Source organism: Scyliorhinus canicula, chromosome 7 (genome assembly GCF_902713615.1).
Source record: "Scyliorhinus canicula chromosome 7, sScyCan1.1, whole genome shotgun sequence".
Taxonomy (NCBI): Eukaryota; Metazoa; Chordata; class Chondrichthyes; order Carcharhiniformes; family Scyliorhinidae; genus Scyliorhinus; species Scyliorhinus canicula.
The window spans coordinates 102,683,643-102,972,000 of record NC_052152.1 but is presented as its reverse complement, the minus strand read 5'-3'; the positions used below and the strand labels follow the sequence as shown (position 1 = coordinate 102,972,000).

Here is a 288,358-nt window from a genome sequence, read left to right as displayed (position 1 = left end):
GGCCCCTAGGTGCTTGCCCTCTGAGCAGGTTGGCACCCTGATACTGGTACCTGATTGCCAACCTAGCAATGCCAACTGGCAGGGGCGCTGCCAGGAGCCCCAGGCTAGGTTACAATAAGCGATTATTATTATTTTCTGTGTGCCGGTGATCGGGCCTGGGAGTGCCCTGTGCAGGTGGGGTGCGGGTGGGGGCGAGAGGGCGAGGACTCCTTTATAGGTGAGTTGGGGCTTTGTGTGGGTTCAAGGGTTGTGTTCAGGTGTCGAGAGATCGGGACTGCATTGAAAGACGGCGTCCCGATCTCTCCCTGCGGAGAGGAGCTTCTCAGTACAGGAAATGAGACTAAGTGCAGCATCGGCCATCTGCACCCTGCTGGGACCCCATATCTAACTGGAGTTGCATTAGATAGCGTTGTGTTTCTCGGTATGGAACATAGACCCCATTTGGTTTGCTCATGCCCATAGACTGGGAGAGTGGCTCTGCAAACAGGAACAGCTAGCAATTATGGGTCTCGGTTAGATAGCAAAGAGTCAAGAAGAGGCAGGAACACAAAATGGGTGTGTTCGAAAATTATTTTTGCGTCAACAAAGACAATGGGAGCGAGTTAACCCAATGTGAACAAAGTCCCATAGCAAGTGGGTGCTTCGATTTCCTCCCACAGTCTAAAGACGTGCAGGTTAGGTGGATTGGCCATGCTAAATTGCCCTTAGTGTCCAAAAAGATTAGGAGGGGTTATTGGGTTACGGGGATAGGGTGGAAGTGAGGGCTTAAGTGGGTCAGTGCAGACTCAATCGGCCGAATGGCCTCCTTCTGCACTGTATGTTCTATGCAGTACCCTGGTACCCTGGCACTACCACCAGGGCATGTTGGCATTGCCAGGGTGCTAGGTTGACAGTGTCAAGGTTGCCAGGTGGCACCAGCAGTGCCAGGATGCCACGCTGCCCAAAGAGCATGCACCTGGGGCCTCCGACCCCCATGGCAGCCACCCACGAGTGCCGTTCCGCTTGTTCCCCGTTTCTGGTGACTAATTTTTGTTTCAAAAAATATACTTTATTAATAAAATCTATAATCAACATTACAGAACATTTCAAATTGTCTTCCCTGTACATTTCCATCAGAGTTACACATTCCCTTCAGTTTCTTCCATTCAATTGTAATGACATTACACACATATCCCTCTTTACGTTTCAATTCTTTCTTAAATATTTACATTTTCATGATTCTTTTATACATTGGAGTGCTAATGGCCCATACCGAGGGGTTTTACACTGTTACCCACCCCTCGGTGTACATTTGCTGGTAAGACCTTACACTGTGGTCTTTCCCCATTGCGCCTTGGCGGCAGCTGCCCCAAGCTTGAGTGCATCCCTCAGCACGTAGTCCTGGACCTTGGAATGTGCCAGTCTGCAACATTCAGTCGAGGACAATTCTTTGCACTGGAAGATCAGCAAGTTTCGGGCAGACCAAAGAGCGTCTTTCACCGAGTTGATGACCTTCCAGCAGCAGTTGATGTTTGTCTCAGTGTGTGTCCCTGGAAACAGTCCATAGAGCACAGAGTCCTGTGTTACTGAGCTGCTCAGGATGAACCTTGACAGACACCACTGCATCTCTCTCCAGACCTTCTTTGCAAAGGCACATTCCACAAGGAGGTGGGTGACCGTCTCATTTCCCCCACAGCCACTCCGAGGGCAGCGTGCAACGGTGCTGAGCCTTCGGGTGTACATGAAGAATCTGACATGGAGGGCCCTTCTCACCATCAGCCAATCTAGGTCTTGGTGCTTGTTTGAAAGTTCTGGTGATGAGGCATTCTGCCAGATGACTCTGACAGTCTGCTCAGGAAACCATCCAACGTCCTCCACAGTCTCCTTTTCCCTGAGGGCCTCGAGGACATTACGTGCTGACCACTGCTTCATTGCCTTGTGGTCAAAGGTGTTTTTCTTCAAACATTTTTCCACGAGGGACAGGTGGTATGGTACGGATGCACGCAGTAGATGAGACACTGCCCTTTCAAGGGCTTCAGATGTCGTCCTTGCCGCCACTCTAAACCAGGCAGGCAGACCCGTGGCATTCTTTTCTCACACCCCCCATGCCTCTAAAATTCGGCACTCATCCGCTGAAAAAGAGGCCCAAGCTATCGCTGAAGCTGTGCGGCATTGGAGGCCTTACCTGGCCAGCAGGAGATTCACTGTCCTCACTGACCAACGGTCGGTAGCCTTCATGTTCAACAACACGCAGCGGGGCAAGATCAAAAACGATAAAATCTTGCAGTGGTGAATCGAGCTCTCCACCTATAATTATGAGATTTTGTATCGCCCCGGAAAACTGAACGAGCCCCCAGACGCCCTTTCCCGAGGTACATGTGCCAGCGCACAAGTAGACCAACTCCGGACCCCACACAACAGCCTTTGTCACCTGGGGGTCACACGACTGTACCACCTTGTCAAGGCTCGCAACCTGCGCTACTCCGTCGAGGAAGTACGGACAGTCACCAGAGACTGCCAGGTCTGTGCGGAGTGCAAGCCGCACTTCTACCGGCCGGATCGTGCGCACCTGGTGAAGGCCTCCCGCCCCTTTGAGCACCTCAGCGTGGATTTCAAAGGACCCCTCCCCTCCACCAACCGAAACACGTGTATTCTCAGTGTGGTCGATGAGTACTCCAGATTCCCCTTCGCCATCCCATGCCCTGATATGACGTCTGCCACTGTCATCAAAGCCCTAAGCACAATCTTCGCTCTGTTTGGTTTCCCCGCTTACAGCCACAGTGACGGGGATCCTCATTCATGAGTGATGAGCTACGTCAGTTCCTGCTCAGCAGGGGTATCGCCTCCAGCAGGACGACCAGCTATAATCCCCGGGGAAACGGGCAGGTAGAGAGGGAGAACGGGACGGTATGGAGGGCCGTCCAGCTGGCCCTACAGTCCAGAAACCTCCCAGCCTCCCGCTGGAAGGAGGTCCTCCCTGATGCACTACACTCCATCCAGTCACTACTGTGCACCGCTACGAATAACACACCCCATGAACGTGTTTTTACCTTCCCCAGGAAGTCTACACACGGGGTGTCGCTCCCGACTTAGCTCGCAGCTCCAGGAACGGTCCTGCTCCATAGGCACGTCCGACTCCACAAGGCGGACCCCTTGGTGGACAGGGTACACTTCCTCCACGCCAACTCCCAGTATGCCTACGTGGAGTTCCCCGACGGCCGCCAAGATACTGTCTCCCTCAGGGACCTGGCACCGTCAGGTTCCAACCAAACACACTTCCCCACCCAGGCGCCATCCTCCCCTCCCCCGGCGCTCCCAACATTAACCCCACCAGGCCCATCCCTCCTTCCCCTGCCCACGCAAGAGGACGAAGAAGATTTTGGCACGCTCCCGGAGTCATCTGACAGCAGGCCAGCACCAGCACCGCCAGCACCGACATCGGTGACACCAGCACCGCCAGCACCGACATCGGTGACACCAGTGCCACCAGCACCGACATCGCCGCCACCGTTACGTCGCTCCCAGCGAATCGTCAAAGAACCGGATTGACTGAACCTCTAACGGGCACCGGACCGTCAAAATTGACATTTTTCCTCCCCCACTTCTTTTCTATGACACTGTACATAATTCTCAACACTGTATATAGTTCCACACCACCCCCACCGGACTCATTTTTAACAGGGGGTGAATGTGGTGAACCACTGTACACCTGTATTAGGGGATGTAAGGTAGGACCTGTACTACAGGTTCGACGGTAACCCCTGTCGGCTAGCTCCGCCCAGTAGGAGCTGCATAATATGCGTGTCCTCCATTGATCTGCCATTTCGCCAGCTGCAGCAGGCGGCCACGCATCTGACTGCAATAAAGCCACAATTGTACCCAACCTTAGTCTTTGTGCAATTGATCGTGCATCATACAGGGAGGGCTTGACTTGCATGCCTCTGCTGCCTGGGATCGTCACTCCTTATATACCCGGATCCTTCCTGATGGACTCGGCAAAAGGTTCTATGCAGCACACACACAGAGCCCTGCCTGACTCCAGATTTGATCTGGAACTTTTCTGATTCCCACCCTGGAGACTAATACTGAACGGAGCTTGCCTGAGGTCTCCAAAACGAGGAAGACTATGATCCCACGCCTCAGGTAATTCTGGAGCCTGCACATTAAAGTGAGACTAGTTATCTCGCTTTAATATCCAGATTTGCTAAAAAGTGATCCCACCCACAATGGGTGGGAGTCATATCGCACAGTCATGCAAGATCCCGTTAGACCTTGCGAGACTTTGTGAGCCGGGTAGATCCTGGGAGCAGGGTCACTCGGCTGTTATCAGCCATGCTGTGCGCGGCAAGCTGCTTTTTGAGCGGCCATGAAATCGCACCCAACCAAATGAAGTGTGTTTGTTATTTTTATTTGATGCAAAAACACATTTTTTTGATGGAAATAAGTGGAACTGATTAAAACTGTTCACTTGACTATGGGACAATAATTCCCACCACTGTCAGGGAGATTGTACAAAAGACGTGAGTACCCTGATCTGGAGGGTTATATTCCAGTGCTATCAATAGATATAGAAATCCCTAAAAGTATGGCATTTAAGGACATAATTGGCACCACTGAATTCAAGGCAGTATGTACCGGAGACCCGAATTCACACCACGCTGATCAAATTTTTAAAACCAATTCACAAGCTTTACTGAATTGCATAATTACTATAAATGAGATTAATGTGTTCATGAGAATGGAAAATTACACATTATTACTTGGGTATTATTATACAAGATTCATCACTCAAATACACTTAACACTCCCAGCCTTAGTTATACATGGATCCATTGTTTGGAAACAATTATATTCTTGGCAGCTCCATTAACAAGTCCTTTCATTTGGAATTTGAAGGGATGAATGGGGTAACCTATTTCCTTTTAGATATTCAAATTTACTTTTGAGATATGACAGCAAAATATAGCCAAAAGATAATGAATAATCCAATTAAAGCTTTTTATACTCATTATTAACAAAAATAGATTTTCATAAACCATACTTCTTTCCTCAGCCTTGTTAAATCCACAGCCGGTTTCTGCTACAAAAGCTGAATCTTTCCCACAACCTAAGATCTCAGCTTTGCTGCTTAACAATGTGTATTTTGCACCTTGGGTATCTTTTTTAAAAAAAAACATTTCATTAAGGCATTTATAATTTTATAACAATAAACGGTACAAATGCAAATATAAACATAGTGCAAAAAACATCTCTCCATCTCTCACTAGCCCCGCCTAGCCTAAACACAAAGTAGCCTATCTCTCCCTCCCCTTTATTGCCTCTGCTGACAGTTTAGCTTTCCCCGAAGATGTCGATAAACGGCTGCCACCTCTGGACGAACCCTAATGTTGACCCTCTCAGGGTGAACTTAATTTTCTCAAGTCTGAGAAACCCAGCCATGTCGCTGACCCAAACCTCTGATTTTGGGGGCTTCGAGTCCCTCCACGCTAACAATATCCGTCTCCGGGCTACCAAGGAGGCAAAGACCAAAACGTCAGCCTCTCTCACCCCCTCTGGACTCCCGGATCTTCCGACACTCCAAAAATCGCCACCTCTAGACTCAACGGCACCCTTGTTTTAAGTACCGTGGACATGATATCCACAAATCCCTGCCGGAATCCCCTAAGCTTCGGGCATGCTCAAAACATATGGACATGGTTTGCTGGTCCTCCTGCACACCTCACACATCTGTCCTTTATCTCGCAAAACTTGCTCATCCGAGCCACCATCATGTGTGCCCGGTGAACCACCTTGAATTGTATCAGGCTGAGCCTGGAACATGATGACGACGTGTCGACTCTGCTCAAAGCATCCGCCCAGAGACCCGGTTCTACTTCCCCCACCCCAGCTCATCTTCCCATTTACCCGTTAGCTCACCTATCTGGGTTTCCTCCCACTCCATGAGTTCTTTATAGATATCCAAAACCTTCCCCTATCCCACCCCCGCTCTAGAAACTATCTTGTCCTGTATCCCCTGTGACGGTAGGAGCGGAAAGGTCGAAACCTGCCTTTGCATAAAACCCCTTATCTGCAGATATCAAAACCCATTTCCTCCCGGCAATTCAAACTTTTCCTCCAAATCCTCCAAACAGGGAAAGCTCCCATCAATCAACGGATCTCCCAGTCTCTCAATCCCTGCTTTCTGCCATCCCCGAAATCCCCCATCCAGCCTCCCCACAACAAACCAGTGATTATCACAAATTGAAGCCCACACCGACGCTCCCTCTACTCTCACATGCTTCCTCCACTGCCCCCAGACTCTCTGGGCTGCCACTGCCCCCAGACTCTCAGGGCTGCCACTGCCCCAGACTCTCAGGGCCGCCACTGCCCCCCGACTCTCAGGGCCTCCACTGCCCCCAGACTCTCAGGGCTGCCACAGCCCCCAGACTCTCAGGGCTGCCACTGCCCCCAGACTCTCAGGGCTGCCACTGCCCCCCGACTCTCAGGGCCGCCACTGCCCCCCGACTCTCAGGGCCGCCACTGCCCCCAGACTCTCAGGGCTGCCACAGCCCCCAGACTCTCAGGGCCGCCACTGCCCCCAGACTCTCAAGGCCGCCACTGCCCCCCGACTCTCAGGGCTGCCACAGCCCCCAGACTCTCAGGGCCTCCACTGCCCCCAGACTCTCAGGGCTGCCACAACCACCGGGCGTGTGGAGTACCGGCCGCCACTGCCCCCAGACTCTCAGGGCTGCCACTGCCCCCCGACTCTCCGGGCTGCCGCTGCCCCCAGACTCTCAGGGCTGCCACTGCCCCCCGACTCTCAGGGCCTCCACTGCCCCCAGACTCTCAGGGCCACCGCTGCCCCCAGACTCTCAGGGCTGCCACTGCCCCCAGACTCTCAGGGCTGCCACTGCCCCCAGACTCTCAGGGCCACCACTGCCCCCAGACTCACAGGGCCTCCACTGCCCCCAGACTCTCAGGGCCTCCACTGCCCCCAGACTCTCAGGGCCTCCACTGCCCCCAGACTCTCAGGGCTGCCACTGCCCCAGACTCTCAGGGCTGCCACTGCCCCCAGACTCTCAGGGCCGCCACTGCCCCCAGACTCTCAGGGCCTCCACTGCCCCCAGACTCTCAGGGCCTCCACTGCCCCCCGACTCTCAGGGCTGCCACTGCCCCCAGACTCTCAGGGCCTCCACTGCCCCCAGACTCTCAGGGCCTCCACTGCCCCCAGACTCTCAGGGCCTCCACTGCCCCCCGACTCTCAGGGCTGCCACTGCCCCCAGACTCTCAGGGCCTCCACTGCCCCCAGACTCTCAGGGCCTCCACTGCCCCCAGACTCTCAGGGCTGCCACTGCCCCCAGACTCTCAGGGCTGCCACTGCCCCCAGGCTCACAGGGCTGCCACTGCCCCCAGACTCAGGGCTGCCACTGCCCCCAGACTCTCAGGGCCGCCACTGCCCCCAGACTCTCAGGGCTGCCACTGCCCCCAGGCTCACAAGGCCACCACTGCCCCCAGACTCTCAGGGCTGCCACTGCCCCCAGACTCTCAGGGCTGCCACTGCCCCCAGACTCTCAGGGCTGCCACTGCCCCCAGACTCTCAGGGCTGCCACTGCCCCCAGGCTCACAGGGCCACCACTGCCCCCAGACTCTCTGGGCTGCCACTGCCCCCAGACTCTCTGGGCTGCCACAACCACCGGGCGTGTGGAGTACCGGCCTCCACTGCCCCCAGACTCTCAGGGCCGCCACTGCCCCCAGACTCTCAGGGCTGCCACTGCCCCCAGGCTCACAGGGCTGCCACTGCCCCCAGACTCAGGGCTGCCACTGCCCCCAGACTCAGGGCTGCCACTGCCCCCAGACTCTCAGGGCCGCCACTGCCCCCAGACTCTCAGGGCCGCCACTGCCCCCAGACTCTCTGGGCTGCCACTGCCCCCAGACTCTCAGGGCTGCCACTGCCCCAGACTCTCAGGGCCGCCACTGCCCCCAGACTCTCAGGGCTGCCACTGCCCCCAGGCTCACAGGGCCACCACTGCCCCCCGACTCTCAGGGCTGCCACTGCCCCCAGACTCTCTGGGCTGCCACAGCCCCCAGACTCTCAGGGCTGCCACTACCCCCAGACTCTCTGGGCCGCCACTGCCCCCAGACTCTCAGGGCTGCCACTGCCCCCAGACTCTCAGGGCCGCCACTGCCCCCAGACTCTCAGGGCTGCCACTGCCCCCAGACTCTCAGGGCTGCCACAACCACCGGGCGTGTGGAGTACCGGCCTCCACTGCCCCCAGACTCTCAGGGCCGCCACTGCCCCAGACTCTCAGGGCTGCCACTGCCCCAGGCTCACAGGGCTGCCACTGCCCCCAGACTCAGGGCTGCCACTGCCCCCAGACTCAGGGCTGCCACTGCCCCCAGACTCTCAGGGCCGCCACTGCCCCCAGACTCTCAGGGCTGCCACTGCCCCCAGGCTCACAGGGCCACCACTGCCCCCAGACTCTCAGGGCTGCCACTGCCCCCAGACTCTCTGGGCCGCCACTGCCCCCAGACTCTCAGGGCTGCCACTGCCCCCAGACTCTCAGGGCCGCCACTGCCCCCAGACTCTCAGGGCTGCCACTGCCCCCAGACTCTCAGGGCCGCCACTGCCCCCAGACTCTCAGGGCTGCCACTGCCCCCAGACTCTCAGGGCCACCACTGCCCCCAGACTCTCAGGGCCTCCACTGCCCCCAGACTCTCAGGGCCGCCACTGCCCCCAGACTCTCAGGGCTGCCACTGCCCCCAGACTCTCAGGGCCTCCACTGCCCCCAGGCTCACAGGGCTGCCACTGCCCCCAGACTCAGGGCTGCCACTGCCCCCAGACTCTCAGGGCCGCCACTGCCCCCAGACTCTCAGGGCTGCCACTGCCCCCAGACTCACAGGGCTGCCACAGCCCCCAGACTCTCAGGGCTGCCACTGCCCCCAGACTCTCTGGGCTGCCACTGCCACCAGGCTTGTGGAGTACCAGGCCGGCGAGAACGGCAGAGGAGCTGTTACCAATGCCCCCAATCTTGTGCCCTTACACAATGTTGCCTCTACTCACTCCCACACTGACGTCCCCCCTCCGCCCCCCAACTTCCCACTTCCCACTACCCTCTTCCTGATCATGGCTATATTTGTCGCCCAGTAGTACTTACTAAACTTTGGCAATGTCAGCCCACCTACCCCTCGACTCCGCTCCAGCAGCACTTTCTTTACTCACGGGGTTTTACCCGCCCACACAAACCCAGAGGTCACCCTATTCACCTGTTTAAAAAAGGCCTTTGGTATAAAAATAGGGAGGCACAGGAAAACAAACAGAAATCTTGGGAGGACCGTCATTTTTATGGTCTGTACCTTCCCCACCAGTGACAGCGGGAGTATTTCCCACCTCCGAAAATCCTCCTTCATTTGTTCGACTAACCGGGTCAAATATAATTTATGTAACTGCTCCCATCCCCGTGCCACCTGAATTCCCAAATAGCAGAAACTCCCTCCCACCACTCTGAACGGCCGCTCCCCCAATCTCCTATCCTCTCCCCTCATCTGGATCGCAAACACCTCACTTTTACCCATATTCAATTTGTACCCCGAAAATCGGCCAAATTGGCCTAAGATCCGGATAATCTCCCCCATCCCTCCTAACGGGTCGAAGATATATAGGAGCAGGTCATCTGCGTATAACAAGACCCTATGTTCCACCCAACACCCCACCGGACTAGTCCCTTCAAGTCCTTTGATGCTCTCAGCGCCGTCGCCAGTGGCTCTATGGCCAAAGCAAACAATACTGGGGGAGGGGACATTCTTGCCTTGTCCCCTGGTGCAGTTTAAAGTAGTCCAACATCAGCTGATTCGTCCGTATGCTCGCCAATGGTGCCTGGTATAGCAACTGAACCCAGTCAATAAAGACCTGCCCAAACCCGAACCGTCCCAGGACCTCCCACAAATCCAGCAGAGGGCAGCAGAGCAGAGCTTCTGATTGGCTGTTCCGGGGAGATTTGCATACGTGCAGTGCGGTCAGCGTAAGTTGAAGGTGTACCTGCGCAAGTGACCCGAGGAGTTCAAGTGAAGGCAAGCATCCAGCAGAGGGCAGCAGAGCCGAGCTTCTGATTGGCTGTTCCGGGGAGATTTGCATACGTGCAGTGCGGTCAACGTAAGTTAAAGGTGGTTTGTGAAGGGGCTGTTCTCGAGTGACAGCTTTACCCGAAACACTACTTACGTAGTGTCTCCCACCCATCCTCCTCCTCTAACCAAAAAATAAGTTCTGTCCGTCGAATTGCTAAACTAACAAATTTTTTTTTTGTTGTTTTTTTTTAGTTTTTAGTTTTCAGTAGTTAGGAAGTTAGTTCAGTGGGAATGGAGGCTAGGGCAGTTGAATGTTCCTCCTGCAGAATTTGGGAGGAAAGGGTCACCTCGAGTGTCCCTGCTGACTACATCTGCGGGAAGTGCACCCAACTCCAGCTCCTCGAGAACCGCGTTAGGGACCTGGAGCTGGAGCTGGATGAACTTCGGATCATTCGGGAGGCGGAGGGGGTTATTGAGAGGAGTTATAGGGAGGTAGTCACACCTCAGGTAAAAGAAGAAGGTAGATAGGTTACCGTCAGGGGAGGGAGAGGGAACCGGCAGGCAGTGGAGGGATCCCCTGTGGTCGTTCCCCTCTATAACAAGTATACCATTTTGGATACTGTTGCGGGGGATGACTTACCAGGGGTAAGCAATGGGGCACAGGTCTCTGGCACAGAGTCTGTCCCTGTTGCTCAGAAGGGAAGGGAGAAGAGGAACAGAGCACTTGTCATTGAGGACTCCATAGTTAGAGGAACAGACAGGAGGTTCTGTGGGAACGAAAGAGACTCACGGTTGGTGTGTTGCCTCCCAGGTGCCAGGGTTCGTGATGTCTCTGATCGTGTTTTTAGGATCCTTAAGGGGGAGGGGGAGCAGCCCCAAGTCGTGGTCCACATAGGTACCAACGACATAGGTAGCAAGAGAGATGGGGATTTGAGACAGAAATTCAGGGAGCTAGGGTGGAAGCTGAGAGCTAGAACAAACAGAGTTGTTATCTCTGGGTTGTTACCCGTGCCACGTGTTAGCGAAGTCAGAAATAAGGAGAGAGAGGAGTTGAACACGTGGCTACAGGGATGGTGCCGGAGGGAGGGTTTTGGTTTCCTGGATAATTGGGGCTCATTCTTGGGTAGGTGGGACCTCTACAAACAGGATGGTCTTCTCCTGAACCAGAGGGCTACCAATATCCTGGGGGGGGGGGGGGGGGGGGGGGGGAGATTTGCTAGTGCTCTTCGGGGGGGTTTAAACTAATTCAGCAGGGGGATGGGAACCTAAATTGTAGTCCCAGTGTACAGGATGTTGAGAGTAGTGAGGTCAGGAATAGGGTTAAAAGTTCGAAATAGGGCACCGGCAAGCAAGACACTGGTTTGAAGTGTGTCTACTTCAACGCCAGGAGCATCCGGAATAAGGTGGGTGAGCTTGCAGCATGGGTTGGTACCTGGGATCTCGATGTTGTGGCGATTTCGGAGACATGGGTAGAGCAGGGAAAGGAATGGTTGTTGCAGGTTCCAGGATTTAGATGTTTCTGTAAGAACAGGGAAGATGGTAAAAGAGGGGGGGGGGTGTGGCATTGTTAATCAAGGAAAGTATTATGATGGTAGAAAGGACGTTTGAGGACTCGTCTACTGAGGTAGTATGGGCCGAGGTTAGGAACAGGAGAGGAGAGGTCACCCTGTTGGGAGTTGTCTATAGACCTCCGAATAGTTCCAGAGATGTAGAGGAAAGGATTGCAAAGATGATTCTCGACAGGAGCGAGAGTAACAGGGTAGTTGTTATGGGGGACTTTAACTTTCCAAATATTGACTGGAAATACTATAGTTCGAGTACTATAGATGGGTCAGTTTATGTGCAGTGTGCGCAGGAGGGTTTTCTGACACAGTATGTAGACAGGCCAACAAGGGGCGAGGCCACATTGGATTTGGTACTGGGTAATGAACCCGGCCAGGTGTTAGATTTAGATGTGGGTGAGCCGGGGTCCGAACCCCGCGCACTCTTTGTTCCTCCGCCGCCCCGCTGGGGGCGGCTGAGGGGCATAACGGCCCGCGCATGCGCGGGCTTCATGCATATGCGTGATGATGTCATCCGCGCATGCGTGGGTTGGAGCCGTCCAATCCGCGCATGCGCGGCTGACGTCATCGTGCGTGTCAGCCGCCGTTACCCTTGGCGCGCGGGCTTAGCGAAGTTCGCCGTGTCGCGTCTTTTCGTCCGACGTCAATTCGTCCAACGACACTTCGTCCACGTCTTTTGGTCCAACGTCTTTTTGTCCAATTATCCAATTACAAATAAACTCTGTATAAAACCATTTAATTGATAAAATGCAAGTACAATACAGCAAGTGAATTTAATTGCTAAAATGCAAGTAATTGATAAAATGCAAGTTGAAAAATGCAGTTAAAAAATCTAAAAATGCAGTTAAAAAATCTAAAAGTTTGCTAATTACTTAAAATTCCCGAAAGATATCACATCACTTAGAGAATACAGTTGGAAAATGTAAATTCTTCAAGTTACTTAAAATTGATGTAAATTGTAAGCAACATTCCTCAAGAAATCAATTTTTGTTGTAGAATCATATTCAACGACCAATCTTTTGAGACGTTCAGTTATTTTCTTATAATTAGTAAACTTTTAGATTTTTTAACTGCATTTTTAGATTTTTTAACTGCATTTTTCAGCTTGCATTTTACTTGCATTTTATCAATTACTTGCATTTTAGCAATTAAATTCACTTGCTGTATTGTACTTGCATTTTATCAATTAAATGGTTTTATACGGAGTTTATTTGTAATTGGATAATTGGACAAAAAGACGTTGGACCAAAAGACGTGGACGAAGTGCCGTTGGACGAAGTGACGTCGGACGAAAAGACATAGCACTGAGATTCACTAAGCCTGCGATGCCGAGGTTCACAGGGCCCCGCTGCTAGCCCCGACCGGGGAGCAGAATCAGGTCCCGGGAGGGGGCGCGGAGGCTGCCGAGAAACACGGCCAGTTTCACGACTCTCCGCATTTGCGGAGAATAGCGCCGGAAGGCTCAGTTAGGGCACTTGAGAGTAACAAGTTAGCCAGGAAGGACCTAAAGGAAGAGTTAAGAAGAGCGAGGAGAGGACACGAAAAGTCGTTGGCGGATAGGATCAAGGAAAACCCTAAGGCTTTCTACAGGTATATCAGGAACAAAAGAATGACTAGAGTAAGATTAGGGCCAATCAAGGATAGTAGTGGAAAGTTGTGTGTGGAATCAGAGGAGATAGGGGAAGCGTTAAATGGATATTTTTCGTCAGTGTTTACACTGGAGAAAGACAATGTTGTCGAGGAGAATACTCAGGTTCAGTCGACCAGGCTAGATGGAACTGAGGTTCACAAGGAGGAGGTGTTAGCAATTTTGGAAAGTGTAAAAATAGATAAGTCCCCTGGCCAGATGGGATTTATCCTAGGATTCTCTGGGAAGCCAGGGAGGAGATTGCAGAGCCTTTGTCCTTGATCTTTATGTCGTCTTTGTCGACAGGAATAGTGCCGGAAGACTGGAGGATAGCAAATGTTGTCCCCTTGTTCAAGAAGGGGAGTAGAGACAACCCTGGTAATTATAGACCTGTGAGCCTTACTTCGGTTGTGGGTAAAATGTTGGAAAAGGTTATAAGAGATAGGGTTTATAATCATCTCGAAAAGAACAAGTTGATTAGCGATAGTCAACACGGTTTTGTGAAGGGTAGGTCATGCCTCACAAACCTTATTGAGTTTTTTGAGAAGGTGACCAAACAGGTGGATCAGGGTAAAGCTGTTGATGTGGTGTATATGGATTTCAGTAAGGCGTTTGATAGGCTATTGCAGAAAATAAGGAAGTATGGGATTGAAGGTGATTTAGCGGTTTGGATCAGTAATTGGCTAGCTGAAAGAAGACAGAGGGTGGTGGTTGATGGCAAATGTTCATCCTGGAGTTCAGTTACTAGTGGTGTACCGCAAGGATCTGTTTTGGGGCCACTGCTGTTTGTCATTTTTATAAATGACCTGGAAGAGGGTGTAGAAGGATGGGTTAGTAAATTTGCAGATGACACGAAGGTTGGTGGAATTGTGGATAGTGCTGAAGGATGTTATAGGATACAGAGGTACATAGATAAGCCGCAGAGCTGGGCTGAGAGGTGGCAGATGGAGTTTAATGCGGAAAAGTGTGAAGTGGTTCACTTTGGAAGGAGTAACAGGAATGCAGAGTACTGGGCTAATGGCAAGATTCTTGGTAGTGTAGATGAACAGAGAGATCTCGGCATCCAGGTACATAAATCCCTGAAAGTTGCCACCCAGGTTAATAGGGCTGTTAAGAAGGCATATGGTGTGCTAGCCTTTATCAGTAGGGGGATTGAGTTTCGGAGCCACAAGGTCATGCTTAAGCTGTACATAACTCTGGTGCGGCCGCTCCTGGAGTACTGCGTGCAGTTCTGGTCACCACATTATAGGAAGGATGTGGAAGCTTTGGAAAGGGTTCAGAGGAGATTTACTAGGATGTTGCCTGGTATGGAGGGAAGGTCTTACGAGGAAAGGCTCAGGGACTTGAGGTTGTTTTCGTTAGAGAGGAGAAGGCTGAGAGGTGACTTAATAGAGACATATAAGATAGTCAGAGGGTTAGATAGGGTGGACAGTGAGAGTCTCTTTCTTCGGATGGTGATGACCAACACGAGGGGACATAGCTTTAAATTGAGGGGTGGTAGATATAGGACAGATGTCAGAGGCAGTTTCTTTACTCAGAGAGTAGTAGGGGTGTGGAACGCCCTGCCTGCAACAGTAGTGGACGCGCCAACACTAAAAGCATTCAAATGGTCATTGGATAGGCATATGGACGATAAGGGAATAGTGTAGAGGGACTTTAGAGGGGTTTCACAGGTCGGCGCAACATCGAGGGCTGAAGGGCCTGTACTGCGCTGTAATGTTCTATGTTCTATGTTCTATGAGTCCAGGTTTGGAATCTTCCCTTACACCCGCCTCATAAACTCCGCGTCATCCCAATTTGGTGCATAAATATTTACTAATACCCCGGCATCCCCTCCAACTTCCAGCTCACCGTGATATACCTACCCCCAACGAGTCCGCGAATATATTCCCTGTCTCAAATGACACCCGCTTATTGATCAGGATCGCGACCCCCCTAGTCTTAGAGTCTAACCCCGAATAAAATACTTGCCCGACCCACCCCTTCCTCAGTCTAGTCTGATCTGCAACCCTCAGATGTGTCTCTTTGTAGCATTGCCACGTCCGCCTTCAACCTCCTCAAATGCGCGAACACACAAGCCGTCTTGACCGGCCCATTTAGCCCTCTAACGTTCCATGTGATCAGCCTGGTCGGATCCTCAGATTCTGACTATGGGACCTGTTCTCCAGATCCTCCACCTTCTCCAACAGCCTGTTTTGATGGTCCCTCTCCTCGTGCTCAGCCACCTTCTCTCCACCTTCTGGATCGCCAGTCCCTGGGCTTCTAGCGATGGCATCCCCCAGTGAGGGCGCTGCCATCCATCGGTGGCGCCACCATGAGGGACGGGCAACAGGAGTCGGGGCACAGAGTGTGCAGCCAGGGGTGGGTGTGCATGCGTGTGTGTGACGCAAGCGTGGAACAACTGGCCAAGTTTAAATTGAGGGGTGGTAGATATAGGACAGATGTCAGAGGCAGTTTCTTTACTCAGAGAGTAGTAGGGGTGTGGAACGCCCTGCCTGCAACAGTAGTAGACTCGCCAACTTTAAGGGCATTTAAGTGGTCACTGGATAGACATATGGATGAAAATGGAATAGTGTAGGTCAGATAGGCTTCAGATGGTTTCACAGGTCGGCACAACATCGAGGGCCGAAGTGCCCGTACTGCGCTGTAATGTTCTATGTTCTAAATAATTCCACTCCACCCGGTGAAGGCCTTTTCTGCACCCATAGCGACCACTACCTCCACCTCCCTCCCCTCGGAGGGCATCATGGCTACATTTAAGAGCCTTCTAATGTTAGCTGTTAGCTGTCTGCATTTAACAAACCCTGTCTGGTCTTCCCCATCACCTCCGGGACACAATCTTCTATCCTTGAGGCCAAGATTTTAGCCAACAGTTTGGCATCAAGATTCAGTAGGGAGATTGGCCTGTATGACCCGCAAAGCTCTGGGTCCTTCTCCCGCTTCACGATCAATGCTATCGAAGCCTGCGACATTGTTGAGGGAAGGACACCTTGTTCCCTGGCCTCGTTAAATGCCCTCACCAGCAGTGGGCCCAGCATCCCTGAGAACTTCTTGCAGAATTCCACAGAGTATCCGTTCGGACCCGGGGCCTTGCCAGACTGCCGAACAGGCGCCAGAATGTGGCGACTAGGGGCTTTTCACAGTAACTTCATTGAAGCCTACTCGTGACAATAAGCGGTTATTATTATATTATAATACTCGGTTTCCACCACCCCCGCCAGTAAAGCCCTGTTCAGAATGAAAAAATCAATCCGGGAGTGCACTTTGTGCACGTGGGAAAAGAAAAAAAACTCCTTCGCTCTTGGCTGTCCGAACCTCCACGGGTGCATGAGGCAAAATACAGAGGCATGGGATTCAGGGTGATTTAGCTGATAGAAGACAAAGGGTGTGGTTGATGGGAAATGTTCTGACTGGTGTCCAGTTACTAGTGGTGTACCACAAGGATCTGTTTTGGGGCCGCTGCTGTTTGTCATTTTTATAAATGACCTGGAGGAGGGCGTAGAAGGATGGGTGAGTAAATTTGCAGATGACACTAAAGTCGGTGGAGTTGTGGACAGTGCAGAGGATGTGACAAGTTACAGAGGGACATAGATTAGCTGCAGAGCTGGGTTGACAGGTGGCAAATGGAGTTTAATGCAGAAAAGGTGATTCATTTTGGAAGGAATAACAGGAAGACAGAGTACTGGGCTAATGGTAAGATTCTTGGTAGTGTGGACGAGCAGAGAGTTCTCGGTGTCCATGTCCATAGATCCCTGAAAGTTGCCACCCAGGTTGAGAGGGTTGTTAAGAAGGCGTACAGTGTGTTAGCTTTTATTGGTAGAGGAATTGAGTTTCGGAGCCATGAGGTCATGTTGCAGTTATTCAAACTCTGGTGCGGCCGCATTTGGAGTATTGCGTTCAGTTCTGGTCACCGCATTTTAGGAAGATTGTGGAAGCATTGTAAAGGATACAGAGGAGATTTACAAGGACGTTGCCTGGTATGGAGGGAAGATCTTATGAGGAAAGGCTGAAGGACTTGAGGCTGTTTTCATTAGAGAGAAGAAGGTTAAGAGATGACTTAATTGAGGCATACAAGATGATCAGAGGATTAGATAGGGTGGACATTGAGAGCCTTTTTCATCGAATGGTGATGTCCAGCATGAGGGGACATAGCTTTAAATTGAGGGGAGATAGATATAGGACAGATGTCAGAGGTAGGTTCTTTACTCAGAGAGTAGTAAGGGTGTGGAATGCCCTGCCTGCAACAGTAGTGGACGCGCCAACACTAAAAGCATTCAAATGGTCATTGGATAGGCATATGGACGATAAGGGAATAGTGTAGAGGGACTTTAGAGGGGTTTCACAGGTCGGCGCAATATCGAGGGCTGAAGGGCCTGTACTGCGCTGTAATGTTCTATGTTCTATGTTCTATGTTCTATGAGTCCAGGTTTGGAATCTTCCCTTACACCCGCCTCATAAACTCCGCGTCATCCCAATTTGGTGCATAAATATTTACTAATACCCCGGCATCCCCTCCAACTTCCAGCTCACCGTGATATACCTACCCCCAACGAGTCCGCGAATATATTCCCTGTCTCAAATGACACCCGCTTATTGATCAGGATCGCGACCCCCCTAGTCTTAGAGTCTAACCCCGAATAAAATACTTGCCCGACCCACCCCTTCCTCAGTCTAGTCTGATCTGCAACCCTCAGATGTGTCTCTTTGTAGCATTGCCACGTCCGCCTTCAACCTCCTCAAATGCGCGAACACACAAGCCGTCTTGACCGGCCCATTTAGCCCTCTAACGTTCCATGTGATCAGCCTGGTCGGATCCTCAGATTCTGACTATGGGACCTGTTCTCCAGATCCTCCACCTTCTCCAACAGCCTGTTTTGATGGTCCCTCTCCTCGTGCTCAGCCACCTTCTCTCCACCTTCTGGATCGCCAGTCCCTGGGCTTCTAGCGATGGCATCCCCCAGTGAGGGCGCTGCCATCCATCGGTGGCGCCACCATGAGGGACGGGCAACAGGAGTCGGGGCACAGAGTGTGCAGCCAGGGGTGGGTGTGCATGCGTGTGTGTGACGCAAGCGTGGAACAACTGGCCAAGTTTAAATTGAGGGGTGGTAGATATAGGACAGATGTCAGAGGCAGTTTCTTTACTCAGAGAGTAGTAGGGGTGTGGAACGCCCTGCCTGCAACAGTAGTAGACTCGCCAACTTTAAGGGCATTTAAGTGGTCACTGGATAGACATATGGATGAAAATGGAATAGTGTAGGTCAGATAGGCTTCAGATGGTTTCACAGGTCGGCACAACATCGAGGGCCGAAGTGCCCGTACTGCGCTGTAATGTTCTATGTTCTAAATAATTCCACTCCACCCGGTGAAGGCCTTTTCTGCACCCATAGCGACCACTACCTCCACCTCCCTCCCCTCGGAGGGCATCATGGCTACATTTAAGAGCCTTCTAATGTTAGCTGTTAGCTGTCTGCATTTAACAAACCCTGTCTGGTCTTCCCCATCACCTCCGGGACACAATCTTCTATCCTTGAGGCCAAGATTTTAGCCAACAGTTTGGCATCAAGATTCAGTAGGGAGATTGGCCTGTATGACCCGCAAAGCTCTGGGTCCTTCTCCCGCTTCACGATCAATGCTATCGAAGCCTGCGACATTGTTGAGGGAAGGACACCTTGTTCCCTGGCCTCGTTAAATGCCCTCACCAGCAGTGGGCCCAGCATCCCTGAGAACTTCTTGCAGAATTCCACAGAGTATCCGTTCGGACCCGGGGCCTTGCCAGACTGCCGAACAGGCGCCAGAATGTGGCGACTAGGGGCTTTTCACAGTAACTTCATTGAAGCCTACTCGTGACAATAAGCGGTTATTATTATATTATAATACTCGGTTTCCACCACCCCCGCCAGTAAAGCCCTGTTCAGAATGAAAAAATCAATCCGGGAGTGCACTTTGTGCACGTGGGAAAAGAAAAAAAACTCCTTCGCTCTTGGCTGTCCGAACCTCCACGGGTGCATGAGGCAAAATACAGAGGCATGGGATTCAGGGTGATTTAGCTGATAGAAGACAAAGGGTGTGGTTGATGGGAAATGTTCTGACTGGTGTCCAGTTACTAGTGGTGTACCACAAGGATCTGTTTTGGGGCCGCTGCTGTTTGTCATTTTTATAAATGACCTGGAGGAGGGCGTAGAAGGATGGGTGAGTAAATTTGCAGATGACACTAAAGTCGGTGGAGTTGTGGACAGTGCAGAGGATGTGACAAGTTACAGAGGGACATAGATTAGCTGCAGAGCTGGGTTGACAGGTGGCAAATGGAGTTTAATGCAGAAAAGGTGATTCATTTTGGAAGGAATAACAGGAAGACAGAGTACTGGGCTAATGGTAAGATTCTTGGTAGTGTGGACGAGCAGAGAGTTCTCGGTGTCCATGTCCATAGATCCCTGAAAGTTGCCACCCAGGTTGAGAGGGTTGTTAAGAAGGCGTACAGTGTGTTAGCTTTTATTGGTAGAGGAATTGAGTTTCGGAGCCATGAGGTCATGTTGCAGTTATTCAAAACTCTGGTGCGGCCGCATTTGGAGTATTGCGTTCAGTTCTGGTCACCGCATTTTAGGAAGATTGTGGAAGCATTGTAAAGGATACAGAGGAGATTTACAAGGACGTTGCCTGGTATGGAGGGAAGATCTTATGAGGAAAGGCTGAAGGACTTGAGGCTGTTTTCATTAGAGAGAAGAAGGTTAAGAGATGACTTAATTGAGGCATACAAGATGATCAGAGGATTAGATAGGGTGGACATTGAGAGCCTTTTTCATCGAATGGTGATGTCCAGCATGAGGGGACATAGCTTTAAATTGAGGGGAGATAGATATAGGACAGATGTCAGAGGTAGGTTCTTTACTCAGAGAGTAGTAAGGGTGTGGAATGCCCTGCCTGCAACAGTAGTGGACGCGCCAACACTAAAAGCATTCAAATGGTCATTGGATAGGCATATGGACGATAAGGGAATAGTGTAGAGGGACTTTAGAGGGGTTTCACAGGTCGGCGCAATATCGAGGGCTGAAGGGCCTGTACTGCGCTGTAATGTTCTATGTTCTATGTTCTATGTTCTATGAGTCCAGGTTTGGAATCTTCCCTTACACCCGCCTCATAAACTCCGCGTCATCCCAATTTGGTGCATAAATATTTACTAATACCCCGGCATCCCCTCCAACTTCCAGCTCACCGTGATATACCTACCCCCAACGAGTCCGCGAATATATTCCCTGTCTCAAATGACACCCGCTTATTGATCAGGATCGCGACCCCCCTAGTCTTAGAGTCTAACCCCGAATAAAATACTTGCCCGACCCACCCCTTCCTCAGTCTAGTCTGATCTGCAACCCTCAGATGTGTCTCTTTGTAGCATTGCCACGTCCGCCTTCAACCTCCTCAAATGCGCGAACACACAAGCCGTCTTGACCGGCCCATTTAGCCCTCTAACGTTCCATGTGATCAGCCTGGTCGGATCCTCAGATTCTGACTATGGGACCTGTTCTCCAGATCCTCCACCTTCTCCAACAGCCTGTTTTGGTGGTCCCTCTCCTCGTGCTCAGCCACCTTCTCTCCACCTTCTGGCTCGCCAGTCCCTGGGCTTCTAGTGATGGCATCCCCCAGTGAGGGCGCTGCCATCCATCGGTGGCGCCACCATGAGGGACGGGCAACAGGAGTCGGGGCACATAAGGTGCAGCCAGGGGTGGGTGTGCATGCGTGTGTGTGACGCAAGCGTGGAACAACTGGCCAACCAGGGCGGCCATGAAGCCCATGGCATATGGTTGTGGAGAAGGCCATGCGGCATGGTTAAACTTGTTGTCTACACCCCCACCCCCTGCAGATCATAATGTTTGGGCACCAGCCAGCACTGTTGGCGGCCGTGCGGGGGTCGCTGCCCTGCGTGTAGCCCCGTGGCAGCATTGGTGCAGGTGGCTCAGAGAGGCGGTGGCAGTGACAGCTGCAGCAGAGGGACGGGCTGCAGAGGGCCAAGTGGCACCCACTCAGGCTGCAGGGCCGCCCGCCCGACAGGCGCAGGAGGAGGAGGAGAACTACGACGGGTGCAAGGCACAGGATGAGGATTCCGACGTGGATGGGGGGGAGGAGGAGGAAGTGGAAGGAGGATGAGGTGGTGGAGGAGGTGCCACGGCACCGGAGGCACCTGATGAGGCCTCGTGTCTACCGGCGGCGCATATCCTTCGAGGACCTGCCGGACAGGGCATGCAAGAGGAGACTCTGGATGAGCCGGTAGACCATCGCCCATATCTGCCACCTGATGGCACACCTGGCACCGCGTGGAACTGGGGGAGGACATGCTCTCCCAGTGCCCATCAAGGTTACAGTGATCCTGAACTTCTATGCCACGGGCCGTTCCAATCGCCGACTGGGGACCTGTCCGGCATCTCCCAGGCATCGGTGCAGCGGTGCATCCGTGCAGTGACTGACTCCCTGTATGAAATCGCGGCCCGCTACATCCAGTTCCCTGTAGATCGGGCCCACCAGAATGCCCGGGCAGCGGGATTCGCAGCCGTGACCAGGATACCCATGGTCCAGGGGGCAATCGATGGGGTGCACGAGGCCATGCGGCCACCAGCGGAGAACAGGGACGTGTTCATGAACAGGAAGGGGACCTACTCCATGAACATTCAGGCGCTCTCTGACTGTCATAATATACACCAGTATATCATGGCGCAGACACACAAACTGATTGACACACAGCAAGACCAATCAACACACACAACACTGCAGCCAATCACCAGTTAGAGCACACTCACTATAAAGACAGAGGGCATCAGTTATCCCGCTCATTCGGGATGCAGCCTCTCAGAAGGACAGAGCTCACAGTTTACAGCACAGATCATCACCATGTGCTGATTGCATAGACTGGTTAGGATAGGCATAGGTCTTTAGTTTAATCTAACATCGTGTTAACCCACAGTGAAAGTATGTTCAACAGTTTCTAGCTTAATAAAATTGTGTTGTACTATTTTAAGTGTTGGTAGCCTGTATGTGTTACTGTTGAGGGAAACGCAGTCTCCACGGATCCAGAGTACCCAACACATCCTGGTACCAGTAGTTGAGGGATGTTAGAATTTCTTAGACCTACCTGCCAGTGATCTGCCTTCCACCAGCAGACAGCCATCCTGCAAAATGGACAGCGTCTGCCCGTCGCCACCGCTCCGCATCACCGGTAACCTAGGGGCCAACTGGAAGACCTTAAAACAACGCTTCCAGCTCTACCTTGAAGCCACAGACCTGGAAGCAGCTTCAGACGCCAGGAAGATTGCTCTCTTCCTCTCCACAGCCGGGGACCATGCCATCCACATCTTCAATTCTTTCACCTTTGCCGGTGGTGAAGATAAATCGAAATTCGAGACGGTCCTTCTCAAGTTTGACAGTCACTGCGACATCGAGGTGAATGAAAGTTTTGAGCGCTATGTCTTCCAACAGCGTTTGCAGGGTAAGGATGAACCTTTCCAGTCCTTTCTCACCCACCTCCGCATCCTTGCGCAGTCCTGTAACTACAGGTCCACCTCTGACTCCATGATACGCGACCAGATCGTTTTCGGTGTTCAGTTAGAACATAGAACATAGAACATAGAACAGTACAGCAAAGAACAGGCCCTTCGGCCCTCGATGTTGTGCCGAGCAATGATCACCCTACTTAAACCCACGTAACCTGTATACCCGTAACCCAACAATCCCCCCATTAACCTTACACTACGGGCAATTTAGCATGGCCAATCCACCTAACCCGCACATCTTTGGACTGTGGGAGGAAACCGGAGCACCCGGAGGAAACCCACGCACACAGGGGGAGGACGTGCAGACTCCACACAGACAGTGACCCAGCCGGGAATCGAACCTGGGACCCTGGAGCTGTGAAGCATTGATGCTAACCACCATGCTACCGTGAGGACCCCCTACGCCAGCAGCTCCTCAAGGTAAAGCAGCTCACCCTAGCGATTGCCATCGAGACCTGCGTTCTGCATGAACACGCCACTAGTCGGTATTCACACATCCAAGGGGCTGAAACGGCGCGGCAAGGTCCCCACGAGGCAGAATGGGTCCAAGCAATCAAGCAACCTCAGGGCCTCAGCCTGGATGAGGGCGGCCATTTCGCCCGCTTTTCGCGGACTCCCGTGCTTGTGCGCACCGAACGAGGGGACGGCGACGGCGACCAACGTACTGCGCAGACGCGCACCACGTACGATCGCACTGCTCATGTGCGGTGGCGCAGCGAGCGTTCTGATGCTACAACGTGCGGCAACTGTGGCTCCGCTCATTTAAAGCGGCAATGTCCTGCCAAATCCCGACGCTGCCTACAATGTGGCAAACTTGGCCGCTATGCTGCTTTATGCAGGTTAGCTCAGCCTGCCAACTCTCGTCGCTCCAGCCAGCCTCGCAGGGATGTCCGGGCCATTCAATCCACGGTCACCGAGCCCGATTCGGACCTGCTACCCAATATTGACACCGAGGACCCGAAGGCGCCTTTTCGAGTCGGTATCATTACGAAAAACAGGGTGTCCCCGAAGCAAAGAATCCAGCCTCTACCGGTATACAGCATCGATCCAGACGATGAGTGGTGTGCCACCCTTACGGTCAACCGGTCCCAAATCCGATTCCGCCTGGACACTGGTGCCTCCGCCAATCTCATTGACCTCCAAAGCCTTTGTGTCAAACCAGCCATCCTGCCATCAGCCTTCCAGCTATTAGATTATAATGGCAATGCCATTGCTGCCAGTGGCTCATGCTAACTTGAAGTGACGCACCGGTCACGCAAAGCCATCCTTCCTTTTGAAATCGTGGGCTCCTCGAAAGCCTCCTTGCTTGGCACGCAGGCATGCAAGCTGTTGAACCTAGTCCAGAGAGTTCACACTCTCTCTCCTGCTGACGCATCTGCCTTTCAGGACACTGATTTTAGGGCGCAGCTCGACGCCATTATTCACCAATACCACAATGTCTTCGAGGGCATGGGCACGCTCCCATACACCTATAAGATTTTATTAAAACCGAATGCCACGCCTGTGGTGCACGCACCTCGCAGGGTCCCAGCTCCCCTTAAGGACCGCCTCAAGCAGCAGCTGCAGGACCTCCAGGACCAAGGAGTGATTTCCAGAGTCACGGAACCGACCGACTGGGTCAGCTCCATGGTTGGCGTGAAAAAGCCTTCCGGTAAATTGAGAATTTGCATTGATCCCAACGATCTCAATCGCAATATTATGAGAGAGCACTATCCAATTCCAAAGCGCGAAGAGCTCACATGTGAGATGGCTCGCGCCAAGCTCTTTAGCAAACTCGACGCCTCAAAGGGATTCTGGCAAATCCAGCTTGATGAATCCAGCAGGAAACTCTGCACGTTCAATACCCGCTTTGGAAGATTTTGCTACAACAAGATGCCGTTTGGGATCACCCTGCATCAGAAGTGTTCCATAGGATTATGGAACAAATGATGGAAGGGATTGAAGGTGTTCCCATCTATGTCGATGACATAATCATCTGGTCCACCACTCCGAAGGAGCATGTTAATCGCCTCCAGCACGTATTCAGACGTATACATGAGCATGGCCTCCGCCTCAACAGGGCCAAATGCTCTTTTGGACAGACAGAAATTAAGTTCCTCGGGGACCACATCTCCCAATTGGGTGTATGGCCAGATGCGCACAAGGTAGCTGCCATCACAGCTATGAGAACACCAGAAGACAAGAAGGCGGTCCTCCGTTTTCTGGGTATGGTCAATTTTTTAGGGAAATTCATCCCTAACCTCGCCTCTCATACCACGGCTCTCAGGAACCTGGTCAGGAAGACGACAGAGTTCCAATGGCTCCCAGCCCATGAGCGTGAATGGAGGGAACTCAAGGCAAAACTGACCACGCCCCGGTCTTAGCTTTCTTTGATCCAGCCAAGGAGACCACAATTTCGACCGATGCCAGTCAATCCGTCATTGGAGCGGTGCTCCTTCAACGTGATGAGGCCTCATCATGGGCCCCTGTTGCACGTGTGTCGCGGGCAATGACCCCCACGGAGCAGCGCTACGCGCAGATAGAAAAGGAGTGCCTGGGCCTTCTGACCAGTGTTGTTAAATTTCACGATTATGTCTACGGACTTCCTCAATTCACCGTCGAGACCGACCATCGCCCGCTGGTCAATATAATACAGAAAGACTTGAACGACATGACGCCTCGCCTCCAGCGTATTCTTCTCAAGCTCCGGCGATACGACTTCCAGCTGGTATATACCCCAGGCAAGGACCTCATCGTTGCTGACGCTCTCTCCAGGTCATCCAACACTCCATGTGACCCAGCGGGATTTGTCTGCCAGGTTGACGCCCATGTGGCATTCGCGGCCTCCAATCTACCTGCCTCGTTTGAACGCCTCGTCCAAATTCTCCGCGAAACGGCGGCTGACCCCCTGCTACAGCGTTTCATGTGCCACCTAACGGACGGCTGGCTCAAGGGCTAATGCCCTCAATTCTATAATGTCAGAGATGATCTGGCGGTGGTAGACCGGGTTCTTCTAAAACTGGACCGCATTGTCATCCCGCACAGCATGCGCCAGCTTGTCCTGGAACAACTACACGAAGGCCGCCTGGGAGTGGAGAAGTGCCGCCGATGGGCCCGAGAGGCAGTGTATTGGCCCAGCATTAATGATGACATCGCCAACACCATGCTCAACTGTCCCACTTGTCAACACTTCCAGCCGGCCCAACCACGTGAGACACTGCAGCCCCATGTGTTGGTCACGTCACCATGGACCAAGGTGGGCATCAACTTGTTCCACGCGCTGGGTAGAGACTATATCCTGATCGTGGACTACTTTTGAATTACCCGGAGGTGATACGGTTGCACGACCTCACCTCGTCTGCAGTCATTCGTGAATGTAAAGAAACCTTTGCTCGACACGGCATCCCGCTCATGGTTATGTCGGACAATGGCTCCTGCTTCACCAGCCAAGAATGGTCCAACTTTGCCAGGCGGTACAATTTTGCCCATGTAACGCCCAGTCCCCTGTACCCCCAATCCAACGGCAAAGCAGAGAAGGGAGTACATATCGTCAAGAGACTCCTATGCAAGGCTGCCGATGCTGGGTCTGATTTCTACCTTGCCTTGCTGGCCTACCGCTCCCCCCCCCCCTGTCCACTGGCCTGTCGCCAGCCCAACTACTCATGAATCGCACCCTGAGGATGACGGTGCCATCCATCCATGTACCAGATCTCGACCATGTTCCGGTTCTTCGCAGAATGCAGATGTCTCGTGCGCAGCACAAGGCGGCTCATGACTCCGGTGCAGCTGATATCCCTGCTCTGGCTCCAGATGACAACGTCCACGTCCATCTCCCGGATGGTGGCTGGTCTCCAACCGCTGTTGTCCTTCGGCAGGTGCCCCCCCCCCCCCCCCCCCGGCTCATTCGTGGTTCGTCTACCGGATGGCTGTATTCTGCGCTGCAATCGACGCACCCTTCGCCTCGTTCCACGCTCGCCACAAAATCCTACGGTGTTGCCTCGCCCTCCTGCTGACCCTGCCACGGACTATGCAGAGCTCCCTGTCACTCAGCCTCCTCCTGACTGTGAGGCAGTCCAGCCCGCTCCTGAACTGGCGGCTCTCGACCCACCCTTGAGGCGGTCAACCAGAATTCGTCGCCCACCTCAGAGACTACATTTATGAACTTTTCGAATTTATGGACTCTCTGAATTGTTTCATTGCTTTGTTTGATCGTTTTCCTGGTTTGTATATAATGTTGATCTCGTTACTCTTGTTGCATACTGCTTCTCTGCACCAGGCACCTTCCCATGTAAATAGCTTAGTTCTTATGTACATAGTCCTGTAAATATGTCTTCGCACCCCACACGTAGTTAGGAACATTCTCACCACACATTATGTATTGCACAAACATACATTTTGTTATAAAAGGGGGCATGTCATAATATACACCAGTATATCATGGTGCAAACACACACACTGATTGACACACAGCAAGACCAATCAACACACACAACACCGCAGCCAATCACCAGTTAGAGCACACTCACTATAAAGACAGAGGGCATCAAGCCAGGATGGGGACTTGCGATCTTCGGGGTTGGGGTGGAACCGGGGGTACAGGAGGCGAGGGAGGCTGGAATATTAGCCTTTGCGTCCTTGGTGGCTCGGAGGAGGATCCTGATTCAGTGGAGGGACGAAAGGCCTCCGAGTGTTAACACCTGGTTAAACGACATGGCAAACTTCATCCAATTGGAAAGGATCAAATTCGCCCTGAGAGGGTCGGTGCAGGGGTTTTTCAGGCGATGGCAACCCTTCCTAGACCTCTTGGATCAGAGATAGAAACTGAGGCCGTGACAGCAGCAACCCGGGAGGGGAGGGGAGGGCGGGAGGGAGGGGGGGGGGAGGGGGAGGGGGGACAAAGACGAAGGAAATACGGTAGCGGTGGTGGCACGGGCAAGGCCTGCCCGAGGACGCTGCTAGAAATGATAAGTTGGTCTGACTGTCGGTTTGCCGGCGGGGGGGGGGCGCGAGTAGGGGGGGGGGGGGGGACTCTTTTCTTTTGTTGTTAAGTAGGGGGGTTTGACTTTGTTTGTTATAATTTAAATGTAAATGTAGGGGGTTTAAAATGTTTGTATTTTGAAAAATTTCTTCAATAAAAATTATTTAAAAAAAAAAATAAAGACAGAGGGCATCAGTTTTCCCGCTCATTCGGGATGCAGCCTCTCAGAAGGACAGAGCTCACAGCTTACAGCACAGATCTTCACCATGTGCTGAGTGCATAGACTGGTTAGGATAGGCATAGGTCTTTAGTTTAATCTAACATAGAGTCGACCCACAGTGAAAGTATGTTCAACAGTTTCTAGCTTAATAAAATAGTGTTGTGCTATTTTAAGTGTTGGCAGCCTCTATGTGTTCCATAGATCCAGAGCACCCAACACATCAGTGAACACCAGACGAAAATCTTGCACGTCTGCGCCCGGTACCCGGGCACTGTACATGATGCATTTATCCTGGCACAATCACTCCTCCCCGCCATGTTGGGGGGGACCCCCCCCCCCCCCCCCCCCCCCCCGGGCTGAGGGGCTGGTTGCTGGGCGACAAGGGTTACTTGTTGCGGTCATGTCTGATGACGCCTGTACGGAGGCCACAGACTGATGCTGAAAACCATTACAATGAGGCCCATGCAGCGACCAGGGGTGTGGTCGAGAGATGCTTTGGGCTGCTGAAGATGCGCTTCAGGTGCCTGGACCTCTATGGAGGGGCCCTCCAGTACCCATTGGAGATGGTTGGCCACATCGCTGTGGTCTGCTGCGTCCTGCACAATATAGCCCAGCAGAGGGGCGATGTGCTGGAGGAGGAGGAGGCAGAGGCAGAGGGGAAGGGCACGGCTCTCCAGATGAGGATGGGGAAGGGGCAATCGACGGGACATGGGGACTGGATATAAACGGGAGGCTACACGGCGCCACCGGCAGGACCAGTGAGCACGGGAGGCGTTGATCGCCGCACGTTTCACCAACTAGGTGGTAGGGGCTCACTGACTCCACTGTATGGCACCACCTCACCACCCCGCACCCCCCACCTCTCACAATACCCATGAGGCACACTTCCCCCACCACCCACCACCCTTACCTCCCACATGACCACATGCACCACACCCCTCCATTACACATTCACCTGCGGCACAAAGGGCTGGGCTCACACAGTTGCTTGTGGAAGCGGGTGTGCTTGATGCCATGGAGGATGATGCCAACCCGCTCTGAGATGAGCTGTGAGCTCAAAGTCATGAGACAATGTCTGACTCAAGGCCACAGTTACGCCCTCCACCTGGGTCGGGGTGACGTGGACATCCGGTGTGGTGGGGGGGGGGGGGGACACACATTACACCCACCGGGGCGGCTCAAGTTCGTTCACCCCTCGACCACCGCGGCACTCAGTCCCCTTCCCGGCCCCGCAGGCATTGGACATAGCACAGAGGCAGCTTGCATTGGTGTGACAGTGAGTTTAATTAGAGAGGTTATATATACGTGCCCTAGCCCCTATAACTAAACTGTGCCCTGCACCCATGCCAATTTACTAAGTGTGTAACTTCCTGGCCTTGCGGCCCCTACCACTATGTCTTTGTGCTGCCCCAGAAGGTACAGCTGGAGACTGCTGAGACTCCTGCCCTACGACTTGGTTCCCCATCAGCACTCGTTTCCTGGGGCAGCCCAGCTTGGATGGGCCAGGCTCCTCCTTGGGCATCCTAGCTGGCATGGTGCCACCCTGTTCTGCCCGCTGCCTACCTGATGCACCAGGGATGGAACGGGGGGGAATCCGAGGATCTGCTGTGTTCCGGGACCTCCCCTGCAGGAGTCACCAGCACAGGCCCCACCCCTTCCTCCTCCCTCGGGGTGCCCGGTGGCCCCTGGGCCTCTCTATGGGATGGGCGGTGCGAGCAGAGACAAGATCCGAGGCACCACCGACACCTGGCGCTGCCAGTCCTGAAGGCCTGCTGTGGTATCGACCAGGGTCCTTCCATCAGCAGCGATGGAGCTCAGGGAGTGTGCCATCCCTGTCTGGGACTGCGTCACCTCCCTCTGGGCAACTGCAACGCCACCCAGCATCTGGGCAATGCCGCCGATGCTCTCAGCGATGGCCTGCTGAGACTCGGCCACACTGTGGAGCATGGCTGAGATGTCCAGCTGGCTCTGGCACATGGCTGCCTGTGAGAGGGCAGCCCTGTCCTGCGGCAAGGATAACGCATGCACATGAAGCCCCACGCCTTGCATAACCTGACCCATGGCCGACACCATTGCCCCCAATGCCTTCACCACGGACGCCACCCGTGCGGTGTCGATCTGGGTGGCAGCCATGACTGGCACCACTCCCTCCTCCTGGACGTGGATGGATTCCTCCACCTGCGTCTGCAGCTGCTGGAAGCCGGCCGTCATCCTGTTGTCTAGTCCCTGGGTGTCTGACTGCATTGGGTGTACGGGTGGGTCTGGTAAGTCCAGGAACCCGGGAACCGTCTGGGGGGCAGCTGGTTGCTGGGGCTGGGCTGCCCTCTGACCGTCTGGCCCCTCGGCTGCTCCTACCTCCACCTTCTGTACCGGACCGGCTGTGTCAATGTCCCAGAAGCCTCATCACTAAAGTGCCCAACCGAGGTGAGAGTCTCTGCGATGGTGGAGGGTGTGGGAGACAGCAGTGCTGAGAAGTCAAGGTTGTCGTCGGAGTCAAAGTCTGGGCTCTCCTGTATCGACCCCTGACCCAATGGGCCCTGATTCGCCTCTGTCTGCGTTTCACTGTCCGGTCTGTCAGTCCTCTGGGTTGGCGTCCTCTGTGTGTCAGTCCTCTGAATTGGCATCCTCTGTGTGTCAGTCCTCTAGGTTGACGTGCTCTGTGTGTCAGTCCTCTGAGTTGGCGTCCTCTGTGTGTCAATCCTCTGGGTTGCCGTCCTCTGTGTGTCAGTCCTCTGGATTGGCGTGCTCTGTGTGTCAGTCCTCTGGGTTGGCGTCCTCTGTGTGTCAGTCCTCTGGGTTGGCGTCCTCTGTGTGTCAGTCCTCTGGGTTGGCGTCCTCTGTGTGTCAGTCCTCTGGGTAGGCGTCCTCTGTGTGTCAGTCCTCTGGGTTGACGTGCTCTGTGTGTCAGTCCTCTGAGTTGGCGTCTTCTGTGTCAGTCCTCTGGGTTGGCGTCCTCTGTGTGTCCATTTCCTGGATTTCCGTCCTCTATGTCTCAGTGTCCTGGGTCTCTGTGTCAGTGGAAGGGCTTCCATGGCGTCTGGCCTCCCCGTCGTGGCCTGCATCCCTGGGGGCTACTGGGCCTGGCACTGGTCGTGGGCCTGCAACGCCAGACGGGCCGGGACCACAGGTGGCTGGTCCCCTAAGACACAAGACAGCACGTATCATTAGACAGGTGGATGGTCGTATGGGGGGTACAGTGGGGCATGGGGTGAGGGGGGTGCAGTGGGGCATGGGGTGTGGGGGGCACACAGGGGCGTGGGGGGTACACTGGGGCATAGGGGGGTGCAGTGGGGCATGGGGTGTGGGGGGTACACTGGGGCATGGGGTGTGGGGGGTACACTGGGGCATGGGGTGTGGGGGGTACACTGGGGCATGGGGGGTGCAGTGGAGCATGGGGTGTGGGGGGTGCAGTGGGCCATGGGGTGTGGGGGTACACTGGGGCATGGGGGTGCAGTGGGGCATGGGGTGTGGGGGGTGCAGTGGGGCATGGGGTGTGGGGGGTGCAGTGGGCCATGGGGTGTGGTGGGTGCAGTGGGGCATGGGGTGTAGGGGGTGCAGTGGGGCATGGGGTGTGGGGGGTGCAGTGGGCTATGGGGTGTGGGGGTGCAGTGGGGCATGGGGTGTGGGGGGTGCAGTGGGCCATGGGGTGTGGGGGGTACACTGGGGCATGGGGGGTGCAGTGGAGCATGGGGTGTGGGGGTGCAGTGGGCCATGGGGTGTGGGGGTACACTGGGGCATGGGGGGTGCAGTGGGGCATGGGGTGTGGGGGGTGCAGTGGGGCATGGGGTGTGGGGGGTGCAGTGGGGCATGGGGTGTGGGGGGTGCAGTGGGCCATGGGGTGTGGGGGGTGCAGTGGGCCATGGGGTGTGGGGGGTGCAGTGGGGCATGGGGTGTGGGGGGTGCAGTGGGCCATGGGATGTGGGGGGTGCAGTGGGGCATGGGGTGTGGGGGGTGCAGTGGGGCATGGGGCATGGGGGGTGCAGTGGGGCATGGGGTGTGGGGGGTGCAGTGGGCCATGGGGTGTGGGGGGTACACTGGGGCATGGGGTGTGGGGGGTACACTGGGGCATGGGGGGGTGCAGTGGGCCATGGGGTGTGGGGGGTGCAGTGGGCCATGGGGGGGGGGGATGGGGGGGATGGGGGGGAGTCAGGCGGGGGAGTCTCACTTGCTGGTTCGCCTCCGTCCTGACAGCCGGCAACCTGCCAGTTGTCGGCTCGGCCTGCGAGGTCCAATGCCCTTCACTCATGGACGGTGAGCGGGTGCAGTGCGGGTGGACCCCCTCCGGTTCTCTCCCGCTCCCAGTCTTATGTTGGGTGGGGGGTAACAAACATCAGTGTTAGGCGGTCCGACGCAGGCAGAGCAGATGTTGGGTATATGATAGCATGGCAGCACAGGGCACCCGGCCAAAGCGCCCGGCATGGGTGGGTGCAGCCCGTGTGGGTCAGGTAGGAGGTTACGCCATCCCCCTGGAGGGTGGGGAGGGGCATCTTTCACATGAGTGGGTGGTATACGGGGGGTGGTGCCAGGGGCAAGTCACTGTGTACTCACCCTCCCTGTCCTCATAAGGTCATGCAGTTTCTTCCGGCACTGGTCGCCAGTACATGGGGTGTGCCCCAAGGTGGTGACGGCATTGCCCACCTCCCTCCACATACGCTGGACGGTGCTGCGTGGGTGGTGGTGTCCATGTCTGGGGCACAGGACCACCCTCCTCTCCTACACCGCATCCAGCAGCGTGTCCAGGTCGTGGCCCCTGAACCATCTTGCAGGGGACTGAGCGCCGCTCTCGCACCTTAAGCGATGCGGGCCGGCATCGTTGACGCGTCGCACCTATCCGACGCTGGTCTGGGGTCCCTCCCACCCTGCTTCTTGCGACGCCTGTCCTAGCCCCTTTTGCGGGCCAGTATCGCTACTGACAGCAGTCCGTTCATGCCGTCGTAATACTCTCCGGGTTTTAGGACGGCGTCAACACGGCCGCTGGATTAGAGGATCCCGCCCATAGTCTTCTCCACTTGCATGGAACAAGTCAATACGTCCTTTCACCCATGGTGACGTAGCAATGCCATGTTGTTGTCGCATTTCTTTGCATTGAGCTGGTTGATGTCTTCAACATGTTGAACACAACATAATCATTTCTGCAATGTCTTTGTTTATACCCGGCATTATATTCAGTTGAATACTTTCCTTAGCCTTGCAATGTGCTTTTCCTCAGTGGTAGACCATATAATGATGTTGTCCAATTGGACTCGAACACCATCTATATTTTCGGTCATTTGCTCCATAATTCAGTGAAAAACCTCTGAGGCGGAGATGATCCTGAAAGGTATTCTATGAAAGCAGTACCTTCCAAAAGGCATGTTGAATGTACAGAGGAGCTTGTTGTAGTCGTTCAAGCTGCAGCTGCCAAAAACCTTGTGATGCATCCAACTTTGTGAAAATTTGTGTGTTCGACATTTCAGAAGTAATTTCTTTTCTTTTGGGAAGAGGATAATGTTCCCTATGTATGATTTTATTTAGACCTTTGGGATCCATATAAATTCTGATATCCCCTGACGGTTTTTTTTACACAAACCAAGTCAGTTGCGTGACCTGGGATATGATGCTTTGAGATTGTAATCTCAGTAATTCAGCCTTTAATCTCTCTCTGAGAGGTACTGAAACTCTTCTGGGCGGATGGATGACAGGTTTCGCATCCAGTTTTAGCAAAATCGTCTGCTGATATGGCAATGTGCCCATACCGTGAAATACTTCAGGGCATTCACTGAGTAACTGTTGAATGTTATCTTCCATTCTTGTTTTGTGTGCATGAAGATTCTTCGAATTAACTGGAACTCCTTGCATGCCTGAGCACCTAATAAAGATTTGTGATCATCCTCGATCTCAAAACAAAGTGTATTCTGCACTTGTCTGTTGGCAACCCATGTGATACAATCTGATTACCATTATAATCTTCAAATTTCAATGCCGCTGGTACAATCTCGTAATCTCCTTGGATAGACAATAGATTCTGGCAGTTGAGCAAATTGGTGGAAGCACCAGTGTCAAGCTTGAATAATATTGGGCTGTTATTCACATGTACTATTGTTGTCCATTCATTGTTGTTATTAATGATATTTATTCGATTAGGAGCCTTTGTTGTTGATTGAAGATCCTTCGTTGTATCAATGATCCCAACAAAAAATGTGTTTTCCAAAGAAAAAGTTTCATCTTCTTCCAATAAATTATTTTGTGAATTTTTATTTTCTGTTTTCTCGATGGATTTAACATTGAAATGTTTTTCTGTGTAGTAGTGAGGCAAATTGCTGTTGATTTACATTGGGAAGCGAAGTGGTTTAATTTTGAGCACTTTAAGCAACGTTTTCCCTGAGCAGGACAATTCCCCTCTAAGTGGGTGTTGCCACATCTGCAGCACGTCATGACATCGTCTCTCTGACTCATGAGTGACGTTCGCGCATGCGCAGACTTCTTCTGTTGAGCCTCGCATTTCTGAACGAACTGCGCATGTCCCGAGTTAGAATGTGCACGTGCAAGATAGCTGCCGTCCCGAACGTGCTTCTTTGATGACTGCGACACCATTTTAACATTCTCAACCTCATGGAGGACTTTCGCGCCATTTTCTCATTGATAAAGTTCCAAGTATTGGTTTTATTCTGCTCATGTGAAATGCATTTTTCGTTCGCAATTTTTAGAGTTAAATCATTCTGTCGCAATAGGGCTTCTCTAAGCTTTTTGACAGTTATTCCATAAACGATTTGATCTCTGATTAAAGAGTCATGTAAATCAGCAAAATTACAAGAGTGGGCTAGAAGTTTAAGATCAGTGACAAAGCGAGTGATTGATTTACCATTTTTCTGTGAATGCTTGTGAAATCTCAATCGCTCCAGAACTTCATTAGTTTGCAATGATCATCAAATTTTGCAACAATCACTCCGAATTGACTTTTATCTTCGCCTTCAGCATATATGAACAAATTATAAATTTCGATAGCTTGCTGACCTACCACTGACAGAAGCAAAGCTACGCGTCTAGCTTCAGAGACTGTATTTAAGTCATGAACTTCCAAATAGAGCTGGAATTGCTGTTTAAATAACTTCCAATTAAGATTTAAGTTACCAGTAGTCTTCAGCTGTCTTGGAGCCTGCAACGTGGTCCATCAAATCGATTTGCTGTCGAGGACCCGTTTGCTGCGAGGACTTCCACAGTCGAACAGTCAGTATCTGAACTTTTTCTTTCCTTTCGTAATCTTATTACTAGTTGTTCTTAAAGCGTGTTTTTACATGGTACTATGCTATACTACAGAACTGTAATATAAATATTACTCATTTGTCTTGCTGAGTTGTATTGAATTTGATGATAAACAGTCAAAGTCTTCCAGTTGATAACAAATTATTTATTGAGTAACGAAATAATATACTTGGGAGTTTTTTTCACTTTAATACTTTGACTAGTAAAACAATTAACTATGATTAGATCAAACTAACAATTATGATAATATACTACACTATGATCTGGTGACATCTTCACTCTAGCTGCAATACACACACACTAACCTTAGAAAGAGCGAGAAACTCCTTATATAGTTCCTGTTCGTGTTGCCGTCTAGTGATCATCTGTCTGTATTGGCTTCATGTTAACTAAACATTAACACATACAGAGATCACGACAGGAGAAGGTTAAGTTCAATCTGCGTGGGTTGGTAAAGAGGTTCACCCGGAGGTGGAAACCGTTCATTGGTTTCTTCAAGTAAGATTGATGAGTCAGAAAGGGTGGGGTGGGGGGGGGAAGGGACCTTGGGGTCGGTAAAGGGGTTAAAATGGGGAAGGTGGGCTGTGGATGGGGGTCGGTGTCAGGGTGGGCTGGAGGGTTGGGGCTGTTTGTTGTGTTGGTATGGTGTTCGTCTGATGCTCTTGGGTTGTTTTTTTGACATTTTGCATTTTTATATCTTTGTTGGAAAACCGTGAATAAAATTATTTTTTTTAAAAGGTGTCCCTCGAGCGTCGCAGCTGGCTTACCACCTTGCCCATTGACAACAATGCAAATTCCGCCTGTAATTGCTTTGTGCTAGCCAATATCTCTGGAGTCGGGGCAATAGAGTACTGCGGTCCATGGAGAGACCAACGATACCTCTACCATGTACCCCTCCACTGAGGCTCAAGGAACTCCTGAGTTAGTTTGACAATAATCCCTTGCCCGATTTGCCCCCCCCCCCCCCCCTCCTCCCCAAACCGCCCGGAAACCAAGCAAAAAGGACAAAAGTCAAAGTGCCCTGTTGGGAGCCAATGCATGTGTGGCTACTCACCACATAGCTGCCACTGGAAGTACCCCTCCCCCATCCTCTGCAAGGATTAATTATATTAATTAACGTAATATAAGATTGCAACGGGATCTTGACCAATTGGGCCAGTGGGCCAATGAATGGCAGATGGAGTTTAATTTGGATAAATGTGAGGTGTTACATTTTGGTAGATTAAATCAGGGCAGGACCTACTCAGTTAATGGTAGGGAGTTGGGGACAGTTACAGAACAAAAATAGCTAGGAATACAGGTTCATAGCTCCTTGAAAGTAGAGTCACAGGTGGACAGGGTGATGAAGAAGGCGTTCAGCATGCTAGGTTTTATTGGTCAGAATATTCAATACAGGAGTTGGGACATCTTGTTGAAGTTGTACAAGACATTGGTAAGACCACACATGGAATACTGTGTTCAGTTCTGGTCACCCTATTATAGGGAGGATATTGTTAAACTAGAAAAAGTGCAGAAGAGATTTACGAGGATGCTACCAGGACTTGATGGTCTGAGTTATAAGGAGAGACTGGGTAGGCTGGGACTTTTTCCCCTGCAGTGTAGGAGGCTTAGGGGTGATCTTATAGAGGTCTATAAAATAATGAGGAGCATCGATAAAGTAGATCATCAACATCTTTTCCCAAAGGTAGAGAAGTCTAGAACTAGAGGGCATAGGTTTAAGGTGAGAGGAGAGAGGTACAAAAGAGACCAGAGGGGAAATTTCTTCACACAGAGGGTGGTGAGCATCTGGAACAGGCTGCCAGGGGCAGTGGTAGAGGTGGGTACAATTTTGTCCTTTAAAAAGCAGTTGACAGTTACATGGGCAGTGTGGGTATAGAGTGATATGGGCCAAATGCAGGCAAGTGGGACTAGCTTAGTGATAGAAACTGGGTGGCATGGACAAGCTGGGCCGAAGGGCCTGTTTCCATGCTGCAAAACTCTATGACACTATTATGCAGACAGCTCACACAGACGTCAGTTATATTCAATTGAATTGAGACAGTTAAGGAGTGATTTGATCACGTTTTAAGGCGATGAGAATAAGGTAGTTAGAAATAAACTATTTTCACTCTCTGGGGGGTGGGGGAGGGGTGTGGGGGGGTGGGGCGGGGAGACGAGGACTCGGAGGTAGCGTCGAAACATTAGAACCAGGCCTTCCAGGAACGAAATTGGAAAGCACTCCTACACAGGAGCTGGTAAATGTTTGGCTGCAGCCTCGCTTGGGAGGCCGGTGAATCGAGGGAGGCCATGAATCCAGGATAGGTAGGCCTTAAGTAGGTTTAGGACCTACTTCAGTGAGCGCTGTTTGGTCCCGCCCCTTTTGAGCGGCGTTCTGATTATGACGCCTCACGGGATTTGGGTGAATCCCGAGAGGCGTGGAGGTTGCCAGGAGGCCCGCGGGAGGCTTCACCCGGGATTCACCGGCCATGATGTGCTCTCGCTTGAGTGCAACGCGCCCAGAGAGTTTCACCCCTTGGGACCCGCTTTCTCCCCGCCCCTTGCCAATGACATAACGGGAACTTAATTTAAATGGAATTTAATTAATTTTAATATTATCAACAGGCCTCCCAGCAAAAGATACTTGTCACAGAACTGGCTCGGTCACAGAAGGCAAAGGGTAGCACTAGAAGGGGGTTTGTTTGAACGGAAGGTTGCGACTAATGGTGTTCCACAGGGATCGGTGCTGGGGCCTCTGTTATTTGTAGTGTACATAAACGATTTGGAGGAAAATGCAGCTGGTCTGATTAATAAGCTCGCAGATGACACCAAGACTGGTGGAGTGGCAAAAAGTGTTGAGGATTGTCAGAGGATATAGCAGGACATAGTTAGGTTGGAGACTTGGGCAGAGAAATGGCAAATGTGAGGTAATGCATTTTCATAGGTCTAATATCGAAGGGAAATATACAGTAGATCGCAAAACTCTCAGGAATATAGAAAGTCAAAGAGATCTGGGCGTGCAGACCCACAGACAAGTGGACAAGTAAGTCAAGAAAGCATATGGAACGTTTGCCTTCATTGGACGGTGCATCATATATAAAAACTGGCAAGTCATGCTGCAGTTGTGTAGAACGTTGGTGAGGCTGCACTTGGAATATTGCGCACAATTCTGGTCGTCACACTACCGGCAGGATGTGGAAACTTTGGAGAAGGTGCAGAGGAGGTTTACCGGGATGTTGCCTGGTCTGGAGGGTGTTAGCTATGTGGAGAGGCTGAATAAACCCGGACTGTTTTTATTAGAACGACGGAAGTTGAGGGGTGACCGGATAGAGGTCTGCAAGGTTATGAGGAGCATGGATAGAATGGATGGGCAGGCACTCTTTCCCAGGGTAGAGGGGTCAATCACCAGGGGCATAGATTTAAGGTCTGTGAGATAAAGTTGAGAGGAGATGTGTGAGGCAGGTTTGTCACACAGAGGGTGGTGAGTGCCTGGAACGCGTTGCCTGGGGAGGTTGTGGAAGCAGATACATTAACAGTGTTCAAAAAGCACCTCGTAAAATACATGGATAGGATAGTTTTAGAGGGATATGGTACTGGGAAGTGCTGAGGGCATTGGCCAAGGATAGTATCATGACCAGTACAGATTTGGAGGGCTGAAGGGCTTGTTCCTGTGCTATACTGTTCATTGTTCTTTATTCTAACCAAACCTTGCTGGTGTGACGGAACATCAGTGAGCTTTAAAACAGCTTTAGAACAATGGAATTCAGTCCAGGGGCTGACCAGGGGCTCCAGGATAAGTATAACTGTGGGGGGAAGGGGGGGGGGGGGGGGTCATGCAGGGCACTGCCCCCTGGCATTGCCCCAGCACAGATTATCACTATCTCCTGACATTGGTTCACATTGCCAGGTTGGCACTTCCAGATTATAAAAGTCGACCCGGCAGTGCCAACCTGGCAGTCCTACCCTGTGCTGGGGCAGTACTGGGGTGGGCCGACTGAGGAGCCCCATTTGGAGGGTGGGGGTGCTCCCATTATGTGTGGGGGGGGGAGGGGGAGGTGTGGTGCCTTTGAAATAGGGGGACATGTCAGTGAAGGGCAGTTGGAACTTGCCAAAGGAAGGGGAATGGGAATGGGAAGGGGATACCTTGTGGTGGTGGTTGAGGAGGGGCACCTCCTTCAGTTGGGGTAGAGCCCTGATACCTTCATGATGGGGTGGTGGGGGATGGGTCACCCCAATGCTTGTTGGCGGTGGTTTCTCCCTGTCCGTGGCAGGGGTGGGTGGTGGGCGTTCAATTTCAGTGCTGATTGGGGCACCCTTTAAAGAAGAACATCCCTCCCATAATCCAGGGGAGTATTGAGGGAATGCTGCACTGTTGGAGGTGCTGTCTTTCAGTTGAGATGTTAAGTTAGGGTCCGTTCAGCCCACTCAGTTGGAAATGAAAACGTTCCTGTATGGCACTAGCTGATGAAGGGCAGGCAGAATTCTGTCTCGAATTCTCCCTGGAGTTCTGAGCAATACTTATCCCTCAATCAGCATCTATGAAAAAGTTGATTAGTTATTGGTGGGAACATACTGTGTGCAAATTGGCTGCCATTCAATAATGCTTCATTGCCTTGTGATGTCCTGAAATTGTGAAGGATGCTACATAAATACAAGTTCTCTTTCTTTGAATTGTGCTACAGGGACCTGCTGCAGTGCACTCTGACTGGTTAACAGCAAGAATGATGCTGAGGTATGTACAGTAACATTTGAGTGCATTCCTCTGATTGTACCAGGCTGTGCCTTGCTTCCTGCTGTCATAGCGATGACCTTTTCCTTCATACAGCAGGAAATTGTCAAATTGACCTTCAGACTATCGCTGTTAAATAGTTCAACAGGTTTGTGAGGAATTCAAGCAAAATAAACAGTGTGAGCTTGGTAGGTTGCCAGGCAACGGCAAAACCTGGGAAGAATCCAAAGTAATAAAATGGTCAATGGTCCGTCACGATAACAGTCTGCTCAAGACCTTAATTGTTTGACATTTCCTCCTGGAGTTCAGTAAATTCCAAGCTATCACGAGTAGACTGGAGTGAGCATGCACGTAATCCTTTCTTCACTCATAGTTGGACTTGAGTCCAATCCAGATTGTTAGGGAGAGACCCTCTTTTCATAAAGAAGCTTTGGGATGTTGTGTAAGGTTACCTGTTTGAGTCAGGAAATGGGCCACGGTGAGTCAGACACCGATTTCAAACCCGCTACCATCAGTCCGTGTTTACACCCGGTTTGACTTTGCACCCAGTTTGATTTTATACCCGGCTTCAGAAAGGGACTTCTGATGGGGGGGGTTCCAGTTACAAATGGAATACAGAGCAATATTGTAGCGTAAACTAACATACAAGTACTCAGGAAGTTAAGAAGAGTTTTTTTTTACTTCAACAGTATATGTACAGATCCAGATAACTTTGGATTTTCTTCCAGTTGGTACAGCTTTGTATTCGGGTAAGTCAGAAATTCTGATGAGTAGAGAATTCTGGTTGGTGCAAGGTCAGATACCACTAAGTTTACTGTTTATAAAAACGTTACTGTTCAAGTGTGAGTATTTGAAATGGGGTGAGAATGGCAAGTACTAGTAACAGACACATACTAGTAACAGAATGCTGCAGGTTAACACGTGGTTAAGTCATGATGGTGTAAGTGTAGCACAAGGCAGCAGAGAGGGTGGCCTCCCTCCAAGTTACTGTAAAAGTCCAACAGTTTAAAGTAATTAGAGTGAGTCCTTGACTCACAACATGAAAAGTATTTATTTTAAACCTAACACCGTCAGTGTTCACATAATTAGATTTCACTTGTGCTTAGAGCTTTGACTGGTATCCGCTTAATTCCTTATGAGTGCCTGGTTTGCGCCTATGTGGCATCCCAGACATGCTACAGGCATCTAGAAATGCTATTTGATTGATTATCATTGCGAGAGCACCTGAAGCAGATGGAAGTAATATGCGTTTTAAGGAGTGGAAATGTTGGGAATTAAAGGCTAGTGTTGTCCATCGTTTCTCCATTGTGTGGGAAAGAAGAGGTTAGATTGGGCATCCAGAGTTTGACAGATGAGCAGGGGAAACTAAAGGCAATATTTCCTGAGGAAAGAAGCAGCCTGATCTCTGATGAAGGTGATGATGTTTACAGGACAACATTCCTGCAGTCCTGACATTTAAATCATGCAGATGCTGTGTCTCCACGGTAGAATGAGTGCCAGATCCTTGCATGGACTTTGCTGAAGAACAAATGTTGTTCCAGATCTATTGCATAATTCTGCCAGGTGTCACATACCAACTTTCCCGCTGACAGATATGAAGGATTATTCCAACAGCATTGGTCAGGCCTTCTGCGGGGCACATTTCAACACTTCAAAAGCAGATATCATTCACTGTCACAAGGCTTTGGGACATTGTGTGATTGTGTAACGTACACTGTATGAGGCATTGGACATTGGATAAGGTACCCAGTATGGGGCTTTGGACATTGGGTAAGGTTCTCTGTATGAGACATTGGACATTGTGTCAGGTTACCTGTATGAAGCTTTGGACATTGTGTCAGGTTACCTGTATGAAGCTTTGGGACATTGTGTAGTTACCTGTATGAAGTTTTGGACATTGTGTAAGGTTACCTGTATGAAGCTTTGGGACATTGTGTAAGGTTACCTGTATGACGCTTTGGGACATTGTGTAAGGTTACCTGTATGAGGTTTTGGACATTGTGTAAGGTTACCTGTATGAAGCTTTGGACATTGTGTAAGGTTACCTGTATGAAGTTTTGGGACATTGAGTAAGGTTACCTGAATGAGACTTTGGGACATTGTGTAAGGTTACCTGTATGAAGTTTTGGACATTGTGTAAGGTTACCTGTATGAAGCTTTGGGACATTGTGTAAGGTTACCTGTATGAAGCTTTGGGACATTGTGTAAGGTTACCTGTATGAAGTTTTGGGACATTGTGTAAGGTTACCTGTATGAAGTTTTGGCCATTGTGTAAGGTTACCTGTATGAAGCTTTGGGACATTGTGTAAGGTTACCTGTATGAAGCTTTGGGACATTGTGTAAGGTTACCTGTATGAAGTTTTGGCCATTGTGTAAGGTTACCTGTATGAACCTTTGGGACATTGTGTCAGGTTACTTGTATGAAGTTTTGGGACATTGTGTAAGATTACCTGTATGAAGCTTTGGACATTGTGTAAGGTTACCTGTATGAAGTTTTGGACATTGTGTAAGGTTACCTGTATGAAGCTTTGGACATTGTGTAAGGTTACCTGTATGAAGCTTTGGGACATTGTGTCAGGTTACTTGTATGAAGTTTTGGGACATTGTGTAAGATTACCTGAATGAAGCTTTGGACATTGTGTAAGGTTACCTGTATGAGGCTCTGGGACATTGTGTCAGGTTACCTGTATGAAGTTTTGGGACATCGTGTCAGGTTACCTGTATGAAGCTTTGGACATTGTGTAAGGTTACCTGTATGAAGCTTTGGACATTGTGTAAGGTTACCTGTATGAAGTTTTGGGACATTGTGTAAGGTTACCTGTATGAAGCTTTGGACATTGTGTAAGATTACCTGTATGAAGCTTTGGACATTGTGTAAGGTTACCTGTATGAAGCTTTGGACATTGTGTAAGGTTACCTGTATGAAGCTTTGGGACATTGTGTAAGGTTACCTGTATGAGACTCTGGGACATTGAGTAAGGTTACCTGAATGAGACTTTGGGACATTGTGTAAGGTTACCTGTATGAAGCTTTGGACATTGTGTCAGGTTACCTGTATGAAGTTTTGGGACATTGTGTCAGGTTACCTGTATGAAGCTTTGGACATTGTGTAAGGTTACCTGTATGAAGCTTTGGGACATTGTGTAAGGTTACCTGTATGAAACTTTGGACATTGTGTAAGGTTACCTGTCTGAAGCTTTGGACATTGTGTAAGGTTACCTGTATGAAGCTTTGGACATTGTGTAAGGTTACCTGTATGAAGCTTTGGGACATTGTGTAAGATTACCTGTATGAAGCTTTGGACATTGTGTAAGGTTACCTGTATGAAGCTTTGGACATTGTGTAAGGTTACCTGTATGAAGCTTTGGACATTGTGTAAGGTTACCTGTATGAAGCTTTGAACATTGTGTAAGGTTACCTGTATGAAGCTTTGGACATTGTGTAAGGTTACCTGTATGAAGCTTTGGACATTGTGTAAGGTTACCTGTATGAAGCTTTGGACATTGTGTAAGGTTACCTGTATGAAGCTTTGGACATTGTGTAAGGTTACCTGTATGAAGCTTTGGACATTGTGTAAGGTTACCTGTATGAAGTTTTGGGACATTGTAAGGTACTCTGAATGAGGGTTTGAGACATTTTGCGCTTGTGAAAGGCAGTAGTTTTCAACCAGTCTGCTGCTGCGCCATTGGAACTGTCTAAGTGTGCAGTGCAGTGCAGTCCTAGTTCCCAGAATAGTCCTGAACCAAACCTTCAAGACGCACAGTACAGAGTGAAAGGAGCCCAGCTATTGGTTTGATGGTTCCTTCTTTACTTTCCAATTCAGCTGAACTAAATGCTTAATTAGTTTTTTTTATAAAGCAAGGCACGGACAGGCAGAATCATCTGTCACCGTCAGATGGATCATTTGGCCTGTGGCAATTACTTTTAAAAAAAATGGCATTATGTTCTGCTGCACGTTCTTTTATTTAAAGTGGGGGTTGGTTGGTTGACATAATTGTCTTTATTCTTTCACACATTCGATTAACATGGGAAATTTATTCTGGTTTCTCACTGACAGCTCACAATTGTTTAAGAATTGTGGATCAAATAGCTCCGATATGCGGCGTTCCCATTCAAATCTCGGAGCAAATGGTGGAATTGGTCCAGATAGAGACAATAACCCAACTCGGAACTTTTCACCCCAGAACCCATCAAAAGCAATCAGCAAGACTGAGATAGATTTCCCCAGAGCACCAAGAAAATGGCCTAAGTAGGTGTGTGTTAAATAAAAACTTTCCAACAGGAAGTTGATGAATAACTAGCCCAGACCAAGACTATAGAATGGATGATAATTTGAATGCGTTTCTCTGTACTGATCAACTCGAACTGAAGGTGCCAACCTGGAAGAACTGTAAATAGAGTCTAGCCTGTTTCAGACTGTCGGTTGTTCACCCCTTGTTGGAATTGGAAAGCTGCGTACTTTTGAAATCAAATCGGAGAAGGTGGAAGAGAATCTGAACTCAGCTACTCGGCTTTATGTTAAATGGCTTCAATGAAAATTAATTCAATATGCTCCAGGATATTTGGCACTTTAAAAAAAAGTAATTTGGAGCTGCCTTTTGTTTCGTGTATATTCTAGAAAGGTTGTAAATGTTCTCAATCTCAATTTTCCCTTTGAACATTTCAGTGGATCCTTCAAAAGCCGAACCGAACCGTGACAGTCTTCAAAATCCAGCCCTACTGCCAGAAACAGCTTTTTAACTAAATATTCACTAAGTACATACATTCCGCCAAACATCACAGTATCAATTTATCAAACCTCTGAACCTCGAGTTGAGTTTAAAATGGGCGGGCTTGGGAAAGGTGGGACAGGACGGGACACCGGGTGGCCCCGCTCCTTGTATTATTCTAAATCTTTTCCAATTAAGGGGCAATTTAGCGTGGCCATTCCACCTACCCGGCACATCTTTTGGGTTGAGACGCACGCAGACACGGCGAGAATGTGCAAACTCCACAAGGACAGTGACTCAGGATCAAACCCGGGTCCTCAGCGTCGTGAGGCAGCAGTGCTAACCACTGCACCACCCGGCTCCTCAGCACCGTGAGGCAGCAGTGCTAACCACTGCACCGCCGTGCCGCCTCCGCCCCTTGTATGTGATTGGCTTCTGTCAGTTGGCTACATTTATCAGCAATCCATTCAGCTGGGGAAAAAGTGGATGTGCTCTGGAATTGTTTGTCTCTTTGAAGCAGGCCATGTCACTGAAAAGGTTGGGACCTACTGGGGTCAGGTGCTCTGTACGCTATTTCTTTCCATTGTTTATACTGAAAAAGAGAAACAGGCAAGGTATAAAACAATTGGCTGATTTGACAGAAAGCATACGACATGCCAATACCAATGTCTACATTCTGGCGCTTGTTCGGGTAAGCTGGTAAAGCTGCGCTGCTGGCTTTGTTCTGCATCACAAACCAGCTGTCTCGCCCACTGAGCTAAACCAGCCTTAACCAAGGGGGTTTTCAAGAGGAAGATCACTCACTTCAGCAGAGTAAATTGAAAAGCAATGTTAAATGATGCGCTCCTTTAACAAAAGGGAGCCCAGTAAAAGTGTAGGAATTCAAAGTGCGCGGTGATCTTTCTTGAGTCTTAACAGAGGAATTTCCAGGAAATACACGGAGACTCCCTTGGAATACATTGGGGGGGGGGGGGGGGGGGGGGGGGGCAGAAAATCAATGAAGTACTCTTGAAGTTTCGCTGTTGCACATGGCAGCCAATTTTCACACAGCAAATCCACTCCACAAAATGTCATAATAAACTTGTTTTAGTGATATTGGTTGAAGAATATCCAGGGTCAGGACATCAAACATTCTCTACTCTTCTTCAAAATAGCGCCATGAAATAATTTTTTCCCATCTGAGGCCATCGTTTCTTGTTTCATGTCAAAGAGGGCACCTCCAACCGTGCAGCACCCCATCAGTACCTGGATTGCTTGCTCAAGCACCTGAAGTAGGATTTCAGCCCACAAGTGGTGCGAGTGCCCCCAATGCTGACACCAATTGAAGAAAAACATGAAACACTCCCCCCCCCCTCTCCCCATCCCAGTTAATACTAAGCCCATCACTTTGACACTCTGCGCCACAGGTTTAATGTCGATAAACAAAAATACAGCACAAAATATTTGGCTTGACGTGAACAGTCCTTTATTCTGGAATCAGGCATTGAATTCAGTACTGCAAAATATAAAAACAAAACACAGGCTGCTTCATTAAAATTATAAAGAACAAAATAAAAAATCGATAGCCGGGGGAGGGGGGGTGCAGCATGTCTGTCGACATATGGAAATGTCCCTGCAGTCACTGCACACTGTCCATGCTGAGGAAACAAAGTGATTGAGAGCAGCCTTGACAGTTGAGCATAATGTAATTGTCCAGTTGCCGACTCAATTGCTGGGCACATTAATAATTAGCAGTCCACAGAAGGGATGTGTTGGCATTTCATAGACCAATTCTTGCACAAAGTGACCACTGCAGTCTGTCCATCAGAGGCTGGGTTCGTGGTAGCAGGGGATAATATGCCTTTAAACGCAGGGACTGACATAATTAAACAGCAGTCATTGTGACGCAGTCTGTGAACGGATTGTGTTACCGTTTTCCATGGCTGGTATTGGCATCCTAGCATGCCACAGTGCACCTTGCTTTCAGTCCCAGGTGTTCAGTTACATGTGGGATTTGTAACTGGATACTTTGTAAGTCCATTTGCCTCATTTGTTTAATACCAGTTTGCAAAGTAATGGACTTCTTGGACTCCTGACAGCCTCTTTATCTTTTGCTCCTGAGTCACTTTGTCGTCCTCCTCAGACCAAGAATCCATTAATAAGGAACCAGTTCCTTTGAAAACTTGCAACAACAGTGGCAACATTCAATGGTTGCGCGCAGCTTCTTAAAGAAAACTGCTCGCTGTGCAACACTGACATATTTATTTCCCTAATAACTCCTCATGTGCTGAATAAGTTTGTCATTCCCAGACCATTCCACAGATTTACTTCAAATCTAGTACCTTTGTGCTTGGACCAGCAGTCTTGGCACATATCAGACAGTTTCAGTTTTACAGGAATAGTCGTCAGGGTTCCTCAAACAGAGACCGTAAGGCACAGAACTGTGCTCACTTCTGCAACAAGAGTATTTTCATGCTGCATTCATATTCCATTTCTGAACTGACTCAATTTTTAAAAATCCCTAAATGAAATAAAGAACAAACTACACACAAAATTCACAGGTGACAATTGGACTGATTTAAGGTTGATAGGAACTTTGAAGAGACAATATCCCCTTTTAATCTCGACTAAGTTTGCACACTGTACCCTTTTATAATGTTCAATGAGCTGCTGTAATAATAAATTACATTCGAACAGGAACCCTTCAGCCCCTCTCATCTGCTTTGCCATTCATGGCTGATCTGTATCTCAACTCCATTTACATACCTTTAATTCATATCCCCCAGTGCTTTGATCCAACAAAAGTCTAACAAGCAAAGTCTTGCAAATTTCAATTAACCCCAGTATTCAAGGCCTTTTGAGTGAGAGAGATTTAGACTTCCACTTTCCCTTTGCGTGAAACCCCTCCCCCCATTCCTCCTCCCTCCAAATAACCGATGTCGAATTTCCAGATTATGCCTTCCTGTACTGGATTCCCCACTACAGCAAATGGTTTCTCGGTAGCCACCATATCAGCACGGTAGCATAGTGGGCAGCATTGATGCTTCACAGTGCCAGGGTCCCAGGTTCAATTCCTGGCTTGGGTCACTGTCTGTGTGGAGTCTGCATATTCTCCCCTTGCTGCGTGGGTTTCCTCTGGGTGCTCTGGTTTCCTCCCACAAGTCCCGAAAGACGTGCTGTTGGGTAATTTGGACATTCTGAATTCTCCCTCTGTGTACCCGAACAGGTGCCGGAATGTGGCGACTCGGGGCTTTTCACAGTAACTTCATTGCAGTGTTAATGTAAGCCTACTTGTGATAATAAAGATTATTAAATTCCTTTACCACCTCAATTCAGATCATTTTCCATTTTCAAAGCTCTCGCGGAGTACAAATCAGGGTTGGGATTTTCCATTCCCATTTTGGAAGGAACCGCTGCCGGCCAGCCAAAGGTTCACTGACATCGACTGGAACGGAAGATCCTGACAGCGGGCAGGGCTGCAGAATCCCACCCAAGTTTACACAAACGATCCGCCTAATTTACTCTGATATAGTTCCAGGAAAGCTACGGTGTATCCTCACCAAGTCCTGTGGTATGATGCCCAGAACCTGACTGTAGTAATATAAATGTTCCCATTGCAATTTTTTGGACCAACTTGTAAGTTTCATGAAAGAATGCTTTCTTTTAATTTTTATTATATTCTTGCTAACTGTTCAAGCAGCAATTGTTCTAACATCAGCCAGCGGACTGTTCCTTCCCCATCCCTTCAGCTGTTCAGCTCCAAGCTAAGGTCCATTGAATTCAATACTGATGCTGGACCTCAAAAATCAGCTATATGTTCATTTGGACCCAAATAACTATGTGGGGTTAAAATCTTACCTCATTGTGTAAATTTTAGTCACTCCCCCAGCATTCCCCCCCCCCCCCCCCCCCCCCCGCCCACCCCCCATCCCTTTCTTCTCTTAGTATCAATGATTGCTTGATTACAGTTCTGAACATTTGAGCACCAGTGCTGTAAGGGCCATGCACTAACATGGATGGAGCAATCTGGAGGAGCAAGGGACCATTTGTGACATCCATTTATGGATGTCACAAATGAGGAGATTCAGACGAATGCAATAAAATGGTGGCTTGGATTTGGTTTGGTGATACAGTTAAGTTCCAATAAAGAGCAGAGATTTCCAAGATAAATATTTAGAGTGGATCAAAATGCTAGGTCTGGGATATGAAAGGATCATTAAGGTTCTTGCCCCTGCACCCTGCACACACCGAAGACCATCACTGTATGTGTTAGTTGTAAGTAAATGGGATGTTATCTCCTGAAGACCAGTTCAACTTGGTTTGATTCCTGTTGTACATTGCTATTTCCAGAGGATAATTTACAAATTAAATGAACCTTACCATTCACTGCACACTGTGTTCTGAACAACAGCTTCTAAATCAATATAAACTCCTCAACAGCCCTGTTGGGGAATCCATAATTTCTCTCTCAATTTTCTTTTTATATATTTCAACTTCCCAACAAATCACCTATGCATAAATACAATAGTAAACATTGAATGTGCAAAAGCAAAAGGGTTCTACAATTTTAGTCCAAAACAAATCATTTCATATAAATAATTTATAAATTCCCCTATATGAGTAAGTACAAAGTAAAGAAGTATTAGAGACACATGTTGGACACTAGCAGGTATGTTTTCCTCCCGGTTTAAAACATAATGTAAAAGTAAACAAATGCACAGGTGGGCAACTGGAGCCTGCAAGAAAGTCCATCCCTGGCATTATTGCAGGCTAGATTTCCCTCTATAATGCTCAGGGTGCAGATCAATGTGCACTGGATTCACACATCAGGAATATGGACTAGCAATCTCCGCTCCCCATTCATTTTCCATTCTGAAGCTCCACGCAAGGAGTGGCAAGATTGATTGTTATCCCTACGGTGTGGTTAAAGAATTGGAAGTTCCTCGGCAAGAAAGAAAAAACTTTGCTCATTAGTATGAAGACCATGTTAGCAATTTTGTATCATAGTAAGGTTGTGAAGCCTTGGCCAGAAAGCAATGGGGATAAAACGCAAGTTCTGAAGTACCAGTTGCTGTGAGGAATTAATCATATGTATCAAAGCCGCTGCAGATCTGGACAGTACATCTGATACTTCTCAAAAATAATAGCTGGCAGATTCAGCACAAGTTCATCCGCTTGACTATTTTACTGCCACGGCCTACCTCACCTGACTTGACAAGCACTGACCCAAACCAGATCTCAATTCCATACTCGAATGAACTTACAGCTGTCATGCCCTGGGCACGGAGATGGTGGAAGATATTGTGATGATAACAGTTCAGAGTCTTGCTTCTTTGTTGAAGGGAATGAATGAAATAAATAAAACAAACAACGCTAAAACAAATGAGTCCCGCTGTCCAAGCTGGAGGTCTGTGCTGGCCTGCGAACTGCCAATGGGAGTGTGATGGCTGAAGGAGCAGACATACAAAGTAGGTTAATTCATCATTGTCATCACTACAGCAGGGCTGCCGGAGTTAATTTGGGTCAGGGCTAGGAGTTCCATCAGGAAACAACATTTATGGAACCACTGAAGGAGGCATCCAACTATTTAACCCAACATCCCGATTTTCAAAGCAGTCTTCACACAAAGCTCATGGAGCTGCCCCCATTTCAATTTTGTGCGTTCCGCAACTCGGTTGAAGTAATTCCCATCTATGAAGAATGCAGTGCAATCCGGCAGATTAGAGGAATATCCTGATCAAGGAGTTTTCCATTCTCATTCTCTGACTCGAATCGGCCATCTATTAATTGCTGACTGGTAAATATGAGCACAATTAAAAATAATAGCAAATAGTAAAAATAGAAATTTGAGGGAAAGAGGGAAATATACCCAGAAACTGGGCTAATAGGGTTGGGGAGGGGAGAGAGTGGGGAGGTAAGCACAAAGTATGTTTTAGTTCCAGCTGGGCCTGGACAGTGAGATGAAGTCTGATTGGATAAGGCAGTTCCAGTCAACTATGTGACGTACTCCCATCGAAAAAGTAAGAGCCGCTTTGCTTCTTTCCCCACACACGGACTAAGGTACCTGTTCTGTGCAATCCAGGTGATCCGGTATAGGAAGGCCAGTTAAGACTGTGAGAGATTTATTCCACACAGTGAACGTGGGGCACACAGGCTGAACAAATGCAATGTCAAAGGTGTACAGGTGCTGAGCATTGACAGCATCGTAGAAGGACAAAGATCCATTATCGTAGTCCAGCAAAAGACCCAACCGTCGGAGGTGAGGTGAGGGCTCCACAGGGATCTCCTTGCTGTTGTGCCTTGCGATCCAGCTATTATTACACCGGCAGAAGACCCAGGAGAAGGCGTTCTTCCCAATCCACTCGTGCTTCGGTGCTGACTTGTAGGCAATTCCAATTGCATACCTGGAACAAAATGGGAATGGTTTTACTGTCTGCACATTAATCACAGGATGGTAAGAACAAGAGTAAGCCATTCAGCAAATCGAGCCACCTCTGGCATTCAATATAATCACGGCTGATCATTCACTTCAATGCCTTTTTACCCACACTACCCCATATTCCTTTAAGACACTGGTATTTAGAAACCTAGCAATTTCTAACTTATACATATTCAATGACTGAGCTTCCACAGCCCTCTGGGATAAAGAATTCCAAAGATTCACAACCCTCTGTGTAAAAATATTCTCCTCATCTGGGTCCTACAGTGGCTTCCCCCTTATTTTGAAATAGTCTCCTGGTTCTAGACTCCCCAACCAAGTGAAACATCTTCCCAGCACCTACCCTGTCTATCCCTTTAAGTATTTTGTAGGTTTCAATGAGATCACGGATCAATAAACATCAAGCACTTTATATCAAATGTACAACTAAGCCACTCAGCAAACAGGGCTGTGTCCATATTTATGTTCCAAGCAAGTCTTCTCTTCACCCTCAACTTTCAGCATATCCTTCTAGAATTTTCTTCACCCGTATCCAGCTTCCCTTAAAATGCATTCATAGGTCTGGTTATCAAGGTAAACGGAACCAAAGTGAGCAAATTGAGTTCAAAACAGATCAGTTGGTTATGGGAATGATGCTTTGCCACAGCAATATGTCGCCATGGTTAGATCACATGTGTACAGTTCCAGGCCCCACATCATCAAAAGGATATGTCAGCCTTGGCAGGAGTACAGCATATGATCACCAAAATGTTTCCAGGGTTAGATTGAGCAGAGATGACATATTCCCTGGATATAGAAAGTCAAGTGGTGATTCGAGTGAGGCTCTTTGGATTTTGAAATGAAATTGATAGTGGGAAACCTTTTGCCCAGGTGGGTGAATTTATGATGAGGGACAAACATAATCTTAAATTTAGAACTGGACCATTGAGCAGAGAGGTCAGGGAACATTGGTTCGCAAAATGGGTGATAGAATGTGGGATTCTAACACAGCAACCAGTGGACATTAACTCAATCAATCATTTTAAATCTGAGATCAATAGATTTTTGCTTTCCAAGCATGCTAAGTGAAGATAGGTAGATGGAGTTAATATACAGATCAGTCGTGCCTCACGGCGCTGAGGATCCGGGTTTTATCCCGGGCCCGGGTCACTGTCCGTGTGGAGTTTGTGTATTCTCCCCGTGTTTGCGTGGGGCTCACCCCCACATTCCAAAGATATGCAGGGTAGGTGAATTGGCCACGATAAATTGCCTCTTAATTGCAAATCAGTCATGATCTTAATTGAACGCGAGAACAGATTCAAGGGGCTGAATGGTCTCCTGTTCCTGTTTGAACTGTAGAACCTTGGGAGGGCAAAGATTACAAAACTGTGCCCCCAGTGCGATGCCACAGGGTGTTCAGTTCAGCAGTGCCAGCTGGTTTTCCTGCTGTGAATTAAGAAGAATGGATAGGAAACTACGGACGTTCTGGATAACAGCTCCCAGTGGGTTTGGAAAATGTTCCCTTCTCTCGCAGTCTTCCACGAAAGTAAAGGAGCCGTTTGTTGGGAAGCATGCAAATCATTCTCTGGTAAAAGAATGGGCGGGATTTACCCGCTGCTCACGCAGGCGGGTCCTTGGTGAGGCAGCAGTGCTAACCACTGCATCACCGTGCTGCCCTGGCCAGTGTTATTAGGCTCGTAAATAATCCAAAGGCATTTTGCAGCACTGCCATCAGAGAAACATTGATGACAAGCCAGTGACATGGGCATTAGGGCACAATGACTAAAACCTTGGTCAGAGAGGTAGGTTTTAAGGAATGTCTGAAAGGAGGTATGAAACTGGATTCTATACCCAAGTCTCTGGAGTGAGGCCTAATACCTCCAATTTACATGACTGAAAGGTGAGAGTCTTGCTGCAAAGCCACAGCTGGATGCACAGCGAATGTTGTTGAACATAAGTAACTGCTGAACCTTGGCACTAAAACGATGACAGATCGAAGTCTTTGCCATTTGTTTGAAACTGTTTACCTCAAGTATGACAGCGAATGACTTCATGGAGCAGTAAAGGTTCATGGGAGTCCATGCAGCGTCTTTATCCTGGAGTACAGAAGATTCCCAGAGAGAGAGATAGAGAGATGCAGAGACTGAGAGAGATGGAGAGGGGGAAACCACCCCATCCACTAATAGAAGACAGCTGAAACCGATGGAGGGAGAAAAGAAAGGGGGGGGTAAGGGGGGGAAACAAGGAGAAGGTGGCACAGCCCAGATCGGCCAGGAAAGGCATCACGGGGGGTCTGCGGGGGAGAGAGGGGAGGGGTTAGGGAGGGAGCGGGGGGGGGGGGGGGGGGGGGGGGGGGGGGGGGGGGGGGGCGGCGGGTCAGACCCGCCTATCGAGACAGCAACAGTTTGTAAATAAAGAAACGTAAGACAAAGCCTTTTCACACTGTATAATAAACGTTAACAAATGACAATGCACATAATTTTGAAAATGGCAATAAAAAGATTTTTTATAACTTAAAAAAAAAGTTCATGGGAGTGGGGACAGCACTAGGATCAGGATGAGAGCTAAAAATATTCAACTTTAGGGCTACCCTGTTAGTGCTTATTGCTGACACTGGGCGTTGAAAATGGAAAATATTCCATTCCTTAACAGCAATATCTGGAAGAAAGTACAAAATAGAGGACTGAACAATCCGGCACTGTTTTCAAAATCAGCAATGAGGCTGAGGCGATATCACTTGAGGCCTAACTGAATGTGCCTCAGGGGCTTCCAGTGGAACTGTAATGTTCCACTTGAAATTCTTCCAGCTACGCTGTATCAATATACAACAATACCCCACTGCAAAGGGGAAACTCCTTTGGGAAGTCTGGTGCCTGGGCAGTTTGGCTGCAAGGTCAGGGATTGCAGTACTGGCCGAGGCTGAGCTTACACAGCTGCTTTCTCCAGATGTGGCCACAATGGCGTTGATTTTTTTCCCCGCATTGGATCGGCTTGGGTTGTGAGGCCACTTTTTGAATCTGCTCAGAAAGACACAACTCCTGTTTCATACACACCTGTCCCCTTAAGGGGACCGGTTAAAACTATGTAACCTCTTGTGAATACTGCACAAAAGAAAGAACAAAAGCATATAGAAGGCACTTGCCTTGTTGTAAAAATGATTGTACTGATGCATCTGTTTCCAGTTATTTCAAAGCCATTTTCTGCTTTTGAGTTTTGGAAACATAACCTGCTGCTAACTTTCGCAAACTCCTTTTTGTGTATCAACATGTTGTATTTCTTGTTGGAGTAAAAGAAGGCTGGAAGATCAGGAGCTACCTGCTTCAAAAGCCAGTGATTGAGTCAGCTGGGTTTGATTGTTTAGCACAGGGCTAAAGAGCTGGCTTTTAAAGCAAATCAAGGCAGGCCAGCAGCACGGTTCAATTCCTGTACCAGCCTCCCCGAACAGGCGCCGGAATGTGGCGACTACGGGCTTTTCACAGTAACTTCATTGAAGCCTACTTGTGACAATAAGCGATTTTCATTCATTACAGGAAGGACTGGAAAATTTAATTTCCCCATCCCGCTTGTGACAACAGCTGCCAATGTCGGGGCCGGAAAATCACACCCATAGGACAGGCATCTTTTGCAGCTGTGGAGGCAGCTCGCCATTGGCCAGCGGCAGGGATGTTCCAGTCCCACCGCTGCCAACATGTTTTCTGGTTGTCTGCATCCTCCACCGCCGGCGGAACCACGACCAGAGGTTGCCACTGGTGGAACCAGATGATCCCGCTGGTGGGAATGGCCAGAAAATTTTGGTAATTGAGTTTGCTAATATAATCTGGGGCATTGAAGTTGAATTCAATCTGCCTAGGTCAGTCCTAATCGACAGTCAATAATTCCCATTCCAACTTGTGGGCATAAAATGCAGATTTAAAGTTGTATAGGGTAAGACCACATCTGGAATACTGGCTGACAGCATGTGTGGAGAAAGAAGGGAGCTAACTTTTCGAGTCCGGATGACGCTGGCAAAGCTAGAGAGAGCTGGAAATGGCGTCAGATTTATCCTGTTGTGGGGGGCGTGGAGCAGTGAGGCTGGACAGAGGGCCAGCGATAGGTGGGGATTGACAAAGATGTTGTAGACAGAAAGACAAAGGGAATGTAAATGGGTGACCAAAAGAGTCATCCAGGCTCGAAACATTAGCTCCCTTCTCTCTGCATAGATGCTGTCAGACCTGTTGAGATTGTCCAGTATTTTATGTTTTTGTTTCAGATTCCAGCATCTGCAGTAATTTGTTTTTATCTGGAGTACTGTGTAGCGTTTTGGTCTCCTTATTTAAGAAGAAAATAATTGCATTAGGAAATGTTCGGAGAAGGCTCATTTGACTGATTCTTAGGGTGAAGGGATTATCCTACGAGGATTGGCTGAATAGATTGATCTTATAGCCACTGAAGTTTAGAACAATGAGAGGTTATCTTGTAAAATCCTGAGGGAGCTTGACAGGATGGATGCCGAAATGACGTTTCCCTTTGTCGGGAGAACTAGAACTAGGGGAAGCTATTTGAAATTAAGGGATCTCCCAATTAAGACAGAGATGAGGAGAAATGTTTTCTGAGTGTTCTCAGAGTGCTTCTCTGAGTCTTGAGGCAACGTGCCTCAATGACAACCGTTCAGTGGCATTGATATCTATCATTATGAAGCGCTTCGTCATGGTTGGTCATGAGGCACATCAACTCCATACTCCCAGAATGCTTTGATCCATTCTAATTCGTATACCGCCACAACGTGTCCACAGCAGACACTATCTCTCTGATCCTACACTCGACAACAAGGACTGCTACTCCCCATGTCTGCGTGGGTTTCACCCCCACAACCCAAAGATGTGCAGGTTAGGTGGATTGGCCACGCTAAATTTACCCTTGAGAAAAAATAATTGTGTACTCTAAATTTAAAACAAAACAAGGACTGCTACTTCACACTCCTATTCATTGACTACAGCTCTGCCTTCAACACCATAATCCCAGCCAAGTTCATATCAAAGCTCCGAAACCTCGGACTTGGCTTCTCCCTTTGCAACTGGATCCTCGAATTCCTGACCCATCGACCACAATCAGTAAAGATAAGCAACAACGCCTCCCCCACAACAGTCCTCAATACCAGAGCCCCACTAGGCTGCATACTTAGCCTCCGACTATACTCCCTGTACACACATGACTGTGTGGCAAAAGCTGGCTCCAATTCTATCTCCAAGTTTGTTGATGACATGACCGTAATCGGTCACATCTCGAGCAACGAGTCAGAGTACAGGAGGGAGATAGAGAACCTAATGGCATGGTGCAATGACAACAATCTCTCCCTCAATGTCAGCAAAATTAAGGACCTGGTCATTGACGTCAGGAAGCAAAATATTGTACACACCGCTGTCTGCATCAATGGTGCCGAGGTGGAGATGGTTGACAGCTTCAACTTCCTAGATGCACTCATCACCAACAATCTGTCCTGTCCTGACCAAGAGACTTCAAGGATTTTAACCCAGTGACTGTGAGACTTCCATTAGTCATTTTGAAAGTGAGGACAAACCGGTATTTGCTTTTTGCAGGGCACGTAACGCAAGGCACACTGACACTCCCACTTATTCTACAGAGGAAACATACAATGGATCCTGTGCTCTCACCATGTGCTTCCTCCAATGAGGATCTCCCAATAATGTCGGCCACTGTCGATGTAGACGTTGCCAGTTATACCATAGCTCCCTTGGCTGGTGAAGCGTTCTGGAGTGTGGCTCTTCTTTGAGGCAGTCTCGTCCCGTTCCACGCTGAGGTTGTCATGAGACACTTTCAGCTTTTTGTGCGCAGATTTGGGATCCAGCTTGAAAGGCTGGCCTAGAGTTGAATGTACAAAAGAAGAAAGTTGTTACCAATGGAAGTCAATGGGAAGGAGAATAAGGCAGTGTGTACAACAAGTGACCTATTCTGACTTCCATCTTGAAATATTTGCATTTATAGAGCACTCTGCATGGCCTCAGGATGCCCTGTTGCATTTTACAGTCAGTTAGGCATTTTTGAAATGTAGTCACTATTCTAATGTAGGAAACCCACCAACCAATTAGTGCACAGCAAGCTCCCACAAACCACAACGTGATAACAGAATCACAGAATAATCGTGTTACTCACAGAAGAGACTCTTTGACCCATCGAGTCTGCATCGATGCATGAAACACATCTGACCTGCCTATCTAATCCCATTTGCCAACACTTGGCCCATAGTCTTGAATATTAACATGCCAAGTGTTCATCCAGATACTTTTTAAGGGATGTGAGACAACCCTCCCAGGCAGTGCATTCCAGACTGTCACCATCCTCTGGGTAAAAAGGCTTTTCCTCAAATCCCCCCTAAACCTTCTGCCCCTCACCTTGAACGTGTCCCCTCATAACTGACCCTTCAACTGAGGGGAACAGCTGCTCCCTATCCACCCTGCCCATGCTCCTCATAATCTTGTATACCTCGATCAGGTCACCCATCAGTCTTCTCTGCTCCAGCGAAAACAACATCCTGGTGATTCACCTCTGCACCCCATCCAGTGCAATCACATCCTTCCTATAATGTCGCAACCAGAACTGCACACAGTACTCCAGCTGTAGACTCAACAAAGTTCTCTACAACTCCAAGATGACGTCACTGCTTTTGTAATCTATGTCTCAACTGATAACGGCAAGTGTCCCATATGCCTTTTTTACCACTGTTAACCTGCCCTTCTGCCTTCAGAGATATATGGACAAGCACGCCAAGGTCCCTTTGTTCCTCGGAACCTCCCAGTGTCAGGCCATTCATTGAAAACTTCCTTGTCAGAGTTAAATTTCATTTGGCACCTTTCTGCCCATTTGACTATCCATCTATACCTTCTTTCAACCCAAGACTCTCAGCCTCACTGTTAACCACCCGGCCTATCTTTGTGTCATCTACAAACTTACTGATCCTATCTGCCACATAGTCATCTAAGTCATTTAGTCCAGCTGGAATTACTAATTGCAGTAAGCTTTCCAAGCTGTCAGGAGTGGCTCAGTGGGTTGCACTATTGCTCTGAGACTATTGCTTATGTTCCTCTCCAGAAACCTCAGCATATAATTCGAGGTAAAGCCTCCAGTGTAGTATTGGGGAAGCGCTGCGCTGTCTGACGTGCTGGCTTTTGCAAACCAAGGGCCTGTCTCAGGTGCAACCAAAAAACTTGATGGTACTACTTGAAGAAGAACAGCAGAATTCTCCCTGGTAGCCCTCTCCCCATATCACGGGCGTGGGATTCTCCAGCCTCCCAGCTGCGTGTTTCTCGGCAGTAGGAGGCGGCATGCCATTCTCTGTCCTGCTTCTGTTAATGGGAATTTCCATTGACGTCACCCCACGCCACTGGAAAACCCTCAGACTGGGGTGAACTGCCCAGAATCCCGCTGCCAGTGGCCGGCCAGAGAATCCATGCTGACTCATGCTTGGGCCTACCTAACAAGAAACAGATTTGGGTTTTGACAAAGGGTCATCTGGACTCGAAACGTTAGCTCTTTTCTCTCCCTACAGATGCTGCCAGACCTGCTGAGATTTTCCAGCATTTTCTTTCTGGTTTTAGAGTCCAGCATCCGCAGTAATTTGCTTTTATTAAGAAACTGATTTGATTGTCCATTAACACATTGCTGTTTGCGGGACCTCACTGTGCATAAATTAGTTGTCGCATTTCCTACATTACAATAGTGGCTACACTTTCTAAAGTTCCTCGTTGGTTGGAATACTCTGCCATCCCAAAACGAGCCATATAAATGAAGCCTTGCTTCATATATTCCGCATTGTACATAAATGACAAAGGTGGAGCAAGAAAGTGGTGTTGGCCACATGAATGAGCACTTGGAATTCCACAGCAGCTATGGACCAAGTGCTGGAAAACGGGATTAGAACAGACAGGTGCTTGATGGCCAGCACAAACACGATGGGCTAAAGGCTTCTCTGTGTTGCAAAACTCTCTATGACTCTAATGTTTATAAGCTAAATGGATGGATACTACACGATTAATGACTTCTGTCAGTTTATGTGACAATGCCCAAACAGCATCCTGTCTCCTCAGACCAGCATTAACATTCTCACTTTTAGTCGCTAGCGAGAACTCTTTCACCAAAAAGGCTGTGGATGCTGGGACAATTGAAACTTTCAGTGCTGTGATTGATTTGATTTTTTTCTTAAATGAATGTATCAAGAGATATGGAACCAAGTAGATGAGTAGACGGTAGAGCTTGGCCAAAGGCCTGTTGGAATGGAGAGACATGGAGCCTGAACTAAATTTGACCTTGACAGAATAAATCAGGTGAGCTGCTGGCATCAATCATGCCTTTGGGCCCTCATTAACTTTACCCTGTTCTGAGGCCCACATTATGTTTGTGAGAGATTCAAGGGAAGATGAGGAAAGAGCAACAGTGTAGAGTTTTTTGGGTGTTTTCTAAGTGATCTCCAGTGGGGTCCTTTAAAAAAAAATTAATTTAGAGTACTCAATTCATTTTTTCCAATTAAGGGCAATTTAGCATGGCCAATACACCTAGCCTGCCTGCATCACCCAGTTGATAACGGCGGGCAGTTTTCCGGGTCAAGCAGAGGACTCAAGGCTGTGTACAGCCAGCTGCCCACCAGGAGACATGGGCACTGCGATGGCAGGTAAAGGGCTGTGAAGACACCTCAAAAACGAGGCACTCTGGGAAGGGAGAATACAAAATGCTGAAAACAAAGAGCCTGAAAGCCATTGGAGTGGAGAGGAAACCTCTCTGAAGGATTGATTTGGGCCATGGTGTGGTACTTTTAACCCTGCAGCCCTGTCTTTGGGAATACAGTCTCTGGCTCTGATGGTCACCCAGCCCGCTGCCAGGAGGCTGCCTCCATGCAACAGCTAGCTCAACACTTAATGTGGATCCACTCTGACGTCAAGAAGATCCTGGTAGATTCCTCACTGTCCCTCCATTGGACGTTTAACAGGACTAATCTGCTACCCACTGCTGCCTACATTAACCCCTCTCCCATCCCTACTCCCTTGCAAGTCGCCTGAAGTTGGGAACACATGGAGGGCATTGACTAATGGTCCCATGTTTGATTTTGCTCCTGGTCCTGCCTTCAATCCTGCCTCCGTGGGCAGAGGTAGATTTACGGTGGAACACACAGTGCCTAGGCACAGGCACCGACCAATTTTTTTGGGGGATAGGGGTGCCAACCGGTGTACTAGGCATCCAATCAGAGCCTGATTGGATGAGGTGAGGTCAGCTGTAGAACGGGTTGGGGGAGGGGAGCAGGTTTCTGACTCGGCCAGAGCAGGTCAGCAACAGCGAGGCGTGAGGTGGAAGAGTTTTCAACTCATTTGAAAGACTGGCATAATTTATTGTTCATGGTCTCAGGAAGGTGAATGAGACATCGGAGGAATTTTCTGGGTGGGCAGGGAGAACCTAGCGAGAGCCAAAAGGTCGGAAACCAGCCGGCGTGAAATCATGTGGCAATTCTCCCAATGGCGGGTTAATGGTGGGTCAGTCATCCCATTGGCAGGTGGTGTGAATATACAGGGTCTCCTTCCCCCTGGTGCCACACAGCAATGTCTACCTGGACAGCGCTGTGCTGTGGGACTCATGGTGCCACCGCAGCAAAGCTCCGAAGTTTGACTGGGGCAGAGTGTGAGGTGAGGAGGGGTGGGGTGGGGTGGTGGCCTGACAAAGGCAAGTGGGGCAATGTGGAAGGATGGCACTGCAAGGGGGCGGGGGAGGGTAACGGCGATGGTTCAGATGTATCAGGCAGAAGGAGAAGGAGGTGGTGAAGAAGAACGACAAAGACAGCCAGAAAGAAGGCTGAGGGGAGGTGGACCCTGCCAGGACTGCATGAAAAGCTCACAAACAAGGGGGTCAAAGTGACACCATGTCGTTGACTGGATCGGGTTGGATGAGGACTCCAGGTGCAGTTGGTAAAGGTCCAAATGGGGCATGGGCACCTCGCAGGTGATGGGTCTCAAGGAGAAGTCTGTTCCTTGAATTCAACCACCCTCCACCCCAGCACATCACCTGCGAGGTGCCCATGCCCCACTTAGGCCTTTACCCACTGCACCTGGAGTCTTCATCAATCCCTTTCCACTAAACCATGCGGTGTCCTTTGCAGATCTGTGCCGACTGGGGGCACCTGGATAAATGTCCCGAAGCTGCAAATCCAGATGAAGAGAACATTCTCCAGGGACATTTCCCCCAACAAACATCCACACTCAGGGCGCTAAAGAAAACCAGCACTAATGTAACACAACTATCACAAAATATGTGGAAATTCCTTGAGGGCTTTGCACTTTATATATATATATATATATATATATATATGGCCCGGCAATATTTAGGATCTGCCCTTCAGTCTAATGGGTTAATGTGGACAAGAGTGCCCTCAACTATTTAGGAGATGTGAATCACACTAACAATCAAATAGCAGCTGATTAAGTTCAGGGTAAGAGATGTGATGGGGACACACAATGTCCTAATATAAACAGGAATGACTTGGTCCCATAAATTGGTCGGTGGTGACTTTTGCAGGAGAAGTGATGTTCCAATCGCCCATTGGGTGTTAAATCCTGAGGAATAGCATACAAATCTCTGTCTGCTGTTTCTGAGCAGGCCTCAGTTGATGTTGCAGTCACAGACCCCTCTCCATGGGTGTGCTACACCAGTGCTGCTCTGCTTCGTGCACTCTGTACGAAGGCTGTCAGAAATCCAGCAAACCGGTATGACGCTGGTGTTCTGTGATGTTGTAAATATTTGATACCATGGAACATTGAAACATAGAAAATAGGAGCAAGAGGAAGCCATCCGGCCCATCAAGCCAGCTCCATCATTCAACATGATCAAGGCTGATCCTCTATCTCAACACCATACCCCACTCTCTCTCTGTACCCCTGGACATCTTTGGTGTCTAGAAAATCCACCTACTTATTTCTTAAACACATTCAGTGACTTGGCCTCCATAGCCTTCTATAGTAGAGACTTCCACGATGACACTGTGGTTAGCACTGCTGCCTCGCAGCTCAATTCACTTTCTCCCTGTGTCAGCATGGGTTTCCACCGGGTGTTCCGGTTTCCTCCCACAGTCCATAGATAGAATTTATGGTGCAGAAGGAGGCTATTCGGCCCATCGAGTCTGCACCGGCCGTTGGAAAGGACACCCTACCTAAGCCCACACCTCCACCCTACGCCCATAACCCAGTAACCCCACCTAACCTATTTTGGACACTAAGGGCAACTTAGCATGACCAATCCACCTAACATGCACATCTTTGGACTGTGGGAGGAAACCGGAGCACCCGGAGGAAATCCACGCAGACACGGGGAGAATGTGCAGACTTCGCATAGACAATGACCCAAGCGGGAACCGAACCTGGGACCCTGGCACTGTGAAGCAACTGTGCTAACCACTGTGCTGTCATGCTGCCCACATAGATTGAGGAGCACTGCCGCTCAGCTCTCTGCAGGTTATCAACACCCCCTTCCCTCGACAGTGACCAGCTGGAGTGATGTGACACAGACCCAGGATGTTCGGATGTTGGCTGCTGGTGTGGTGTTGCCTCCCGCAGTGTTCAGTCATCACTGTGGCAATCATGCTAGGCAATGACTCCGACATGCCACATGGCCCACCCACCTACCCACGGGAATCCACTTGGGATGTGAGCAGTGCTCAGTGAACCACGATTACCAATTCCCTATTAGCAATAGCCTTCAGCCACATGGCCAGAGGCATCAACAGTCAGTCGGGGTTTTGGGTGATCAGTGGGGCAGATGAGCAGGGACAAGGGTTGTCCCCGGAATGGGTACACACAAACCAGGAGTTGGCATGGTGGTGCTGTGTGAGATTGCCCCCCGGTGCCCCCCCCCCCCCCCCCCCCCCCCATGGCGGCCCACCCCTCCCAGCAATGGGTCCCTCCCCCATCCGCCCCCTGCCAAGCACTGGGGTGGCAACCCAGCACCTCCTTGGCTCCCCGCAGAAGCCCTTCCGCCAGATTTACATATTTCAAAAGTAGTACTAATTGGCGCCATTGTGACCACTTGCTGGGGAGGCCGATAAATCATGGGAGGCTGTTGGGTGTTGGGTATGGGGTATGGGGTATGGGGTCCCCCCCCCCCCCGTTAATTGTATGGAAATAGGGCTTAAGTGTGATAATTGGTTTTTCGCCAAGCTCTAATACTTACAGCAATGATTTAAAATTCCTCTATTATTTTTATGTAGAGTCCATGCTAAAGTGCTTTATAGCCAATTCCTGTTGCAATGCGAGAAACAATAGCCGCACAGCAAACTCTCACAAATAACAATGAGATAATGGCTGTTTTGTCAGGTGGTTGTGGCATCGATATCGGCAAAGCTATCGGGGGAGATTTCCCCTGCTTTTCCTGTAAATTAGTGCGATGGGATCTTTTACACCCACCTGATAGGAGAGACGGGGGCTGCAGTTCAATGATTCATCCAAAAGACCTCAGCACTACACTGGACTGTCAGCGTGAATGACTGCTTACGGTTTTCCAGCGAAAGAACCCACAATCCTCATGAGCCATGACTGCCAAGATGCAGACCCATTTATTTTAAAGATCGTGATTTCACTATGTCTGTTGTAGCTTCAGCATGGAAATAAAAGCGGTTGTAAAAATTAAGTAAGAACACTTCATTGTAAAAGCCAAGCTAGTCTGGAGTGGAGCCAGTTGGCTGGTGTTGCCAATTGGCACTCTTGTAATGTTACATGAGGCTAAGATTTGTGAAAGCAGAAGTGTAAAATTCTCAAGTGCAGCTTCAACTAGAGTAAGAGGTGAACAAGTAACGGATGATTGGAGTGGACATCAATCCAAATAGTTATCTACAGTGATGTTTCTAGGGGTGCAATCTGGGTGTTATCCTTCAAATACAGTTAGGTTTTTAAATAGTTTTCCTTTATATCAGCAGTTAGAAATGTCAAACAATCCACACTCACCACCTTCATCTGAAGCCGTTGTCTTTGGCATTTTAGTATGGCAATTAACCCAGTTAAAATTGTAATGCTACAGCATGAATCTCCAACCAACATAGTGTTCTTAGCGTTACAGGAAATGTAATGACCAGGCAGGGTCGGAGGAGCCAGACACACTATCCAAGAAAGCACACTTACAAATACCTTCCCTCTCACCTTCAAGTGCTTACGATTAATGTTCAAGAGATGTTCCCAGTCAACCCCTCCATCTGTTTTTTTCACACTTTGTCATGAATGATCCCAACAGATTGCCCAAATGGTGTGCCATCAACCCCCCCCCCCCCCCCCCCCCCCCCCCCCCCCCCCCCCCCACTCCCAATCCCTCTTACAAGCTGTTGCTCCCTGCGTTTAACTGTATCTTATGGCAGCCAGAGGGAATTTGCACTGGCTACATTCTTTTCAAAGAATACCACATTACATGTGGGAAAGGTCCGTTGCGGGTAATGGCTGTCCTATCCTCAAAACTCAATGACAAAGAACAAAGACTCCTCCGCAGAAATGGCTCTGGCGATACTATCTTTAAATTTAAATAGTTTAATTGGGCAGAAGGCAAGCTGAGCATCCAGTTTGAGGCAAGAAATCCCTCCAGGAGGTGGGAACTGCCTGCTTGGTGTCAGCAGCAAAGGCAGTTGGCAGCCATGTTGAGGGCAGTCACTGCCTTGTCAAAGAGAGCAGGCAGCTCCTCAGTAGATCAGCAGCACTGACTGGGCTGGACGGGGCCAGGAAAGAGAAATGAAGGCTGAGTGCTTATACTGGTGAAAGTAGGTCTGGAAAAAACAGGTAAAAAGACAAAGGTCAGATAAACTTTAATTGACCCTGTGGCAAATCCGATAGCTAGTTAGTGGGCAGCAAGGTAGCATGGTGGTTAGCATAAATGCTTCACAGCTCAAGGGTCCCAGGTTCGATTCCCGGCTGGGTCACTGTCTGTGCGGAGTCTGCACGTCCTCCCCGTGTGTGTGTGGGTTTCCTCCGGGTGCTCCGGTTTCCTCCCACAGTCCAACGATGTGCGGGTTAGGTGGATTGGCCATGCTAAATTGCCCGTAGTGTCCTAAAAAGTAAGGTTAAGGGGGGTTGTTGGGTTACGGGTATAGGGTGGATACGTGGGTTTGAGTAGGGTGATCATTGCTCGGCACAACATCGAAGGCCGAAGGGCCTGTTCTGTGCTGTACTGTTCTATGTTCTAGCTGTGCACTAACATGTACCCAACTGTTTAGGTTTACTGAAATATAGCAAAAAAAATTAAATTCTGCATGGGAACTGGTTCCTTAACAAACTCTTTCAGGAACTTAAAGGGCTGTTAACTGGCGGTGAATGGCTTTCTTGCTCCCTCTACACTTCCAGCCTTTTCAAAATGGCAAACAGACTTAGAGGGGTCAGGATCGAGGGAGGACCCCTGCGACCGCCTCTTTCAAATCCCACATACACCAGGACCCTGTCGTCCTTTGTAAATCTGGCTCATTACATCTGCACCAGAGAGACAGGCCATTCAGCCAAGCTAGGTTGTCCTGGTGCTTATAGTCCACAGTTACCTCCTCCCATTCTAATTATCTATTCCTATTGCTGCTTGTGAGATCCTGTTCACAAAATGGTCACATTTTTCCCACATTACAACAACTATATTTAAGCACTTCATTACTGTTTGGGATATCCCAAGGTGGTATAAGATACAATGTAAGTAAACATTCTTTCTTTTGCTAATATACTCCGCAAATAAATTATTTTAAAATCCTTTATTTTATCTGTTAGTGGCCATCATATTTATGCTCCCTGATTTTGGACTCACCTCTAAGTGGAAACAGTTTCTCCATTTCCTCCCTATTGACCCCCTTTATATCTCTGAAGGAATCGATCGGGTCTCCTTTTAGTCTTCTCTTTACCAGAGAAAACAGCCCGAGTCTATTCAGTTCAATTCTGGTAACAGCTGTGTAAATATTTTCTGCACTAGAACTGCATTCAATACTCTAAGTGTGGTCCAACCAAATCTTGATGTGAATTGAATATTACCTCCCGACATTTGCTTTTGATTCTTCCATCCTTTATGGTCTTATCAACTTTCGTGCCTACATTTAATCTCTTTTCTCTTCCATTTAGTTCCTATCTCTCGAGGAGTAGATGGTCCCCTTATTCCTCCTCCTAAAATGAACCAGCTCACACTTGTTTGTATTGAATTTTATTAGCTGTTATGCCCCTATTCTTCAAGGCTCTTTGTCTTCCTGTATTTTGTATAGTTCTCATTTTTTGTCATACCTCCACTTTGTTGTCCTCTGCAAATTTCAACACCTTCCTAAATTCAAATCACTTTTGCAGATTGGTGATCAACAGTAGTCCCAGTGTGGCTCCCTGTTGGACACTGCTTCCCACTTTTCTGATAGTCTGAGAAACTTTCTTTAATTTTCAGCCTCCATTTTCAGCTCTGTATCCAGCTTTCAAAGTGCGGCACGGTGGCTCAGTAGTTAGCACTGCTGCCTCACAGCACCAGCAATCTGGGCTCAATTCCGACCTCGGTGACTGTGTGGAGTTTGCACTTTCTCCCCTTGTCTGCGTGGGTTTCCTCCGGGTGCTCCGGTTTCCTCCCACAGTCCAAAGATGTGCAGGTTCGGTGGATTGGCCATGATAAATTGCCCCTTAGTGCTTGCGGATGTGCAGGTTAATTAGGGTTATAGGGATGGGGCGGGGGAGTGGGTCTAGGTCAGGGGTGGGCAAACTACGGCCCGCGGGCCACATGCGGCCCGCCAAAGGTCTTTATGCAGCCCACCAAGATCAAGTCATAAAAAACTTTTTTATTTAAAAAATTTTTTTTTTTTTTTTTAATTTTTTATATTTCTTTTATAAGGTTAATGGGATGGGGGGCTGTTGGGTTACTGGTATAGGGTGGATACATTGACTTGAGTAGGGTGATCATTGCTCTGCACAACATCGAGGGCCGAAGGGCCTGTTCTGTGCTGCACTGTTCTATGTTCTATGTTCTATGTTCTATATGAGGCGCCCAGAATCATAACCGGGTGAAGCGCCATTTTTGAAAAGTAGAGAAAAAGAGGGCTAAAGGCAGGATGCCGCCGGGGGAAGCGCTGAGGTATATGCCGCACGCTAATTGGTTACAACCGGGACTATTAATTAATATACTATGCGGCCCTTTAAAATTGTGAATTTCTGAATGTGGCCCTTGCACGGAAAAGTTTGCCCACCCCTGGTCTAGGTAGAATGCTGCTTCAGAGTGTCGGTGCAAATTCAATGGGCCAAATTATCTCCTTCTGCATTGTAGGAATTCTATGGTTCTAATCCATCCTCCTACCTGACCCTTGATTCCACACATTCTGATCTTTATGATTCTCTGATATCGATCTTATTCAAGGTCTTCTTCACATCCTCTATATTGTCCTAGTCTACGCTCTCTTTTACCTCTTCAAATAATAGTCAAAGTTGAAAAGAAATTACAATAATTTTTCTTTTAGAAATCCATGATGATGCCAAATGGTCTCCTACTGCACTGTTGGGATTCTATGATTCTATTACTTTCATTATTTTCTCATCACATTGAAATATTGTTTTCTCACTATTTAATAAACATCCAAGTACTTTTCCTTCTCCTGCCATTAACCTGCTCACTAATGCATTGTTCCCTGGGTTCGTTCGATCTCTCTTTTTTTGGAGATTACATTTGCTGACCACCATTCTCCTGGCACTGCTCACTATTCAATTGAATATTTCTATATGGATAGGAACTCCTCCCGGTACGTTCACTCATGGATGCAATCCATCTTGGCCTTGTCCTCTTTTAGTTTGGCAAGTTTGCTGGTATGTCCTTTCTATCTTAGCTGATATGAAAGTCCTTATGGGTGAAAATTAAGGAAAAGGGCTAAATTTTTACTTCTCTCAAGTGGCTAGATTTTGAGCTCATATCTCAACCAAAGTATCTATTCAGCTTCCCTTTCATTCTAGTTTGTGAAGTTATCTTAGTGACTCTGCCCCTCTCGTAATTCTCCTTTTGTTACTTATGTGCCTAGAATGCTTCACTATTTCTTTGAACTTTCTCTGATATTTCCATTTCATATTTCCGCTCTGTCGTTCTAATGATCTATTTAACTTTCTTCTTACATTTTTCACATTTCTTTGTGCCTTTTATTGTCATCTATTTTTATGCATGCCTTTTCTTTAGATTCAATTCTATTCTCATCTCTTTATTTATCCACATCATTTCATTCTCAGCTCGTCTGGTTTTAGTGGAACATATTTCTCCTGAACTCTATTGATCTCTGCTTTAAATATTGCCCACTGTTGTTCAGCCTCTTTGTCTGTCAGCACTTTACTCCATTTTAACTCCCTTAGCTCCGTCCTCGTTCTCACATAACTGGCATTCCTCCAATCGAATGAGACAAAGAGGTCAAAGGGCAGATGTCATCTACAAGTTCATCGTGACATCTGTTTGGCTTCCTTCTCATGCCCATAAGACCCACATGCCAGTCAGGAAGCTACGGCATGAAACCCTTATGTTCCCCCCATATGCTGCACATCACATGTGAACTCTGCTTCTCAGCTACTTCCTCTGATGTGGGACACCAGAACGAGGGAGCAGAATCTTCAAATTAGAGCCAGGTCATTTTGGAAATGAAATAATGAAGTATCCCCCCCCCACACACACACACACACACACACACACACAAAGGGTGATGGAAGTTTGGAATCTTCATGGATTGTGACAGGCAATTGAAATTTTCAAGTCAGATGTTGGTAGGTTTTGAGCTAAGGCGAGTAAGTGAAGTTAAGGTAAATCAGCCATGATAGAATAGAATGGCAGGGAAAGCTTGAGAGGCTGAATGGCCTATTTTTGCTCCTTTTTATTTCAATTTTATGCAAGGTCAGCTTTACTTAGCCAATATTTGGGTTGTCTACTTGAGCTCAGCAGAGGAACAGAGGGCAGAGGAATCGGGCAAACCCAAAAGGATCCTTCTAGATTGGACCCTGACGATAACATGAAGCCTGAGTTGGGAGGCAATGGTGGCTTCCCACCTGTAAAGAGCTGGATCTAGATCCAGAAGAGGGATCTTTTTTCATCTTACTTCCCAAAAACACATTCCTATCCATGGGCTTGGTGTTGAATCCTGTCGAGTTTGGGCTGGAATCTGACTGTGCAGTATAATGAGATGTGGGAGCGATAAAGTTCTCGGGCTGTCATGCATCACTGACAAGTGAGCTTGTTGCTCCCCCACATCCCGTTAACATCAACTCCAAATTGTTCTAAACCTAACTCTGGATCAAATCCTTCTTCCAGCACAACTCAGATGATCAATTCTCTGTGAATGGCCTTTAATAAACAGTAGTCTTACAGTGTTACCAGCCTTGAATGGAAGGATAAATATCACAGAGCAAAAGCCAAGCGTGGCTACAATTTTGGGAACTACCCCCAGCTCTGTAATCCCCTCTATCATTACTACACTGTTGAGATAACATCTGTCTTTTGATTCTGGTCTCTGGGGCATCCCTATTTTTAATCCCTCCACTAATGGTGTCTGTGCATTCAGTTGCCAAGGTCTGAAATTCTGGAATTCCCTCCCTGAAACTGTCTGTCCTCCTATATCTCTTCCTCTGGACACGATTTAATAGAAGTTTCTAAGTGTGGTAGCGAACTGATTCGCCGGGACCGCACCCGCCAGCTACCTGCCAACAAGGGGGAGCAGCACTCCCGCAGAGCAAACCCAACACAGCATGCAGCTATGACACCGAGAAGACCAGCCACATGATTCGGGGATGCCGGCCTGGCCAGATTGTTGGACACGGTTGAGTCCAGACAGGATGTCCTGTTCTCCCAAAGGGTTTGGCCGGTCAGCCACAGGGCATCCAGTGTCACCTGGGGGAAAGTAGCAGTGACCATCAGCTTGGGATGCGTCACCAGGACAACCGGCACACAATGCTGTAAGAAGATCAACAACCTCCACCAGGCTGCATGGGTGGGTTAGGGCCAATGGCCCCTGCCACCAACCCACCCATGTCCAGCAGTGCTGCCTACACCTGCCCCCTGACCCCATTTACGATGAACAAAACGTGGGGTTGACAATGACATTCTCTATGTCCCCACAAGAGAAGTTGACCCACAACAGATGGGAGAGGGGCCCAGACAAGCGGCAAGGGGGCCGGACATCAGAGTCCTCACCCCCTACTAGGAGCATGCCCTGGACGTCGTGGGGGTGGCTGAGGCCAGATGGGTCACCAACGTAGAGGTTGGTGTACAGCGCAGAGGTGAGGATCCACTAGCCGCCACCCAGATGACGTGTCACACGTGAGCTGTTAATGCCATACAGAATGACCCATTTCTCCAACTGACCTCATGGCCATTATCCCACAGGATTCTATCTGACGGTGCCGGTCCAACCAGGGTCGTCGCCCCGCACCCCCCCCCCCCACCCCCTTCCCCACCCACCTCCCAAGGGAACACCGCAGAGGGGAGCTCCGAGGAAACCACGCTATTCGCAGCACAGATGTCATCCTCACCCTCCACCAGCGTAGAGACACACAACTCGTGGGCAACAGTAGTGGTCAGGCTTCTGGGGCACATTCTGGTGAGCACCACACAATTGATGATGCACATCAGATTGGACTGGAATTGTTTATTGTCACATGTACCGAGGTATAGTGAAAAGTATTGTTCCACGTGCAGCTCAGACAGGTCATTCCATACATGAAAAGAAAATACATAATGAGGCAAACATAAAATACACAATATAAATACATAGACACAGGCATCGGGTGAAGCACACATGAGTGTAGTACTACTCAGTAGAGAAGATGTGTGAAGAGATCAGATCAGTCCATAAGAGGGTCGTTTACGAGTCTGGTAACAGCCGGGAAGAAGCTGTTTTTGAATCTGTTCGTGCGTGTTCTCAGACTCTTGTATCTCCTGCCCGATGGAAGAAGTTGGAAGAGTGGGTAAGCCGGGTGGAAGGGTATGTTCAAGGGGTCCCAGGGCAGGAAGGATAGGGAAGGCCTCGGGGGGTAGAGGGTCAGGGGAGGAAGGAAGTCTGGAGCCCACAGTGGGAGGGTTGTCCAATGTTGGAAGGTGGCTTCTGATGGAGATGCCCCGCCCCTTTCTCGCTGGGGATCTAACTCTGTTGATAGCCTTTCCCCACCGAGATTCAATCCTCAGGCCAGCCTAAAAATTGACCATTCAGTAGCCACTTAAGGGCCTCAATTGGACAAGTGTGTACTTCCTGCCCAAGGCCTCGCCCACACCCACATAAACTCACTGTGTGGTTGAGGTGGGTGGGAACCCGAAGAGAATCCCATCCCTTCAATTTTACTCCCCCTCACCTAAATTTCCACTGGTGGAGGAGAGTAAAATTCAGGCCTATATTTTGTGATGTCATGTTTTGTTCCTGTGAAGCGCTTTGGGGTGTTTTACCTTGCTAAAGATGCTATATACATTCAAGTGGTTGTTGTTAAGTTAAAGGGAATTAAAGGGAAAAGATACAAAAATAACATCAGAGATGAAAGTCTGCTTTTGTGGGTGTTGAGAACAGACTACCTGATCTCTCCAGAGGTGAGGCATGCAACAACTCACTGTTTGTCTTTAGCCTGGAGGGTTCACTGTTGTGGCTGCCGGCCAGGTTTATGGCCTTGACAACGAAGATGTACTTGGTCCCGCTCTGCAGCCCGTGCACAGTGTAGTGGTTCTGTTTAATGTTCGGAACAATCATCCAGCTGTCAGCTGAGCTACACAAACCTGCAACAGAACCACAAATGTGGTGTCACCCAAGGAGCTCTGGAATCCACAGGAAGAGCAATCGTAGAACTCTCTGTTGTGCAGCAATTCAATTTGCTCAGCTAAGGAGATAGTAAATAGGAAAATTGCAATTGCTAAACGATCAAGGACCAATACCCATTTCAGTCCATCTGGATGTGGATCCTAAAAATCTTTGAATGATACATCAGTGAAAAATACATCAAAAGATCAGTTACATGCTTTCCAAATGTTGTTGAGGGCCCACTGTGATCTAACACTGCATAAACATTGACCTTGGCTCAGTGGTTGCATTCTCAGACAGTAATGGGTTCAAGCCCCTCTCCAAAGACCTGAGAACATAATCTCGTGCTGTAATGTGGAGATGCTGCCTTTCAGATGGAACATTAAACAAAGGCCCCTCCTGCCCCCTCAGAGGGAAGATCCCATGGCACTATTCAAGGAAGGGCATGGGAGTTTGTCTGGTGTCCTGGGCAATATTTATTCCTCAACCAACATCAATGAAACGGCTGATCAGGCTCATATCACATTGCTGTTTTCTTATTCAGGGAGATTCACCTTTACCACCGTGCTATGAGGGCATTTATTCTTAGCCCAACCCAGCTCGTTGGGCACAAGTTTCCTTTATGTGAGGGCACTTATTCCTAGCCAAACCTGACTCGTTGGGAAGAAGTGACCTTGCAGTGCTTGTCCGATTTGCCATTATCTCTGTGCAAACCTCGACCGTGATTGTCAGCAAGCAGCTATGCAGCTACGTGAGGCATTGCAGCTTCAACCTGAAGCAATATTACTGCACCCCTCGGTACCGCCCATTTCTGGCACGAACCACACAGCGCCTCTGTAACCCTTTCTGGCATGGGATTTCAGAGGGACTACAATGGATTTTTAATGGCTGCGTTAAACTCACTTCAAAAAGAAAAACTCTTCCTCAGATCCTTTTGCCAGTCTCACTGGAGTTTAAGTGAGGTAATTAGGTAGGCAGTCAGTCGAAGGCATGGTTAATCTAGGCTCGACAGATAAGGCAGCTGGAAGAGGATTGAGGGTAAAACAAAGCACTACAGAAATAAAAACCAAAGACGTGAACTACATAAACAATTATGGGAAAACTCTGAGTTGCTTTACCTTTCTTGTGGGAGCGCCTCTTAAAACTCTGAACAACTGATCATAAGATCAGGAGTTTAATTCAATGTTAGTGCGTAGATTCTGAGTCTCAGGATATATCTGGTGCAAATTTTAATGCTAGACTATTGGAGTAGTTTTCAGTTTCATCAGAAATCGTGTGGGGTTTGCAACGTGCAAGTAAAAAGCACAATTTCCTTCATGCTCCAACAATGTTTCTGCCAGCAGTGTCTGAGTAGATAAATCTTTAATTCCAGAAGGTTCTGGGACAATCCTGGAGGGTGCCATACCTACCACGGGACCCACAGAAACCGCTAACTCTCCTTCGCTGGATATTTCCACATCTCCTGATCTCTGAAATGTTAAACAACAGCAATAATAGCTACTGCGTAACTCACTAACTACGTTGGCCAGTCCGGTGAAGATGGTGTACTGAAGTTCATATGACACCACACTGAATTCATCATCGGAAGTCCAGTGCACTGTGATTGTATCGTGGGAGGCGGTGCACAGCTCCTCTCGGATAGCTGGTGGATTTGGCGCTGGAAAGGCAAACACGCAAATTGAAACAAGCATTTGACAGTTCTCCTAACATCTGTTCCCACCCCCACATTCTCCTCTTTAAGCTTATTAAACCGAGTTGTAATTAAAATTAAGGACAATAGATTTCAGGACAAATTTAGTTTCCAACATTATCCAAAAAGCAGATGATGCATCAAATGCTCTATCTTTAAAATTTAGGGCAGGATCTACCGGTCGCGTTGTGCCTGGAATGCAGCATGGCGCGGTAGGTGCTGAAAGATCCCACATCTTGGATCTACCCGGCTTGGCATGCCTTGCGAGATCGAACGTGATGTCGCGAGATATCACGATGTGAATCCCACCCACTCACTTTCTGGCAAATCTGCATATTAGAGCAGGACGGCTAGTCCCACTCTAATATGCGTTCCTGAGATCAACCCAAGGTGTGGGATTTAACTCCCTTACCTTGGGTGATGCCATTCAGTTCTGGTCTCCACAAATGGGGATCAGATGGAATGGCACTCATGGAGTCTCCACAGAGATTTGAGGCACCCAGGTGCATACTCTCTGGGCAGGCTGGTACCCTTGCACTGCTGGTGCCACCTGGGCACCCTGACATTGCCCGCCTGGCATTGTCAAGGTGTGCTGCTAGTGCTGGTAGGGGTACCATCAGGGTGCCATGTGGGCATAGCAAAAGTGCCCAGCTGCCATTTTTTTGTGTGGTGGTGATTGGGCTGGGGTGCCCTGCACTGATGGGGGGAATACAAAGGGGGGGGGGGCTGGGGACCCCCTTATAGTGAAGATGTTTGGGAGCTCAAGAGATTGGGATGCCATTTTTAAATGGCTCTCTCGCTTCACTGAGGAGTTCTGATGAGTGGAGCTCCTCAGTGCAGAAAACGGGGCAGAGTTTCTGCTGAGCTCCCCTACCTGGATGGGCGTTAGACAGTGTGATGTTTCTCGGTGCTCTGAGTGCCAGGAAACAACTGGCTAATCCTGCGCACAACAGGACTCTGTCCCCATTTGAGTAGATCATACCCTTGTGCTTCAGTGTATCTATTAAAACATTACCCATGATATAGCTGTACAAATCAACATTAATCCCTTCTACTACCAGTCTACGAAGGCCGCACTGTCGAGGAGGATAATGGTGGGCAATGCATGGGAGCCCCATTGACCTTCAAACACCCTTCTAACCACACACCATCCCAATTTGGGCATAAAACTGCTTTTGCTTCATTGATGCTGTTTAAAATCCTGGAACTCCCCACCAAACAGCAATGTAGGTGTACCTCCCTCAAATGGACTGCAGTCGTTCAAGAAGATGCGACTAGGTGAATTGGACATTCTGAATTCTCCCTCCGTGTACCCGAACAGGTGCCGGAATGTGGCGACTCGGGGATTTTCAAAGTAACTTCATTGCAGTCTTAATGTAAGCCTACTTGTGACACGAATAAAGATTATTATTATTATTATTATAGGTGGTCCCATCGCCACCCTCCTAAAGGCAACTGGGGATCGGCAATGCATTTCAACTTTGCCAGCAGTACCCATCTCCCAGGAATAGATTTTCTTTTAAAGTCCTGTCTATAAACTCTGTGTTAGGTCACCTTTTTATGTTAATATGTTCCCATTATAAATCCCTACGTCAACATTTAGAATTGAAACTGCTTCTGCAAAGCAGCCATGCAGTAATTATACCCCCCACCTAGAGCTGATGTGGCTGTGCCTCTGTTTTGCACAGGAACTGCTATGGTGCAACCAACTTGAATGCTCTACTTTCCAAATTGCTGCAGATTTTGCTATTGAACTGTAATTAATATCAGAGTATCAGTAATGAAAGGAGATTGAATGTCCCGATTGTATGACCCACACCCTCTAATCTTGTTTCAACCAAAAGCAGATTGGGTCTCAACTCCCCCATGTGAAAATCTGTAGATGCTGGAGAACAAGACGGCGATCAATGGATTTTTATTAGGTAAGGGGGTGAAAGGATATCGATCAAAGCAGATAAACGGAGGAGCGGTACAAATTAGTTGTGAACTAATTGACATTTCGAACAGCCTCAAGGATCTGAATGGCATCCTCCAGGTCCTTAATATTCCTTTGGGGGATCAATCAGCAGTTATAAAGCAGCAACAACTGGGAATGACTGTTAGATCAATATTAACTGTGTGGAGTGTGTAAGGTAGCCGACAGATAATTTTGGATAGATGAATTGAAAAAGCCTGAAGGGTTTCAGTGAAAGTTGAAAATCAACAGTCTCTTTTATCCATTTCGCACTCTGGCTTGATATCCTCCACCTTGGATATGTTGGAAACTCGAGAAAGGCACAGCTCCCAGTTTTTTTCCACTGTTTAATGGTTGAAAATTGATAAGACGGTGTATTCCTAACTTCACATCTGGAGGCTGAGGCTCTCTACCGGGGGTTGCAAATGTGTCTCTGCATCTCCTACCTGTGAGGTAATCCAGGCTTTCCAGCATTTTCTTTTCCCGCGAGAAGTCCAACGCAAACGTGTCAAATGTATCATTTAGGTTGATTTCTGGGATGAGCACTTGAGAAGATGCAGTTGCCATGGAGACTCTACAGCGAAAAAGATGGCAAAAGTTATTTAAACTAGCTGAGCTCCCAGGACTAACTTAAAACACAGTTAATTGGCTTCAATGTGCTTTGGGAGATCCTGGGAGGGATTCTCTGATCCTGAGGCTAAGTGTTGATGCCGTCGTAAACGCCGTCGCGTTTTACGACGGAGTCAACAGGCCCCCAGGAGCAGCGATTCTGAGCCCTACAGGAGGCCAGCACAGCACTGGAGTGACCCACACCGTTCCAACTGCCGATACTGGAGTCAAACGCGCACTGGGACCGGCACGATTGCGCGCATGCGCGGTGGCTTCCTCCTCCGCGCCGGCCCTGACGCAACATGGCGTATGGCTATACGGGCCAGCGCGGAGCAAAAGAGGCCCCCAGCCCGAGAGGCCAGCCTGCCGATTGGTCGGCCCCGATCGTGGGCCAGGCCACAGCAGAGACCCTCCCGCACCCGGGGTCGGACCCGCCCCCCCCCCCCCCCCCCCCCCCCCCCCCCCCCCCCAACCAGGCCACCCCCGAAAGGATAAACGCCGAGGTCCCGCCGGGTCAGACCACACGTGGACGGCGCTGGCGGGACTTGGATTCTTTTTGCGGCCACTCGGCCCATCCCAGGTGGAGGATCGCCGGGGGACGACGATGCGTAAAGCGGCCCCCGGCCGGCGCTGCGCCGACGCCAATGGCTCCGATTCTCCGCTCACCGGAGAATCGGCAGACCAGCGTCGGGGCGGCGTGGGCTGAGAGAATCCCGTCCCCTTTGTTGTTACTGGAAGTCGACAGCGTATTGTCTTGAGCCACGACACGGAGGTTGTGTAAAGTGCCCCCAAACGCAAGTCCTTTCTTTACTGAGAGATTTGGGAATCTCACACTGATATTCCAGCATGAACTTGCTGGGTTGAATGGCCTCCTTCTATATCGTTATGACCGTATAACTAATGCAATGGGGACTGTTCTTCTGAGATGTGAATTACGGCATGCTAAAGAAATATAAGGCATTTACATAGCACCTTTCAGAGCCTTAGAATGCTCCAAAGTATTTTGCAACCACTGAAGTATTTCTAATATTTCATCACTGCTGGTGGTACCAGTAAACATTGTTAGCAAGCTTTGGCAGAAGTTTTATTCAACTTCGAATCCACTCTAATTCCCCATTTACAGGGTTGTGGCTGAAATGTTTTATTTTCCAACACAAATACCCTTCATTTTGACAAGAACAATAGTTCAAAAGATTGTTCAGTTAATAAAATTAGGCTCCTTACGTTCATATATTCAAACCAAAGGAAACATTTGCAGGGCCAAGCAGAGGAGTGGACTGGGATTTCTTGGACAGCTCATTTAAAGAGCCAGCAGAGGCTCGTTGGGCTGAATGGTCTCTTTCTGTGCTGGAAATTACTTTCCAGAGAGCAGAATTACATTTCTTTTTAAAGTTTCATGCCATGTAGAAACAATATTCACATGAAAATACCCCTTCAGGATTATTTTGCATGAATTACACTTTGAAGCAGTCCTCCTTCGTTGTTGCCGTCGGACTGGCTCAACGTAAGACTGTCAATGATCAAGAATTAGATATTGATGAGCTGGTTTAGGAGACCCCGCGCACAAGCAACCTGCAGTAAATTATACTTAACGTGCAGTTTATCTTGTCAGCCTATTGTGGACCTCAGACCCGGACACGCATGTCGTGTTTTGTAACTTGTGGGAAAAGAAAGAAGCCAATCTCTCAGCCTGGGCCGGGCTAGAGTGCTAATCCTCCAAGGCACGTGACCACCCCAAACACCTGCTCACTGCACACATTGTCTTCTTTCTGAACATCAAATATATTGAGGCAGGTTCAAAAGGGACCCTTCCAGCCCATCATTAAAATCAGCTTAGTAATGGCTTCCTTCTACTGACTGAACAGGGTAGGTTTTCCAGTGTGTTCAGTGTGGATGTACGCTGGCCTTAGCCGATGGATGGAGACCATTTAACTTTAGTTCATTGCCCCTTTAACGTCCCACTGAATTTCACAGTCAGCCTCTCAAGTGGCTGTCAGTTCCCCAGTTGCAGTATTTTAAATTAGATGTTTTAGATGAAGTCGTGGTGGCATAACTGAAACATCAATATAATTCTCTGCAGTGTGTGCAGAATTGCATGATTCACACACCTGCCCATGCAATGGGAGCACAGGGGGGTTGCTAGGGCCTGCCGTAACCATGGAAGTGCATATAAAGTGGACTTTTTTTATCATTTAAGCCCTGGGCCAGAATTTAACTGCTCATGGAGCCTTGTGCCGAGTGTTTTGCTGCCTTATTTATCATAATGTCCACCCAACTGGCACAATGGAACGCTTCCTCCCTGCCACCCTTTCTCCTTCATTCTCTTCTTAACGTCTTTTTTCTTTATCCTCCTGATCTCCCTCTCTCCTCCCTCCCACTCTCCAATATTGTTCCAGCTAAATCACGCCCCCCCCCCCCCCCCCCCCCCCCCCCACCCCTGCCCCTTTCCCCCATCCTCTAATCCTGCTAGACCACAGTATGGTACTCGGTATGTGGCTCTGCAAGTGATCATGCCACAAAATGCCCAATGATGCCAACACTGATAAGCCAACTTAACTGTCATTTTAACAATGACCCTTCCAGAACTGCTTCAGCAGGATTCCCCTGCCCCTCTCTGGTGAGCTCTCAACAGGGAGAAGTGGCAACTCAGACATTACCTGAGTCAGGTTAATCCTGTACAGCCTGAAGGACACAGGAGGAGGAATGGGTTCTTCAGCCCCTTGAGACTGCGCTGCCATTCAATTAGAATGCTGCCGATCTGAACTCACCCACCTTCCATACACATCTCTTCATACCCTTCTCCAACAGAAATCTATTGAGCTCAGATTTGAATATTTAAGCTGCCGCCCAGCATCCACAGACTTTTGAGGTAGAATTTTCCATATTTACAACCCCTCCGTTCTAAAAACCGCTTCCTCACTTCACTCCTAAACGGCCTTGCTCTAATTTTAAGATTGTTGCCTCTTGCTGTGGATTCCCCCTCTAGAGAAGCTACTGGCTGGAATTTCACATTCGTGGCGTGTAAAATCCCGTGATAGTCCAAAAAGGAGAATCTCGTCGGCGGGATCTTGCAACGTGATCCTCCCTGCCCCCCAACATTGCTGTACTGAGATCCCTGCCCAGGAAGGTTAAGAGCGTCATTTAAATACATTTACATCCTATTAGTGGGCTTCTCTGTCACGTCAGCGAGATTTTCAACAGGTCTGGGGCAATGTGAACCAGGTGAAGAGACCAGTTAGGGAGTGCACAGGTAAGCATAGTCGCCAGGGAGAATAGGGACAAGCCTGGGCAGTATCTTGGCACTGCCCCTGGCACGGACAGGTCCCCGTGACTCTGGGAGGGGCAGGGGTTCCCATCATCTGTGTGGGAGTGGGGAGGGTGTTCCCTCTGTCCACGGGGGAGGGGAGGGGTTCCCTGTGTCCTCACGTCTGTAATAGGGGAGCTTTCACCATGTTCATTGGGGGGAGGCATGGGGGACGTTCCGTGTGTCCGGGGGGGGGCAAGTGTTCATTGGAGGGGAGGGGGCCGGAGAGGGGGTGTTGCCGGGTCTGTGGGGGTGTTTCCATTTTTCGTGCTGGAGATCAGCACGCCCTTTTCACTGACGTTGCCGGCTGGGTGGCATTGCCAGCGTGACGGTGTGGGCCACGCCTCCAGCATTTTATTTTGAACGTGCTGGGAAAGATGGTGAAAAAACATCATTTGTGCAGCTGGCGTGCTGCACACCGCTTTTCTCACTTCAGCCAGCACTTATGAAAATAAAATGGAAACTTCCGCCCAAATTCTCTGCTCTACCCTGTAGAATATTTCTATTGCATCACAATTGTAATCTTCTAAATTCAAGTGAATACAATCCAAATTTATGCAACTTATCCGCATCATTCAACTCTTTAAACCCTGGTGTCATACTGGTCAGTCTGTGCTGTATCCCTTTCAAGGATATTGTATAATCTTTCCAGTATATTGCCCAAAATTGAATGCAGTGTTTTTTAAAATTTGTCCTTGGGATGTGGGCGTCGCAGGCTGGTGCAGCATTTGTTGCCTATCCCTAATTGCCCTTGGACTGAGCAGCTAGCCCATTTCAGAGAGGGAAGTTAAGAGTCAACTGCATCGCTGTGTGGGTCTGGGGTCACATGTAGGTCAGACACAGTAAGGATGGCAGATTTCCTTCCAGGAAGGACATTAGTGAACCAGATGGGTTTTTATGACAATCGACAATGGTTTCACGGTCATGATTAGATTTTTAATAGCAGATTTTATGGAATTCACATTTGACTATCTGCCATGGTACGATTCAAACCCGGGATCCCAGAGCATTACCCTGGGTCTTTGGATTACACGTTCAGTGACAATGCCACTACGCCACTGCCTCTCCACATGTGCCCTGCTCTTCTTTCGGTGAGGAGTGCCACCCGATACTGGACTGGAGCGCGGCCGGATGGGCGCCGCCTCTCTCTATAAACGCACACAATGTTCATGGGGAACCTGGTGCTAAAATATTCGTAGACGACCTGAAAGTGTTGTTGCAATAGTAATCCTGCTCAGTACGAGAGGAACCGCAGGTTCAGACATTTGGTGTAGGTTCTTTCAATCATGCCATGGGGATTTTTAAACATCTCTTGGAGAGGAGTGAGATTAATTGGATAGCCAATCTGAAAAGCCGCACCTCCAAAGTGATGGTATCACCCAGTGCGCCATGGCACGCGTCTCAACGGAGAGGATTCTCACTGACAAGATTGGGTTACAGCCTGATTTTAACCCACTCAAAAACCCACCCACTGAATCAAGTTAAAATAGGGCCCACACGGGTTGGTGTGTGTGCGTTCGGCCCTACAGCTGAGAAAGAGCAGAATTAACAAGGAATTGAGTAACTGAGTTAATAATTGCACCTCTGTTAATGTTAATCCAGCTTCACTGCTTTGGAGAGGCACTCAGCATGACAGGCTATTAAAAGGTAATTGTGATTCTGTGTAATCGCTCAGCTTTTAGAAGAATATTGACAGTAGATCTTCAACAGCAGTGAGAGCTGATCTTTGTGTTACTATAGCAACTAAAGAGACACCATTAATATGATCCTTTTAACTGCTCTGTATTTAGAGATATTTGTTTTCCTCGTGTGTCTGAAAAACATCTGCTCTGTTGTTTCTTATTCTAGTCACTAACAATGCTTATTTTACAGGGGTTTTATTCCATGATCGGGTCATTAACTTGTCGCCATCCCCCTCCCCTCCCAACCAACCCAGGAGCATTCCTTTTGCACTGGACGTGGTTATAATGAATAATCTCTCTATGGTTTAATGAGGGGAATAGTAGTTTGAAGAATGAATTGCCGTTTATTGCACAAATTATCACGATGATCCCTTTTTTATATATAAGAAAGGACTTGCATTTATATAGCACCGTTCACAACTTGAGTATGTTTCAAAGCACTATACAACCAATGACATTGCACTCGCTGTTGTAATGTGGGTAATCTGTGCATGGCAAGGCCCAGAAAAAAGCCGTAAAATGACCCAGAGTTTTTACAGCCCATCATGCCTGCGCTGGCATCAACTCAAATCCCATTTTCCACCACTTGGTCCATATGGCATTTCACATGCTCATCGAAATAAGTGTGGGTTCTGCCTTCCCACCCTTTCAGGCAGTGTGTTCCAGATTCCAACCACTCTGGGTGGAAACGTTTTTCATCACATCCCCTCAAAACCTCCTGCCCCTCACCTTAAATCTCTGCCCGCTGGCTTTTGACCCCTCCGCTAAGGGGGACATGTTCCTTCCTATCTACCTTGTCTATGTTCCTCAGAATTTTATACACCTCCGACCGCACTTTGGGAAATCAGACCATGAGACTGTGCTCCTTCTCCCGGCATACAAGCAGAAACTCAAGCGGGAGAATCCAGCTAAGAAGGTCATGCAGTGCTGGTCCGAGGAGACAGAAGAGCTCTTACGTTACGTTAGAAACAGTGGGCTGGTCTATATTTAAGAACTCAGCAACCAACTTAAATGCCACCACCGTCACAGACTTCATCAGTAAATGTGTGGACGACTGCGTGCCAAAGAAAGCAGTACGTACGTTCCCCAACCGGAAACCATGGCTCAATCACGAGATTGACTCCCGACTGAAGGACAGATCTGAGGCGTTCAAATCAGTTGACCTCGACCTCCACAAAGCCATCCAAGATGCCAAGAGAGAATATCAAACCAAGCCAGAGTCACAGACAGACTCTCGGCGATTGTGGCAAGGACTAAACAACATAACGGGCTACAAAGCGAAGCCGAGCAGTATCACCGGCAGCAGCGCACCCCTCCCCGATGAATTCAATGCATTCTATGCTCGGTTCGAGCAGGTAACCAACAATCCACTGTCGAGTGCCCCAGCAGCCCATAACTCACCCATACCAACCATCACAGCTTCCGAAGTCAGATCAGCCTTCCTGAAAGTGAACCCTCGGAAGGCGACGGGCCCGGACGGGATCCCTGGTCGCGCACTCAGAGCCTGCACGGACCACTGGCAGAGGTATTCACGGACATCTTTAACCTGTCCCTACTCCACTCCGAGGTCCCCACCTGCTTCATGAAGGCCACCATTATATGGTGCCAAAGAAGAACCAGGCAACGTGTCTCAATGACTACCGTCCGATGGCCTTGACTTCAGTCGTAGTGAAGTGCTTCGAGAGGTTGAGAAATGTTTGTCAGTCCAGCCAGCAAATTACAAGAATACTTTTCATTGCCATGACACAATCTGTCATGAAATTCTTTGGAAGAACACCAAAAGACAAGGGCGAGCAGCAGACTGTGAGCTCATTTTCACATTCAACAACTTTATTGTGCATTAATGCAAGCTCACTCTGCCAGCTGGATCAGTTGTATTTTGTAATCCCCTAATCACTCATAACGAACAACAGTTGGAGTTCCAGGAATCAGATTACTGGGAAAATAATTATTTTGGTTTAAACATAGGAAGAAATGACAGGATTGTGGGATGTTTAACCTACTTTCTTGAAAGTATCTCCTCCATTGTCCAGCTGGGTAGAACTGCACTGACTTGCTTCCATTGCTGGCTGTGCAATGATAGCCAGAGAATCTCTAGCGATAGTTCTTCTCACTCGCATACCATTACCCTTGGATCTTTCTTTAGATGTCTCCTATTTCTCATCCACATGCTTCCTCTGGATGATGTTTTTCACGGCGAACGGCGATTCTCCGAGCCCGATGGGCCGAGCGGCCGGCCCTTCACACCCGTTTCACCACGGCAGCAACCGCACCTGGTCGCTGCATTCGTGAAACGGGCGCCAGATGCCCGTTTGGGGCATCTGGGGGCCCGATTTGGATGGGAGCACCGCGACTGTGCTCGGGAGGAGACAGGCCCACAATCGGTGCCCTCCGATCATCGGGCCAGCGTCCAAAACGGACCCACTCTTTCCCCTCCGCCGCCCGGCACGATCAAGCCCCCACGTCTTGCCGGGCGGCGGTGGAGAAAGATGGCACCGCGCATGCGCGGGTTCGTGCCGTCTGCGCGGTGATGTCTTCCACGCATGCACGGGTTGGAACCGGCAACCCGCGCATGCGCGGATGACATCATGAAAAGCGCCGTTCACGCGTCATTTCTGGCGGCCGAGGTCGCGGCCGGGAACGACGGGGGCCCGCTCCTAGCCCCCCGGGTGGGGGTGAATTAGGTGCGGGGAGCGGGCCCCGAGGCCGTCGTGAACCACGGCTGAGTTCACGACGGCCTCCGCGATTTTTGGCCTTAGCGGAGAATACCGCCCAAAGTTTCAGTCCCTTCCATAAACCTTGTTTCCTTCTCCACTGACTCCAATTCTCTCCCTGGCAAAGTTCTGGGGCAGAACCAGGCTGTTAACAACGTTGGTGTCCTTATTGTGCCTGAGCAGATCTTGCGGCCACATATCCACATCATCAGTAGGACTTCTGTAACATTTCCTTTGTCCATCACTATCTCAGCTGATAAAACCCTCAACCATGCTATGTCTCGCCATATCTATTCTAATATTCTCCAGGTCCGTCTCCCACTTTGCACTCACTGTACCGCTCAACCAAAACGCTGTTGCGTGTATCCTAACATACACCCATTCTGTGCACCTCCATGCTCACTGACCTACACAGGCACCCGATCTGCCAATGCCTCGATTTGAAGATTCTTATCGTGTTTTCAAATCCTTCTGTGGTTTCACCCCCTCCATTTCTGTCAGCTGCTCCAGTCCTACAACTCTCAACTTTCTGTGCTTCCCTAATTCTGGCCTCTTGAAGATCCTTGATTTTCATCACATCAGTATTGGCAGTCATGCTCTCAGCTGCCTTTCTCCTAACCACTGGAATTCACTCCCTAAACCCAATCTCCTTGATAAAGCTGTTGGTCATTTGTTCGAATGTCTCCTTATGTGGCTCACATGTCAAATTTTCCCCGCCCTCCTGGGGCATCTCGCTATGGTAAAGGCACTACATAAATTCAGGTTGTTGCTGGATTTTGAGATCAGCAATTAGATGACTTTGGCAGGGGCAGCACGGTGACGCAGTGGGTTAGCCCTGCTGCCTCACGGCGCCAAGGTCCTGGGTTCGATCCCGGCTCTGGGTCACTGTCCGTGTGGAGTTTGCACATTCTCCCCGTGTTTGCATGGGTTTCACCCCACAACCCAAAAAGATGTGCAATGTAGGTGGATTGGCCACACTAAATTGCCCCTTAATTGGAAAAAATGAATTTGGTACTATAAATTTATTTTTAAAAAGATGCCTTTGGCAGATGCTCTGGTGAATACTGTGAATAAACTGCATTGTTGGTGGAAATTATCCTTTGGATGAGATGTTAAAGCCAGGGCCCATCTGCCACCCCGGTACAATTTCCTATTCCACAATTTGAAGAGGAGCAGGGGAGTTGTCCACATGTCCTAGGGGATGAATCGCCAACACACGTTCCAAAAGCCAGCAATTCTTTTCCATCTCTGGTTGCTGTCAGATTGCTTCTTCGTGAAGCTTTACACCAATGTGACAGCTTCATGGTCACTTTTTCTGCTAAAAAATGTTTTATTTCCAGAATGTTTTTTTTTAAACTTAATTCTAAATCGCTAATTGCCGTGATGGGATTTGAACTGTATTAGTAGACCAGACTCCTAGATCACTAGTGCATGAACAGTCATCCTACCCTTAACACTGCCGTTACCCTGGAGACAATGGAGAACTGAGATAGTCTGAAAAGTGAAATCCATTCAGAAACTGAGGGCTGGATTCTCCAGTCCTCCCCAGCCATGTGTTTCTTCGCGGCAGAAGGCGGCGCCACAGTCGCTGGGGATGGGATTCTCTGTTCCCATCCCTGTCAATGGGATTTGCCATTGAAGACGACCAATGCCACCGGGAAACCCACGGACGGCGGGGCGCTGCCGGTGGGAACAGAGGATCCCGCCACCAGCTAACGACTGGAAAATGCCGGCCTAACACACAAAATAAAAATGAGCCTATTATAATGAAATGGAAAGTCAGGAACACAGCTTAGCAAGGTGAAAGCACCCACTCACAATGATAAGAACGGAATGAGATTGTCTTTGTGGTAGGATAAAGTATATTTAGTTAATGGGGTCATTATGTAACCTAAACAACTGACTGGTGCGGTGCTGCCTTACCTTTCCGAGATATTTTTAGCAGTCTGCAGGAAGCGAGCGTGATCATTCTCTTTCAGTGTCTGTTCTGCTTGAGTGATGAGGGACCCAGATCGTTCAATACACTGCTTGCAGTTAGCGATCTGCTGGGCCAGCTTCCGCAGTCGCACGACCTTCAGTTACAAGAAAGGAGCTCAGACAAAGGGCATTTGGGGCACATCAATCTGCTTCACAAATACACATTTTCCATCGCGCACTGTCCTTTTAACTGGAGGGGGGGGGGGGGGGGGGGGGGGGGGAGAATGGGAAAACTGTCGACACACAGAGTTGTGATGAAGTGGAATAATTTCCTAAAAGGACGATGGGAGCAGATTCATTCAGAACTTTCCAAAAAAAAAAAAGAGTTGGATACATACTTGAAAAGGAAGAAAAAAAGCAAAGTGATGGGGTAAGATGAGGGACAGCGCTTCGTGAGAGATGGAACACCCATTGGAGGTCGCCTCTCTTCTTCTATGATTTATAACAAATCCAGAAGCAGAAAGTACTTATTCATTCAGATACAAACGTGACGGACTTTCTTTGGAGAATAGCATTATGGGATACAGCATATCACGGATTTGAGACATGATTGTCTCAAATGTTGCATGATTGGGAGGCACAGATGAATTGAGGCCTCTGGATCTGAATTTTAACTGCAACTCCACTTCCCACCTTTTATTTATTCTTTCAAGGAATGTGGATGTTGCTAGCTAGGCCAGCATTTATTGCCCATCCCCAAATGCCCTGGAGAAGGTGGTGGTAAGCCACCTTCGTGATCGCTGCAGTCCCGGTAGCGTAGGTGCATCCACAGTGCTGTCAGGGAGGGAATACCAGGATTTTGACCCAGTTACAGTGAGGGATTGGCTATATAGTTCTGAGTCAGGATGATGAGTGGCTTGGAGGGGTGACTTGCAGGTCATGGCGCTCTAATGTATTTGCTGCTCTTGTTCTTCTAGGTGGGGAGCCAGTTCTTTCCTGTCCAGGTCTGGCGGGCAAGATCCGGAGGCTTGAGCAGGGGAGGTAATGGTGGAATCACGGCCTGGCCAAAACTGCCAGGATAGCTTCTTACGGCCAGTGGCCAGCTGGTAAATGTTGCCAGGTTCAAAGGGGATTTGGAATCGAGAGAGGAAATTAGATATACTAATTGACAGAGATTAATTGCTGTGATTAGTCAACGACTCTATTATTATTGTATCATGTGACTGGTCTTTTTTCATTCAGCAATTCATCCCATCAAAGCACTTGGTGTTACAGAATGATTACGGAAGATCTAATTGAGCTGAAATAATTTAGCAAGAATTGAGCTGAAATAATTTAGCAAGAACATGTATGTTCACAATGCAATATTGAAAATGTTCAGAGCCAGTGATACTCAGACATGTTTTCCCCCTTTACTTTCACAGTGTTGCTGGGACACTGAAGTCAGCTGTGAAGTAGACTGAGTTATTGGAAACTGTGTGTGCGATTCTCCGGCAAGGTTTCTATGTGTGGTAGCGAGTGGGAATTGCCATGAGCTTCCCAGCGCTCGGCCCAGCGAGGCCGGCAACGTAAATCATTGTTAATTGGTCCATTTAATGAGTCTTAGGGGCTTCTTGTCACAAATGAAGGCTCGCCAGCTGATTCACCAGGAACGTGCTCGCCACCCCCCCACTAACAAGGTCGAGCAGCACTTAAACTGCACTTGCTCAGCCAACCCCAGCCAGCACGCAACAATGGCGCTGAGGAGACCAGCCCCAAGATTCAGGGATGCTGACCTTGGGAGGCTGCCTGTGTTGAGGTGGCGGCAGCTGTCAGCTCGGGGACTGTGACCAGAGAACTGACCTCCACTGCTGGGAAAAGTCAACGACCTACACTGGGCAGCACAAATGAGTAAACACCAATACATCCCCCCCCCCCCCCCCCCCCCCCACCGCTCCCCCCCTCCTTAAGGGAGCATCCACTCCCTAGCCTTTCCTCCATCCCCCTTTTGATCCCTCCCCACCCCCTCTCCCATCACCGTGAACCACATGTGGGGCTAACGATGCCCCCTCTGTGTCTCCTAAGGAAAAGTTCTCCCATAACCGTTTTGAGAGGGCCAGACTGGCGGAGGGGTGACATAAGAATTCTCACCTTCTTCGAGGCGGATCCTGGAGGTGATGGGGGTGGCCGAGGCTGGTGGACGCTGCAGAGGTGAGGAACCACCGGGCTCCGGCCAGAAGACCCGTCAAAAGTGAGTTCTGATTGCCTTACAGACGGACTCATCCCCCCATTGACCACATATCAATTCTGCATGTCCTCCAACCGACGGTGCAGTCCCATCCCGGGCGGAACCTCTCCAGTCTCCCAGGGATGAGGGGATTTTTGGCGGCCCTGGGCGATTCTCCGACCCTGCGTGGGGTCGGAGAATTTCGCCCCAGGCTTCTGCGGAACAATCTTGGGAGCACAATAGATGGTTATGCACATCAGGTGGAGGCAGGAAACCCCAAGGTGAGAGAGCAGTTGGAGGTCTGCTGGATCCCTGGGCCCAACTGGGTCCCAACCTGATACTGAGCCTCTGGAACAGGATTACCCGGAGCTGATGGAGACGATAGGGAGCGACTGGGAGATGTCAACGTCACTCCAGTAGATCCATAGCTGCTTGGAGAAGTCCCAGAGGCTAGGGGCGCAGGAGATGACGCCGACAATGAGTGCCATGGAGACCAAAACTGCGAAGGGCAGCGACCGCAATGGAAAGCCTGGTGCACGACGTCAGCACCATGAGTGAACATGTCCAAGGCGTCACATTGTTAGCGATGGCCTTGGGCGAGGGTCTCGGCAGAATGTCCGACTCACTGGGGGATGTCACCCAGTACCAGGCCGACCTTGATGAGGTTCTGCGGGACATGTCCCGCTCTCAGATGGGCATGGCCGAGGAGCTGCGGACCTTGCCTCAGTTGCAGATGGGCCTTGCTGGGGTGCTGCCGAGCATGGCCCAGTCACTGAGGAGAATCGCTCCCCTGAGGGCAATGACACAATGGTGCGGACCATGGGGAACCGCCAGGGCTGGCAGAGCCAGATGATGCAGGGGCAGCCGGGGCTCGAACCAAGGTGAACCCCAGGGCCCTATGGGCACCGACTGGGAGGAGGGGGTGCTGAGTGCCAACCCAAACCCATCTCATTGAGTGGAGACAGGTGGCCACCAGCTCCTCAGAGTTCCACCCTTCTGAGTAGGCCACATCTCGAGGTCAGCACAGGGGACAGGGTGGCACGACTGTGCATGTGCCGCCACCAAGTGAGCTGGGGCCCTCTGGCCCCAGAGGATGCCTGCCAGGAGTATCCAAGGCAACGTGACGAGGTAAGCTGCTGGCTGCCCCCACCTCAGGTATGCATCCTGGGGAAATACCCAGATGTAGTGGTGGAGCTAGGGAGGGGGGAAAGCACATTGAGGATCACTGAGGGCACTGGGGGAAAGGGGTGTGGGTGGTCAGTACCATTGGGAGTGGGGTATTGTACAGCACATTAAACACCTTTTCGCACAACCATTATGATGCGTCTGTCACTTCCTTCCACAAGGCAGGCTGACCACCAGCCCCTTTGCCCATCTCTCCAGGCATCCCCCCCACCCCTCTCCCCGTGGGGTTCACCCACCCTCTGGCCGTGGACATATCCCCGGAGATGTGTATCTGGGTGTTCAGACATTGTGTGTGTGGTGTTGCCTCCTGCAGTGTTCAAGCACAGCTGCCAGGCATCAAAGTGTGATTGGGATGCTCGGCAACGACTCCCACATGCTTTGTGGCCCATCCACCCACAGGATCCACTTGGGTTGTGTAAAGTGCTCACTTAACCACGATTGCCAATTCCCTATTAGCGATAGCCTTCAACTGCATGGCCAGAGGCCTTGGCAGTCGGTGAGGGTCATTGGAGCAGACGGGCAGGGACATGGGTTGTCCCCGGAACAGGTACACACAATCCAAGGGTTGGCATGGTAGTGGCGCGAGCGGCTGCCCCTAGGTTGCCCCCCCCCAGTGTACCCCCAACCCCTCATGGCAGCCCACCCCAGCCCAGGGTCCCCCATTCCCCACCAAGCACTGGGGTGGCAAGCCCATCACCCCTGGGCTCTTTGCCTATGAGCAAAGATGGCTACTCACCTCCTCGGCTCCCCACAGAAACCCTTCACCCCAGTGTACCCCCAACCCCTCATGGCAGCCCACCCCAGCCCTTCATGTTTTGCCAAAGGAGTACTAATTGGCGCCAGCGTGACCACTTGCTGGGGAGGCCGCTGAATGACAGGAGGCCATTGGATATGGGTTCGCCCTCGTCAATTGTATGGAAATGGGGCTTAAGTAGAGATAATTGGTTTCTGGCCACGCTCTGGTGAGATCCCGATTTCACCTACGGGAACAGGCCACTTGCATAGCAAACTATTTGGCGCCTGCCTCAGATCTCGTTTTTGGCCTCTCCCGCTATTCACCGGCCTCGTTTCGCTTCAGCATGTCAAATGTGGTGACAGTGGATGCCGATGCACAATGTGCCCGCCATATTGGGTATTTCATTGCCCATTGTACAGTCCTTTAAAATGGGCGGAGAGTCATTGAATTTCGAAGGGTTACATTTGAGGGCGACTGCCATGATGTATTTACAAATTCATCGAAAGAGTCGATGGCATGGCTTCATGAGTTCAGAGATGTTTGTGCCTGTAATATTCCGGGGTATAGGATCTTTAGGTGAGACAGAGGAGGGTGTAAAAAGGGAGCTGGTGTGCCACTATTAATTAAGGAATCAATTACTGCAATGAGGAGAGCTGATGGGCGCGATCGAACAGCCATGCTGCGCCCGAAACGTAGCTTGCCACAGCACAGCGTGGCCAATAGAAGCTGAGATCTAACTAACTTGCAACGTAATCTTGCAAGACGTTGCAAAGTAAATCTTGCTCTTCTTGCCAAACATGCATATTAAAACGAGATAACTAGTCTCATTTTAATGTGCAGATTCCCGAGGTACCCAAGGCATTGGGATCTCCCCCCTTTACCTTGGCAACCTCAGGTGAGCGCCATTCAATACTGGTCTCCACAAACTGGAACCAGACGGAACGGCACTTGTGGGGGTCTCCCAGAGAATAGGAGGACCCCAGGTGCCTGTCCTTTGGGCAGGATGGTACCCTGACACTGCTGGTGCAACCTGGGTACCCTGGCACTGCCAGCCTGGCACCCTGGAAGTGCCACCTGGGTGTTAGCCTGGCACTGCGAAGGTGCCCAGGTGGCACAGCCAAGGTGCGATCCTGGCATTTTTTGCGCAGTGGCAATCAGGCCAGGGGTGGCCTGCATGGATGTTTGGGGAGGGGTAACCATAACCTTTCCCATGGTGAGTTTGGGCTTGGGGGGGGTGGGGGGGGGGGGGGGTGGGGGGTGGGGGGGGGGGGTGGTGGGGGGGGGGGGGGGGGTGGGGGGTGGGGGGGGGGGGTGGTGGGGGGGGGGTCGCTACAGGTGCTCCAGGGATTGGGACGCCAAATCTCTTGCTACATTGAGGAGCTCCGGCGAGCGGAACACCTCAGTGCACAAGACAGAACGAAGTGCAGCTTCGGCCCTGAGGCCCCCTATCTAACCCAGGTGCCATTTTATAGCCCTGTGTTTCTCGGCACTGCGAGCGCCGGCAAACACGCAGCTAAACTCGCTCGCTACGGGACTTTGTTCCCATTTAGTTAAATCCAGCCCGATATCTTGGAAGGATCTTCAAACAAAGCTTTATGGGTAGAACTTAGGAATATAAAGGGGGCAGCCACATTACTGGGAGTGTATTATAGGCCCCAAAGAGTCAGTGGGAAATAGAGGAGCAGATATGCAGACAATTTACTGAAATGTGTAAGAATAATAATTGGATAATTATACTCGGGGATGTTAACTTCACCAACGTAAATTGGGATAGTCATAGTGTAAAGGGTTTAGAAGGGGCGGATTTCTTGAAATGAATTCAGTGGAGTTTATTGTATCAATATGTAGAAAGCCTGACAAGAGATGGCGCAGTGCTGGATCTGGTTCTGAGGAATGGAGCCGGACAAGTGTTCAATGTGGCAGTGAGGGAGCATTTTAGTGATAGCGACCACAACACGGTACAGTTCAAGTTAGTTATGGACAAGGTAAAAGCTGACCTGCAAAAGATGGTTTTGGATTGGGGCAAGACAAATTTTACTAATATAAAAAAGAATCAGCCAATGTTGACTGAGAAACAGCTTCTTGCGGAAAAATCTACAGCGGAGCAGTGGAGGTCATTCAAAAAGGAAATGGGGAAAGTACAGGTCCAACATGTTCCCTGTAGGTGGAAATGTAGGAGCAATAAGTTCAGGAAACCCTAAGGTCGAGAACAATGCAGGAGTGGATATGGAGGAAGAGAAAGACTTTGGCAAGTCCAAAGGGAGAAATTCAGCTGCGGCCTTAGAGGAATGTAGGAAGTGCAAGAGGGAATTTAAGAAAACAATTAGAAGATCAAAAAGGGGGCATGAAAAAGGACCTGCAAATAAGATTAGGGAGAACCCCAAGACATTCTGTTATACATTAAGAGGAAGAGGTTAACCAGGGAAAGAATGGGCAGCACGGTGGCGCAGTGAGTTAGGCCTGCAGCCTCACGGCGCTGAGGTCCCAGGCTCTGGCTCTGGGTCACTGTCTGTGTGGAGTTTGCACATTCTCCCCATGTTTGTGTGGGGTTCACCCCCACAACCCAAAGATGTGTAGGCTAGGTGGATTAGCCATGCTAAATTGCCCCTTAATTGAAAAAAATGAATTGGGTACTCTAAATTTATTTTAAAAAACAGGGAAAGAATAGGGTTCATTAGAGACCAAGGGGACAGTCTGTGGGTGAAGCCGCAGGACATTGCTAGGCTGTTAAATTAATACCTATCGGTCTTCGCTGAGAAGGAGGTCACATTGGTACAGATTCAGGAAATGGGATTGTGAGGACCTTGAGCAGTTTGACACAGGGTGTGAGGAGATATTGGAGGCTTTGACGGGCTTAAAAATAGACAAATCCCCAGGCCAAGATTAATTACATCCCAGGCTGCTGTGAAAATGAAAAAAAATGAAAATCACTTATTGTCACGAGTAGGCTTCAATGAAGTTACTGTGAAAAGCCCCTAGTCGCCACATTCCGGCGCCTGTCCGGGGAGGCTGGTACAGGAATCGAACCGTGCTGCTGGCCTGCTTGGTCTGCTTTAAAAGCCAGCGATTTAGCCCAGTGAGTTAAACCAGCCCCAATGAGCTAAACCAGCCCCAGGGAGGCGAGGCAGGAAATTGCAGGGGTTCTGAGACAAGTTGTTAATTCCTCTCTGGCCATGGTGGAAGTGTCAGAGGACTGGAGAACAACTAATATTGTTCCACTTTTCAAGAAGAGTGGTAGAGCCAAATCAGGGAATTACAGACCGGTGAGTCTCATGGTAGGGAAATTGTTGGGAGAAAATTCTGAAGGAGAGAATGAATTTCCACTTGGAAAGGCATGGATTGAATAGCGATAGTCAGCATGGCTTTGCCAACCGGAGGTCAGGTCTAACAAATCTGATAGAATTGTTTGATAAAGTGACCAAGCATGTGGATGAAGGAAGTGCTGTTGATGCAGTTTATATGGATTGTAGCAAAGCCTTTGATAAGGGCCCACATGGGAGACTGACTGAGAAGAGTGAATCACATGCAATTCAAGGAAACCAGTCGTGGTGGATCGGAAACTGGCTTAGTAATAGGACACAAAGGGTGGTGGTAGAAGGCTGCTTGAGTAAATGTAGGCCGGTGTCCAGCGGTGTACCACAGGGATCACTGCTGAGACCCTTATTGTTTGTTTTATATATATATAAATATATTTACATAAAAATGGTACAGATGAGAACGTGGAGGGAATGATTAATAAATTTGCAGATGACACCAAGATTGGTAGGGTCGTTAACAGTGAAGAAGAAAGGGCAGCACGGTGGCGTAGTGGGTTTGCCCTGCTGCCTCATGGCGCCAAGGTCCCAGGTTCGATCCCGGCTCTGGGTCACTGCCCGTGTGGAGTATGCAGGTCTCACCCCCACAACCCAAAGATGTGCAGGCTAGGTAGATTGGCCATGCTAAATTGCCCCTTAATTGGAAAAAATGAATTGGGTACTCTAAATTTATTTTAAAAAACAGTGAACAGGGTAGTAGGTTGCAGGAAGATTTAGATGGGTTGATCAGATGGGCAGGGCAGTGGCAGGTGGCATTTAACCCTGGTAAGTGTGAGCTGATGCACTTTTGAGGAAGAAACAGGACAGGGAGTATGTAATGAATGGCAGGACACTTGGAAGCTCAGAGGAACAGGTGGATCTTTTGATACTTGTTCACAGATCCATGAAGGCAGCAGAGCAGGTGAATAGGGTAGTTAAGAAGGCATGTGGGACACTTGCCTTCATCAGTTGTAACACAAAAGATAAGGAGGTTATGTTGGAGCGGTATAGAATGTTGGTTCAGCGAAGGCACTGGAGGGGTATAGAGGAGATTTACCAGAATGTTGCCTGGGATGGAGCATCTGAGCTAGAAGGAGAGACTGGCATTGTTTTCTTTAGAGCAGAGAAGGCTGAGAGGGTTATGATTGGGGTATATACGATTATGAGGGGTTTGGACAGTGTCAATAGGAAGCAGCTGTTCCCCTTGGTTAGGGGTCAATGACAAGGATATACAGCTTTAGGGGGAAGATTCCAAGGGGATTTGCAAAAAATAAATTTCACTCAGGGAGTTGTGAGAATTTGGAATGCACAGCTTGGGAATATATTGGAGGCTGGAAACCTCACAGCCTTTAAAAAGCATTTGGATGGACACTCGAAACATCATCCCATTCAGGAATATGGGACAAGTGAGTGGGATTAGCGGGCGATTAGGGGTAGTTATTGTCAGTGCAGACTCGATGGGCAGAGGGGCCTTTTCTGCGCTGTACAGCTCTATGATTCTAAAACATGGGGTGCAGATAACAGAGGGAGACTAACAGCAAATTAAACACCAACTGAAATGGCAGATTGCTTGTACTCGGCATATTGCCTTTCAACCGATTATGAATTTACATTAACTTCTCGTCAATTGGTCAAATGATTTCCAGTTTAATCTGTACTACAAGGGCATATTATTGTCTTCTTTTGTGATTAGCCTCTGTTGCATTGCCCTGTGATTCCTTCAGACAAAGCACAATTCCTTTCTTCCTGTTCCTACTATATGAATATTGGGTAGGGCAAGGACAGCTGCAGAATGAATGGGGTCTAGTATGTGTGAGTTCAGGAAGTGAACAATTAGCTGGCTGACAGAATAATCACAATTTTAATTTGCGATTGATTAAAGCTTCCAAGCCCTCCTCAGCTCCTGGGTAGAGTAGTTCATTACGTCTGAGTGCCAGGACATTCCACTGGTTCCTGTTTATTGTTTGGATGATAGCTAATCACTTCTCCACCTCCGTTAATAGCTTTAGGCTTAGAAACTTGGCTGGAGGACATCCTGAATGGAGGGAGGGGCAGGAGTACCGCAGGATGAACTCCTCCTGATCAAACCAGCCACAGACCCCACCCCTCTCATAGAGGGGCAGATACTGAAAATCTGAATCACTCGCCCCCAAAAAAGCTGGTTGTCGACTGAAAATTTCACAACTGTAAGTGATAGATTTTTGCTGGTCAAAGAGGGGAAGGGATTTGGAACCAAGCTGGACAAATGGAGTTCAGATACCGACCAGCCATGATCTAACTGAAAAGGGGAACAGCTTCAAGGATCTAAATGGCCTCCTGCTCTTCCTAGTTTTCAGTGTTAATCTTAATCCCCATCTTCTAATATATTATTAGAAATAGATCATCCAAAAATAATTGTGGTATGTGAATACCAATCTAAATGGCTGGAACAGTGTATTGAGCAGTACATCATAGAGATTCATAAATCTGATGATACTTGGGTATTTCCCACTGCACAGTTTCACTCCATTTTTCATTTAAATCAACTTCAAACTTTGTTCATTTTCAAATCAATTCCTATTTTCACTCTGGTACAAATTGTTCAGTAAGTTCCATTATCCACCTTTGACTGTTCACCATTGAGGCTATGCCCACAGCCAGGGTCGCTCTTCCTCGCACAGGTTTGAGAGGGGCTGTCTAAGTTCAAAGTGTTAATATTGCATCCCACTTGGGGTTTGGTGCTGTTCGTCTCTTGTTTCTCCTGGTCTCCTTTGGATGTAGGGGTCTGTTTACACCATTACATATTATTTTTGACATGCCGGGTGGCATATGGCGCAGTGGTTAGCACATTCTCCCCCTATCTGCGAGGGTTTCACCCCCACAACCCAAAGATGTGCAGGTTCGGTGGATTGGCCACACTAAAATTGCCCCTTAATTGGAAATAAAATAATGGGGAACTGTAAATTTAGAAAATAAATTTCTTTTTGACATGCCGGTGCTCGCACCCGCCACCTAGACCCACTCTTACTGACTGTCAGCATCTAAGTGCAGCTTTCCACAGCTCCATCTCTCTCCCAATTCTGGTATTTCTACCATCAGTGACATCTCCCCATGGCAGGGCAGGCTACAGAGGTTAAACGGCCCACTCTGGCTCCTGTGCCTCATGTTCATCTGTTGATTGCATGTTGTATTCCAATCCTGTTCAAACTTTAAAGCCAATAAACGTTTCTTCTAAAAGTAAATTTTCCTCAACATCTCTGGTTTTTCTGGATTCAATACGTGGTATTTGCACCTCCGCGCCGCAACACATTACCCAATTTAAGTGACCGTTATTCACATCTGAGCCTTGGAAGTAGGTACGAGTAGGCAGTACGACAAGGGCAACATTCGTTCACTCCACCATCCTCTATTGATGTTTCAATTTGCTTGCTCTCAGTGTAGATCAGCGGATAATACTGAGAAACCAGATTTCTGGTGGCAGCCATGGAGTGAGTGGTCGCATATTTGGCAGCTCTCGCTCATGGTGGCCTTTACACCGGTTTGTCGCAGGAATTTTGTAGGAAAAAGGTGCAGAAGTGAGAGCAGTAGTGAGTGACCCCTAGTTTATGGAGCTGCGGTCCAGAAATGCCCGGGAAAAAGCAAACCAGTAGGTGGAGGCGAGTTTGGTGCGGACAACGCACGCGGAGATGACGGATGGGCAGGGTCCGGCCCTGCCGGCTCAGTGGTCGATGGACCAGTTATTGAGTTTCCTAAGTGAGAAGTTCACCCAACAGTGGAAGGAAAGTGTGGAGGACTTGGCCCATTGGTGGACACGGTCAAGGCAGTGGTTGACCGCGTGGAGACGAGACTGGCAGCCCAGGGACAGGCAATCCAGAGGTTGGAGGAGCTGGCGGGGGAACAGGAGGAACAGTCCACCTCGCTGGCAGCAGAGATTTGGCTGATGCGTAACCAGCAGAAGCGACTGATGGAGTAAGTGGAGGACCCAGAGAACCGTTCTTGGAGGCAGAACATCCGGATTGTGGGTCTGTCGGAGGGAATTGAAGGATCAGATCTGCCAGCAACTCGCCGGGTTCTCGCCGGCGTGGTTCTAACATGGTTCCACCCAGCGGGGGCTCGGAGTGGCGGCTGCGGCTGAGTCTGCGGCCACCCTGGTGGGGGGCAGGGGGATCCTTCACTGTGGGGGGTGGCCTCCAGGTTGACCACGCTCACGATTGTGGACCATCGATCGGCAGGCGCGTGTGATCTGGATGGGATATTTTTGTGGGGGCCGGTCCGCTGTGTGGGTCCGCCATGTTGCTCAGGGCCGCCACGTGCATTCGTGGACCCGCGGCAGGAAGTGCAGGGCCCCGTATCGGCAGCTGGAGCTGCGCGGAGCACTCCGGCGCCCTGCTGGCCCTCTTCAGAAAGTGAATCACTGGGCCAAGGGGCCCGTTGACGCCGGCGTGAAACACTCTGGTGTTTACTCCGGCGTCAACACTTAGCTGCCGATTCGGAGAATCCCACCCAGGGTCTCGCTCTATGGGGACGATTTGCTCCTTTATATAACAGATCCATTGCGGGGAATTGCAAGAATTATGGGGATACTGGAAGAATTTAGTCGGTTCTCAGGGTCCAAACTAAATATGGGCACGGGTGAGGTTTTTGCGATCCAGGCAAGGGGGCAGGAGAGGAGACTGAGGGAGATGCTGTTCAAAACTCCATAAACTAAATTTGGGCAGGGTGATTGAGCAAATGAAAGGGGACTTCCGTAGGTGTGACGTCCTCCCGCTGTCATTGGTGGGGACGGTACAGACTGTGAAAATGACAGTCCTCCCGAGATTGCTGTTTGTGTTTCAGTGTCTTCCAATCTTCATCCCCAAGGCATTTTTTAGGAAGGTGAATGCGGCGATCTCGGGTTTTACATGGGCCGGGAAAGCCTCGAGGGTGAAGAAGGTCCTTCATAAACGGGGACGCGGGGAAGGGGGCTTGTCCCTTCTGAACTTTATTAATTATGACTGGACGGCTAATATATTGATGGTTAGGAAATGGGTATTGGGGAGGTGTCGGTGTGGGAGCGAGTGGAGGTGGCATCTTGCAAGGGTACAAGTCTGAAGGCTCTGTTAACGGCACCTCTGCCGTTCTTGCTGGTTCGTTACTCCACAAGCCCAGTGGCAGTGGCAGCCCTGAGTGTGTGGGGGCAATGAAATGAAAATGAAATGAAAATCGCTTATTGTCACGAGTAGGCTTCAATGAAGTTACTGTGAAAAGCCCCTAGTCGCCACATTCCGGCGCCTGTTCGGGAAGGCTGTTACGGGAATCGAACCGTGCTGCTGGCCTACCTTGGTCTGCTTACAAAGCCAGCGATTTAGCCCAGTGTGCTAAACAGCGTCAGCACATGAGACTGGAGGGGGCGTCAGTGTGGTCACCAATCTGTGATAATCACCGGTTCGCTCTGGAGGGGGGTGGGGGGGGGGGAGGTTTCTGGGGGTGGCATCGGGTAGGGAGAGAGAGATTTGGACATCTCTTCATTGAGGAGGGTTTCCCGAGCCTGGAGGAGCTAGAGGAGGGGTTTGAGTTGCCGGGTGGGAATGGGTACCGGTACCTGCAGGTACGGGATTTTGTTCGGAGGCAGGTAACAAGCTTTCCTGGTCTCCCACTAAGGGGACTACAGGACAAAGTGATGCCAAAAACAGGGGTTGGGTGGGTAGGGTCTTGGAAATATACAAGGAACTAATGGTGTGGGAAGGGGTCCCAATTGGGGAGGTGAAGTGGAAATGGGAGGAAGAACTGGGAGGAGAGTTGGAAGTCGGGCTATGGGAGAAAGCCTGAGGAGAGTCTATGCTTCCTTGTTGTGTGCCAGGCTTAGCCTGATACAGTTCAAAGTGGTCCACAGGGCTCATATGACTGTGGCCTAGATGAGCAGGTTTTTTGAGGAGGTGGAGGACAGATGTGGACGGTGTGGGGGAAGTCCTACAATCCATGTACATATGTTTTGGGCCTGTCCGAGGCTGAGGGGATTTTGGCAGGGATTCTCAGATGTCATGTAGGAGGTCCTGGAAGGGAGGGTGACTCCGAGTCCAGAGGTGGCAATGTTTGGGATGTCAGAAGATCCGGGAGCCCAGCGGGGAAGAGAGGCTGACATTTTGGCCATTGCCTCCCTGGTGGCCCGGAGATGGATTTTGCTGGGATGGAGGGACTCGGAGCCTCCAAAGTCAGGGGTGTGGGTCAATGACATGGCAGGGTTTCTTAGCCTAGAGAAAATTAAGTTCATCTTAAGGGGTTCAATACAGGGGTTCACTCAGAGGTGGCAGCCGTTCATCTACTTCTTCAAGGAGAATTGACCATCATCAGGGGGGTGATGGATGGGGGGCGGGGAAGGGGAGACATGGAAGTGATGAATAAGGGCAGAGAATTCAATGTATGGGTAGTTAGGGTTTAGGGGCGTTGGGTATGTTACTGTGCAGTTTTGCGTGTGTTGGATCTCTCTATTGTTTAAAATGTGAAAATGTTAAAATTATAAATGCCTCACTAAAATATTTTCTAAAAAAAATCGAAATGAGAAACCTGACTACTAGCTGCTTAATTTTTTTCCTCATTGCGGCACAGTGATCAGCACTGCTGTCTCACAGCACCAGGGACCCGGGTTCGTTTCCAGCCTTGGTGACTGTGGAGTTTGTACGCTCTCCCCGTGTCTACGTGGGTTTCTTCTATGTTCTCAGTTTCCTCCCTCAGTCCAAAGATATGCAGGTTTGGTAGATTGGCCATTATCAATGCGTGGGGTTCTGGCGATAGGGCAGGGGAGTGGGTTGGTGGAGATTCGGTAGGGTGTTCTTTCGAAGGGTCAGTGTAGACCCAATGGGCCGAGCGGCCTCCTTCTGCGCTATAGAAAATCTATGGATCCTACAGATGTGGGAGCCAGTTCCAGCTTTTCTATAAAGTAACTGAGCACAAAACTGAATATTAAATCTGATCTTTCTTGTCCTCAGTGGCTCTGCAGCTCATATAGATATATGAATGCCGAGATATGAATATATCTTTGTGAGACCCAGCCTGCATGCTGTTAATAATCCAAGTAATGCTGGTACAGAGCTAGGAACATGGGAACAGAAGTAAACCATCCAGCCTCTCAAGCCTGCCCTGTCAGATCTGCTGTCAGTGACTACAGTCATCAGTAATGGTTGGCTTCTTACCTTCCCTTCCTTGATTTTTGTGCCAATGATTTGCCTTCGCTGTTGGATGATTTCAATCAGTTGGTCACACTCCTCTGTTAGCTTGTCCTCTTGCCGAGTTGCATTCACCTGTTAACAGACAAGAGTGTCTCCTTTAATGCTGTCCTGACTCAGCCAAGTGCACAAAGGGTCTGTATGGATTCCATAGGATTAGAAGGACATTCCTCAGGCCCACTCACGGTGATTGGGGAATGGGAAAAGGCAGTTGCACATCCAAAAACAAAAACAAGCAAAAACATAATTTGGTCAACAGCTTGCATAAAAAGCTGAGCTAAACCCAGATAATCTGAACTCTCAAGACACAATCTGTCAGGCTTACATGCACCAACTGTCAACTATTTGCTGCTTGGCCTTGAGCTTATTATTTTAAAGCCTGTGACTTGAATTATTGCCATTTCCAATATTGTCCATAAGATTTTTAAAAAATAAATTTAGAGTACCCAATTATTTTTTTTCCAATTAAGGGGCTATTTAGCGTGGCCAATCCACCTACCCTGCACATCTTTGGGTTGTGCGGGTGAGACCCACGCAGACACAGGGAGAATGTGCAAACTCCATACGGATAGTGACCCGGGGCCGGGATCAAACCCGGGTCCTCAGTGCCGTGAGGCAGCAGTGCTAATCACTATACCACCGTGCTGCCCCAATATTATCCACAGGATAAGGGGAATCAAAGGACCCGTTGTGACCATGGACACAAGTCAAGGCACGGGTTCTCGGCTGCTTTATTGTTGCACAGGTCTGTTATACAGCCCCTCTCCCCTTAATCCAATCTTTGGCAGTCCCATGCTGTAGAATTCCCTCCCTAAACATCTCAGTATGTTATCACAGCACAGTTAACCTCCTGCCTTGGCTCAATTTTTTATTATGCTTCTTGGAAATATTGTTCAAAGTTTGAAAAGTGCAATATACCAGTTCATTGTTGTTGAATGAAGTACAAAATCACTGAACACGTTAGGCATCTTCTTCTTTTGTTGTTGGGATTCAGGAGGCAGAGATAAAGCTGAGTCTATTGCTCAATAAATGAGGTAACGGGTGCACCCCCCAGCCAATCAATCACCCATTTCCACCTTTTGAGTAGCATTCACGTGCCTGACTCCTGGTGGGCCTGCAGATGTGCTAACAAGGCCTTAGGTTTAGGTGCTTCTCTTGAACACTCGGTTCACACTCCAGGATAAAATCAGAACTTAAATATCTTATTTTAGTAAAGACCCCATGTCTGTCCGTTCATGTATGTAAAATGCATATTTTCTTCTGTATATGTAATATACCTTTTAGATAGATATAAATAATATATATATGTACATGTATGTATAATGTATATTTGAGCTTGTACACAGCTATATATATGTTTGCGTGCCCATTGATGTGTATGTGTTTACATGTGTGATTATATGTACATGTGTGTGTGCGCACGCGCGAGGCAAGCTACAGTCTCCATGACCATAGGCTGCTTTTTGAGGGGGGAGAGCTGACTGGTGATGATTTAACCTGAGGATTACCACACCTCAGGCGAGGGCCAAGGTTGAGAAGGCGAGGCCTTCATGAATAATAGTGGTTTAAACATCAGTTTACAAATATGGGGCCCAATCCTCTGGCCACGCTGTGTCAGAAAAAGCATCTCGCTGCGGTGCAACGTGTCCGGTAAAAGCAGGGAGACCCGCTCGCGGAATCTACGCAGCTCGAAACGCCTCGCAAAATTCAACGCAATCTCGCAAGATGTTGCAAGGGGGATCACCTTTTAGAAAATCTGCATATTAGAGCGAGACAGTAAACCTTACTCTAATTTGCAGATTCTCGAGGTACCCGAGGCTTTGGGATTCAATCCCATCGCCTCGGGGACCTCGGGCGAGTGCCATTTGGTATTTGTCCCCACAAACGGGGACCAGACGGAATGGCACTCGTGGGGGGATCTCCAAGGGGATTGGTGCCAGGCTGGCACTGCCAGGATGTCAGGTTGGCACCACCAAGGTACCAAACTGGCATTATCTGTGTGTGTGCGATCGGGGCGGGGTTGCCTGGTGTGGGTGTTTGGAGGTGGGAATGGGGGCCAGTGGATCTTCCCACGTTGTGTTTGGGGGAGGATGTCGAGGAATCTTTTTGGAGCCTCGGAGATCGGGACGCCGTTCGGCGAGCGGAGTTTCCCATTGTAAAAAACGGGGCTATGTGCAGCCTCGGTCGTGTGTTCTCCGGTCAGGTCCCTTATTCAAAGCAAGTCGCGTTGAATAGCCACGTGTTTCTCGGGACTGCAAGTGCCGGGAAACACGCGGCTAAATGTGCTCGCTCGGGAACTTTGTTCCCTTTTGGGAAGATCACGCCCATGATCTTACCAAGTGTTTTATTCTTGGTGTCTTTTTTAAGCTCAGTGCCATTTACTGGATAAATACTCCTTAATCTTATTAATGTCCCAGTAATGACATTTGTCAAAGACTGTTTTGAGAAATCACCGTTACCACCGAACATTCTCCTTTTACTCATTTTAGAAAAATCCCATAATGATGAGCTTGTTTTGTTGAAAACAGGAATAAAATCCTCCCTTTAAATCCTTCATCGTGTTCTCTTTAAATGCTCTATGGATCTATAAACTGCAAGAAGACTGACATTGAACCAGAAGTTCATAAAAATGCAGCTGATGAACAAAAATAGTCACCTGCAAACTGATTTCATGACCTGGAAATAAGTAAATGAAGGAGGTCTTCCTGCACGAGAGACAGAATAAAAAAATAGTTGTTGCCATTACCTGTGACCAAATGCTTCACGGTTCCCATGCCCATGCAGGCCCATTGACATGTTCCTGTGCTTCTGGAACCTGGATAGGGTTTTCCTCAGGGGCAGATTCAGGAGCAAAGAGGCAAATTTGCAAACCTCTGTGTTAAAGCAACTCTGCTCCAAGCAGTTTTCCAGCTTTCCCGGTTGCTCTGGAATCTGCTCTCTGACATAAACAGGATGGTTCTCACAGCACCAGGTTCAAAGGTTACAAAAGGTTGGCCGGCTGCGTTTTCCACCTTAAACAACCCTCCCAGTTTAAACCAGCACCACCCATTCTCCGTATGGTGAAGGGAAGGATGACATGGTTATTCAGTAAAATGATTAGCCCTCATGTTCTGGACACTTGAGATTTGATTCACAAGTTGGGAAATGCCCTGTCACAGAGATAAGTTAAGGTTCGAATGGGGCAGGGAAAGGAGTTCAGATGCACTCAGTCATTCAAACCGCACACAAACGGAAAAACATAAAGCATCTCGGCTCAGCGTAATGAACAGTTTCCACACCACTAGTGGAAATGTCCAACAATAACATACCCCACCTCTAACACATAAAGACAAATATGTCTGAACACAGTGAGATGCCAGCAACCTCCATGGGTCTGGCCCAACAATAACACACTTTAGAACAACATTGCCTTTCCTTTCTCTAATTAACAGGCATCTTGAGGAACCTGACAGTCACAAGCTTTCCTCAGGGTTAATACTGACAAGGACACTTCTGTGATGATAAGTCACCCGTAATTCCTATCAATGTCTCTAAGATGCTATTCCAAGAGAACTTTTGGGCAGGTGCTGAGCATTGATGGCAACTTATTAAAGTTGATCGCCTGTCAGGCATTGTTAATACTAATTTCTGCTGCGATACACAGTGCAATTAGGCTGGGAGTGGAGGTCAGTTAAAACGCATGTTGTAAAACATAAAAGAGCCAGTTTTCCCTCTTGACTGCCTCCATCATGCATCCATCATCATAATGACTCAAGACACAGAGGCTGAATGGGTAGCTTCAAGGGTAACATACAAACACAGATTGAAAAGAGGGCGTGTGCTCGCTTGTTCTAACTATTCTGACTCTCTCCTGTCCAGACAGCCATCGTCTACACTACGTAAACCTGACCTCTTCCAATATTTTGCTGCCTCTATACGATCTTGCACCAAGCCTCGTTCGCCCATCATTCCTGTTTATGAGGTACATTTATTCCCGGTACAGCAGCGCCTTAAACTTTTCATTCTAGTGTTCAAATCCCGTCATAGAAACATAGAATAGAATCATTAAATCTCTACAGTGCAGAATGAGGCCATTTGACCCACCAGATCTGCACCAACCCTCTGAAAGAGCACCCTACCCAGATGCACACTCCCACCCTATCCCTGCAACCCCATAATCCCACCTAACCTTTCGACACTAAGGGTCAATTTAGCATTGTCAATCCATTTAACCTGCACAACCTTGACTGTGGAAGGAAACCCATGCAGCCACAGGGAGAAAGTACAAACTACAAACAGACAGAAACCTGGGGCCAGAATTGAACCCGGGTATCTGATACTGTGAGTCAGCAGTTGTAACCACTGCGTCACCGTGCCGCCCAATGGGTCATGGGTCATCCTTCTCTACTTTGATAACCTTCATCAGCTCTACAACACGTCGAGTTGTCTGCGCTCCTCCAGCTCTGACCTTTTGTGCATCCCATCTTCTCCTCAGCGCTCCTCAGTGAGGGCATAAGTCTTCTTTCTTTGACCAAGATTTTGGTGATCTGCCCCAATATCTCCTTATATGACTCAGTATCAAATATGGTTGGTCACATTCCTGAAAGTCCTTTTATGATGTTAAAGCTGCTATATAAATGCAATGTGCTGGGGTTTTTTTTCCATTCGTGAGTAGTTAAACGCTTTCGGAGACCCACCTCAAACTGTGGACTCGTTCAAGGTTGCACGAAAACGTTTCACAAATTATTTCCCCAGACCTAAATCACAGTGGGATGCTCAACTAGACATGATCACCTCACCACCAGTAAGGGTCAGTCATAGTGCACATCTGGCCACTCTATATGGGACTGTTCCAGGAAGAAATGCTGGAACTCATCAATCCAAAAGTGTAAATATTACCACATTGGAATTCTCAGATGCACAGAGTGGGGAATTTTAAAATGATTGAAAAATCAAACGAGCGAGCAGATTGTTCGGCAACCTTCACTCACCCATGGCTGCCTTGCTGTCACAGAAAGCCAGTGTGGTCATGACAGGCAAAACAACCTCTTCCTGTGCCGTAACCATTCTATAATTCTCTGATTAATAAATAATCTCATAATGAATCAGACCAGGTGATGTTTCTGAACCAAAGTGTTACCTTCATAATGCAATATGCGGAAATCTTCTGTCTGCAAGCTGGCATTGATAAGAGTCACCTTGACATAGTTCAGTTGGATGTCATCATCTCTGCTATTGTTACCTCTAGCCTAAAACATATTAAATCCTCATTCATGTCTTTCTGACTCCAGGCTCAGCTATTCTGAGCCAGTTTTCCATAATCCATAACCCCTGAGCTCATCCAAACTCCACTGCTTCCATCCGAGCTCACAGTGAGTCATGTTGAATTGACTCAGGAGCAGGCACTGCTGGGAAAGTGGAGTGAAGTGGGCGGGGAAGTGGGAGAGAAGAGCTGGGGGCACTGCAGAGTGAGGGAGGACACAGGGGTGAGCATAGCCTGGGGGTTGGGGGGGGGTGGAGTGGTGAGGGTTCTCGATATGAGGGAGGAGGTGAGGGATGAACACATCCAGGGGCATTGTGGGGGTCAGGTGGCAGGTGAGGGGAGGAGGTGAGCCGGTGGGTGGGGGAGGTGGGTGACCCAGAGCCAAGGGAGGTGGGGTGAGGGAGGGGGGGGGGTGTGGGTGAGCCGAGTCAGGAGTGCCATTGGGGTGGGTGGGAGGGGTAGGCGTAGGGAAGTATTTTGGCGCTCCTGCTGATTTAAGGGGCTGCACTTTGGGGCAGGCGTTATGCCAGCTCGGAACAGTCCTAAATAAATCTGAGCATCGACGAAAGCAACCCCAAGTTGGGCGGCACGGTAGCACAGTGGCTTCAGAGAGTCAGCGGCGCGGGTCCGATTCCAGCTTGGGTCACTGTCTGTGCGGAGTCTGCACATTCTCCCTGTGTCTGCGCGGGTTTCCTCTGGGTGCTCCGGTTTCCTGCCACAAGTGCCGAAGGATGTGCTTGTTTGGTGAATTGAACATTCTGAATTCTCCTTCAATGTACCTGAACGGGCGCCTGAGTGTGACGACGAGGGGCTTTTCACAGTAACTTCATTGCAGTGTTAATGTTGGCCTATTTCTGGCAATAATAAAGATTATGTTTGCAAGACGAGTTCCGATGCGGCCATCAATGTTCCGTCTGCCGGAGCTGATTCTGGTGAACCGCAATATCTGGATTCATGAATCAGCTGTCTCCCCAGTGGTCGTGGTATTGTTACAGCACAGCATGCACCGCAAAATCCAGACCAAGGTCTCTGGTCAAAGACTTTTGATCAGAAAGAGACATACCTGAATGGGCTGGTTTAGCTCAGTGGGCTATACAGCTGGTTTGTAATGCAGAACAAGGCCAGCAGCGCGGGCTCAATTCCCGTACCAGCTTACCCGGAATGTGGCGACTGGGGGCTTTTCACAGTAACTTCATACTTGTGACAATAAAAGATTATTATGAAGTGGTAACTCTGTTTCTCCCTCCTCAGATGCTCCAAAATGGGCTGAATATTTCCAACATTTTCTGCTTATATTTCAGATTTCCAGCATCTGCAGTATTTTGCTTTTACCTCAAAGATCCTGCCTTCATTGGCCACTATTAGTTAACAAGAAATCCACCCATTTAATTCCTAGGGCTGAAGTTTGTTGCATTTTGTGGCTGACAAACTTCAACAATACTTTGATTGTCTTTGAATTTTGTTTCTGCAGCCTTGACATTAGTTCCATTGGGTTAGTTGGCAGAGGAGGGTAAAACAAGCACTGATTCTGTAACAATCAGCAGATCCTTTGCAAGAAGTTACTGTCTCAGATTACATTTGGACCCTGCTCTCCCTCCAAACATCTGCTTTACACATTATTTTAAAATATTTTTTTTAAACTAAGACAAGGCCTGTGCTTTTTTTTTGCATCTCAGATTAACCCTCCGCTCTGCCTGGCCAGTCGAAGAGAGAATCTTAAAGGCACCACCACTATCTGCCTGAAGCTAAAGTGGCCACTCAACTCATCACTGTGTTTGGTCTGTGTTTGAGGTGATTGGAAGGAGTCAGGCTTCATATTTCAAACAAATGGTAGCAGAATTTATTTTATTCATGGTGTCACCCTCAGATAATGGAGTGTGACATCAAGCTGCACAGTAGGATTTTGTTTGAATGAGTATTGGAGCTGATAGCTTCTGCCTGGGGATCTTGTACACTCTGCATTCCAAAGGAAGGCTGCCATTAATTTAAATATGCTGGGGAATATTTTTGATACATTGTCCTGTTTAAAGTGTGTAGAGTTATGTAAAAAATTCTATGTTGCTCAAAGCAATGGTATGTGTCAGTGAAATGTTCCTGCCCCTCATTTGACATGGTCTCCTCCAAGGTTCCTGCTTCTGCTCTCATATTCCTTTGGCAATAGTTTCTGCCCTTCTGTTTTCCCTCAGGTTGTCACCCCCTCCTCTCCTGTTCTGGGTAACAGGAGGGAGCGAGGTGAAGTTGCTACTGGGAGGAAACCAGAAATTGCAACAGAGCAAACAGTGTATTGAAACAGCGATCAACTCTACCTTGTTAGTGGGGAGAGAGCAGCCGAGAAGATTCACCACTCGGGCGGCATTGTGTTGGCATCACATGTCCAATATGTAGACATACTCTGAGGTCCAGAGGGTACTTTTCCTCTGTTCCTACCTCTGGCTCAGGGGCTCTGCTCTGTTATTGCATTCAACAAGTCTCCTTGCCTCTCACCAAAAGTAAGCCCACTTTTAATCCAAGGTGTCTTTGGCCACCTGGGCTGAGTGCTACCACCTCACTGGGTTCCTTGGCTGCAGGCTCATGGCTCCTGAGTTAGGCCTCCCTGGTGAGTCCTGAATGTCAGTCTACTCCTCCAATGCTACCACAGATTGAACTCTGCTCTGCTCCTAGTACTTGAATCAAACTCTCTCCAACTTCACAATCCTCTGCTCGGCTCTGTTACTGCTGGCAACATGCTGCATTTTGCTTGTTTATTGGCTCCCGAATGAGATTCCATTTCAATTTTACCTCACCATTTCTACCTTCAGGCAGGATTGTGTTCTCGCTCACCTCAGCCAAATCCTATGTTACTCCCGGGTCACCCTTAAAGCCAGGAACAAACAAAAGGCTCCTTTCCTCGGGGACTAACTGCCTCCTGCAACAAGCTACTAACTTCATAGCTTATTTCACCAGGACTGCTCTCTTCCAACTCCAATAATGCCCATCTCTGTTCCCATACTATAGAATATCCCATAATATTGTCACTGATTAGATTTTCCCAATCCCTCCTTACTGTCTCTCCCATTCTTCACCCTCTAGAAACTCCAACTTATTCAAAAGGTCAGCTGTCCCAATTTCCATTCTACATTAGGTCCCATGCACCAATCAGTCACCCCTCTACTCATTGACCTACACTGGCTTCTTGTCCCGTAACACATTACATTTCAAGTTACTATCCTCATCTTCAAATCTGGGGCGAAATTCTCCCCTATCCGGTGGGGCGGGGGGTCCCGGCGTAGCGGAGTGGCGCCAACCACTCCGGCGTCGGGCCTCCCCAAAGGTGCGGAATTCTCTGCCCCTTTAGGGGCTAGGCCCGTGCCGGAGTGGCTCCCGCTCCGCCGATGGCGGCAAAACAGGCGCCAACGGCCTTTGGCGCTACGCCGTCCGGCATTGCGGCTTACCGAAAGGCCTTCGCCGGTCCGCGCATGCGCCGGAGCATCAGCGGCCGCTGACGTCACCACCGGTGCATGCGCGGTGGAGGGGGTCTCTTCCGCCTCCACCATGGTGGAGGCCGAGGCGGCGGCGGAAGAAAAAAAGTGCCCCCATGGCACTGGCCCACCCGCCGATCACCCCGCACCCCCCCCCCCCCCCCCCCCAGGACCCCGGGGGCCTGCTCATGCCGCAAATCCCGCTGGCACAGAGATGGTTTAAACCACGTCGGCGGGATTGGCCTGTCTGCGGTGGGACTTCGGCCCATCCGGCCCCTGGCGATTCCCTGACCCTGCGGGGGGTCGAAGAATTCCGCCCATCATGTCGTCTTTGCAATTTTCGTACATCCTTTCTCACACCCTCCATTTCTCTGAACATAGGCTAATGTTTAACCCCCTCCACACCCCATTTAAAGTTCCTCACATTGCCACCTATAAAAATCTCCTCATCACCCGACATATTGAATAAACCATGAGGGTCTTCTCCCCTCACTCTCAGATCGTAGTCCAGCATCCATCTCATGATCTTACATTTTTCTGCCCCTTCATTGAAGTTCCTTGAGATGTCATCCAAGCTATAAAAAAGCACTGTGGATGTGATGCAGAGAAGTTTATTGTGTTTTATATTTTAAATTCCTCCATGGCCTTGCCTCCCTTCCTCCTTTTCTCTCTATCTCCCTACGATTCTGAAAAGCCCTGCATTCCCCAAGATCTGCAAACTTGCAACTTACCAGCAGTGTCATTGCTCCACCATTGGCAGCTGTGCTTTCAGCCAGCTAGGCCCCACACGCTCAAATTCCCTCCCCTTAAAAACCTCTCTCTGTCTTTGAGACTCTCTCTAAAGCCGAGCTGACGTCAGCCCTCGTTACAGGGTCCATTTTGGTTGGCCACCGGTTTTATCTGATTATGGTCCTGTGAAGCACCTCAGTATTACATTAAGTACCAGCCCACACCTGGTCAGCCAAATATTCCACCTCCTATATATGTTGGAGGAGAGGCTCTGGAATATGCTGAGCGCTTCCCATATCTTGGCAGCAACTTCTCTCGAAAGGCTACCACTGATGAGGAGATCTGACATTGGATCAGTGGGGCCACTTTAAACCACTACAATCAACGTCATCACATCTTTGACAACAAAGATCTCCTCAAGTAAACAAAAGTCTTCATCCTTGAACCTTCTGCGAGGGGTCGAATTGAAAGCACTGGGAGATCCCCCGGAAGGAGGGGCCAGATAATCTTGCCCTTAGTGTACAGAGTATTTGCCATCTTATTGCTCTTCTACTGCAGTGAGATCTGGACTGTGTATCAGCGACACATAAGGGCACCTAAGAAATTCCATCAGCAATACCTCCACTGCATCCTCCAGGTCCAATGGGAGGACGATCAAACAAGTGTTACTTTTCATCTTGAGGCTAGCATTAAGTCAAAACTCTGAGATAATCAATTTGGGTGGACTGGACATTGTGCCCTGCTGACTACAAACCATCTCTACCACAGCTCGTGATCTCTCATCTCACAGCATTCCGAGGACGACAGAAAAATGCTTCAGAGTCATTCTGCAGCTTTCCTTGAAGCAGAGTGGCATTGGCCTTAATGCTGATGGGGCGTTTGCTACCAATTGTTCAGAATGGCAACAAGCAGTCCAGCAACCTGCATCCCACTTTGAGTCCCAATGTCTTAATGATGAGGCAGAGCAGCCACACAGATGGAAAGAAAGTGGAGTTGGTCCAGCACTCTTGGTCCCACTATCTTGTGGAACATCCTGCTCCATGTGCCCAAGGATCTGTGAGTCAAGAAACAGCCTGTTCAGCCACATGAAGATTCATGGCAGAAACTCAGGACCCAAAGCAGGTGTCACCCTCGAATCAAGGACAGCTGACAGTGCTACCCATAGAATACATACAGTACAGAAAGAGGCCATTCAGCCCATTGAGTCTGCACCAACCCTTCAAAAGAGCGCCCTACCCAGGCCCAAGCCCCCCTCCCCACCTGCGCTATCCCCATAACCCCACCTAACCTGCACATTTTTGGACATTAAGGGCAATTTAGCATGGCCAATCCAACTAAACTGCAAATCTCTGCACTGTGCAAGGAAATCAGAGCACCCGAAGGAAACACACGCATACATGGGGAGAATGTGCAAACTCCACACAGACAGCCACCTAAGGTCAGAGTTGAACCCAGGTCCCTGGCGCTGTGAGGCAGCAATGCTAACAACTGTGCCACCATGCCGCCGCATGACATCATGTCACATGGCATTCAATCACATGACTACTACAAATTGTTGTGGGCCAGGGTCTAGAAAACACCAAAGTATATTATGAAGTTCACCTGACCTAGAACTGTTTATTGATTTTGTTTACGATGAGCACAAGAGCCTGCCTTTCAGGTGTTATTCAACAGTGGTCTTAGGCGCTTTTAATCAGGAAACAAGCTTTATTCTATGAATTTAGGTAACATTTGTATAAACAAACACAGTAAGCATTTTTATCAACTACAAACATAAAGACCCCACACAGCTACAGTAATCTATGTATTACCCTTAATTAATTCCCCCTTTAACTGTTCCAATTCAATAAGAAAATCCAAATTAAACCAGAAACTCCTTTTCAAAGGTGTGGCCTAGCACACGGCATTCTTACTGTCTTTGAGACTTGTTATTGATACTCAGTTTCCCTTTTCAAACAGCAGGTTTAAATTCCTTCTGGAAAGCAATTATCTCTTTTAAGTTATCAAGTAGTCTGAAAACAGCTTTTAAAATGAAGACAGAGAAACACTTCTTTGAACCAGTTCAAAACCAGCTCCAAACTCAAAGCAAAAGTAAAATCTCAGAGCCACAGCCCAGCTCCACCCACACAATGACATCACTGAAGCCATGTGATAAGACAAAAACATATCTGAAAGAGGCACTCCCATGACACCTCCCCCCACAAAATAAATAAACCATCAAACTTCAAAGATGGTTTCATTTTTCACCTTTTCACTTGCCCATTAATAACAATTGATAATAAACATATGTATGTTTTAAACAAAAACAAAACAGGCAAACATTGATAATAATACAGTCCATTTTGGTTCTTCTTCCACCATCGAACCTGCTTCCCTTCATCACATTTGTGACAAAGCATCGACTATCACATTTTCTCGGCCTGCCACATGTATAATTTTTAAATGAAGTGGCTGTAATAATAAATTCCAGCAAAATAGTCTGCCATTCTTATTTCTGAATCGCTCCAGAAACGTCAATGGATTATGATCAGTACATATAATTGCTTCCGATGAATTGATGGTAACATAAATGTTAATATGTTGCAAAGCCAGCACCAAGCTCCAAGTCTCCTTTTCAATTGTTGAATACTTCCTCTGGTGGTCATTTAATGTCTTGGAAAAATATCAAATAGGCCGCTCTATCCCTTCGCCGTCATTTTTAAAAATAATTTAGAGTGCCCAATTCATTTTTTTCAATTAAGGGGTAATTTAGCGTGTCCAATCCACCTACCTTACACATTTTTGGGTTGTGCGGGTGAAACCCTCGCAAACACGGGGAGAATGTGCAAACTCCACACCGACAGTGACCCAGAGCCGGGATCGAACCTGGGACTTCGGCGTCGTGAGGCAGCTGTGCTAATCACTGCGCCAATCACTGCGCCACTGTGCTGCCCCACCTTCGTCATCTTCTTGCAAGAGCACAGCGCCGATGCCCACATCACTCACATAGACAGCCACGTTGAATGGTTTTGTGTAATTTGCGGTGGCCAACACAGGAGCAGTCGTTAACACAGACCTCAGACCGTCAATTGCCTGTTGACACTCCGCTGTCCACAGAAATTTGCTACGCTTCTTCGGTAAGTCTGTCAGTGGAGCAACCACGCTGCTAAAATTCGGCCCAAATTTCCAGTAAAAAATACTCATGCCAAGAAACCGCATTACTTCCCTTTCGTGTTGAGGGTATTGGAAACTCCCCAATAACTTTCGTTTTCACATCCTGCGGGACTATTTGTCCATGTCCAATTGTATGGCCAAGGAATGTGACTTGGGCTTTTCCAAACTCATTTTGGCTAGGTTTACCACCAAGTCCGCCTCCTGAAGTCAATCGAATAACTCCATCGGATGCTTCAAATGTTCTTTCCATGTCTGACTAAAAATCACCAGATTGTCTATGTATACCGCACACTTGGGTAATCCTGAAATGACTTTGTTAGTTAACCGTTGAAATGTGGCTGAGACGTTTTTCATGCCAAATGGCCTAACTTTGAATTGGCATATACCATCTGGAGTCACGGAAGCAGAAGCTAAGTAAATCCAGTTTGGAGATAAAAGCAGATTGTCCCACATTCTCAATGCAGTCTTCCAAACGTGGGATAGGATAAGAGTCCATTCTTGTAACTGCTTTACCTTTCTATAGTCCACACATAATCTTTGGGTACCATCCGGTTCGGTATCATCACTATGGGTGAGCTCCATTGGCAACAACCCACTTCAATTATGCCATTTTTAAGCATACTTGCAAATTCTTTTTGTGCCAACTTTAAAGGGTTAAGTCTATATGGATGTTGTTTAATTGGAACAGCATTTCCCACATCTACATCAAGTATAGCCATTTTAGTACTTCCCAACTTATCTCCGCAAACTTGCCCACGTGATATCAATAACTCTTTCAGATCAGTTCCTTTTTCCTATGGAAGGTAACTCAACAATTTATCCCAATTTTTAAGAATATCCTCGTTATTCAATTTAATTTGAGGAACATCAAATTCAGAGTCATCTGGATTTGGTTCTTCACTTTGAGTTCCAATTACTAAAACCTCCTCCTTTTTCTCTCCTTCCCTTTCAAAGTACCTTTTAAGCATATTCACATGACACACTCAATGAGTTTTCCTTCTATCTGGTATTCTTACCAAATAATTCACCTCACTCAAATTTCCTTTCAATTTGATAAGTTCCACAAAACCTTGGGCGAGATTCTCCCATATGGGGAGAAATCGTAAGGCTGGCATCAAATCCGGGCGGGTTTGACGCCAGCCCCCCCCTTCCCGACCGGGAACCGATTCTGGTCCCCGGTCGGGGCTAGCAGCCCGACGCCGTAAGCTCCGGCATCACGGGCTTAACGAATTTCGTTAAGCCCGCTTGCCCGAGTTAGCGCCGGCTGACGCGTCATATGACGTCAGCCGCGCATGCGCGGATTGGAAGACTCCAACCCGCGCATGCGCGGATGACGGCCGTAGTACTGCCGTGCCAATCGGTGCCATGGTTATAAAATGCGAGTGTTTACGGCCGTTTTTACGAACGGCCAGACCAGGTGTGTTTGCCGTTCGTAAAAACAGCCGTAAAGGGCTGGGAACTCGGCCCATCTATCAGCTGTGAATCGCTGCCGGCCGTAAAAAAACGGCGGCAGCGATTCGTGTCGGGAGTTGGGCGTGGAGGGGGGAGAATAGCGGGAGGGCGTCGGAACAGCGTGGCCGTAAAATTTTACGAGCCACGCTATTCTCCGCACCGTTGGGAGTGCGGAGAATCTCACCCCTTGTTTTTAAAGGTTCACCTACCACTGGTAACAATACTAAAACTTTATCTCCACTGGCAAAACTACGAACTTTGGATGTTGTGTCTGCTACCTGCTTCATCACATTCTGTGCAACTTTTAAATGTTGTCTAGTCAATTCACCTGTTCTATTTAATCATTCCCTAAAATTTGACACGTAATCCAATAATGTAATTGCAGACTGCTTACTCACCAATTTCCCCTTAATCAATTTAAGTGGTCCTCTTACCTCGTGACCAAAAAATATTTCAAAAGGACTGAATTTGGGTACATCCCTAATTGCAAGCAGTACAAATGGAATTTCTTTATCCCTATCCTCTGGATAATCTTGACAATAAGCCCTCAACATTGTCTTTAATGTATGATGCCACCGTTCTAAAGCTCCGTTCGATTCTGGATGGTATTTCTCTGGGTAGTCCATATCTAGAAAAACATTTAAGTAACTCCTCCACAACCCTTTTAGCTGTAATACTGCTTACTGGAATGGCCTCTGGAAACCTAGTAGACATATCCATTATAGTCAAAAGATATTGATTCCCACTTTTCGTTTTAGGAAGCTATCCTACACAATCAATTAAGACCCTTGTAAAAGGATCCTCAAATGCTGGAGTGGATATTAAGGGCGCTGGTTTTATCAGCACTTGAGGTTTCCCTATCACTTAACATGTGTGACATGATCAACAAAATTTAACTGCATCTTTATGTAGTCCAGGTCAATAAAAATGTTTTTGTAGTTTAGCTTGAATTTTCCTTACTTGTAAATGACCTCCTGCTGGCACCTCATGTGCTACTCACAACACCTCCTTTCTATACCCTACCGGCAATACCACTTGATGAACTTTGTCCACTTTTCATCCCCCTGCATATGTAAAGGTTTCCATTTTCTTATTAAAACATCATTTTTAAGGTAATAACATTCTGGTATACACTCAAGATTCCTCTTCCATGTATGCTTTCTGATACAACCGCTTTATTTCTATATCTTTCTGTTGTAACCCTGCCAACTTTCCTGAACTAAAAATATGAGCCTCATCCTCCACCTGCTCTTGTTCTTTTCCAACCATCTGATCAAAAATCGTTTCTGACAATTTAATCTCAACTTTATCTTCATTGTTTGATTTCTCCTCTTGTGTTAACCTGTGACTTGTTACTACACAATCCGGAAAAATCCCAGGATGTTCGTCCTTCAACAATTCAGTTGTTTGATTTTCCACTGGCTTATCAACCACAGTGGGCATCAATCCAATCTGCGATCCAGGTATATAATTCCCCAAAATAAACTGTATTCCTGGACAAGATAGTTTCTCTATTACATACATAGATAGATAGAAGATAGGAGCAGGAAGAGGCCTTTTGGCCGTTCGAGCCTGCTCCGCCATTCATCACGCTCATGGCTGATCATCCAACTCAATAGCTAATCCTGCTTTCTCCCCATAGCCTTTGATCCAATTCTCCTACTACCAATTCACCACTCTTCAATGGATTTTCAACCTTACCTTATATAATGGAACACTACTCTTCTCACCCCGAATTCCACATATTACCACCTTTTCTGGCAATATTCCTCCCAAACTACATAATTCCTCATCTCTTACCATCAAAGATTTATTAGCTCCAGTATCTCTTAAAATTGTGACTTCTTTACCTGCTCCTCCTGGTACACGTGAGTAAACTTTACCCACACAAGTTAATTCTTTAAAGAGATCTGGCACCTTCTCATCAATCACCTCTTGATCAGGCTGTACATTCTTTTGCACCCTCTTCGCTTCAATTGGGCTTTCCTTTACCACTTTAACACAACCTACTGGCTTATCCTGTTTTACCACATCAGCCTTCCCAGTGCTTTTCTACAACCCCCAACACTGTGACTTTACATGGCCTAGTTTATTACAGTAAAAACATCAGAAACTTTTCATTTCTCTTCCACCCTCCTGGATTTCATTTTTTAATCTGAGGTACACTCCCCTTATTATCCCCCATCAGATCCCCTTTATCTTAACCACCTCAGCATTGCTCCGTTCCCCAGTTTCTATCCCTCACAGGCTGAAACTGATGTCGGAAACCAAGCTTTGATTTATGAACTAATTCATAATCATCTGCCATTTCTGCTGCTAATCTCGCAGTTTTAACCCTCTGTTCTTCGACATGAGTTCTCACTATATTAGAGTTTAATTTTTAAACTCCTCCAAAATTATCATTTCTCTACGAGCTTCACACATTTGGTCTATTTTCAAAGCCCTTTTCCACTATCAAAATTACTCTGGTTGATCCTTTCAAACTCTATGTATGTTTGACCAGGTTCTTTCCATAAATTTCTAAACCTTTGTCTGTAGGCTTCAGGCACTAGTTCATATGCACCTAAGATGGATATTTTCACCTCCTCATACGTACTCTGATAGTGATGCAAACACTTCGCTAGTTGTACCTACCAACTTTGTTTGAATCAGTCACAGCCCAGCTCCACCCACACAATGACATCACTGAAGCCATGTGATAAGTCAAAAACATTTCTTAAAGGGTCACCCCCATGACAAAATGTCACAACATTTACATTATAAAGGTTCATCCCTCCCCTTTCCCCAAAGTTGAGTATTTTTATTTGTGATTTAATGACATGCGCTGTTGTACAACAGGTTCCAAGAACTGGAAGATCACCAATAGCAGATGAAGAGGGGATACCTACCTCCCAATCATATCAGAGACCCCCATGCCAATTACAGAGTCTGCTCCAAAAGCCAAGATTCCCCGATTGGCGAGACCAATACTTCCCACAGATGAAGAAACCTGTGAGTCCTGACTCTGCAGCCTCCTCCATGTGCTCTCAGCTCTGTGGGCAACGCCACCAAATTGGGGGAAGTTGTATCGGCAGCTGGCGATGTCTGAACACAAAGCTTGGAGTGGCGGGGAGGGAGGAGAGACCTTGGTGCAAATTTAAAATTGGTGAATCTGCTGGAAGCAGCCTATTGGAGAGGGAGCCCCCACCCTTGACCAAAAACAAGTTCCAAGACATCCCCGAAAGGTTGGGAATCCTACACTCTGGATGGGATTTTCCACCTCTACCAGCAGCGGGCATCGTCGTGGGCAGGACTGGAAAATGTTCGCAAATCACCCGTGACGATGCCTGCTGATGGTGGGGGACCAGAAAATTCCGACCTCTGTAGCAATGCAAAGCATTGGTTTAATAGATTTTAAAACTCTTTGTTATTACTCTTATTACATTGCGAGTTCAACACAATCTCAGATAATTCCATTTTGATGAGGCAGGAGGATTTGGTCTTGTGCTTTGGGATGGAGTAATTCAGAACAGGCTGCGACTGAGGGCTAGTGTCTAGAACCTCACTTCTGGACCCATGTGGCAGTTCAACAAAACAGTGATCTAACAATGGCACCAGATTGGAGCAGTTATACAATCTCAGAGGATGGATGGGCCCGCTATCATTTCAGGGAGAAAACAGCAACATCTGACACAATCACAACTGAATTTGAAATTCTGTTTGCTGCATTTAAATCAATTTAAAGGACTACTTATTTTTAGAATCTATTCATATCCAAATGGAAAATTGCAAGTCTAATTAAACCAAAATGTCATCAACAGTTTCTTCATTTTCTTTCTGCTCGGTGGGGTAGGGTGATTTGTATGGAGAGGAGGCATGGAGAGGATCTGAGAATAAATTCATAATGTACCCATAACAGTCAGATTTATGACTTCATCATAGCATATACACTTGGAAGTCTTCCTTCAGCGTTATTTATGTCAGAAGTTAGCAGGTATTTATAGTGACAATAAAACATTGTATAAGGCAATGACTAATTCCCCAGCAGGCAGCTCAGATTAAAACCCTTCAACTCTCATTATCAGCCACAGCTGAAGTAAGTGAGAAGGATTCAAGAGGTTGGGAGTGGAAGGATAGAAATGTTAAGGTAATACACAGCAGCCAAGGAGGGGAAGTTTCATCTGTATCGACTGCTTGTTGATGAGGCTGGGGTAAAGATTATTCCAAAGAATCTTTCGGGCACGATTTAACGGGAAGAAAAAGTCAAATTTTGGGCACATTTAGCAGGGTGTTTCTGTGTCTGAGGCACCAAGAATGACCCACTCTCAAATGGGACTCTATTTTTTGTTCTAGCCTCGTATCAAGGCCACATTTAGCTTCATTTCCTGCTGGCGAGCTCAGCTCATCTCAGCTCAGCTTGTCAGTACAGGAAGAGATCGGAAACAATTTCTCAACTCCCCACCACGGCTCCAGATCCCCCCCCCCCCCCCCCCACATCCCAACCTACTTGTTAGGGGATCCCCAATCTCCTCTTGCCCCACCTGATAAGGGCAAGGCACCCCTGGACCCGATCCCCAGCATGGGCAACTTACCACCCAGGCACCTTGGCACTGCCAGCCTGGCACCCAGGGGTGGCACTGCCAGGCTTGCAGTGCCAACGTCCCAGGCTAGCAATGCCAAGGTGCCCAGGTGGTAGCAGGAGTGCCAGGCTACCAGCCTGCCCAGAGCCCGGCCACACCCAGGGCCCTCCGATGACCTGGGAAACCCCCACAGGTGGCGCTACACCTTGTCCACGTTTGTGTGGACCAGCGCTAAAAGACACCACGGTGAGGTCTCCCAGGCGCCTTGGGAGACTCTGGCACAAACATATTTAAGTGAGGCTAACCGCTCACTTAAATGTGAAAAGCCGGGAACCCGCCCAGTGAGGGCGGGATCCAAATCACGGCATCTCACGAGATCTCATTAGATCGTGCAAGGTGTCCCGAACATCGTAAATTAACGGCGTCGTCGCGTCACTGAGTCGGAGGCAACAGGGCTGTATGATCGGGCTCTTCATTTTATTAAAGACTAAAAGGGACCAAGCACCTTTCGCAACCTCTAAACGCTCCACAGCGAATGAACTGCCTTCTTGAAGTGTAGCCACTGTTGTAATGTAGGAAATACTGGAACCAAGCAGCAAACTCCTGAAATGGGATAATAACCAGACAGTCTGTCTGCAGAGATATTGGTTGAGGGATAAATATTGACCCGGACACTGGGGCAAACTCTCCAAAGCTGTCCATCGCTTGGAGTTTCCTCATCACATATCTGTTGCACATGAATCAATAGAGATTGATCACACAGATAAATAAAGCTCTCTTATCAAATCATGTAAGTGCCAGGATGGTAGAAGCAGAACCAGATGAGATTTTGTCTCTCAATTGCAATGATATCCTCCCCCAGCTCAGCTACAGTCTCTCACCATTGTCTATTATTAAAGTCTTAAAAATACTTTTTCCGCCATTATTTTCCATAAGCACATTTCGGAACAAGCTCTCAGTGGTAGAAAAAAAAACCTGGATAAATGCCTTGTTACTCAGTATCGATCTCTTCTCACATTATGCACACTTTTTACTTTTCTCTGTCGCATGGAACACTTAAATACAGGCCGTAAAATAGTTTCAAAAGTGGTGTTTACTGCCATTCTTTACAGGGTCATTTTAAACTAATCCACATGGAGAGAACCTGGTGTGACCAGATTGGCTGATCATTTTACTTTCCGTGGCCTTCAATGTTAATTAATACCTGGAGGGGTGTACAACTGCTACACTATTTGATGTTATCAGGTCTCCATAAGGCAAGTTAAGTTAAAATTACCTCCTTGTATGTTAGATCAACGAAGAAGATTCACCAAATTATAGCGGTTCAGATTCCAGAGATAAATCAGCTTGTTGCATTTTATTATCAACAAAAGTTAAAAACGCATTATACATCTGGATATCCACCAGCAGCTGCGAGCAATTAATTAATCCAAACAAATTCTCAGCAGGGGATTACTGAGAGCGAACCTCTTTGCACATCTAAGTGGGCAATGTCAGATGATTGTTGCACTTCATTGGTTGTAAAGGGCTTTGGAATGGTCCCCCAGTTGTGAAAGGCGCTTTATAAATGCACATCTTTCTTTGTTCTGAAACTGAGATTGTTGCCCTGTGACCTTCACTACACTATTAGATGGAAAGTTACACCAAATGCTCTTCAGCCTCCCTGAAATGCGGATGTCGATCATGTTCAAGGTAACACACTGAAACTGAAACAAATTGGTTCCAAATTAGCTATGGTTTTTAGACACACCCTCACACAACTTATTAAATTTTATTAAGCCTACACAATGCTGCATAGCATTGCATACTGAGGAACACATTCAGTGACAAATGGACAGACTCTTTCACATCTGTAAAGAGTTGGTTTGACCATTTTCATCAGAAAGACAAATAGCATGGTCCAGGGGGTAACCACATTGCCATAGAACCACAGAATAGTTACAGCACAGAAGGAGGCAATTGGGTCCATCTTGTCCATGCCAGCCCCGAAGATACCCGTGCCCTTTCTACTCCTACCTTCCTGCATTTGTTCCATAGCTCTGTAGCTTACAGCACTTAAGGTGCAGAACCAGAAACTTTAAAAACGATTTTGGGGTCTCTGCCCCCACCACTAACTCAGGCAGCGAATTCTCGACTCCCACTACCCTCCCAGTACAAAGGCTCTTCCTCATATCCTCTCTACATCTTCTGCCACTTGTTTGGAAACTATGTTGCCTGATTCTAGAATTCCCCAATTCTATCAGCATTGACAATGTGACCCTTGAGGTTGTTGATAGCTCCACACTTACCAGTAATCTTTCATTTGATTCCTAATCAACATGCCAATCACAAAAGCTGTAGCTGTGATATCCAAGCTGAGTAAGGGAGTGTGGAAAAAAAGCAATCTGACTGAGAGCAATTTGTGTCCACCAAGCCTGGGTCCTCAGTGCACTCCTTTTAGCGCTGAGACCTGGACAATATATGCTAGGCAGGAGGAAAGGCTGAACAGTTTGCACATTCACTGTCACAGACAGTCTTGGCATCCCTTGGCAGGTTAAGGATGCAGAGGTCCTGGACTGTTTTAACTCCATCAGGATCACTCATTGCTGAGCCAATGACATCTGCACTGCTCGGAAAATTCATCAGTGGTATACCTGATGGTGGTATACCTAAATACCCACTGTACAGTGAATTGACCACTGGGTCCAGGTCACTACCTCCTTGGTGCCCATGCCTCCGCTCCAAGATCACCTGCAAGTAAGATGGTGGACATTGACACGAACAGCTGGGAGACAGTCGTTGACAGCGATAACCTCTGGAGGGACATGGGAAGAGGTAAGCAGAAATGAAAAGCTCAGCTGGCGGAAAAGAGGGTCCAGAGAAAACAGAGGCCAGTGAATTGTGCTCCTTCTCAGCCCACTGTCTTCCTCGGCAGTAAATGCCGAGTGTTATACCCAAGTGGGGTTCCTGAACCACAGCAGGTGATGTTCAACACATACTTGACCACCTTGGATATTTGACCACCATGGCATCATTTCACGAATGGTTAAGATCTAACACCACCTGTTTACTTAGCATTCCCCCATGGAATCGTTAAAACCTAACCTAAACCACATGTTATTCCCTCACACAAAGCACATTCTCAGGATACAACATTAACATTGACTGCTGTGTTATTAAGCTATATTTTCTGATATATCACACAGCTTCTATTTAGTGCAGGAGTGCACAAACATCTTTCTGGATGTTATTGCAGTGAGCACTCACCTCTACATGTTGACAAGTCTGGATTAATCTGCCCATGAGTGTTTCCAGCTCGTTGTTTCTCTTAATTAGACTGGCCAGGTTGGACTCCAGACTTTGCTGTTCAAAAAAGAAATGAGATTACAGTTACACGTGGTAGGCATCACTATCCTATTACAAGGAATATCAAGTCATAAATGGAAATCATGAGGGCGTCACAAAGTAAAATTCAGATGCTTTTGTTCGGAATCACTGGGCAGTTTCACTGGCACTGGTCATTTGCTATGGCATGGGGCAGTTTCAGTGGCGGGCAGGATCACTGGCACTGGGCAGGATCACTGGCACTGGGTTGTGTACTACAGCACTGAGTAGTTTCACTGGCACTGGCCAGTTTGCTCTGCCACTGGGTAGTTTGCTCTGGCTAATGGGCCAGAGGTCAAGAGAGGTGTTAAACAGTATCAGTCGTTCATTATGCAAATGACAATTATATCCCTTCCACTAATTGCCCCCATGCAAGCTAGTGACAAATGCCTTCCATGCTGCCTCACAAGAATATCTCTCTTGTGGCTCCACTTTCCTGGGAGTGTAGGCTTGTTCTGGATGGAGGGGCTGAATGGCGGTCATCATCCACAAACACCTTCTGAATATTTACTTGTAGAAATAGTAGGGGTGAATTCTATTGTATTGTATTGAAATTAAAGCATGTTCTTTATATCTGCATCCATGATTTCATTGTAATATTTTACCATGTCTTTTCCAAAGTGACCATAGGTAGAGGAGGTCCCAGTGAAATTACAGAGACCCTGCAGAATTCATTAACAATTAAAAGGCACATCAGCATGCTTTACCCCCAAAACATAATTGAATTATCCATTTCTACACTGGACTGAATCCAGCACCACAATACACACTGCTCCTTCACATTAACCCACATGTTTCAGGGCAACGGTAGGAAACTTTTATGAAAAATAACAGAGAAATAAAAACAGTCGTTCATAGAAGGAAATAAACTTGTGTGTCTCTCACAGCTTTGGCAATCTCAGAAACACTTTTCAGCCAATGCAGTATTCTTTGAAGTGTACACACTATTGGAATACACTAATTGCACCAGGCAATTTGCATATTGCAAGGTCCAAAGAATAGAAACGGGGGATATGTCTAATATATCTTTGTAAAATCGGTGAAGGAATGAATACTGACTGCAGCAAATAGTATCAGGGGATATATTACATTCACCTGGGAGGGCATGTGAGCTCTTTGGTTTAATGCCTCATTTGAAAGATGGCAGCTGGAATAGTGTGTCACTCCTTTAGTACTGCAATGGGATTGTCAGCCTGGACTATATGCTGAACGAGGGATTTTCCAAGCTTGTTTGCCATGGACGCAAATCTAGTTATGGCTGCTAACTCTTGCGAGAAGGCCAAAACGGGATTTGCGCCAGCAAAATCTCAGAATGAGATCTCCCCCATGCTGGTGATGTAATCAGGATCATGCCAAGCGAGGGTGTGAACCTGATTACAATCAATTTAAATAGATTTGAATATGTCTAAACAGCATAACGCCTTTCCTTCCAGGTTCACCACATGCTCCTCCCCCCCCCCCCCCCCCCCCCCCCCCCCCCAACCACTGCCAGCGGGATCACTACTTCTCTGGAGCAATCGAAACGACCATACTGGGGTGCAGAGGCCATTGTAGCCCTCGGGTGATCAGGGGAGGCACTGGCACTCTGCCACTTCTAATCTGGCACGAGCAACCTGGCACTGCAATGGGTGGGGCCATGGAATGAGACTTCTAGGGAACCCATTGGGAATCCCCATTTCGGGCGGCACCATGGCTAGCACCACTGCCTCAGGTTACTGTCGGTGTGGAGTCTACAGTTTCACCCCGTGTCTGCGTGGATTTCCTTTGGGTGCTCATATTTCCTCCCACAGTCCAAAGATGTGCGGGTTAGGAGGATTGGCCATGCTAAATTGTCCCTTAGTGTCCAATGGTTAGGTTGGGTTATGGGGTTACAGGGATAGTGTAGGGGAGTAGGCCTAGTTAAACGTGCTCTTTCAGAGCGTCAGTGTAGACCCGATTGGCTGAATGGCCTCCTTCAGCACTGTAGGAATTCTATGATGGTGGATTCTAGGATGGTGATGGTGGGGAGAGGATTGCCTGCACATTAGTGGGCAGGGCGGAGACTTAGATGGAGGTATGGAAGTTCCTGGTGCTGGAAAGGATGGTGGCGGGTGCGGTTGAATTACCCTGATGCCTGCATGGTGTTGGGGGAGGTTGGAGCTCTGTACTGGAGGTTTGGGGGTGTTCCCCTTGTCTACCAGGGGTCGTGATGTCTAGGGAGGGGGGGTTTAAAATTTACTTTGATATTGGGGCACCCTGTGAAAATAGCCTCCCCGTTCTTTGAATCCCTGCTTTGCCAGTGGGTTTAGGCCACCCACAAACCAACCCCCCCCCCCCCCACCCCCCTCACCCCCGCCCCCGTCAGTTGTGTAATCCCCAGCAGCAATTTGAAATTGCACAGAGTGCCGTTTAATCTGGCTAGAAAAGGCAGCCGTGTAACCAACCAATTTGACGTTGCTTTTCTCGCCTGGTCCAGCACTCTGCGCAATGTTTGGAAAATTCCACCCTACGTTTCAGGAGCAGAACTTGAAGCCGCAACCTTCTGATACAAATAAAAGGGCAACGAAATAGGCAAAAGATAGTCTCCAGGAAAAGAGTATCTCCAATATGCACACCAGTCGATTACAATGCTGTTTTCCAAATAATGTGATAAACTCCACTGTTGCCTCACGGCGCCGAGGTCCCGGGTTCGATCCCAGCCCCGGGTCACTGTCTGTATGGAGTTGAAATGAAATGAATGAAATGAAAATCGCTTATTGTCACAAGTAGGCTTCAAATGAAGTTACTGTGAAAAGCCCCTAGTCGCCACATTCCGGCGCCTGTTCAGGGAGGCTGGCACGGGAATTGAACCGTGCTGCTGGCCTGCTTTGGTCTGCTTTAAAAGCCAGCAATTTAGCCCAGTGAGCTAAACCAGCCCCTACGTTTGCACATTCTCCCCATGTCTGCCTGGGTTTCACCCCCAGATGTGCAGGGTAGGTGAATTGGCCACGTTAAACTGCCTCTTATTTGGAAAAAATATATCAAATAAATAAATAAATTCAAATAAGACCAGAGAAACTTCTAGCCCATTATGCCTATGTCAGTTCTTCGAAAGAACTATGTAAGTAGTTCCATCCCTCTGCGGTTCCCTCAAATTGTTCCTTAGATTCCTATTTATCTAATTCTCTTCACAAAGAATTTGCTCCCGCCACCCTTTTGGACCCTGCATTCCGGATCACAACAACTGGCTTCATCAAAACATTTTCTCCTAATCACCTCTCGGGTTCTTTTGGCAATTATCTTCAATCTGCACCTCCAGTTCCCGACTCTTTTGTCAAGTATTTAGAACAGTACAGCACAGAACAGGCCCTTCGACCCTCGATGTTGTGCCGAGCAATGATCACCCTACTCAAACTCACGTATCCACCCTATACCCGTAACCCAACAACTCCCCCTTAACCTTACTTTTTAGGACACTACGGGCAATTTAGCATGGCCAATCCACCTAACCCGCACATCTTTGGACTGTGGGAGGAAACCGGAGCACCCGGAGGAAACCCACGCACACACAGGGAGGACGTGCAGACTCCGCACAGTAGAAACAGTTTCTCCCTAAGAACTCCAGCAAAACCTCTCAATGTTCTGGAATTTTATCAAACTTCCTGCAACTCCAGGCAGGAATTTCTGGCCCCGGGATGGCGGGTCCTGCCGTAGCAGTTGTGGTGAGCCGGTCAAAAGTCCATTCAGCTCCGAGGGCCTGAATGATTCTGCTGGCGGAAGATGTCAGAAGGTTCCGGTATCCCTTCCTATCAGCTCTCTGAGTGTTCCTCACAACACATCTGGACTGCAACTGTTCAAGAAGGCAGCTCATCAATAAATGCTGGTCTAGCCCACATCTCAGGGAAGAATTTAAAAATGCTTTTGAACACTTCTATTTAATGCTACCCTTCATCTCTGCTCTAAGGAAAACAATCCCAGCATCTCTAGCCTCTCCACATAAGTGGTGAAGCTCACCTCAGGCATAAATATGATAATTTTGTGCTCGCTGTTGTAGACGGATGCAAAGACATCATGAGAGGCCAGGCTGACAGGGTACAACTGGCTTTATTCCACACTAGTCACAATCATCCTCCCCTCTCCTGCTCTCCCCTCCCCTCATCAAACTACGGGGTGCTTGTCCAATTGGGAGGAAGCTCCGCCCCCTGGTCACCTGAGTAGCTCACACTGAAATGTAGGAGGGGAATCTTTCTCTTAGCTCCTGCTGCTTCTGGCTGTAACGCTGCTTCTGGACCTGGTGTGTTATTCTATACGCTGGCTGTCTTTTTCAGGACTTTGAAGCCTGGACTATGGCAAGGGTAAACGGTGCTATAACCGGTTGGATGGAGGGCATGAGGTGCCTGTTGCAGCTGCCAGTTGGGGTTCGTACTGCTAACTGGCTGCCTTTCTGCTAACTGACTGGGAGTTAAGCACAGGGTGGATATTGGTTGGCCTGCTGCTAGACTGAAAGTGGAGGAGAACGGACACACTTTTGCAGTTTTGGACTGGATGGCATCTGGAGGCCGGATGCTTCAACTGTGAGAGCAGCAGGGTGGTGGGCCATTTGGTATTGTGCCCTGCTGGTATTGATGTTGGTTATGTGTTATTGTTGGGGGATTGTATGGTTATTATTGTATTTTTGCCGTGTATTGTTATTTTGGGCCAAGCGGCTGGGTGTTCGCCAGTTGCGGCCCTCCTGCTTCTGTGCAGTGGAGCTTGAGGACTCCTTCCCGATGCTAATGAAGGGGAAGGGTGTTCTCTCTCTCTCCTCAACTGTGCATTTCCTTTTCCGGTGGACTGTACTGCTTGCAGGCACCTCTCCACCGACGTGGGGCTGTTGGTGGAGCCGGGGGGGGGGGGGGGGGGGGGGAGGGTGCATGCACTGGCTTGAGTGTTGGCGGGTTTGTCTTGTGCTTAATTGTTGAGTTTCTTGTGGTTGCTCTGTATTTTGTCTTTTTTGGTGTGTTTCTTGCTGGTGCCATTGCTGGTGGCATGATTCTGTCTTCCCACCGTTTGTCACTGAAATCTCCCATTGAAGCCACCCCAGTTTGGTACAATGGAGTCAAAAAAAATGACATAGATATCTGAAATTAAGGCAGAAAATGCTGGTAAACAGGCAGCAGGCGTGGCAGCAGTCCATGGAGAGAGGAATGTTTCAGGCCAATGAGCTTCTTTCACCAGCTTGAAATAATGGGCAGAATTTTCACGGCTGAACGGTCTCCTTCTGCTCCTATTTTTTCTATCTTTCTGAAACTTTCCATGGTGAACTGGCATGCAGATGACTGACTAACGGTGGCAGGCAGCCAATCTACACATTTAAATCCCCAATTAGACAACATTTCCATCTTTCGCTGGCATATTGCCAGTGGCAGATGCACCCCATTCTCTTAGCGCATGAGGAGGCTGTCAGATTAATGGAGGTGGCCTCCCTTCAGCGTTCTGAGGCAAGTCATCAAAGCCAGAGGCTACAATCCCCAAAAGGAGGGGACTGTTGGCAGCAATAGCTGAAACTTTTGGATTGGAGTAGGACTGCCTGTTTGGCACCTCTTAACAAAAAGTATACTTTCAATCCACCAAGAGCACTTCCATTTTGAGATGCTCTTGCGCTCTCCCAGCTGCTTCAGCAGGGCCTACCTCTCTTGGTGGGCTACCAAGTGTTCGAGAGCCCTCTAATTGGACCAGTGCCTTTGGGAGCCTGCCCACGGTCTTTAATTGGTCAGCAAGCTCAGAGGAATGGGCACCTCTGGGAAAAGAGCTCCGCTAGTCTGGTCAGGCAAATGCCCCATTTAGATCTGACCTCAGAGTCCAGAAGCCTGCAGGAAAATCCTGCCCATCCATATCTGCTGGGTTTTTAAATTAGCATTTTGCCTGAGTAGCTTCCTCGGTCACTTCAGGGGGCAGCAAAGAGTTAACCACACCGGTGTGGGACTGAAGTCACATATAAACCAGACTTGAGAAGGATTGGCAGATTGCCTTTGCTGAAGGACATCAGTGTACGGTGGATGTTTATGGTGAACCAACGGCTTCATCGTCACCTTTACTGTCACCAGCTTTTCATGGAATTCATAGAATTTACAGTGCAGGAGGCCATTCGGCCCCAAAGACAGTGGGCAGGCTCCCAAAGGCACTGGTCCAATTAGAGGGCTCTCGAACACTTGGTAGCCCACCAAGAGAGGTAGGCCCCTGGAAAGGGCACTCCACCTAAATCCACACCTCCACCCCATCCCCATAACCCAGCAACCCCAACCAACCTCTTGGGACACTAAGGGCAATTTATCATGGTCAATCCACCTAACCTGCACATTTTTGGTCTGTGGCAGTAAACCGGAGCACCCGGAGGAAACCCATGTGGACATGGGGAGAACATGCAGACTCCGCACAGACAGTGACCCCAGTTGGGAATCGAACCTGGGACCCTGGAGCTGTGAAGCAACCATGTTAACCGCTGTGCTATCGTGCCGCCCAATTTGACAGATTTTTAAAACAGAATTAAATTTCTCAAACTAGTGTGATACTGAATGCACATTCTCTGGGTTATTATTCTGGTAACAGTTACTAAATAATGTAGGCATGGTGGCATAGTGGTTAGCACTGCTGCATCACAGCGCCGAGGTCCCAGGTTCGATCCCGGCCCTGGGTCACTGCCCATGTGGAGTTTGCACATTCTCCCCGTGTCTGTGTGGGTTTCACCCCCCACAACCCAAAGATGTGCAGGTTAGGTGGATTTGTCATGTTAAATTGCTCCTTAATTGGAAATATATATATATATTATGAATAACGTAGATGAAGGACGGATTCATGAAGGGAAAGGGTCAATGAAGGGATAGAGAAAGGGGGGCGGTGGAAGAGCTGCTTACCTGATCGAGGGGCTTTATATTCATGTTACGCATAGATAGAAGAAAACAAAAAAAAAACACAATATTGGCAACCATTCTTTGTCTTCAGACAGCTGTTCAATGAATTAAACTGTGCAATCTCAGCTCACTGTATACTAAGTTCTGACTCTCTGCCGTTTAAAGTCTGCAAACTGTGAGATTCAAACACCTACTGAGAGGATTAACATGATTCTATTCATCAGGACGACTGCAGGTACTAATGTGTGCTCATTCGCTTTGCTAGCAGCTTTTCATTGCAATGTGAGCGTACTTGTGACAATAAAGATTATTATTATTAGTATTAACAGAGGGTTTGTGCACTTTTGTCCACATGTGCAGACTGCATTGGCTTTAGCTTGTGGCAATACACAGAGTTGGGATATGGATTTTCTTGGTCCATCTGGTATCAATGAAGAACAGGAATGTTAACTAGTTCTTGCCTTCCAGCCAATGGAGAGTTAAGAAACCCAAGGCTGGAAATGCCAGGGATCCTCACTGGGCAGGGGGGGGGGGGGGGGGGGGGGGATGTCGACAGTGTGGACCCTTCAGCAAACTGGAAGACATCACAAATGGACAGAATTTTAAAAAGGAATAGAACAAGGAGAGGGCGAGAGAGGGCCACAGACATCTAAACACACAAATACACATGGATAGACTGAAATACACATAAATAAAAACAAGCACACAAGGCATATCAAAAGATGGCAAATGTATGATTATGATGATGTGAATTATAGATGCCTCACTTATGCAACATGAAGACAACTTGAACAATTGCCTCCTGGAGCTATGGATCACCTGCATTATTATTGCTTAGAAACCCTGTGAGCTCTGGGGCAGCACGGTGGTGCAGTGGTTAACATTGCTGCCTCACGGCGCTGAGGGCCCAGTCGACCCCAGCCCTGGGTCACTGTCCAAATTCTCCCCGTGTTTGCGTGGGTTTCACCCTCACAACCCAAAAGATGTGCAGGGTAGGTGGATTGGCCACGCTAAATTGCCCCTTAATTAGAAAAAAAAATGAATTGGGTACTCTAAATTTATATTTTTAAAAATAAACCCTGTACTTCCTGGAAACAACACTTATGACAGAAACATCATTAACCTGGCACAATAGCATGATTCTTTCGGACGTGAACCAAGAGGGGAAGGTGCTAGGTAAATGCAAATTAGTTAATCTTTCTTTTCTCCTCCTAAAGTAACTTCAGGTAAGTGGTTGCCATCGATAAAAGTGCCAGCTGTCAATCCCTGAGCTTCTGATTGGGGAGGTGATGTCTAACCTCGAAGTCTAATTGTGATGTATCAAAGCACGATCATTGCTGCTGCAAGGGAATCTCTGATTTCTTCATGCTATTTCCTGCCAAGCATGTTGCCATTATTGTGTACCACAGAGTGCGAATCCCATTTGTCATCGGTGTGAGCATTGTCGACCAACACTATAACGGTGTGCCTGAATTCAATACCAGCTAACAATAAACCACACAACAGCAATCCATACAGCAAAGAATCCTGGTTTCATGAGAGTACTAGACTGTACGGTAAATATGAGGGTCTTCAGTTATGTAGCGAGACTAAAATAAAAGCTGGAGAGAAGAGAAAGTTAAGGGCAGATTTAATATAGGTTTTTAAAATGAGGAAGGGTTTGCTAGAGTAAATAGGAGAAACTGTTTGCTCTATCAAGGGGGGTCAATAATCCGAGGATATGGATTCAAGATAATTGGCATAAGGAGGCCAGGGAGGAACAGCACATTGTTATGATGTGGAATGTGTCTGGTAACAGATTAAATAGTAACTTGCAGAAGGGAATTATGTATGATATAATTCAAAAGAAAAAAGGGTTCTGGGGAAAGAGCATGGAGCAAGTGACTAATTGGATTGCTCTTTCACAGAGCCAGCACAGGCAGATTGGACCAAGGAGTCTCCTTCTGTACTGTAAGATCATCTGATAGCCGCAACAGTGAGTCATAAAGTCACTTGACAAGTCCCGTGGTAATGCTGTCCCTCTGTTGAGCAGCAGCCAGTCCTTCTTCAGCTTCTGTCCCTGTCAGACCAATGTGAGGTGAATCATCCTTTAAGACCCAGCAGAGAGCCTGCCTCTGGGCTGGGGCAAGTTTGAATCATGCCAAAGCAAAATGCTGCCCTGACATTTGCTAGAGAGACAGCTCTTCAGGTCATACGATAACTTTAACAAGAAGAGATGTGCAAATGACTAAATCAACTCACACCGTGTTGCCAAACAGACAGTATTAGAACCCACCACTTCACCGCTTTGCAAGCGCGGAAACAAATTCTATCTGATTGTTGTTTTGCAAACCTAAAGTAGCTTCCTTGCCTCCAGCCTATGTCACTGTCCATGGCTTTTCAACCGTGTTAGCATCTTCAAAGCGAGGTGGGAGCAGGAGCTCCTTGATAACTCTGTAGCTTCTAGTGAAGGTAGCCTCTTTCAAATTTCATTTACTTATCCATCCATGGAATGAAGGCAAGTTTTGTTCGGTATATTTTAGGCAGGGATGCAATTTTATAGCCTTGGTATCTTGCTTAGTGTTTATGAGACAATTTGAGAGCACTTTAATTGTTAGCTTACTCCTGCTGTACTAACTGCTCCTTGCCTATATTCATTCCTCCTTTTGCTATACATAAATATGGCGGTCTCTACATTTGGTCTCTTTATATAGTGCAGCCTCCATATAGCATAGCTTCTATATCGGCCTAGTTCTAGAAACAATGGGCGGAGTTCTCCGCAACGGCCGACGCCGTCGTGAAACCCGGAGTGTTTCACGACAGTGTCGGAGGCTGTTCCTCGCCCCCTATTCTCCCCCCCCCCAGGGGGCTAGGAGCGGATTTGCGGAGAACTCGGCTGCCGGGAATGACGCGGCCGGCGGCGCCTAATGATGTCAGCCGCGCATGCGTGGGTTGCCATCTTCCCCTCCGCTGCCCCACAAGACGTGGTGGCTTGATCTTGAGGGGAAAGAGTGCGTCTCTTGGAGACGCCGGCCCGACGATCGGTGGGCACCGATCACGGGCCAGTCCCCTCCCGAGCACGGCCGTGGTGCTCAATCCCCTCTCCCCCCCCCACAGGCCCCAAACTCACCTTTTCCGATATGTTCACGCCAGCAGCAATCAGGTGTGGTTGCCGCTGGCGTGAACAGGTCGGGAACGGCAGGCCGCTTGGCCCATCCGGGCCGGAGAATCGCGGGGCGCCATGAAAAATGGCGACCCGCGATTCTCTGAGCAGCGTGTCGCAAAACGTGACACGCCATTTTGGGGTGGGGGGGTGGGAGAATTGCGCCAAACGTCTGTACAGTGGGTGGTCACATGGATGCTGGGATGACACGGGTACATAAGGGGTCACCTATCGGGTACATGGGAATTCTCCCTGGAGCACGGGCAGACACAGTGTGTAAGAGTGCTTAGAATGTCATAGAATTTGCAGTGCAGAAGGAGGCCATTTGGCCCATCGAGTCTGCACCGATCCTTGGAAAGAGCTCCCTACTTAAGCCCACACATCTACCCTTTCTCTGTAACCCAGTAACCCCACCTAACCTTTTTTGAACATTAAGGGCAATTTAACATGGCCAATCCACCTAACCTGCACATCTTTGGCCTGTGGGAGGAAACGGGAGCACCCGGAGGAAACCCCCACAGACACGGGGAGAACATGCAGACTCCGCACAGACAGTGACCGAAGCCGGGAATCGAACCTGGGACCTTGGAACTGTGAAGCAACAGTGCTAACCACTGTGCTACCATGCCACCCTATATAAACTGTTTTCGATCTAATACTTAGTCGCCAGTCATTGTAACCCAATACATGTACACAACCAATAGCCAGTTCGGATAAAAGATCACAGACCTTGGGCGCGACCTAATGGCTGAATCACGTTCTACGCGGGATGCCACGTGGCCAGTAAATCGTGCAAGAGGCCTCTCGCAAGATCCCATTAGATCTCGCGAGACATTGTGATCTGGATCCCACCCACAATGGGCAAGACCCAAATTTGCATATATAGGTGTGCAGTTAGACACAATTAAATATGACTCCGCCAGAGCTAATCAGTCCCTGGGATCTAATGGCATTTCTGAGGAAACCCCAGCCAGAACAGCACTTGGGGGAGGCCCCCAGGTGGTCGGCCCCTGAGAAGGGTGGCATCCTACCTCTGCTAATGCCACATGGGCACTGCCAGTCTGGTACCCTGACAGTTCCACCTGGGTGCCGACCAGGAACTGCCAAGGTGGCATTGGCAGGGGCTCTGCCAGGCTGGCAGTGTGAACGTGGCTTTTTTCCCATGCCAGGGATCAGGGCCGCATTGGGTGATTATGAAATTGGGGCAACGCTTAAAAATAGCACCCCGATCCCATCCTGCACTGATGAGTGGAGCTCCTCAATGCAGGAAATTAAGGTAAGTGCGGCCTTGACGGGGCCTTCCCCGTTGAAGCCTGATAAAATAGCAGAGTCCCGTTCGATAGCGGGGAAACACCCAGCTAAACCCTCCCATAACGTGACTATTTTTTCCGTTAAACCGCTCCCATTAACTCGGTTTCTCCATAACAGTTGCCCGAGCTGCTGAGCATTTCAAGCATTTTCTGTGTTTATTTACGTCAATGTCCAGCAGGCTGTTTTTACAATAGTCTCAATATAACATTGCCTCTGCAGCATATCTTTATATATATTATTAGTACCTACATATGACAGCACATTCTCATTTTCTTGGGATTTTTTCACGTCTGACATTTCATTCCATATATTCCTGCAGCGTCTCCTAGACTGTGACCCTGCACTGACCTCCACTGATGGCCTCCTATTCTTGCTCTGCCCCTGGCTATCAGTAGCTTACTGCTTTGCTCCTCAGAGAGCCCTTTGATGTGCTCACATCATTAGTAACAAATAGCAGATCGTGATCTGTCCATCTCAGTCGATTGCCTCCAGCAATCCCCCTCTCACACTCAGGTTTTCTTTCTTAAAAAAAGCAAACTTTAAAATTTAACAGATAAAATTCTTCCTGGTATCCACGGTAAGTCATGCCTTATGGTGCCAACCTATCATGGAATGTCTCAAGAGTGCTCTCCTCTAGGGAACACCCAGAAGCAGACAAGCCAAGAAATTAACTGAGAAGGGAGGCAGCGGACATCCATATAGAGGCAGTGGACACCTATAGACAGTGGACACCTATAGAGAGACAGCGGACACCTATAGAGAGACAGCGGACACCTTTAGAGAGACAGCGGACACCTATAGAGAGACAGTAGACACCTATAGAGAGACAGCGGACACCTATAGAGAGACAGCGGACACCTATAGAGAGACAGCGGACACCTATAGAGAGACAGTAGACACCTATAGAGAGACAGTGGACACCTATAGGGTGGCAGTGAACACTGTAGAGGGGCAGCGGACACCTATAGAGGGACAGGAAACACCTATAGAGGGTCAGCAGACACCGATAGGGTGGCAGCAAACACTGTAGAGGGGCAGCGGACACATACAGAGAGTCAGAGGACACCTCCAGAGTCATCAGACACCTATAGACAGCCAAAGACACTTATTGAGAGGCGGACGACATCTGTAGAGAGGGAGAAGACACCTATAGCAAGGCAATGGACATGGGTAGAGAGTCAACGGACACCTATAGAGAGGCAGCAATCACCTATAGAGGGACAGCAAACACCAAATGGTGCCATCAGACAATGTAGAGAGGAAGTGGACACTGCAGATGCAGCAGACACCTATAGGGTGGCAGCGAACATTGTAGAGAAGCAACGGGTAGTCTTTTCCTGAGGGAGAGCTCACAGACTCAGTGTGAATGGACAGCAGTGTGGGCCACCCTGAGGGAGAGCTCACAGACTCAGTGTGAATGTACAGCAGTGTGGGCCACCCTGAGGGAGAGCTCACAGGCTCAGTGTGAATGTACAGCAGTGTGGGCCACCCTGAGGGAGAGCTCACAGACTCAGTGTGGATGGACAGCAGTGTGGGCCACCCTGAGGGAGAGCTCACAGACTCAATGTAACAGGGCAGCAGTGTGGGTCTCCCTCAGGGAGAGCTCACAGACTCAGTGTAACAGGGCAGCAGTGTGTGTCTCCCTGAGGGAGAGCTCACAGACTCAGTGTAACAGGGCAGCAGTGTGGGTCTCCCTGAGGGAGAGCTCACAGACTCAGTGTGAATGGACAGCAGTGTGGGCCACCCTGAGGGAGAGCTCACAGACTCAGTGTGAATGTACAGCAGTGTGGGTCTCCCTCAGGGAGAGCTCACAGACTCAGTGTGAATGGACAGCAGTGTGGGTCTCCCTGAGGGAGAGCTCACAGACTCAGTGTAACAGGACAGCAGTGTGGGTCTCCCTGAGGGAGAGCCCACAGACTCAGTGTGAATGGACAGCAGTGTGGGTCACCCTGAGGGAATGTTCAGAGACTCAGTGTGAATGGACAGCAGTGTGGGTCTCCCTGAGGGAGAGCTCACAGACTCAATGTAACAGGGCAGCAGTGTGGGTCTCCCTGAGGGAGAGCTCGCAGACTCAGTGTAACAGGGCAGCAGTGTGGGTCTCCCTGAGGGAGAGCTCACAGACTCAATGTAACAGGGCAGCAGTGTGGGTCACCCTGAGGGAGAGCTCACAGACTCAGTGTAACAGGGCAGCAGTGAGGGTCTCCCTGAGGGAGAGCTCACAGACTCAGTGTGAATGGACAGCAGTGTGGGTCACCCTGAGGGAGAGCTCACAGACTCAGTGTAACAGGACAGCAGTGTGGGTCACCCTGAGGGAGAGCTCACAGACTCAGTGTGAATGGACAGCAGTGTGGGTCTCCCTGAGGGAGAGCTCACAGACTCAGTGTGAATGGACAGCAGTGTGGGTCACCCTGAGGGAGAGCTCACAGACTCAGTGTAACAGGACAGCAGTGTGGGTCACCCTGAGGGAGAGCTCACAGACTCAGTGTAACAGGGCAGCAGTGAGGGTCTCCCTGAGGGAGAGCTCACAGACTCAGTGTGAATGGACAGCAGTGTGGGTCACCCTGAGGGAGAGCTCACAGACTCAGTGTAACAGGGCAGCAGTGTGGGTCTCCCTGAGGGAGAGCTCACAGACTCAGTGTAACAGGACAGCAGTGTGGGTCTCCCTGAGGGAGAGCTCACAGACTCAGTATGAATGGACAGCAGTGTGGGTCTCCCTGAGGGAGAGCTCACAGACTCAGTGTGAATGGACAGCAGTATGTGTCTCCCTGAGGGAGAGCTCACAGACTCAGTGTAACAGGGCAGCAGTGTGGGTCTCCCTGAGGGAGAGCCCACAGACTCAGTGTGAATGGACAGCAGTATGTGTCTCCCTGAGGGAGAGCTCACAGACTCAGTGTAACAGGGCAGCAGTGTGGGTCTCCCTGAGGGAGAGCTCACAGACTCAGTGTGAATGGACAGCAGTGTGGGTCTCCCTGAGGGAGAGCTCACAGACTCAGTGTGAATGGACAGCAGTGTGGATCTCCCTGAGGGAGAGTTTCCAGACTTGGTTTAACATGATAGCAGTGTTCACAGTGGGGCTGAAAATTGACTCTTTTGGTCTTCCTGATGCTGATTAAGTTGTTACTCACCCGGGATGTAACGTTGGGCACACAGTTTCAGAGCAGGAGGTTGAGGGATGTGGTGAAGAGTTAGCGCTACGTGTCATTAGCAAAGTTGACTCCATGCCTCGTGCATAGTGTTGCTGAAGTCTGTATACAGCTGGGCAAGAGGAGTTGTGCAACAGCAGTGTCATGTTGCTGGACAATGAAGCCAAATGCTTTAGGTAAAGGACTGAAATTCATAAGATGAGATTTGTGAGGTGTTTAAGAGGACAATGTGGGAGACAGTCTTGGATCATTTGGGCTACAAAGAGTCAAAAGAAATGGAAAGTTATTGGTCACCCACAGTTCCTGTGTTCCTTGAGCACTTGGATACAGTTCAACAAAAGCAGTCTGGATCCTGTTGCATTTTGGTCTAACAAAGCCATAAACTGGTATTCAGAATATTTTGCAATATTACTCCAGTTACACCCTCAGGGACCGCAGGAATGTAAGCTGGTAAACTCTGAGCTAGTGCACAGTGGGACCCAGGCACTGATAGACCAGCAAAAACTTTGGGCGAGATTCTCCCAAAACGGGAGAAATCGTAAAGCTGCCGTAAAACCTGGGCGGGTTTTACGGCAGCGCGCCCCTTCCCGACCGGGGACCGATTCTGGTCCCCGGTCGGGGCTCGCAGCCCGACGCCGTAGGCTCCGGCAAGACGGGCTTAACGAAAATCGTTAAGCCCGCTTGCCGGAGTTAGCACCGGCTGACGCGTCATATGACGTCAGCCGCGCATGCGCAGTTTGGAAGACTCCAACCCGCGCATGCGCGGGTGACGTCATCGCGTTTTTGCGCGAAACCCGCGCATGCGCGGGCCGGGTTGCCCCTCAGCCGCCCCGCGAATGGATACTGCGGGGCGGCGGAAGGACAAGTAGTGCGCGGGCATCGGGCCCGCTGCCCGCGATCGGTGCCCACCGATCGCGGGCCCATGGCACTCTTGGCACGGCCGTGGTACGGCCGTGCCAATCGGTGCCATGGTTATTAATAGCGAGTTTGTGACGCCGTTTTTACGAACGGCAAGACCAGGTGTGTTTGCCGTTCGTAAAAACGGCGGAAAGGGCTGGGACTTCGGCCCATCTAACAGCTGAGAATCGCTGCCGGCCGTAAAAAAACGGCGGCAGCGATTCGGGTCGGGACTTCGGCGGGGGGGTGGAGAATAACGGGAGGGCGGCAAAAATGTCGGGAAGGCCCTCCCGCTATTCTCCCACCCGTCGTGGGGGGCGGAGAATTTCGCCCTTTATCTTTAAACATGGTCGATTCTTGTCGAGGGCAGATTCAAATGACTAAAGTGACCCTTTAACTCGGCTGCTTCACTTGCTTTGCTTATTTCCTTCTCAGAGCCAATATTCGGGGTAAATTCCTTCTCAACCACAGCCTTTCCATAATGGACCCCATGAGGTACGTTTGATTAACTACAGAAACATTTTAGTTCGCTGTTATCTATCTCACTGAAAATTCCATCTCCAATGCCCTTTTTTTCAGAGACAGAACTGAAGAGTTCAAAAGAAGTTTGCCGTTTTCAAAGGAGTGCTCTTGTTGAACTGAATAAGAGAAAATCTGCTTTAATATTACAGAAGTTCAAATAAAACAAGTTGCGGTGTACTGTAGTCTATGCTTCAGAGGCTGAATGTCTGCACGCTGGGGGATCTGATGTGAATACAAGATAGTGCGGGTGTGACATTAACTTTAGAGCTGGGGAGGGGCAGAACAATGGCACAGTGGTTAGCACTGCTGCCTCACGGCACCGAGGTCCCAGGTTCAATCCCAATCACAAGCCACTGTCCATGTGTAGTTTGCATATTCTCTCCGTGTTTGCGTGGGTTTCAGCCCCACAGCCCAAAGATGTGTAGGGTAGGTGGATTGGCCACGCTAAATTGCCCCTTAATTGGAAAAAAATGAATTGGGCTATTCATTGGGCATTAGAGCTAGGGTGTTCCAGTGTCCTGTCAGGAAGTATTTCTTCACACAGAAGGTAAACCAAGTCTGATATTTTCTTCGACAAAAAGATGTTGAACCTGGAGTGTCAATTCACAATTTCAAAACTAAATGTGAGAGTTTTTTGGGAAGTAAAGGTTTTAGGGAAGCATAGAAACACGGAAGCTGGGAGCAGGAGTAGGCCATTTGGCCATTCGTGCCTGCTCCACCATTCAATGTGATCATTGTTGATCCTCGATCTCAATGCTATATTCCCACTTTCTCCCCATGTCTCTTGATGCCATTAAAACCTAAAAAAAATCCGTCCCTTTTGAATGCATTCTGTGACTTGGCCTCCACAACCTCTGTGGTCGAGAATTCGACAGGTTCACTACCCTTTGAGTGAAGACATGTTTACAGTCCTAAAAGGTCCACCTCATATCCTGAGACCATATCCCCCGTTTCTAGATTCCCCAACCAGGGGAAACATCCTCCCTGCATCTAGACTGTCCAGCCCTGTTAGAATTTTATACGTTTCAATCAGATCTCCTTTCATCTTTCTAAACTCTAGTGCATACAGGCAGTCAAACCAATCTCTTCTCACAGGCCAGTTCCATTAGCCTCAGTATCAGCCAAGTGAACCTCCACTGTACTTCCTCTGGGGCAAGTATATCCTTTCTTAGGTAAGGAGAGCAAAACCGCATGTAATACTCCTGATGTGGTCTCACAAAGGCCCTGTATAACTGCAATAAAACATCCCTGCGCTAAATTCGAATCCTCTTGCACTGAAGGCCAACATACCATTTACTTTCATAATTGCTTGCTGTACCTACCTCTCCACTTCGACTGACTGGTGTACAAGGACACCCAGATCCCTTTGTATATCCACACTTCCCAATACATCACCTTTAAATAATACATTTCCTTTCTGTTTTTCACACCAAAGTATATAACTTCACATTTAGCCACGTTGTACTGCATCTACCATGTGTTTGCCCACTGACTCAACTTGTCTAAATCACCTTGAAGCCTCCTTGCATCCTCCTCACAACTCACAATCCCACCCAGTTAAACTTGGAAATACTACATATGATTCCCTCATCCAGATCACTTACATATTTAGTGAATAGCTGGGGCCCAAGCATTGATCCTTGCGGTACCCTATTAGTCACTGCCTGCCACTCGGAAAAAGACCCATTTACTCCCAATCTCTGGTTTTAAATAAAGACGGTTAAGTAGATTTGAAGCACAGTTCAGCCATATTGTAATAGAATAGCAGAACAGATTTAAGCGGCTGAGAGACACCACTGGTCACAACGAACCAAGTCACCCACCATAGTCATAATGAATGGCAGAGCAGGCTCGAAGGGCCGAATGCCGTCTTCCAGCTCCTAATTCTATGAACACAATCCTATTATCTTCACTCTGTCTTCTCCCTCCAAACCAATTGCCTACCCATGTCAATAGATTCCCTCCAATTATCTGCTTTCTTATCTTTGTTAACAGTCTCTTATGTACAACATTATCGCATTCCTTCTGTAAGCCTCTATAAATAACATTCAACAGATACTCCTTTATCTCCCATGTTTATTCTGGTGACTATTCCACGACAGAAGTTAGACTATTAAGCCTATCATTTCCTAGTTTGTCTTTCCTCCTTCCTTCAATAATGTAGTGCATTGGCAATTTTCCAATCCAAGGAGTCTTGTCACAGAATATTGTTATATTGTTCAAAGCCAAGGCAGGAACCAGGTAAGCCTGTTGATAATTTCTCCAGGAGATTGAGGAATGTAGCCATCAAGTGTTAATTCAAGGAAACAAATGGAAGGTCAGTGGATAATTTCACTTAGGGCTTTGCATACCCTGGTCAACAAAAGCTCTGATTGGAAACGACAAACAGACAGAGGAAAATGCCCACATATAGTTCAAATTGTAGAGCTTATGGAAAGTCAATCACTGGAAAAAATGTGCTGAAAGAAAATGGTAAAGGAGTTACCAAAGGCAGAGCAACAGGGGGAATGAGGAAGAAATAATGCCAGAAAATCCATACCCTGCAAGATCATAGAATCATAGAACTTACAGTGCAGAAGGAGGCCATTCGGTTCATCGAGTCTGCACCGGTCCTTGGAAAGAGCACCCCATTTAAACCCACACTTCCAACCTATCCCCGTAATCCAGTAATCCCACCTAACCTTTTTGGACACTAAGGGCAATTTATCGTAGCCAATCCACCTAATCTGCACATCTTTGGACTGTGGGAGGAAACCGGAGCACCCGGAAGAAACACACGCAAACACAGGGAGAACATGCAGACTCCGCACAGACAGTGACCCAAGCCAGAAATCGAGCCTGGGTCGCTGGCGCAGTGAAGCAATAGTGCTAACCAATGGGCTACCATGCCGTTCAAATGTCTGAATGCAACATTTCCCAGAGTAAAAAAATTCATTTGCACATTCAGATCAAAAAATAAGTCGACGGCCAGAAATCTGAAGTTTGAGCTTGATACTGGAGCACAGAACAATAAGCCTTGCAGATCGTACCAGATGGTCTTTCCTGAAAATCTTAAAAGAAAATGGGTGTCCAAAGAAAGATGCTCTGAAACTGAGCAATGTCATGCTGATGGCAAACAGTGGAACTGAGGCTGGCCAGCAAGAAGTATCACATCATTATTGATCCAGAGAAGAAACCATTGATTCATCCCTAATCCGCGAGCACCTCCTTCGGACGCCTAAGAACGAGAGTCTTCGATGACAGCGACACCAAGATCCTCGTGTACAAGGCAGTTTTTCCTCCATTCTCTATGGCTCAGAAACTTGGAACTACGTACAGACGCCTCCTCAAGGTTCTGGAGTGGTACCATCAACACTGCCTGAGACGTATTCTCCACATACTTACATAGAAACACAGAAATTGGGAGCAGTCCGGCCCCAGCACCTTGCCTGACTTCATCATGCCAATGCACTCAATCACCTCCTTTAGCCCTAATAGTTCCTCCAGCACATGCCTCTTCCCTTCCTCCAACTCTGGGAAGTCCAGCCGGCCTAGGAACTGACCCATACAAGCCTCCTGAAGCCCACACCCCCCACTATCCCCAGCACGGCCCTGTTGGTCCCCTCATAGAAGGCCTCGAACACCTAATATATCCTCTCTGGATCCAACACCACTCCCCCCCACTTCCAGCCTCACCTGCAGGACTTCCCTCGACACTGCCAGTTGCCGAAGCTGATGGGCCAGCTTGCAGTTCACCTTCTTCCCATACTCATACTGCACCCCCCCCCCCCCACCACACCCAGTGCCTGCTGCAGCTGACCCACTACCGTTCTTGTCAACAACAAATCAAACTGCCGCTCCAGCCTTTTTCTTTCTGCCAGCAACTCCTATGTGGGGGCCACAACTACCTCATATTCACCTCAACTACCTCATCCAATAATCGCCGCTTCTCCTCCCTTCCTATCCTATCTTTATGGGCCTTGAGCGAGATAATTACCCCCCAGACCACCATTTTCAGAACCTCCCAAGACGTTGCTGCCGATACCTCCACATTGTGTTTGAGGTCAGGACAGCACGGTGGCGCAGTGGGTTTGCACTGCGGCCTCATGCCGCCGAGGTCCCAGGTTCGATTCCGGCTCAGGGTCTCTGTCCTTGTGGAGTTTGCACATTCTCCCCGTGTTTGCGTGGGTTTCGACCCCACAACCCAAAGATGTGCAGGGTAGGTGGATTGGCCACACTAAATGGCCCCTTAATTGGAAAGAATGAATTGGGTACTCTAAATTAAAAAAAAAGTAAAAAATAAGTGATTGAGCTCAACATATTTCTTAATCACCATGGTCACCTTCCCACAAAACACCTGTCCGGCTAAAAGCCCTGATTCGAACCTCACCCCAGCATCTGCGCTTGACCCGAACAAAGTCTCACATCTAGATAGTGCAGAGAATGGTCGGAAATCACTATTCCCACATAATAATAATAATCTTTAATGTCACCAGTAGGCTTACATTGCAATGAAGTTACTCTGAAAACCTTGTTTAATGCCACAAGGTCTTACATCATTGATGCTGCAACCGGCAAGCAAATTAGAAGGAACAGAGTCCGAGCAGGAAAGATCATCAACAGCGCCAACAGCGTCACGAATGAGCAAGACAACATCACCAGTATCACCAACAATTGGTGCAACATAAACATTACCAATAAGTGACACAACATTAGTGGCATTAAGCAAGGTTAGCCAGGACAGTGTACCAACTCATCAGTGAACACAACAACTACCAAATATACAAAATGGAAGCACAACACGTGAGTAATGTTTTTGAGAAAGGAAAAGAAACCAGAAACGAGTTTGAAGATGTTGAGTTTAATTGTACAAGTTAATTCTTAATCTTTAGTTTAGACATAGTAAAAAAAAAATTAATGATTGGAACAGTGATGTAAAGAGGCTTTTTTTTCTTACAGAAAGAAGGATGTTATATTGTTAAATTATTCCATAAGACCATAAGATTTAGGAGGAGAATTAGGCCATTCTGTCCAACGAGTCTGCTCAATCATGGCAGATTCCAAAATTATTTGAGAACTATATTGTTAAATAGCCGAAATCCACATCACTTACTACCGCACGACAGTCAGGAAACGAGCAACAAATTACCATTTCACAGTACAGGGTGTAATCTGAGAAACACCTTCGACGAACCTCCATTTGAGTCTAAAAGTGTGATCATTTCAACTGCTGTGAACCACAAGACATAGCAGGTCTATTCTGGAATCAGAAGATCAATAAAACTAGTTTCATCCATATCCTGCAAATGCCCCTTTCTTAAAACAACACTGATTATGTTGAGGAAGTTCAAGGCTATTAAATCACCGCAGAAGGATTCAACACGTATTGTGAATATTATTGTTACACCGCCAGTGTTTTGTTTGGTGCTCTGGAGAATTTCTAGATAATTCCTGCATTTAATGCTAGTTAGATCCGTGTCATTTTCAGAAACAAAAGCTAAACATTTCCCATTATACCATTCAGCTGTATCCAAACAGGACAATTAATGTTGGCCTTGCCAGTGACGCCTACATCATCAGAATGAATATGAAGAAAAATAATAAGCTTTACATTGCCGTAAATTAGGCACCCCCGTCAGGGATTTTCGTCGCCACCTTTAAAAACTTAAAAGCCAATTGCAACCTCAATAAAAGCACTCCAAAGTACCCGAACATACCTTATCAGACCTCATGGCTTTAATTAAATGAGACATGTCTCAATTTGACAGAGTATGCAATTGGCCTTGTGGAAGCAGGATATCTATTAAAGGTTCAATGCACTCATGAAAATATGTTTGCCAACATTTTTTAAATCCAGAGAAGGGAACGACCCAGAGGCAATTAAAGAGATCCAAATGCAACAGGAGTTTTATTCAAGAAGACAATGGGCACGATTTAGTGGGATTCAGCGGACTTGAAACTAAGGGCGTGATTCTGCGGCTTCATTGCGCTCTCGCTCGAGTGAAACGAGGTCGGTGAGTAGCCAGAGAGGCCAAAAACGGGATCCGCGCCCTGTGCCAAACAGTTTGCGATGCAATCGGCCCATTCCCGTAAGCGAAATCGGGATCTCACCGTATCGTGGCCAAAACCCAATTATCACCACTTAAGCCCCATTTCCATACAATTAACGAGAGCCACCCCATATCCAACTGCTTCCTGTCCTTCAGCGGCCTCCCCAGCAAGTGGCTACATTGGTGCCGATTAGTACTTCTTTTGAAAGACATGAACCTGAAGCTGGCAGAAGGGCTTCTGTGGGGAGCTGAGGAGGTGGGTGGGCCATGTAATATGTGGGAGTCATTGCCTAGCATTCCAATCACACACTGATGGCTGGACACTGTGCTTGAACACTGCGGGAGGCAACACCTCACACGCAACATCCGAACACGCAGGGGATGGGACAAAGCTTCAGGGAAATGTCCACATCTGGAGGGTGGGTGGGTGCCACAAAGGGGGGGGGGGGGGGGGGGGGTTGTCTGGAGAGATGGGCAAAGAGTCCGGAGATCAGCCCGCATTGAAAGTGACAGAGGCATCATAATGGTTTTGCGAAAGTGTTTTAATGTGTTTTATAATACCACAATGCCAATGGTGCCACCCTCCCTACTCCGCCAACCCCAGTCCCCCATCCCCAATCCCTACCCCTCCTCCACCTTCTCCCCCAGTGCCCTCAGTCATCCTCAATTGATTTGCCCTCCCAGCTCCAACACTAGGTTTAGGTGTTTCCCCTGGATGCACATCTGAGGTGGAGGCAGCCAGCGGCTTACTTCATCATGTTGTCTTTGATGCCTCTGGCGGGCATCCTCTGGGAGCGTTGTGGCTGGAGAGACCCAGCCCTCTTGTCCGGGGCACATGCACAGCCGTGCTGCCCTGTCCCGTGTGCTAGCTGTGAAATGCGGCTTTATCAGAGCTGGTGGCCATCATCCCCACTCCATGGGATGGATCCGGTTTGGCACTCATTGTCCCCTCCTCCCGGTCGGTGCCCATAGAGCCCTGGGGTTCACCTTGGGGCGGAAGAGTAGCTGGTTCGAGCCCTGGCTGCCCCTGCGTCATCTGGCTCTGCCAGCACTGGTAGCTCCCCAAGGTCTGCACCATCGTGTCGATGCTCTTGGGGATGCTCCTCCATCATTGGGCCATCCTCTGCAGTGCCGCAGCCATGCCCATCTGTGACTGGGACAAGCTCCGCAGCGCCTCGGCCATGCCCCTATCTGAAAGCGGGACATGTCCCGCAGAACCTCATTGAGGTCGACCTGGTACTGGGTGACATTCTCCAGCAAGTCGGACATTCTGCCGAGACCCTCAGCCATGGCCCTCACCAACTGCACGACGCATTGGACACCTTTACTCATGGTGCCGACGTTGTGCACCAGGCTCCACTGTGGCCGCCACCCTAGCAGTGTTGACCTCGGTGCCACTCATTGCAGGTGCCATCTTCTGCACCCCTAGCCTCTGGGATTCCTCCAAGCGGCTATGGATTTGCTGGAGTGACGCTGACATCTTCCTCTGGATGTCCTGGCCGCAAGCTCCCTATCATTTCCATCCAACCTACCACAGGGCCAGCATCAGGCTGGGACCCAGTCCAATGGCTCATTTAAATATGCTGATCTGAATCACACACGGCAAGGGCGAGATCCAGATCACGCTGGGCGGAGCAAGTCAGGCGACGTGCGATCGGCCTGGCACACGGCACAAAGCCAATTTGGGGCTCTTGTGTATTCATCCGGTGTGCCCAGCTCCATGTCAGGTACAACGCGGTGGCTGAATCGCACCCAATATTTGAAATTATGATGATTTTTTAATATTTCAAATTATGATGATTTTTTAATACTGCAATATCTGAGGAAGATGTATATGATCCAGCAATGCCCCACCCTAATAGATGCTCCATCACTATTTGGGCTGGTTGTGGTTGAGGGAGAGAGGGGCAAAACTAAAGACAGGAGAGGCTTAAGGTTTCCCTGTGGGTTTTGAAAACAACTCCAGTTTCTACAAGATCACCCTCAAAACAATTTTTAAAATGATTTACTCTCTTGGCCATCTTTTGGGCCTACTATTTCTTGGCAATGCCAGTACAGCATAATACTACACAACAATATTGTCAAGGTCTGATTTGTGTCATCAGACTCTAATCATAGATCATAGAGTGTACAGTGCAGAAGGAGGCCATTCATCTCAAAGCTGGCACCTGGCTGGATTGTGAGATTAATACACTGTCCAAAACAAGCCTGTTAAAATGGTTCTGGGGTTATGAGCTTCAGGGATGGCAGCACGGTAGCATTGTGGATAGCATAATTGCTTCACAGCTCCAGGGTCCCAGGTTCAATTCTGGCTTGGGTCACTGTCTGTGCGGAGTCTGCACATCCTCCCCGTGTGTGCATGGGTTTCCTCCGGGTGCTCCGGTTTCTTCCCACAGTCCAAAGATGTGCAGGTTAGGTGGATTGGCCATTATATAATTGTCCTTAGTGTCCAAAATTGCCCTTAGTGTTGGGTGGGGTTACTGGGTTATGGGGATAGGGCAGAGGTGTTGACCTTGGGTAGGGTGCTCTTTCCAGGAGCCGGTGCAGACTCGATGGGCTGAATGGCCTCCTTCTGCACTGTAAATTCTATGATGTTGTTGTGACTTCAAACTCCTCCATGTCCCTGTCTGTCGGGTATGTGTATGGAGGGATTTTACATCAGGACTTGAGTGAGAGCAGTGCTAACATTGTGCAATCATCTGCAAACATTCCCAATTCTCACCTTATGATGGAAGGGAGGTCATTGATGAAGCATTGGAAGATGGTTGGGATGAGAACACTCCCCTGAGGAATATGTTATGCCCTACATTGATTAATTCCCGGTCCTGATTCTTAAGTTCCCATATGTTAGTTGGACCAACTGCCATACCCGTACTTAAAGTTCTATATCACGCAGTGACATAGAAGAACTTACATAAACAGCATGCTTCAATCTCCTGGAATCTACACAACCTTTTGTTAAGGAATCAGGAGAGCAAAGAAAGACTTGCATTTCTATAGTGACTTTCATGACCATGCAACATCCCAAAGCACTTTATAGCCAATAAAATAGTAGTCACCGTCGTAATGTAGGAAATGCAGGAGACAGTTTGTACACAGCAAGCTCCCATAAGCATCAGTCTGATAATGATCAGATAATCTATTTTTGCAGCATCAGGTTAGGGATAGATATTGGCCAGAATACCAGGGATAACTCCATTGTTTTTCTTTCAAAGAGTGAGGTCAATGATATCTCTCTGAGGGCAGGTAGGGCCTCAGTTTAATGTCGCATTCAAAAGACAGCACACCCACCAATGCAGCACTCGTTCAACACCACACTGAGGTGCCAGCCTTAATTTATGTGCTCAAGTGGGAATTGAGGCCACAGACCTCTGACTCAGAGGGAAAATACTACCAGTTAAGCCACAGTTGACACATAGTCTCATCTCAAAAGCCACACAGTGACACAGCCAAGACTGAGCTTTCATGCACCTCACCCAGATTTCGACTGATGATGCAGCAGTCAGTCATCAGTCTAGTCGATGTGCTAGCACGTGGGCCATGTTGGAGATCGTGGCATCTGTCCTCAGCTGAGCTCGGAATGATGAAATGTGTTTGGGTTTACTCATTACAGCCAATAGTCAGAAATCCACTTAACTGTTTTATTAGGATTCGGATGCGAGTGACAGGCCTGGTAAATGGAAATGGATGATCTGTCAGGGGCGGGTCAGTTATGAGAGCCAGAGGTCCTGTTTTCAATGAAATCCAGAGATTGGAGGAAATGCCGCTCTGTCAGATGAAATGTTAAGAGCAAGACACCAGGCAGGATTTCACCTGAGCTTCAATGTGTGGCAGTGCAGACCCGAGGGGCCAAATGGCCTACTGCTCCAATTTCTAATGATATTAGTATTTAGGAAAGTGGTTGTCATTAGAGATATTTTGCAATCATTTACACCTCCTCTGTACCCACCTTTAGTTTTTTATTACCTGCCTCATTACAAACCTTTCTTCGCATCACTTAATGGCATCTGCCCTCCACCCATCACAGACTTTCCCGTTTGTCCTCCCTTCCCCGGCCCCATCACCATTTTCCCCCTCGCTCTGCACTTACTGTTTAACTCTGACAACTTCCAGTTCCAATGAAATCTGAAGAGGAGATTTGTCAGAGGAGTTCAAAATCATGAATAGTTTTGGCAGAGTAATCTGGGAGAAACTGTTTCCAGTGGCAATCAGGGCCAGTAACCAGAGGACACCGGTTTCAGAAGATTGGCAAAAGAGGTGACAAGAGCATATTTTTACACAGCGAGTAGTGAACTGCAATGCATCGCCTGAAACAGCATTGGAAACAGATTTGATCGTAACTTTTGAAAGGGAATTTGACAAATACTTGAATGGGGAGGAAAGAAATTGCAGGTCCATGAGGAAGGAGTTTTTTATTCTTTCACGGGATGTGGATATTTATGGCAAAGCCAGCATTTGTTACCTCCCCTAACTGCCCTTGAATTGAATGGTATGCTGGGCCATTTCAGAGAGCAGCTAAGGGGCAACCACATTGCTGTGGGTCTGGAGTCGCATGCAGACCAGACCGGGTAGATTTTCTTCCCTAAAACACCAAATGCCTTTCTTTGACAACCGATGACAGTTTCATCATCACCATTACTAAGATGAGCTTTACACTCCAGATTTCTATCACTTTATTCCTTGAATTTAAATTTCACCAACTGCTGTGGTGGGATTTGAACATGCATCTCCAGAAAATTAGCCTGAGCTTCTGGGTTCCTAGTATGACACCATCTTCCCCCACGTGGTGCTGTGGTGCAAATGGGATGGCTATTTCAAAGAACTAGCTTAAGCACAGTGGGCTGAATGGCCTCCTTCTGTGGGATTTCATTCTATGAATTCTAAAAATCTATAATTTTCTGTGGTATTGACCCAAAACATGAACTCAGTTTCTATTTCCACAGGTGTTGCCAGACCTGCTAAGTGTTTCCAGCATTTTCTGTTTTTACACCTCACGCCCTCTTCTTGCCTAACAAGGATCTGGAAGAAGAAATTGAAGGCACTGTTGCTAAGTTTGCAGTTGACACAAAGATCTGTAGAGGGGCAGATAGTATTGAGGAAACAATGGGGCTGCAGAAGGATTTGGACAAGCCAGGAGAGTGGGCAATGAAGTGGCAAATGAAATACAATGTGGAAATGTGTGAGGTTATCCACATTGGAAGGAAGAATTTACGCAGAGACTATTTTCTCAATGGGGAAATGCTTAGGAAATCAGAAGCACAAAGGGTCTTGGGACTCCTTGTTCATGATTCACTTAAGGTTAACGTGCAGGTTTAGTCAGCAGTTAAGAAGGCAAATGCAACGTTAGCATTCATGTCGAGAGGGCTAGAATACAAGACCAGGGATGTACTTCTGAGGCTGTATAAGGCTCTGGTCAGACCCCATTTGGAGTATTGTGAGCAGTTTTGGGCCCCGTATCGAAGGAAGGAAGTGCTGGCCTTGGAAAGGGTGCAGGAGGTTCACAAGAATGATTCCAGGAATGAACAGCTTGTCGTATGAGGAATGGTTGAGGACTCTGGGTCTGTACTTGTTGGAGTTTAGAAAGATGAGCGGGGATCTTATTGAAATTTACAGGATACTGCAAGGTCTGGATAGAGTGGACGTGGAGAGGATGTTTCCACTTGTAGGAAAAACTAGAACTAGAGGACACCATCTCAGACTAAAGGGACGATCCTTTAAAACAGAGGTGAGGAGGAATTTCTTCAGCCAGAGAGTGGGAATCTGTGGATCTCTGTTCCGCAGAAGGCTGTGGAGGCCAAATCACTGAGTGTCTTCAAGGCAGAGATTAACAAGGGGATCAGGGGTTATGGGGAGAAGACAGGAGAATGGGGATGAGAAAAATATCAGCTGTGATTGAATAGTGGAGCAGACTTGATGGGCCGAGTGGCCTAATTCTGCTCCTATGTCTTATGGTCTTCTAACCTAATTATTTCACGAATTTAACTGCTGGAACAGGCAGAACAATAGATTAAATAGCGATGATGTATTTTTTGATTACATTGATCCCAGGACTAATATCAAAAACATGGCAGCCAATCACCATACAGAAAAATCCTACAAAGAGTAATGAGATAAGAACCAGATAATCTGTTTTTGTGATGGCTGAGAGATACATAATCAATCCAAATTGATTCCCTTCCCTCCATGCAGATAATGCCCCATGTCTGCCTCACGTGTAACCTAGTAAAGAGGCATAGAAATGAAAGAGTTAATATGTAGTTCAAAAGAACTGCAGATGTTCTATAGTTGAGATGGCTGTGGACTTGCTTTGGGAACTAAAAGACCAGGGCAGGCTTCTTGATCATACTTCAGACTCAGAGATAGACACAATGGACTGAGGGACCTCTTTTTGTAAACTCTGTAAAACTCTACGGACTCTATATATTGTGAATGAACGCACGTTGGTAACTTTGGGAAAGAGAAATAAAGGAACTGAGAAGTAAAAAAGTAAGAGGGAAAAATAAGCCATTTTCACCCATGTCAATTCAATGGAAGTATTATCAAATTGCCCTATATTCATGTACATTTTTATAAGAGAAAGACAAATAAACCAACAAATTCTACTAATAATTTGGACTCCAAAGGGTTCGATCAACCTGAAAACTGAGCTCAGAACCTTAACTTGTTTAAAATTATTATTTTTGTTGTGATTATAAGTTCTATAGCTTAGGTTCTCGCCACTTACGATATGTTTGATAAATTTGTGAATGTTAGTTCTGAACAGTTTGAGAGTCTTATTGATTATGACAAATAGATTATCCTTCTAATTGTAACCAACAACCAGGACAGCTTTGGGAATTCACAAGGTTATAATCAGGAACTTGTTAAAAGTAAATCGATGTTTTGTCAAAATAGCTATTTGCAGGCAGTTTTGTACTATGCCTGTGAATCGCCACCCACATTCATTCATTACACCTGCAAATATTCAACAGCTTTTTGCAGCTTCTGAAGCTCATGAATATGTTATAACTGTAAATTTCCAATTACTGTGCATGCACAGTCCTATAATCATTGGCTTAAAGGCCAATAGAAAATAAAATATTTCTTAAGGTTGGCAGTATAGCATCGAAAAGCAATTTGCTCCCTCCAATTTACCACTCTTTTCTGGAAAGAACAGATGTCCTCAGAACCCAAGTTGAACAGGAATTTTATATTCTCAGGATGTGAGTATCAGGGTGGCACGGTGGTACAGTGGTTGGTACTGCTGCCTCACAATGCCAAGGACCCGGGTTCAATTCTGACCTTGGGTGACTGCCTGTGTGGGTTTCCTCCGGGTGCTCCAGTTCCCTCCCACAGTCCAAAGATGGGCAGGTTAGGTTTTGAGTAGACATGATAAATTGCCCCCGAGTGTCCAAAGATGTGCAGGTTAGGTGGGCTAATGGGGATAGGGTGGGGCGCAGGTCTTTTAGAGTTCTCTTTCAGAGAGTCGGTGCAGACCCAATGGGTCGAATGACTTCCTTCTGCACTGTAAGAATTCTATGACTGTATGGTTCTTTCACTGACAAGGCTGACATTCACTGTTTTACGAAAATGGTGGTGGGCTTTCTTCATGAGGGTTATTTGATATCGTTCCTGTGAATTGCCTCAGGATTTTAAAAATTTGTTTTACAGCATGTGCGCGTCACTCGCTAGTCCAGTATTTGTTGTCCATCCTTACTTGTCCTTGAGAAGGTGGTGGTGAGCTGCCTTCTTGAACCGCTGCAGTCCATGTGGTGTAGGTACACCCACTATGCTGTTAGGGAGGGTGTACCAGGTTTTTCAACCAGCAATGTTGAAGTAAAGTGACTTATTTCCAAGTCAGGATAGTGTGTGACTCAGTGGGGAACTTGTAGTTCCCACTTATCTGCTGCCCTGTCCATTTTGATGGTAGAGGTTGTGGGTTTGGAAGGTGCTGTCGAAGGAAACTTGGCGAGAAGTTGCCATCTTTCAGATGATATACTTAGCAGTCATGGTGCTTTATCAAATTAATTTTACAGGATATGGGCATTGCTGGTTGGACCAGAATTTATTGCCCATCCCTAGTTGCCCTTCAGAAGGTATTGGTGATCTGCCTTCTTGAACTGCTGCAGTCTCTGTGGTGTGGGTACACCCACAGTGCTGGTCAGGATAGAATTCCAGGATTTTGACCCAACGACAGTGAAGGAATGGCAATATATTTTCCAAGTCAGGGTGATGAGTGATTTGAAGGGGTAGCTCCAGGTGGTGGGGTCCCCAGGTATTTGCTGCTCTTGTCCTCCTAGACGGTAGCAGTTGTGTGTTTGGAAGGTCCTGCTGAAGTAAACTTGGTGAGTTCCTGCAGTGCATCTTGTAGATGGTACACACGGCTGCCACTGTTCAGCGGTGGTAGAAGGTTTGAATGTTTGTGCAAGGGGGAGAAATCAAGTGGACTGCTTTATCCCGGATGGCGTCAACTTTTCTGGGCGTGATCTTCCGGCCACGCTACACCAGAAAAGCAGCTCGCCGCTGTGCAGCATGGCCAGTGGAAGCCAGGACACCCCGCTCCCAGGATCCACCCGGCTTGCAATGCCTCGTGAGATTCAATGTAATCTCGGGAGACGTTGCAAGGGGAAACCTGCCCACAATAGGCGGGATCAATTCTTGGCTAATCTGCATATTAGAGCGAGGCAGTAAGCTTTCCTCTAATGTGAAGATTCCCGCGGTACCTGAGGCTTTGGGATTCAATCCCTTTGCCACGGTGACCTCGGGCGAGCGCTGTTTGGTATAGGTCCTACAAACGGGAACCAGATGGAATGGCAGTCATGGGGATTGGAAACCCCACCACATGTCCTTCGGGCAGGGTGGTGATCTGTCACTACTGGTGCCACCTGGGCACCTTGGCAATGCCATCCTGGCATACTGGCACAGCCAAGGTGATCAGGTGGCACTGCCAGCTGGCAGAGACATTGCCATGGTGCCTGGTTGGCTCTACCAAGCTGGCATTTATGCACATGTGCGATCAGGCCAGGGTTGCCCGGCGGTGGGGGGTGATCTGGGCCCAGGGAACGCTCCCATGCGGAGTTCAGGCTGGGAGGAGGTCGGAGATTTTTTTTTGGGCAATGGAGATCAGGATGGCATTTAAAGATGGTGGGTTCCCCATTTAGGCCCCTTATTCAAAGGGAGTCGTGTTGAATAGCCTTGTGTTTCTTTGCACTGCGAGTGCCGGGAAACAAGTGGCTAAACGCGCTCACTCGGGAATTTTGTTCTCTTTTGGAAGATCGCACTCCTTGAGTGTTGTTGGAGCTCATCCAGAGAAGTGGAATTCCTAACCTCTGACCTGCTCTGTAGGCAGTATTTAAATGGCTAGTCCAGTTCAGTTTCTGGTCAATGGTAACCCCCAAGGTGTTGTTGATTGTGGGGGATTCAGCGATGGCATTTAATGTCAAGGGGTGATGGCTAGATTCTCTCTTGTTGGAGATGATCATTGCCTGGTATTTGTGTGGCATGCATGTTACTTGCTACTTGTCAGCCCAAGCCTGGATATTGTCCAGGTCTTGCTGCATTTGGACATGCACTTCTTCATTATCTGAGCAATCACGAATGATGCTGAACATTGTGCAATCATCAGTGACCATCCTCACATCTGATCTTATGATGGAAAGAAAGTCATTGACAAAACAGCTAAAGAATGTTGGGCCTGGAATAGTGCCCTGAGGAACTCCTGCGGTGATGCCCTGGAGCTGAGATGACTGACTTCCAACCATCAAAACCATCTTCCTTTGTGTTAGGATGACTCCAACCAGAGGAGTTCTCCCGATTCCCATTGACTCCAGCTTAGCTAGAGTTCCTTGATGCCATAATTGGTCAAATACTTTCTTGATGTCAAGGGTAATCCCTCTCACCTCATCAGTGGAGTTCATCTCTTTTGCCCATGTTTGAACCAAGGCTGTAATGAGATCAGGAGCTGAGTGACCCTGGCGGAGCCCAAACTAAGCATCCATAAGCAGGTTACGGCTGAGTAAGTGCCACTTGATAGCACTGTTGATGACCCCTTCCATCACTTTACTGATTGTAAGTAGACTGATGGGACAGTAATTAGTCGGGTTGGATTTGTCCTGTTTCTTGTGTATGGGAGGCACCTGAACAATTTGTCACATTGCTGGGTACATGCCAGTGTTGTAGTTGTACTGAAACAGCCTGGCTAACAGCGTGGCAAGTTCTGGAGCACAAATCTTCAAGAGGATTTCTGGAATATTGTCAGCGCCCATAGCCTTTGCAGTATCGGTGTTAGTGGTGAAAGGAGTGAATGTTTAAGGAGATGGATGGGTGCTGTTTGATTGTATCTGAGGAGTCGCAAATGTTACTGATCACTTCTCAAGTTAGGATGGAGAGAAGGTAGGTGATGACAGCAGGATGAATGGATGATTGGAGGACACTGTCCTGAGGAATTGTTGCAGTGAGGTGCTGGGGCTAAGGTCATCTGCCTCCAACAGCCATGTTGTAGCATTACAAAGATTGTATAAATGCAAATTTTTCCCATTTCTTGAACTAAACCAAGGGTTGTTTCAACATTGTAGATGAACTCTTTAGCAGATAACTGGCTTGGGTTGCGTGCCTCTTCCATGTTGAGAATTAAAAGTTCACCCTGAGGGGGTGTTGAAGCTAGGAGCCCCAACATTCATGTACGGTACTGCTTTGAAGTCAGGGATTTATTTGTACAAAGGTTCATTGAATACTACACACAATCAAATCTCGTGATCACAAAGCAGTCTATACCAGTTCTGCATTGTGCAAAGATTCTCCATCGCCAGCATCCAGCTGAACCTCTGCTGACCCTTCCGCAGATTAGCTTGATTGTAACACTCACTCACTGATAATGAAGCAGATTAAGGGCTGATTCCACCATTTTTTATTGGTTTTAATCTTGCTGCAAGCGATAGACTGCTTAGGAGCTCGAGCTAAGTTTATTTACCTTCCAGTGTATTTGATTCAGTGATAGTACTTCATGGGAATTCTAATTTAATTTCTCGTAGAGTTTGAGTACAGAGGCACAGTCATTAATCCTGGCGGTTTCAGCAATCTGTGTCATTTAATGCTGCCTGTATGAGCTTGAAGCCGGTAAATGCAAAACTCGTCTGTGGAAACCTCGTTTCAGTGAGTTGAGTGATCAATCTATGGAACAGGCTCTTTTAGGGAGATGGTGAAAACTGTTGGTATTGATTCATTCATGTACAAATTAGAAAGATTGCTTTCAGGAAATAACATTTGGGCTAAAGTATATGAATAATTTAAAATATGACATCTGATTAGCGTGTCATATTTGGGAAAACAGGTAGCCTTGTACTTTGTACCTGAGGCTTTTTCTCTTGCTTCACATTAGCTGTAAAGCACTTTGCAAAGTTTAGTTGTCATGAAAGGGGCCATGGAAACGCAAGTCTATCTGTTTCTTTCTCAGTCTGTTGCAAACTAATTAATAGAGGTCAATTTCCATGACTCACCAACGACAAGAAAACTGCTGTTGATCACCACCTACTGTCAGTAACCCCCTTCCCCATAGCTGGTGAATCAATACTCGATGTGGAACACCATTTGGAGGAAGCACAGAGGGTGGCAAGGGAACAGAATGTGCTCTGGGTGGGGGACTTCAATGTCCACTGACAAGAGTGGCTTGATAGCACCAGTACTGACTGAGCTGGTTGCTAAAGGACATAGCTGCTAGACAGATTCTGCAGCAGGTGGTGAGGGAATCAAAAGGGGGAAACACCTCATTAATCTGCCTGCTGCATATGCATCAATCCATGGCCGGGATTCTCCCCTACCCGGTGAGGCGGGGGGTCCCGGCGTACCGGAGTGGCGAGAACCACTCCGGCGTCGGGCCTCCCCAAAGGTGCGGAATTCTCCGCACCTTTAGGGGCTAGGCCCGCGCCGGAGTGCCTCCCGCTCTGCCGACCGATGCGAACGGCCTTTGGCGCCCCGCCGACTGCGCGAACGGCTGGCCAAAAGGCCTTCGCCGGTCAGCGTGAGTCCCGCATGCGCCGGAGCGTCAGCGGCCGCTGATGTCACCCAGGCGCATGCGCGGTGGAGGGGGTCTCTTCCGCCTCCGCCATAGTGGAGGCCGTGGTGGCGGCGGAAGAAAAAGAGTGCCCCCACAGCACAGGCCCGCCCGCCGATTGGTGGGCCCCGATCGCTTGCAGTTCTCACATCTAGTTGTGAATGGTGGTGGACAGTTAAGCATCTAACTGGAGGAAGAGACTCCAAAAACATCTCCATCAGGTCATCAGTGCAAAAGACATTGCAATCATCTTCAGCCAGAAGTACAGAGTGGATGATCCATCTCAGCCTCTTCTGAAAGTGCCCACTATTCCAGATGCTGGTCCCCAGATCCCCCCCCCCCCCCCCCCCCCCCCCCCCCCCGAGAATGTGGGAAATTGCCCAGGTATGTCTTATCCACAAAAAGTAAGACAAATCAAACACTGGCCAATTACTGCCCCATCAGTCTCCATTGAAGCGGTAGTAAAGTAATTGATGGTGTTGTTGACAGTAACTTGCTCAATGATAATCATTTAGGGTTCGCCAGGGCCTCTTGGCAGCACACCTCATTCCAGCCTTGGTCTAAACATTGACAGAAGAGCAGAATTCCAGGTGCGGTATGAGATGGAATTTGACTGAGTGTAACATGAATCAGTCAAGCAGCACGGTGGCGCAGTGGTTAGCACTGCTGCCTCATGGCGCCGAGGTCCCAGGTTCGATCCCGTCCCTGGGTCACTGTCCGTATGAAGTTTGCACATTCTCCCCGTGTCTGCGTGGGTTTCACCCCCACAACCCAAAGATGTGCGGGGGACGCAGATTGGCCACGATAAATAGCCTCTGAATTGGAAAGAATGAATTGGGTACTCTAAATTTATTTTTATAAGCATCAAGGAGCCAAAGCAAAATTGATGGGAATCAGGGCAAACCCTCCACTGGTTAGTCATACCTAGCATAGGTTGTGGTTGTCAGAGGTCAATTATCTCGGCCCTAGGACTAAGGAGTTCCTCAGGGTAGTGTTCTAATTCCAAACATCTTCACCTGCTTTATCAATGACCTTCCCTCCATCATAAGGTCAGAAGTGGGGATGTTCGCTGATGGCTGCATAATGTTCAGTACCATTTGGAACACAATGTCAGATAATGTCCAAATGCAGTTTGCAGTTTGACCTGGGCAATATTCAGCCATATACTGACAAGTGGCAAGTAACATTCGCACCACACATGTACCAGGCAATGACCATCTCCAACAGGAGAGAAGTTAACCATCTCCCCTTGAAATTCAATGGCATTATCATTGCTGAATCCCCTACATTCAACATCCTGGGGGTTACCATTGGCCTGAAATTGTACTGGACCAACCATAAAAATAACGTGGACGCAATTCTCTTAAACAATTTCTAAGTGTGGTCTCTAGCGAGAAACAGTGCGATTCCAACTGGGTGGGTCGGCACGATCCAGATCACAATCCATCCATACTAATAAATTGGGCACGATTCTCCAGAAAGATTTCTAAGTGTGGTAGCGTTTGCGGGAGCTGCCGCGAGCTTCCCGATGCTTGGCCCAGTGGGGCCAGCAATGCTATTCAACATTAATTGCTGTACATTACGAGGCCCCCAAGGCTTCTCGCTGCAAATGAAGGCTCGTCAATCGATTCGTCGGCAACTCGCTCACCAGCCCCCCGCTAACACAGTTGCCTCACAGCGCCAAGGTCCCGGGTTCGATCCCAGCCTCGGATCACTGCCCGTGTGGGGTTTGCACATTCTCCCCATGTCTGCATGGGCCTCACCCCCACAACCCAAAGATGTGCAGGGTAGGTGAATTGGCCATACTAAATTGCCCCTTAATTGGGAAAAAAAATTGGTACTCTAAATTTATTTTTTAAAAAGGTAGGGTTCCCATTGGTGGCAGTGCTGGTGGAAGGCGGGGTAAAGAATTCCCACACTTTCGGGGGTGAAATTGGTCCATTCCTGTGGTGTGATGTGGATCAGAAGTCTGTATTACTTAACACCTGATCTTCCATTCCATTTATAAGCCTGCTCAGCCCTGTTGGAGTGGACCAATTTCACACACCACACAGAGTCTGCACTTGTTCCTACAGCTCAAAGTAGCATTTTCAGTACAAAGAGCTCTTAGTGTTTCGATTGAAATTGTCATGCCCAGTTTACTGTCATTACCCCTTGAAGAGCAGGAGATGGATATGCAACAGTGATAAAAGGCAATAACAAGAGACATCAAAGAATTAAAAGACAAAACGAGGCATTGTTTGATTGCTTCTCTCGATGTGGGTGTTCCTGGTAGAGCTAGTGTTTATTGCCCAGCTCCAATCGCGCAGGGAGGGGGATGATGTTGGGCTTACTTCATGAAGCTGTTATGGCAGAGGGACGTGCTTAAGAGTTTTAAGTATTTAAGAGTTAACCACATTGCTGTGGGATTGAGGTACAAATAGGCTAAACCAGGTAATGCTGATGGGCGGGATTCTCCCTTCTGGGGACTAAGTTGGAAAATGGAAGAGAATCACTCCAGACGTTTTCCTCGAAGTTCCGGGGTGATTCTCCGTTTTACAGGAGAATCCCTGGCTGCCGGCGGGGCCCCGCTGTCAGATATGGCGGAGCCACACAGCGGGCCAGCGCAGATTAAGGTAGGTCACTCCCAGATCGCTATGGCTCGCCGAACAGTGACCCCCGATCGTGGGCCTGGCCATCGCTGAGGCCCCCCCCCCCCGGTAGTTAGATACCCCCCCCCCCCCACCAGGACCTCCACCACGGCTGCGGGTCCCAGCTCCCGCCGTGTGGTACCACATGTAAACCACTCCGGTGGGAGTTCGGCTGGTCGATCACGGTGAATCGCCGCGGGAGCCTGTTCCAATGGCCCCCGACCGGAGCCGAACGTGCGCATGGGACTGGCGGGTCATGGGAGAATTGCGGAAGGGCCGTCGCAGCAGATTTCTGGTGTGAACGGCTATTCTCCACCCCTGCGCCGGATGCGGAGAATCCCGCCCGATAGGTTCTCAAAAAGATCTTTGTGAGAAGTTGGGTTTTTTTCATAACAGTCTGACTGCTTCACAAATTAAAATTGTCAATCTCCGTGGTGGTAATTCTCTGTATTAATCACCCTCTGAATTACAAATTCAGTAACTCTCCCACTATACTGTCATAACTCTACAGCATATTGTTTAACATTTAACAATGTATTCCAACCAATGTATTCTGCTATGGTGGCAGATTTAACATCTATCCTTATTGAAAATAAGTGCTGGTTCCATTTTTCTTCCACATAAATTCATAAATTTCACACACTGATTAAAGATATGGCAGTAGCTTATCTCACAGGTTCCTTTGAAGCAGTGTGGGTTCGGTTCATATGTCCCTCTCCAAAGGACAGTAATGTGCTTTGTGATTGGAACAGAAAGTCCTGCCTTGCAGCAAAATAAAGAGCCAAGGCACTAAAAGGCTTGATTGTTTAAACCTGCACTGTTTTCATGGTTTACCACTGAACCTGCTAACAAAGAGGGAGGGAGGCAGGGTTTCAAATAAATGTCAAATTTCCTTGTGAACTTTGCATCTTTAAACAATGCTTTTTTCCATTATTTATTTCACCCTATTGCACACACTCTCACGATGACCTTCCCACAGGTATTGTACCTCACACGAAACAAAGATGCCTTTCAGATCGTTCTTTTTTTTCTTTCAGGTCGTTCTTTGCCGTGCATTATAATTCCACACACTTGTCAGGTTAAAAACTTATTGATAAACTTTTAATTCATTCAATTGTTCTATGGGCGTGGTCATTATGCGATGATTACAGGTATGCTTTACTGAACGTGTAAGCTCCGAATTGGGACGGCACTGGGAAGATGCAGGATAGGAAGCCACCGGGGCCAGATGGCTTCCCGGTCGAATTTTCTCAGACGTTTGTGGGTCAGTTGGCCCCAGTGCTGTTGGGGATGTTTAATGATTCACGGTCATGGGGTTCCCTTCCACAAACATTGAGGAAGGCTTCTATTCCCCTCCTCCTAAAGAAGGATAAGGACCCCATGGAGTGTGGGTCGAACTGGCTGATTTCTCTGCTTGATGTGGACGCAAAACCTCTAGCTAAGGTTTTAATCTTAAGGTTAGAGCCGTGTTTCCCGAAGGTTATGGGAGACGATCTGATGGGCTTTGTGATGGGCAGGAAACTGTCGTCTAACATGAGACAGTTACTCAATGTAGTTCTTACACCGGTGGTGGGGCCAGAGGCAGAGATAATTCTATCGTTGGACACAGAAAAGGCCTTCGACAGGGTTGAATGGAAATACTTGTTTACGGTTCTGGAGAAGTTTGGGTTTGGCCCAGGGTTTGTGTCATGAGTGGAGGGTGCACGATCCCCGGTCAGAATGGTGATGTGGAACGTGAGGGGAAACGATGCAGAGAGTGAGAGTTTTTGCGCATTTGAAGAATTTAAAAGTGACGTGGTGATGCTGCAGGAGACCCATCTGAGGGTGAAGGATCAGGCCGGGATTCTCCGAGCCTGCGCCGGGTCGGAGAATCACCGGTGACGCGGGAAATTCCCATGCCGCTCCGATGCTGGCACGATTCTCCGGTGATCGGAGAATCGGCGCCAATCGCTCCTGGGCGGGCGATGCGGGGGCCATTGCTTCTCCTGTGCTCTATGGAGAAGATGTTTCTTAGCTTCAGAGAGCTGGACACTCACAACCACCAGCTCAGACAGTGCCACTACGCACGAGTCACAGGGCACGAGTGGACTGCAGCCAGGCCCAGGGTAGGGGATAATTTGTCAGATCACCAGAGGGTGAGGTTGCAGATGGGTTCAGCAGCAGAGGACTCAGATGAAGGTGTCAATGGGGCAGCAAACAGAAGCTCTGATTGGCATGGACACCGAGCTATTGAGTCTATTGTCTGGCCTACCATTCAGCCTCATATCACAGCCAAGGAGCATGTTGGAATCTGGCTCCAATTCAGCAGAGCGCATCATGTAGAACTTGCCCTTGCCCTCTGCTGTATCTCCCTATGCTACTGCAGACTCGATCACTACTGCCCCCATATATGTTGCATCTTCTGAGGGTGCAGCAACACTGCCTTCCAAATCCAGGAACTCACCACAACACCTGCAAAAACATCCCAATGTTCTTCCAGAGAATTTACAATAGCAGATGTTCTTAAAATTTACCTTATTGCAAGTTGGCTGCTTGGCTCCTTAATTAATGTACATCTTGCAACTTCACACTCCGTCCCCTCTCTTTTCCCCAGCCTTTGCCCCGCTTTCCCTTCTCTCTCGCTCTTCCTCTCAACTTGCATACAAGGACAGATCATCCACGACCAATGGCAGAGTATGCGCGAGGGGCTGAATAGTTTCCTCCTGTCCTGGGTATTCATTGTTGTTAGCTGTGTGTTGTGAGCGTCTAACAGCATTAATAATGTACAATGCATTCACACTGACTGTCAGTGCTGAAAAATGGTCGCATTGGCAAACTGTTTATTTGAGATCAGTGTGGCTGGCTGAGCTGAATGGAATTGTGACAATTATTCTGAAAGGATGCAATTGTCCTGTATCAGACTGATGAAGTACTGCCCCATTTTTAACAAACCAAATACAGGGAGGCAAAGGTAGAATTTTGGATTCCTGGCCTTTCGCTGTCACTGCAGCTGTTAGTTATTCAGACAAAGGTTTAATTCATTTGCAATAGGGTGATAGAATGGTGCCAGTTTCCATATGTGACTTATCTCTGAAAGAGGACGCGTCGTTCTAATAGCATTTAGAACATTCTAATAGACCCAATTCAGTCCCTCTCAGGAACATTTAGAGATGGTTTAGAACAGGAGGAAGGTTTAACATAATCATCAGATTCAGCACTATAACTGTAAGGGCGGCACGATAGCACAGTGGGTAGCACTGTTGCTTCACAGTGCCAGGGTTCCAGGTTCGAATCCCGCTTGGGTCACTGTCTGTGGGAGTCTGCATGTTCTCCCAGTGTCTACATTGGTTTCCTCCGGGTGCTCCGGTTTCCTCCCACTAGTCCTGAAAGATGTGCTGTTAGGTGAATTGGGCATTCTGAATTCTCCCGCTGTGAAGCCGAACTGGCGCGGAATGTGGCGACGAGGGGCTTTTCACAGTAACTTCATTGCAGTGTTAAATTAAGCCTACTTGTGACAATAATAAAAATTATTATTATCACATATACTTTGCACAAAGATGTAGTCGGGATCATTTTTTTATCTTTGATGACTCCTGGGCAAACACATTGGGACCTTGTTTTACTATTTAGTCTCAAGATGTGGGTGTCAGTGGGAATGCTGCCATTAATTACCCATTTCTTGCTGCCCCGTTTAGACGCAACTCAGTGGCTTGCTCTGCGTCAGAGGGCAAGTAAGGGTTAACCATGTTGGTGTGGGACTGGAGTCACATAAAGGTCAGGTAGATACAGACAGCAGTCTCTGCGTCTCACCCTTCTTGAAACAAAACGGAGCAATCATTTTAGTCCCGTCCTATTATGTGGCTCAAGGAGCTACATAAATGCAAGTTGCTTTTTCTTCTTCCTGAAAAGGCATGAATGAATCAGTTGGTTCTTTTTGATAAAACAACAGCTTCACAGAACTTTAACTGATAACAGTTTTTGAAAAACTAACTTCAAATTCAGAAACTATCGCAGTTGGCTTTGAACTCTCATTCTCAGTGTTCTTAAACTCTTCACAATTCGGGTATGGAAACTAGAAGGTCTCACAGCACCTTCCATCCATTATGGAGAGTAAATCCTGGAAAAACAAACAGCATCCCCCCCCCCCCCCCCCCCCCCCCCCGGTTTTACTGCATGTACAACATCTGTCCTTGATAGTGGATTAATTTTGTTCAACATAATTTCTTTGTCCTCTTCCTTGAAGGTGCAGAATCATGTTCGGCTGAAGCTCCAAGAATGATACCTAATTCAGAAAACATATCCAACAAAGTAGGAGTAAGCAGAGAACTATTCTCATGGATCCTTTCAGATGCCCAGAAGTCAAAGGCCAGGAAACACAACAGGAGAAGTAATCAAGGTGGACAACCCATTAGTATAATACTTCTGATTGCACAGTTTGTGTGTCCAAAAATAACATCCTCTCCACCGTTAGTTTCTCACTGGGTTGATCGATGTGAATGTTTATTTCAGCAATATAGGCCACAATAGGGTTTCAATTCTACAGATTTGCATCCTGGTGCACACCCTGGCTTGATGATAATGTTGAAGGGAGAATTTGTACCAAACACAAGTATGCCCGACACTGAATATACCATAATTGGAATTCAAGGAAACAACACATTTCCACACTGAAAATGAAATGAAATGAAATGAGATGAAAATAAAAATTGCTTATTGTCATGAGTAGGCTTCAATGAAGTTACTGTGAAAAGCCCCTAGTTGCCACATTCCGGCGCCTGTCCGGGGAGGCTGGTACACTGCACCTCATTGTGCACAGCGATGGCTTTCCTTATAAAATGTATATTTTTACCCTCACTCATTCACATATTCCTGTTATTTTATCAACTTTTTGAAATAGCTCTTAATGGAATTAAGGCCGTTGACACCTGCCACAAATAGGAAATGATGGCAATGTTTATTGTCTTGATCCCATGTCTGCTGAAAGGCTATTTGCACACAGCAAGGTTCTGTGCACATCAGTGAGAGAAATGAGCAGATTGGCTGTTTCCTTTTTGCAATGTTAGTGTGAGCAATACATGTTGGCTAGGACAATAGGAAGAACTCCTCTGTTCCTCTTTCAATACTGGCATGGAATCTTCAACATCCTTCTGAAAGGGCAGATGCAATCGGAGTTTAACACTGCATCCAAAAGACAGTCTCGATGTAAGAAGGTAATAGCAGGCTATACAGTATGTCAGAACGTAATAGAAGGCTGTACGGTATGTCCGGCCTGTTCCCCATATTTCTTGATCTCAGCCTTATATTCCATCTGCCACTATGTTGCCCACTCATTTAACCTGTCTATTTCTTTTTGCTATCTCTTTTTGTTCTCCTCACAGCTTGCATTCCCACCTCGCTTTGTATCATCAGCAATCTTAGATGCATTTCTCTCTGTCTCTTGTCGAAGTCATTGATATAGGTTATAAATAGCTGGGGCCTCAGCACTGATTGGCACACTAATCACAGTCTGCCAAATACAAAACACCCTGTTTATTCCTACTCTCTGTTACCTGTCCATTTAACAATTCTCTCATCATTGTCATGTATGTCATGTCTGAAGGCAGGTCCTTGGCTCGTTATCAGCTGATGCCTCATCCTGAACTGTGTTGTCTTGGCAGTTTTTGTTAGCAGTAGTTTGCCATTTCCTTCCTCTCTCGGGGCAGGGCAAGGAGGCAGGTCCCAAATCTACCCCAGTCGGATTGAGAATCGATCCTGTTGGGGTTATTTTGAGGCACATACAAGCCTTTTAGCCAACTGAACTAATCAGCCTCAGCCAATCCTTTATCTATGATAATATATCACCCATAATCCCAATTAACTCTTATTTTGCGTATTAGCCTTTAGTGCGGCACTTTACCTTTTTACAATCCTGGGGCGCGATTCTCCGCTGCCCATGACGGGTCGGAGAATAGTGGGAGGGCGTCCCCGACATTTTTCACGCCCTCCCGCTATTCCACCCCCCCCCCTCCCACGACACGAATCGCTGCTCGCCGTAAAGATTCTCCCCAGGCCGATGGGCCGAGTTCCCAGGCCTTTACGGCCGTTTTTACGGCAGCAAACACACCTGCTTGCTGTCGTTGTAAAAACGGCCGCAACATGCCCGTTCTTGGCATCCAGGGCCCCGATTGGCACGGCTGTACCACGGCTGTGCCAAGGGGGCATGTGCCCACGATCGGTGCCCACCGATCACGGGCAGTGCGTCCGTAACGGACGCACTCTTTCTCCCTCCGCCGCCCCGCAGGATCAGTCCGCGGGGCAGCCGAGGGAGATGACGGCCCCACGCATGCGCAGGTTGGAGCCGTCCAACCCGCGCATGCGCGGCTGACGTCATCGTGCGCGTCAGCCGGCGTGGCGCTTAGCGCGCGGAATTAGCGACGGGGCCCCGCTGCTAGCCCCGTCCAGGGGGGAGAATCGGGACCCAGGAGGGGGCGTGGAGGCTGCCGTGTAACACGGCCAGTTTCACGGCAGCCTTTACGATTCTCCGCATTTGCGGAGAATCTAGCCCAAGTCTACTACATCTACTTGTTCCACTTCATCTACCCTACTAGTTACATGCTCAAAAAACTCTACCAAACACAATTTCCCTTTCGTCAAACCATGTTGAACTGTTCAAATCATACTATCCGTCTCTAAGTGCATTGTTAAGACATCCTTGATAACGGATTCCAGCATTTTCCTGATGACTGATGTCAGGATATCTGGGGCGGGATTCTCCGACCCCCCGCCGGGTCGGAGAATCGCCCGGGGCCGGCGTCAATCCTGCCACCGGCGTATCCTCCGTGTCTTCACCATGGCAGAGGCGGAAGAGACCCCCTCCAATGCGCATGCGCCGGGATGACATCAGCAGCCGCTGACACTCCGGCGCATGCGCGGACTTACGCCTGCCGGCGAAGTCCTTTCGGCCCCGGCTGGCGTGGCGCCAAAGGCTGTTCACTCCAGCCGGCGGAGCGGGAACCACTCCGGCATGGGCCTAGCCCCTCATTGTGAGGGTTTGGCCCCTAAAGGTGCGGAGACTTTCGCACCTTTGGGGAGGCCCGACGCCGGAGTGGTTCACGCCACTCCAACACGCCGGGACCCCCCGCCCCGCCGGGTAGGGGAGAATCTGTTGTTCTTGGTTTTCTCTCGCTCGCCACTTTTGATTGTGATGCTGAATTTGTTATCTTACAATCTGCTGGGACAGTTCCAGAACCTAGGGCATTTTGGAAAATTATAGCCCGCATATCTGCTACATCTATTTTAGAACCCGAGGATGTTGGTCAACAGGTCCTGGGGATTTGTCAGATTTTAATCTCTTGAATCTATACCATATACTTTCCTCTGCCGATTCTCTGTTGATATTTATTGCCCCTATTTCCTCATTCTTACTAATTAGACCCAAATTTATCCTCTATTTTTGGTCTGTAACTCGGATATTCTACTGTGAAAATTCACAAAATATTTGTTCAATGTCTTTGCCATTTTCACATTCCTCAATATATTTTTTCCTGTCTCTGCTTCCAGGGCATTTACTTTAGCTAGTCGCCTCCTTTTTATAATATTGCAAAAGCTCCTACAATTTGCACTGGAGTGTCAGCCTGGACCAGTCTCTGGAGTGAGGCTTGAATCCACAATCTATCGACTCAGAGACATGCGTGCTAAGAACTGCGCTATGGTTGTGAAAATCATAATTAAAATACAAGATTATGGCCCATTAATAAAATCACAGAAGCATTATTCAAAAGTTGGCAATTCTGGGTGGGTGTAATTCTTCTCTGAATGATAATGAACTTTTTAAGGTAAGGTGCAAAAAAAAATGTTCAATTGAAAAATTAATAAGTCACCTTTGTCAACTAGCAGATAGATAGCCAGTGCGACAGAGGAACTTTAGCAAACCTCTCTGTTTACGAGAGAAGTTATGCTTCAAGAGATGGCAAATGTTCCCAGACTCTATTAGTCCAGTACTTTCCTAGTCCCTCCATTAACTTCAGATCCTCCAAAACTCCTGCCTACCTCTGCCCTCACTGATCTTTTTTGGCAAAGACTTAAAATTTGCATCCTCATCTTCAGATCCCTCCCTATGGCTGTAATCTGCTCCAGCTCTCCAACTTTCCGAGAACTCTCCTTTCGCGCAGCTGTGGCCTCTTGTTCCTTCAGCCCATATCTGGATGGTTGTGCTTTCTCTCATCTAAGCCCCAATCTCTGAAAACTTCATCTCTAAACCTCATCACTTTGCTTTCCACCTTTTAAGTTCCTACTTAAAACCTACCTCTTTGGCAATCTTTTAGTCAATCCTTCCAAAGTGTCCTTTGCCTTAGTGTCAAATTTTGTCAATTTCCAATGCTGTGAAGTGGGGTGTTTTACCACATTTGAAAGCATTATCTAAATGTAAATTGTGGTCGTTAATGCCTTAAAAAGGTTTTCAAATAGAGCAGAAATCAATCTGCTTCACTTCTTAAAAACTAATGCTTTACAAAATCTTAATGGACAATTACTGAGACTGCTTCAGAGTGAGGTTGACATAGATTAATTGGGGACAAGCTATGCTCCAGTGGAGTGCTCTTACTGTACTACATAGAAACACTTTTGCAGAGTGCATTCTCCTCCAGATCTATCCGTGATGAAGGAAACATCATAGAACAATTGCCATTACTTGGAAGCACAAGACTTCAATTTACTGCCTGTGTGTTCTTGTGCCAGGAATCTATTTTCATTTGTGGTCTGCTGCATTGTTTGAGTCCGCCCCTATTAAGCAATTGCTTCATAATGACGCTCATTTAATACAAAACGGCTACTGAACAGGAATCTGAGCTGAGGGATTGTTCTACTTTGTGACCAGTTCTGATGAAAGTTCCTCTGAGAGTAGACGGAGAGTGTTGACCCTAACTTCCTCGCTCCCACCATAAGTGACCCCAGGACCTGCTGAGCGTATCCAGTATTTTCTGTCCTTATTTTAGGTTTTGGTATCAATTTTGTGCCCTGCAGTCTATTAGAGAAGGAACTGCAGGAAGCACTTTGATTAAGCTTACCTTATATCCCCCATTATCCCAATTGCAAAACAAAGGTGCATTTTAGGGCACAGGACAAGTTGCTGAAGGGTCTTACCAGTGTTACATTTGCTCTCCCCAAGACAGCACAGTGACGCAGTGGTTAGCACTGCTGTCTCATGGTGCCGAGGTTGCAGGTTCGATCCCGGCTCTGGGTCACTGTCCGTGTTGAGTTTGCACATTCTCCCCGTGTTTCCGTGGGTTTCACCCCCACAACCTAAAGATGTGCAGGGTAGGTGGATTGGCCAGGCTAAATTGCCCCTTAATTGGAAAAAATAAATTGGGTACTCTATAATTTATCTTAAAAAAAATATTTGCTCTCCCTAATGATCATGGAGGCATGACTGGTTGTAGTGGAGGAGCACGAGACCTGATACCATTAGGTGGTGATGCTAAACTAGACGTGCACTGGATACACACTCAATTCTACATCCCTCGATATTCATAGAGCAATGCTGGCATTATACTAGATGGAACTAACTTGGAGAGTTGCGAGTAATGAATCAGAAACAATAATTACACGCATATACTGTCTTTCATGATCTTACGTTGTCTCAAAGGCCCTTATAACCAAAAAAGTATTTTATTTTGTAGTCACTGTTTTAATATCGAAGATTTGACAGCTAATTGGTACATAACAATGTCCTACAAACAGCAATGCAATAATAACCAGATAATGGCCAGGATTCTCCGGCATTGTAATTCACTGTTCCCGTCAGCAACGCATCCCCAGCCGTGGATTCCCCAGTAGTGTGGGCTGGTTTCAGTGGGAAACCCCATTGACAAATGGCAGGAGCTGTGTATCCCGCTGTCAGGGAATGGCGCACTGCTGAGATATACGGGGCTGGGGGACCGGAGAATCCAGCCCAATGTCTTAATTTCCAGTATTGATTGAGGGATAAATATTCGCCAGGATACCTGGGAGAACTCGCCTGCTGCTCTTCTTTACATAATGAAGAGCCATCTTTTATTTCACCCTGAGAGGATAGATGGGCCTTGTTTCAGTGCTTCGTCTGATTGGGTAATGATTTTATTGAAGATAGGTATGAAAAACTTAAGTGAGGGATTTGGAAACAAGTGATCTTTGTCACAGCTGTCAAACATCCAAACATACCATTAGAAGGAATTTTGATACCTAGAATTTCAGTCCTATGTATGGGACACAATCAAGAGAGCTTTACTTCCCATTTAAGTTCTTGATCTTGTATGTACTTTTTAATGATCTCAAAAGTACTTCTTTCGGATATCTGAAGTTTAATTTTGTCTGGCTTTTCTTCCAGTGCTGACTGCACTGAACAAGGAGCATGAGCCACAGAATCTGGCCGTTTACATTGACCTCCGACCCATGTACCACACTCCAGCAAGGCTCCACACCCCAGCAGGGCTCCACACCTTAGCTTGCATAATCGTCCATCATCGTCTTACTCGAGAAAGCCTCCTTTCTTCAACACTCTCGTCCAGGACAATGGAGAGAAAGGAAGAAATGAGAAAACCTCAGAAATAACTACTGATCAGTTCAAATCACTGCTGTTTGGAAAACCTTGTTGCCACACAACCTTATTGGACCACCAGGGAAGCAAGAGATGTAACAGCTGCCGTATTTACCATTCCAGTTTTATGGTGTGGTTTCCCTATTGTTAATCTTAATTATTTTATTGAAGCCAGCAGTTAAAATCATTAAATCTCCAGTGGCAGGTAGTTCTTTGTTGTAAAGCACCATGTGACATGACTTTGTTTAAAACACAGAGTTATGGTGGATTTGCCAACAATGGACACACTTTAGAATAAACTAAACAAAAAAAAATCAGCCCTGAATTATTATCCCAAATCTTTCCAGCTAACAATGGGTTCCTTCAGTTAAGGCATTCCCCACTACTTTGCCAATTGTGGGTCAGAGGTCAGTGTGTCACAGTGACTGTGATTCAGAAAAGGGAGAGGCTCCTTCAATCTGCTCAGTCTTGTTAGGCATGACATGGGCTGGGATTTATTTTAAATGCGAAGAAGCACATTTGCCTTTATCTAGCACCTTTTGCAATCTCCAGATCACAACGCTTCACAGTTAATGAAGTAGGTTCGAAGTGTAGACTGCCATAAAGTAGAAAGTGGACCAACAGATAATCTGTTGTACTGATGTTGAAAGAGGGATAAATGTTGGCTCGTGCACCAGGCAGAACACCCCTGATCTTCTTTCAATCATGCCATCTGATCTTCAATGCACCCCTCCCCTCCAAGCCTACGTCCTCCCGCCCCCCCCCTCCCTCCCCAGGTTTTTCTTTCCTGAGTGGGATTTAGCAGGAAAGTGAAAGCTCTTGTGGGTGCCCACAAGGGCTGCAACTGGCCCCAACACCTCCACCAGCCTTCCCACTATTACATGTTCTGAAGCCTCCTTCCCAGGAATTACCGAATTATCCTTCATTACCCACCAGCAGCAGTTCCTACCGATTTTGGGTGGGAGACACATGGGCCTACGCAGGCAGGACTTGTGAATTGATATCGCCTGGTGTCATGTTATTGGGGTCAGGTTAGCCATATACCTCACCTTCACCCCATTGATTTCCATTCGGAGGTAAAATTAGGGGGCTGGATTCTCCGCACCCCGACGCCAAAATCGTGTTTAGCGACGGAGCGGAGAATTTGTTTTCCCGCATGAAATCGGGACCGGCGCCGGTTTTGCTATTCTCCGCCACCCGAAAATCGGCGTATTCAGGGAATATGCTGCGCTGAGGATCCACCGCCTCAGGCCATTGCCTGAAGCACGCTCCGCTATTCTCCGTCCGTGACCGGCTGAATTCCCAATGGAGTGGTTCTAACATGGCCCTGCCGTTTTGGAACCTCGCGTGGCGGCTGTGGACTCAGTCCGGGGCTGCCACAGACAGGGGAAGGCCAATCGGAGGGCAGGGGGGGCTTTATTCGGGACTGGGGGCTATGTGTGCGGGTGGTCTGGGGCGGGCGAGCGGCCTATGCGGGGCACTATTTTGGGGGTCCAGGTCCGTGGGCTGAGTCCACCATGGAGCACAGTGCAGACGCTGGAGGCTGCCGCTATGCGCATGCGCGGCCTCTGACCCGGAAGTGCAGGGGACCGTATTGGCCAGATAGAGCTAGCCCCCTGCAAGACGGTGAATCTGTAGCCTTTTGACACTAATTTTCCTGGCATAAAAGACCACGGACGAGATTCTCCGCAAACGTGGAGAATCGTAAAGGCTGCCGTGGGACAGGTCGTGACCCACGGCAGCCTTCACGCCCACTTCCGGGCCGATTTCCTCCCCCTGGGCGGGGCTAGGAGCGTGGCCCCGTGCGTCATGGCGGCGCGGCCTTGACGACAGTCATCAAGGCCGCATGTCAAGCGTCACGCCAGCTGTTGGCGCAGTTGGCGTCTTTTCCCTCAGCCGCCCCGCAAGACGTGGCGGCTTGATCTTGCGGGGCGGCGGAGGGAAAAGAGTGCGTCCTTTACGGACTCACGGCCCGCGATCGGTGCCCACCGATCGCGGGCCTATGCCCCCCTTGGCACGGCCGTGGTACAGCCGTGCCAATCGGGCCCCCAGATGCCCCAAACGGGCATCTGGCGCCCGTTTCACGACGGCAGCGAGCAGGTGTGTTTGCTACCGTGTTGAAACGGTCGTGAAGGCCTGGCCGCTCGGCCCATTGGCCTCAGAGAATCGGCGCTCACCGTAAAAAATGGAGAGCGGCGATTCGTGGTGTGGGTCGGGCGTGGGGAGAATAGCGGAAGGGCGTGAAAAATGTCAGGAGGCCCTCCCGCTATTCTCCCACCCGGCGTGGGGGGCGGAGAATCGCGCCCCACAGTTTTCACGACGGCGTGGGGACATAATCCCAAAAACGGAGAATCCAGCCCAGGGTTTTTTGTGCGGGTGGGTGATCTGGACGAGCTGGCGGTTGTGCAGAGTTGATGCTAAAAGGACACATAGGGTGTTGTGTAGGCAGGTTTCACAGACATCACATAGATTTTACCGAAACTATCCACTGGTTCAGGCCAGTGTTTATGCTACAGACAAACATCCTCCCACTCATTTTACTTCATCTTACTCTGACCAGATACTTCTATTCCTTCCTCCCACATATTCTGATGTGAATTCCTCTTAAATGCATTTTTGCCATTCATTTCAACTACTGCATTCAGTTGCCGTCTTGCCAATGTCTAAATAAAGAAGTTCCTCCTGAATTCCTACTTGGATTGATGAATTTCCTTCCATTAATAACCCCTCGTTTGGGACTCGCACCAAATGGAAACATTAGCTGGATTTTCCAGCCCCGCTGCTGGTGGACATCGTCGTGGCAGGATGGCAACATTTGGAGGTCCGTTTGGGCGGGTTTCAGCGGCCATGTTTGCCACGTTCGCAAATCATGTAATGGCTAAATCTGGCCAGAAATAGGATTTGTATCGGCCGGATTTCCGATCATGATCTTCCCAGGACCTCCCCGATGACACAATTACGCTCACTCCCAGGAAAGCCGTGATTTGCATTGATTTGAATTCATTACCATGCACTTAGCATGGTTAATGTTGTTTCTTCAGCCCTCATTGAATCTTCCCACCCACCAGCCATGATGTCACACTGGTGGGAACCAGGCGCCGTGACCTCCGAGAGGGAGGAAGGAGGTGAGCACCATTATTTGCAGCTAAAACCAAGGAGAACAAGGGGGCAGAACCTCAGGCCAGCAGAGCTTTCAGGTTTGGGGGCCACAGCTGGTGTGGGTGGTTCACGGAGTTTCCGGTTGCACAGGGGAACGAGACAGATGTGTTTGCTGTCACCATTGTTGTTCGTCCTGGCAATAGAGCCCTTGGCAATGACACTTTGGGGTCAGTAGAGTAACAGGGAATTGTGAGGGGGAGTAGGAAACACTGGGAGTCGCTGTACGCAGACGACCTGCTGCTGTTCGTGTTGGACCCATTGGAGAGTATGGGGAGAATTATGGACTTCATAGAGAGGTTTGGGGCCTTCTCATAGAATTTACAGTGCAGAAGGAGGTCAGCTGGCCCTTAGAAAGAGCACCCTACCCAAGCCCACACCTCTACCCTATCCCGTAACCCAGATACCCCACCTAACCTTTTTTTGGACACCAAGGGCAATTTAGAATGACCAATATATCTAACCGGCACACCTTTGGGCTGTGGGAGGAAACCGGAGCACCCGGAGGAAACCCACGCAGACGTGGGTAGAACGCGCAGACTCTGCACAGACAGTGACCCAAGCTGGGAATCGAACCCATGCTAACCACTGTGCTACCGTGCCACCCTTGGGCTATAAGCTGAATGTTGGAAAGTGAGGTGGTTCCAGTGAATGCGGGGGTCGGGAGCCAATTTGAGGGTGTTGCCATTTAGGGTGGAGGGATAGGTTTAGGTATTTGGGGGTTCAGGTGACGGGGGACTGGTCACAAATGGAACCTGACAAAGTTGGTGGTGGAGATCAAGTGCGAATTGAGGGGAACAGCGGAAAACTTTGAACACACATTGTTCATGACCAATTCTGAGCAACTGTTTGTTACGTGGGAGCAGGAGAGTGGGTGAAAAGGGGAAACATTTGTAAAACTGTGAACTGCGGGGTGTGGATAATGTTTTTGATTCAAGTCTTTGTACTTTTGAATATGTTTGGAATAAAATACAGTTTAAAAAAAAAGAATTCTAGGGCAGCACGGTGCTGCAGTGGTTAGCATTGCTGCCTCACAGCACCGAGTTCCCAGGTTCGATCCTAGCTCTGGGTCACTGTCCATGTGGAGTTTGCATGGATTTTGCCCCCACAACCCAACAATGTGCAGGCTAGGTTAATTAGCCAGGCTAAACTGCCCCTTAATTGGAAAAAATGAATTGGGTACTCTGGAGGTGACAGGGATGACCGAGGACAGAGCAGTCACCAACGCAGAGGTTGGTGTAAGACGCAAGGGCGCGGGGGGGGGGGGGGGGGGGGGGGGGGGGGGGGGGGAACGGTCACACAACTAGTATAACACCTCTGTCACTTGCTTCCATTATGCAGGCCGACCGCCGAACCCTTAGCCCATCTCTCTTCTCTAGGCATCTCCCCCTCCCCAAAGTACTTAGCCACCTTCCGGCGTGGGCATGTCCCAGGTGCTCTGTCCTATCCCCTGGGTGTTCCGATGGTGGCTGCTGCGTGTGTGATGTTCCCTCCCGCAGTGTTCAAGCACAGTGCTCGTGCATCAAAATGTAATTGGGATGCTAGGTAATGACTCCCACATTCTACATGGCCCGCCCACAAATATAATCCACTTGGATTGTGTGAAGTGCTTATTTAACCACGATTGCCAATTCCCTATTAGCAATAGCCTTCAGCCATGCAGCCAGAGGCACCGGCAGTCTGTGGGGGTTAACAGATCATAGAATTTACAGTACCGGAAGCCATTCAGCCCAACGAGTCTGCACTGACCCTTGGAGAGAACACCCTACTTAAACCCCACGCATCCAACCTATCCCCTTTATCCCCATAACCCACCAAACCTGTTTTTTGGTCACTAAGGGCAATTTATCATGGCCAATCCACCTAACCTGCACGTCTTTGGACTGTGGGAGGGAACCGGAGCACCCGGAGGAAACCCAAGCACACATGGGGAGAACGTGCAGACTCCACACAGTCAGTGACCCAAGCCGAGATTCGAACCCGAGACCCTGGAGCTGTGAAGCGACTGTGCTAGCCACTATGCTACCGTGCTGCCCATGTGGCCGGTTATGGGTGGTCGGTGGGGCAGATGGGCAGGGGCTAGGGTTGCCCCTGGAATGGGTACACACAATCCAGGGATTGGCATGCTGGTGCCAAGTGAGTACAAATCGGCACCAGCGTGACCATTTGCTGGGGAGGTCAATGAATCACGGGAGGCTGTTGGATATAGGGCCGTTCCTGTTAATTGTATGGAAATAGGGCTTAAGTGGTGATAATTCATTTCTCGCGCCGGGCGAGATCCCGATTTTGCCTACTGGAGCAGGCCAGATGCATCGCAAACTGTTTGGCGCCTGGCACAGTTCTTGCTTTTGGCCACTCCTGCTAATCATTGGCCTCGTTTTGCTTGAGTGAGAGCGTAACAAGGCCGGAGAATCGCGCCGATTGTCGGCTGCTCAGTCAAGGACCAGATGAATACTCAGCGTTCAGGGGAAAACAACTGGGTACACAGGATTGAGAGGCACTGCGCTTGCTTATGTGCTGGACCCCAATGCCTGCCAGTGAGGTTCCATTAGCCCCCAAGGCAGACATCACCGTCCAGTTGACCCTGCCCATTAGGGATGTGTGAGCATGTAAATCTCCTGTCAGAACCCCAGTGTTATAGAGAAGAAGGGAAGGGAGAACGAGACAGGAGTCCAAAGGTGACTGTGACTAGGTGAGGGCATAGACCAGGGCCTGTCATGCAATGGAGGTGGAAAGGCACCTGAACTGTGAGTGAGTGGTAACAGCTGGAATAAGGTGTGAGATTGGCTGTTTCTGGGTCCGGGAGGTCAGGCGAGGTACTGATGTTATGCAACTGTGACACCAACCTGACTTTCTTTCTCTCTCATCCCTCAGGTAACCAAGCAATATCGGTATGGAACGCGTAGAGATGGCTATTCTTCTTATTACTGATCTGGAGGCGCACAGACTGCAGGAGCAACATGCGGCAACACTGAGGGAAAACCAGTGGCAGGACACCAGGGGGCCGCACAGCAAGCTGAGGGCCAGAGGCAGCACCAGCATGAAGGCGCAAAAGGAGACCAAGGGTGTAAAGGACCAGGGTGTCCTTCATGGAGCTGTCAGACAACATGTGCTGCAGGAGACTCCGCCTTACCACAGTGACTGTGCAGTACCAGTGCCACATCCTTGCTGACCTGACGCCACGTGGCGGTGAAGGACACCCTCTCATTGGTTGTGAAGATCACATCAGCCCTCAGCTTTTATGCAATGGGATTGTCCCAGAGTTCCATGGGTGAACTGTATGCTGTGTAGCATTCCGCAGGCTTCCGCCACCAGTGCATCCTCTATGCAAGGGCTTTAGACTTTATTCATTTCAACCAGGGCCAGCAAGGCACGCGGGATTCGGCACAATTGCTGGTCTGCCACAGGTGCAGATCTACTGCATCCATGTCGCTCTATGTGCCCCTTGGCATCAGGAAGGGGTGGCAGTCCCTCAATGTGCAGCTGGTGTGTGAGCACCAGATGCGATTCGTGCACACGGATGCACGTTTTGCAGGGAACGTGCATGATACTTACATCCTCGGGGAATTGCAGATCCCTGGCATTTTCGAGGGTCACCCCAGGCTGTACGGGACAAGGAATATCCTCTGAGGTCTTGGTTGATGATGCCAGTGTGGAGGTAGAGACCGCAGCAGAGGTCCAGTACAATGAGAGTCACAGTGCCAACCGGTCTGTGATAGAACAGTGCATCGTCCTCCTGAACATGCACTTCCGCTGCCTCAACAGATCTGGTGGAGCCCTCCGGCCCAGTCCCCAGAGGGTCTCCCGTATTGTGGCGGTCTGCTGTTCTCTACATAACCTGGCTGTGCAGCGGGGTGACCATCGTTCTGCGGAAGACTTGGGTATTGTGACCCCTCTGCGACCAAGGAATGAAGTTTGAAGAAATTTTACTCATCAGGGCGATGGACAGGGAGTCCTTGAGTGCCTGTTGCCCAGTCAATGCAATGAATTTCAGTGGTGGTGACTTTCAGCGAGTGAAGAATGGTCTGTGATGCTCCTCAGCTACTGCTGATGCCTGTCTCCTGTCTGCCTGCTGCCAACACGCTGACTCCCCAGCTCATGTCTGAGTGAAGTTCAGCCTTACATTCCTTTGTCCCTTTGCTCGAGAGAGGAATGAGGGGCAAAGATCTAGGCTTTACCGAACCTTGCCGAAGTCCTAACATTCGCACTGAGAGGGCTGGACCATCTGGCACGCATTGAAAGCCAGTGAGAGGAACAGTGTCCAAATGGGGAGAAGCGCTATGCCACTGGGAGGAGGGTTAAAGAATGTGAGGCATTAAGGCGGTGAAGGACAATAATATTTAAATGAGTACCATGTTACAAATGGTGATAACCCACAACTACCCATGCCCATGCTATGCCCCTACAATTCCTTATACTTGCGTACTCTCCCACTATATCTATGTGTGTTCCCAGGATGCACATCAGAGGTGGAGGCAGCCTGCTGCCTTCCATGCCTTGTTGCCCGAGATGTCCTTGGCGGGCAACCTCTGCAGAACCATGACCTAGAGTGCCTCGGCCTACATTTGGATGGCACTGGTGATGTTGCGTCATCCTGTTCTGCCCACTGTGCCCAAGTTGCGCTGGTCTCAGGAAGTGGGATTCAGATTGGTTGGTCACTTTAGAGTCTCTGGGTGGAAGGCCCCCGAATGAGCTCCTGTGGATCTTCCTCCCTCAGGTGCTCATGGGCCCCTGAGTTATTCCATGGGACAGCGGGCAGCTGGAGTGAGCTCCAGAAACCTCAACGTCATCTAGCGCTGCCAGCCTTGGACACTCACTATTGTCTGCACTATGCAGTTGAACCCCTTAGCCATGGTCATCAGGGACAAAGCCATGTTTCAGAGTTGGATCTGACTTCTTGCTCCAGGTATTCCATTGCGGACTCCACCCTTGTAGTGTTGGCTTGGGTGCCACGCATTGCCGGCACCATCTCCTGCAATAAAACATTGTGGGACTCCTCCATGCATGCTTGGCATCGCAGCAGTGTCACTAACACTCTCTCCTGGTATTCCCAGCTCTGACTTTATCTGAAGCAGCTGAGGGGTGAACGTGTCCAGAGGCATGGCACTTGGCTGGAGCCAGCTGAGTCCTGGGTTCCAGCAGGCTTCTGACTATCCGATCTCTGGGTCATTCTTGCCTCCACCTGATGTGCATCACAAGCACTGTGGTTCTCACCAGATAGTGACCCAGAAGTCTGCCTGCTAAGATGCCCCCCGCCCCCCCACCAACCGAGGTCATAGAGTTATTGAGTCAGAGTTTTACAGCATGGAAATGAGTCTTTCAGCCTATCATGTCCGCGCCAACCATCAAGCACCTAATCCCATTTTCCATGGTCCGTAGCCTTGTATGCAGTGTGTCATGATGGGTAGATATTAGGAACTTGGGTGCAGAAATGGAGACCAAGATGTCACAGACAATTTAGGGGTTAAACAGACTGGGACTAGCAGCAGAGTCAGAGGGATACACCCACAGTCTGAGTTACCTTGTCCCATTCAGACTTAACTTCATTAATGGGATTACACAGGATGCCCTGGTTCAGCAAGGATGATGCACTCAATATCCATTGTCATTCGGGACAATCTTGTTTGACCAACCATTATCCCATCACTGAGTCTAATGATCTATTTCTCTGTCAATTGAAAGTTTTGTTGCGTATGAATGGCTAGCTCGGTTCGTTTGTAGAAATGGGAGTGGGAAATCAGACAGCCAAGATTACGATAACGGATGCAAGTCTAGCCACATCAGGAGAGAATCTTTGTTTGAGGTGATGGGAGGAGCTTAGAGAGAGAGAGAGAGAGAGAGGGAGAGAAATAATGCTGTCTGAACAGTTACAGGCAGAAAGTTGTGGAAATCGACCAGAACGGTCATGAAAGTTGTGCAGGGAAGATCGCAAAGCGATATCTTGCTGCTGCAAATTCCGTTTCGGCCATCTCATGAGAGTTAGTGACCATAATGGAATTTGCGCCCACGGTGAACGGACCCAGAAAATCCCAGCCATGGATTTAATACATGGCCTGGTCAAGGATTTGGGCTACACAGAACTCACTTGAGACTGGTCATCTGGGTGAAAGTGCAGTGGCTCCTCATTTTTCCCTTGCATGCCCACCTCGCTCTCAACGCAGACCCGCTCCTGCTCCTCCCCTGCCAGCTCCATAGCTCTCTCCTCATCTGGAGTCAGGGTCCTCAGCTCGGGCATCCCACCACCCGTTTTCTCTCGCTCACGGCAGTTGTGGGCTAGCTTCTCCTGCAGGAACACAAATTGGGTGATGTGAGCTGTATGCGTGGCGGGTGAGAGGTCGATGACACTTGGCATATGTGGGCACTGCGAATAAGCAGAGGACTTCTGCTTCTGATGAGGACTCCTAGGGGGCATGGTTCAAGGATGTTGGTGGGTTGTGGGTCCTCAAACCTTGCTGGTAGTGGCACGTGGGACCGAGGTGATGGAAAGGTGGAGTGCAGAGAGGAGACAAGAAGCATTTATACTGGCAGAACAGAGTAGGTCATTCATCTTTTTTCTGCATCATACACCCGTCCTCTTGGTCAACCTGCTGGTACTGACCATTGCTGCCACCATCTCCCAGGAAGGATTTATCATCTTGCTGGTGGGCGTCCTCCTGCCAACCCGAGGGATTTTGTTGCCCACCACTCCTCCACGGCATCCAGCAATTGTCATTTTTTCCGGAAAATTCTGTTGACTTCTAGCACCTCTCCAAATTTTACCATCCCACCCATGTTGATGCCCGCCAGTGCCGGGGCTGGAAAGTCCCACCCATCTTCTCTATTTCGTCTATCAAACCTTTCATGACATGAACGGTCTGTGTCAGGTCATTCGTGAATCTTCTCTTTTTCAGAGAATACCCAGGTTTCAAAGCACAATGGGGGTGGCGGTGGGGGGAGTTGTGGAAGATAGTTTTGTTACCTGATCATATACAGCATTAACATTTACATGTTATTCTACAAATAAAAATGAGATTTTTCCGCCTAAAAATGCCATACCTGCAGTATGCACTATCTATAGGATGTACTGAAGAAAGCACTGCCCAATCTTGCAACCTCAGCCACTTTGAAGGATAAAGGTTGTAGATACACGGGAGCACCTGCCCCGCCACGTAAAACTCGGATATATATCACCATTCATGCAGTATCGCTGGAGCAAAATCTGGGAATTTCCTACCTAATCATATAGTGGGAATCCCTTTCCCACTCAGACCGCAACGATTCATGAAGGCTGCCTACCTTCTCAAGGAGAACTAAGGAGGGACAATAAATGCCAGTGATGCCCACAGCCCCCAGGATTAATCAATACAAATAAAGGATAAATACATATGTGGCAGCAACATTGTTGGAATCCAATTGGTGGACTATTGACAAAGATGACTTGCTCTGAGTATTGCAAGGCGATTACCTTTACAATCCTAAAGCAGGATTATCAGTCTCGGATTTATAGCAAAGCACTGTCTCTAATACAAAGCCCTACAAATTGATTGTGATTTTCTGCTGCATAAAATATGCGCCCTAGTACACATCCGCTGAGAGAGCACAAAGTTTGATGCAGGTAGACCTCTTCTCTTTGCAAAACAATCTGGGGCATCAGATCTGAAGGCATCATAAAGGTTTGGAAATGCTTGACAACCCTCACTTCTGAATGCTTCCTCAGGATGCACTCCAGTCACAATATGGCTGGATTTAACTGGCAGATTGATCACCAGACAATGGAATCAGTGCCAGTAACCAAGACACCATCAAACGATGCTGGAGGCCCTGACATTGCTGATCTGGTAAGAGCCACGGGGTGCCTCCCTCACAGGGTGATATCATTTCCAGAGCTTTGCATTCTACAATTGTGGCTACATGCAAGAACAGCAGCAATATTGCTCCTTTATATAGCTCTTTTAACTGACAAAAACATTCCACAAGGCTGCACGGTAGCGCTATCAAACAAGAATTGACACTGAGTCACATTGAGATATTTGAGCAGGGCTGATCAAAACCCTGATGAAAGAGCTCATTTTTAAGGAACGTCCTAAAAGGAGAGTGAGGTAGTGAGATGGGGGTGGGGGGTTGTTTTGGAAGGCTCAACTTTCCCCTGTCTCAAACACTCATCCATGCTTCATCACCTCTAGGTACAAACATTCCAATACACTCTTGACTGGTCTCCCACATTCTACCCTCTGCAAACTTGAGGTCATCCAAAACTTAACCCACACAAACTCTTTTTCCCCTATGACCCCTGTGCTCACTGACCTACGTAGGTTTCCAGTTAAAAATGTCTTCATTTAAGCATTTCCAACCTGGTTTTCAAACCTCGCTATGACCTCGCTCCTCCCTACTCCTGTAATCTCCTCAGGCCTCACAACATTCTGAGATGTCTGCACTCCTCCAATTCTGGCCTCTTGTGCCTCCAGAATTATAATCACTGAACCATTGTCTTCAACGGGCAATTTAGCGCGGCCAATCCACCTACCCTGCACATCTTTGAATTGTGGGGATGAGACCCAGGCAGACACGGGGAGAGTGTGCAAACTCCACACGGATGGTGACCCAGGGCTAGGATCGAACCCAGGTGCTCAGTGCCATGAGTCAGCAGTGCTAACCACTGCGCCACCGTGCCACCCTCACATGGACCTTTAGTTGAAATGAATAACATTGCTGTATTTAAGGGTAAGTTATGTCGACAAGAGAAAAAGACGAGAAGGATATGTTGACAGGGTGTGATGAAGTATGGCAAGAGGAGATTTATGTGGGACATAATTGCCAGCATAAAGCAGCATAAAATAGCCTGTTGCTCTGCTGTACATTTGATGTGATCGACATCTCTAACTATGCTATCGAATTGATCTAGCGAGATAGGGGGCAGGATTCTCTGAGCCTCCACTCCGAAATCGCGATCGGTGCGGGGCGGAGAATGGCCGTTGATGCCAAAATCCGGTCCCCCGGAGAATCGCCGCGAATCACGCATACGGTCTACGTGGCCCGGGTAGGGGGCTATTGACATAGGCCCCCGCAGCAATTCTCCAAGTGTGACTGGCTGTGTTCCCGACGGTGTGGGTCTCTCATGGTCCCACCCGTTGGGAACTCGGCGTGGCGGCTGCGGACTCAGTCAGTGGCCGCCCTGGGGCGGGGGATCCTTCACTGGGGGGGGCCTCACAGTCGGCCAGGCTATCGATCAGGGGCCAATGATACGCGAGTGTGTGTGATCACGGGGGGGGGGGGGGGGGGGGGGGGGGGGGGGGGGGCTATCATTTTGGTGCCGGTCCGCCATGTCGTGCAGGGCTTTCTTCCTGACTTTCTTCAGGAAAGTCCAGAGTGAAACTCATGCGTTTTGACGCTGGAGTGGGGACACAGCCCCATTATTTGAGAATCCAACACAAGGTGCTTATACTTCTGCTGAAGTGTCTAAAATTCAATAATAGTCATTCAGGGAAGCGATTGAAGGGCCTTGTTGTGCCAGACTCAGTGATGCGATGAGGTTATTACATCTTGAAAAGGCCTCTCGTGGGATTCGCAACACTCGGAAGTCTCGCAATCTGGATCTCACCCTCCAGATCAGAGGCGTGATCCAGATTTACATATTTGGATTAGCAATTAGCCTCACTGAAATATGTCAATGCCGGATTTTCCCAAAGCCCGGGAATGAATACCCACGCCTGGGAGACCTCGCCATGATGACGTTTAGCAAATGGACCAGGTGTAATGGCACTTGGCGGGGGGGGGGGGGGAAATGTCACCCAGGCAATTGGAGGCCCCCAGGTGGTCGGGCTCCGGGCAGGGTGGTACCCTGGCACTCCCGTTGCCACCCGGGCACCTTGGCACTGTCAGCTTGGCATCACAGCACTGCAACCCAGGTTGCCAGGGTGCCAGGCTGGCAATGCCCAGGTGCCAAAGGGCCAGGTTGCCCATGCCAGGGATTGGGCCTCACAGTGCCTAGCCTTTCTGAGATGGGGTGACGCAAGGCTCGAGGACCCCCTAACAGGTTAATTGAGACATTGGGGGAGGGATCCTGGAGGCCGTGGTGAGATGATCCGGGCGGCATTTAACAATGAGGCAAGTGGACTGTATTTTTTCCGGTTAAATCGCACCCCAGGTCTAAGCCAAGTCAACAGTGTCAAAATATATGACTTTGGTATCTTCCCTCTAACCGTAGAATGTGAAACCAATATGTTAGCCTGTCAGGACATGACAGATGGTGTATTTGAATTGGTGCATTTAACCTTTAATTGAAGCAATTAACTGATCGACATAAATTGATCAGCAGAAATTGGAAAGAAGGTGCAAACAGCGGCTTCGCAGCAACTTCAAAGCTGACTTGTAGCAGCAGCACTCAACAATACACCATCAAAATTCTCCCCGATTAAGTCTAACAGACTGAAAAGGATGTTATCAAATTACAATCTCCCACCAAAGACATATTGAGAGTACACATTCTGCAGGAAAGAGACAACACCCACCCTGGAGGTTGTGGAACTGAATAGAAATAAGTCTCACAGCTGCTCCTTTCGGATATTTTCTTGACCTTTCGGATGGAGCTGCCTTGCCTGCGAGGAAACGCATGCCCCTGCACGTTTACAGCTACAGCACTCAACCCATGAATATTTAAAGTGACATTTTCAGCAACAATTCTGTTCAGAGAACGGATTGCCCTGAAAGGTTCACCCTCCCCCTCCCCCAACCCTCCCAATTTAACTGCCGAGGGAATTTGTGCTACTGGAGTTTTCATTCATTAAAAAACAGTTAATGACCTCCTCACTGCACCACCGACCTCTTCATTTGATCTTGGCTCCTCCGAGAGCAGCCTGGAATCTCCTGGAATTGGCACCCGGTCTCCCGCTGGCTATTGAAAGCAATCCAGGAGATTTTGAAATGTTATTTTAAGCAAATAAATGTATATGCCGCAAACTGGTCCACATATACTGCACTCATAGATCATAGAATTTACAGTGCAGAAGGAGACCATTCAGCCCATTGAGACTGCACTGGTCTTTGGAAAGAGCACCCTACTTCATCCTCTGCCTCCACCCTAGCCCCATAACCCCGCCTAACATTTTGGACAATAAGGGCAATTTAGCATGGCCAATCCACCTAACCTACATATCTTTGGACTGTGGGAGGAAACCGGAGCACCCGGAGGAAACCCTCACAGACATGGGGAGAAAGCGCAAACTCCACACAGACATCAACCCAAGGCCAGAATTGATCCCGAGTGCCTGGAGCTGTGAAGCAGCAGTGCTATCCATTGTGCCGTTGCTTGTTTTTCCTGCCAAGTAGGTTAAGGACTAAACATGTGTGGTTGTTGAGAAGAGTAAACATAAGTAATGAAATAATGACCGGGGTGTCACTGGGTGCTGATTTACTTGATAAGAGGCTTGGAGGGCTGTTCTGATGCTTACCTGTGAGGTGAATGTGGTGTGAGCAAGCAAGGGGAACTCGGTGCTTCTTTGGGGAGCAAGTATGGATGGAGTGCCCATAGGACGTGTGCTCAGCCTGGGCTTGGGTTCCATTTGCTGCAATGATGTGGGATTGGAAAATTCCTGCTAATAGCCAACGGACGTTTGCCTGCTTCTCCAGATTTTCCATTCTGCCTGCAGGCATTCCCGCCATTGACAAGGACAGGAAAATCCAAACTATTGTAACCAAGAGCAGCAAATGTTCCAATGCCAGTAACCATCAGGAAGGAGCAGGGTTGCTGCTGGCCAGAGAGTGGAACTCGAGGCAGCTGCTTGTCGGTGACTGCTGCGTGTGTGTTTGTGTGTGGGGTGTGGTGTGAGAGGGGGTGGGGATGACTGTCTTTTAGGAGCCTCTGTGTGCGTGTGTGAGGGAGGGGGGGGAGAGGGATGATTGATATTCAGGAGTTTCCGTGTGTATGTGTGTGAGTGAGGGTGTGTGGACGGTTCAGGGTCTGAGGTGGTGGGGGGGGGGGGGGGGGGGGGGTTGCAGGAACATTAAAGAACAATGAAAAGCAGCAATGTCGGTGATGATCAATGGATGAGGTGGAAAGTCTATCATTAAATTCCAGGCGAATAATAGATTAAACCAGACTCTAATGTCACACATTGCTGCATTAATTGCCTCGGTTCACATCGCCTTGGTTCACATGTTTGTGTCCTGTCCTTTGGACTTTGCCCAGAGGGTGCTCTGCTACCTCAGGTGGGCCCACCTGCTTTATACCATGCTGCCACCATTTGGTGATGTTACTTCTACCAACATCTTCTGGAATATGGCCAACTGGAGTTGCCAACCCCAGTGGGCAAGTTTTGAAAATTAATAGTTTACCAAATACTTTACTTTTACCTCACTAACCATTTAAGAAAAGTGCTGAAAGGTCCGTACCGATCTGCTTAGCAACAAAGATGCCATGACTGACAACATTGTCTACGGAGTTGTTGTAACCTGTTGAACAGCCCTTCCAAACAGGCTGCTTCATAGCCCCAGCATATGGTTAGTATGTTCAGGGCCTGATCATATGCCAACATATGTAAAGAAAGAACAATCTGGGCAGAGAACAAATGTAGGAAGTGTCCAAATGAATGACTATTAGGAGCGGATCTAACATTCCTGGCCAGACTGAGGGAAATAAAATTCTCTTCTATTTGCTTTTCCTGGAAAAGCGCAAATGAAACAGGTGCAAGAGCTTCATTCCAGTCTCTCGTGACCAATTCGAAATGAACTAGCCATCTCACTTGGAATATGGAAAATGCTAGATGATGGAAGGAAATGTTAAAATATCCACACAGCTGCTGTAGGGAGTGACCCAGAGAGTGGGAGTGATGGATGGATGAATCATTGTGGTGTAAATGCAAGACTGTGCCACAATGAGCATCTCTGCTGGCTGTGGGATGCAAAATGAAGGATTCCTTTCCACAACGTTAAAAGTCTTTCACATTGTTGGACATGAAATATAATCCTTAGCAGTGTAATGAAAATCCTGGATGACTAGTTCCATTCTACAACTAAGAATGAGTGCAAGTGCATCAGTCTACAAATGCCAATTACTACTTCTGAAACCCGGTATCAATTATTTCAGCTGTTGCAGTTATTTCTTGAAACTCAACCTCCATCTGAAAATATAATGCATTACATTAAGGATTTAGGACAGACATTCCACTGTAGCTCCCATATATACTAGCTGTATTGGGAAATCTCAAGTTAACAATGGCTACATTTTTTTCCCAATGCTGGAAGACAGCACTGTGATAGGATGTCCAATATTGGAGACTGCAACACAACACCAAGTATTTTAATGAGAGTTCTAAAGGGTACGCATTCCTTTTCTTCACAAATCACTAAAAATACTTGCTGATGGTTAGCCAGGCCCCTAACTTAAATTCCTACAGTCCAAATTAAGAAACCCTACAAAGCAAAATGTGATATATTTCTATACAGCTTGTAAATGTTTTCCTATGTTGAAGACACCACATAGATGCAAGTTGTTTCAGAGTCGGCCAAATCTCAGTCCTTTGGTTCATTTTGAGAGATAGAACTGCCAGCAAGTATCGATCGGCAGGAGTTACACTGTTATGCCGAACATTAGCAAAGCAAATAAAATGCATTCTTGGTGATGGAAACTCTTTAAAAAGTATTCTGCAAGGAGTGAGGAAGCTAAGAGGAAATATCCTTACTGCTAACAAAAGTTAACTGATAACCTCAATATTGGGTGCCATTCTGCCATGATACACACAGAAAACAAAATTGATTCCTGCATTTTCAGGCCGCCCACTTCTAAAGCAGACCGTCCATTTTGGTAGATACCTCAACATTCATAGAACATAGAACATAGAACAGTACAGCACAGAACAGGCCCTTCGGCCCTCAATGTTGTGCCGAGCCATGATCACCCTACTCAAACCCACGTATCCACCCTATACCCATAACCCAACAACCCCCCCCCCCCCCTTAACCTTACTTTATTAGGACACTACGGGCAATTTAGCATGGCCAATCCACCTAACCCGCACATCTTTGGGCTGTGGGAGGAAACCGGAGCACCCAGAGGAAACCCACGCACACAGGGGGAGGACGTGCAGACTCCACACAGACAGTGACCCAGCCGGGAATCGAACCTGGGACCCTGGAGCTGTGAAGCATTTATGCTAACCACCATGCTACCCTGCTGCCCTATTCCTCTGCCTTTGAAATCCCAAATCAGCCCTTCCCACTATTCTGGCATGGCTGCTACTGACCTACCCTTACCGCAATGCAATATTTATGAGGGATATCAGCGGGGCATGGCATTTGCACTGAAAATTATCACAAAGCCCAGGAACCCTCCAGGATAATATGCTCAAAGTAGCTGCCAAGTGCGATGGAAGTTTACTTTGAGTCTTTTCCATAACTTCGGATCACTTTTTACCATTGACCTGCATCTGGGATGTCAGTTGAGAGTGTGCTTGGCTCTTCCCTCATAATCTTCTCCTTACTATCTTTTGGATGAGATATTCACGATAGCACAGTGGTTAGCACTGTTGCTTCACAGCGCAAGGGACCTGGGTTTGATTCCTGGCTTCGGTCAATGTCTGTGCAGAGTCTGCATATTCTCCCTGTGTCTGCATGTGTTTTTTCCGGGTGCTCCGGTTTCCTCCCACAGGTCCCGAAAAGACATGCTGTTAGGTCATTTGGACATTCTGAATTCTCCCTCAGTGTACTCGAACAGGCGCCGGAGTGTGGCAACTAGGGGATTATCACAGTAACTTCACTGCAGTGTTAATATAAGCCTGCTTGTGACAATAATAAAAAAATATTATTATTATTAAATTGAGGTCCATTCTGGTGGACATAAACGGTCCAATTGCACTCTGCTGAGGAATAGCACAGATAATGTCCTGACAAACATTATCCCTCATCCAACCTTCCTTTTGAATAGAGATTATCTGTTCATTATCACACACTGATTGCGATCTTCCTATGCATAAATTGGCTGCTGCATTTTCTGACATAATAACAGTGATATAAAGTAATTTCCAAGCTGGGAAGTGTTTCGGAATGTCCTGATTGGGAAATGTGATGTGCAAATACAGATATTTCTTTCTACGCACAGTCAAAGGTCTCATCACCTTCTCGAGGATTCTACACCACAATACAACTTATTGAGATACATTAATTTAAATTTATCTGACTAAAGTACAGTCACTGGATAGAAATAGAAACACTGTCAAGAATGGTTAAAGGGTTAGTAAAATAAAAGAGCAGTATTTCAGTATGGGCTCGCTTTAATGCATTTGATGAATTTTTCATCATTTTCCCTGTGAGCGACCCACGTATTTTGTGATGTAGGGAAGTGATGGAACTGGTTAACTGAAGAGTTTACCCACAGACTGACACCAATCAATTTCAGTGTGCCATCTATAAATGGTCAGACAGAACTCTTTCAAATGAAGGGACCTTGGCATACAACATGCAGCCCGTTTTACTGTCCATGTAGTTTTTTAAACCCCCACAATGAAGTGGAATGTAAAAGGGATGGCCGATTTCATATCAATACTTCCCAAGACAAAGTTTATCTGCCCCCTTGTTCTTTGAAGGGAATATTTGCACCTGAATGCAAGAGTCATCCCGATATTGTGCAATGGCAGCTCAACTTGTAATTCCACTGTGCAGTGAACATTTCATACAGTTAGCTCAACATTTCCAGGGACGCTGTAACCCTATTCAAAACCCCAGTCTGACCGAGACTTTCTGTTCAAGTCAGCTGATTGCTGGCAGGAACTGGCTGGCGATTGAATTCTTCACAGGCTGCTCATGAATGGAAGATTTGATGGTCAGTCAAGAGTGATTGAATTTGCCAGTGGAATGGTCCATGCCGCTAATTACTCCACCCTTTCCACATAGGATAACAGCACAGATTACACCCAGCATATATCACTAGGGGGGAAAAACGTAAAGGAAATAAGACCACTGAGGAAACTGTTCAAAAATTGCATTGTGTTTTCAGAGAAAAGAAATCTAGCTGGCCACCACAATATGTTAGCCACGCCTCCAAATAAATTCCTGCCAAATGTAACTGCTGTGGTATCTTTGAATAATTCCTGCAATCTCCCTTGCTTGAGTTTCCATGTTGAAAGCTCTGACCCTGTATTTTACACAGCCAAGACTGCTGCTGTGCCCACTGTACAAGGCAGCATCTAAAAAGCATCAACTTGACACTGTCTGAACGCAGGGGTCATTGTAGCGTTGGAAGATTAACCCCTAACTCCTGCCCAAAGCATTTCCTCTCCTTTTTTGTTTGAAAAACAAAACACGTCATAAAGCCTTCCACTTTCTTCTGGAACATTCCGAGGTTGGATATCAGTTGTCAATTAGTCCTCTCTTCGCAAGCCAATCTTTTCATCACATTTGTGGAACTTTTCCCAAAGTCAGCCCTGGAACTGGCATTAACTCTGACATTTTGGAATACATTACTTACATTGTTCAGCTGTTGGCTGGGGCCCAACATGTTCACTAATAGAGATTTGAAAGGCATTGCAATAGCAAATCATTTCTCAAGGTAAAAGCTCTCATTTTCTATCTTTGGTAAGTGCAGTGGGCCACTTACTTACCAAGCTACCCCAGTTCACTCAAGGATTAGGATGCCTGCAATATGGATGGCTAAGATAGGACTTCAACAGGAACATTAATTGAAAATTCACAATTTTATTAAAGTTTCATCAATCTACATGAATATTAATGTCTAATGTTTTAACAAAGTGTTTGGCCGGGATTCTCCGACCCGGCGCCGGGTTGAAGAATCCCTGCTGCCCCGCCGCCAGCTTCCCCATTCTCCGGCGTCGTTTTCTGGGCGCTAGCGGGATCGCCGCCACGCCGGCCGGGGGCCATTGACAGCGCCCCCCCCCCCCCACCCCGCCCCCCCCCCCCCCCCCGCCAATTCGAGTGGCTGACGAGTTTGGCCGAGTCCTGCCGCCGTGGATTACTCACATCCCACACGGTGGGACCTAGAAGGTGAGTGTGTAGGGGCCGTCCTGGAAATGGGGGGGGTGCCCGACCCCGGGGGGGGGGGGGGGGGGTGCCCCCATGGTGGGCTGGCCTGCGATTCAGGCCTACCGATCGGCGGGCGGGCTGGTTGGTTCCGTGGGGGCCTACTTTACTCCATGCCGGGCCCCTGTAGGGCTCCACAATATTGCTTGGGGGCCGGCTCGGAGAAGGGAATCCCTGCGCATGCGCGAAAATACCCCGCCGTTCCACGCATGCACGGAAATACACCGGCCGTTCCACGCATGCACGGAAATACGCCGGCCGTTCCACGCATGCACGGAAATACGCCGGCCATTCCACGCATGCACGGAAATACGCCGGCCGTTCCACGCATGCACGGAAATACGCCGGCCTTTCCACGCATGCACGGAAATACGCCGGCCGTTCCACGCATGCACGGAAATACGCCGGCCGTTCCACGCATGCACGGACTCGCGCAGAACATTCCCCGCCAGCTGGAGCAGCAGGGACTACTCCGGCGGCCACCTAGCCCTCTAGAAATGTGGAAATCCCTCATTTTCAGGGGCCGTTGATGCCAGAGTCGTTGGTGCCAGTTGTCACGCCGGTGTGGGGGCATAGCCACATCTTTAGAGAATCCCGCCCATGATGTTTGCAAATAGAAACTATAGCACAGAAGGAAGCTATTTGACCCATTAGATCTCTGCTAGCATTCTGAAAGAGCCATCTGATCAGCCCTACTCAGAGAATGATTGAATGATACAAGGAGGCCATTTGGCCCACTGTGCCACCAGACATTCTAATCAGTCACACTCTCCTGCTCTTGCACCATAGCCCTGTAAACATTTTCCCCATCAAGTATTTTTATAATTCCCTTTATAAACTTATTAAAGCTGCTTTATCACTGGAATCTGGAGCCCGTGCTGGTTAGGGCATATAATGAGATGAGGGATAAGGGGGAGATCCCCCCTACATTATCGCAGGCATCCATATGCCTAATATTATAGAATGATAAAGATCAAAAGCAGTGCGGGTCCTACCGCCCGATTTCATTGTTAAACGTGGACGCAAATTGTTGGTAAAGATCTTGGCCTCGCGGATTGAGGACTGTGTGGCGGGGGTGATAGGGGAAGACCAGACCGGGTTCGTAAAGGGGAGGCAACTGTAGGCGAATGTCAAGATATTACTGAACGTGATAACAATGCCCCCGGACGGACAGGATGTGGAGGTGGAGGTTGCTATGGACGCGGAAAGGCATTCGATTGGGTGGAGTGGGAGTATCTGTGGGAAGTGTTAGGATGATTTGGGTTCGGGCAAGGATTTGTAGGCTGGGTCTGATTGTTGTATAGGGCGCTGTTAGCGAGCGTATGGACGAACCGGGTGAGAACAAAGAACACAGAACAGGAACAGGCCCTTTGGCCCTCCAAGCCTGCACTGATCATGTGTCCTATCTGGACCAACCGCCTGTGTCCTTCTATAATCCATCTGTTTACGTGTCTATCTAAATAAGTCTTAAAGGTCGCTAACATATCTGCCTCAACCACCTCACTTGGCAGTACATTCCAGGCCACCACCACCCTCTGTGTAAAAAACTTCCCCAGCACATCTCCACTGAACCTATCTCCCTCAACTTGAACTTGTGCCCCCTTGTAATTGTCATCTCCGCCCTGGGAAAAAGCCTCCAACTGTTCACACTATATATACCGCTCATGATTTTATAAACTTCTATCAGATCGCTCCTCAGCCTCTGTCTTTCTAGGAGAACAATCCCAGTTTATTGAATCTCTCCTCATAGCCAATACCCTCCATACCAGGCAACACCCTGGTAAACCTTTTCTGTACTCTCTCCAAACCTTCATGTTCTTCTGGTAGTGTGGTGACACTGACACAGTATTCCAAATGTAGTCTCACCAACGTTCTATATAACTTACATAATTTGCGAACTTTTATACTCGATGCCCCGTCCATATGCTTTCTTTACTACCATTTCCACCCACGCTGCAACTTTTAACAATCTATGGACCTGCATGCCTAAATCTCTCTGTGTGTCTATGCTCCTGATGGTTCTGCCATTTATTTTATAGCTGATGCCACGAGCCAAGGGGGTAGGTATTTCAGGTAGGTGCCCCCCCCCCCCCCCAAGTTCATCGGAGGGCCCCCTCCCCCCTACAATGCAAATACTGCTCAACCCAAACCCCAGCTCTCCCACCAGACCCCCCCCCCCCACCCACCAGAGGCTGCCCCCCCCCTCCCACAACAGAGATGCCCCCACCCTAGGCACCCCAGCCTGGAAGCTCAAGAGCAGTCCAGACAGGAACAGTGATAAACAAATCACTACTTTAAAACTCACCCGTCTGCTTCAGGCAGAGAAAGTAGCAGTTATAACTTCTTGAAAGCAAAAACCACAGGAGTGGTTTTAAAGCAGTGATTTATTTTATTTGGCTGGACTGCACCTTAGCTTCCAGACAGGGTGAACTGATGGGGGTGGGGTGGAGGGGGGGCTGGAGTGTGGCGACAAGGGGATTTTCATTTTCATAGCAAATTTCTTGCTGTGTTAATGTAATGTAATACTTGTGATAATAATAATGATTATTATTATCCACTTTGTCTGGTGCAGGTATCATAGAATCATAGAATTTACAGTGCAGAAGGAGGCCATTCGGACATTCAAGCCTGCACCAGCCCTTGGAAAGAGCTTAAGCCCACACCTCCTTATCCCAATAATCCAGTACCCCCACCCTTTTTGGACATTTAAGGGGCAATTTATCATGGCCAATCCACCTAACCTGCACATCTTTGGTCTGTGGGAGGAAACCGGAGCATCCGGAGGAAACCCACACAGACACGGGGAGGAAGTGCAAACTCCACACAGACAGTGACCCAAGTCGGGAATCGCCTTGGTGCTGTGAAGCAACTGTGTTAGCCAATGTGCTACGTGCCACCCTGGCAAAGAGGACAATGGCTGAAAAGGCACTCGTCGGCAAGATGTGTGGCACAACAAAGTGGACAAGTCGCCTGGGAAAAGTTTGGGACTTTACAGAGTATCATCCCGTGGTTAGCAATAAAACCCATTTTCAAAAATGCTGACGCTTACATTTGAAGCAACTGGTGCAGCAGTTACTTCCAATCCACAAGAAGAAGAATGAGCTTGAAGAAAAGGAGGTGTTTCCTCCCAAACAGTATAAGGATTTCCTCAACCTAGTTGATGAGAGGAAAGAGAGGCCCACCCACAACCACCAGGCATGAGCATCCCACTGGATGTCAACCCAGAATTCAGAATCAGACGTACAGTCTCTCCTCACTACGACTGTCTGGAGCAGGGCCAAAGGCTTATCATAGTGAGAACCATTGAGAAAATGTACTTTTTCTTCCCGCCCCCCCCCCCCCCCCCCCCCCCCCCCCCCGTGGAAAAGACGAGATCTGGGTGAATTCCCGAGAGATGGTACATTTTTCCAAAGTGCTGTTAGTCAGAACTGAAAATACTTAATAATGAATTAACATGAAAAAGTGTCTTCACTTCCATAAAAATGTATCTCAGATTCATGAAAAGCTTTTAGTTTCCTGAACCTGGACAATGACACTCAATCTATTCATATTTATAGATGGGCAATGTTCTTCATTGAACTGACGTACACTCTGATGGCTAAGTTCCCAAATTTATTTTTCCTGGTTATTTTCCACTCCCAGTCTTAATCTTCGTACTGAAACGTGAAAGAATGTGATAAATGTACAGGAATATGATAAATATACAGGGTCCTTTTGGCAAATTAAGGCATCGTCTGTGTCCGCCTCTTGTGCCACTCCAGAGACTTGAGCCCAAGATCAAGCACTGAGGGAGTGCTGCACTCTGAGGCACCGTCTTTCAGAGGAGACATTAAACAGAGCCCAGTCTTCCATCTCAGTAAAGAAAATCCCACAATACAATATGAAGAAGAGCAAAAATGTATTCCTGAAGTTCTACTGATCCCTCAACCAACAGATAAGTAACAGATGCAAATAGATGATCTCGTCATTGATTTGATTGTTGTTTTCAGGCTGAGCTGTGTACAAATTGGCCGCCAGGTTTCCGACATTGCGACAGCATTGTATGTCATTACTGTATTATACTGAAGCGGTTCATTTGCTTGAATGCAGTTGGGATGTACTGAAATGATGAAAGGCATTAAACAACTACATTACTCAAATCAAATTGAGGCACGGTTTCGAGACAGAAACTTGGAAAAGGCTATTTGAGGGAGAGACAGAAAGGATAAGGAAAAGCAGATTGAAGAGGGAGAGAAGATAGCAGGTGAGGGCATGAGAAAGAAAATAGAGAGAGGTGACAGAGGGAAAGAGTGTGATGAAAAGAACAGCATAGAGAGCAGAGATGAGAAAAAATGAGGCAGTGAGATAATGAAGTTAAAGATGGGACAAAGAGGGGGAAAGAGACGAAGGTAAGGAAAGAGAGGTTGGGAGAGAAAGGAATGGATGATAAGCCATTGGGCAGACAGAAATAGATCATTTATTAAAATTAATTGTTGTGACATGAGCATGGTTGGCAAGGTTGTACGAGGCAAGTTTTTTTACACCGAGGGTAGTGGGTGCCTGGAACTCGCTGCCGGAGGATGTGGTGGAAGCAGGGACGATAGTGACATTTAAGGGGCATCTTGACAAATACATGAATAGGATAGGAACAGAGGGATTGACCCAGGAAGTGTAGAAGATTTTAGTTTAGACAGGCAGCATGGTTGACACGGGCTTGGAGGGCCGAAGGGCCTGTTCCTGTGCTATACTTTTCTTTGTTCTTTGTTCATTGTTGGCATTACTGCCCCCAGTTCCCAGGGAGGTGGCGCACAGCCTTCTTCTGTTGCTGCAGTCCATGTGGTCATTTCTTTGTAGCAATTTGGTGCCACTTCGAGCCTTGATAGGCCATTTCACAGGGAGACATCGATGTTAATGTGGGACCGGAGTCATATATAAACCCAACCAGGTAAGACCAAGAGCAAACTGATGGGGTGTAAAACAGGTAACCATCTCTAGCGCCCGCTTACATTCCCAGCCAAATCCAATCCCACCACAAAGTCTCATCAGACTCCATTTACAACACGCTGCCTGCCCAGTTAGAGAATGATGCCCGCAAAGACAGAACATCCTTGACAAGAAAGTTTCACTGTTTATTTCGAGCTGGCTCTCAGTTGTCACATTGCAGTAATCCAGTATCAAGGATCAGTTTAACAAGTGCATTCTGTACACTCTGAACGTTTAGACACACATCACTTGACAAAACATAATTTCTGAGCTCCTCATCAAGAACATTTAATCAGTACCCTTCGATCTGAAAACATGGACTAGTGTATTGAAAAGTCATTTTCTCAATCAAGGGCTCCAATACAATTTCTCAACAGCAACACAGAGAAGTGACTGAAGTCTATGAGGCTCTGAATCTCATCTGACAGTTCACAGTGGGCCTTCTCGCGAACATATTACTCATTATTTAAAGAGGGTTTTTCACCAGCTCTCAGAAAACTCTGCAACCAGGGTGCCCTGGACCGCCAGCAAACCTAGAGTTGATCAACTTTCAACATTAAATCCAGAAGGGGATTAAGGAGAACTTTCTCCCAGAGAGCAGTGAGAATATTCTGAGGGCAGGTTCAGATCATAGTTTTTAAAAAGGGAATTGGATTAAATACCTGAAGAGAAAAAAATCTTCAGGGCTATGGGGAAAGAGCAAGGAGTGGGTTTAGAAAAAATGGAGAGCCAGTACAGTCGAGATTCATTCTACATCGAACACCTCATCACAAGGATCAAGGTAGACAGTTTTGGTACATTAAAGGGGAAACTAGATAAGCAAATGGGGCAGAATGGAAAATAACGGTTATGTTGACAGGATTAGATGAGAAAGGGTAAAGTCGGCAACATTGTTTGGAGGCTGACCACAAGAGCAGCTGGACCCCAGACTCATTGAGCCACTATCCCCAGCTCATGCCCCAGCCCTGCTCCCCTCTATCGATCGCTCCCTGAATCCTGACTCCTGAGCCCCCACAATTGGCCACTTCCTCAGGTTTACCAGATATCCCATTGCTAATTGCCCTCCCGGGAGCTGATTCTCAATTGCCCTCATGGGAGCGGATTCCCATTCCCCTGGTAAGAGCTGATTCCCAATTGCCCTAACTGGAACTAATTTCCAATTCCCGTGGTAAGAGCTGATTCCCAATTGCCCCAACCGGAGCCGATTCCCAAATCCCCTTTTACGAGCTGATTCCCAATTGCCCCAACAGGAGCCGATTCCCGATTGCCCCAACAGGAGCTGATTCCCAATTGTCCTGGCAAGAGCTGATTCCCAATTGTCCTAGCAAGAGCTGATTCCCAATTGTCCTGGCAAGAGCTGATTCCCAATTGTCCTGGCAAGAGCTGATTCCCAATTATCCTGGTAAGAGCTGATCCCAATTGTCCTGGTAGGAGCTGATTCCCAATTGTCCTGGTAAGAGCTGATTCCCAATTGTCCTGGTCAGAGCTGATTCCCAATTATCCTGGTAAGAGCTGATCCCAATTGTCCTGGTAGGAGCTGATTCCCAATTGTCCTGGTAAGAGCTGATTCCCAATTGTCCTGGTAAGAGCTGATTCCCAATTGTCCTGGTCAGAGCTGATTCCCAATTATCCTGGTAAGAGCTGATTCCCAATTGACCCAAGAGGAGCTGATTCCCAATTGCCCGGACATCCAGACAAAATCTGCACATTGGGGAGTTAATATGATGGGTGTTCTTATGGAGCATCAACGCCGGCTGAGTGACCTGCTTCCATGCTGCCCACTCGCTGTGACTTAATGTAATTTTCAGAGCAGTCTGGATACCTGCCGCAAACGCCCTGGAGACCGCACAGTGTGCAATCTGTCAACCACCATGGGGCAGAGCATAGCTGCGAGTCACCTTTACACTCAGAGACAGAGAGGATGGCAACACCAGAGTAAGTGGCATGACTTTAATTTGAAGATGCGACACCTCTTCTTGCGCACTGCTCAGCTTAATTGAGCTGAAGGTGCTGCATAGGGCGCACATGACTGGGGCCAGGCTGAGCCGGTTCTTTGGGGGTGAGGACAGGTGTGGGAGGTGTTCGGGAGGCCCGGTGAATCGCACCCACATGTTCTGGGCGTGTCCAGTGTTGGAGGAGTTCTGGAAGGGGGTGGCGGAGAACTTGTCCAAGGTGGTCGGTTCCAGGGTGGAACCGGGCTGGGGGCTCGCTATCTTTGGGGTAGCATCGGAGCCGGGAGTGCAGGAGGCCAGAGAGGCCGGTATCCTGGCCTTTGCGTCTCTAGTAGTCCGGCGTAAGATTCTTTTACAGTGGAGGGACGTGAAGCCCCCGAGCCCGGAATCCTGGATTAACGACATGGCCGGGTTAATCAAACTGGAGAGGGTCAAGTTTGCTCTGAGGGGGTCGGTACAAGGGTTCTTTTGGCGGTGGCAGCCTTTTCTTGATTTCCTGGCGGAGTGTTAGAGGGTGGTCAATCTCAGCAGCAAAAGGGGGGGTTACGGGTCTGTTAAGGGGGTTTGTTTCTGCGATTGTATGTTTGCTACTTTTTTTTTGTTATTAATTTATTGCTTTGTATTGGGCGGGAGAGTGCTTTTCTTTCTGTTTTCTCTATGCCTTGTTTATTTTATTGTTGGGAGAAAATTTGTTGTTGAAAATTATTTTTTTTTAAAGAAGATGCGACACAAGGGGAAGACAGAAATTAACCCATTGCAAATGGTTTGATTAATCATTCAAAAAAGATAGAAATGAGTGCATGCGGGAGGTACGGTGGCACAGTTCTTTAGCACTGCTGCCTCACAGCGCTGAGGACCTGGGTTTGAATCCCGGCCCCGAGTCACTGACCGTGTGGAGTTTGCACATTCTCCCCGTGTCTGCGTGGGTTTGCAAGCCAACGATGTGCAGGGTAGGTGGATTGGCCACGCTAAATTGCCTCTTAATTAGAAAGAAATTTGGGTACTTTAAATTTTTCAAAAAGAAATGTGTGCATTATCTCTATACAATTGAAAAAGAAACCTTCTTTTGGAGTTACATATGCGATTACATAACCTATTTTGAGAGATTATACAGTGAGGTTTCTTTATTGATATTTATTTTTTGCAGGGAAAGAATATCTCTGTCGGGCGCACCAGATTTGTTTATTAATCCTGTTGAATTCTAATGTTTTTCTGAATGTTTGGACCCCCACCTTACCAAACGGAGCACCTTTTAGATCACTGCACTCTCTGTTTTTCCTTCATCTCCTGGAGTACTGAATAAGTGCTTGTTCATCGGTCACAGCCTCCTATTACATATCCGATTGCATGCGTTAAACCTGTCAGCCTTTTGGGATGTTGACAACAACAATGTGAACTTGCATTTATATAGCGCCGATAGTGTATTGCAACGTACCAAGTGGTTTCCCACGAGTCTAAGCAGGCAACATTTGACATGTCCCAAATGCTCCCTCCCTTCACCAGGGCAGAAAAAAATAGAAAGGTCATATATGCGACGTACCTTTATTTTGTCAAATCTGTCTCCGAGTGCTGCCACTTGGTGGTCTCGATGCCGCCCCACCAGTTTGCACAGGGCGCAGATCAGCTGCTCGTCTGTCACGCAGTACATGTTGACCTTCTCACTCTCATGCTCCAGGCACATCAGGCCCCGGAGGTGGGAGTCAGGGACAGGCTCAATCAGCCGGTGCCCGGTGAAGGGTTTCTTGCTGGGGTGGGTGGCCTTCAGGCAGCCATCGCAGTAGGAGACCTCACAGGTCACGCAGGTTTTCACAGCCGCCCGCGGCGGGTCCTGCTCACAGAACTGGCAGGGGATACGCTCGGCCGTCGTCATGGCGCTGCCGTCGAAGGGCCGCTCCCGGCGGCTCTCGCCCGGCGAGTTGGGACCGCTGATTGAAGCCTTCTGAAAGCGGTCAATGATGTTCTGCAAGGTGACGTTACGTTTCAGCCCCTCTAGACCACGATGGTTGAGGGCAATGACATAGCGGCACGTCGGGCACTGGAAGGCGGCGATTGATTCCACGCTCTCGTTTGATGCGCAGTGAGACACCAGGATGCGATGGGCACAGCTGAAACAGAGGCTGTGGGCACACGGCAGAAGCAGCGGATCCTCGAAGAGCTCCAGACAGATAGGGCAGGTCAGTTCCGACTCCAGTGTTTCCATCTTCAGGCAAAGCAATCCTGTGTCGTCAGCAAAATCCAGGGAAGCTGGCGAGCTATCTGGAAAGGCAACACAGGATTCGATTAGACGACATTGTGTGTGGGTGGGTTGTGGGGGGAGGGTTGCTCAGTTTAGGGAGGTTGCCGACTTACGCTGTAACAGGGACCCATTGCTCTTGACACTGCCTATTCCACGCTAACCTCTACTGAACATCCCTCCAACACTTCCTATCTCAGCCTCAAGTCACAGAGAGGTAAAGTTAAGCGTTCAGATCGCCGAAACATCTTACAACCTACACATTAATATCTAGATCTCCCCATCGCTGCTCTCGCTCAGAAACGCATCGTCCAAAAGTCGTCCACACAGCAACCCCTGCTCCGTGCTCCACTCGAGAGCCATGCTCTGCTGCGAGCAGACAGCCCAGTCAGGCAGAAACGCTCTATCTCCACCGTCTGATGCAGCGAGCCTGTGCTGCCCAGTCACCAGAGGCAGCCTCAGAGGGTGCAACTGCACGCGCTCTCTCTCTCTCTCCCCACCGAGGTCCTGTCCTGCCTTGGGACCTCCTAACCTTTCCCTAAACAAACGTTGCTTCATTAGCAGGGTTTATACTCTCATTAGCGAGCCAGAGACAGCTTGACAGAGAGAGAGAGGGAAAAAAAATCAATAAAATCACGTACAGCCAACTAGCTCTGGGCATCATTAATTACAACCGACTTACTTCAATATTGCAAGTGAGATTGGAAAGACTTTATTGAGGGGAAACACAACACCTTAAAGAGGAAACACCATTGTGAGAAAGTACTTGGCAACTCTTCCCTTTACCAACAAGCATGCATGATACAGTGATCATTGCCAGCACTGTGTAAAAGTATGAAAACAATTAAAGGGTCACGGTTCTCATTATAAAGCAGAGCCCAAGGGTTGGGGTTGGGAGCTGGGATGAGGAAGCCATGTTGCTGTAAAGAGCAGAACAGCAGATTGAAGGTTTTGAAACTTAACTTTCAATCAAATCAGCTAAACCCATAGTTTCATTTTGGCTTGTCACATCGTCAATGGAGCAACAAGTTTTACATGGGACTCCCACCAATCAAATTCATTTTCTCACTTGAAATGCCCGGAGGGGGGACGGCCTAGACTTTCTGTGTATTGGAGATTGGGATTACTCTCCCACACTTCTCTCCCCCCCCTCCTGGATCATACTCAAAACAGACCCTTTGATCAATCTGTTGTGAGCTGCCTTAGCACCTCTCTGATTTAATAATAATAATAATCTTTATTATTGTCACAAGTAGACTTACATTAACATCGCAATGAAGTTACTGTACTGCAACTGTAGGAAAAGCTCTGACAGAGGGAAGGAGCGAAAGGCAACATTAATTTTTTTTTAAAAATATTTTTATTCTCCTCGTTTTTCCCATTTTCATCCAAACGTACACCTTTTCCATTGTTTTGTTACAAATACAATGTCAATCCCCTGGCCACAATTCCTTCCTCCAAACAACCCTCAACATTTTAAATACAAACATCAAAGAAAAGGATTCAGGAATCCACCACCCACCCCCTACATAGTCACCAACAACATACACAGTACAACCCCCCCCCACCCAATGTTCAATGTCATCCAATTCTTGAAAGTGCATAATAAACAAAGCCCATAATTGCAGAACCCTTCCAACCTTCCCCTCAACTCAAATTTCACCATCCCGAGTGTTAAAAGCTCCAATAGATCCCCCCGCCACGCCTGGGCACAGGTTGGAGGAACAGACCTCCACCCCAACAAGGATCCGCCTTCGGGCAATCAGCAAGGTGAAGGCTAAAACATCTGCCGCCGCACACATTTACAACCCCGGTCGATTAGACACCCCAAATATGGCCTCCAGAGGACCCGGCTCAAACCTCACATGTACCATCTTCGAAATTACCCTGAACACCCCCCCCCCCCCCCCCCCCCCCAGCTTTGGACAGGACCAAAATATATGAACGTGGTTTGCGGGCCCCCACCCCCACCCCACCGTTCACAAACATCCTCTACCCCCTCAAAGAGTTGGCTCATTCTCACCTTTGTGAGGTGCGCCCTATACACCACCTTCAGCTGTATCAGCCCCAACCTCACGCACGAGGTTGAGGCATTTACTTTCGGGAGCACCTCACACCACAACCCCTCCTCCATGCCCTTTCTCAACTCTTCCCCCCACTTTGCCTTAATCCCTTCCTCCTTAACCAATCTCTTCTCCCAGAATCGACCCATAATCGCCGACACCGCCCCCTTCTCCATTTCCCCTGCCGTCAGCACCTCCTCCAACAGTGTAGAGACCGGCGCCACCGGAAAGCTTTGTATCTCCTTCTTAGTGAAATCTCTGCATATACCTAAACATTTCCCCGTGCCCCAACCCATATTTCACCCCCAGCTCCTTCAATCCCGCAAACCGGACCCCTAGAAACAAATCCTTTCGTGCCCTGACTCCCTTCTCCATCATCTCCGAAAGTCCCATCCCACTTCCCTGGCTCAGATCTGTGATTCCCCCGAATCGGCATTTCCCTTGACCCCGCCCCCAGTCTAAAGTTCTGGCGCAACTGCCTCCAGATTTTCAACGCCGCTACTACTTCCGGACTCCCTGAGTATTTCCCCAGGGCCATTGGGAGCGGTGTTGTTGCCAACACCCTCAGCCCCGATCCCCTACACAGACTCTCCTCCATTCTAACCCACTGGGAGTCCTCCTCTTTGACCCAGCTCCTCACCTTCTCAGCATTCGCCACCCAGTAATAATAATAATAACCACTTATTGTCACAAGTAGGCTTCAATGAAGTTACTGTGAAAAGTCCCTAGTTGCCACATTCCGGCGCCTGTTCGGGGAGGCTGGAACGGGAATTGAACCCGCGCTGCTGGTCTTGTTCTGCATTACAAGCCAGCTGTCTTAGCCCAGTGTGCTAAACCAGCCCCGTAATAATATAGTAAATTCAGAAGACCCAACCCCCTGACTGCCGTCCTCTCTGCAACAGCACCTTCCTATTCCTAGCCACTTCCTCCCCTCCATATAAACGAGGTAATCATCTTTTCGACCTCCTTGAAAAATGTCTTTGGCAGGAAGATTGGCAGGCACTGAAAAAGAAACAAGAATCGCAACAACACGTTCATTTTAATTGCCTGTACCCAACCTGCCAGCAACACAGGGAGATCATCCCACCTTACCAAGTCCACTTTCACCCTCCCCACCAGACTAGTAATATTATACCTATGGAGCCTCCCCCAATCCCGTGCCACCTGCACCCCCAGATATATAAAGTGAGTCCCCACCCTACGGAATGGTAGCCACCCCCCACCCTTGCCCTCACCCCTGGCCGAGACACCACAAAATATTCACTTTTGTCTAAATTTAGTTTATATCCCGAAAAAGACCCAAACACTTGAATCAGCTCCAATATGCCCCCCATCAACATACTCGGTTCCGATGATAGGCAACATTAATAAGAGTTATTTCAGTTGTTCAAATGTTTTTGAGTGTAAAAGTTTGGTGGGGCTTCAGATTTAAACAATGATGGAACATGAGCAGGGAGTGAGGGCATTTGCAATCATGTCTTTGTGATCTCAGGATGTCCCAATATCTTTACCAACTAATCATTACATTTGAAGTGTAGTCACAGCTCTAATGTAGGAAATGGAGCCACAAACAGCAATGAGAGAATTTCAAGGTCAGATGTTTTGAGATGTTGGTCGAGACATAAATATTGATCAGGACACAGAGGAGAACTCCTCTTGCTCTCCATTGAATAGAGCCAAGGGATGTTTGTGGCCACACCTGTGAGAGAGCAGTCGGGGCCTTGTTTTAACATCTAATTCAAAAGACATCGGGCGCGATTCTCCGCAAATGCGGAGAGTCGTGAAGGCTGCCGTGAAACCGGCCGTGTCTCACGGCAGCCTCCGCACCCCCTCCCGGGACCCGATTCTGCTCCCCGGTCGGGGCTAGCAGCGGGGTCCCGTGAACTTCGGCATCGCGGGCTTAGCGAATTTTGCTAAGCCCGCGCGCCAAAGTTAACGACGGCTGACGCATATGATGACGTCAGCCGCACATGCGCGGATTGGACGGCTCCAACCCGCGCATGCGCGAATGACGTCATCACGCATATGCGTGAAACCCGCGCATGTGCGGGCCGTTATGCCCCTCAGCCGCCCCGCGGACTGATCCAGTGGGGCGGCGGAGGAACAAAGAGTGCACGGGGTTCGTACCCACAGCCCGCGATCGGTGGGCACCGATCGCGGGCCCATGGCACCCTTGGCACGGCCATGGTGCGGCCGTGCCAATCGGTGCCAGGGTTCCCCAGAACGGCACTTTGCGGCCGTTTTCACGAACTGTGAGAGCAGGTGTGTTGCAGTTCGTGAAAACGGCCGTAAAAGGCCTGGGAAATCTGCCCATCGGCTAGGGGAGAATCGCTGCTCGCCGTAAAAAACGGCGAGCAGCGATTCGTGTCGGGGGTCGGACGTGGGGGGGGGGGGGGGGGAAATAGCGGGAGGTCGGGAAAAATGTCGGGAAGGCCCTCCTGCTATTCTCTGACCCGTCGTGGGGGGCGGAGAATCGCGCCCATCACCTCTGACAATGCAGCGCTCCCTCACTCCTGCAACAGTATTTTTAGCCTGGGATATCTGTTCAAATCGGCAGAGTTGGTCTTGAACCCATGAGCTGTTGCCTCAGAGGTGAGAGTGATGAAGCAACAGCACAATGGTCTGCCTCTTATCAACTTGCCCCAAACAGAAAACCCAACACTTCCCAGTCAAAACATAACAGGGGTAATTTTAGAAATGTATTATCGCTGATGAAAATATCTCTTTATCTTCCTTCACAGATTCAAGAATCTGGACACAGCTTCTGTGAGCAGACTGCACAGCCCCTTACTCTCTCCTCCAGTCAGTCAATCAGATCATGGATGATCTTCACCTTAACTCCATTTATCGGCCTTTGTTGCAAATTCCTCAATACCCTTTGGTTTCCAGTCCGAAAAAATGTACGTCCTTGGTTTAAATCTCACCATGGCTTCACCCCTTCCAACCGTCCACAATGGCTGTGATCTTCCAATGCTGGCCTCATGCATACCCCTGATTTCCATTGTCCGACTATTGGCGGCCAAGCCTTCAGAAGCCCAAGGACCGAAGTTCAGGAATTCCCTTCCTAAACCTTTCTTATTCTTTCCTCCTTTGGGACACTTCTTATAAGCTAACACTGTGATCAAGCTTTTGGTTATCTCTCCCACTGCCTCTCTAAGTGGGAGTCAATTTTTGACTGATTACGCTCCTGTGAAGTAACTTGCAATGCTTTACTTCTTAAAAAATTTAGATAAATGCAAGTTAAATTGCCTTTTTTTTTAATGTCTTCTTTCATGGGATGTGTTTTCACTGGCTAAGCCAGCATTCGTTGCCCATCCCTAACTGCCCCTGAACTGAGTGGCTTTGAGGCAATTTTGCAGACCGTCAAGAGTTAACCACATTGCTGTGGGTCTTGAGTCACATGTAGGCCAGACCAGGTAAGGACAGTAGACTTCCTTCCCCAAGGACATACCAGATGAGTTTTTGAAACAGCCGATGGTAGTTTCATGACCACCGTTGCTGAGACTAGCTTTATTCCAGATCAATTAATTGAATTTAAATTCCACCAGTTTCCCACGCTCCCAGAACATTAGCCTGGGCCTCTGGATTACTAATCTAATGACATCATCGCCTCGCCACCATCTCCCCCAAATCTCTTTGATGCCGTAATAAAAATAAATATCTTTCTCGTGATTAAAAATATTCAATCGCAAATTTTTGAGGCAACAGAACGAATCCACTTTCAAGAGCCGTATGAGAATGACACACTAGTTGGTCCCTTGTGGGAGAATTTCCTGGTCCATTCTCTTGTAAAACTACATGCTCAATAAGTACAAACAATATCAGTTCAAATAAAGGCCACAAACACAGCAAACTACCGCTGCTCACAGATCCATTGTGTTTCAGGCAATGGTGGTTCTGCCATCTTGCTGTTAGACGCTATGATTTTTATTAAACCTGACACAAACCATTAACTGCCCCTTTTCACAAATTGAAATAAATGATTGACTGGGTTAAACATCGCTGGCATTGGGCAGATCCACTACAGCATATTTATACTTTCTGTGACAGCACAGTTCCCAGGACCACAGCGTTCAAATTATTCTTTTAAATTCCTACATTATGTCAATTAATAAACAGCAATGTGGTTGACTCTATAACTTCCTTCTGAAGTGGGGGTCAAGCAAACCATTTAGTTGTATCCAAACCCACTCCAGCAAGAGTTACCTACCTTCCAAGATCAACCTAGAGCCTCCCAGGTATTAAAGATTAATCTCCAATGTGGGAAATCCCATTAGAAAAAAAACTGTCATGTGAGCGTACCTTTAGAAATACGTGTTTATAAATGGGTACATATATAAATATCTGTAGTGAGAGTACCTTTAAGAAATAGGTGTTTACTACTGCAATGATGTCAGAGTGGGTGGAGCTGGGCTGTCTGTCAGCTTTTTACTTTTGTTTTATTCTGTTTGCTGCAGGGTATGTTTTAGTTTCGTTTTCAGAGCTGGATAGCTGCAGTCACAGCCAGAAGGGGTAGTAGTCTCTCTCTCTCTCTCTGTAATCTAAAAACTATAAATTGATCCTTTGGTGATTTAAAACTAATAACTGCTCTCAATAGTGACTTTAACCTGATGTGCTTCTGTTAAAAGTTATTTTTTAAGTCTTATGGATGTAAGGATGTAAGGAGCTTAAGGATCACTTAGTGTTGTAGTCTTTGGGGGTTGTATTTGAATTAATGGTTGTTAAGATGTTCACTGTATGGTTTAAAAAGGTCAACTTGAGTTCATAGAATAAACATTGTTTTGCTTTAAAAATTATTTTTCCATTTCTGCTGTACCACACCTGTAGAGTGGACAGTGTGCTCCCCATACCACAATCTATTAAAAGTAGCGGGTCAGGTGAACTCCACGATACACTTTGGAGTTCTTTAAACCCTGGCCAAAAACATAAAAGGAAAGTTTAAAAATATTTTGTTAAAAATTACATTTGAACACTTCTGTTTGTTAGTTGCTAAATAATAATAATAATAATAATTGCTTATTGTCACAGATAGGTTTCAATGAAGTTACTGTGAAAAGCCCCTAGTCGCCACATTCCGGCACCTGTTCGGGGAGGCCGGTATGGGAATTGAACCCACGCTGCTGTCCTTGTTCTGCATTACAAGCCAGCTGTTTAGCCCACTGTGCTATTGGAGATGAGGAAAAAAAGGGCATTTGGAGACAAGAGGTCATGTAATGAGAACTCCAGGATTATGTTCAGCCAGAGCTGGCAACGCAGCACTACCAACAATTCAAGAAGGTGACTGGAAACTAGGGGCGGGCAATAAAGCACAGCCTTGCCAGGAATGTCCATGTTCTGAAAAGGGAGAAGGAAAACTTTTGAGATGGAACATTAGAATTTGCCAAATCTGGTAGATCAGAGATCTGTAGCCATCTAAGATGGACACTGGGCTACAAAATGGAGAACTGCTAAGGCTGCAGGGAAAAACAGTCTTAGTGAGGACAAGCAGTTTGCAGAAGACTAATTTACATTCTGCACATACAGAAACCAGTTTTTGGCCAGGTGCAGAATTTCAGCCAAAGGTGCAAATGGAAACAGATCTGCATAGTAATGAGGTGATCCAGATCCAGACCCCGCACAATAGAAACATTTAAGTATCAATGGATACTTTTGCGTAGACGCCCAGACAGAATGGCGCCACAGCAACCAACATAAAGAGCCGTAGGGACCGCCCCACCCATCGAGGAACGACCCTCAGATTGGGGGGTTTGGAAGATATCGATTGGGAAAGGCCCAATCGATACCTGGCAGGTAAAAGAACCGCCCCAAGGGGGCACGGACTTCTAGGACCTATAAGAGTAGATGGTTCAGGTTACATGGTTCGGTCTGTTGCTTTGCTCCGGCTCAGGACTGCTTGCTTACTCTGACCCGAGTTTGTTGTTTGTTACATCGCATCCTGACTCCAGTTTCATCACCAGCCATTGAGCCATCAGCCATCGAACTGTAAGTGTCAATACAACGATCGCTACGTGATCCAGACCTTGCTAGATCTTGACAACTTTACGATTCAGAGAGTTGCAGACCAAGAACGGGACGAAGGCCTTGTTCCCTGACCTTGCCTGTTCCTGTCTAGATAAATATTTAGTTGTTTAGTATTAGAAGTAAGTTAGTCTCTTTAGCGTATGCATGTGTATTTATTATATTTGTTATAATAAACACCAATCGTTTGGACTTACTAATCGGTGTACAGATTTATTACTTTGAACCTGACCTTGATATACTTGTGATGGTGTCTCAATACGGCACCTGGCGACTCCGAGCATAATTACACATGCAGAGCCATAGTAGTGTTAAGCACACGACCTTTAAACGGAGGCGTGTTAATCACACTCCAGTAAAACGAGCAACAGATCCTGCGCAGATTTATAAACACTTGCGATCAGTCTCAAGGTTTTTTAACCAAAGCAGAAAATGCTGCAAACACTGAACAGGTCAAGCAGCATCTGTGGATGCAGCAGTGGAGCTAAAGTTTTCCGTGTTGACTCTTGGTCAGAATTGAATGGTAAATACAAATGAACAGCATCAAGAGGACAGAGGAAAAAGAATGTTGGGAGAGAAAATACAAAGTAGACAAATGCAAATACATAAACACAAAGACACATACAGAAAAATAAATAAAAAGACCTGTAAACTGCTAAAGTGAAGAACAGGAGATGCTTAAACGGCCATCGTGATTGTCAGATATAAGGGATGAAATCTTTCCCTCCCGCCAGCAGTGGGAATCTGGTGGATGGGGCAATCAAATTGGCACGAATCAACAAATCAGGGCTGGATTCTCCGCACCTCTACGCTGAAATCGCGCCCGGCGCCGGGGCGGAGAATCCAGTTTGACACCAAAATCAGGGCCGGCACCAGTTCGCCGATTCTCCGGCATTGAAAAGTGGCGCCACCTGGGGCCATTGCCAGAGGCCCGCTCTGACATCCTCCGCCCCTGGCTGAAGACCCGATGTCGTGGATCTAACCTAATCTAGCCGGTCGGGATACTCATGTGGCGGCTGCGGACTTAGTCCGCGGGCACCCTGGTCAGAAGCGAGCCGATTGGAGGCCAGGGGGGCCTTGTAGGCGGCAGAGGAATGATTGTGTGGGGGTTGAGGGTCGAGCTCTCAGCCGATCGGGGGGGGGGTCTCTTTTTCAGATCCAGCTCCGAATCCGCAATGGAGCACGGCGCGGCCTCTGACCCGGAAGTGCGGGGACCTGTATCAGCAGCAAAAACTGCGAGATTTACTCCAGGTCCCTGCTAGCCCCCTGCAGGACTGTGCATTCGTGTCCATTTAATCCAGGATTTTCAGGAGTAAAACGCCACCGTTTTAACGCCGGCGTGGGGACATAGTCCCAATAACAGAGAATCCAGCCCCAGGTTGCTGATGGCAAGAAAATAGCTTGAAAGATGGGTCGGATTTCCCAATAACTAATGTCAGAGACTCCATCGTTACCATCTCATGGATGTTTATCAAAAGATCACCTTACTGGAATTACCCTCCCCTTCCACAATAAGATCCCCGCCAGTGGGTAATTAGACCGTGTCGTTTTATGATGGTATATAAGTGGCAAGCACCAGCTGAGCTTCACTTCATCGACGACTTTGAAGTCAGGGGACACTGCTTTCACCTTTGTTTCCAAACCATCATGGCAACATAGCGGCTGCTGGTGGCACAAGTCATGCCAAGGCTGGGCATGGGATCCACAACCAGCGGAGAGGGGGGCGGGGGGGGGTGCGAGACAGAGGCAGAGTGATAGACCGTTCAGAGAGCATGTTTACGAGTCTGTCCTGGAAAGGGTGAAAGTCTGACTGGGTGATGTTCAATAAAGCGCCAACAGCTTTAGCCCCAAGAGGTAACCACCACGTCCTGCCTGCCCCGCCACAAAATTTGTCAAGCTCCTCATAGATTAATGAGCTAAACAGCAGAAGATCGTTCATGGTCAGCCATTCCCCTGCACAGTGGGAGTCATTCCGACTTTCCTGCCCACCACTAGACTTTCGTTACCGGAACGGAAGATTCCACCTCGGAAACGAAACAAGATTTATCAAAGAGATAAAAGATATTCAGGAGATAGAGGGGAAAATGCCTGAAGGAGTTAGGTCTGAAACACATCCAAACAAAAGCAAAACAATCGCGACATCCAGAGGCTGCTCTCCCCTGGTGATTTAACCTGAGGGCCACCACACCTCAGGCGAGGGGCAAGGTTGAGAAGGTGGGGCCTTCGTGAATAACCTGAGGCTGTATGGGAACTGAATCCATGTTGTTGGCATCGCTCTGCATCATGAACCAGCCATCTAGCCAACAGTGCTGACCAATCCCTTTAAATGGGTGCAAGTATACAGAGCTCGAAAACAGGGGCATGTGTCAGCTATGGCTCAGTGACCAAACCCTTGCCTCTTGAATCAGGATATTGTGAAGTTTTGTCTTAAATTAATCTTTATTATTGTCACAAGTAGGCTTACATTAACACTGCAATGAAGTTACTATGAAAAGCCCCTAGTCACCACATTCTGGCTCCTGTTTGGGTACATGGAGGGAGAATTCAGAATGTCTAATTCACCTAACAAGCACGTCTTTCGGGACTTGTGGGAGGAAATCCATGCAGACACGAGGAGAACGTGCAGACTGCAGAAACAGTGACCCAAGCGGGAATCGAACCTGGGACCCTGGAATTGTGAAGCAACATTACTAACCACTGTGCTACAGTGCCGCCCATGGGAACTGGTGCTGACACTCCAGTGCTCTATGAAAGGAGTTCTATACCTTCAAAGGTGCCATCTTTCAGATGGAACGTTAAATTGAAGTACTATCTGTCCTTTCAGGTGGGTAAGCAAAAGATCACATGGCATGAATTCAGATGGAATTCTCTGGGTAAGTGCAACTATGCTAACATTCAAGAAGCTCAAGACCATCCAGGACAAGGCAGCCCGTGTGATTGGCACCCATTCACCAGTTTAAATATTCACTCACTCCACGAACACAGGGCAGCAGTGTGTACCATCCAAAAAGTACACAGCAGCACCTCACTAAGGCTCTGTCAACAGCAGCTTCCAAACCTCTGACCTCAACCACCTAGAAGGGCAAAGGCAGCAGTTGTATGGGAACACCACCTCCTGCAAGTTCCCCTCCAAGTTGCACACCGCACTGACTTGGAACTGCGTGAAGAACTCCCTTCCTAATGGCACTGTGGATTAACCTACACCAGATGGACTGTGGTGGTGCAAGGCAGCTCACCACCACCTTCTTAAGGGCAATTAGCAATGGGCAACAAATGCTGGCCGAGGCAGCAATGGCCATATCCCATAAAGAATCAAATCAAATTCAAAGAAGAGCAGGGGAGTAATTCCTCGGGGTCCTGGACAATATTTCTCCCACAACCAAAATTGCTAGAAAATGAAAATACTGCAGATGCTGGAAATCTGAAATGTAAACAGAAAATGCTCAAAAGTTCAAACAGCATCTGTGGAGGGAGAGATGGGATTTTATGGTATATGGCAGAGTAATGGCACTCACCGAGGAAGCCATTCACAATCTCTACGTGGATTTTCCCTTTCCCAAAGCCAGTTTGAATCCATCACCAAGGTCAATGGGATGTCTTGGTGTGTAGCAGCAGTGATATAATACTTTAGAGTTTAATAAATTATGATTATTTTATATTTACCTTCATCAAAAAGAAAAATAAATCTTATAAAAATGCAGAACATTTTGACATTTTTCAAATTAGAAGGAGTTAAGATACAGCTCTTGAGGCTAAAGGGGTCGAAGGATATGGGGGGGAAAGTGGGATTAGGCTATTGAGTTGGATGATCAGACATGATCATAATGAAAGGCGGAGCAGGCTCAAAGGGCCAAATGGCCTCCTCCTGCTCCAACGTTTCTAAGTTTTATAAAATTAGTTTCTCAGGGCCGGTGAGAGCAATAATTATTAAGTTAGTACAATGTGAAAAACCCATTTACCCCTCATTCAACAATGTTTTCATTTCTGAAGGGTTTTTATAATGAGGCTCACAGTGTTGAGTGGAAATTTCTGTCAATTCAATTGTTTTCCCATTGATTGCAATCTGGGGTGGTGGGGTGAGGGAGGAATTGAGCCAGGATCTGGTGCCTCAATGGCGCACCCTCTGGAAAAGTGTGGAAGGAACAGCGACGTTTTGAATTTTCACATTGTTCTGAGCGAGTGTGGACTCGAGGCGTTGCAATCAGTGACAGTGGAACAATGATGATTAAGGCTTCACCTTCACTGTCATTGCAAAATCCAGGACAAGGTTTCTGCTCAATGAGCGTTGGTTACCTCTGTTTCCCTCTCCTCAAATGAGTCCTAACCTGCTGAGTATTTCCTATTCTAATCAAACATTTGGTGGTGGGAGCTTGCTGTACCCAAATTGGCTACTGTATTGCTTTAATTACAACAGTGACTACTCTCCAAAGTCACATGATTGGCAGTCAGGCATTTTGGATCATTCTGAAGTTGCGGAGAGGCTATGTGAATGTAGGTCTTACTTTCTCATGCTGTCTGGCAAAACAGCAGGAATCAGTGCCCCATGGTAACCAGTGCGATTAGTTTACACTCCAGCTGCACCTTTGCAGGGTCTATAAACTTGGCTGTTCGCCTAGTCTGTGTGGATTATGTAAGTGGCTTTGCATTTCCATGGGGTTACAGGGTAGATTCCACTTCACTCAAACAGACACTTGACCTACGTGAATTTTCCAGTCGTTTGGTTTGGATGTGATAGATTTAACTTGTAATAGGTTTAACTTAAGTGTCCCACCGCTCATCATATTATGTTTTTTTTAAAAAGCTGATTTACTCTCATTGTTTTCATTTTCAATGACTAATGTTCCTATATTGCGTGTGTTAGACCGGTTTGTTTCAGTCCTACCCCCAGGTTAGATTAAATTACATGCACATCAAACTTATCCATTGGCCTGTACACTAAGCATTACCCAGGAAACGGGTGTCAGACTTCAAGTGGGCGGGAATAATAAACTCACTTGAATCACCTGCTGGTATTTCAAATGGCGATGTTCCAAGAAAAGTGCCGGCAATTGTTTTTGTTCTCTCTGTCTCTGGAGCATGGTGTTGGTTAAACAGAGCCAGCAGGAAATGGAATGAGGCAGAAATGTCCAGGAGTATCTGAGCAGAGTTGGCAACCCTGACTGGAAGTGACACGAGTTTTCTGCCTTTTTAAAAATAAATTTAGTGTACCCAATTATTTTTTTCCAATTAAGGGGCAAGTTAACGTGTTCAATCCACCTACCTTGCACATCATAGAACATAGAACAAAGAACAGTACAGCACAGAACAGGCCCTTCGGCCCTCGATGTTGTGCCGAGCAATGATAACCCTACTCAAACCCATGCATCCACCCTATACCCGTAACCCAACAACCCCCCCTTAACCTTACTTTTTAGGACACTACGGGCAATTTATCATGGCCAATCCACCTAACCTGCACATCTTTGGACTGTGGGAGGAAACCGGAGCACCCGGAGGAAACCCACGCACACACGGGGAGGACGTGCAGACTCCACACAGACAGTGACCCAGCCGGGAATCGAACCTGGGACCCTGGAGCTGTGAAGCATTTGTGCTAACCACCATGCTACCGTGCTGCCCCTTACCTTTTGGGTTGTGGGGGCGAAACGCACGCAAACACGGGGAGAATGTGCAAACTCCACACGGACAGTGACCCAGAGCCGGGATCGAACCTGGGACTTTGGCGATGTGAGGCAGCAGGGCTAACCCACTGCGCCACCGTGCTGCCCCTTTTTCTGCCTTTTCAATGGCTTCCTCTGGAGCAGTAACTCGCAGCCCAAGACTGCACACAATTCGATGCATGAATTGATGCTCCCACTCACTAAAATCACATGGTGCATGGACACAACGGGGCATCTTTCTGAGAAGGGAGTCGAAGTTGATCATTGGGCCACAGGTGAAGCAAACTTGGCTGTGGATATCAGATTTTGACACTGAGCAATTCTTATTCCCCAGCATGAGGGTTCTTCACCTTGCCAAAGTTAAATTAATTTACTCAAAATGTATGCACACAAAGGTAAGAAAATATCTGATAGGAAAAGACCAGCAGGACCACCTGGACTGGCCATTTATCAGGTCAAGACAATTTCTACCCAGAGCTTTATAATCTTCGAGATTAATCAGAGACAAAAATCAATCTGAATACGAGACCAGGAGACCACTCTGTTGGCCTTGATTAATGTCAGACAGCACCTACTTCTTGGACAAGATCATCTCTGCTTCAGCCAAAAACAGATCTAGCTGTTGCCCGAAAGAATACAGATCCACTACCCTCTGGGAAAGTAATAATCTCCAAACATTCAACCTGCTCTTATAACTTGTAATCCACAATTTTTTTTTAAATGCCAAAAACAGAGCAGACGCCAACAACACCGTGAGATAGATATTGGTCATTGTTTCTAGGCTGAGGACTGGATCAAAAAGGACCAATTACAAGGGGCTATATTCTGCACCCCAAGGTAACTGAATTAAATTGGATGCCATATTTGGCCTTGGACCAATATTCAGGCAGCTTGAGCAGCCATTTTAAACAGGTGTTAGGCCATGCGAATGTGCGACGCTTTATGCAGCCTCAAAGTAAGCGCAGTTTTTGCCAATCCTACCTTTACGTGGAGCCAGGGGGCCGCAGGATTATTCCTCCCATCTCCACAACTCCCTTGAAGGAACATTGCTGGCCTTCATTTAGATTATGGCAATGTGGTGGTATGACTAGGAGCGTTGTCATTGGTGCAGAGCACCGGTTTCCCATTGGCTCTGGCTGGTCATGTGCCTCTCGGCTGATTGGCTGAAATCTAAATTCTAAATCAAAATCTAAGCTGCAATGTGTAATACTGGAATGTCGAATCAGGTAAGGGACCAATCAGATGGTACAAACAATGACAGATGAGCAGGCAGATGCTTCTTAATAATATGTATCTTAAGCCACCCGCGCTAGCTAACTAAAGTAAACTAGTGAACGGAGGTGAGGTGAGAGGAGGGCTGCGGACGATGGAGCCTGGATAGCAGGCTTCAATGGACCTACAAGGGGGAGGTGGGGGGGGAGGGGAAGGGATGGATGCTGGGAGATGTTGTTTCAGGGGGAAAGGTGGGGGGGGGTTCTTGGGGGGGGGGGGGAGGGGTTTAATGTTAACAATGGACAGGGGCAGGTCAAGCTTATGGGGCAGGGGCGGTGGTATGATGATGGTGGATAAGAAAGGTGGGGGGGTGAGAGACCCCCAGTAAGGATGGTCACGTGGAACGTGAGAGGGCTTGGAGCTCCGGTCAAGAGGTCAAGGGTGCTTGCGCATCTTAAAAGTTTGAAAGCCGATGTGGCAATGCTGCAGGAGACTCACTTGAGGGTGAAGGACCAGGTGAGACTTAAAAAGGGCTGGGTTAGCCAAGTGTTTCACTCTGGATTTGATAGAAGGGCTCGAGGGGTAGCGGTGTTGGTCAGCAAAAGAGTATGTTTCCAGATGGAGAAGGTGGTGGCAGATCAGGGGGATAGATATGTGATTATGGCAGGGGCGCTGGACGGGAGATTAGTGGCGCTGGTAAGTGTATACGGTCCCAACTGGGACGATGTGGGATTCGCGAGGAGGGGGGGGGGGGGGGGGGGGACCTGGAACCTGGTGCAGGAGCCAAGGTTGGACAGATCACGGCCGCGCTCGCTGGTCCCATCAGGGGGGGGCGAAGGCTCTGGCTGGGCTAATGGTAGAAATGGGAGGGGTGAACCCTTGGAGGTTCCTGCACCCAGGGGAATGGGAGTACTTGTTTTTCTCAGCAGTCCATAAGGTATACTCGCGGATCGACTTTTTTGTGGTGGGAAAGGCTTTGCTGGCTGGGGTCAAGAGGTCAGAATACTCGGCAATTGCTGTGTCAGATCGCGCGCCACATTGGGTGGTTGGACATATGGTACTGGACAAGGGGGTAGCGCAGAGGCCGGGGTGGAAACTGGATGTGGGGCTTTTGGGGAACCAAGTGTTCTGTGAGTAAATCGAAAAGGTAATTAAGGAATATGTAGGTTTCAATTGTACGGGTGAGGTGTCGAAGGCAGTCATCTGGGAGACTCTAAAGGCGGTGGTGAGGGGTGCGGTGATTTTGTTTAAGGCCAGCGTGGACAAGGAGGAAAGGTTGGAGCGGCAGAGGGTAATATATGAGATGAAAATGAAATGAAATTGAAATGAAATGAAATGAAATGTTGGAGGTAGATAGGAGTTATGCAGAAGATGGGGACCCAGCAAAGCTGGAAGAGGAAGGAACTACAGGCGAGCTTCGACCGACTGTCCACCAGGAAGGCGGCGTGCCAACTGAGACGAGCAAGGGGTGCAGTTTATGAACATGGAGATAAGGCGTGTCAGCTCCGGAGGGAGGCAGCAGTAAGGGAAATTCTTCAGGTAAGGGATAGGACAGGGAAGTTGGCGATGGCTCCGGAGCTGATTAACAAGGTGTTTGAGGAGTTTTACGAGAGGTTGTACAGGTCAGAGCCACCTGGGGCAGACCGTGAGATGCAGGAATTTCTAGATGGGTTGGAGCACCCGAGGCTAAGGGAGGGGGACAGGGCTACATGAGAAGGAGCAATAGTGGAGCAGGAGATAAAGGAAGTTATTGGGAGGATGCTGTCGTGGAAGGTGGCAGGGCCGGATGGGTTTCCAGTGGAATATTATAAAAACTTCACGGATAAGATGGCACCCCTGATGGTGGGGATGTTTGAAGAGGCGATAGGGAAGGGGGTGTTGCCACATACCTTGGGGCAGGCATTGATTTCACTGTTGCTAAAAAAAGATAAGGATCCGACGGAGTGTGGGTCGTTTAGGCCTATATCATTTCTGAATGTGGACGCAAAAGTATTGGCGAAGGTACTGGCGGGTAGGCTGGAGGAGTGCCTCCCAAAGGTGATAGGTGAGGATCAGATGGGGTTCATGAAAGGGAGGGATAGAGCATAGGGTGTCCGTATATACCGGCGACTTGCTGCTGTATGTGTCGGAACCGATTGCGTCGATAGGAGGAATATTAGAGCTACTGAGAGTATTTGGGTCTTTCTCGGGGTACAAGCTGAACCTGGACAAGAGTGAGTATTTTGTGGTGTCTCAGCCGGGGGTGGGGGCAGAGGTGGGGGGGGGGGGGGGGGGGGGGGGGGGCTGCCATTCCGTATTTGGGAGTGCAGGTTGCCCGGGAGTGGGGAAGGCTTCGCAGATACAACATCACTAGTTTGGTGGGGAGAGTGAAAGCTGATCTGGCGAGGTGGGATGGTCTCCCTCTGTCACTGGCGGGTCAGGTACAGGCGGCTGAAATGAATGTGTTGCCGCAATTTCTGTTTATTTTTCAATGCCTACCAATTTTCCTCCCAAAGGCTTTTTTCAGGGAGATTGAGGGAAGGATTACCTCGTTCATATGGGGAGGGAAGGTGACCAGAGTGAGACAGGTGCTGCTACAGAGGGGAAGGCAGGCAGGGGGTTTGGGTCTCCCGAACCTGATGTACTACTACTGGGCAGCGAATGTGGAGAAGGTGCGGAGCTGGGTCAGAGGGGTTGATTCCCAGTGGGTCAGAATGGAGGAGAATTTGTGCAGGGGGTCGGGGCTGAAAGCACTAGCAACAGCGCCGCTCCCGATAGCTCCGGGGAAATACTCAAGGAGTCCGGTAATAATAGCTTCAGTGAAAATCTGGAGGCAGTTTCGCCAACACTTCAGTTTGGGGGCAGGGTCAAGGGAAATGCCGATTCGGGGGAACCACAGATTTGAGCCATGGAAGTGGGATGGAAGTTTTCGGAAATGGGAAGAGAAGGGGATTAAGACGCTAAAAGATTTGTTTCTTAGGAGTCGGTTTGCAGGATTGAGGGAGCTGGAAGCGAAGTATGGGCTGGAGCAGGCGGAAATGTTTAGATACATGCAGGTCTGAGATTTTGCCAGGAAGGAGATACAGAGCTTCCCGGAGGAACCGGCCTCCACGTTGTTGGAGGAGGTGATGGCGGCAAGGGGACTGGAGAAGGGGGTAGTGTCAGCCGTGTACGGAGCTGTTTTGGAAGAGGATAAGGCACCACTGGAGGGGATCAAAGCAAAATGGGAGGAAGAGTTGGGAGAGGTTATAGAGGAGGGGTTCTGGTGTGAGGTGGTCCGGAGAGTAAATGCCTCCACCTCGTGCGCGAGGTTGGGGCTGATATAGCTGAAGGTGGCATACAGAGCACACCTCACGAGGGCGAGGATGAGACGATTCTTTGAAGGAGTAGAAGATGTGTGTGAGCGTTGAAGGGTGGGGTGGGGTGCTAATCACGTTCATATGTTTTGGTCCTGTCCAAAGCTAGGAGTATTGGAGGGAGGTGTTTAGGGTAATTTCCAAGGTGGTGCACGTGAAACTGGACCCGGGTCCCAGGGAGGCCATATTGGGCTGTCAGATCAGCCAGGGTTGGAAAGGGGTGCGGAGGCAGATATAGCCTTCGCCTCGTTGATCGCCCGAAGGCGGATCCTGCTGGGATGGAGAGCGGCCTGTCCACCCTGTGCCCACGCCAGGGGGACCTGTTGGAATACTTGGCCCTTGAGAAGGTTAAGTTTGAACTGAGGGGAAGGACGGAGGGGTTCTACAAGTCATGAGCATTGTTCATTATGTACTTTCAAGTACTGGATAACATTGAACATGAGTTTGGGGCGGGGGGGGGGGGGTGGGGGGGTTGTGTATATTAAGGATGACTGTGGGTAATCCCTGATTCCTTTTTTGTCATTTGTTTATGTAAACATGCGGGCTGATGTCTGGGGTTTGGTGGGAGGATGGGATTGTTGTTATTGTTATGGGATGGACATATCTGTTGCTGATTATTGTTTATTGTTGGTGGGTGTAAATTCAGGAGAAAATGTGAAAAAGCAGAAATTTTCCGCCACCCGGGAATTGGCGGGGGCGGGAATCACCCCACGCCGATCGGCGAGCCCCCTGCGGCGATTCTCCAGCCCGCGATGGGCCGAAGTCCCGCCGCTGGGAGGCCTCACCCGCCGCCGAGGTTTGAACCACCTCTGGAACAGCGGGATCAGCGGCGCGAGCGGGCCCCCGGGGTCCTGGGGGGCGCGGGGCAATCGGACCCCGGGGGGTGTCCCCACGCTGGCCAGGCCCGCGATTGGGGCCCACCGGTCGGCAGGTGGGCCAGTGCCGTGGGGCACTCTTTTTCTTCCGCCGCCGCCACTGCCTCCACCATGCGCGAACCGGCGAAGGCCTTTCGGCCAGCCCCGGCGCTGTGCGTCAAAGGCCGCTGGTGCCAGTTTTGGCGCCAGTCGGCGTGGTGCCAACCGCTCTGGCGCGGGCCTAGCCCCCAAAGGTGCAGAGAATTCCGCACCTTTGGGGATGCCCGACGCCGGAGTGGTTGGCGCCACTCCCCTACGCCGGGACCCCCCACCCCGCCGGGTAGGGTAGAATCCCACCCATCACCTTTAATAACAATAATAATAATAAATGCTGATTGTCACAAGTAGGCTTCAATGAAGTTACTGTGAAAAGCCCCTAGTCGCCACATTCTGGCGCCTGTTCGGGGAGGCTAATACGGGAATTGAACCCGTGCTGCTGGCCTTGTTCTGCATTACAAGCCAGCTGTTTAGCCCACTGTGCTCTCGGATGCAATAGTAAGCCAATTCCCCACCAGGCTTCTCAGATGGGCATAAAAGATCCCATGACAGCATCTGAAAGAAGAATAGGATCCTGTGGCCAATATCTATCCCTCAACCAACATCACTGAAACAGATTATCGAGTCAATTGTTTCAGAGGCCTTACTGTGCGCAAATTGGCTGCTGCATTTCCCCTTTACAGTCATAATGACACTTGAAATATATACATCATTGGTGGTAAAGCATTTTGCAATGTGAAAGGTGCTACATAAATGTTAGCTGTTTCTTTCTGTTGAGATTACACGTAGAATAGGGAATACCTGGGAATGATTCTGTGACAGTAATCTAACCAGACATCTCAGGTGCTAACACTGTCTATCAGGTTTTGCTCCCGCCTCGGAAGCTGTGGGGATAACTGGGTGTTAATCAGTGAAGCAATCCAAAGCTAAGGATTAAAGCCTCCTGTGCAATCATTGCATCTTTATCAAGTCCTCGCCAGAAAGAACCCGAGCCCGTATAAAATTCAATCATCACTGTTTTCGTCCCACACTCAGCAGCAAATGAGATTCTAAAACTCATTCCGTACAAAAAATATTCCTCACTGCACTCAACCATAAACAGGCAAATAAATGAGGCACAAAGTCCCTGTTTTGAAAAAGAATAAGCGCTGATTGCAGCCAACCGTACTGATCAAAAACTCTGGGACTTCACAAGTAAACCAGACAAGGCATGTTTAAAGCTGCAGCAGCTACGGACTGGACACTTCCCAAAAGAAAAGGCCATACCTATCCAAGGAAAAGTGTCTATAGTTTGATTGATTTCCAATGGAGCCTGTCACTGTCTGACAGGAACATAAGATGATACAGTACATGGAAAAGAGAGTAACTTTGAAAATAATGGCAGCTATCGGCCCAGAAGCTCCATACTTAAATATACACACATTGCCAGTCTATGTTTAGTAATAGTCGATAAAGCAATTCACCCATTATCCTGAATATATTCCAACCGTGAAATTTAGTAAAAACAAATTCAGTCTGGTTGCTAGCCTGACTTTGTACGGTAGAACTCCCCCCTTTGACAGACCCAGAAGCCTGACCATCAGCATTAACAAGTAGCCATCTGATACCCACCAATGGATTCCAACCCGGTTCTGGTTGTCTGGACATAGCTAGGATTAAGGTCACCATCATAACACTATCAAACTGGAGGTTTCAGCAGCCCGTTGTCCAGCTGCCTTTAGTCTGAGTGATCCACAGCCCATTCTCCACTGAACTAATAGGCTAGTCTGAAACACAACAGGAAAATCGGATTTACTGCTCTCTACAATGACAGGAAAACCAGCTCCACCTAAAACTACCTCCGTCAAAGAGTGGCAGGGAGGGGAGGGCTGGGCGGGACCTCGTCAGCCCGCCTGCCACTCACTTTCCAGCTAAGTCTTTGCTTTTTGTTTCCTCATTCAGCTGAATACACAACAGGTATCAAATTGTCCTCAAGAACGTCGCCATAATAATAACTTCTTGTCATCGGGCCTTTTGCAGATTTCATTTTCAGACACGACAGGGAGGAATGGAGAATGCTGTAATGTAATTATATACACAGCAGCAATGATTCGCAAACTTCCAATGGGAGACAATTAGTTCCCCATGAACAAATATCAATTTACTCAGACAACTGGGTCACTGTTCGTGTGGAGTTTGCACATTCTCCCCGCGTTTGCGTGGGTTTCACCCCCACAACCCAAAGATGTGCAGGGTAGGTGGATTGGCCACACTAAATTGTCCATTAATTGGAAAAAATGAATTGGGTACTCTAAATTTCTTTTTAAATTACTTAAGACAATCCTGACATCACCCCAAACTCTATAGTGTCGATCAGTCCAGAATTATACCATAGAGAATGATTCAGCTGGTAATGAAATGTTATATAGTGTATTGCCGCTCATAGTGACAAACCACAATAAACCAATGGGTGTGTCACAGTCCATACTGAGCCGCAAAGTGTGTCACAGTCCATACGGAACCCAGAGTGTGTCACAGTCCGTACTGAACCCCGAGAGTGTGTCACAGTCCGTACTGAACCCCGAGAGTGTGTCACAGTCCATACTGAACCCCGAGAGTGTCACAGTCCGTACTGAACCCTGAGAGTGTGTCACAGTCCGTACTGAAACCCGAGAGTGTGTCACAGTCCGTACTGAACCCCGAGAGTGTGTCACAGTCCATACTGAACCCAGAGTGTGTCACAGTCCGTACTGAACCCCGAGAGTGTGTCACAGTCCGTACTGAACCCCGAGAGTGTGTCACAGTCCGTACTGAACCCCGAGAGTGTGTCACAGTCCGTACTGAACCCCGAGAGTGTGTCACAGTCCGTACTGAACCCCGAGAGTGTGTCACAGTCCACACTGAACCCCGAGAGTGTGTCACAGTCCGTACTGATCCCCGAGAGTGTGTGACAGTCCGTACTGAACCCCCAGAGTGTGTCACAGTCCGTACTGAACCCCGAGAGTGTGTCACAGTCCGTACTGAACCCCGAGAGTGTGTCACAGTCCATACTGAACCCCGAGAGTGTGTCACAGTCCGTACTGAACCCCGATAGTGTGTCACAGTCCGTACTGAACCCCGAGAGTGTGTCACAGTCCGTACTGAACCCCGAGAGTGTGTCACAGTCCGTACTGAACCCTGAGAGTGTGTCACAGTCCGTACTGAACCCCGAGAGTGTGTCACAGTCCGTACTGAACCCCGAGAGTGTGTCACAGTCCGTACTGAACCCCGAGAGTGTGTCACAGTCCGTACTGAACCCCGAGAGTGTGTCACAGTCCACACTGAACCCCGAGAGTGTGTCACAGTCCGTACTGATCCCCGAGAGTGTGTGACAGTCCGTACTGAACCCCGAGAGTGTGTCACAGTCCATACTGAACCCCGAGAGTGTGTCACAGTCCACACTGAACCCCGAGAGTGTGTCACAGTCCGTACTGAACCCCGAGAGTGTTCCACAGTCCGTACTAAACCCCGAGAGTGTTCCACAGTCCGTACTGAACCCCGAGAGTGTGTCACAGTCCGTACTGAACCCCGAGAGTGTGTCACAGTCCGTACTGAACCCCGAGAGTGTGTCACAGTCCGTACTGAACCCCGAGAGTGTGTGACAGTCCGTACTGAACCCCGAGAGTGTGTCACAGTCCGTACTGAACCCCGAGAGTGTTCCACAGTCCGTACTGAACCCCGAGAGTGTGTCACAGTCCGTACTGAACCCCGAGTGTGTGTCACAGCCCGTACTGATCGCCGAGAGTGTGTCACAGTCCGTACTGAACCCCGAGAGTGTGTCACAGTCCGTACTGAACCCCGAGAGTGTGTCACAGTCCGTACTGAACCCCGAGAGTGTGTCACAGTCCGTACTGAACCCCGAGAGTGTGTCACAGTCCGTACTGAACCCCGAGTGTGTCACAGTCCTTACTGAACCCCGAGTGTGTGTCACAGCCCGTACTGAACCCCGAGAGTGTGTCACAGTCCGTACTGAACCCCGAGAGTGTTCCACAGTCCGTACTGAACCCCGAGAGTGTGTCACAGTCCGTACTGAACCCCGAGAGTGTTCCACAGTCCGTACTGAACCCCCAGAGTGTGTCACAGTCCGTACTGAACCCCGAGAGTGTGTCACAGTCCGTACTGAACCCCGAGAGTGTGTCACAGTCCGTACTGAACCCCGAGAGTGTGTCACAGTCCGTACTGAACCCCGGGAGTGTGTCACAGTCCGTACTGAACCCCGAGAGTGTGTCACAGTCCGTACTGAACCCCGAGAGTGTGTCACAGTCCGTACTGAATCCCAGCAGTGTGTCACAGTCCGTATTGAAACCCGAGAGTGTGTCGCAGTCCATACTGAACCCCAAGAGTGTGTCACAGTCCGTACTGAACCCCGAGAGTGTGTCACAGTCCGTACTGAACCCCGAGAGTGTGTCACAGTCCGTACTGAACCCCGAGTGTGTGTCACAGTCCGTACTGAATCCCGAGAGTGTGTCACAGTCCGTACTGAACCCCGAGAGTGTGTCACAGTCCACACTGAACCCCGAGAGTGTTCCACAGTCCGTACTGAACCCCGAGAGTGTGTCACAGTCCGTACTGAACCCCGAGAGTGTGTCACAGTCCGTACTGAACCCCGAGAGTGTGTCACAGTCCACACTGAACCCCGAGAGTGTTCCACAGTCCGTACTGAACCCCGAGAGTGTGTCACAGTCCGTACTGAACCCCGAGAGTGTGTGACAGTCCGTACTGAACCCCGAGAGTGTGTCACAGTCCTTACCGAACCCCGAGAGTGTGTCACAGTCCATACTGAACCCCGAGAGTGTGTCACAGTCCACACTGAACCCCGAGAGTGTTCCACAGTCCGTACTGAACCCCGAGAGTGTGTCACAGTCCGTACTGAACCCCGAGAGTGTGTCACAGTCCGTACTGAACCCCGAGAGTGTGTCACAGTCCGTACTGAACCCCGAGAGTGTTCCACAGTCCGTACTGAACCCCGAGAGTGTGTCACAGTCCGTACTGAACCCCGAGAGTGTTCCACAGTCCGTACTGAACCCCGAGAGTGTTCCACAGTCCGTACTGAACCCCGAGAGTGTGTCACAGTCCGTACTGAACCCCGAGTGTGTGTCACAGCCCGTACTGATCGCCGAGAGTGTGTCACAGTCCGTACTGAACCCTGAGAGTGTGTCACAGTCCGTACTGAACCCCGAGAGTGTGTCACAGTCCGTACTGAACCCCGAGAGTGTGTCACAGTCCGTACTGAACCCCGAGAGTGTGTCACAGTCCGTACTGAACCCCGAGTGTGTCACAGTCCTTACTGAACCCCGAGTGTGTGTCACAGCCCGTACTGAACCCCGAGAGTGTGTCACAGTCCGTACTGAACCCCGAGAGTGTTCCACAGTCCGTACTGAACCCCGAGAGTGTGTCACAGTCCGTACTGAACCCCGAGAGTGTTCCACAGTCCGTACTGAACCCCCAGAGTGTGTCACAGTCCGTACTGAACCCCGAGAGTGTGTCACAGTCCGTACTGAACCCCGAGAGTGTGTCACAGTCCGTACTGAACCCCGAGAGTGTGTCACAGTCCGTACTGAACCCCGGGAGTGTGTCACAGTCCGTACTGAACCCCGAGAGTGTGTCACAGTCCGTACTGAACCCCGAGAGTGTGTCACAGTCCGTACTGAACCCCAGCAGTGTGTCACAGTCCGTATTGAAACCCGAGAGTGTGTCACAGTCCATACTGAACCCCAAGAGTGTGTCACAGTCCGTACTGAACCCCGAGAGTGTGTCACAGTCCGTACTGAACCCCGAGAGTGTGTCACAGTCCGTACTGAACCCCGAGTGTGTGTCACAGTCCGTACTGAATCCCGAGAGTGTGTCACAGTCCGTACTGAACCCCGAGAGTGTGTCACAGTCCACACTGAACCCCGAGAGTGTTCCACAGTCCGTACTGAACCCCGAGAGTGTGTCACAGTCCGTACTGAACCCTGAGAGTGCGTCACAGTCCGTACTGAACCCCGAGAGTGTGTCACAGTCCACACTGAACCCCGAGAGTGTTCCACAGTCCGTACTGAACCCCGAGAGTGTGTCACAGTCCGTACTGAACCCCGAGAGTGTGTCACAGTCCTTACCGAACCCCGAGAGTGTGTCACAGTCCATACTGAACCCCGAGAGTGTGTCACAGTCCACACTGAACCCCGAGAGTGTTCCACAGTCCACACTGAACCCCGAGAGTGTTCCACAGTCCGTACTGAACCCCGAGAGTGTGTCACAGTCCGTACTGAACCCCGAGAGTGTGTCACAGTCCGTACTGAACCCCGAGAGTGTGTCACAGTCCGTACTGAACCCCGAGAGTGTTCCACAGTCCGTACTGAACCCCGAGAGTGTGTCACAGTCCGTACTGAACCCCGAGAGTGTTCCACAGTCCGTACTGAACCCCGAGAGTGTGTCACAGTCCGTACTGAACCCCGAGAGTGTGTCACAGTCCTCACTGAACCCCGAGAGTGTGTCACAGTCCGTACTGAACCCCGAGAGTGTGTCACAGTCCGTACTGAACCCCGGGAGTGTGTCACAGTCCGTACTGAACCCCGGGAGTGTGTCACAGTCCACACTGAACCCCAAGAGTGTGTCACAGTCCGTACTGAACCCCGAGAGTGTGTCACAGTCCGTATTGAACCCCGAGAGTGTGTCACAGTCCACACTGAACCCCAAGAGTGTGTCACAGTCCGTACTGAACCCCGAGAGTGTGTCACAGTCCACACTGAACCCCGAGAGTGTTCCACAGTCCATACTGAACCCCGAGAGTGTGTCACAGTCCGTACTGAACCCCGAGGGCGTCACAGAACCCACTGAACCCTGAACCAGACATTGGCCTGCCTATAACAGGCTGTTAGCCATGTGTATGTTGCATGTTGTACATTCCTTGCGTGTCTTTAAATGTTTGTGATCCAGTGTAGGAAATTAACTGCTTTCCCCATGTTTTTATCCAGTGTTGCTATCAAGCTCTGGAGGCCATGCAGAATGTAGGTTGTTTGCTGTCCCCGCAGTTCAATAGCAAATGTAAGCCTGATATCAAAGGAGCCATCCACATTCAGGAATGGCAGTAATTCAAATATCCACACTGGCCAACCTCAGGAATCCTAGAACTATGATTGCCATCCTTCTAATTGGTGGCCATGCAGCACCAGGGGCTAAACGTTGCAAAGATCTAAGCGTGCAGTTTTGTAATGGGCCGTTTTTGAGTCCATATACTACAGAGTGTCGCCACAAACTTCTTGACTTTCATCAAGAGCAATGTCAAGTCAGCCATCGTTCAACTAGTACCGCTCTCACCGATGAGCCAGAAGGTGTGAGGGGTTCAAGTTTCACTCTCTAGACTTACATAAGTAAAGGCTGACACGCCAGTGCGGTACTGAGGGAGTGCTGCACTGTCTGAGGTACTGCCTTTTGGACGAGACGTTAAGCCAAGTCCCTGTCTCCCTGCTCAGTTGGATGCAAAAAAAATCCCCCGGCACTATTTTAACAATAAATAAGTAAATCAAGCACAGTAATTGTTTTGCAAATTACTTTGTTGTGATGTGCATCACAGATTCTGGTCTCTCTCGAATATGGGAGACGATATCAATTGAGCAGTGAAGGCTAGGAGCAGATCAAAGTGCAGTTCATGAAAGTTTCTGATGGCTTGAATAAGGAAAGGCTGTCACCTATGGTTTGGGCAATCAAAAAGTGCAACGATTGATTTAAATTGCTACTGTGAATGAGAAGAGAGGTTGGAGAAATTAGTTCTTCATAGGGTCACTGGGGTTTTTTAAAGGGGAAGTTAGATTAATATTTGTAACAAATAAGGCTATGAGAAGAGAGTGGGATAATGAGATCAGTTTGCAATGACAGAGGGCTATGGGGACAGGGCAGGTTTTGGGGCTAGTTTTGGTTTGATGCACGGCTAGCGGGATGGAGTGGAATAACGTGATCAGCTTGGAATTGGCAGAGTATGATAGGAACAGGACTGCAGGAAGTGAATGGAGCAATTTGTTTTGAATTGCTATCGCAAAGGAGCCAGTCGAGACATGCTCGTCTGCTTCTCTGTGCTGTAAACATCTATGGCTTTATGGACCCCACCGTATTGAACACAATCCCTGAGCAGTTTATTAACGCGAGTGATTAGCATGCACACATTCTTCTTGTAAAGTGTGCCTCACCTTCTACCAAGTACTGTTCTGCTGGCTGATTAGAAATTATGTAAGATATGGAGGCATTCCAAACATGAAAGAACCATTGGGCGGCATGGAGGCACAGTGGTTAGCACTGCTGCCTCACAGATCAAGGAGCCCGGGTTCAATTCCGGCCTTGGCTGAATGTCTGTGTGGAGTTTGCACTTTCTTCCCCATGTGTCTGCGTGGGTTTCCTCTGGGTGCTCCGGTTTCCTCCCGCATGTCCAAAGATGTGCAGGTTAGGTGGACTGGCTATGCTAATTTGCCCCTTAGTGCTCAAAAGGTTAGGTGGGGTTACTGGGTTACAGGGATAGGGTGGAGGCGTGGGCTTAAGTTGGGTGCTCTGGGCAGCATGGTGGCGCAGTGGGTTAGCCCTGTTGCCTCACGGCGCCGCAGTCCCAGGTTCGATCTCGGCTCTGGGTCACTATCTGTGTGGATGTTGCACATTCTCCCCGTGTTTGCGTGGGTTTCGCCCCCACAACCCAAAGATGTGCAGGCTAGGTGGATTGGCCAAGCTAAATTGCTCCATAAATAGAAAAAAAAAAGAATTGGGTACTCTAAATTTATTTAATAAAAGAAAATAAAATTGGGTGCTCTTTCCAAGGGCCGGTGCAGACCCGATGGGCCAAATGGCCTCCTTCTGCACTATAAAGTCTATGATTTACTAATTCCCCAGAAGTAACTTTAAAGGCAGAGCACAGGCACAGCCAGATGACCCGGACAACTAAATACAAACAGGTACAACCGCAACAATTTGCATGTAAATAGCCTTATAATGAAGCAAATCGTTCTCAGATGCCTTAGCAGGAGCTTTATCAGACAACGTTTGACACAGGGCCACAAGGAGACTTTTTAAAAATTTGGTCAAAGAGGTAGGCTTTATGAAGGATCTTAAGGAGGATAGAGAAGTGGAGAGGTTTAGGGAGAGAAAATTAGAGGTTTAGGGCCTAGACAGCTGAAGGCACGGCCACCAATAGCAGAGTGTTGTGATCGGTGATGTACTGGAGGCTAGAATTGGAGGAGACCAATATCTTAGATGGTCGTAGGGATGGAAGAGATTAAAGAACTTGTGAAGGGCAAGGTTATGGAAGGATTTGACACAAGGCTCAGAATTTTAAAATTACAGTCAACATGCACATGGTGAGGCAAGAAGCGACTGCAACTGTACTCACTGCCCTCGGTCACTTACACAACAAAACCCCTCATGAACTCCGATCACAGTCAGCAAATTACTGCCTATCCTTGCCAAAAAATTGGAGGAATACAAATTTTCAATGTGCTGCCAGGGCAATTGCTGGAGCACAAGGAGAATCTAGGGAGCCGTGACTGCACCCCAGTGCCTTCTTAATCAGAGGCAGCCTTTAGCCCGAGGAGAACACCATCTGCTCTCAGTTCTGTTCAGCTTTGCAGCCTTTTATTGCACAGGGACAGGTCTAAGTGGAGTATGGATTTCTCTCTCGCCTTCCCCTTTGTTCCTTTGACCCATGTTCCTCGGGGTTATAGGACGAGTGACTGCTGCTTTCTTGGCATCTCAACCTTGCCGTGCCATACGCGAGGGTAGACCGACTGACTATTAGTTCAATTATGGATTCAGTGAATTAAAAGTGATAATTCATCCACCACATGATATGAAGCGACTCTTCATGTCATGTTTGCCTAACTTTAAGGGGTTCCTTCCTGCTGCTGCAAACTGTTTATCTATCTGACAAGCTTCCTCGGCTTTCATTGATCTGAATCTATCCCGACCCATCCTTGTTAAGACTGCAAAAGGATTCATCTTCCGGAACTTTCTGGCACTGATAACAAGATCAAAACAAAATTGTACTTTTATTCCACACCCCCCCCCCCCCCCCCCCCCCCCTCCCCGCCCCCTCTCCACACACACAACCCATCGCCTGACGTTCGGTTTACTCCTGGATTACTATTCATTAAAGGAACAAATGAGCCTTAATTATTGGAAACAATTATTTTCTGTATGAGATTATGTTCCAAGAAACAACAATGAGATTTGCATTGACAGAGTTCCTTCCGCAATCTCAGAAACCACCCTCAACGCTTCACAGACCATTAAGTACTTTTTGAAGTGTCGTCCACTGTAGATAAACACGACAGTCACTTGTGTTCAGCAAAATCCCACAAACAGATTAGTTGTTGGTTGAGTGAAAAATAATTGCCTGTGTTGCCAGGACAACTCTTGCTTTTCCTCCACTCCTGCCATGGGATCTTTGACATCCACCTGAAAAAGCAGATGGGACCTTTCGGGGCTGGTTTAGCACAGTGGACTAAACAGCTGACTTGTAATGCAGAACAAGACCAGCAGCAAGGGTTTAATTCCCATACCGGCCTCCCCGAACAGGCTCCAGAATGTGGCGACTAGGGGCTTTTCACAGTAACTTCATTGAAGGCTACTTGTGACAATAAGCGATTATTATTATTATTATTTCAATGTCTGACCTTAAAGGCAGCCTCGTCTCTGACAGGGCAGCACTCCCTTAATGTTGCACTGAAGTGTCAGATTGAATTATATGGTCAAGTTTCCAGAGTGTGGCTCGAACCTACAACCTTCCCATTCACAGATAGGAGGGCTGCCACTGAACCAAATCTGAGACTTGGGGGCGGGGAAAATAGTGAGGTGTTTAGAAAGGAGGTGGTACTAAAATAATGCCTTTGCTGTCTGTTTCAGGGGCTAATTTGAACCATGAATCTCGTTGTAGTGCCGAGTATTCTGATGGCTAGACCAGAAACCCCTCTCGTAGGTGGGACAGCTGGACGCATGCAATCCCCCGACAGCCAGCCAATTAGGTATTCATGGCGAGGTGCCTGGCCAACCATGAGGCAGGGCCGCTCAGGATGTAGACTATCCTGCTGTTACCGCATGGCCTGCCATATTTAAAGGGAACCTTGACAGGTATGCATTGCCTGCAATTGACCAGGCTCCGTTTGTATGAGAGAGACTACAGCTGCCTCTAGAACCTTCTTTCCCGTGCTCCAAAACTCTTAGGAAAGAAAAACAACAACTACTCAGTCCAAGTTCACCAGAAGGACTACCTCGCCTGGTGCCCGCCACCCGCAACCAGTTAGGACCACAAAGGAGCATGTTTCGCATTTGCCAGAGAGTTCATTACAAAGGTACTATTTAATCCTGGGAAGTAGTGCTTTCATGAGTAAGCATGTCATGCTAATACATTAGGAAGAGCTTCCCGCCACTTGATGTTGGGAAGCTCGATATACCCCCACTGTAATTTCCTCCTTTCATCCCATCTTTGGGAAGCTGACATTTTACTTGCCGCACACGCATGTACTCCTGCTGCCAATAGCAGAGGAAGACTCCAGCCTGGATAAAAAAGCATTAACTGGTTTTCATCTACAACTGGCCAAAACAAAATAAAAAATAAATCTCCAACAGGCGGTGAGCAAATTTCACCAAGATTAACAAATTATAAATGAGTTGAATAAACTCGACCAAACTCAGGCAGTCATTGAAGAGCACGCTCAAAGATTTCAGACTAACTGGAGCAGTACTCCTATTTCCAAAGGCCGAATCACAACAATGAATCTCAGTAAACCACCCCGAGGGGATAAACTTGGAACTACTACATTGGGTCTCAGTTCAATATGAGGCATTCTACTTCCAAACCACATTCCACTGAAACCTGCGTAGATTCAGCTTTGGAAAGACATTCATCTAAATCCAGAGTTACTACGATGGAACCTCCATCCTCCTCGGCTGAGCCCCGAGTCAGAGAAGATGACAGCAGTCTTAAATTGTCTCGCTGCATGAAATGTCAGTTGAAATTTCATTCAAAACTTGGGGTATTTGCTTCAAGATTGAAATGAGGTGATCTTGCTGAACTTGGTGAGAATCGCCTTACTCCTCAGAAAGAGTTGTCCTTTCCTCTCTTATTTTACTTCTCGGTCTGATGCATCTTTCTGGGTCATGGCATACAGACCAGGTGGGAAACCTACTCACAGGCCCCCAGCACCTGCACAAGAATATCCTGTTTGATTTGATCTTATTTCCCGTTTGCGATAACTTCTTTCCTTTGCTCGTCGTAGCTGAAGTTGAGAGCCTAGAAGGGGATGGTGAGAGCAATGGCAGACATCAAGCCCCATTCCGACTTCTGGTGGTGGCCATGGGAGTGAGTGGTCGCACATTTGGTGGCACCACTCAAGGTGAATTTTGTTGGTCCTTCCCTACCCTTATGGGGTCTTTTTGAGGGCAAAAGGTGTGCAAGTGCCCAGGGAAGGTAATACTCCTCTGGTGAGTCTGGTCCATGAATCAGAGGATGGGAAGTGCCTTGAGAAAGAGAGAGCATCTGGAGCAGGGCAGTTTTCATGGTGCGCCACAGGTCAAGATGGCAGAGGGCAAGCTGCCCGCCCAGTGATCGATGGAGCAACTGGTGGAGTTTTTAAATAATAAGTTCCTGCAGCAGAGGAAAGAGGCCTTGGAGGACCTGGCTAAGGTGGTGGTGCTGCTTAGTGTGGCGATTGAGAAAATGGCTGGAGGCTCAAGGCCTGCCGATTCATGTGTTCAAGGAGGTGGTGGGGGAGCAGATGGCCTCGCTGGTGGCGGAGTTGGGGATGGTGGTGGACAGCCAGAAGAGGCTGAGAGAGAAGTTGGAGGACCTGGAGAATCGCTCCCGGTGACAGAATGTAAGGTAGTTGTGATGGGTATCAAGAGAGCAGATGCCACCAGGTGTGTGGCAAAGATGTTGGAGCTGTTGATGAGAGGAAGGGGTCGATCGAAGTGGATCGGCCGAACTGGGCACCAAGGAGGAGGCCGCAAGTGGAGGAGCCATTGAGGGCAATGGTGGGGTGGCTGCACCATTTCTTGGACAAGGAAAAGATTTTGAAATGGGCGAGGCAGACCAGGAGGTGTATCTGGGAAGGGAGTGAGTTGCCGGTCCACCAGGACCTGGGTGTAGAGCTCACGAAGAGGAGAACTGGATTCAACCAGGTAAAGGCTGCAGCACTTTTTGTTTGGTGTTCTCTACCCTGCCATGCCTGTGGGTGACTCATCAGAAGCAGGAGGTTTATTTTGGCTCGCCAGAGGAGGCAATGGACTTTAAGAGAGACCATGGACTGGGAGGAATGAGGGGACGCTGAACTTTGGAGAGGAGCTTTGTGCCTATGGCAAAATGTCTGGGGTGAGTATTGATGGGGAAGCGGCAATGGAGTGAGTGTGCTTTGTGTTCTTCTTTGTTTGTTGGTGATTGGGAGGAGGGGTTTGAAATGGAAGGGGATGGGGAGGTTACAGGCCTTGGGTGAGGGCAATTGTGCTAGCTGGGTGGGCTAGTTAATGGGAGTGAAGTGAGGGGTTGCCAGGAGGGACGCCTGGGGGTGGAGGGGCAGGGAAGAAGGGCAGCTGGCATGTGTGTGGTTGGTGTGGCGCAGTTAGGAAGGGAGAGATGGTGGTGGACATCCGAGGTTGGGCCTGGAGGGCCGCGTGACATGGGCTGGCCCAAGAAGGGATATGGCTGATTAGCAGGGGGGAGGGGGGGCAGGGATCCCCCGACCAGGCTGGTCATATGGAATGTTGCGAGGGTTGCATAGGCCAACAGTCACATGTGATCACGCATCTGAGGAGACTGAAGGCTGACGTGGTGTTTCTGAGGGAGACACGCCTAAAGCTGGGGGAGCAGACGAGGCCGAGGAAGGGCTGGGTGTGGCAGGTGTTCCACTCAGGTATGAAGACGAGGGGATTGGCGGTGTTGGTCAATAAGAGGGTGGCGTTTGAAGTGAGGAGCATTGTGGCTGATCCCAGGGGTAGGTATGTGGTCGTTAGTGGGAAGCCAGAGATGATGCCTGTGGTCCTGGTTAATGTTTATGCCCCGAATTGGAATGAGGTGAATTTTATGAGGAGACTGTTGGGGAGGATTCTGAACTTAGATACGCACCAGTTGATTATGGTGGGATTTTAATACGGTCAGGGGACAGCATTGTGGCACAGTGGTTAGCTCTGCTGCCTCACAGCACTGAGGACCCGGGTCACTGTCCGTGTGGAGTTTGCACAGTCTCCCCGTGTCTGCGTGGGTTTCACCCCCACAACCCAAAAAAATGTGCTGAATAGGTGGATTGGCCACACTAAATTGCCCATAATTGGAAAATTGGGTATTTAAATTTTTCACAAAAATAAAATAATACAGTTCTGGACCCAGGCCTAAATCCGTCAGGCCCAAAGCTTTGCAGTGGCTAGGAAGCTGAGGGGGTTCATGGAGCGCACAGAGGGTGCGGATCCGTGGAGATCTTGGATACTGAGGGCGAAGAAGTTTTCATACTTCTCCCTAGTTCATTGGGTGTATTTCCAGATCGATTGTTTTTGTAATGGACAAGGCGCTGCTGGTGGAGGTGGCCGACTTGGAATATTCAGTGATCGTGGTCTTTGACCACGCGCCGCACTGGGCGGATTTGCAGGTGATTTGGGGGGAGGCCCAACGGCCACAGTGGAGGTTGGATGTGGAGCTGTTGGCGGGTGAGGGTGTGGGTGAGGGCTGCCATTCGGGGCTATGTGGAGGTGAATGATAAGTGGGAGGCCATAGTCTCAAGGTTGTAGTTAGAGGGGAGTTTATATTTCAATTCGGGTGTACAGGGAAAGGGTGAAGTGGGAAGAGAGGGCAATTGGTTGATGAGATCTTGAGGGTGGATGGGAGGTACTCGATGGCGCCAGAGGAGGGGTTGTTGAAGAAGAGACGGAGGCTGCAGATGGAGTTTGGGTTAGTGTCAATGGGGAACGTGATGGGGCAGTTGCGGAGGGGCAGTGTAAGAGTACGGGGAGAAGGCAAGTAGAATGCTGGCCCATCAGCTGAGAAAGCAGATAGTGGCAAGGGAGATTGGCAGATTGAACGATGAAGGGGGTCAGATGGTGATGGATCCAAAGGGGGTGAATGGGGCATTTTAAGCCTTCTATAGGAGGCTTTATGAGTCGGAGCCCCTGAGGGGGAAGAGGGGATGAGGCAGTTATGGGATGGGTTGAAGTTTCCCCAAGTTGGAGATGGGGCGGGTGCAGGGTCTTTGGCCATGATTGGGCTGTGGGAGGTAATGGATGGCATGGGGTGATGCAGGCGGGTAAGGTCCGGGTCTTGACGATGTGGTGATATACCTGTAAACAATATTGTAGATAGTTGGTGGTGCGACCTCCAACCAGCAGGTGGTGGTGCAGATCCACCATGTGGGCTTGAGACAGTGGGCATGTGACAAGGCACTCCGATATAAGCTAGGGCAGATTTGGTGATCCGGGAAGGTTGTAAGACGTACATGAGGACAGTCGTGCCTCGGGGTAGTTCCACAGGAGTATAAAGAAACTCCATGCTAACTTGCTCTGTAACAGTTCGTTACCTTACCATGAGTGAATTAATAAAGATCATGGTTTGGAAAAGTCACAAGTAGTTCTGTGGATTCCTTGCTAGACATCGAACACCAAACACAATAGGCAGGGTTCCTGGTTGAGTTTTATAAGAAGTTTGGGGCGGAACCGGAAACAATCCTGGTCAGGGCATATAATTTTTTTTTAAATTTAGAGTACCCAATTCAATTTTTCCAATTAAGGGGCAATTTCGCATGGCCAATCCATCTACCCTACACATCTTTGGGTTGTGAGGGTGAAACCCATGCAAACACGCGGAGAATATCAAAGCCAGGTGGGAGGAAGAGTTTGGAGAGGGTATGGGGGAAGGGTTCTGGTGTGAGGTGCTCCGGAGAGTGAGCGCCTCTACCTCGTGCGCGAGGTTGGTGCTGATACAGTTGAAGGTGGTGTATAGAGCATAACTCACAAGGGCGAGGATGAGCGGGCTTTTTGAGGGGGTAGAAGATGTGTGTGAACGTTGCAGGGGGGGCCCCGCGAATCAAAACGTTCATATGTTTTGGTCCTGACCAAAGCTGGAGGATTACTGGAAGGAGGTTTTTAGGGTAATTTCTAAAGTAGTGCACGTGAAACTGGACCCGGGCCCTCGGGAGGCCATATTCGGGGTGTCGGACCAGCCGGGTTGGAAACGAATGCGGAGGCAGATGTTGTAGCCTTCGCCTCGTTGATCGCCCGAAGGCGGATCCTGCTGGGATGGAGAGCAGCCTCTCAACCCTGTGCCCTGGCGTGGCGGGGGGACCTACTGGAATTCTTGACTCTTGAGCAGGTTAAGTTTGAACTGAGGGGAAGGACGGAGGGGTTCTACAATTCATGGGCATTATTCATTATGCACTTTCAAGAATTGGATAACATCGAACATTAGTGGGGGGGGGGGGGTGTTTGGAGGGTTGGAGAGGGACTGTATGTGTTAATGATGACACTGGGTGATTCCTGATTCCTTTTTGTTATTTGTTTATGTTAACATGCGGGCTAATGTCTGGGGGTTTGGTGGGAGGATGGGATTGTTGTTGTTGATATGGGGATTGATATTGTATTCGTTATTGGTTATTGTTTATTGTTGGTGGTTGTAAATTTGGGAGAAAATATGAAAAAGGAGGAGAATAAAAATATATTTTTTAAAACACGGGGAGAATGTGCAAACTCCACATGAGCAGCGATCCAGAACTGGGATTGAACCTGGGACCTCGGGGCCGTGAGACAGCAGTGCTAATCATTGCACCACCGTGCTGCCCATGTGAGAACATATAATGAGGCGAGGGGTTCAGGGCGGCATGGTGGTGCAGTAGTTAGCACTGCTGCCTCATGCCGCTTGGGATCCAGGGTCAATTCCAGCCCCAGGCACTGTCCGTGTAGAGTTTGCACATTCTCCCCATGTCTGCGTGGGTCTCACCCTCACAATCCAAAAAGATGTGCAGGGTAGTTCACAGAATTTTTTATTTTTTTTTATTTTTTACAGTGCAGAAGGAGGCCATTCGGCCCATCGAGTCTGCACCGGTTCTTGGACAGAGCACCCTACCCAAGATCAACACCGCCACCCTATCCCCATAACCCAGTAACCCCACCCAACACTAAGGGCAATTTTGGACACTAAGGGCAATTTATCATGGCCAACCCACCTAACCTACACATCTTTGGACTGTGGGAGGAAACCGGAGCACCCGGAGGAAACCCACGCACACATGGGGAGGATGTGCAGACTCCACACAGACTGTGACCCAAGCCGGAATCGAACCTGGGACCCTGGAGCAGTGAAGCAATTGTGCTATCCACAATGCTACCGTGCTGCCCCACTAAATTGCCCGTTAATTGGAAACAAAAATTGTATACTCTAAATTTATTTTTAAAAATAATGAGGCGAGGTAAAGGAGGAGCTCTGCCCTACTTTGTCACAGGCTTCTATCTCCCAGATTCCTAAAAAGGGCAAGGACCCATAGCAGTGTGTCCCATACCGCCTGATATTGTTGTTGAATGTCGATATCAAGGTATTGATGAAGGTGCTTAGATCAGGATTGAGGACTGCGTGTCGGAGTTGATTGGGAAGGATCAGACGGGTTTTGTGAAAGTAAAAGTGGTTGTCAGCAAATGTTACTTAACGTGACTATGATGCTCTCGCAGGGGTAAGGAGTTGAGGTAGTGGTGGCGATGGACGCAGAGAAGGCTTTTGATTGGGTGGAGTGGGCGTATTGATTGAGGTGTTGGGGTAGTTTGGACAGGGGTTTGTAGATTGGTTACTGTTTCAGGTGAAGATGGCGAATGTGCAGGAGAGCCGAGTGAGATCAGGGTACTTTAGGTTTCATTGTGGGACAGGGCAGGGGTGCCAGCACTCACCGTTGCTTTTCACCTTGGCGATAGATCCACTGGCAATGAGACTCATGGCGTTGAGGGATTGGAGAGGGATTAAGCGGCATGGGGTCAAGCATAGGGCTTCGCTGAACGCAGATGATATGTTATTATATATTTAAGACCCGTTGGGCTGCATTGGGGGGGGGGGGGGGGGGGGATTATGGGGAATTTGGCTGGTTTTCAGGATACAAATTGAACATAGGAAAAAGAGTGAGGAAAGGATTTTGAGAAGTTGCCGTTCAGGGTGGTGGGGACGAGCTTCAGATGACCCGGTAGCCAGGTGGCACGGAGTTGGGCATAGGTTGAACTTTGCCCTATTAGTAGAGGGAATTAAGATGGATTTTAGGAGGCGGAACGTTTTGCCATTGTCACCGGTGGGACGGATGCAGACAGTACAAATGACCGTGTTGCCTCGGTTTCTGTTCGTGTTTCAGAGCCTCCTTATCTTTGTCCCCAAGATGTTTTTCAGGAAAGTTAATGGGTTAATCTGCCGTTCTCACCATGCCAGGTACTCCATTAGTCCAGTGGTGATATCAGCTTTGAGGGTGTGGGAGCAGTGTACCCAGCACTTGGGTAGGAGGGCATGTCATTGTGGGCACCTATTTGTGATAACTATAGGTTTGTGCCGGCGAGACTGGATCGAGGTTCCGGGGGTTAGCGGTGGCCGAATATTGAGTACTTCAAGGACTTGTTTATAGGGGGAAATTTGCGGGGCTGGAGGAGTTCGAGAAAATGTTTGGATTAACCAAGGGGAATGGTTTTAGGTACCTGCAGGTTTGGGTTTTTGTGAGAGAGGTGCCGTCTTTCCAGGGTTGCCGCCTCAGGTGCTGCAAGATAAATTCTTGTTGGAGGTCGAAATAAAGGAGGGGAAGGTGTCAGATCTTCACAAGGAACTGATGGAATGAGAGGGTGGAGGATGTTAAGCGCATATGGAAGGAGGAGTTGAGAGGGAAGGTGAGGGCCGGGATATGGGCTGAGGCTTTGCGGACAGTGAATGTGTCCTCGTCACATGCGAGTTTAAGCCCCATCCAGTTTAAAGTGGTGCATAGGACCCACATGATGGTACTGATGATCATCAGGTTTTTGATGGTGTGGTGGGGTGGAAAACAGGCATGGGCGGGGGGGGGGGGGGGGGGGGGGGGGGGGCACGAAGCACTTCAACATGTTTTGGGCATGTGCATGATTGAGGGGGTTCTGGAAGGGGTTCTCGAGTGTTATGTCCTAGGTTCTGGGGGGTGAGTGTATTCCCGGAGTCCGGAGGTGGCGATATTTGGTGTGTTGGAAGACCCAAGAGTGCGAGGGGTGGAGAGGCCGATGTACTGGCCTTTGCCTCACTATAGCCTGGAGATGGATTTTATTATATTGGGGGGACTCAGAGCCGCCGAAGGCAGGGTATGGGTGAGCGACCTGGCAGAATTCCTGCGGTTAGAGAAGATCGCGTTCACTTTGTGGGGTCGGTGTAAGGGTTCACGCAAAGATTGTAACCGTTCATCCATTTCTTCAAGGAGGATTGAGGGTTGAGCGAGGGGGGGATTTCGTGGGGGGGGGGGGGGGGTAAGGGGATTAAAAATGGGAAGGCGGGTCATGCTTGGGGGTCGGGGGGGGCTGGAGGATTGGGGTTGTCAGTTGGATTGATGTGATGCTCTTTGGTCGTTCGTTTGATATTATTTTGTATATTTATATTTTGTTGAAAAGCCTTGAACAAAAAATATTTTAAAAGATTAAGATCCATTCCATCCATTAATGATCCAACTCCACCAGCTGGCACATTGCTTTCAGTTGTAATAATGAAGTCCTTCCCACTAACACTGTTGGCAAAGTAATTGTGCAACAAATAAGCAACAGATGGAAATTTGTGGAACAAATTACGAGGCAGAGGAGGCCCTTTGCCCTTTTGTAAGGTCTACATTAGCTCTGGTGTCCTTGAGGTGAAAAACATATCACTAAACTCTGGGCGCAATTCAACTAATTAGGAACAAAATCCCATAGCGAGTGCCGGGAAACACATGGCTTTCCAACGCGACTCATGTTGTACACGTGGCATCAGTGGGAAACATGTGGCCGAGGCTATACATAGATCTGTTTTGGTGTCCCGATCCCCAGGCCCCTGAAGGGACCCTGACCCCCACCAGCCCGAACGCACAATGGGAGGGCCCCCAGCCCCTTACCACACTCCTCCCAACACCCACACAGGGCACCCCCGGCCTGATCACGCACGCACAGAAAATGCCTGCTTGGCACCTTGGCAGTGTCAACTTGGCAGTGCCAATGCCAGCTGACAGTGTCAGGCTGGTACCCAGATGGCACTGCCAGGGTGCCAGGCTAGCACTGCCAGGGTGTCTAGTGGCACTAGCAGTGCCAGGGCACTACCCTGCAGCTCAGGCCTGCCGATCCCCTGAGAGATCCCCGCGAGTGCAATTCCGTCTGGTCCTCTTGTGGAGACCAGTACCAAACGGCACTCACCCAAAGTATCCGAGGCAAAGGAGATTGATCCAAATGCCTCAGGTACCTCAGGAAAATGCACACTAAAGTGAGACTAGCTGTCTCGCTATAATATGCAGATTTGCTAAAAAGTGATCCCGCCTACAATTGCGGGATTTACATCACAACGTCTCGCGAGATTGCGCAAGATCTTGCAAGGCGTTGTGAGCCGGGTAGATCCCTGGAGGGCAATCTCCCAGCTTTTATCGGCCATGCTGCTCCGTGGCAAGTTTATTTTTGAGTGTAGCGTGGCCATTGGATCAAGCCCTCTGACACCCAATTCTAAAAAGACCCTCCAGGTAAACTGTTTCTGCATTTTAGTGAGAAAAAAAACAGCAGATCCGGATATAAAAAAGTTTACATGACTTCACACCTGTGTTAAATGAAAGACAGGCACTTCCTCCCCCAATCCATCATACACTTCACAGCCTTTGAATCCTTCTGTCACTGGAATATAAGCTCGAGACTGAATCACCCTGGACAGAGACCATGCCATCTGAGCGTGGGGTGGGGCTATAACATTGAAACAGTATTCCTGGCATGACTCCTGGTTTCAACCATCCCACCCAGTTACACAGCCTCTTCCAATTTTTGATGTTTTTCTATCAACATCCTGGGGGTTATCATTGACCACAAATTGAACTGGACTCGCCACATAAATGCTGGAAAATCTCAGCACTTTCTCAGCATCTTTCCAGCATTTTCTCTTTCGTTTCAGATTCCAGCATCCGCAGTAATGTGCTTTTAGCCATATAAATACTGTGGCTACAAGAGCAGGTCAGAGGTTGGGAATCCTGCAGTGAGTAAGTCACCTTCTGACTCCCCAAATCCTGTCCACCACCTACAAGGCACAAGTCAGGAGTGTGATGGAATACTCCCCACTTGCCTGGATGAGTCAAGCTCCAACAATATTCATGGGGCGGGATTCTCTCAACCCGGGCCGGGCCGGAGAATCCCCACAGCTGGAACGAATCACAGCATGGACCACTCCAGTGCCGTGCTGGCCCCCTTTAGGGGCCAGAATTGCTGATCCTGAGGCCGTGTTGACGCCGTCGAGAAACTCAGCAGTGATTCCGACAATGTCAATGATGGAACCATCAATTCAGCGAACACGTGTAGTTGGATCCGAACAGAGGCTTTAATTCACTTACAGCAGAGCCAGCCTATTCGTCGTTGAACTCCATGAACTGGCAGGCTGGCTCTAAGGCACTGATCTTTATACATCGGTCCCAGGGGGAGGAGTCCTGGGCGGAGCCAAGGGAGGAGCCCAGTACAAACTCTCGCGTACTCCCAGAGCGACTCCCCCTGGTGGTCGGATAGTGCAACTGCACATACAATGGTGGATAGTGAACATATATACATGGAGTTATATTGGCAACTATATACAGCATTGATCTTACAACGGGTAGATAACGAACATATATACATGGAGTGATATTGGCAACTATATATAGTGTGAATCACATTCACCACAGTCAACACTTCGCCTCATGATCACAGAATTAAGCCCAAGGTGTTCGACACCATCCAGGACAAAGCAGTCTGTTTGACTGGCATCCCATCCACCACCTTAAACATTCACTTCTTGCACCACTGATACACGGTAGCAGCAGTGTGAACCATCTGCAAGATGCACTGCTGGAACTCAGCAAGGCTCCTTAGGCACCACCTTCCAAACCCACGGCCACTACCATCTAGAAGGACAAGAGCAGCAGATACCTGGGAACCTCACCACCTGCAAGCTTCCCTCCAAGCCACTCACCATCCTGACTTGGAAATATATCGTTGTTCCTTTGCTGTCGCTGGGTCAAAATCCTGGAACTCCCTCCCCAACAGCACAGTGGATGTACCGACACCACATGAACTGCAGCGGTTCAGGAAGGCAGCTCATCACTGCCTTCTCAAGGGCAATTAGGAATGGGCAATAAATGATGGTCTAGCCAATGGCACCCACATCCATAAAAGAATTTAAAAAAGAATAAACAAAAGCGTGAAGCAAATGAGAAAAAAGTTTATGCAATCCTGCCTCATCATTTTAACCCTTTAAGTCCCAGTAGCAGGGACTGAGAACCCAAATTCCTTGAAGTGACTCCTCCAATCTCTTGTGATTGCCGCGAGCAAAGTGCAAAGGTCACAGTTTCCTTTATAAATAAACTGACTGAGTTGGGAACCTGGTATCCTTCAGAAAAATTAAAACTGAGGGCAACTCTAAGACTGCTTAAAATGCCTGCCCAGAAGTGGTAAACATTTTAAAATTACATGGAATTTGATAGGATGTACAACATAAGGAAAAGGCCACTCAGCCGAACTGATTATGCCTGTTTTATGCTGCACCCAAACCTCCTCCGACCCGATTTCATTTCACTCCATCAACATATTCTTTTATTCCTTTTCTCTTTCATTTGTTTATCTTGCTTCTCCTTAAATGCATCTATATCATTGACTTCACCTACTGTTTGTGATAGTCAGTTCCTCATTCCAGCCACTCTTAGTCAAGGGGTTTCTCCTGAACTCTTTATTAAATTCATTGGTGTGAATTCATCCACAAACAAGATGGCTCACCTACTGACAGCTAGGTAGGAATTTGCCCTTTTCTTGCCAGATAAATTTAAGAAACGCACTACTTACACTCAAGGAATAGAAATTTGGATTGGACCAGGGAATTGGTTGAAGAAGAAAAATATGCACGAGGCGACAGGTAATCAGATAGAGAGACAGAAATTGAAGATGGTGGAAGGGCAGTGGCCGTGGACGAATTAACGATGACTTTAATCTGGTCAGTTATTTATGACTTCTTAACAAACCATCTCCTTCTGAAACGAGGCCTTCAATGGAATTTCCAAGTGTCTGAAGCATGAAAGGTCAGTTATGTTCATACGATCACAAGAAATAGATGCAGCAATACGCCATTCAGCCCCTCAAGCCTCCGTCACCATTCTATAAAACATTTGTGAATCTGATTGCGGCCTTAACTCCATTTCCCCGTCTATGCCCCAAAACCCTTGACTAGCGAGCGATCAAAGGGGTCATCCAGCCCAACTGAATGTCCGTCTTCCATGGCAATGTTCATCGCTAGTGCCCTAAGATGGAGCGTGCGGTGTCCGTTGCCACGGTTTATGTTGTGCGAGCCCAGTGGGCACCATGGGGACTGGGGTGTTTTATTGACCCCTTTAATCACATTTTATTTCGATGTTTTACGTTTCCTTTGTGATTCTGTTTCTTTTAATGCAGTATTCCTCTAAAAGGCTGACTTTTATTTTATTTCTAAACTTGTTGCTTTAGTTTAATTGTTTTGTCACAAATAGCATGACTCTTGGCTCCCTTATTGATCAAAAATCTGTCTAGTTTAGTCTTGAATATATTTAATGACCCAGTCTCCATTGCTCTCTGAGGAGTAAGATTCCAAACACTAATAAACCCTGTGCAAGAGGAAATGTCTCTTCATTGCCTTAAATGGGGAGATCCCTTATTTTTAAACTGTGTCCCCATTTCTAGATCCACCATGAGGGACCCTCTCAGCATCATATTCAAAGAACATAAGAACATAAGAACTAGGAGCAGGAGTCGGCCATCTGGCCCCTCGAGCCTGCTCCGCCATTCAATGAGATCATGGCTGATCTTTGTGGACTTAGCTCCACTTTCCGGCCTGAACACCATAACCCTTAATCCCTTTATTCTTCAAAAAAATATATCTATTTCTATCTTAAAAACATTTAATGAAGGAGCCTCAACTGCTTCACTGGGCTAGGAATTCCATAGATTCACAACCCTTTGGGTGAAGAAGTTCCTCCTAAACTCAGTCCTAAATCTACTTCCCCTTATTTTGAGGCTATGTCCCCTAGTTCTGCTTTTACCCGCCACTGGAAACAACCTGCCCGCATCTATCCTATCTATTCCCTTCATAATTTTATATGTTTCTATCAGATCCCCCCCCCCCCCGCATCCTTCTAAATTCCAACAAGTACAGTCCCAGTCTACTCAACCTCTCCTCGTAATCCAACCCCTTCAGCTCTGGGATTAACCTAGTGAATCTCCTCTGCACACCCTCCAGTGCCAGTACGTCCTTTCTCAGGTAAGGAGACCAAAACTGAACACAATACTCCAGTTATGGCCTCACTAACACCTTATACAATTGCAGCATAACCTCCCTAGTCTTAAACTCAATCCCTCTAGCAATGAAGGACAAAATTCCATTTGCCTTCTAAATCACCTGTTGCACCTGTAAACCAACTTTTTGCGACTCATGCACTAGCATAGCCAGGTCTCTCTGCACAGCAGCATGTTTTAATATTTTATTATTTAAATAATAACACCTTTTGCTGTTATTCCTACCAAAATGGATAACCTCACATTTGTCAACATTGTACTCCATCTGCCAGACCCTAGCCTAACCTTAACTATCCAAATCCCTCTGCAGACTTCCGGTATCCTCTGCACTTTTTGCTTCACCACTCATCTTAGTGTCGCCTGCAAACCTGGACACATTGCACTTGGTCCCCAACTCAAAATCATCTATGTAAATTGTGAACAATTGTGGGCCCAACACGGATCCCTGAGGGACACCACTAGCTACTGATTGCCAACCAGAGAAACACCCATTTATCCCAACTCTTTGCTTTCTATTAATTAACCAATCCTCTATCCATGCTACTACTTTATCCTTAACGCCATGCATCTTTATCTTATGCAGCAACCTTTTGTGAGGCACCTTGTCAAAAGCTTTCTGGAAATCCAGATATACCACATCCATTGGCTCCCCATTATCTACTGCACTGGTAATGTCCTCAAAAAATTCCACTAAATTAGTTAGGCACGACCTGCCCTTTATGAACCCATGCTGCATTTGCCAAATGGGACAATTTCCATCCAGATGCCTTGCTATTTCTTCCATGAAAATTCCAGCATCTTCCCTACTCCCAAAGTTAAGCTAACTGGCCTATAATTACCCGCTTTCTGCCTACCTCCTTTTTTAAAATAGTGGTGACGTGTTTGCTCATTTCCAATCCGCCAAGACCACCCCAGAGTCTAGTGAATTTCGGTAAATTATCACTAGTGCATTTGCAATTTCCCTAGCCATCTCTTTTAGCACTCTGGGATGCATTCCATCAGGGCCAGGAGACTTGTCCACCTTTAGCCCCATTAGCTTGCCCATCACTACCTCCTTAGTGATGACAATTATCTCAAGGTCCTCATCTGTCATAGCCTCATTTCTATCAGTCACTGGCATGTTATTTGTGTTTTCCACTGTGAAGACCGACTCAAAAAACTGTTCAGTTCCTCAGCCATTTCCTCATCTCCCATTATTAAACCTCCCTTCTCATCCTCTAAAGGACCAATATTTACCTTAGCCACTCTTTTGTGTTTTATATATTTGTAGAAACTTTAACTATCTGTTTTTATATTCTGAGCAAGTTTACTCTTCTATATAGCTTTTTAGTAGCTTTCTGTGGCCTCCTAAAGATTTCCCAGTCCTCTAGTCTCCCACTAATCTTTGCCACTTTGTATGCTTTTTCCTTCAATTTGATACTCTCCCTTATTTCCTGAGATATCCACAGTCGATTTTCCCTCTTTCTACCATCCTTCCTTTTTCTTGGCATAAACTTTTGCTGAGTACTGAAAAATTGCTTGGCAGTTCTCCACTGTTCCTCAACTGTTTCATAAAGTCTTTGCTCCCAATCTACCTTAGCTAGCTCTTCTCTCATCTCATTGTAATCTCCTTTGTTTAAGCACAAAACACTAGTGTTTGATTTTACCTTCTCACCCTCCATCTATATTTTAAATTGCACCATATTGTGATCGCTCCTTCCAAGAGGATCCCTAACTGTGAGATCATTAATCAATCTTGTCTTATTACACAGGACCAGATCTAGGACCGCTTGTTCCCTTGTAGGTTCCATTACATACTGTTCTAGGAAACTATCGCAGATACATTCTATAAACTCCTCCTCAAGGCTGCCTTGACTGACCTGGTTGAACCAATCGATCTGTAGATTAAAATCCCCCATGATAACTGCTGTACCATTTCTACATGCATCAGTTATTTCTTTGTTTATTGCCTGCCTCACCATAATGTTACTATTTGGTGGCCTATAAACTACTCCTATCAGTGACTTTTTCGCCTTACTATTTCGGATTTCCACCCAAATGGATTCAACCTTATCCTCCATAGCACCGATGTCATCCCTTACTATTGCCTGGATGTCATCCTTAAATAACAGAGCTACACCACCTCCCTGACTATCCACTCTGTCCTTCCAAATAGTTTGATACGCTTGGATATTTAACTCCCAGTCGTGACCATCCTTTAACCATGTTTCAGTAATGGCCACTAAATCATAGTCATTCACAATGATTTGCGCCATCAACTCATTTACCTTATTCTGAATACTACGAGTATTCAGGTAAAGTACACTTATGTTGGCTTTTATACCTCTGTAGCTACTAGTTAATTAAGCATTGCATTGAGTTACTGGTGACTATGGGTGATTAACAAGGACTAATTGTAATGAGATATTGATTTGTTATTTTAGAAAGCTGTCACGGACAGTCAAGGACACAAGCTTTCTGGATAGCTTATGTCTGGAAAGTTCAAAGTCACTGCACATTGTTTTAGCAGACAGTTTCACCAAGTTTTCAGAATTCTGCAATGTGGTCACATTCAATATGCTGCCATGATGGTATGGTAGCACAGTGGTTAGCACAGTTGATTCACAGCTCCAGGGTCCCAGGTTCAATTCCCAGCTGGGGTCACTCTGTGCGGTCTGCACGTTCTCCCCATGTCTGCGTGGGTTTCCTCCGGGTGCTCCGGTTTCCTCCTACAGTCCAAAGATGTGCAGGTTAGGTGGATTGGCCATGCTAAATTGCCCTTGGGTTAGGTAGGGTCACTGGAATGGGGTGGAGGTGTGGGCTTAAATGGTTGCTCTTTCCAAGAGCCGATGCAGACTCAAATTCTATGCTTCTATGACAAAGGCATATTTCACCAGTCCAGCCCAGAGCACTCCAGATATCAATCTCAATCTGATTATTCGGTGGAGGCAAAGTTCCATCTTAAGAAATGAAACTCCCAGGCCAGATTTTACACCCTTTTCTCCGAACACAGCTGACAGAACAAATCAGGGCGGGTGACTTTCCAGGATTGCTCAAGAATTAACGATTAATCGTCAAGAAACTGCCATAAGGCACCAGGTTATTAAAGCCATAACAACATTAAGGAAAATTGGGTGGTTTAAAATCTTTTAAATAAATTTCATTTTTTCTAATAAAAATATTGGGAGATGTGAAACCACGTTTCTTTAATGAAGAATCATCACGATTGGGAACAAGGAGTTCCAATATGTCAAAGAAGGTGGGTCACCGGAAAGATGCCAGGTGCCAGGTGACCAATGATAGGCGCCCATGGGCGGGCTGTTGGAGACGAGGTCTTGTGATTAAAACTCCAGGAACTCGGCCAATCAGAGTTGACAATTCTAGGGCAAATGGGCAACTCTAGGGTAAATATCAAAGTGTTGCTTCTCACACTTATTTTGTTTGAAGCTCCATATGTAATAATAATAGCTTATTGTCACGTGTAGGCTTCAATGAAGTTACTGTGAAAAGCCCCTAGTCGCCACATTCCGGGAAGGCTGGTATGGGAATTGAACCCGCGCTGCTGGCATTGTTCTAGCATTACAAGCCAGCGATTTAGCCTACTTGTGCTAAACCAGCCCCTGTTTCCAATTCAACTCGATAGGTGGAAATGGGAAATTACTGATAGACGCAAGGCCAAATATTCTGCTCACCTTCTGACTGCCAAGTTTACCTACAGGACAAAAGCACTATAGCTCTGAAGCATTTTAACCACCAGGTAAGGTGGGGAAAAGGGAGGTTCGATTGTCACATTCCTCATTCAGTCCCTGGTTTTAACCAAGAACACTCTGACCCAGACATGCAGGGAATGTGCTAAATCTGAGACCTGGTAATGTCTATGCAGGCCTGGACAGACTTCTTTCTGCAAATAGTACTTTAAAATTCAGTTTTGAGTAATTTGAGACATGTTGTGCTTGCGAGTAACTGGTGATTTTAGACCTGTGGTTCCCAAAGATCTCCGACTGTGCAGTTTTCCTTGCCTCATGTCTGGGTTCATTGTAGGCTGATTATCTAAAGATTGATTGCAATGAATAGTCAGCAAGTTCATTTACCATCATATCATGTGACTACCAGGACAGGAAAGGATGAACAAAATGTGCATTGATCTTTTCTCATCTGGTAATTCCTATGTCCCTTACATCAAGCATCATGCTGTGCTTGAGGATCAGTGTCTGGTTCTGCTGCATTCGCTCGTCTTTTACAGAGCAACATGACTGGTGGCAGCAATCCAGCTTTCAGAATGAAAGCAAATGATCAGCCAAGTTCTCCACTCTCAAATGCCCATTCGAAAGCAGGATGAATTTTGGGTTAGCTTGTCAGCGAAGCCACGGCCTCCCCTGGTGCTTCAGCCTGTAGTATTTGGTTCCCACAGGTGACGTGGATGAGATATCAAGGGGAACAGACAGCACTTAGGGTTGTAAACGTCAGCGGAAGATGGAATTGGAAGCAGCTAAACAATAATAGGGAGGAGGACAGCAGAGGGAGAAAAATCTCCTCAACACGATAACTGTGCAAAGTAACGTTAGAGTCCTGTACATGGATCCTTTACAGATCTGTGCTGTGGAGATTCTGGACCTGATCCGGATATGCCGAACACTTCTTTCAATCATATCAAGCAAATATATCAGAGGGGACCTTGTGTGCCAGGCTGGGCACTAATCTAGGTGTCAACCAGGGGTCAGAAGATATCTTCAACAGACTTCACCTGTATAATTTCAAACAGTGGTTGTATTCCAGATCAGTGGACAGTGTTGCCTTTGTGTAATTTAACCATGTAGTATGTGATAGCAATGCCCGTGCTCTGGTCTGAGAGATTCATTTTGCCCTTCACTGTTTGGACAATGGACTGGCAGAAGTGGTGGCTCATCAGTTCCCGATTGTAGCCGCTTGATTTTTCAATCAAATGAAGGGTATATTTTCCTCCAAGTTCTCAACGATTCCGAATGGTTCCAGTTGAAAAGTATTTAATTTCTGGAGAGATTTTAGGTCACCACTAAATGCAATAATGTTTCTGCATAGGAGTAACATCATCGCGTTGACAAGAAGTGCAAAGGGTTTAGCATGAAGACAAAGACCTGCGTTTACAAAGCGCTTTCACCACCATTGGATATCCCAATTTACACCAATTAAATACTTTTGATAGTGTCAGCCAATTTGTGCCCAACAAGCTCCTACAAATAGCAATGAAACAATGAACCGATTACCTCTTTCAGTGAAGCTTGGAGGTATAAATATTAATAAACACTTCTCACAAAGCCTTTAAGAGATCTAATTATTAAACTAGCCTAGCTTGGAAGAATTTTCTTTTCAATAATTGCCAACAAAATTTTTGGACATCCCAGTCCCAGTGACAGTCAGCATTTTTTTAAAAAATGGACATTGTTAGGTACTGTCAAATGGCAGAAAGTTCCCTGTGCCCACGTCACTCACTTCATTCACTGGCCAGTCACATTGTAGCACCCTGGTTGAGCATGTCAAACTCAGCCCCTTCACACACAAAACATTCTCAAAGGCACGAACAAACCTTTGAAATCCCAATTTCACGCACCAGCCCCCATAGCTTCGAAGCATGCTTTCTCTGTCTGAAGAAATAGCCCCAGTGCTTTATTCGGGCCCCTAACTGTAAACAAACGATGCTCTTTGATCATCCAGGTCAAGGGAAGCAGTTGGCTGAACTAAAGCATAGATTTCATCCAGTGTACATTGGCTAGAAATGTCACTTTGTCAATAGGTCAAGACCCGAGGGTGCAGCCTAATGGAGTACCAAGCCGGACTACGCAGTTGAATAGCCCCATTTACAACAATGACAATGTATTCAGATACATTTTCACTCAAATAACATTCTTCTTTGCTCAATTTTGCCTCTGTGTATTTGTGCGGGTCTGTGTAGGGGTGTATGTCCATGTGTGTATACATGTGGGTACATAAAGTGAGAACAGTGGAGGATAGGCCTACATTTTTCCCGTTTTAACTCCTAAAATCTGTAAAGGTCTGAGCAGGCCAATTAATACCAAAAATGTAATCTAGCAATGTCCAAATTGAGGCCATTGAATGTCTGACATGTCACAATTCAAATGAAATGAAATGAAAATCGCTTATTGTCACAAGTAGGCTTCAATGAAATTACTGTGAAAAGCCCCTAGTCGCCACATTCCGGCGCCTGTTCGGGGAGGCCGGTACGGGAATCGAACCGTGCTGCTGGCCTGCCTTGGTCTGCTTTAAAAGCCAAGCAGCTATACTTGCATTTCTATACCTTATTCACCAGTTTTTCCTGTTTGAGTTTGGTGAACCTGGAGGTTTGGGAGGATTCAGTTTCACTCGTGGAAAAATCCAAAATTGAAACCTAAATATTAGCAACTTGAGAAGAAGAGGGAAAGTGGCTGGGTGTCAGACATCCCTCAGCAAGCGCACTCTTATTCCTAATTTAGAAAGTCATTGGTTCATACTCCATCCCAGAGAACTCAACAAATAATTGCACACATTCCCACAAGGTGTCATGGTTACTGCAGAATCTTTCAATTTCTAAGATTGATTTTATGAGTTTTATAGAATAAAATGTATAGAATGTCTATGGTGAAGAAGGAGGCCATTCAGCCCATTGGGTCTGCACCAACCCTTGGAAAGAGTACCTTATCTACGTCCCGTCCCTACCCCCATCACCCAATAACCCCACCTAACCTTTTGGACACTAAAGAGCAATTTAGCATGGCCAATCCACCTTCTCTGCACATCTTTGGACTGTGGGAGGAAACCGGAGCACCCGGAGGAAACCTACGCAGACATGGGGAGGACGTGCAAACTCCACACAGACAATGACCCAAGGCAGGAATTGAACCCGGGACCCTGGAGCTGTGAGAAAGCAGTGCTAATCCGTGCCACCCATATATGCTGTATTTTAGCTGGATTTATTCATTATTTGTTTGGCCTGAAAGCTATTGGACTGGGTAAACACAAGTATGGTCCTCGGATGAGTTTTCCTTTCATTGGCCCAGAAAGAGAGTTTCCAGTTCAATGGCTAAATCAAGTTTTAATGAGCAGCAAAGCTTGTTTTGCTTTGAATTATTGCTTCAATACACCACATTAAAGCCAACCCTGCTGGTTGAAACCATCAACAAGCAATTCCAAATCGCTGCTGCACTCGTGAAAAAGCAGCCAACAGGCATTGTTATTTAGTACATGGATCAAATAAATGAAAGGTGGCAGCCAGCTGTACATATTGAGAAATCATGACACCATCCATGATTTTCCATCTATTCATTTAAAAAATAAATCCATCTGTTAGGGAAAATATTCAAAGTAGAAGGAATAGTTTTCGACAGAAGGTTATTCTATTTTTTTCTCAAAACAATACATTTTCATCCGAGCCAGAAGGTTGTGCATTCAAACCCCACTTTGGAGACTTGAGCACTGAAGCAGTTCATGTCCAAATGCAGCAAGACCTGGACAATATCAAGGTTTGAGTTGAAAGTGGCAAATAACATTTGTGTTAAGCGCAAGGTAATGACCATCTCCAATAAGACATGACCGAACCATCTTGCCATGACATTCATTGGCATTACCATCGCTGAATCCCCCACAATCAACATCCTGGGAGTTACCATTGACCAGAAACTGAACTGGACCAGCCATATAAATACTGTGGCTACAAGAGCAGGTCAGAGTCTAGGCATCCTGCAGCAAGGAACTCACCACCTGACCGCCCAAAGCTTGTCCACCATCTACAAAGCACAAGCCAGGAGTGTAATGGAATATGCTCCACTTGCCTGGATGAGTGCAGCCCCAATAAACTCGAGAATCTTGACACCATCCAGGACAAAGCAGCCCACCTGATTGGCACACCTTCCACAAACATTCAATCCCCCACCTCCAATGAACAGTGGCACCCGTGTGTATCATCTACAAGATGCACTGCAGGAACTCACCAAGGCTCCTTAGGCAGTTCATTTGAAACCCACGACTATTACCATCGAGAAGGACAAGGGTGCAGATACGTGCAAACACCACCACCTGCAGATTCCTCTTCAAGTCACTCAATATCCTGACTTGGAAATATATCGCTGATCTTCACTGTTGCTGGGTCAAAATCTTGGAATTCCCTCCCTAACAGCACTGTGGGTGTACTTACACCTTAGGGACTGCAGTGGTTTGACTTCTGGTGATGGGGATGTACTGAGCAGATGCACAAAAGGTGGCTCTCCTCCACAGAACTAGGAAATAGGCACTTTTGACCAAAATTAGTCCGCAAAATCGGACAAACACATCCCCTCAACCTCTACAACACACAGACAAGGAGAGCTGCCGGGTAGCAGTAGCTCCAGAGGCCGCAAAGAGGCCAAAAGCAACAGCAAAGGACAGGAGAAGTGAACGAGTGGATCGGCGGACCACCACGCTAGCAGGGAAACTAGTGGCAGGAGGTACGAGTGAGGGGGGGGGGGGGGCAATGTCGCATCGAGGAGAGGGCGGCTGGCAACAGAGAGCAGGGATGTGTGCACCATCAAAGGGGGGGATAGCTAGGAGGGTATACGGGAGGTGGGAGAGAGAACAGAGGAGGGGCGGCAACAGTAGGGAAGGAGGGGTAGGAGAAGGGGCAGAAGCAGAACCACGGGGAACAAAGAGATGGGGTGGGTGGGGAAAGAGGGCTCTAGGCTGTCTACAACAGGCCACACGAGGTAACAAGAAACAAAATGGCACCGCAAACAGCCACTTTGGAGGGTCCCCAAACAACGGAAAACCCTGGAGTACAGGGGCTCACCCACATGGCGTACACAGAGATTTAAAAAAATAATTTGAGTACCCAATTAATTATTTTCCAATTAAGGGGCAATTTAGCATAGCCAATCCACGCAACTTGCACATCTTTGGGATGTGGGGGTGAAACCCACACAGACATGGGGAGAATGTGCAAGCTCCACACGAACAGTGACCCAGGGCTGGGATTCAAACCCAGGTCGTCAGCGTCGCAGCCCCAGTGCTAACCACTGCACACATGTTACCCCGGCGTACACATAGTTGGTGGCCATTTTGGATGGCCACCTAACAGCGGGGAACCCCAGAACGCAGAGGTGCATCCTCAAGGTAATTATGGTTGATTGTGTGGGGGTAGAGAATCCCCCATTAATATAATCACCTGAATCATCAGAGGTTATTATATGTTGTATGGTTTCTTGTAAACTTTGTTAAAAAAAATATATCGTTAAAATCTCAATAAAAATATTTCAAAAATAAAAGGGACTGCAGCGGTCCAAGAAGGACCACCTTTACGCACTCGGGATGGGCAATAAATGCTGACCTAGCCAGCGATGCCCCATCCCTTAAATTAATTTTCAAAATTAATCTAATCGACTGCTCCAGTGCCGTGCTGCAGGAATGCCGTACCGTTGGAGGTACCATTTCTCAGATGAGCTATGCTACACCGCGTTTGACTTCTCAGGTGAGATGTGAACGATGCCTTGGTGCTATTTGCAGGAAAACAGGGGAGCTCTCTCTGGCTGCCTTGGTCAATCTATCTCCCTCACCCAATTTCACCACAATGGACTATCTGCTTATTTTATTTCATTGTTGTTCATGGGAGCTTGCTGTGCATAAATCCGTTGCTGCTTTTCCTGCATTACAACAGTGACTACACTTTTAAAGTAATGCATTGGCTGTAAAGCACTTTGAGATATCACAAGGTTGTGAAAGGTACTCTATAAATGCAAGTTTTTTCTTGCTAAAAGGATTTTATTGCTATAAATACATACGACACCGCACATTCCTAGTTTTGCAGGTACTATTGCACTGACGTTTACAATTCATTTCTTTTTTAATGTTATATATTCGCTTATTCCAAACCCTGCTAAAGGTATTTTATTTTTGGGTTTATAATATCACTGTGCCCTGAAACCAACTCAACCAGCTTCTCCCCTTGCTGCCTGTGTGTAGATCCCTGCCTGGGAAAAAAAAAGTTAGTAAATTGGAGACAGTGGCCACACGGAGTAGTGGCATTTCAAAATGATAGGGCCCTGGGAAGCATCCAACAATTAACATTCTTCTCGGGATTTTTACTTTTGAAAGTCTCCAGTTTGTGGTTAAAATTGTGTCAGTAATTCCACCACAACTGGCAGGATATTAAGAGGATATCATTGAACGATGTCACGGTACGGGCTTCCCTCAGGTCTGCAGGTAAGTGGCGCCTGAGTTAGGCCTGGTGGCTCTGTGCAAATAGCTCCAGTTGAGACAGAAGCTTAGCATAAGTGTCTTCTTACTGGCCCCTGGGAAATGTCCAATGACGGAAATTCCTGACAGGTGGCGGCCACTCATTGCTCTCACCCAACTATTTAGTATAAGATAGAATATGATCATCCAATCTCACCTCGTTAACTGTTACTCTGTAGTTACTCTGTGACTGAACGATCAGCACTCAACAGAATAAGCACTTGGTTTTTATTTTAATCTTTGGCCAAGTTTGAAGGTTGAAAAGAGTAGATAGAGACAGGCAGAGCGATTTGTTTTTTCCAAGGTCCTTTATGTTTTGATATCTCTGTCTGCATTCTATAGATCACAATGTTGTTCCGTTCCATAGACTGCACCATTTAATAGTCAATATTCTAGTCGATGAAATGATGGTTTGCTGCCTGTCGTGATCCTACCAAGCACATACGTGGAATAAATGATTTTACATCACTAAAGATTAAAATGATTTAATCATTAAGGGAAAATCATTGAGAGTCTTCAAGCAAATTACTTCAGGGTCTCATCCACATATAAATGGTTGTGACAGCTCAGTGGTGCTGATACTGTGCAAGAGATCCTGGATCAAATCCCACAATGACAAATTGTGAAATTGAATTAATTAAATCTGATCATTTATGGGCAAACACCACATAATTATATGGAATGCTCCAATTGTCTGCAAGGCAACTAGGGATGGGTAATAAATATTGCCGTGGGAATCTCTCTCACATCCCAAGGACATGTAAAGTCCCAAAGAACAATTTTGCTGTGCTCCTTCCTGACTACTGGAAGGCAAGCTCCAAACTATTAACTTTTCAACTCTTTTCAACTTTTCCCTGGGCCACTGGTTGGATTCTGTTGATAGTTCCATTAAATCTTTATATGTTTTTAAATCACACTCGTCTCAGCTCGAGTGGCATTGGTTTCCAATGCAGGAGTCCTACAACCAGAAGGTAAACATGCGAGCCACCATGGGCCCATCAGATCATTGGCCTTGCTGGAACTCTGCTAATTTACTTTAAGGATACCATTGGATATAAGTGGGAATTTGAGGACTCCCCCATGAGAGGAAAATTAAAAAGGAGCTCGTCACCGCTGTTATGATGATGGAAGAAAAATATCATGGAATGCACGGAAATATCGGACTTTAAAAAGACCTAGGGCGGGATTCTCCCATTCAGTGGCAGAGTATCCACGCCGTCGGAAACGCCATCGCGTTTCATGATGGCGTGAATGGGCCTCTGGGGGTACTGATTCTGGCCCCTACAGGGGGCCAGCATGGTACTGGAGCAGTTTATGCTGCTCCAGCCTCCCATCCCGGTGCGAACTGTGCGCCGCGGGATCCGCGCATGTGCAGTGGCGCCGGCGTCAACGAGGACATGCGCAGTGTTCCGCCGCCTATCCATGCATGCACGGTGGCCTCCCTCAACGCAACATGGCGCGGGAGTTCAGTGGCGGGTGCGTAAGAAAATAGGCCCAGGGAGCGAGAGGCCGACCCGCCGATCGGTGGGCCCCGATCACAGGCCAGGCCCCATCGGAGGCCCCCCCCCCCCCCCACCGGGGTCGGAGCCCCCCTCCACAGGCCAACCCCCCCCCCCCTCCCCCTCCCCCGTCCCTGTGCGCAGAGTTCCCGCCGGCTGCGACCAGGTGTGGAAGGCGCCGGCGGAACTCTGCCTTTTTAGAGCAGCCGCCCATCCGGGCTGGAGAATCGGCGGCCCCGCCGCGTACAGCGGCCTGTGGCCGGCGCCACGCCAAACACGCCGGCGCCAATGGCGTCAATTCTCTGCTCCGCAGAGAATCATGTTCCGGCATTGGGGCGGCATGGCGCGGTTGCAGGAATTCTCCGGCCCGGCGCGGGGCTGGGAGAATCCTGCCCCGAGTTTTATATTTTTTAAATGGACACAAACCCCAGAAACGCAAAAAGAGATTAACTATCATTAATGTGGTACCGTTCATGATCTATGCACATCCTAAAGTGGTTTATGCGTAATTAATTAGTTTTGGTGTAGTGCAGGGAAATGAAACAGCCAATTTACATATAATCAGGTCCCACAAATAGCAACGGGTTGAATGTTTAGGGTGGCACAGTGGTTAGCACTGCAGCCTCAACGCCAGGGACCAGAGCTCAATTCCGGCCTTGGGTGACTGTGTGGAGTTTGCACTTTCTCCACGTGTCTGCGTGGGTTTCGTCCGGGTGCTCCGGTTTCCTCCCACAGTCCAAAGATGTGCAGGTGTGATGGATTGGCCAGGCTAAATTACCCCTTAGTGTCCAAAAAGGTTAGTTGGGGTTACCAGAGATAGGGTTGGCCATGGGCCGAGGTAGGGTATCCTTTCCAAGGGTCATTGCAGACTTTAGTTTACCCTAATGTACATCTTTTTTGGGATACATGTCTTGCGCTATGTCCCTGAATGGTCTTGGCTGAAGTTTGGTGATGAGGAGCGGAGTTAAATCAGAGAAAATGCTCATTTGATTGAGGTGGTCGAAGGTGGCTGGGGTGGGGTCCAGTTTACAATGGCAGTTTTGCTGGTGAGTGGGTCTGTGCCTCTGCGCTGCTGGAGGAATGAAGATCATGGCTGTCATTGCAATTTCTTTTTTTAAATTCATTCATGAGATGTGTGTGTCACTGGTTGGGCCAATATTTATTGCCCAACCCTGAGGGCATTTAAGAGTCAACTACATTGCTGTATGCCAGACCAGGTAAGGATTTATTTTTCAAATTTTTCAAATTATGGGGCAATATAGTCTGGCCAATCAACTTACCCTGCACAACTTTTTGGTTGTAGGATAAGACCCACGCAGACACGGGGAGGATGTACACTGATGACGCATGACGGGGGAGTTAGGCACCCTCCTCCAAGTGGTCTTAAATAGTGGTTATAGTGTGGGTTTAAAGAATCCCCCATACAGGCAGTGACCTGGGGCTGGGATCAAACCCTGCTCCTCAATGTCCGGAAGCAGCAGTGCAAACCACTGCGCCACCAAGCCACCCGAGGACCAGGTAAGGACGGCAGATTTCCTTCCCTAGTGAACCAGATAGGTTTTTGCAACAATTGACAATGGTTTCATGGTCATCTACTTTTCATTCCTTTTTGTTTTTAGTGAATTCAAATTTCACCATCTGCCATGGTGGGATTAGAACCCGCGTCTCCAGAGCATTACCCTGCTTCCCTGTCCAGCGACAATACCACTGTGCCACCGCCTCCCCTGATGTTCTGGACGATTATCTCAGTTCTGTGGTGCAGATTTTTGGTGCTTGCTTTGATGAACTGCGGAATATGCTTGAGAAAATAGTAGAAGCAGAGAAGAGAATCCTGGTATTTGGGAGAGAAACCTTCCTGGTGGGGGCTCACCTTCAGTCCTTGGAAATCCTGCTGCATGGTATGTCATCTAATCTGGCTGAAGAGGAATGTTTGTGAGCCCAGTCTCTTGTGAGGAGTGGGGGGTGAGACCCCGACTAAGCTTGAGAATTAGCTGCCATGTTTTCACAATCTTGCCTTGAAGGCTGGGTATTTCAGGTCTGGCGGAACACATTGTATCTGGTCTTCGTGCCTGGGGTCAGTTGGGAGGTCCCGACCATTGGTCTCGTATGCTTGACACGAGGGGTTAGAGGTAACTGCTCCCTCCCTGCTGAGGCCTAGTTTTCTTGCCACCGGGGCATCGACGTGGCGGAGGTGAAGGCGCTTCCTTCGATGGAACTTTTGAGAGATCCGCAGGGACATTCGGCAATCCTGTCATTGCCTTGGCCATTCCAAGCACGGCGGGTGGTTTTATTATCCTGCTGTTCATCAATAATCCTGGACTCATCGCTTCTCGACCTTTTGGCTAAGATCAAGTGTAGTATCGGCCTTTTGGCTAAGATCAAGTCTCGGCCTTTTGGCTAAGATTGAGCGTAGATTGAGCCTTTTGGCTCAGATCTGGTATGTCTTCTTTATGGAGACCATGAATTTGATTCAATTTGAATTTGTTTTTGGAGCAGGTAAAGAGCTGGATTAGGGGTTTGCCTCTGTCCACACTCTGAGCCCTGGCTGTGTAACTAAGATAAAGTAATAAAAAACATTTTAAAAATAAAAAAATAATCCTGGACTCTATTCCCTTGTGGTTCTGCTGTTGATTTCATGTTGCTGCCTTTTCTCCTGACAAAGGTGTGCAATGTTTGAGTACGAGGGCAAGGGTTGTCTGTTATCCTGTTTTGGCAAAAACCAGACTGAGTCAGTAATGTGGCATGTGGTTTGTGCAGAGTCTTGTCCTTTTTTTTTAATTTGCTGTAATCCTTGAATTTACAAAGGGGGAGCACGTTTTAGACACCAAAGGGTCATCTGGACTCGAAACGTTAGCTCTTTTCTCTCCCTACAGATGCTGCGGACCTGCTGAGAATTTCCAGCATTTTCTCTTCAGATAGGTTCCCCCGGAGGTTGAAGAAAGCCTCCAGGTAGAGCTCATTGTATCGGGTTTTTATTTTGTATTTTTATTACTTTGAGCCTTGAGAATCTGTGCTGATCTCCTACAAAGGCCCGGACAGATCAAGTGTCCTGCAGAGGACAGAGTTCCTTGTGATTCTTATATGTTGGCATTTTTGGAGCTTTTGGATTCAGGGTAAATGTGGGTGGCACGCGCCTGGGTGTGGTTGTTTAACCCTTGTTCAATTTGTTCAAGTGAGAGTCTGCGTGCTGTGGATTTGTGCTGTTAGAGCTCTTCTTTGGTTTAGAGGTACGCATGGTGGGGGAGTTAGGTGTCCCTCTCCAAGTAATCTTATATAGTGGTTATCGTGTGGGTTTAAAGAATCCTTGATTGGCTTCTGCAGGGGTAGGGAAGGAGCTGATATCCGAGGGGAGGAGGTTACGGCCTGTCATTGTGCCTGTGATGTTGTTGATAAGAGTTTTTCATTCATTTAGAGTACCCAGTTCATTTTCTTCCCAAATATGGGGCAATTTAGCGTGTCCTGCACATGTTTGGGTTGTGGGGGTGAGACCCACGCACACACGGGGAGAATGTGCAAGCTCCACATGGACAGTGCACAAAGGGCCGGTATCAAACCCGAATATAGGCGCTGTGAGACAGCAGTGCCAACCATTGCATCACCGTGTCGCCCCCATAATGGGAGAGAGTTGAGGGATATATGTACTGGTGTGAAACAGAACATGGCACAAAGAGCTTATATTCTTGTAGTCGTAATCTGGGGGTTCAGATAGTGGACAGTGCTCACACTCGGGAGGTCAGATACTGGAAAGTGCCAACACCCGTGAGGTCAGATAGCAGACAGTGCTCACACGCGGGAGGTCAGATACTGGAAAGTGCCAACACCCGTGAGTTCAGATAGTAGACAGTGCCGACAAGCATGATTTCAGATAATGGAGAGTGCCAACACTCTCGAGTGCCGACGCTCGCAACTCGAGATACCGGACAGTGCTCACACTCACGAGTTCAGATATTGGACAGTGATCACGCTCGAGAATTCAGATAGTGCTCACACATGGTGTTCAGATACGGGACAGTGCCGACATCCGGGGGTTCAGATACTGCACCGTGCTCACGCTCACGAGTTCAGACACTGGACAGTGCTCACACTCAGGAGTTTAGATACTGGACAGTGTTCACACTCGTCACACTCGGGAGTTCAGATACTGGACAGTGCTCACACTCGGGAGTTCAGATACTAGACAGTGTTCACACTCGGGAGTTCAGATACTGGACAGTGTTCACAATCGGGGGTTCAGATACTGGACGGCGTTCACACTCGGGAGTTCAGATACTGGACAGTGTTCACACTCGGGAGTTCGGATACTGGGCAGTGCTCACGCTCACGAGTTCAGATACTGGACAGTGCAGACACTGGACAGTGCTGACACTCAGGAGTTCAGATACCGGACAGTGTTCACACTCGGGAGTTCAGATACTGGACAGTGTTCACACTCGGGAGTCCAGATACTGGACAGTGTTCACACTCGGGAGTTCAGATACTGGACAGTGTTCACACTCGGGAGTTCAGATACTGGACAGTGTTCACACTCGGGAGTTCAGATACTGGACAGTGTTCACACTCGGGAGTTCAGATACTGGACAGTGTTCACACTCAGGAGTTCAGATACTGGACAGTGTTCACACTCGGGAGTTCAGATACTGGACAGTGTTCACACTCGGGAGTTCAGATACTGGACAGTGTTCACACTCGGGAGTTCAGATACTGGAGAGTGTTCACACTCGGGAGTTCAGATACTGGACAGTGCTCACACTCGGGAGTTCAGATACTGGACAGTGTTCACACTCGGGAGTTCAGATACTGGACAGTGCTCACACTCGAGAGTTCAGATACTGCACCATGCTCACACTCAGGACTTCAGATACTGGAGAGTGTTCACACTCGGGAGTTCAGATACTAGGCAGTGTTCACACTCAGGAGCTCAGATACTGGACAGTGCAGACACTGGGCAGTGCTCACACTCGGGAGTTCAGATACTGGACGGTGTTCACACTCGGGAGTTCAGATACTGGACAGTGCTCACACTCGAGAGTTCAGATACTGGACAGTACAGACACTGGACAGTGCTCACACTCGGGAGTTCAGATACTGGACGGTGTTCACACTCGGGAGTTCAGATACTCGACAGTGTTCACACTCGGGAGTTCAGATACTGGAGAGTGCAGACACTGGACAGTGCTCACACTCGGGAGTTCAGATACTGGGCAGTGTTCACACTCGGGAGTTTAGATACTGGACAGTGCTCACACTCGGGAGTTCAGATACTGGACAGTGTTCACACTCGGGAGTTCAGATACTGGACAGTGCTCACACTCGGGAGTTCAGATACTGGGCAGTGTTCACACTCGGGAGTTCAGATACTGGACAGTGTTCACACTCGGGAGTTCAGATACTGGACAGTGCTCACACTCGGGAGTTCAGATACTGGACGGCGTTCACACTCGGGAGTTTAGATACTGGACAGTGCTCACACTCGGGAGTTCAGATACTGCACAGTGCAGACACTGGACAGTGTTCACACTCAGGAGTTTAGACACTGGACAGTGCTCACACTCGGGAGTTCAGACACTGGACAGTGCTCACACTCGGGAGTTCAGACACTGGACAGTGCTCACACTCGGGAGTTCAGATACTGGACAGTGCTCACACTCGGGAGTTCAGATACTGGACAGTGCTCACACTCGGGAGTTCAGATACTGGACATTGCTCACACTCGGGAGTTCAGATACTGGACAGTGCAGACACTGGACAGTGCTCACACTTGGGAGTTCAGATACTGGACGGTGTTCACACTCGGGAGTTCAGATACTGGACAGTGCAGACACTGGACAGTGCTCACACTCGAGAGTTCAGGTACTGGACAGTGTTCACACTCAGGAGTTTAGATACTGGACAGTGCTCACACTCGGGAGTTCAGATACTGGGCAGTGCAGACACTAGACAGTGTTCACACTCGCTAGTTCAGATACTGCACAGTGTTCACACTCGGGAGTTCAGATACTGGACAGTGCTCACACGCGGGAGTTCAGATACTGCACAGTGCTCACACTCGGGAGTTCAGATACTGCACCGTGCTCACACTCAGGACTTCAGATACTGGAGAGTGTTCACACTCGGGAGTTCAGATACTAGGCAGTGTTCACACTCGGGAGTTCAGATGCTGGACAGTGTTCACACTCGGGAGTTCAGATACTGGACAGTGTTCACACTCGGGAGTTCGGATACTGGGCAGTGCTCACACTCGGGAGTTCAGATACTGGACAGTGCAGACACTGGACAGTGCTCACACTCAGGAGTTTAGATACTGGACAGTGCTCACACTCGAGAGTTCAGATACTGGACAGTGCAGACACTGGACAGTGCTCACACTCGGGAGTTCAGATACTGCACTGTGCTCACACTCGGGAGTTCAGATACTGGACAGTGTTCACACTCGAGAGTTCAGATACTGGACAGTGCAGACGCTGGACAGTGTTCACACTCGGGAGTTCAGATACTGGACAGTGCAGACGCTGGACAGTGTTCACACTCGGGAGTTTAGATACTGCACAGTGCTCACACTCGGGAGTTCAGATACTGCACAGTGCAGACACTGGACAGTGTTCACACTCGGGAGTTTAGATACTGGGCAGTGCAGACACTAGACAGTGTTCACACTCGAGAGTTCAGATACTGCACAGTGCTCACACTCGGGAGTTCAGATACTGGACAGTGCAGACACTGGACAGTGCTCACACTCGAGAGTTCAGATACTGCACAGTGCTCACACTCGGGAGTTCAGATACTGGACAGTGCAGACACTGGACAGTGCTCACACTCGGGAGTTCAGATACTGGACAGTGCTCACACCCGGGAGTTCAGATACTGGACAGTGCTCACACTCGGGAGTTCAGATACTGGACAGTGCAGACACTGGACAGTGCTCACACTCGGGAGTTCAGATACTGGACAGTGCTCACACCCGGGAGTTCAGATACTGGACAGTGCTCACACTCGGGAGTTCAGATACTGCACAGTGCTCACACTCGGGAGTTCAGATACTGGACAGCGCTCACACTCGGGGGGTGAGATACTAGACAGTGCCGACATTGTTCAGCAGACATATAAATCACCAGAACACACCATCACCCTTCACCAAATTAAAAGCCGAGAGACTCCTGGGGTTGAACATTAAGCTGGAAGTTGGGTGCAGGTCTGATACCAGACAGTGTGCACAATTCTGAGGTCTGACACGTTCAGATCTGCTGGCCCTCCAACTCACCTGCAGCTTTCTAAGGCAAGACATCTGGGCACCCCGCATTAAGGCAATTAACGTGCCGTGAGCCATTTATTGGCTGCAGTGTGAGCCTCCGACTTTTATACTGTAGTCAACGGGGTTTGGCAGGCACCCAACTTCCAGCTTAAAGTTCAACCCCAGGAGTCTCTGGGCTTTTAATTTGGTGAAGGGTGATGGCGTTTTCTGGTGATTTATATGTCTGCTGACCAATGTTGGGAGCCTGGTCATTGGGGGAAATTGTACATAGTAAGTGAAACCTCAAGCATCCGACCACAATTGGCCACATAGATGGAATAGAAGGAGAATAGCAGCTATCTCCTACAACTTGCATTCTTGTTTGTGAGGAGGCCTTGCCACTGCTTTAGATTTTGTGGGCATTTGGCAGGACAGTTGATTGCAAGTTACTAACACTCCGGAGTGACTGTTTTGTATCTCCACGTACCTCTGTTTTCCCTTTTGAAAATAATGAGGAGTGTTGGAAATATTCACAGGCTGCTTCTCAACCCGTTGAACCATATCATGAACAGATCCTGGGACGGGACTTGAACCTGGAGCAGCTAGCCAGAGACCGGGACGCAATCTACTGAGGCACAGGTTGTCCCTTCAACACGGGCTCAACTAAACTAAAAACAGGTAAAAGTATCATTCCTTCTTTATCGACACCCATAACACCAAACGATTCCTCTCAAACAAGAGTTCTGACTGAAATCAAGTTGTGATTATTTTTTATTAATCACCTTGTAATTATTAAGCTATTACTGTGTAGTTTTTAAAAAGCTGCTCACTCCTCTGACCTTGTAATTAGATTGAAGCACAATCAAGTACATTATTGCCTCAGTACTTTATTTATAATTACCATGTAGTTGTTCACACAGTTGCACCGTATTTGACGTGCACCAACTGTGCAAGCAATTTAGGTTATTTATTAATAATATTGTCTGTGCTTTGAATTTTAAAAATCTGCAGAACTTGCACTGTACGGTTTCCAAAGAGACAAATTAGACTCCAGGTACCTACATAGCTAGTTGATATTCTGGCCAGAGGTTGGAGAGAGGGTGAGAGTGGGGAGCTAGGTGGAGGAGTGGATTCAGTTTGGGGGAGGGGGTGGGAAGGTCATTGGGAGAAGAATTGACAGAGAATTGTAAGATAACGTGAAGGAGCAATGACCAGCCATGAGGGATTGTGATTTATAAGAGACGTGGTGATTACATGATTTCTAACATTACAGATGCTCACATTTGATTTAAAGAGAGATGCACTGAATATCCCACAGGTATCATGCTCTAATTGCAAGCAGGATGACACTTTTGCAACGCTAATTATAACATTTTACATCTCAGTTAGTGAATCCATGAAAATAACTCTATTGTTGTCCAGTCTTGATCATTTTAAGGATCATTTTCAGCATCCTTTTTGACTTTCGTTTTTGACAAAGATTCTGCACTAATGAACTACAATGAACTACAAACTGATGAACTCCCAGGTTGTTAAGAATCCTCTGTAATTCTCTGCTTCTTTTCATCAAGTGGCTAATTTGACCTGCCACCGATTCACATGGATACTGTCGTGCAGTGGGTTGGGGCAACAATTAGTGTTGCCGAGGACTGGGGGGAGTGATGTACATGTTCAGAAAAACTTCATCCACTAAGTACAGCAACTGGTTGTGCGTCCCCCAGATGAGCACTGGGAAGAGATTAAATACCCATCAGCTTCCCTACCATCCCCCCCCCCCCCCCCCCCCCCCCCAAAACAACAAAATGGGAAACGCACCAATATCTAGGGATAACGACAGAGATGGGGAGGGAAAAGGACACGGACGAATTTGAAAACGAGGATGAGAATTTTAAAATTGAGGCAGCTTCAACTTTTCTGCTCCTCTTCGAAATAGGGCTATGTGATCCTGCTACTCGCTGAGTGATAACTGTGTGTGTATGGGGAAGCAAACTACTGATGGCAGTTCTCTGACTGTAAGAAATAGATAGGATGTGGGAACCAGGGCGAGTGCAGTCCTTCCACTAGACAACAGTGGCAGGGCAGTGCAGGGAGAGGTTGGAGTCAGCCATGTCAAAGACTTCAGATGATCATCAAGGCCGAGGAGAGATAATTTACCTTTGTCATAGTCACATAGGATAACAATCTTAAAAAAGCACAGCTAAAAGTCTGAGGATCACACTCAGGTCCTCTCATCCAGTTAGTGGATGAGCTGCATGAATGAGGCATGAGGAGCAAGTTAGGCAACGGTGTCAGTCATGACACGTTTGTTCTTTCATGACAACTGTGTCAGGTATGAACAATTAATGGCACTCAACCCTGAGTCAACTGATCATCCAGCCAGAAGTGCCAATGTCAGTTTACAGACTTGGCGGAGTTGTGAGCAAGCTTATAAATTATACTTTATACTCAGTCCCCGTTTACATCTAATAAAAGCTGACTTTCACCAGCCTAGAAATTGAATAATTAATTTTAACTAGAGTCTGCCCTCTGGCCGAATGCTGTTTTGTCTCTGAGGCAATTAGGTCTCCTGAAACGTATCTTAATATTCCCCACAGATTTATTGCTTAATATTGCGATGGGTTGGGAGTGCAACATATGGAACGCATAAAAAAGTTTATTAACATCTAAATTCAATTACATTCATTTCAGATGACCAGTACGCTGCCAAAAGGCCTCAGACTTTGAAACACAAGGTACTTTTGGAGATCTTGAGTGTTTGGAGTGTAATTTATCGTGTGTACCAACAGTCAGGGTATCGGAGACCATTTCAAAAACTTTGGAAAGGCACAGCAATCTCCCCTTTTGGCTTAATTTCTAACTGATATTGCCATCTATTCATGACCAAGGTTGCACTAAGTCTGGTGGCAATTTATAAGGGGCAAGACATTGACCAGCATTTTTGAGAGATGATGGTAGCACTCCTCTTCTTTGAATACATCAGCCAATGAGCCTCATGACGATCACTATCACCAAGGTGTGTACAGGTGGTAGGAGTTTATGCTTGACACGAGTTTGAAGCCAGACTGCTGCCTTTGGCTTGTCAACATGGATTGTATTGTTCCGAGTCCCTTTGCCAAGGTGGAAGTTCGCTGCAGATGGAGATAACTGGTGAATGGAAATCTCATGGGCCTGGAACTTTCCCCCTTTCCTTGGGTGCGCACACTAATTCGGGTGTAAATTGGCACGACCACAAAAAGGACGAAGAGAGGTTGAGAGAATATTTTTGGGAGTTTAGCAAGGCAACTAGTGTTCAAGAAGGAGGCAACCATCATCATTTCAGGGCAAGTAGGGATGGGTATTGAAGCTTGGCCTTGCCAGTGATGCTCACATATCGAGAATTCATTTGAAATGCTTAACGTGATTGTGGTGCTTGGTTGTTGAAGTTGCTCGACAGTGAAGCAATACATCGAACAGCCTTTACATGACGTGAACACACATCCATCCATAGATCATACAGCTAGCTAGACTGTAACGTATTGAATGATATTAAGTGAAAGTCGTCACAGTCCCAGGGGCTGCTCTCCCCTTTTGACACAAAGCTGACTGGTGGTGATTTAACCTGAGGGCCACCACACCTCAGGTAATGTGCAAGTTTAAGAAGGAGGGACCTTCATGGATAACCTCAGCCAGTATGGGAATTGAACTCGCGCTGTTGGCATTGCCCCGCATCACAAACCAAGTATAGAATTGAATTACCCTTGCATCTAGTTTGTGTTTTAGTTGTTTGCTATTAATCATAACAGACTTTCATTATTATAGTTGTGTCTGTATCTGCAATCCAATTTTTTCAATTAATCCTTGTTTTGTATGACAGACATGCTTGTAAAGTTGAAGGGTACGAAGAAAGAATCGGCATTTATATAGTGCCTTTCAGAACCTCAGGACGCTGGACAACCAATTGCAAACCTTTGAATCTGTAGAAAACACAACACCAATTTGCACATATCCAATAACAACCAGATCATGTGGTTTTGTCATGTTGGATGTCGAATACATTTTTGTGGAATAAATCACAGGAATCGTCCTGCTCTTTATCAAAATGGAATATTTTACGTTCACCAGAACGTGCACAGCACCTGATAATCTATATACGTTCACTAGGCTGAGAGATGAATGTTGGTGCTGCAGTCCATGTCAGCTGGGTGTTGTGATCAAATCACTGGACTGGAGCACTTTTCAAACATTTTCCTTAAAATACAAGGAACCTGTAACTTGTTAAGGTCCTTCCTGTTAATTCCCTTAGTATCCTTTCTTTTATTTTACCATTCTCATTTTTGATCCATGGGTGATTAATCGGCACATATCTTTCATTCAAAAAGCAAAGAGAAGAGGACTTTAGAAGTTACAGGGAGAACACTCAGGTAGTCTCTGCTAGTTTGATCAGGAGCTTCAGACTTTTTGGCACCAGAGAGAGAGAGAGAGAGATGGGGTGGGTGTGACTCGGTTTGATTGATTGGCTGGGGGCCAATAATTTGGCCCAAAAGGCCATGTTGTGCCTGGGAGCGGGTGGTGATTGGACAGTGTCCCAGTGGAATGATTTCAGAGTCCCAAGGAGCTTAGGTTGACTCCTGGAAGTACAGGGACAAGGACTCTCTCTCCCGCTCTCTTCCGGGTTTTCTCCAGAAAGGCTGAGTAAACTGTATTTCTGGAACTGCCGAGAACCTGAATGAACGAATCTACAGGAAAACTATTACAGGCTGCAAACAAAAACCAGGACCCTCGCTCCCTCTCCAGAAAGGCTATGAGTGCTGTATTTCTGAAACTACAGAGGCCTGACTGAATCTACAGTAAAGCCTTGCACTGAAAGTACAGTTGGAAGAGGAGTAAGATGCTTAAAGACAACCTTCTGAAACAAAGACTTATTTTCTTTTTAACTTTTTTTTTACACCCCCCTCTTCCCCTCTGTGTTTGTCTGTCTTGTGTGTGTGTGTGTGTGTGTGTATATAGAGGGTGGGGAGCAACTTAAAGTGGGGAATTAGTAATTAGATAATAGTTAACCAGTTGCATTTGTTGCATACTTCATTACAGTATTGTTATTATTAAAAGATAATTGTGTTTACATTTACAAACCTGGTGACTGTAATTACTGAGCAGCCAAGGGTCAAAGACTTTGGATATTTTTCTGAGAATTACTGGTTAATTCACTTGTGCTCTGACTCCAGGTCAAGTGGGGCTGGAATTGACCGCACACTAGCCCAGGGTGGGGTCGTAAAAGACTTTAAGTGAAAACAGCTGAGGTCCCCAGAGATGAAAGTTAGGGTTGTTGCATTTTAATTTGCACATCAAATGGTATGAAGTGACTTGTCTGAATCCAGGCACTGCCTGCCAGCTCCAGCTGCAAACAGCAAGATAGTCACATCAGGCGGCTATGAATCTTCCACTCTGCAGTCCTGGTGACTTGGAAAACAAGAGGTGTCAGTTTTCAGACCCATCCCAATGAACAAATCCACATTGTTTATGGAGAGCCAGCCATCCACTTTCCAAAAAAAAAGAGGGAAGTGCCTGGAAAAGGCAAAGCTGCTTTAACTGATAGGGTGAGGGACATGATTTTATCCAGGCAAACATCCAAAAACAATAACTGGTGCTTTCCAATACATCCTGAGTTTCCAGCTATAGATTTTCTGTGGGATTGTTCATGTGAGGGAAATAAAATTAGATTACACGAGAAGCATAAAGACCACATTGGAAAATTATTCCATTTTAACTCCAATGTGACTGAGTAAAACAAAAAGCTCAAAATCAATCAAGTACAGTTTGTCTGAAAAGGGAGCCCGGTTTCAGAAGGAAATTAATGAGAGTTAGGAGAAGTTGGGGGTCTGTGACGATATGCGTGTAAAATAAATTTTTTTTAAAAAGACTTCCATTTATAAAACATATTTCCCAACTTCAGCACACCCCAAGTGCTTTATAGTCAATGAAGCACTTTTGAAGGGGAGTCACTGCTCTAAAGTAGAAGTGGCAGCCCATTTGTGCACAGAAATGTAATAATGACCAGATAATTAGTCGTTCGTGCTTTTGATTGAGGAAAAATCAGTGGCCTGGGCACTGAGGATATCTTCCTTGTTCTTCCTTAAAATAGTGCCAAGGGATATTTTACACCCGCTTGAGGGAGCAGGAGGTGCTCTGGTTCAACATCTCATCCAAAAGATGGATTAAAGCCTGCACAGGCTGTGCGCTTATTTCTTTACAATGTTCCTAGTTGGCCATCTCTGTTTGTCGCCATTGTCCTGCTAAGCCTGCACTGAATACCCCATAGCCTCCACTCAAAAGGAGGGAAAGCCAGGACAGTTGCTGACTTGTGTCAAAGCCGTGAGCAGGCTGGAGCATTGAGAATGTGTCAGATTTGATTCTTTTCCCACTGTGTGCCTATGAATGAAACCATGCAGGAAATCCACACTCCAAACGTGAAAATAAAAAAAACCCGAGGGCAAAGTTTTTGTAAGCTGTTCATCGCTCCGCAAGTAAATTATTTTTCTTGAGCAAGGGGTTCGGACTGAAAGAGCATTTCATTGGAGACAAAACCTATTATTGGCAATAGAGGAACGCGCAAACAAGGAAAGTAGCTGGCTGTGGGTGTAGAAATGGAAGCAGTGTGGGCAGTTAGTAAAGTGGGCAATAATACCCAGAAACACTGTGGAGTTGGTGGCACAGAATGAAATTGAGTACCATATCAAAGTAACCTGCAGCCCGGGCCAGTTCCTTTCTTGGCTTGTCAGAGTTAGAAATCAATCACTTTTACTTGTCCTGTGTATTTCAGTAAACATTGTGCCTGCCCTTCTCTCCCTGACCCCAGCTAAAAGCACTGGTTATCAGAATACACCAGGTTTGTTATGATTCCACACAGGTTCAGTGGAGGCTTATTTTTGCATTGATACCTCTCCCTCTGAGAGAGGAACAACAAACAAAGCTGTTTAGCTGAGAATAGCTAAGTGAATATATAAAGAACTTACATTTATCACATTTACACCTTTCACATTCCAAAACACTTTGCAAATATCAAAGTATTTCTCAAAGTGTAATCTCGGTTATATAGGAAAAAGAGGCCGTCAATTTGTACCAAGTGCCCACAATCAGCAATTCGATAAGGAGCAGATTTGTGCTGAAGGATGCACTAAAACATGGGGCAGCCACCACAGAGGCTCAATGGGGGTAGGTTCCTGTCTAAGACCTTTCAGCCACAGTGATCTTAGGGGAGGTGAATTGTGTTGAACTTATTCAGGTTGTATGACTCACATTGAATGTATACAGTGAATATTACATGGATCACAATTGTATTGAAGCATCTCAGATTGCAACTTGATCTATGTAGACAACTTAAAACATCTTGCATAACGACCATTTTGAAATGTCTGTAAACTATATTGAAGCGCCTCAGAGTGTAACATGATGTATGTAGAGAATCTGAATATTACTGCACTTTGTGCGATGGCCTCTTTGAAACGCTTGTAATGTTCTTTCAGATATTTACAAACAAAGTATGTTTTTGCTCAGCAATTAAGTTTTTTAAAATAAATTTAGGAGTACCCAATTCATTTTCTCCAATTAAGGTGCAATATAACGTTGTCAATCCACCTCCCCGAACATCTTTGGGTTGTGGGGGCGAAACACGCAAACACGGGGAGAATGTGCAAACTTCACACGGACAGTGACCCAGAGCCGGGATCGAACACAGGTCCTCAGCGCCGTGAGGCAGCATTGCTAACCACTGTGCCACTGTGCTGCCCCTGCAATTAATGTGGAGGGATAAATATTGGACAGAATCATAGAATTTACAGTGCAGAAAGAGGCCACTTGGCCCTCCGAGTCTGCACAGGCTCTTGGAAAGAGCACCCTACTCAAGCCCACGCCTCCACCCTAACTCCATAATCCCACCTCATCTTTTTTGGACACCAAGGGCAATTTATCATGGCCAATCCACCTAACCTGCACATCTTTGGACTGTGGGAGGTATCTGGAGCACCCGGAGGAAACCCACGTAGACACGAGGGCTGTGATTCTCCCAACGGGAGTCTAAGTGTCGACACCAGAGTAAAAACCGGAGTGTTTTACTGCGGCGTTGGCGCCCGTTCCCAGAGCCCTATTCTTCCCCCCTCCATGGGGCTAGTCGGGGCATTGTGCGGTTTACGGGGGCGGGGTCTGGGCGTGGCGTCAGAGACCCGCCGCGGCGCCTTGTGTCCCGCGCATGCGCAGTTGGGCCGGCGCCAACTAGTGCATGCGCGGTTACCTTGCAGAGCGCTCTGGCCCCTCACTAACATGGTGCTGGGGTTCTGGGGCCGGCTGCAGAAGGAAGTAGGCCCAGTTTTGGGGGGGGGGGGAAAGAAAGAGAGGCCGGCCCACCGATCGGTGAGCCCGATCGTGGGCCAGACACCATTGGAGGTCCCCCCCGGGAACAGAGCCCCCATCCCCCCAACAAGTCTCCCTGCCCCAAGCCTTCGCGACGAGTAGCCGCCGGCAGCGACCAGGTGTGGACGGTGCCGGCGGGACTCAGCCGTTTACGCGCGGCCGCTCAGCCCATCCAGGCCGGAGAATCGCCGCTCTCCATTTGTGGCGATTCGCGTGGCGTTGGTTTTGAGGGGGTGGCAGAATTGCGTGCGGGTGTCGGGGCGGCGTGGTGTGATTTGCACGGCACCCCAGCTATTCTCCCACCGGCGGGGGGCAGAATATCACCCGTGGAGAACGTGCAGATTCTGCACAGACAGTGACTTAAGACGGGAATCGAACCTGGGACCCTGGAGCTGTGAAGCAACTGTGCTGCCGTGCTGCCCTAATAGGATACTTGGAGAAACCCCTGCTCTTTAAATTGTGATGTGGGATATCTACATCCACTGGAGAGGGCAGAAGCAACCTTGGGTTAATGTCTCAACCGAAGAATGACGTCTCGGACAGTGTAGCAGCCCTCAGTGCCAACCTGGATTATGTGTTTAAACTTCTGTGGTCAGTCTGGAGCCTGCAGTGTGCTGACTTTGATGTGACAGTGCAGTCAGTTGAGCCATACAGCTGACTTTAGCCCCACCAATATAGTTTTGGGATTCAGTGAGGGATATTAGTTGAACAAAGAATCGATTCAGAAATAATCCTCACCCTCTCAGCAAGAATGGGCAGCAAAGAAGACTCTCTATTGGTGAGGATGTCTCAGAGTATATTCTCATTTTATTTGAAGTGAACTTTATGTTCTCTCAATCGCAAGTCATTGGAAACAAAGTAAATTCTTCTGATATGTTCCTTTTTCCCTCCTTGCTCTTTACCATAAACTCAAACAAGAGATAAGTTCCAAATAGTTTACATGTGTGTGTGTGAGAGAGGGGGGGGGGGGGGGGGGGGGGGATGCGGATCGAAGGGGAGATTGCTCACACAATGCTGCGTTTTATCCACTGCCTGACCTCTGCAGGTCACCAAGAGAATCACATACAAGTGCCGGGAGTGCCAGAGCCTGAACCATTTGCAAAGACTTTGCACAGTCACCGAGAAATCAAACAAAACGGCCCAAATTGGAATAAGACTAGTTTGAAAACAATGGATGAAAGGGGCTGGGGTTTCAATGTATCTAGCTCCCCTTAATTTAAAAAGTCAAATCCAAACACATTAATTCACCAAAGTTATTATCATTTCATGTTGGCTAATGTAAACCACAGTGGACTGGATTAAACACCCATCTGTGACTGTAGACACTAAAATAGATGATAATTATCTTTCCAAGGCGGGTGAGGTCTGCTGAATCTAATGATTGCAAATCGCACTCATGTTAGATCTAGTCTAAAGGAGATTGTCTAGCGATGAATCAATGCCATCAGAATAAGTGTCATTAAATTGTCACAGAATGTAGCCAACGTGGTCTCAAGTAATTTAAGTAATCTTAATCAGTACGACAAGGTTGGATTGCAGGCACTGGCTGTCTTCTTAAACAAGGATACAAGAATTTCTGAGCACAGTATTGGCAGAGTTGGACTGTGGTTAACTCTTCACTGTCTGGCTGTGGCTGGATAGAGATTTCGGGTTTATAGATTTGAAATGAGAAGCCAATGCTACAAATCATCCGCCACCCCAGCGACTGACATAAAAGTCCCAACAAAGTTGGACCTTGCAAAACTCACACCTCCACTTAAAGTCCTGTAAAGTGATTCACCTACGGCACAGCTCTGCGCCGCTGTTTAAAAATCAAGTATACCAACAAACTGCTCTTTGTCCATGCTGAAGGATCTTTTCTGTTCCCACCAACCTACAAGCATGGGTTGCCATGGAGACACCGCACGTCCATTTGCCACACAAGTGATCAAAGGGCCCAAACAGCACACACACACACAAAACTTGCCAGACTTCCTACTGGCTGCCCACTAATTAACTGACAGAGGCTGAGGCTAGTGATCCCATTCACTCTCTGCAGTTAGCAGCAATATTCATTCAGTACTCCGCCAAAGTGGCAAGGCAAAATCAAATGGCAAAGCTCTCAAACAGGCCAGAGAGTTATGCCACAGTTTATTAGAATGATCGTTACCTGCTTCATCTTCAGAATCCCATTATCCACAGTACACCGAGAAGTCTGCAGCCACAATAAAGACAATTTGGCACAAGGGGGAGGGTTAAATCCATTCACTTCCCCCCCTCCTCCTCCACACAGACACACACACAGGGATCTATCAGCTCCTCACATTCTTTGTTTAAACTTTGTGCTGGGAAATCGCTCCATGCTAACTGACCAAATGATAACCGCACTCTCCCCTTCCGCTCTGTGAGAATAAGTTAGCAAGAAGGGGACATATCTGGCTGCTTCCTTCCTTAATGTAAGCCAAGCTCTGATCAGCTGCAACGAGCTGGGGGAGTGTGTGAGTGAGCCTCGCCAATCAGGCGCAGGGGGAGGAGGCTAACATGTCTACACTGGGATTAGGGAAGGTTTTCTAGGTATTTCAAGATAAAGGGCAACCCAGATCAAAGGCAACAGCTCGCAAAAGGGGAGGGGGCATGCTAAATTGTTGCATCCCTGACTTTATAGCTGAACTGTGTTTCAAATCATCTGTAAAACGAACGCAAAACCAGACTGGCCTGTGGCAAGACTTTGAAAGTCTCTGCGGTTGTGGATCAATTGATGGGATGTGGACTGAAATGTCTCGGGGCCTGTCGGGAACCATAACACCGGCCTTTTCTTTCTTTTCTTTTTCCCGCCTCCAACTCCCTTGACTGAATTCAGCAAGTAAAAAGCATTAGCAGGTGGTTGAACCATGAAGATGGAACTAAATCACAGCCCTCGCCGTCCCGGGAGGGATGTTCAAACTGTCACGGGCTGTCTCAAAGTTAATGTGATCACCAGTTCACAATCGTTAACAACCACACTCACAAATGGGGGGGGGGGGGGGGGGGGGGGGGGGAAGACAGATATTGGTTCAGGTTACACTTGGGATCCTGATTCCATCATTAAAAGAGGTGAATAAACTCATTGATATAGGGGCCTTTCAGCATGGTTCAAAGTGTTTCAGAGTGAATGCAGTCATTAGGAAGGATGGTCACGATTGCAATGTGTGAAAGCTGGCAAGCATGTCTTGCCCATTAGCTTTTCACAAACAGCAATGAGTTAATGGCCAGATGATTTTTCTTTGACAGCAGGAGAACTCTTATTCACACTAGCCGTGATCAGCTATGTTCAGTACTCCGCTTCGGTGGCAAGGCCAAATCAAATGGCAAAGCTCTCAAACTGGCCAGAGAGTTATGCCACAGTTTATTAGAATGATCGTTACCTGCTTCATCTTCAGAATCCCATTATCCACAGTACACCGAGAAGTCTGCAGCCACAAAAAAACCCCCTCCCCTCCACACCTCCACACAGGGATCTACCAGCTGCTCGCATTCTTTGTTTAAACTTTGTGCTGGGAAATCGCTTCACGCCGACTGATCAGATGATAACCGCACTCTCCCCTTCTGCTCTGTGAGAACAACTGTAACAGCCACCTGAGGGTGCTGGCGGCGCCTCAGTTTAAAATACAGCAGCACCTCTGCACACTGTAAGACTCTCTCAGTAAAGCAATGGGATTCCGCCCTCTGGAGTGGAGACTTGTACCAATGAATTACAAACTGAGAGGTGAGTACGCTACCCACTGAGCCAGGGCAGGCAGTCATCAGTTCTAACTCAAGTCAATTTCATCATTATGTATCACATGGTAACATAGAACAGTACATAGAACAGTACAGCACAGAACAGGCCCTTCGGCCCTCAATGTTGTGCCGAGCCATGATCACCTACTCAAACCCACGTATCCACCCTATACCTGTAACCCAACAACCCCCCCCCCCCTTAACCTTATTAGGACATTACGGGCAATTTAGCATGGCCAATCCACCTAACCCGCACATCTTTGGACTGTGGGAGGAAACCGGAGCACCCGGAAGAAACCCACGCACACAGGGGGAGGACGTGCAGACTCCACACAGACAGTGACCCAGCCGGGAATTGAACCTGGGACCCTGGAGCTGTGAAGCATTTATGCTAACCACCATGCTACCCTGCTGCCCCAATTAATACCTGGCCCATTAATAACCAGTTGGATAATGGTATAAAGGGTTGATATTAAATCTGTAAATATACAGTCTCCATGATCAGTGCTACAAGATCACATTATAACAGGGCATGGAGAGATAGTTCTATATGGAGCCTCATGTTAAGCATGTACTGTGCACAGTGGAATGCTCAATAAAAGGTAAAGTTGATCAACTGCCTTGCTTCCAGCAGTATCTGTAAATTCAGTTTATGAACAACCTAATCTAAGATTCACAATGATGATATTCGAGTGTGACCGTGGAAAACAGGATGAAAGAAGCAACAAATGAAGAGCTCAGCAATTAGAAAAAGCAGTGTTGGAACCAACAATTCTATGGACACGTGCTTGTAGGATTAGAATAGCGGTTTTAATATACTTACAACAGAGCCAGCCTGTTAGCTGTTGAACTTTCGGTGAACTGGCCGGCTGACCCTGTGGCACTGATCTTTATACAGCAGCTCCCGGGGGAGGAGTCCTGGGCGGAGCCAAGGGAGAAGCCCTGTACAACTCTCAAGCATTCCCAGAGCTACTCTCCCTGGAGGTCAGGTAGTGCAACTGCACTTACAATATAGACACATGTATATACAGATTATAATCCGGTGTGAATCACATTCACTACATTCACCCCCTGTGAAAAAATCGAGTCCAGTGGGGGTGGTGGCTCACAAAGTTAGTCTGTCCGGTGGACGAATTGTTCTTTTCGATCTGCGGAGCACCGGGGTTGCAGCCTCTTGCAGTGGCTGGATGGGTGTTGAAAGCTGGGGTAAAATGGCAGACTCCGGGGCGGGTCTCGTCCGAACTTTATACACCTCTGGCTCGACCGGAGACTGGAGGCGCTGGGGGCGGGTTGGTTCTGGCGTGTGGAAGCGGTGGGGTGAGCTTGCGGAATCGGGGGCGCAAGGGGGCGGCAGCATAGGGAACGGGGTAAGGGGTTCCTCAGCTGGGGTGGGGGGGGCTGGGTCCAGCCAGGTCCTGAAGGGATACTGTGTCCTGGCGACCGTCTGGGAACTCCACGAATGCGTACTGGAGATTGGAATGGAGGAGGCGCACCTTTTCAACAAGGGGGTCAGTTTTATGCCCCCTGACATGCTTCCTCAGGAGGACCGGGCCTGTTGTCCTCAGCCACGCCGGAAGTGAGACTCCCGTGGTAGTGCCCCTAGAAAAAATGAAGAGTCGCTCGTGAGGGGTTTGATTTGTAGCTGTACAGAGGAGGGATCTGATAGTGTGGAGTGCGTCTGGGAGGACTTCTTGCCATTGGGAGACTTGGAGTTTTCTAGACCGGAGGGTCAGCAGGACGGTCTTCCAGACCGTCTCATTCTCCCTCTCCACCTGTCCGTTCCCCCTGTGGTTGTAACTGGTAGTCCTGCTCGAGGCGATGCCCTTGTCGAGCAGGTACTGACGCAGCTCGTCGCTCATAAAGGACGAACCCCGGTCGCTGTGCACGTAGCTGGGGAAACCGAACAGGGTGAAGGCACTATGCAGGGCCCTAATGACTGTGTGGGAGGTCATATCAGGGCATGGAATGGCAAAAGGTAATCGGGAGAACTCGTCGATGATGTTGAGGAAATAAATGTTCTTGTTTGTGGAGGGGAGTGGCCCTTTGAAATCGATCGCAAGGCGTGCAAAGGACCTAGAAGCCTTGACCAGGTGGGCCCTGTCTGGTCTATAAAAGTGCGGTTTGCACTCTGCACAGATCGGGCAGTCCCTCAGCAGACAGGGGAAATAGTGTGGCCTTAAAGAGTGGGTGGGCTTTGTCCGCATATTGAGGGACCCACTGGGCGTAGTATGAAAAGAACCCCAAGCACCGTTTGAGGGCCTTGGGGCAATGAGGGAAGGGGAGTTCTAAGAGGGGGCGCATGGGGTCCGGGTCTGGGCCCAGGACTCCGTTCTTCACGACGTAGCCGAGGATGGCCAGTTTGTTTGTGTGGAAAACGCATTTCTCCTTGTTATAAGTGAGATTTCATTTCTGTGCCGTTTGGAGAAAACAGTGGAGGTTGGCGTCGTGGTCCTGCTGGTCATAGCCGCAGATGGTAACATTGTCCAGATACGGAAACGTGGCCCGCAGCCCGTACTGGTCTACCATTCGGTCCATTGCTCGTTGGAACACCGAAACCCCGTTGGTGACGCCGAAGGGAACCCGGAGGAAATGGAAGAGGCGGCCATCGGCCTCGAATGCAGTGTAGAGGCAGTCCTCCGGGTGGATTGGGAGCTGGTGGTATGCAGACTTCAGATCCACCGTGGAAAATAGCCGATATTGGGCGATCTGATTAACCATGTCTGCAATTCTGGGGAGGGGATATGCGTCTAGGAGCGTAAAGCGATTTATGGTCTGACTATAGTCGACGACCATGCAAAATTTTCCCCCGGTCTTGACGACCACCACCTGAGCTCTCCAGGGACTATTACTGGCCTCTATGATCCCCTCACTGAGCAGCCGTCGGACCTCCGATCGGATAAAGACCCTATCTTGTAGGCTGTATCGCCTGCTGCGAGTAGCTACTGGCTTGCAATCTGGAGTGAGATTGGCGAAGAGCGGAAGGGGGGAGATGCGCAGCGTGGCTAGGCTGCAGATAGTGAGTGGGACAGGGGCCCGCCGAAGCTGAGGGTGAGGCTCTTGAGGTTGCACTGGAAATCAAGGCCTAATAAGAGTGGCGCGCAGAGGTCGGGCAGGACAATGTGGTGAATGTGATTCACACCGGATTATAATCTGTATATACATGTGTCTATATTGTAAGTGCAATTGCACTACCTGACCACCAGGGGGAGTAGCTCTGGGAATGCTCGAGAATTGTACTGGGCTTCTCCCTTGGTTTCGCCCAGGACTCCTCCCCATGGTGCTGCTGTATAAAGATCAGTGCCACATGGTCAACCGGCCAGTTCACCGAAAGTTCAATGGCTAATAGGCTGGCTCTGTTGTGAGTATAGTAAAACCGCTATTCTAATCCTACAAGCACGTGTCCGTAGAATTGTTGTTTCCAACAGACATAAGTTTAAATTTAGAATAACTAGCGCCTCGAATTGTGAGCGTGGCGACGGTGCGTCCTTGGATTTGGACTAAGTGGGAGCCCGAAGTGCGGACGATAGTTTGGCTCACCAGAAAAATAGAAAGCGAACAGTGTCTTACCAGTTCTGGATGTATAAAGCTCTCGGTGCTCCCGGAGTCAAAGAGGCATGGCGTGCTGTACCCGTTGATCTGGACCTCCGCCATCGAACTTCGTAGGTGCTTGGGACGGGATTGATCCAGGGTGACCACGTTGAGTTGCTGGCCGCGTGGTGAGAGCCCGAGGAAGTTGTATTCAAGATGCCAATAGGAAGACTTTCAATTTATTCTCAGATGCAGATGGGGCCCGTGGATCGCACGTGGTGAGCGGCGAGGAAGATGGCGGCCCCCATGAGTTGCACGTGGCCGGCCACATGCTGGGGGTTTGCCAAGATGGCGGCCCCCATGGATCGCATTGGCGGGAGGGGGCGGAGTCGAGCCGTAGGCCGCAGCGTTTCGGGCCCCACGGGCCCGCTGGTGTTGGGAGCGATTTGTTCTCTCTGCAGGGGAGTTACAAACTGGGGCCCTTTTCGCGAGGCACACTCTTGCATAGTGGCCTTTCTTCCCGCAGCTGCTGCAGGTCGTGGATCGGGCTGGGCAGTGCTGCCGCAGGTGCTGGCTTTGGCCACCAAAATGGCAGGCTGGGGCAGCTGAGTAGCTGGCTGGGGCAGCAGAGTAACTGGCTTTGGCAGCGCGGTAGTTGGGGGGCCGTGCGGCACAGACCTGGGGGGACTGTTGGTCGGGGGTCCACGATGGGGTCACGGGGTCCGCGGGAAACGACGTGAGGCTGCGGAAGGAAACTTCCATAGTGGTAGCAGCCTCCACAGTAGTGTCTAAGTCCTGGGCCCCCTTTTCTAGCAGTCTTTGGCGCACATAGTTAGACCTAAGGCCCGCTATGAAAACGTCCCGCACAGCAAGCTCCCTATGTTCAGCCGCGGTAACGGCTTGATAATTACAGTCATTGGAAAGGTTGTTCAATTCCCTTACAAATTCGGCTAGCGTTTCTGTAGGCCGCTGACGCCGAGTCGTAAACACGTGGCGTGCATAAACCTTGTTAATGGGCCTAACGTACATTTTGTCCAGTATTGCCAGCGCTGCAGTGTAAGAACCGGCCGGATTCAGCTGTGTGGAGATTCTGTGGCTTACCCTCGCATGCAGTAGGCTGAGTTTTTGTTCCTCCGTTGTTCCAGCGGTGCTGGTTTCTGCCAGGTAGGCCTTAAAACATCTCAGCCAGTGGGAATAACATTTCCTTAGCCTCTGCATCCTGTGGGTCGAGTTCTAGGCGTCCGGGCTTGAGGGCTGCTTCCATGATTTCTTCGACTGTTTCCTAAGTATATTAAATTGTTGGAACCAACAATTCTACGGACACGTGCTTGTAGGATTAGAATAGCGGTTTTAATATACTTACAACAGAGCCAGCCTGTTAGCCGTTGAACTTTCGATGAACTGGCCGGCTGACCCTGTGGCACTGATCTTTATACAGCAGCTCCCGGGGGAGGAGTCCTGGGCGGAGCCAAGGGAGAAGCCCCGTACAACTCTCAAGCATTCCCAGAGCTACTCCCCCTGGAGGACAGGTAGTGCAACTGCACTTACAATATAGACATATGTATATACAGATTATAATCCGGTGTAAATCACATTCACCACAAGCAGCAAACTAAATGACTGCAGGATAAGGATAGCATGGGAACATTGTGAAGGGAAGTCACATAGGAAATCCCAGACCTGTCTTTACCAGAGTGTTTTGACCACGTGGAAGGCCCGGAGAAAGCCGAGAAGTGGCGGAACTGGCATCTCAAATTTAGCAGGTACAGAGCAGTTTTGGTATGAGCAGAAAAGACTATCAAGGAAGAGGTCAATACCGTATTCTATACCACAGGCAGTAATGCAGAAGATATGGTGGCATACAAAAAGGTTATTAAAGCCTTTGCTAATTATTTTAGGCCGCGATTCTCCGGGGCCAGCAGTCAGTGGTGGAAACCCTGGTGACCCAGTAAATCAGTCATCAGGTAAACAACAGGTTTCATGAGAGTCGGGAAACCCATAGCGAGTCTCCCAGCTGGCCTCGACGAGATTTCCGCCCAGAGCCGGCAGGAACATGCAAAGTGGTAATTAGCCCTATTAACCTGAATGCCATTTAGGGGCAGAACGCCTCATGGGATGCTCCAGCCGCCCCCCCCCCCCCCCCCCCCCCCCCCCGCCCCCCCCCCCCAAGCCGGGTGTCCCATTGGTGTGAATTGGTGCAAGTCCTAAAAGTCGGGGATCTGGCAGCTTGCACTCTAAGGGGTGGCCAAGATGTGATTACCCTTCCTACAACTGCCTCCAGAGTGCTGAGGGGGATTCTTCATGGGAGGAGGGGGTCGGCGGGGCAGGGGGCTTGTGCTGGGCTTCAGGGGCACAGGCCAGGTGTATTTCCTTGAATGGGGTTGTTTGGCTGGTCTTTCTATCTGCAGTCTTTGAACCCTTTAAACTGTTTGTCAGCATGTCAATATTATGTGTGAGAATAAATTGAAAGTCTTCCTATTGGCAGCCTCTAATCCCTTTAAACTGTCTGTCAGCACACCGTGTTCAAAGATTTGTGCGATTAAGGTAAAAGTATTCCTTTTAATGTAGTGGAAAGCTCTGCAGAGGTGTTTTTCACTGACAATTTCAATGCCCGTCAACCTTTTTTTAGTCTGACCATAGGTTCGTCCCGGGGAACATGGATGGGGGATTTCGGGGATGGTATAGAGCGGGCATTAGACAGCTGAAGGACCTGTTTATCGACGGAAGGTTTGCGAGCCTTCCCAGGGACAGGGTAAGTGCTGTCAGGGGGTGGGGGGGGGGGGGGGGGGATGGTCTCACAGGGTGTGGGCCACAACGATCCCACTGGAGCAGCTTGCTAAAGGATATGTTAGCGAGCAGTCACCCAGCCTTCTCCATTGGGGCCATGTCGTCAATCCTGGTGGGTTGCCTAATCATCTGGAGGAATCAAAAACAAAATCTCCCAACCATTGCTACAAGCAAACCCAGGAGAAAAATCATCACACCAAGAAAAAATAATTCTGCCATTTTCAAAATGCCTTTGAACACTTTTGTTCTTCATTTGTAAGAATATTGGACAAGGGGAGAATGAAAAGGCTGCTTCACTGATGAGTGAAATGTCATCCACTTGCTGTTGGCTTTCCAATTGGTGTGGGAATTGGTCTGAGCTTAAGGTGACCGATCATTGCTCCATAATTGAGCCAAATGTCCTTTGTCCTAGGAAGATAGAAGTCGGCCATTTGGCCCATCAAGCCTGCACTACCTTTCAATAAGTTCATGCCCTGGTCATGGTCTCCTCTTCACTTTCCTGTCTTCTCCCTTGACTAAAAAAAAAGATCTAATTCAGCTTGAATAAACGTTTTCTTTCCTTTTAAAAAAAAATTAGAGTACCCAATTATTTTGTTTCCAATTAAGGGGCAATTTAGCCTGGCCAATCCACCTAACCTGCACATCTTTGGCTTGTGGGGGTGAAACTCATGCAGACATGGGGAGAATGTGCAAACCCCACACGGACAGTGACCCAGGGTTTGAACCCGGGTCCTCAGCGCTGCACTCCCAGTGCTATCCACTGCACCATATGCCGCCCTGGCCTTGAATAAATTTAAAGGCCCAACCTCCACTACCTTCTGCGGAAGAGAATTCCACACTCCAACAACCCTCGGGGTTGGGGTCGCACGGTGGCGTGATGGTAGCTGCCTTCCGCCCTGAGGACCCGGGTTTGATCACGGCTCCGGGTCACTGTCTGTGTGGGGTTTACACATTCTCCTCCTGTCTGCGTGGATATCACACCCACAACCCAAAAATATGCAGGTTAGGTGGATTGGCCACACTAAAATTGCCCCTTAATTTAAAAAAAAACAACCCTTGGGGAGAAAAGTATTCTTCTCATGCCTGTCTTAAAAGAGAGCCTTTATTCTTCTTTTAATTCATTTTTTATTGGATGTGGGCTTCACTGGCTAGACCTTGAAAGAAGGGCAACGAAGGCTGGGCAGTAAACTTTTATGCGGCACCTTATCAAATGCCTTTTTGAAAATCCAAGTTCATGTATCTGGGCATCTGTTTCTCCCCTAATTCATTATTAAATCTTGCAAATGGTCAGTACATACTCTGTTCATGTTTCTGCCCTCTGAGGCCAGGCAGCAATTCCTACCCCCAAACCCTCCTTCCTCTGCCCTCCCACCACTGGCATCCTACTCCCACACCCCTCCCCCACTCTATTGGACCCGTTACCAGAATGTCTTTTCATTTTCTCCACAGGAATTGGTCATCCTGTGCGAGCAGATAATGGATGTGTCAGGTGATTGGTGGCAATATGAGGATGGGGGAATGCCAGGCGATCATGTGATGAAACCTTCAGGAACCTGTCTGAGCAGAGTTGATAGTCTGAGTTCAGATAGATATTTAACAGCCTGGGTTTTGGGGAGGGGGGAGGAGTGAGGGGATTGTGGAGGAGACCGGCTGCTTGAGATGGGTGTCCTTACCGCCTATGATATGATGGATGTGATTGGAAAGGAGGCGGTTTGACCTCCCGTTTTAACTAATTTAACTATCCCCTCCAAAGACAAAATTAACCTCAAGACTTCAGTGGACATAGGAGGGAAGAGGTAAAGGGAAATTGGGACCATGCATCATGAAATCAGTGAGTCAGTTTAGTCCTGGAAAACAGCTGGATATACAGGGATGTAAAGAAAGCCGGACTTTACACAGTGATACCTTCATCACACTCCATCATTTACACAAAGGAAAAACCTCCATTTATATATTGCCTTTCAGAACTCAGGACATCCGAAAGCACTTTATAGCCAATGAAGTACAGTCATTGTGGTAAGGGAGCGCAGCAGCCATTTTGCACACAGCAAGATTCCACAAACAGCAGTGTGACAATGACTAGGTAATCTTTTGTTTCGTATTGTTTGTTGAAAGTTGAATGGTGGCTAGGATGCCGGGTAAACATCCCTCTCTTCTTTGAAACAGTGCCATGGGACTTCTTATACACAACTGAGAGGGCAGAAAGGGCCTTAGATTAATGTCTCACTCAAGGGGCAGCATGGTGGTGCAGTGGTTAGCACTGCTGCCTCATGGCGCCGAGGTCCCAGGTTCGATCCCGGCTCTGTCCGTGTGAAGTTTGCACATTCTCCCCGTGTTTGCACATTACCCCCACAACCCAAAGATCTGCAAGGTAGGTGGATTGGCCATGCTAAATTGTCCCAAATTGGAAAAAATGAATTGCGTCTGCTAAATTTATTTTAAAAAAGATTAATGTCTCACCCAAAGTTAGCGGGCAGGATTCTCCGTTCCGCCACACCCGTTTTCTGGCGCACCCATGCCGGCAGCAGGATCCTCCGTCCCAGCAGCCGACCAATGGGGTTTCCATTGTGGCCACTCCACACCATTGGCAAATCTGCTTGCGTGAGTGCACTGCCGATGAAGCGGAGGTTCCCGTTGACGGGACTCCCGCCCAGCATCTCTGTTAGCTCAGCACTCCCTCAGTAAAGCACTGCCTTAACTCTCTGGAGTGGGGCTTTAATCCACAGTTTTCTGACTCAAAAGCAAGTCACAGCTATGTGCCTACTTTGAATTCAATCTGCTTGGTTCTTCCGTAAAAGTTGCCATGCAAGAGAGACTCGGAAAGAGAAGCAGGATTGCAAGGGTAACTTGGATAAAATTACATTTCCAGTGTCAAAGGCTGGAATATGTAAAGAGAAATGTTTACCTAAATGCTGCCAGAGATCAAAAATCCCACCGTGGAAAGGAAATAAAGAATGAAGCAAGAGAGATGGCAGGGAGATAAAAGGAAAGATAAATGCGGATAAGGTCCATATGTGACCTAAATACAAATGTGCCACAGTTATTTCTTCCAAAATAAGTATGCACAGAAACTATTAGAAACATAATCAAACTCTTTCAGAGGGTTACTGAGTACCTCATAGTAAATGCGTGAGGCCATTTAAATATATTTTTAAAGGATATATCCTACATTGCAATAGTGACTGCATTGCAAAAATTATTTTATTGGTTGCAAAGCACTTTGAGATATCTAGGGGTTGTGGAAAGTGCAATATAAATGCAAGCCTTCCTTTTCTTTTTTAGATTTAGTCTGATCATTTTATTTTATTCCTTTCCTCCCACATCCTCTTTTCCACTCCTAAATTCACTTCCTCCTGTGTCTACCTCTGGAAAAATACTCCGACTTTCTCAGACGCCCATGTTGATTTGCTCTGATTAGGTTTCTGCTCCAGTTACTGGACTGAAACTGTTGTAGGATGTGATATGTGCCCGTCGCCATTGTGATGTAAAGAGCAAGGGTCAACCTGGGTTTGGAGAACAGCATCGCCAATGATATAATGCACAGAGTCATATGGTGTTAGATTCAAAGAGAACACTCTGGAAGCAGCCTACATGGAGAAGCAGCTCCATGCATCACATTAATGGGAGTTGTAAACACTAACAATAAATAGATCATGTTTAAACAAACAAGTCTTAAGCTCCTCATAACAGACGGACACATAACGCAACACGTGCTCAGCAGTGAGACCATATTAGAATAGAAACAACACTTAACAAAGTCACAAATGACACCCTCAGTGACTGTGACTGGGGGGCAAACCATCTCTCCTTATGTTTATCAACCTGTCTGTAGCCTTTAATGCAGTTGACCATGGAATCCACCATCCTATCCACCTTTGAATCTGCAACATTATTCTCTCTGCCTCAGATCATCAGCTGGTGAAACCCTCATCCATGCTTTTTCTCCCTCATGATTGAATTATTCAAATACATTCCTGGCTAATCTTCCCACTGCCTTCATAATCTTAAACTCATCTAAAACTATTTTACTGTATGCTAACTCACACCAAGTCAGCCACCCATCACCTGAGCTCACTGGTTTATATTGGCTCTCAGTTTGGCAACACATCGACCTTCACATTTTCATTTTGTTTTCAACTCTGTCCAATGCCTCACCCTATCTCTGTAAGATGTTCTGGTTCAATACCCTTTGAGATGTCAGTGCTCTTCCCCCATATATTCTCAATTATTTCAATGTTTATTAATCTTTATTGTCTGATGGAACCATCAATTCACCAGACACGTGTTTCCGATATGAATATAGGCTTTAATCGACTTACTACAGAGCCAGCCTGTTACCCGTTGATGAACTCTCAGTGAACTGCAGGCTGACTCTGGACAAGGGTATTTATACAGCAGCACTAGGGTGGGGAGTCATGGTTGGAGCCAAGGGTGGAGCCCTGTACAAGCTCCTGAGCATTCCCAGAGCTACTCCCCCTAGTGGTCGGATAACGCTACTGCGCTTACAGACATAGTGTGAATTATCATATTGATATTTGCCATCAGGTGAACAACATCTTCTTGTTGGTCTCCTGAACCTTGACCGAACATGTGATCTGGGGCTGGTTTAGTTCACAAGGCTAAATCGCTGGCTTTTAAAGCAGACCAAGCAGGCCAGCAGCACGGTTCGATTCCCGTACCAGCCTCCCCGGACAGGCGCCGGAATGTGGCGACTAGCGGCTTTTCACAGTAACTTCATTGAAGCCTACTCGTGACAATAAGCGATTTTCATTTCATTTCATTTCATTTCCTGCCTCTGGTCCAAGTCTCATCACTGTCTAAATGTCATGTTGAACACTGTGGATAACCATGGTCTTCAAAACCTTCTGAGCATAGTACAACGATCTATAATGTGAGTTATGACTAAGCCAGTCTTTAATGTTGTCGAGCTTGTAATGCAAGTATATTTATCCTTAAATACAGAGACAAAATTTGCACACAGTATTCCAAGTATGGCCTCACCAAAGCCTTTTACAGGTGTAGCAAGACTTATTTATTTCTGTATTCCAATCTCTTTGCAGTAAGTGCCAACATGAAATATGCTTTTCTAATTGTTTGCTTTAACTTTTGTGTTTCTTTTTGGGGCACATCCAAGTCTCTTTGAAAATCATCATTTATGAGTTTCATCCATTTTGAAAAATATTCTTCTCTATTTTTATGACCAAAGTGAATAACTTCACATTTCCCCACATTAAACTCCATCGGCTGAGTGAGTGGGCAACAAGGTGACTGATGCTTGTGCCCCATGGCTTGAAACCAATTTTCCCCACATCAATCTTTGAGCCATGTATTCAACTGTCTGATCCTATTCATCCCGTGCCAATTTGGTCATGCCATAGGCAGTCATCCAGAGATTACTACTTTTGTGGTTTTGCTTTTTAATTGAGCCCCTACCTGCTCTAACGTACAACCTCAGTGGGACCTCTCTCTTGGTCCTATCTATCTCATACCACGTTATGACTCTGGTGCCAATAGAGAGCAAAGTTTGTCAGCTCTAAAAACAGCAATCATCCCAAACGCAAACATTTTCTCGTCCAGCAAAATAGATCAAAACTACCCCTATTTTTCTCCAATGAGTTAAACTTGTTAAAAGGTCATGGTTTTTAAGGAATTTCAAGCTTGTAAACCAGGAGCAATGGTCTGTTTAACAGCAAGCACACAACAAGTGGTTGAGAACCTTTCAAATCAGTTTTTAGAAGAATTTAAACAATCTGATATGTAATTAGATGTTTCAAGGTGAAGTATAACGGGCGGAATTCTCCGCTCCCGTGAAAAATCGGGAAGGCCGTCGTGAACTCGGCCGAGTTTCACGACGGCCTCGGAGGCCGCTCTTCTCACTTTATTCACCCCCACCCGGGGGGTAGGAGCGGCGCTCCGTAACTCTCGGCCGCCAGGCCTTGATGCTTGCGTCAAGGCGGCGCGCCGGGAATGATGCGACGGCGGCGCCTATGTGATGTCAGCCACGCATGCGCAGGTTGGATGGCTCCAACCTGCGCATGCGCGGCTGACGTCACGACAGCTGACGGCTCCAACCCGCGCATGCGCAGTTGCCGTCTTCCCCTCCGCTGCCCCGCAAGACGTGGAGGCTTGATCTTGCGGGGCGGTGGAGGGGAAAGAGTGCTTCGCTTTGAGACGCCGGCCCGCGATCGGTCCCCTCCCGAGCACGATCGTGGTGCTCACTCCCCTCTCCGTCCCCCACAAGCTTCAAACTAGCATTTGGTGCCCATGTTCACGATGGCAGTGACCAGGTGTGTTTGCCGCCGTCGTGAACCGGTCAGGAACGGCAGGCCGCTCGGCCCATCCGGGCCAGAGAATCGCCGGTCGCCGTGAAAAACGGCGAGCGCCAATTCTTCCGAGCCCGGGGGGTGGGAGAATCGCGGGGGCGCCAAGGGGGCGCGTCGTGAGTCGCCCGGCCCTCCGGCGATTCTCCCACCCGGTGTGGATAGCGGGGAATCGCACCCAACATGTTTGAACTCTTGTAATACAGTATTCTATTGAATTAGAGACAGGCATTATTTTGTTTTTTTTACAGAGTACCCAATTCATTTTTTCCAATTAAGGGGTGATTTAGTGTGTTCAATCCACCTACCCTGCACATCTTTGTGTTGTGGGGGCGAAACCCACGCAAACAAGGGGAGAATGTGCAAACTCCCCACGGACATTGACCCAGAGCCCGGATCAAACCTGGGACCTCGGCGCCGTGAGACTGCAGTGCTAACCACTGCACCACCATGCTGCCCTGAGACAAGCATTATTTATGAAAATATATAGGCTGTGTTATACTTCTGACAGCCAGTCAGTGAAGGAAGAAACAAGATAAATTCTTTACTTGGTATGGATATATGCCCAGAGAGAATCATTCCAGGTATATATTTACCTTCTGGGAGAGAGACAAAGAGGAGTGGAGCTGTGGGAGATACACAGACTGGGGACAAGATAAATGAGGCCTAAAGAGAGGGCCTACAGTCCTTACATTTCAGCAGAGAGGAAGAGAGATGTCCTGGAGCACCCTGGTTTGAAAAAATAGTGAACAGTAACACCACAGGAAATTTGTAAGGTGACTGGACGGTGAGAGTTGCTTCTTAGGGTCTGAGCCTAAACAACGAGGAATTTTAAAACAGGTATAAAATGTTAACTATTAATAACACACAACAAATGAGTAGTTGGCAATCTTGGCTGGGATTCTACCTTTTGGGGACTAATTCCCCACACCCGGTGGAAAACGGGGGAGAATCACTCTGGAAAGTCCGGGGTGATTCTCCGTTTTCCAGGGGGCTAGCAGGGCCCTGACCTTTGTCCCACGGCTCTGGCTGCCTGCGTGGCTCTGCTGTCCAGACCATGCGGCTGCACATGCGCACGGCGGCTGCAAGCAGGTCCGCACATGCGCGAAGCGGCCCACCTCGGCACGGGCACTGCTGATATGGCGGAGCCACAGAGCGGATCCACGCGGAGTAAGGTAGGTCCTCCCAGATCGTGATGGCCCACCTATCGGTGCCCCCGATCGCAGGCCTGGCCACCGCTGAGGCCCTTCCCCGGAGTCAGATTTCCCCCGCGCCCCCCCCCCCCCAACCAGGACCGCCACTGCGGCCTCGGGTCCCAGCTCCCGCCAGGTGGTACCAGACTCCGTTGCCTGCTCAGGTACACAGAGGGAGAATGGCAATCCACCTACTCTGCATATTTTTGGGTTGTGGGGGCGAAACCCACGCAGACACAGGGAGAATGTGCAAACTCCACACGGACAGTGACCCAGAGCCGGGATCGAACCTGGGACCTCAGCGCCGTGAGGCGGTTGTGCTAACCACTAGGCCACCGTGCTGCCCTATGTCCCATTCACCTAACAGCTTGTGGGACTTGTGGGAGTTCGGCTGGTCGCACACGGAGAATCGCTGCGGGGCCTCTTCCAACAGCCCCCGACTGGCGCCCCGGGGACTGCGCGGGCCCAATTGGCGCTGATTCTCAGGTCGCTGTAGAATCGGCAGACCGGTGTCGGAGCGGCGTGGCGGGAATTTGTCGCGCCCCTGGCGATTCTCCAACCCGGCACGGATTCAGAATCCCGTCCCTTATCTTTTATTATTCCATAAGTTTTGTTACCACTCTTAAGGTGTATTAAATATTGATAGGATTTATCAATGTTGGTAAGATTTATTAATAGTAGCATGTTTTATTAATATTGGTAAAGCTTTATTAATATTGGTGTGGTTTATCAACAGCAATAAGGTTTATTCGCAGTACCAAGGTTATAAAATATTAATTAGGAAATGGCAGGTCTGCTCCAACATCGAGAGTGCACATCCTGTGTTACGTGGGAACTCCAGGATGTTTCTGTTCTGGATAACCATTTGTGCAGCAAGTGTTTTTGCAGCTCGAGCTCTTGGTTGTGAAACGTAAGCAGCAGCTGGCAGCACAGTGTACCCGTAAGGTTTAGAGCTTTGTGGATAGCAAGTTTATAGAAGTTTATAGAAGTGGTCACCCCACAGCTTGAGTGTATGTAGGGAGAGAGGGTATGAGTGACCACCAGACAGTCAAAAAGGAACAGACAGGTAGGGCAGGAGTCCCCTGAAAACATCCCATTTTTCAACCAGTATTCAGTAATGAGTAATGGTTCATCTGGTGGGTGCAGCCAGACCCATGCCCATGGCAGTACAGGTGGCTCAGCTGTACAGGATGTACATGGAAGTCTGGAACAGCAACAATTCGAAGTTAGGGGAAACAGATAAGTATTTTTGA

At 48.3% G+C, this 288,358-nt stretch overlaps 1 protein-coding gene and 1 non-coding gene across 6 annotated transcripts; one reads left to right on the top strand and one right to left on the bottom strand.

Annotated features, from left to right (window-relative positions):
- Positions 1-48,488: 48,488 nt before the first annotated feature.
- mid1 (midline 1) lies at positions 48,489-271,973 on the bottom strand. Of its 5 annotated transcripts, none has more exons than XM_038802566.1 (11): positions 271,689-271,973; positions 197,841-198,556; positions 128,997-129,008; positions 122,029-122,124; positions 100,157-100,264; positions 85,595-85,743; positions 75,809-75,936; positions 73,232-73,375; positions 71,535-71,696; positions 56,630-56,837; positions 48,489-50,964 (listed from the first exon to the last, which is right to left on the bottom strand). In XM_038802566.1, exons 2-11 carry the CDS (start codon positions 198,498-198,500, stop codon positions 50,616-50,618), a joined length of 2,016 nt encoding a protein of 671 aa, XP_038658494.1. In that variant the 5' UTR covers positions 198,501-198,556; positions 271,689-271,973; the 3' UTR covers positions 48,489-50,615. The 5 variants fall into 5 exon arrangements, with proteins under 5 accessions (XP_038658494.1, XP_038658496.1, XP_038658495.1 ...); XM_038802568.1 differs by lacking the exon at positions 271,689-271,973 and adding an exon at positions 219,344-219,488; XM_038802567.1 differs by lacking the exon at positions 271,689-271,973 and adding an exon at positions 198,650-199,047.
- Positions 256,252-256,435, top strand: LOC119969806. Its single transcript, XR_005461475.1, has one exon. It is a non-coding gene; the product is annotated as a U2 spliceosomal RNA (small nuclear RNA).
- Positions 271,974-288,358: the final 16,385 nt, after the last annotated feature.

Excerpts from the sequence above, each read along its gene's own strand:
- mid1 (XM_038802563.1), bottom strand. Across the intron at positions 75,937-85,594 it reads GCTAAAAATATCTCGGAAAG|AGTCTCCATGGCAACTGCAT; the intron begins GTAAGGCAGCAC and ends TTTTCGCTGTAG. Across the intron at positions 50,965-56,629 it reads CTCATTGGAGGAAGCACATG|GTATGCAATTGGAATTGCCT; the intron begins GTGAGAGCACAG and ends ATTTTGTTCCAG.